This window comes from Homo sapiens, chromosome 9 (assembly GCF_000001405.40).
Source record: "Homo sapiens chromosome 9, GRCh38.p14 Primary Assembly".
NCBI lineage: Eukaryota > Metazoa > Chordata > Mammalia > Primates > Hominidae > Homo > Homo sapiens.
This window is the reverse complement of record NC_000009.12, coordinates 2,533,872-2,802,799: the sequence shown is the minus strand read 5'-3', so window position 1 is coordinate 2,802,799 and position 268,928 is coordinate 2,533,872. Positions and strand designations below refer to the sequence as shown.

The window sequence follows — 268,928 nt, the reverse complement described above, 5'->3', positions numbered from 1 at the left end:
TAGAATTGCATCATGTATGATGAAATCAGTGTTCAGGGTTTACCTTATTATACCTACATAAATGTTGTTAAATATTGATTCAAGTAGTGAGCAGCCATTACATTTCCTCTACTATTTTAATTTTTCTGGAATTAGTCATTTATTTTCATTTGCTTAGTTTCTACATCTCTGTTGATTTTTCCTAAACTTTACGTCAGAATTGCTTAAATTCTTCTCTTGAAGGCACCCTTAGCAATTACTCAACAGCCATTTTCCTCTTTTTTTTTTTTAGCCCACCAAGGCTTCTGTGTTATTCTGGTGTCTGCTCCTTTCCACGTGGCTTAAATATCCTAACTGATATAATTCAGTGTTTCTCTAGTTGGTTGTGAATGTGTTGGGATTTTGACAACCTCATTCATTACCCCACCCGGCTGTACACCTGATTCGCTTGTGTGTCCTATGCAGAAGAGCACTGGTATGACCGAGTCCGGAGGGCCCATTTCTTAAATCAGTGACGGATTTAGGAAGGAGCCTGACCAGTGAAAGTTGGAAGAGAGATGGTATTCCTGGGAGGGTTTCTTAGGTCTCTTGGGTTGTAGAGAGTCCCCTTCCTGCCCGTCAGCTTTGGTATGTGCAGGACTAGGCCCAGCCTGCAAGCTAGAAGCCTGACAGGAAATAGCAAATATGCCGAGGATGGCTGAGCAAAGGTTTGTGAAAAGAGTCTGGAACTTTGATGATGTTGAGCTGTTGAATAAGTTAACTCCTGGAGCTGCGCTAGCCGTGGACTTCTGGTTATGTGAGAGAATAAACCCCAGTTTTTCATTTTAGGTCAGTTTTGAGTTGGATCTTTTGCAACTTGCAGCCAAAAGTATGCTAACCTGGCTGTCTCTAAATACCAATTTCCACAGTATCCAACATGTCAAGTCGGCAAGCATTTCCACCTTCTCCTGGAGACACCCCTCCTGGCTTTCGGGATGTCCTGAAGAACTGCTGCTCCTTCACCATCATCATCGTCTGCCTTCCCTTAGTTTCTCTCCTATGAAAAGTCCATTTCTCAGATCCCATGCATCTCTCTTGCTTAACACCCTTTTCTCAACACGGCACATCCTCTAGTAGCTTCCCGAGAAAGAATACATTCTAAAGACCTTGCAAGTCCGAATGTCTTTATTCTACTCTCAAACCCAGATGTCTAGTTTAGCTGGACATAGAATTCTAGTTTAAAATTAATTTTGCCTCAGAATTTGAAGATGCTCGTCAATATTGTCTTTAGATTGCAAAGTTGTAGAAGTTTAATGTCCAGTGCCATCCTTATTCTCAATCTTCATATGCGGCCTTTAAGTCTCCAGCTTTCTCGTGTTTCAGGATCGTGTGCATTGGAAAGTGTTATGTATATTTTCTTTTCCTTCTTTATGCTAGGCACTTGGTGAACCATTTTAGTCGGAAGAGCCAGATCCTTTCATCCTGCGAGATGTTTTTCCATGGTTTTTTTTCTGATTTTTTTAATGTACCCCCTGCCCCGTGTTTTCTCTGTTCTTTGTCTTTGGAGCTATTACTGAGAGTTGAAATGATTTGAGCCTCTAATCTTCTTTCTTTTCCCTATTTTTAATATTTTTGTTTTTTTGCTTTGCTTTCTGAGTGAGATATTTTCTCTACCTTCTCTGCCAGCCTTTTGTGTTTTGGGTTTTTTGTTTGTTTGTTTGTTTTTTGAGACAGGATCTTGTCACCTAGGCTGGAGTGGCAGCTGTGCAACTTGAGCTCACTGCAACCTCTGCCTCCTTGGCTCAAGCGATCCTCCCACCTCAGCCTGTCAGGCGTCAGGAAATACAGGCATGTACCACCATGCCTGGCTAATTTTTGCATTTTTTGTGAGACGGGGTTTTGACATGTTGCCTAGGCTAGTCCTGAACGCCTGAGCTACCATGCCTAGCCACTCCCAGCCTTTTCATTAAAGTGTCCTTTTCTTATTGCTTGTATGCATTATCTCATGTTTCTTGGTGATATTCAATTTTATGGTTGGTTGTTTTGTTTTACTTTCTTTTCTGTCATCTGCTCTTTCTGTTTGCTTTGGGCTCTGTTTGAGACTTTCTTGGAGAGGTCTTTAGCTCTCATATATTTAAGACATTTAAAATCTTAAAACCGACGAGAAAGAGGGCATTCTTTTCTTTTCTAATGTTGACTTTACTGTACCAGTGGTTAGTTGTGGATCCTGCTGTTTCACTGGGGTCCTCCAGATGTCAGTATCTGTAGGCCTTTCCTCTGGGCCATTCAGTGCCTCCAGAGAGAAATCCACCTGCAGCCAGCATTCAGTTGCTCAATAGTCAGTGTGCAGATTTTAATTAACCTACCTGCTTTCAGCACAGTGCCTCTCCCTCATGCCCTCTCATATCTGGGGCCCCCTAGTCTTGAGAAAATGAGTCAACATAAGTTCACAAAGCACTTCCTCAGCCTGCTGCCAGGGTTGGGAGTGGTGGTCAAGCAGTTTGGGCCAATCCCCCTGTTTTCCATTCCAAGGCTTACCCCAGCATTCTCCAGTACCTGGCACCTCTAGCTGCTGGAATTTTCTGGTCTACCATGGTGAGAATTGACTCGTTCCTCTCCATGCACTAGGTATTCCGCTTTCACAGTTCTGCCGCCTTCTCTACTGCTTCCTGTTCTTCCAGATACTTGGTGCTATCTCTCACCCACTGTGGCTTCTCCTCTGTTTACTTTGTTCCTGTGAATTTATACAATTTTATTTTTCTAGTCTTATCTTACTCTTTCTGAAAGGAACAGAGATAAACTCAACAATGCACCATTTTTAAGCAGAAATCCACAAATGGCTTTAAACAAACTGAAAACAACCTACCTGGCTTCATGGTGGTCTTCTTTTCCATGGATGAATTTAGCGGATCTGAGAATGTCATTTATTTGAAAATTCAGCTTGTCGTATTTTCAGTTTGCATCAAACCCTGCTTCTCCTAGGAATCAGCTGATGTTAGAAGGAAGGAGAACTCCATTCTCCCTTTATGTCTGCTGTAATAAGCACTTGCATAACAGAATAAAGGCCTCTTAGAGGAAATGGCTTCCTACCTGACCAAACTCAAAAGATTTGCTCTTGAAAACATGAGATGGCACTTCTGTTTCTATATCAGTGAAAATTTGAAAAAGTTACGTCTTAATTTTAGCAGATTAGTCACTTTTAAGTCTGGCAAATTTATGGATATATGTATTTAGAATAATGGTTAAGAGAACACAAGATCACAAAACAGCAGCAGTTAGTAGGGAGCCCATAATCAAACTATTTCTGCCAAAATTAATGACCTAAACAAACATAAAAATTTGAGACTTGAGCTCGTCTTACCTTTTGATAGTGCTTAACGTAAGGAAACTAAGTTTATGATCATCTTCATCTTTTCTGAACCTAAAAACACCACCATCCAAGTGCCCCAGGTCCCCTAACTTCTTCCCCAGATGCATTAGTAAATTTTTTTTGGAGACAGAGTCTTGCTCTGTCGCCCAGGCTGGAGTGCAGTGGCGCCATCTTGGCTCACTGCAAGCTCCGCCTCCTGGGTTCACGCCATTCTCCTGCCTCCGCCTCCTGAGTAGCTGGGACTACAGGCGCCCACCACCACGCCTGGCTAATCTTTTTTTATTTTTGGTAGAGACGGGGTTTCACCGTGTTAGCCAGGATGGTCTCGATCTGACCTCGTGATCCCCCCGCCTCAGCCTCCCAAAGTGCTGGGATTACAGCCGTGAGCCACCGCGCCTGGCCGCATTAGTAAATTTTTTAATGAATGGCCTTAACTAGGAGATACAGTATGCCCTTTGGATTGTGTGTCTTTTATGAATAGTAACTAAATGGCTGCTCTGCCTTCCACAGTGTGCAGACAGACACTGATTGCTATGTATGTTTGTACCGATGATGATGCCCTGGATGATACCACAGATAACAGCCTATGAAAGAACAGTGTTTGGAATATTTTTCATCAGAATGTTTTATCCAGTTTTTAAACATGGGCTCATGCCCGTGGCTGAATGTAAGTGGACAGACAGAGCTGCAAAAATGTGGGAATGAGAAATTTTGGTCTGTGCTCTTTTTCTTAGGGAGTTAATTGTACCTTGGGAGGAAATGATTAGCTCTTAGTTGTGCTTGATATGTGATAACTACTTGAGGGAAAGGTGAGAGGAGTCTGGTAAGGTCATGGGAATCATCTGACTTTGAGCTCTTGATGACTATAATTAAACATAATGACTAATTCAGATATCTTAAAATGACTTCCAGATGCTTGACAACAGACTTTCCTTTTAGATGAAAATCCTCTTGCATTTAAAACTTAGGTTCTTATTGATATATCTACCAGTAAGCACATACTGACTTAATGTTATCACATTCAGCAGTAGGCAGTGATAGAGAAACTGTGAATCTTAAAGATCTGTAACAGCAGTAATATCCTTTTGAAGAAACAGACAAGACATGGGTTCATTTGTTCTTACCAGATCAACTATTTGGCCCCATTGTATAACTCGATATCTAAGTCTAGTTCTAAATATCTGTTGGAATCCGCTCTTTTGGTAATAATACCCTGCCCGGCACCTTTCTGGAGGTTCCCCTCCCCCTACATTTTAGTCGCCTTTTTGGGTGGAGTCGAATTATGATTTGCCTTGACCAGTGGCATGTGACTCTGGCCTCTGAACCACAACACTCCCTTGGCCACCGTGATTAGTTAATCAAGTATACATGTCCCGTGGTAAGTTGAAGAGAATTCTGAGTTCATATCACTTTGCTTCATCATTTTGACTTTTGCACAGTTGAAAAATCGTAAGTAGGCTGGCTCACACCTGTAATCCCAGCACTTTGGGAGGCCGAGGTGGGCGGATCACTTGAGGGCAGGAGTTCAAAACCAATCTGGCCAACACAATGAAACCTCATCTCTACCAAAAATACAAAAATTAGCTGGGAGTGGTAGCAGGCACCTGTAATCTCATCTACTTGGGAGGCTGAGGCAGGAAAATTGCTTGAATCTGGAAGGCCGAGGTTGCAGTGAGCTGAGATCGCACCCCTGCACTCCATCCTGGGTGACAGAACAAGACTCTGTCTCAGAAGAAAAAGAAATCGTAAGTTGATCTATTATAAGTCAGGGACAGTCTGTCCTTTTTTTTTTTTTTTTTTTTTTGAGACGGAGTCTTGCTGTCGCCCAGGCTGGAGTGCAGTGGCGCCATCTCGGCTCACTGCAGGCTCCGCCCCCGGGGTTCACACCATTCTCCTGCCTCAGCCTCCCGAGTAGCTGGGACTACAGGCGCCCGCCACCTCGCCTGGCTAATTTTTTGTATTTTTAGTAGAGACGGGGTTTCACTGTGTTAGCCAGGTTGGTCTTGATCTGCTGACCTCGTGATCCGCCCGCCTCAGCCTTCCAAAGTGCTGGGATTACAGGCGTGAGCCACCGTGCGCAGCCTCTGTACTCTTAATACTAAGAGTAGCACCATATCAGGAACTGGCATGAGACTGAAACCAGAGCACTTACAGTTCTCTGGCTAAAACATCTGCTGCCTACTGTTGAATGTAACAACATCAAGTCAGTTTCCGGAAGAAAAATCGTGAAAGATGCTCTCACTTCTTCTGGGATCTCAAACTTAGACCATGGCCTGGGCTGCCTGCCTGCGTGTTACTATATTTCATCAATTCTAAAAATGTACATTTTTATTTTGCATTTAACAAATCTTTCCGGGTGTCACTTATAGTCAGTGGCATATTAGCATGACCGTTGATAGGCAGCTTTTTTTCTGAGTGATAGATAAAATAATGGTACGTCTTAGAGTCAAAGTGTTAACAGTTGGTAAAATACAGTTCATCTTTTCCTCTCTCAAATGTTTCTCTGGTTTGCTTTTCTATAGTAGCTTTTCAACCCTCAAAAGTTTTCTTTATTGCTGGACCCTCCTACAGATGATCAGGGTTAGGATGAGGTGTTTTCTGCAGCATACTTGTCTATAAGTCACACCCTTTTGGAAAATGAAAATCAGGTAAAATTAAAGGGAATATAAAATAGTGGTTGGGAGCACAGGCCTGGAACTGCATTTGAAGCTTGGCTCTGTAGCTGGATGATCTTTGTAAGTTACATATCCTCTCTGCTTCATTTTCATCATTTTTAAAATGAAGATAATCATACTTCACTGTGTCTTTGTGAGCGTTAGGTTCCCCTCCTTGAGATTTTCCCATAAAACATTTCAGCAGCTTCTGCCCCTACACATAGTCACAGTTACACTTTTAAACATATATTGGCTAAGAAGTCACATAAGAACACCCATAAATTCATTACCACTTTAAAATATATTTACAATTTTAAACGTCAGCAATGTACATTTGAAAAATAGTCAAAACATGAGCCTTCATTCCCTTGGCAGCTGGTGCTTCGGCTAAGGTTGGGTTTGCAGGCTCCTTGTAGTCATTTCTGCCAACATAGATTAGGAAGCAAAAGGTGAAAGTAATTATACCAAAATGGGCTTCTTTTAAAATACAAATAACCCTGGTGGAATAGCACCGCTAGCTGTTGCCTGTCAATAACACCTTCCTGTGAAGTCTATCAGCTTGCTGAGGTAGAGGGCAGAGAGCTAGACAGGTTAACAAGGGAGTTTGTTTCTTGGGGCAGGAGAAAGGGGTGAATTGAACTCACATACCTGGCCTGATAGGTGGAGGTCCAGCAGAGAAGTGGGGGATTCAAGTTGTTTGGTGGTCTTGGTGTCCAGAGATGAAATTTGGGTCAGTGCCGAGGGACAAAGTGGATTAACTCCAGGTGATTGTTTTGTGGAGGAACTAGCCTTTGACTTGTTGGGGAACTTGGACATGATTTGGCTTCTGTCACTTGCTAGGCAGGTGATCATGGTCCTCATTTTTCCCGTCTGTAAAACAAAACCACCTGCTTCATGCGCCCTCAATTTGTCAAAGTTTTTTTTGGTTTTTTTTTTTTTTTTTGAGACGGAGTCTTGCTCTGTCACCTAGGCTGGAGTGCAGTGGCATGATCTTGGCTCATTGCATCCTCCGCCTCCCGGGTTCACACCATTCTCCTGCCTCAGCCTCCCGAGTAGCTGGGACTATAGGCGCCCCCCACCACGCTCGGCTAATTTTTTGTATTTTTAGTAGGGACGGGGTTTCACCGTGTTAGCCAGGATGGTCTTGATCTCCTGACCTTATGATCCACCTGCCTCGGCCTCCCAACGTTCTGGGATTACGGGCGTGAGCCACTGCACCCAGCCTGCCAAGGGCTTTTTAAACCATAAGCTTCTCTACGATGTGAGGGGTTGTTGAGAGCAGCACCACAGTGAAAGCCCTTGGTGTGTGTTTTCAGAAGATCTGGCTTTGTAGATTGGCCCTGGTTCTGACCAGGAATGTGGGCAAGTCACAATCTTTAGGTACCTCTCTTTTCTTATTTGTGAAAATAGGGATCATACCTGAACATCTCAGGAAGCTGGGGTCAGAATCAAATAAGACCATATGTGAAGATGCCTTGTAAAACTTTGTGTTTATGACTCCCCAGATGGTTCCAAATATTCCTTACCTCGTTTGGTTCCCAAGTCACAGAGTTGTAGTTTACAGATTATAAAGGAAAAAAAAAACAGACAAAAACAAAAAAACCTCTACTACCATTAAGTAAAATTATCCAAAGTGTAGAAATAAAGCAAAAAGGTTTGTCCCATTTAAAGACATACTAGGGCATGGTCTGCAAAACCACAAGGTTATTTGACTTTCTAGAGGGGTGTGATTTTGTTTGACATGCTATTATTCTGTTAGGGCCCAGACTCTGGGAAGGTGGATAATGCTGAGTAGAATATCAGTAAGTTGCAAATGATTTCTGCCCTATAGTAGAGACAGCTCCAAAAATTACAGTTTTATTGCCCTATTTATTACCAGGCGTTAATCTAACTGCAATCTTATTCCAGTAGACTTCCTTTTCCTGAAATGGACATACAGAAAAATGTACATATATAACTCAGTCCACTGTATCCTCCTTTGAACTAGTTTTACCTGCTTGTTTTCTCATGAATGAGTTACATAAATCTTTGACATATATTTTTGTGAGAATCGTGTTTTTAATATTCTAACATCACGAAGTAGCCTTTTGTTTCTTTATTTCACTTTAGAGGTAATTGTTATTTTGCTGCCTTTTTGTACAACTGATATGGTTTGGCTTTGTGTCCCCACCCAAATCTCAGCTTGAATTGTAACCCTCACGTGTGGAGTGGGGGACCTATAATCCCCACGTGTTGAAGGAGGGATTGGATCATGGGGGTGGTTTCCCCCATGCTGTTCTTGTGATAGTGAGTGAATTCTCATGAGATCTGATGGTTTTATAAGGGGCTCTTCCCCTTTTGCTTTCTCCTCTCTCTCCTGCCGCCGTGTAAGACATGCCTACTTCCGCTTCTGCCATGATCGTAAGTTTCCTGAGGCCTCCCCAGCCATGCAGAGCTGTGAGTCAATTAAACCTCTTTCCTTTATAATTCACCTAGTCTCAGGTAGTGTCTTTACAGCAGTGTGAAAACTGACTAATACAAAACAAAACCTAAGAGATATATTCACTCTTTTTAAAAGTTAGCCAGTTGATGCCCATTTCCCAAGTAGAAGAACAAACTGTTTCCAGTTACCATTTGCTGTCAACTGTGGTCATGATGTGACTATTCTGTGGAAAACGATTCTGCTACATTCAGATTGCATTTTAGGTTTCTTTTGTTTTAAAGAAAGCTTTAGAGATTTATAATTTTAGTTACTGAATAGCATTAAGTCTTCTTACCGGTTTGAGATTTTTAAGTGAAATTTTATAATTGAGGAAGGCATGGGACTGATGGAAGAATTTTTCCTTTCTAATTAGAAGACCTAAATGAAGTAATTTCACCAACTAACAACTTCCTTGAGAATTGTTTGAATCAAGGAAAGCTCTGAAAGAAAAAGCAGACAACCCTGTGAGAAAGTTTATTGTAAGACCTAGGTGGGCAAAAACCAGTGATACTTCCATGAAAATGAGCATCGAGTTAAAATACCTCTGGAGAAATTCCTTAAGGCAAAGTTTTGCCAGGACCAGAAGCATAGTCAGAAAAAAACATGAAATTCCAGCAAGTGAGGAAGATTAAATTTGCAGCCCATATTTAAGTCAATCAGTAATAAAAATCAAAGATGGAAAAGAAAATAGCCATGCACCGAAGTGTAATATTTCATTGCATGTCTGTTTCCTTTTTTCATACAAGAAGGTAGCTTCTCTCTATACACAGCTTATAAATTTTATGTTCCCATGACCCAAGGGATTCTTGCTTTTTCCTTCTCAGTGGTACAAATGCTACCCACTGGTTCCATTCTCTGCCTCTTGCCTTCCCTGGGGTGTGCCAGGGACTTGGCTAGTGATGCAGGGTGAGACAAGGGGAGAAAGAAGAACAGCAGTTCAGGGGAAAAACCTCTAGTGACTTAAGCTGAGAGAGTACCCACCCCTTCTGTACTAAGGCTGCAGCTGGGGAGACATTTTCTGACTTTTCCCATAGAAATGGGTAATACCTTGTGGTTTGATTCTATCATATACTACAAATGCTATATTTGGGATAGGGCAAGAGATAGCTCAATAAAAGGCTTTTGAAGGCTGGCCTAGAAATCAAAGGATTTTTAAAGTATAGTGAAAAGATCTGTGGATAGATCACAGTTGTAGTCCCCACCCTGCCAGTAACCAGGTGATGACCTAGGCTGAGTTATTTAGTCTTCCTGGGTCTTTGTTCTCTCCCCTATAAGAAGAGGGGCTTAGAATACATCAGGTGATTTTCAGATAGGTTCCTTGAGGCCCCAAGATGCCTCTGGAGCTGCAACTGAAGCCACCTTTGCAAAGATGACAGCGAGAGAAGTCTAGCATGGCTGACTCCATCTTGCTTATAGCCTCACAGGCTGGCTGTCCTCCCTGCTTCCTGAGCGTAGCCCAAGCTAACTGTATTAGGGTTCTCTAGAGGGACAGAACTAATGGTATATGTGTGTGTGTGTATATATCCACGTATATACACACACACACACATATCCATGTATGTACACACACATGTATGTGTATATGTACACACACATGTATACATATATGTGTATGTGTGTGTATATACACATATATATGTGTGTGTGTATGTATACATCCACGTATGTGGATACATATACACATGCACACATATATATGTGTATTTGTATATATACATGGATATATGTATACATACTTTGTATCCTTCAATCCAATCAAGTTGATACTCATTATTAACCTCACAGTAACCATGGGAGGAATTTATTGTGTGTATATACGTGTATATATATATAAAATGTTATGAAGGTTATATATATATACATGTGTGTATATACGTGTGTGTGTGTGTGTGTGTGTGCGTGTGTGTGTGTATAAAAGGGAGTTTATTAAGTATTAACTTACAAGATCACAAGGTCCCACAATAGGCCATCTGTAAGCTGAGGAGCAAGGAGAGCCAGTCTTGAGTCCCAAAACTGAAGAACTTGGAGTCCAATGTTCAAGGGCAGGAAGCATCCAGCACAGGAGAAAGATACAGTCTGGGAGGCTAGGCCAGGGTCTCCTTTAACATTTTTCTGCCTGCTTATATTCTAGCTGTGCTGGCAGCTGATTAGATTGTGCCCAGTCAGATTAAGGGTGGGTCTGCCTTTCTCAGCCCACTGACTCAAATGTTAATCTCCTTTGGCAGCACCCTCACAGACATACCCAGGATCAATACTTTGTATCCTTCAATCCAATCAAGTTGATACTCATTATTAACCATCACACTAACCATGGGAGGAATTTAGTTTATAGTTTAGCTTTAAAGCAAGGATGATAATAGTCCCTCCCTAAAGCTGGCCCCCTCCCCCTTATTCAGGGACTGAAGTTGTCTGTGTAAAACTAATGAAAGGACATAAGATTAGGATTATAGAAGGGGCCTGAATTCTGCTAAAATGTAGGTGTACTTTCTATAACCCCTTACTGCTCAGCAGTTACGTGGCCAGAGGTCACAAGGTTTGTGACTGCCCCGAGTGCTTCAGTAGGTAACATCACTATTGTAGAACTTAAGAGTGGTCATTTGAGATGTTTTTCAGATTTTTGCGTCCTGGCAATTAACTGACCCCACCTGGACCCATGACTCATGACTCAAACAGCAGTCCTGTGGCCTCCACCCCGAGATGGACTCAGCACACAAGGACCGTTTCCCACATGATTTCATCCCCCAACCAATCAGCAGCACCCATTCCCTAGCCCCTTGCCCATCAAATTATCTATTAAAACCCTAGCCTCCAAATTCTCAGGGAGACTGATTTGAGTAATAACTCCAGTCCTTCTTCTTGGCCAGCCTTGCATTAATTAAACTACTTCTTTACTGCAATAATGCTGTGTCAGTGAATTGGGTTTATCTGTGCAGCAGGGAAGAATAACTCATTTGGAGATTACATTATGGGCAAGAGCAGATGGGACTTTTGACCTACGACCACCTGGTCTCCAGCCAGAGCAGCCACACTTGTATCTGTTCAATGTGTTCAGATTCAGAGTGAGATTTCTTTTTGTAACAGGATTCTGCCATTAAGAACAAACAAATCAAAGTTAGAAGACCACTGATCAATGTCATCTCCATTATTTCTTCTACAGTTGGTGATTGGTTGATTGCAGTGACCTGCATTGTGTCCTCCATGCTACAGGCAAGCAGTGCTGGGAAAGGAAGCATTAGGCTGGAGGTAGATTTCCCATTAAGCCAATGAGGCTTAAGTATCACTGCCCCTCACTTGCTGGGCATTCCAAAGCCCACTACCTAATCGTGTATTCACAATTTAATGGTTTTTTTTCTTAACAGGGGATCCTAAGTTGTACAAGCCTCAGGTCCCATGAGCCCTGGATTCTCCCTAGTGTTAGCCCCAATGCTTCTTAATGTGCAGACACCACTGCAGACCTGTCCTAAGTGACCTGAAAACACAGTCTTAGAACATATCAGCCATTTGGAGTGGGGTGGGAGTTGCTTTGCAAGCTCAACCTAATCAAATGATGGCAAAACCAATATTATATTATTCCTGCGAATGAGGAACAGATATAAGGTGTCAGTTATTACTCATTTTTCATCTCCACCAAAACTTTTTATCAGAGTAGCATATCTTAGAGGCTAAGAATGCATGCTTTGCAGATAAACCACTTGGGTTGAAATTCTGCTTTATCACTTCCTGGTTAGTGACATCAAGCACATTAACCAGTCTCTAAAAACCCGTTTTTGTTTGTTTGTTTTCTGTTTGTTTTTTTAGTCTACAAGATGAGAAAAACAATTCCCCATAGAGTTATGAAGGTTATATAAGATACTATCATAAGGAATGTAACACAATACCTGGACATATTAGCACTAAGTTTTAGTTTTCTTTATTACCACTGTTGAGTAATAATTTAAGGCAGAAACAACTAGATTACTGTCTTAGCACCTCATGAATAGAACCTTAATTTTTAGGGGTGTGGTCATGTGCCCAGCTAAAAGATAACATTTTCTGGTGTTCTTCACAGAGAAGTTTTTGTGCCAATGAGATCTAAGAGGACAAGAAGTCCTTTCAGGAAGTCATGTGAAAGAAGAGTGAGTGCTCTTCTCTAGGTTTTTCTCCATCCTTCTCCTTTGAGCTTGAATGTGATGGCTGAAACTCCAGCAGCCATATCATATCATGTGGACAAGGTTTGTGCCTTAGGGGTGAAGGAATGGTGAGCAGAGAGTCCAGGTCCCAACTTCATGGAATTGCTATACTAATCTTGCACTACCTCCCTCTCAAATTCTTCTATGGCAGTGGTTCTTAAATCACCTGGAGGGCTTATTAAACAGATTTCTGTGCCACACCCCACAGTTTCTATTTTAGTAGGTCTGGTTTGGAGCCCAAGAGTTTACATTTCTAACAATTTCCCAGGTGATATGGATCATCCTGGTTCAAGGACCATATTTTGAAAGCCAGCATTTTATGTGTTAGAGAAATAAACTTCTCTTTTGTTTAAGCTACTGCTATTTTGTGCTATTCTGTTATTAAAGATGAATTTAATACATTATTTAAAATTTGTAACTCATATGTTACTCATTTTGCCACCCAAAATGAAGCAGAAAGGGTGAACTGCAAATTGAATTGTTGCCCTCTGAACCATTCATTTATCAAATGAGTACTGAGCGCCTAGGATGTGCCAGGCATTTACGAAAATAACCAAGACATGGACCATGGTTTAACAGCAGTTACTGCCTGGCTGATATCACGTGGAGTACTCAGTTGAGTCAGACTCCTAATAACCAATGTCTGCGAGGGAGTGATGAAGTAAGCCAATAATTTTTCATCTCTCAATTAGTCTGGAAATGGGCATAGTCCTTAGGGACCATCAAATGCAGTGGTAATCAACCCCACCTTCACATTGGAATCACCTGAGGAGCTTTAAAATTCTTATGCCTAGGCCCCACCTCCAGGGACTCATATTTAATTGGTTTAGGTGGGGAATCTGGATTAAAAATTCCCTCGGTGATTCTAATGTGCATCAAGATTTAAAACCACTGATCTAACGCAACCCAAAGAGGTGAGGTGACTGCCCCAAGGTAACTGGCAGAGAGGGTCACAGGCAGGTCTGCTGTGCAGTCGAGTGCTCTTTAGATGCTTGGCTGGCCCCCAAACCTGCCCGAGGCCAGGTGTACTGCCAGGTTAATTCTCTCTCAGTCTTAATTGTCAATGGCACAGGATGTATGATGTTGTAAGCACCCATCTGCTCTCAGCTCAGTACCAGAGAGCTCGCTGTAACTCATCAGTTTCCCTGACAAGATTTTCCTTGGTGACAGCGAAACAGATCATTTTAATTAGCATTAGATAATGAATTTAAACGGCATTGCAGTAATTCTAAAATCTCTCTTAACTGCGCTAAATAACGTCATGCCGCTAGGTATTCTAGTGGGATTTATTGTTGAAGAATATTTGTGGTAAGAACACAGCTGAGAAAGCTCCTAAAGTGAGAATATTTTCCCTGGTTTTTCTTTGAATCTACAGTCAGGTTAGAACTAGACTGTCAGAACTACAGGGATCTAGATATCATCTGGTGTCTTTGCTCCCTCTCTGTGTGCATCCTCATCCACTCGTCCCCAGGATATGGCTGTGGCCCTCAGGTTAGATCCTGCTGGTAACACGGTATTTGTTCTATATCTCCTGAGGATTCCTCTCCACTGGAAAGTTCTTCTTTACAGTCACCTGAGAAGGCTCCCTGTAACTTCCACCCTTGTTCCCAGTTCTGCTCTCTGGGAATTCATTCTCTGCCCTTCTGTGCCAAGGGAACAGGGCAGCGTCTCTGGGGTCATCGTAAGGGATTCGAATAGATATGTTTGGGATGAATACTGCTGCTGTTAGGCTCTGACTGAAGGGACTGGGAAAATAATGCATTGTCCTTCTGGCCCCAAAAGACCTTGCAAATAGATTTCCCCTCCCTCTACATTAATATTAGCAGCAGGTATTTTTGACTCACATTTCTCCGAAAGAGAAGAAAAGAAATATCTTGGCAACCCTTAAGCCATTAGGCTGTAGGCATGCTTATCTTGTTATTAGAATATTGGTGTCTTCCAGGCCATATTCTGATTTAGAAACAGGGGCTCTGCCTTCTCTTCCTAACTGGCCTAGCCTCACTGTGGACAAGCTGTTGTTCCATCATTAGACCTTAGCTTCTTTAAGCTGAGATTTTATGAGTTAAAAGACTCCTACATTCCATTTTTCTTGCATTTTTTTGATCTCACATCTCATAAAGCGAGATAGTGAAAGAGACAATTGCTTAATCACTTCTCTATGGGCCAGAATAAAAGTATTAATTTTGTTTGGTTCTTTGCCTTAAAAGAATCTTAGAATCACAAGGCTCTTTGGAGGTACTGTGCAGCCACCTTCTTATTTCTTTAAGACATGCTCTGACACCAACTGATGTACTGCCAAGCAATATCTATGCTAATCACCCAGAGTTGATGTCAGACTTCACAGGTTTAAGGGCATAGTCACCAACAAGACTGCTTTTATTTCAAGTGCCAGCCATACTTCAGGGGTCCCTAGCCCACCCACACTTATGACCACTAGCTACAAATTCAGAGATTCCCACAACACCCTTAAGTTTGATAATTCACTAAAACAACTTAGAAAACTCAGGAAAGCACTGTATATACAATTACAGTTTTATAAAAGATATAAATCAGGACCAGCCAAATAAAGAGATGACAGGGCAAGGTCTGGGAGGGTCCTGAATGCAAAGCTTCCATGTCCTATTCCTGTAGAACCAGCATGCACCACCCTCTGGCACATTGATGGGCTCAAAAACCAGGAAGTTTCCCCACTCAGCTCAATGTCCAGAGTTTTTGTTGGGGTCTCACTCTGTAGACATGATTGATTGAATCCTTGACCATGGATGGACTCAATCTCTAGCCCCTCTACCCTTCCTGGAGGTCAGGCTGGCTCAAAGTCCCAAAGCTCTCCTCATATAGTAGATTTTTCTGGTGACCAACCCCCATCCTGAGTCATCTCATCTCTTACCATAAACTCAGATGTGATCCAAGAGGTTCATGAATAACAAAGACACTGCTATTAATTGGGAAACTCTTAAGGATTTAGTCTCCCTCCCAGGAACCAGGGACAAAAGCTAGTCAAATTCTTTCTTATACAATAGGATGATTCAACTAAATATGCTTGTTAGTGAGAGCAAAGAGTGAGGTGTTTACAGCAATGCACCTACTATTATACCCCATCAGTGTGTGCCCCAAAGTGAATGTGAAATAGGATACTTGAATCAATGATTGCAATGGTTGCTTTATTTAGTTCCTACACATCTACAAAACCTCTCACAGGTTTTTAAGCACTGTGATGCCAGTGCTTAAAAAATTGCATTCTTTATTATATTGTGCATTATTAAATATATAATACATTTGTGCATATAAATCACATGTCCTAAAACCGTGATTCATATACCGTATTTCACAGGTAATTTTCAAGGCAATTTTGGCATATGTGATTTTTGCCTTACTGACTTTAGAGCCTAACTTTGAAGTAAAATGCTATTCCACTGTACAATATCCCCAGCAGACTTCAATAGCCTTCCAGAAGTTTGATTAGCCAAACCCTGTTTGAACATTTCTAATGACAAGGAGTCCTCCCAGACTTAAGAGTCAACCGATTATTGTTGGGCAGCGTTCATCGTTAGAGGGCAGTTTCTTATCTGCAACCTAAGTCTTCCGCCTGATCCTGTGATTGTACCCTCTAGAGCCACACAGAGGACATCCTCTGTCAGAAGTAAGGGCTTTAAATATTTGGAGACAGGGATCCTGTATCCCCTAAGTCTTCTTTTCTCCAAAACAGACATTTCCTGGTTTCTTCAACTATTTTTTGTAAATCTTTCTACATATGTTTTTAGGACAACCTCATTTGCCTTCTCTTGAGTATTTAATGTCCCCTATAAAGTAAAATGTCAAGTACTGTATACAATAACTACAAGAGTAGTTAAGCAGTTATAGCTCTACATTTCATAACTTGATATTCGATTTTCATTCATTCAGTGATCCTAAGATTACACCTTTTTGAGTTGAATTAGAATTTCTTACTCTTTTTCACGGATCAAGTGGTGTGTGTTAGTGGGCATGTGTTGTCTTTGGATGCCCACCATTGATTTCTCTTTCTCCTGGTAACTGCATCATGATTTTTCCTTGGCCAGTGCTTTTCTACCCTCAGTCTCTGTACCCGGAGATAGAAATAATAACCCAGGACTAAACAATCGTGTTCCAATCCCTGTCACCAAAGTGACCGGATCTTTTGCTTAAGCTATTGGGGTTGCAAGTGTTGATATGATAAAAGCCTTAAATTACTACTGAAGGAAGCCAACATGGAGGAAAGCGGAACTGAGCAACACGGGGAGAAAAATGAAGTCTTTGTGACATCATTTGAGTCCAGCTTCCTTGTGCCTAAACCTGGCTTTAACCTGTACTTTTCAGTTTGACAAAAATAAAACCAGATCAAGTTGGAACAATTTAGAAGTTTTTAAAATACAGGCCATGATCTGGGGAACTTCAAACTGAAAGCATTAAGAAGCTCAGCCCACAGCAGTTACAGCACAGTTTATTAAGTGAGAATGAGAAAGAACATTATTCCCTATCATGATGGGCTACTTGAAACTTATCTTTTCAAGCCGCTGTGCTCTATAAGCTTACCTATTGATAGCTAATTAGCTGGAAATTGTAAGGTCATGCTGACCTGGGAAAGCTTAAATTGTGTTTATGGTTACAGCTAGTATTACAGGGGAATCAGGACAGTTTTAATTTTCACTCGTGGCTATCGATGTCTGTTTTAAGGGGATAATCAAACTGTGGCCTCTAAAAAGTATATCTTTAACATTTTCCCCTCTTCGGTCACACACTCAGTTAACTGGGAGTGTGGCCAACTATTAAATGTTACTCTCAGTCACCACATACTGTTTTCTTCTCCCACGCTCATCTAAAGATTGCATACTGAAATTATCATAGGTTATTTTCTTATGATTTGAGTTCATATAGTTTCTGCCCTTCAATTCTCATGGAGATCATCCAATGATTTAGTGGCTGCTGACAAGCATGTAAGCCTCTTGAAAGAATATAATGTACAGGGGATATTGTCAATATGACTAATAGGAGGGTAATACCAGGAGTTTGAGAAATACCCCAAAGCCAAGGTCCCCCAGAGTCAAGTTTTAACCACTAACGGATAAACTGATTGGGCTTTCCCAATTAGGTGGAATACTTGGATTTTATCTTTTAGGTCTCCAGATTCTGGGCTTACAATTCCTTGTTTATGGACATAAAAACAGCATCTTTCTCCAGTAAGCGCACAAGCTCTTCCTTGTTGAGTAGTTAGGGTATCAAGAACTTTTCTGTTTTGAAGTACAGAAGGTCCTCAACTTATGATGGTTGGACTCATGATTTTTCCACTTAATGATGGTGCAAAAGAGATATGTTTCACTAGGCTCCTTGACTTAAGATAGGATTATGTCCCAATAAGCCCGTGGTAAATTAAAACTACAAGTCTAGAATGTGCTGTCAACTTAAGATTTTTTTTTTTACTTATGATGGCCTTATCCAGATGTAGCCGCATTATAGGTTGGGGAGCATCTGCACTACTGAGGCTAAACTGCTCATTTTAGATTTTATCAGTTGAAGAGAATTTAAGATACCATTAAATTATTTTGCAAGAGTTGCAGAAACATTGATAAGTGATTTTTGTAATTCAAACACTCCCATTTGAGGGCAGAATTCTCTAGTAAGAGAATAAGATCCAGAACTTCTTCATATAATGAGGTTTTGAGGCTAATGAGAAACTTATGGGGGCGGGAGGGTTCTGTGTACAAATGATCCTGTTAAGAATTTGACTATCATTTAGAAGTCGTATTTAGTTAATTGGGGTGAGAACCCAAATCACAGTGTCCAGATCATTCGAGTGGAAAACATTTATAGGTGTTATTACCACACAGAATAAAAAACCCAGTATTACTGAGATAAAGTATTAAGACAGATCCCACTACCCACAAATCAGGAGTGAGATGAATGTCGTGATTATTTTTTGGCATGTTGGCGTGTGCACATTGTCAGTTTGAATGATTGTGGTTTAAACCAGGATAGGAGCAAAAAACACTTCTTTGAATTGGATAAATAATCTATGCATTCAGTCATAAATTAAATATGATTAACTCCCTTTCTTGGTATGTCCTGTATATTGATCTATCCAGCATCCAAAACTGTTATCTACCTTACATAGTGGTACGTTTGAGGCATTCCATTTACCTACAGTTTCCATTGAGCCAATGTATGGGTTTCAGTAGGTTCCTTAATGATGTAACATTGTCAATTTTTAATGATGTTATGTTGTTATGTATAGAAGTCCAGTCTCCATCATCTGAATCAAACCAAAGGATTTAATTACAGAGTGAATCTGGGACCTTACCTAAGTTAGATCTAGTACCATTAAGGCTTTCTATGCATACAGATAAGTCACCAGTAATAAAACTTAGAGTAACTAGAAGCTATCCCATGGCTTCCAGTGCTTCTTCCCAATGCCAAACCAGCTGGCCATGAGTATTAGTCAGATGACTTATGTTAAACCTTTTTGTAAAGTCATTTTCCTGAATGGGTCAACAAATCATATATAGGAGCTGGTTCTAGCATTAATTGCAATTCTTCCCAAGTGTTTGTTTGTTTGTTTGTTTGTTTGTTTGTTTTAACAGAGACAGGGTCTAGCTCTGTTGCCCAAGCTGGAATGCTGTGGTGGGATCATAGCTCACTGCAACCTCCAACTTCTAGGCTCAAGTGATCCTCTTGCCTCAGCCTCGCGGACTACAGGTGCCTGCAACCATTTCTGGCTATTTAAAAAAAAAAAAAAATTGTGGAGACAGAGTCTTGCTGTATTGTCCAGGCTAGTCCTGAACTCCTGGGCTCAAATGATCCTCCTGCCTTGGCTTCCTAAAGTGTTGGGATTACAGGCATGAACCACTGCATCCAGCCTTCCCAAGCATTTAGATGGCTACAAAACCGTCAATTATTTGGGTTAGTGAGGGAGGCTATGTGTTGGAGAGTAGACCTTAGTACATGTTCAGCTTGTGTGGTGTATGTTCGTAACAGAAATAAAAGTGTGAGTTTAAACATTGTGTATTAGTTTGCAAAGTAGTAGGATCACAGTCATCTTACTATGATTATTTTGGAAGTTAACAGCAAATTCTGGAAAGATAAAGGGAATACAAGGGGGCACTGTTCCGTGTTCTTGGGCAGAAGCTGTCCACCTCTTTTTGTCATCTGTTTCTGGGGAAAACTTTTCCTTCAATATACTTAATTTTAAGTCAACTGTGGCTTGACATGTCCAGTAGTCTGAGGAAGCTCTTTTCGGTTGAGAGATATGGACCCAAGTTTTGATGCCCTCTAATTTAACTACTGTATGAGACATACAAGAATGTGATAGGATTTTTTTTTTTTTTTCAGTGAGGCTCAAGTGCAGTTTTTCATTGATGTCTTTTTCAGAACATCCAGTCATCAAGTTCCAATGTGTTGGGCATGAAGTCATCATTAGACAGTGAGTCTCTGAAGACTTATTTTATCTGTTGTAAATATACTTTGGAATATTGAATTAATGCTTTATAATATTGATTGTGTCAGAGTTTATAAGTACTGGATGAACATGGGGTTCTGTCATTAAAAGCATGGATAATCAAGTAACAATTTCATAAGGAGTCAATTTATGTTTTCTAAAAGGTGTGGATCATAAGAGCTAAAGGCAACACCTTAGGCCAGTGTAATCCTGTGGTTTCAGTTAGTGTTTTGCTGGTTCTAATTTTAGAATGCCATTGGTTCATTCAACCTTTGCTGAAGATTGGGGATACTGGGGATAATAATAATACCGTAATGTTTGAATAATCTTGTTTAGTTGTTTTACAGTTGATACAGTAAAGTGAGTCTCTCTATTACTAGAAATTTTATTTGCAATTCCCCAAAGTGGAAAAACATTTTCTTATAATTTTTTGACAATAGTAATTGCCTCAGCCTTTTAACAGGGAAAATCTTCCATACATCCAAAAACCATACAGATTGTTATACACACATATTGATAACCCATAAAAATGGGTAATTGAATGAAACATCTGCAAATGTTCAAATGGTTCTGATGGCTGGGGAGTTGTTCCTGGGGCCACTTGAATGGTCTTTCCAGGATTATGAGTTTGACAAGTCAGACATTGATTATATCCCCATCTAGCCACCTTGGAGCAATCTCTCCATCAATTTTCTTCCATAATTTGTGTCATCTTATTAATATCATTATGATTTGCTGAATGCAAGGCTTTCAGCAAAGGAAGTTTTAAAGACTCTGGAAGTACCAAGCATCCATATAGGTCCTCCATGAGTCCCTTTTTTTCCCTGTTTTTTTGTTTTTGTTTTTTTAATTGTATTTGCATCTGTTATGCCAGTCTTGTTTCATTTCAGGAGCATACCATTGTTTATTAACAAATCATCATAAATTATTTGATTTGGATCAACCTTAGGGAGCTCATTCAAGTTACAGAGCCTTAGTACGTTAGGTGTCTCTGTAGTTGCAGCTTTAGCATGAACATTGGCCACAGTATTTCCTTGATACTCAGAGTCAGATTTGTAGATATGAGATTCAGCTCTTATTATAGCAACTTGTGAAGGTAGCAGTAATGCAGAAAGATTGGCAACTCTGAGGCATTCCTGTCTAAGTATATTGCTAAATTTTCTAAGTAAAGGCAAATAATTATTGGCTCCCTTTGTCTACAGGAATGCTAAAGAAAGCAGGGCATAAATTCACTACTATGAACCATTTGGATTCAGTTGAGGCATTTCTCAATAGGGTGGTTAGGCTAGGCACTAAAGGAAATCTTGGAATAATTTTATTTATAGCTCTAAGATCTTGTATAGATCTCTATTCTTCTTCATGGGTCCTTATAGGTAGGACAGTGTTTCGCAGTGGGTAGGTTTATGCAAACTTACCCCTAAAATTCAAGGAAGGTGAGAGACCAAAGAAAGAGACTGACATATCTGGTTTTTCAGAAAGAAACATTTAATAGGGACTTACAAACAAATTAATGTCTGTGTCTCAGGTGGCAGCAAGACAAGATGGTGGATCCCCATGCCATTACCTGCTAGACTCAGGGTTTATATACTGTAGTGGAGAGGTGATTCCGAAGGAATGTTGTAAGACAATTGAAGTGCAGTAACATCAAAGTTATTTGACCTAAGGGCAGGAGTTACAGTAAGTATCCACTTTTATACAAGAAACAATAGATAAACTGGAAATCTTGGAGCCCTTCCTGGAACTGGGGTTAATGAGAAGTCAACATGGTGGATTAGCATGGAAGATGGAGTTGCTTAGTCTCCCATTCAAGATGGAGTTTCTTTAGCCTCCATTGATAGGAGTATTTAACAAAAACAAGAAATAAGTCTTTGATTCATTGAATCTTCTAAGAGTGAGCCCTTGTATGACTTCAGGTTTTAAACAGTACTGAGACAATTTAGGAGATAGTTTTGAAGCATCAATTTGAATTGTAAAAGGTTCAGGATTTTTTTTAACTTTTTTCACATCTTTTGAAGAAGAGGCCCATAGAGCGTCAAGTATTTCAGCAAGATCTGTAATATCTATATTTCTATGGAATTTAATAGTCTCCTCAGGGCAATCAGTTTGGGCTTGGAGAACATAATGCTTCAGTGTCTGATGAATCTGGAATTTCTATGGTTATTTCTTCAGAGGAAATTTTATTTGACCTTTTAGTACAGAAAGCAGGTCTCTATCTAGGAGATTCACAGGGACAGTAACAGAAAAGCAGGACTTTCAGAGGTAAGGCCAAGGGTGACAGTTATGGGTTCCAACAGAGAAACTCTTTGTATTTGATAGGAAACTCCCATTACTAAGATATTTTTATTATTCCAAGGATGTTCTTGATGTATCATAGTGGGATTAAGAATAAAGAATTACTCTAGTAACTGCCAACACAGTACACGTTTCTCTATTTATTTTAAGTTAGTTTCTCCTTGTTGATTTAAAGGAATTATTGAAAGTTGCTTACATGGAGATTCCTTGGAGCTCTATCAACATGGACAATTATCACCAGAGGTGGGAGGTTGAGGGTCTCCCTTTTGTGCTATGTCACATGGTCCATACTGCTGTTTAAATACTTTTTCCAAATTACTTTCTGTTTGTGATAACCGTAAGTGTCTTTATCAAAAGAGTTATAAAAGTCTTTTAAAGTTAGGGCAGGACTCCTGCAATTGTAATTGCAAGGTCATTAATTTGCATAACCCCGTGGTTTCTTTCCTGTTCCGATGTTCCCTGAAGATGTTCGGCTAAATGTTGTAACTCCACCAAAGGAGTAACTTCCTATTCTAGTGTATGATTCTTCAATAAATCACTTATCTCTGTATGCAATCTATTAACAAAATGGGATTACAAGACTAATTCATCATCTCAGCCATTAAAGCCAGAGTGCAGCTTAAATATTTTTTCTAAGTAGATGTGATAGTTCAAAGCAGCAGATTCACCTTTTTTCCTGTTTGCAAGACTGGATTACTGCCCAGTCTATTCTTTTGTGTTTTTTTTTGTTTTTTTTTTTTGAGACAAAGTCTCACTCTGTCGCCCAGGCTGGAGTGCCATGGCACGATCTTGGTTCACTGCAAGCTCCGCCTCCCGGGTTCACGCCATTCTCTTGCCTCAGCCTCCCGAGTAGCTGGGACTACAGGCACCCGCCACCACGCCCGGCTAATTTTTTTTTATTTTTAGTAGAGACGGGGTTTCACCGTGTTAGCCAGGATGGTCTCGATCTCCTGACCTCGTGATCTGCCCACCTTGGCCTCCCAAAGTGCTGGGATACAGGCATGAGTCACCACGCTCGGCCTGCCCAGTCTATTCTTATAGGAAAAACCTCAGATGTGGTCTCAAGAAGTATTTGTCCTATTTTACTAGCTCTCTTTATTCCATCCTTAGAGGGATGCTTGGTAGGATCTTCAGAATCTTTAGTCAGATACTTCTAATCTATTTTTGAGGCCATTTTTGAGCACATCCAGGACTATCGTATTGACAAATTGATATAAATCAATGAGTCCTGAATCATAAGCACAAAGAATAATTTTAAATTCTTCTGTAAATTTAGTTTGGACTTTTTTAGGGTCTGGAAAATCCTTGAAAATGGCTCAGAGTTTGGCTTGAGATCAAGGCTTACATTGTGCTGTGGCTGGTACCTGAGGTTTATTAGAAGATCCCCGTGTTAAAGGACATCTGTTGCTAGAGAGTTCAAGGGGAAAGAGAAAAGGCACAAAAGAGTTAGTGTATTCAGAATAATCAGGCAATGGAAAGTAGGAGGAGCCGGGGGATTAACAAGTGCTTCCCTCACATCAGTTGAATCAGTCTGAATTTTAGCCTTTAATTTCCTTTTATTTTTTGCACTTATGATTCTTTTGTTTTTAAATTAGAATTGCCTATGCTTTAGTATTTGATAGAGATTTCACAGGAATACTCCCTGCTTTTGTTTTCTCCTTCCAACTTTTATTTTAGGTTCGGGGGGTACATGTGCAGGTTTGCTACTTAAGTAAATTGTGTGTTGCAGCTGTTTGGTGTACAGATTAGTTTGGCACCCAAGTAGGTGGCATAGTTCCCAATAGGTAGTTTTTCAATCTGCACCCTCCTCCAATCCTCCACCCTCAAGTAGGCCTCAGTGTCTATTGTTCCTCTCTTGGTGTCCTTGTGTACTCAAAGTATAAGTGAGAACATGAAGAATTTGGTTTTCTGTTCCTGTGTTGACTTAGGATAATGACCTCCAGCTCCATCCATGTTGCTAAAAAGGACATAATTCCATTCTCTTTTATGGCTGCATAATATTCCATGGTGTATATGTACCACATTTTCTTTATTCAGTCCACCATTGATGGGCATCTAGGTTGATTCCATGTCTTTCCTATTGTGAGTAGTGCTGTGAGAAACGTATGCATGCATGTGTCTTTATGGCAGAATAATGTATATTGCTCCAGGTATATCCCCAGTAATGGGGTTGCTGGGTCAAATGGAAGTTCTGTTTTAACTTCTTCGAGAAATCTCCAAACTGCTTTCCACAATGGCTGAACTAATTTACATTCCCATCAGCAATGTATGAGTGTTCTCTTTTCACTACACTCTTATCAGCATCTGTTATTTTTTTGACTTTAATAATAGCCATTCTGACTGATGTGAAATGATATCTCATTGTGGTTTTGATTTGCATTTCTCTAATGATTAGTGATGTTGATCAGTTTTTCTTTCTTCTTTTTTATTTTTTTATTTTATTTTATTTTTTAGACGGAGTCTTGCACTGTCGCCTGGCCTAGAGTGCAGTCGTGCAATCTTGGCTCACCGCAACCTCCACCTCCCTGGTTCACTTGATTCTCCTGCCTCAGCCTCTCGAGTAGCTGGGATTACAGGTGCACACCACCACACTGGGCTAAATTATGTTTTGTATTTTTAGTAGAGACAGAGTTTCACTATGTTGGCCAGAATGGTCTTGAACTTCTGACTTCATGATCCGCACGCCTTGGCCTCCCAAGGTGCTGGGATTACAGGTGTGAGTCACCACGCCTGGCTGATCAGTTTTTCATATGCTTGTTGGCCTCATGTATGTTTTTTCAGAAGTGTCTGTTCATGTACTTTGCCCATTTTTGAATAGAGTTGTTTGGTTTTTGCTTGTTAATTTGTTTAAGTTCATTATGGATTTTAGATATTAGGTCTTTGTCAGATGCATAGTTTGCAAATATTTTCTCCCATTCTGTAAGTTGTCTGATTATTCTGTCAATAGTTTTTTGTTTGTTTGTTTTTGTTTTACTGGTTTGTTTTTCCTGTGGAGAAGCCCTTTAGTTTAATTAGGTCCTGCTTATCAATTTTTATTTTTGTTGCAATTGTTTTTGGAGTCTTCATAATAAAATCTTTGCCACGGCCTACATCCAGAATGGCATTTTCTACGGTTTCTTCTTGAGGTTTTATAGTTTTAGGTTTTATTTGTATTTTTTTAATCTAATTTAATTTATTTTACGTTCTGGGATACATATGCGGGACGTGCAGGTTTGTTACATATGTAAATGTTTGCCATGGTGGTTTGCTGCACCTATCAACCCATCACCTAGGTATTAAGCCTCACATGCATTACCTATTTATCCTGATGCTCTTCCTTCCCCCGCACCCTCACACCAACACACCCCAGTGTGTGGTGTTCCCCTCCCTGGTGTGAGGTGTCCCCCCTCATTGTTCAGCTCCCACTTAAAAGTGAGAACATGCAGTGTTTGGTTTTCTGTTCCTTTGTTAGTTTGCTGAGGATAATGGCTTCCAGCTCCATCCACGTCTCTGCAAAGGACATGATCTCATTCTTTTTGTGGCTGTATAGTATTCCATGGTTTATATGTACCACATTTTCTTTTTCCAGTCTATTATTGATGGCCACTTGGGTTGATTCCATGTCTTTGCTATTGTGAATAGTGCTGCAGTGAACATACATGTACATGTATCTTCATAATAGAATGACTTATATTTCTTTGGGTATATACCCAGTAATGGGATTGCTGGGTCAAATGGATTTCTGGTTCCAGGTCTTTAAGGAATCACCACACTGTCTTCCACAATGGTTGAACTAGTTTACATTCCTACCAACAGCGTAAAAGTGTTCCCGTTTCTCCTCAGCCTTGCCAGTATCTGTTATTTCTTGACTGTTTAATAATCACCATTGTGACTGGCATGAGATGATATCTCATTGTGGTTTTGATATGCATTTCTCTAATGGTCAGTGACATTGGGCTTTTTTTCTTATGTTTGTTGGCCACATAAATGTCTCCTCTTGAGAAGAGTCTGTTTATATCTTTTGCCTACTTTTTAATGGGGTTGTTTTTTTCTTGTAAATTTGTTTAAGTTCCTTGTAGATTCTTGATATTAGACCTTTATCAGATGGATAAATTGTGAAAATTTTCTCCCATTCTGTTCGTTGTCTGTTTGCTCTGATGATAATTTGTTTTGCTGTGCAAAAGCTATTTAATTAGATCCCATTTGTCAATTTTTGCTTTTGTTACAATTGCTTTTCTTTTTTTTTGTTTTGTTGTTGTTGCAATTGCTTTTGATGTTTTCATCATGAAATGTTTGCCTGTGCTTATGTCCTAAATGGTGTTGCCCCGATTTACTTCTAGAGTTTTTATGGTTTCAGATTTTACATTTAATTCTTTAGTCCATTTTGAGTTAATGTTTGTATAAGAAGTAAGGAAAGCGGCCAGGCATGGTGGCTCACGCCTGTAATCTCAGCCTTTTGGGAGGCCAAGGCAGGTGGATTACTCGAGGTCAGGAGTTAAAGACCAGCCTGGCCAACATGGTGAAACCCTGTCTCTACTAAAAATACAAAAATTAGCTGGGTGTGGTGGCACACACCTGTAGTCCCTGCTACTTGGGAGGCTGAGGCAGGAGAATCGCTGGAATCCAGGAGGCAGAGGTTGCAGTGATCCAAGATTGTACCACTGCACTCCAGCCTGAGTGACAAAGCGAGACTTCGTGTCAAAAAAAAAACAAAAAGGAAGGAGGCCCAGTTTCAATTTTTGCATATGGCTAGCCAGTTCTCTGAGTACCATTTATTAAATAGGAAATCCTTTCCCTATTGCTTGTTTTTGTCAGGTTTGTGAAACATCAGACAGTTGTAGATGTGCAGTCTTATTTCTGAAATCTCTATTTGGTTCCATTGGTCTATGTGTTTGTTTTTGTACAAGTGCCATGCTGTTTTGGTTACTGTAGCCTTGTAATATGGTTTGAAGTCAGGTAGTGTGATGCCTCTAGCTTTGTTCTTTTTGCTTAGGATTGTCTTGGCTATACACACTCTTTTTTGGTTCCATATGAATTTTAAAGTATTTTTTTTCTAATTCTGTGAAAAATGTCAATGGTAGTTTAATGGGAATAGCATTGAATCTATAAATTACTTTGGCCCATATGGCCATTTTCACGATATTGATTCTTCCTCTTCATGAGCATGAAATGTTTTTCCATGTTTATGTCCTCTCTTATTTCCTTGAGCAGTGGTTTGTCATTTTCCTTGAAGAGGTCCTTCACTTCCCTTTTTACGTATATTCCTAGGTATTTTATTCTCTTTATAGCAATTGTGAATGGGGGTTCATTCATGATTTGGCTCTCTGCTTGTCTATTTTTGGTGTATAGAAATGCTTGTGATTTTTGTCCATTGAATTTGTATCCTGAGACTTTGCTGAAGTTGCTTATAAGCTTAAGAAGCTTTCTGGCTGAGATGATGGGGTTTTCTAGATATAGGATCATGTCATCTGCAAACAGACAGTTTGACTTCCTATCTTCCTATTTGAATACGTTTTATTTCATTCTCTTGCTTGATTGCCCTGGCCAGGACTTCCAATACTATGTTCCAATACTTCCAATAGGAGTGGTGAGAGAAGGAATCATTGTGCTGGTTTTCAAGGGGAATGCTTCCAGCTTTTACCCATTCAGTATGATATTGGCTGTGGGTTTGTCATAAATGGATCTTACTGTTTTGAGGTATGTTCCGTCAATTACCTAGTTGATTGAGAGTTTTTAACATGAAGGGATGCTAAATTATATTGAAGGCCTTTTCTGCATCTATTGAGATATTCATGTAGTTTTTGTTTTATTTTATGTGATGGAATACATTTGTTGATTTGTGTATGTTGAACCAGCCTTGTATCCTGGGGATGAAGCCTACTTGATTGTGGTGGATAAGCTTTTTGATGTGCTGCTGGATTCAGTTTGTGAGTATTTTTTGAGGATTTTTGCATCAATGTCCATCGGGGATATTGGCCTGAAATTGTTGTTGTTGTTGTTATATCCCTGCCATTTTGGTATCAGGATGATGCTGGCCTCATAAAATGAGTTAGGGAGAAGTTCTTCCTTTTCAATTGTTTGGAATAGTTTCAGAAGAAATGGTACCAGCTCCTCTTTGTGCCTCTGGTAGAATTCAGCAGTAAATCCATCTTGTCCTGGGCTTTCTTTGATTGATAGGCTATTTATTACTGCCTCAATTTCAGAATTTGTTATTGGTTTATTCAGGGATTCAGCTTCTTCCTGGTTCAGTCTTGGGAGGATGTATGTGTTCAGGAATTTATCAATTTCTTCTGGATATTCTAGTCTATTTGCATAGAGGTGTTTACAGTATTCTCTGATGGTTGTTTGTATTTCTGTGGGGTCAGTGGTGATATCTCCTTTATCATTTCTTAATTGTGTCTATTTTATTATTCTCTTTTTTATTCTTTATTAGTTTAGCTAGTGGTCTATGAATTTTATTACTTTTTCCAAAAAAAAAAAAAAAAAAACAGTTCCTGGCTTCATTGATTTTTTGAAGGGTTCTTCATGTCTCTGCCTCCTTCAGTTCTGCTCTGATCCTGGTTATTTCTTGTCTTCTGCTGGCTTTGGGGTTTGTTTGCTCTTTGTTCTCTAGTTCTTTTAGTTGTGATGTTAAGATGTCAATTTGAGATCTTTCTTGTTTTTTGATATGGGCATTTTAGTGCTATAAATTTTCCTCTTAACACTGCTTTAGATGCATCCCCAAGATTCTGGTACATTGTCTCTTTGTTCTCATTGGATTCAAAGAACTTCTTGATTTCTGCCTTAATTTCATTATTTACCTAGGAGTCATACAGGAGCAAATTGTTCAATTTCCATGTAGTTGTGTGGTTTTGAGTAAGTCTCTTAAACTTGAGTTCTAATTTGATTGCACTGTTACGTGAGAGACTGTTATGATTTCAGTTTCTTTGCATTTGCTGAGGAGTGTTTTACTTCCAATTATGTGATCGATTTTAGAGCAAGCGCCATGTGACACCCAGAAGAATGTATACTCTGTTGTTTTGGGGTAAAGAGTTCTATAGATATTGTATTCGTTCATTTTCATGCTGCTGATAAAGACCTACTCAAGACTGGGCCATTTACGAAAGAAAGAGGTTTAATTAAACTTACAATTGCACGTGGCTGGGGAAGCCTCACAATCATGGTAGAAGGCTTTCACAAGCCAGCTGCAGCACACCACTGTGTCTGTATTTTTGCTCAAGTTTTTAATAAAATTTTTAATCAAGACCATGCCCAGGACCAAGGCCAATAGCACCAATTAAAGTCTCCTTTGTTGTCAAGCTGACATGGATGCATCAATCAATACTCTTTGGGCAAGTCCAAAAAGCTACAAGTTTAACTCTTTATGCTAGTATCCAGCCCATTTGGTTACTTTGTCCAATGTCGAGAAAGAATGTCAGAAATGTTGCTAATGCAAGTTATCTGCATCCTTCTGCTCTGTCAATCCTGCTACCATGTCAGGAGAAATTAGGTTACTTTGTCATGCTTGCACTTCAGACCCCATGGTGGCTTCTGACGATCACTGCTTTCCATTCTAAATGGAAAACCATCTGCTCAATACCTGATGCTGGAATTTTTATTGCATAGCAATGGTTTGTTGTTTTTGGAATCCGTCTTGCACCCCTCCCTGGAAACCTTAACATGGCTTGTGTCCAGTCTTCTCTTTCACAGATTATTTTACGTATATGCCATGGGAGAAAAAAGTAATTGAAGTTGGAATTTTGTGTTACTTTTTTTTATTTTTCATAATTTTGCCAACATCTGTTTTTCCTCCAACAGATCTGCAAGTATGGGTCTAGAAGTCTGCTTATTTAAAGAAACTTGGGTTCTTTTGTGGTCTGTTGTTCAGTCTTGAGATTTGTGCCTCTCTAAATAATGTTCGCTGTAGGATTTTTTATAAGAAGCATATCCCCACAGGTCGAATTCCTGTTTCTCTCTCTTTTTTCTTCCCCCAAATACTCTTTCTTGTGAGTCTGTTTCAGTCTATGGATTTCCAGGTAACGTCACACCCTCTTAACATTCCACATGACTCCCTTTTCCCTTCTGCTAAATATTTCTCTTGTATGATTCAACTTTTCTTTTGGTCATATTAGGTGAGATCCTCAACCCACCACATCTCCTTGATACCTATGAGACTGTAGTTCCCTACTTGGATGAAAATTTCATGTTTAGTATGTTCATTCCTACTCTTTGTGCAGAACTATATAGACTTCTGAGATCAAAAGTGCTGTAGTTGAATCCATTCTCAGTGAATTCCTAGTGGGAATTACTGTCATTTTCTCTAGTCATTCTTCTTTCTTGCTTTTATGTTTCAGTGTAAGGAACTCTTTCTCAGGTTATAAATCATGAGCAGGCAAAGGCATTCTTCTTGTCCCCTGATGTTTTATCCATATCCCTGGCCTAGGATGCCACAGCCCTGATAGTCAAAATCCTATTCTTGGGTATCATCAATGCAGCTGGCTCTTCACTTCCAAAATCTTCCTTATTTCAGCTGTCCCTGGGGGAAAACTAAGAAAATAAGATGCAACTACATCCCTGAGTTGCCAAACCATGCAGCAGGATGACATCATGGCTATCTCATTCAAAGAGGAGTCATTATTCTGACATTCTAGTGTCACCTTGGCTGCTTGCTAACTCTGTGACCTAGAACAAGCCACTTTAACCCTCTGGGCTCTGCTTTTGTCCTCTGATAAGCAGAAATAATAATGCCTTGACTGCCTGTATCTCAGAGCTATGTTCACAATGAAATTAGATGATGTACATAAAAGTGTTTGTGCACTAGTCATTACATACAGGTGAGATACTGTTAGTAACATTACCAAGGCTTCTTGTGAAATGTGGGATGTGAAATTGAGCAAGATATATAGATTCAACATCAGAATAGAAGGAGAAAAAAGGCTAATCAATTTGCTGAACTCATTAATCTTCATTTGATATTTAGCTGATGTCTGTACTCGTAAAGGTACTCAGCTAAACACAGCAAAGGAGCTTTTAGGACTAGTGAGATTTTTTTTCTTAAGCAAGCCTTAATGAAACCGCGCTGGCTGATAAGCACTGCAATTAACTGCTTTGCTATCACTTTTAAACAAACCTTTCTCTCCATTTTTGTCCCTGGGGGAGATAAGAAGGAGGAGGTGGAGAGATAAAAATATTGGCTTGTTTTCATGTTGGTAATTTACAGCTGATAAACTGAATTGCTGCTCTTATCAGTGGGTTGTCTAGAAGGTTTGTTTAGAATCCACTGGTTACTCATAAAGTCTCAAATAAGGGAGAGGTGCCAGATTTGGGCCTGGCCTATGCCATAATTTCTCCCCAGTTGGAGATACTGTCAGAAATACGGTTTTACAGGAGATTTTCAAGTTAAAACAGAGTAATTTAAAAGTCATTGATGAGGCCAGGCGTGGTGGCTCATGCCTGTAATCCCAACACTTTGAGAGGCCAAGGCAGGCAGATTACTTGAAGCCAGGAGTTTGAGTGGAGCCTGCACAACATGGTGAAACCCTGTCTTCACTAAAATACGGTAGTATTTAGTGTCTTCACTAAAAATACAAAATTTAGCCACTCAGAAGGCTGATCACGAGAATGGCTTGAACCCCAGAGGCAGAGGTTGCAGTGAGCCAAGATCATGCCACTGCACTCCAACCTGGGCAACAGAGGGAGACTCTGTCTCAAAAAATAAAAATAAAAATAAAATAAGTCACTGATTACATGTGAATATCATTATGTGAATAATAAGAAGACAAAAGATTATCCAAAATTTATGGGGGGGGGTGGGGTGTATATTTTACCCTCCCTCCACCCCCCGCAGCCAGGAGTACTTCAGTGTGTCTGAACTCATTGACCATAAATTCGTTAACAAGATCAGACCTTATTCACTACATCCTGGTTTCTCCTGTAATTTAGAAGTGAAACCACCTTTGCAAAAATTATAACAGTGAGAAAATTATAACAGTGAAAGAGATCTGACCTAACCAACTTTATCTTGCCTTAACTTCCAAACTGCCCTTAGTCATTGATGGGCATGGGCCAAGCTAACATTGGGAGAAATTTATTTCATAGTTTAAATGATAATAGCCCTTTCAAAAACTAAATGTCCTTTGTTAAATTAATGAAAAGCCACCAGATGGGGAGGATGACAGGGGCCTGAATTCTGCTAAGATGTAGGCATAGTTAAATGATTACCAGTCATTATTCTGGAGGTCCCAATATTTGCAATTTCCCCAATTACTTCTGTAAATAACATCATTATTATAGAAGCGAAGATTAACCTTTTGAGATGTCTTTTCAGGCTTTTGTATTTCTGATGATCGGATGGCTCCACCCAGACCCAAGACTCATGACTCAGAGGTCCTGTGGGCCCCACCCAGAAGTGGACTCAGCACAGGAGGACCATTTTTCACACCCCTATGATATCCCCAACCAATCAGCACCACCCCTTCCCTAGCCCACAAAACTATCTTTAAAAAACTCGAGCCTCTAGCTAGGCATGGTGGTTCACATCTGTAATCCCAGCATTTGGGGAGGCTAAGGTGGGAAGATTCCTTAAGCTCAAGAGTTCAAGACCAGCCTGGGAAACACTTGGAGACCGCATCTCTACAAAAAAAAATTAAAAATTGGCCAAGCATCCTGGCACATGCCTGTGGTCCCAGCTACTCAGGAAACTGAGGCAGGAGGATCACTTGGGCCTGGGAGGTTGAGGCTGCAGTGAACCATGATCGTGTCACTGTGCTCCAGCCTGGGTGATACACTGAGACCGTATCTCAAAAAACAAACAGAAAAATAACAAAACTCTAGCCTTCAAATTTAAGGGGAGGCTGATTCAAGTGACAGTAAATCACCAGTCTTCCATTTAGCTGACTCTATGTATATTAAACTCTTCGTCTATTGCAATTCCTCTGTCTTGATAAATCGGCCCTATCTGGGCAGCACGCAGGAAGAACCCATTGGGTGGTTATAGGTGATTTGGGAATCCACTCCCCAGAGGCTATGTATGCCACATAAAGACATACACACCCATATAATTTGACATAAAGATGTGTATAATTATATCATGTTTGCATTTTTTTAAAATATAGTCTTTCTGTTTGCTTGCTTTCCTCCTTTCCCATATTCCTCTCTTTGGTGGTTATTTATCTTTCCAAAGTAGATTTTAATATGCTTCCTTCCATTTTGCCATTTTCATTCAATAATCCCTCTCTAAAATCTTTCTTAGCCAACTGGTATAACTCAACCATTTTCTTGTTGGTGGGCATTCATTTTATTTCTCTCCTCTCTCTTTCTTCTCTGAATAACAGTTTATTTTCTAAAGCAGCCAGATTAATCCTTTAAAACATGAATCAGATCGTGTTACTCTTCTGTTCAAAACCCTGTAGTGACTCTCTGTTTTACTCCCAAATAAAAGCCAAAGTCTTTACAGTGGCTTCCCAGATCCCACATATAACATATCACCCCTGCCTACCCTCCCCGCAACCCATTTCTCTCTGACTTTATTCTGCTCTCCCTCTTGTTCAACCTGCTCCATCCACACTATGCCAGTCTCGTTCATGTTCCTTGAACATGCCAGGCAGGCTCTTGCCTTCGTGTCTTGCACTAGTTGTACCTGTGTCTGAAAGGCTCTTTACCCAGATATCCCTTGCCTTCTTCAAGCATCGGCTCAGCTCCCTCCTTAGGGAGGCCTCCTGCAATAAATTGAATGTTTGTATCCCCCCAGAATTCACGTGTTGAAACCCTAATTCCCAAAGTGATGGTATTTGGAGGTGGGATCTCTGGGAAGTAATTAGGTCACGAGAGGGAAGCCCTTATGATGGGCTTAGTACCCTTCTAAGAAGAGACGGGAGAGAGCTTGCTTCTTCTATCTACCCTGTCAATATACACTACCACACCCTTCTGCAAACCAGGAAGTGGACCTTCTTCACCAGGACCGGAATTGGCCGGCCCCTTGACCTTGGACTTCCCAGCATACAGAACTCTGAGAAATAAACATTTGTTGTCTAAGCCATCTAGTCTATGGTAATTTGTTATAGCAGCCCCAGCTGAGTAGGACACCCACCTATCTGAAATTGCAACTCACACCCCTGCCCTATCATCTCAGCTCTGCTGATTCCCCTTACTGTGCTCTTGCTTGTTTTTAAACACTTATCTGTTTCTAATATACTAGGGTGTATTTATTTACTTATTAAGATTATTCATGTCTACCTCCCCCAACAAGATTTACCCAGCAAGAATCTTTTTGTTGTTCTCTAGCTCCTGAAAGAGTGTCAGGCATAAAATAGCCGTTGAATAAAATGTGTTGAATAAATGAATGCTGCCATTAACATTTTTATGTATTCCATCACACTAGTGATTTTATTTTTATGGGATAGAATGCCAAGAGTAAAACTATTGAGTCAAAGGACATGTATATTTAAATTTTAGTGGAAGTTCCAAGATTGCTTTCCAAATATTTTTTTAGCAAGTCATGGCCGGGCTCAGTGGCTTACTCATGTGATCCCAGCACTTTGGGAGGCTGAGGCAGGTAGATCATTTAAGCCCAGAAGTTCAAGACCAGCCTGAGCAACATAGGGAGACCCCATCTCTACAAAAAATACAAAAATTAGCCGGGCATGGTGGTACATGCCTGTAGTCCTAGCTACTCAAGAAGCTGAGAGGGGAGGATTGATTGAGCCTGGTAGGTGGAGGTTGCAGAGAGCTGGGAATGTGCCACTGTACCCCAGCCTGGGTGGCAGAATGAGGCTCTGCCAAAAAAAAAGAAAAAAAACAAAGTTCCTTTTTAAAAAATCATCAGTGTAAAACAGTGTCCTTTTCCCCCCACATCGCTGCCAGCAATGAATATTATAGCTCTCTTCAATTTTTTTCAGTCTGATAGATATAAAAGGATATCTTGTCCTTGACAAGGTATTACGTGTCCTTGACTTTGAGCATTTTCTCATATGTTTTGCTGGCAATTTGGAGGTGTTTATCTGTGAACTGTTTATTTGTATCCTTTTCCTATTTTTCTCTTGAGTTGTCCTTTTCTTTAAAAAGTGTAGGTTTTTTTGTTTATTTGAGATACTTATCTTTTACCTGATGAGCATTATAAATATATTTTTCCCAATATATCATTTGTTTATGATATATTATCTTTTATCATAAAAAGCTCATCTTCCCTCTTAGAGTTTTTAGATTTAAATTTTGATTGGGAAAGCCTTCCCTATCTCTGTTATACATGTAGTCATTCTGATTTTTTGTGTGTGAGTTTTTATTTCAATTTGTCATTATTTAGTCAACAAGTATTGACATTTAGGTATTTAATCTTCTAAAATTGGATGTTAGTGTGTGTATGAAGGTATACGTTACAGAGTTTAATTTTCTTCCATATTAATAGCCAATTGTGCAGGTACTAGTTATTCAAAAATCCATGATTTCCCCCATCGAACTGAACTATTAATTTTATGATATATTCTCACATAAACTAGGATCTATTTCTAGATTATCTGTTCAGTTCCACTAGTATGTTTATTGATTATCATACAAATATTTTTAATTTGATTTCAGAGCCACACCTTTTCCCCATTATTTTATATTTCCTAGTTGTCTTCCTTGACTATACTGAAGCAATTATTTTTCCACATCAAATTTATGACCGTTTTACCTAACTCTGGGAAACTTTTTGAGGTTAAACTTCCCTAATACTAGCAGCATGTATAGAGACATAGCAGCATGTATAGAGTGTAATGCAAAGATTACAGGTTAAATTCTTTTTATTTTTTTCAGAGTAATATTTTCTCGTTACAAAATAGAGATAATAATTCTTGCCCTGCTTATCTACCTAAGAGGGTTCATACCGTGTGGAGATTCTCCAATACATAATATGATAAATAATACAAACTCCATTTGTCCAGCAGAACTGTTTTGTTGTTGTTGTTTTTGTTTTGTTTTTTGAGACAGAGTCTCACTCTGTTGCCCAGGCTAGAGTACAGTGGCATGATCTTGGCTCTCTGCAGCCTCCGTCTCTCAGGTTCAAGCAGTTCTCCTGCCTCAGCCGCCCAAGTAGCTGGGATTATGGGCATGCGCCACCACGCCTGGCTAATTTTTGTATTTTTAGTAGAGACAGGTTTTCACCATATTGGCCAGGCTGGTCTCGAACTCCTGACCTTAAGTGATACGCCTGCCTCGGTCTCCTAAAATGCTGAGATTATAGGCCCGAGCCACAGTGCCCCGCCAGGACTGTTATTTTGCGTGTGTGTGAGAAAAGTAGTTAGGGCAAGGGAATAGACCTTTTCCATTATTTTATTAGGTGAGATACTTTGTTGCAAGTAATAGGAATGTAAGCATCAAATGCAATCATGTAGGAAGACACGTGTAAATTTATAATTCCTGGTATATAGTGCCTGTATGTACTGTAGTGGTATTGTGGGGGCCATAGGCTCTTGGCCTCCTAAAGGCTCGCTGAAAATCACTGACATAAAGCGGATTGATTAATAGGAGAAAAGGTATACAAATTTATTTAACATGTTGATATAGTTTGGATGTGTGTCGTTACCCAAATCTCATTGAAATGTAATCCCCAGTGTTGGAGGTGAGGCCTGGTGGGAAGTGATTGGATCATGGGGGCAGTTTTCTCATGAGTGGTTTAGTACTATCCCTCTTGGTACTGTCCTCGCAATAGAGAGTGTGTTCTCATGAGATCTGATCGTTTAAAAGTGTGTGGCACCTCCTCACTTGCTTTCTTGCTGCTGCTCTGGCCATGTGAAGTGCCTGCTGCTCCCTTTGCCTTCCACGGTGATTCTAAGTTTCCTGAGCAGAAGTTGAGCAGATACCAACATCCTGCTTCCTGTACAGTCTGCACAACCATGAGCCAATTAAACCTCTTTTTTTTATAAATTACCATGTCTCCAGTATTTATAGCAATGCAAGAATAGAGTAAGACATGTATATACACAGGAGGCTTCAAAATGAAAAGGCCAACTTCCCAGTGAGTAACAGAAACTTATATGCCATACTGAGGCCACAGTAAAGAATGCAGACTCAGAGCATGGCCAGAAACAGGTCAGTCAGGTTTAGTGGCAAGACATGTGAAGAGAGACAGAAAGGAAGAAGCTTGGCTAGCAAAGATGGCCTTGTTACATAGATGAAACCTTCCCCAAAGAAAATAGATGGTAAATGTTTATTTTAAGACTTTAAAAGGTGTCAGACTCTCAATCTTTCCTGGAGCGGGGAAGGTATAGAAAGGGGAGGGGGCGTGGTTACAGTAATGAAGGTTCTCTATAGATGCAAATTTTCCCCACTTAAGGCAGCTTTGCAAATCCACTTCTGTCAGAAGTGATAGGCCAAGTGATAGCCCTTTTAAAATACGTCACAGAAATAGGTTTTGGGATAAAATATTTTTTTTTATTTATTTTATTTATTTATTTATTTTGAGACAGCGTCTTGCTCTGTCGCCCAGGCTGGAGTGCAGTGGCGCAGTCTCGGCTCACTGCAACCTACGCCTCCCGGGTTCAAGTGATTCTCGTGCTTCAGCCTCCCTAGTAGCTGGGATTACAGGCATGCACCGTCATGCCCAGCTAATTTTTGTATTGTTGGTAGAGATGGGGTTTTACCATATTGGCCAGGCTTGTGTTGAACCCCTGACCTCAAGTGATCTGCCCAGCTTGCCCTCCCAAAGTGCTAGGATTACAGGCATGAGCCACCACGCCTGGCCTAGGATAAAATATTTTAATTTCCTTTTATTATATACCTGTGTTGGTATATAGAGCCAAGCCTTACTGCTGTGAGCATCATATGAGGCCCTGGTCATAGCTCCTGTCTGTGGCTACTGTGGAGTTTGCCACTTCCTGTTTCCATGATCTTAGATGAACCAAACTCTACAAGGGAAAATACTTTGTAAGTTACAAAACTGCCTGACAACCACTGATCAGAATTATTCTTGCTGTTTCCTGTGCCGCATTTCTCTCAAGCAGGAGAGAAGTCTGTAGTTCTCAATGGCTGTCACCCACGGCAAGGACAGCTTCTTTCTTTGTGGAGCAGAGACGTGTGACTCTGAGTCAGTGGCAGGCAATGTTATGCTGGTAATAAGAACTCTATAATGAAGCGGTCTGAGAATATGAGTGCATTGTCCTCCTTTCTTTTGTTTCTCTTTTTTTTTTTTTTTTTTTTTTTTGAGATGGAGTCTCACTCTGTCACTCAGGCTAGAGTGCAATAGTGCCCACTGCAACCTCCACCTCCTGGGTTCAAGTGATTCACCTCCCTCAGGCTTCCAAGTAGGTGGGATAACAGGCACCTGCCACCATGCCTGGCTAATTTTTGCATTTTTATAGAGTCAGGGTTTCACCATGTTGGCGAGGCTGGCCTCAAACCCCTGACCTCAGGTGATCCACCCATCTCAGCCTCCCAAAATGCTAGAATTACAGGCATGAGTCACCACGCCCAGCCTTGCCCTCCTTTCTTGATGAAGCCCCTGCTCATATCTATCTTTAGCTATAGTGTTCACAAAAAGATTATTAGATTATCGCAATCTCAAGTGTTATTTGTGCCTTGTTTAATAGACTTGAGCAAAAGTATTTCAAGGGCCTGTGCCAGGTGTTTTCTCTCTTTTTAATCCTTTTTCAGCTGGCAAGGATCATGCACATTTATTCTGGATTTGGCTGATTTTCCCGGGAATGTATGGTGAGATGTGAGTTTGCAACACCATTATTTTTTTTAAGGAACAATAAGGGCATATACACAGAAAGCACCCATCCACATATAATTTTGAATCCCAGGGTCCTTAGAGATATGCTAGTCAGCCCAACTCCCCTCATTTGCAGATTTGGGTGCCAGAAGTGAAAACGCCTTTGCAAAATTTTGACAGTAAGAGAAATCTGACATAGTTACTCCATCTTGATTCTAACCTCCAAGTTGTCCTTGGTCATTCCTGGGCATAAGCCAAGCTAGGTTTGGCAGGAATTAGGTTTATGGTTTAACTTTAAAGCAAGGATGATAATAGCCCTTCCCCAAACTAAACCACCTCTATAAAACTAAGTTCGCAAGGTTGTGATTATGAGAGGGGCCTGAATTCTGCTGAGATGTAGGCGTAGTTAAATGATTACCAGCCCTTGTTCTGGAGGTAACAAGACTTGCAATTTCCCCAATGATTCCCCTAGATAACATCACTATTGTGAAACCTAACATTAGCTTTTTGAGATGTTTTTTAGACTTTTGCATTTCTGACTCCACACAGACCCTCAATTCATGACTCAACCAGTCCTGTGGCCCCCACAGGTGGGCTGAGAGCATGAGAACTGTTTTCCAGACCCCTGTGATTTCATCCCCAATCAATGAACATCCCCCATTCCCTAGCCCCCTGCCCACCAAACTGTCCTTGTAAAACCCTAACCTCCAAACTTATGGGGAGACTGATTTTAGTAATTACTTCATCTCCCACATGGCTAGCCTTGTGTCAGTTAAACTCTTTCCTTACTGCTGTGCTGCAGTCTCAGTGAATTGATTTTGTCTGTGCAATGGGCAGGGAGACGTTGTTGAGTGATTACACTAAAACTACCCATTTATTTTTTAAAGAGAGAGAGAGGGAAAGTATTTGTGTGCAGAGAGAAAGAGAATGCTAAAGTAAAATATAAAATGTTGACAGGTGGAGAATCTAGGTGGAGGGTATGCAGATTTCCATTTTACTAGCCTTTTTATTTTCTCTTTACTTTTCCTTATAAAAATGAGGGTAGGAGTGGTTAAAGCCAGGTCTAGAGGACTCAGAAAATATCTTGTGCCAGTGGAGAAGTACATGATTATTTAAGACTAGGTTTTTTGCCATACAGAGGATGATAATGTGGGAGACCAGCATGTGCCTCCCCAAAATAGAAAGAATTGTTGAGCTGAAGACAATTAAGAAGTAGATGCAGGGAAGTTCTCAGCCCTGCCTCTATTTGCCTAAAGCAGAACATAGATTTTGAAGGAAATAAAAATATTTCACTCCTAAATATATTTATTTGTCCTATTTTGAGATGGCTGTCAGAGGGTCAGCAAACAGAAGTGTCCCTGCAAAGCTGTCTTTAGTGAGGAAAATTTGCATCTGGAGAGACCTTCATTAATGAAGCCTTCCCTTGTCTGGATTTAGAAAGATTAACTGAGAGTTGGACACTTTTAAAAGTCCGGAAAACACACACACACACACACACGCACACACACTTCTATTCTCCCTGAAAGCTGCTGTCTGTGAGGATTCCTCTAGACAAGACCACGCCTTCTAGCCAAGTCTCTTCATTTCTCCCTTCCATAACCTGTTTTGGCACTAAAACCTGGTCTTGGCCATGCTCTGAGCCCATATTCTTTCTCTAATCTCAACGGTAAATGAGCTTCTGCACCACATAGGGAAGCTGGGTCTTCATTCTGAAGGCTCCTGTCTATAACTAACGTTAAATAAATTTGTGTGCCTTTTCTCCTATTAATCTGCCTTTTGTAAGTTGATTTTTCAGCAAATCTTCAAGAGGCCAAGGGCCTTGGCGTCTACAATTTATAATGACAAAAGTCATCCTACCTACCTCTCTACCACCTCCTTAACCTTTATTAACCATTGAAAACAGCTTTGGACCCTTATAGGCCTGGAGATAGTATCAGAGGAATTGAAATTAATAAGCTTTCCTAATGTAAAAAAAAAATCTTGGACAAGTTAAATTTAACAGAGTTTAACTGAGCAAAGAACCATTTGCGAATCAGGTAGCCTCCTGAGCCAGAGCAGGCTCAGAGAGACTCCAGTGCAGCCAGGTAGTAGATTTATGGACAGAAAAAGGAAGTGAGATGTACAGAAAATGGAAGTGAGATACAGAAACAGCTGGATTGGTTACAGCTTGGAGCTTGCCTCATTTGAACACAGTTTGAACAGTCGGCTACCTTTGGCCGAAACTCGGTGATTGGCAGAGGAGTAGGTTACAGTCTATGTCCACAGCCAGTTAGGTTTCAGTTTACTATGAACAGAGAATCCTTTAGGCAGAACTTAAAATATGCAAGGAGGAAACTTTTGGTTAAATTTAACACTAACTAGCATGTATCTGCCATTTATTTACCCTCCCAAAGTTGTCACTGATACTGATAAACTCTGTAGCCTGAAAAGCTGAGATTGTTTCCTGTTTGGTGTTGCAGAACCAATACACAAAGCCAAAAGTGAGTGTCAAGCAGAGCAAGCTTGGTTTTTGTTTGTTTTTCTGAGACACTGAAGCAGTATGGTTCATCTGGGGTAATACCCAAGGCTTTTTGCCTCACACCAAGGAAATCAAGGACATAGACACACAAGGCGTGAGTTTAAGACCAGAAGTTTAATAGGCAAAAGAAAGAGAAAAACTCTCTTCTACAGAGAGAGAGAGGGGCTCCCAAGTGGGTCTTCCAGTTCAGTGGTGAAATTCATGAGGGGGATGGGGGGTGTTTATAGATGAGCTTGAGGAGGCAGTGTCTGATTTACATAGGGCCCAGAAGATTGGTCGGACCAGGTGTTCCATTTACATAGTGCAGGAAGAAGCTGGCTGCCCCATCCTAATCTTTTATCATGCAGTTAGGTTCTCTACCTGGCTAGCGCCATGTTGTCAGTACATTTACTGTACATGTGGTTAACAAAGGAAAGATGGAGCTGCCATGTTGAACATGCCTGGCCCCCTAGCCTTTTCCTATTGGCACAGCTGCAGGCATTCACCCATGCAAGCTTCCAGCTTGCTTATCTATGTCTCCAACTCAATTTTACAGGCTGCTCTTTGTTAGAAAAGAAATTATTTTGGGGCTGCTTTTTGTTAAAAGGGAAGCCTTACTGAGGACTCTCTTACTCTCACTAATCTTCTAAATAATGTCTTTTTAGCTCCTGTATCAACAGGGTCTTGCTCTGTTGCCCAGGATGTAGTGCAGTGGCACAATTATGACTCACCTCCTGGGCTCAAGGGATCATCTCACCTCAGCCTCCTCAGTAGCTGGAACCACAGATGTGTGCCACCACACTTGACCAAGTTTTTATTTTTTTTTTTAGAGACGGGGGTCTCACTATGTTGCCCAAGCAGGTCTCGAACTCCTGGGTTCAAGCAGTCCTTCCACCTTAGCTTCCCAAAGTGCTGGGATTACAGGCATGGGCAACCACGCCCAGCTAGGGCAAGTGTTTATTTAATAGCCCAGGAATTGGAAAAGCAGAAGGATGGCTTTGAAACCAATTTATCAATTAGTGAGGGGTGATGGGGTTAAAATATAGGGTTTCTCTAATGTAAGTGTTGGACATGAAAAGGAAAGGGAGGAGTATTCATGTCTTTTCTGGAAATGGGCAGAGATTTCCTGGAATCTGGATGCTGCCCTTTTTCCTTCCTTTAATGGTAAGGTATTGCCTTTTATGGCTGCCAGTAGGTGTGCCAGTTGTATGGTAATCAGGTTATGATGAAGTTAGAGGCTCTTCAGAGGTCAGATGAGCTGCCATCTTGGATCTCCCCTGTTTCTGCTGGTCTGGTCAAGAGGGGGAACTTCTGACTACAGGTATCCTGTTTGCTGGAGATGAAGCAGGGTTAGGGTGTCACAGTGATGTAGCCCAACCTTGCAGCCTTACAAGCACTAGAGAAGGTAACATCACCAGTAAAGACTTAAAGTATTTTCCTTAGTCTTTTCATTTCTCTAAATATTTACTGATTTTGTTGAAGATGCTATAAAGGCTGGAATTCAAAGCCACCTCTTTGAGAACTACTCATGCTGTGGGTATCACCCGTGTAGATATGAAATATACATGTTAATACACTTCTGTTTATTGTTCTCTTGTTAATCTGTCTTTTTAAAGATGGCTGTGTTTTAACTAAGAACCTATGGGGGTGAGAAAAGAAAGTAACTTTTATCAGAGGAATGCAAGTCTAGAGAGACATCACAATGAGACAGCAGTCATATTCTGCTTCTCCCTTTGAGCTACGTATTCATCTCTCAAAACTGTTTGCTGTTGCCATGAGTAGCTATAAATTAACTTAATAATGCCCTGTCTCACACCATAACACCTACCTTTTAGCATAACAATGTATAGCCAATCATTAATTGATGTTATTTCTGTAAACAACTTTGTACCTTATTTGTTTTGCCCTTGTTTTGGCTTTGAAAACCTGCTTTGAAAACCTGCTTGTAACAGAGGCCAAATATGAACAGAGGAGTTCATAGCCAAGATTACTTGGATCTGAGTCTTTTGGGCAGCTGTCCTCACTTTGGCTCAAGTAAACTCTTTAAATTATATTTTGTGCTGTAGTCTTTTCCTTTTAGGTCAACAGGGTTATTATTTTTTCCTCTACAATAGAAACTCTTTATCATCTGTAATGGTACAGGATGGCTTGAGAGGTGAAGAGTGAGGGTGAGTAACTGCTGTAGGTTTTTGAGAAGGAGATCAATAGTCTTTTTATCTGACTGGGTTGAAAGGGAAACTGCCTTTGCGAGGATTATGACAGTGAGAGGAATCCAGCATGGCTGACTTCATCTTGCTTCTAGCCTCACAGGCTGGCTATCTTTGCTCATTCCTGGGCATAGGCCAAGCTAGCCATAGGAGAAATTTATAGTTTAACTTGAAAGCAAGGATAATAATAGTCCCTCCCTAAAACTAACTCCCTCCTTGTTAAGGGACAGAAAACTACTGAAAGGCCACCAGATTAGGATTAAGGAAGGGATCTGAATTTGGCTAAAATATAAGCATAGTTTCCAAAATTCCTTATGACTCAGAAGTCATGTGGCCTTAGGTCAAAAGATTTGTGACGTCCCTAATTGCTCCTATAGATAACATCACTATTGTAGAACCTAAGATTGGTCTTTTGAGACGTTTTTTGGACTTTTACATTCTGACAACTGACTGACCCCACCCAGACCCATGGTTTGATTCATCCAGTCCTGTGCCCCTGCTGCCACCCAACCCAGAGGCAGACTCAGCACAGAAGGACACCCATGATTTCATCCCCAGCTGGACAGCAGCACCCATTTCCTAGCACCCTGCCCACCAACTTATCCTTGGAAAAACTCTAACCTCTGAGCCTTTGGGGAGACTAATTTGAGTGATAATTCCATGTCCTATGTAGCCAGCTTTGCATTAACTAAGCTCTTTACTGCAATACCACTGTCTCAGTGACCTGGTTTTGTCTGTGCAGTGGGCAGGAAGAACCTGTTGGGTGATTGCAAAATGAATACAATGTCTCAGGTAACTGATGAGCTCTGAGGACAGAAACAGTTGTGTCTCTATTTCTGGTGTATATTTGAGAGAGACTGCATATGGAACCCCAGGTATGGGGGTGCTGATCAAGGCAGAATGAAGAAAGTGGTATGTTTAGGCAAAAGGGGTCTAAGTTCCCAGGTCTAGTCTCTGGAAATGCCACAAAAGCATGAGATAGTAACCAAAATGAATGTGGATTGCCCAAGAGGCTTTGTGATGAGCATGAAGAAGGCACAGAGCAGCCTATATCAACCAGAGACAGGATCTCCAAGGACAGGAGAACCTGACTAGTGAATTCCTTAGGTTATGAGTTAAGGGGCAAAGAATAGATGGGATGAGTTACTTCAGCAGAGGATGCTAGCAGAAAAACAACCATGGGCCAGATGCCCATCCTTCCCCCTACCCCACCATGTTACAGGGGAGGAAAACATAATTTTCTCTTATAAGGGGCCTCTGAAGTTCTGCTGAAAATCACTCACATGAGGCAGATTGATTAACAGGAGAAAAGGCATACAAATTGATATAATGTGTATACACGGGAGGCTTCAGAATGAAGACACAGCCCTCAAGTGAGGTACAGAAATTTATGTACCATCTTGAGGCTATGTTACAGGAAGAATGCAAGCTCAAAGCATGGCCAAAAAACAGGTTATTGTGGTGAATTAGGTTCTGGTGGTAAGACAGGTTATGAGAGGGGGAGAAGAGGGGTTTGGCTAGCAAAGATGTCTTGATAATATACATGAAACCTCACAGGTAGCAGTCCTCAGACAGAATAGATGGTAAACGTTTCTTTCAGGTCCTTTAAGGTGTCAGACTCTCAGTTAATCCCTCCTAGATCTGGATGAGGGAAGGCTGGCTGCATTAATTGAGATTCTGTAGATGCATACCTCCTCCACCAAAGACAGCTTTGCAGGACTGCTTCAGTCTGCTGTCCCTGTGGCAGCCATCTCAAAATATGTCAAATAAATATATTTCGTGGTAAAATATTTTTATTTCCTTTACCCTCTTTCCTTTTAAGTTCTCCGCTGGAGACCACCATAACAAAGATACATTAGCAAGAGAAAAACAAAAAAAAAAAGTTTGTTAACGTGTATATCTCATCATATACACATGGGAGAAATCCAGGGAGTAACCCAAAGAGGTGGCTTAGAATTCAACCTTAAATACCATCTTCAGCTAAATCAAAGGAAGAAGGATGCAGGGGAGGCAAGTTATGAGAATGTGACCAGGAACCATATGATAAATGAGAGTAAGTTCTGTTATGCAGATTTAAGTCAGTGTCTTTTCCATTAAGAAAAGGCTCTTGAGATTTAGTCATCCTTTCTTCTTGGTACAAAGAGGGAGACACTATTACACATGGATATTCCATTTATAAAGGTAAATTTCCTTACAAAAAGTTGGTTTTGCTCTTTTCAGAGCTTCTCCTTTGTCTGCTGTTTCTCAAAATAATTAGCTCCAAATAATCCTTATGCCAAGGAGGCATATTTGGGGTGACATATTCTGGTCTCCTATGATGTCATGGTATGATATAAACCTTCTTTGAGCTCAGGGGCCACTTTTAGGATGAGAAAGAGGGGAGGAATAAACTAAATTTACTGGCATTGAGAAAAGAATCTTTATTCTTTTAAATTATCAGGCCCAGAGAGACATTTAAATGGGACAGCAAACACATACTCCCCCACTTTTGAGTTATATATTTACCTCTTGAAATTGCTTGCTACTGCCACAAATAGCTATAAATTAACCTAATAATTCCTCACCTGAGACTATAAGCCATACCTTATAGCTTAACAATGTATAGCCAATCATGAATCAATGTTATTTCCATAAACCAGTGACAATTCCTGACAAACGACTTTGTATTAGTCCACTCCCTGTCCCCTCTTTTTTCCCTTTAAAAATTCACTTGTAACTGCTGCTAATTCGATTGTATATTCAGGGCAACTTGAATCTATGCTCCTGGGTTGCAGTCCTCAGGCTTGGTGCAAATAAACTCTCTACTTATATTAGTTTTAGTTTCGGCTCAGCTTCTTCCTTTTAGGTTGACAGTATATTCCAATTTACGACTCTCATACCTCAAATTAGCTAGATGATACGGTTATTGAAGGAAAGCTACATCTAGTTACATATCAGCTAATGCTGAAAAGATATGTAATTTATTATAAAACTCTGGACCAGCTGTGGATTCTCATTGGGTCCACTTTTCTGTGACTCCCTAGTCAGCAAAATTCTTTTTTTTTTTTTTTTTTTTGAGATGGAGTCTTGCTCTTGTCGCCTAGGCTGGAGTGCAGTGGCGCAATCTTGGCTCACTGCAACTTCTGCCTCCTGGGTTCAAGCGATTCTCCAGCCTCAGCCTCCCAAGTAGCTGTGATGACAGGCACATGCCACCATGTGTGGCTAATTTTTGTATTTTTAGTAGACATGGTGTTTCACTAAATTGGCCAGGCTGGTCTTGAACTCCTGACCTCATGATCTCCCTGCCTCAGCCTCCCCAAGTGCTGGGATTACAGGCATGAGCCACCATGCCTGGCCAAAATTCTTTTAAAAAAACAAAACAATTCCTAAAATTGTATGTGGTCATTGAATAAAATGTCACGCCTGTCCTTGTTGGTCTGCATAATAACTCTTACAGACTGAATGTTTGTGTTCCCCTGAAATTCGTATGTTGAAATCCCAACCCCCATTGTGGCTATATTTGGAGTATGGAAGTAATTAAAGTTAAAAGAGATTATAAGGTGGGGCCCTAATCTGATAAGATTAGTGTCCTTATAAGGAGACAGCAGGGAGCTCATTCTATCTGCACATACAAAGAGAAGGCTAGTAAGGACACAATGAGAAGGCAGCTGTCCATAAATCAGGAAGAGAGCTTCCTGATTGCTGATTTCTATAGTGGCTGAACTAATTTACATTGCTGGCAACAGAGTATCAAGTATTCCCTTTTCTCCACAGCCTTGCCAACATCTGTTGTTTCTTGACTTTTCAATAATAGCCATTCTGACTGGTATGAGATGGTATTTCATTGTAGTTTTGATTTGCATTTCTCTAATGATTAGTAATGTTGAACATTTTTTCACATGCTTATTGGCTGTGTTTATGCCTTTTGAGAAGTGTCTGTTTATGTCCTTTGCCCATTTTTGAATGGGGTTGTTTGTTTTCTGCTTGTTAATGTGCTTAAGTTCCTATAGATTGTGGATATTAGACCTTTGTCAGATGCATAGTTTGTAAATATTTTCTCCCATTCTGTAGGTTGTTCGATGACTCTGTCAATAGTTCCCTTTGCTGTATAGAAGCTCTTTAGTTTAATTAGGTTCCAATTATCAATTTTCATTCTTGTTGCAATTGCTTTTGAGGATTTAGCCACAGATTCTTTCCCAATGCCAATGTGCAGATTGCTGTATGCAAAGTTTTCTTCCAGGATTCTTAGAGTTTTGAGGTCTTAACATTTGAATCTTTAATCTACCTTGAGTTAATGTTTTACATGATGAAAAGTAGGGGTTCAGTTTCATTCTTGTTCATATGGCTAGCCAGTTATCCCAGCACCATTTATTAAATGGAGTTCTTTTCCCATTGCTTATTTTTGTCAGCTTTGTCAAAGAACAGATGACTGTGGGTGTGGGGCTTTATTTCTAGGTTCTCCATTATGTTCCATTAGTCTATGTATCTGTTTTTGTACCAGTACCATGCTGTTTTGATTATTCCAGCCTTTTAGTACAGTTTGGAGTAGGATAATGTGTTGCCTCTGGCTTTGTTCTTTTTTCTTAGGATTTCTTTGGCTATTCCGGCTCTTTCTTTATTCCATATGAATATAAAATCATTTTTTCCAATCCTGTAAAAAATGATATTGGTAGCTTGGTACGAATAGTGATGAATCTATAGATTGGTTTGGGCAGTATGGCCGTTTTAATGATAATGATATTGATTCTTTTTATCCATGAGTATGGAATGTTTTTCCATTTGTTTTTGTTACCTATGATTCCTTTTAGCAATGTTTTGTGGTTCTCCTTATAGAGATTTTTTACCTCCTTTGTTAAATGTATTCCTAGGTATTTTGTGTGTGTGGCTATTGTAAATGAAACTGTGTTCTTGATTTGGCTCTCAGCTTCAACATTATTAGTGAACAGAAATGCTACTGAATTTTTTACACTAATTTTGTATCTTGAAACTTTGTCGAAGTCATTTATTAGTTCCAGAAACCTTTTGGCAGAGTCTTTAGGGTTTTCTATGTGTACAATCATATCATCCGCAAAGACAGAGAGTTTGACATCTTCTTTTCCTGTTTGGTTGCCTTTTATTTCCTCCTCTTGCCTGATTGCCCTGGCTAGCACTTCCAGTATTACGTTGAATAGGAGAGGTGAGAGTAGGCATCTGTGTCTTGTTCCAGTTTTCAAGGAGAATTCTTCCAGGTTTTTCCCATTCAGTATAATGTTGGGTTTGTCAGAGATAGCTCTTACTATTTTGAGGTATGTTCCTTTGATGCCTGGTTTCTTGAGGGTTTTTTTTTAACATAAAGGGGTGTTGAATTTTTCAGAACCTTTTCCTGTATCTATTGAGATGATCATGTGGTTTTTGTTTTTAATTCTGCTCATGTGCTGAATCACATTTATTGATTTGTGTATGTTGAACCAACCTTGCATCTTAGGAATGAAGTCTACTTCATTATGGTGAATTAGCTTCTTCACGTGCTGTTAAATTTGTGTTGCTGGTATTTTCTGAGGATTTTTGCATCCATGTTCATCATGGATATTGGCCTACAGTTTCTTTTTGTTGTTGTTGTTGTGTCTTTGCCAGGGTTTGATATCAGGGTTATGCTATGCTAGCCTTGTAGAATGAGTTAGGGAAGAATCCTTCCTCCTCAATTTTTTGAAAGTTTTAGCAGAATTAATTTTTTGTATGTCTAGTAGAATTTGGCTGTGAATTCATCTGGTCTAGGGAATTTCATTGTTGTTGTTGTTGGTAGGTTTTTTTTAAATACTGATTTGATTTTGGATCTCAGTATTGCTCAATATTGGTCTGTTCAGTGTTTCAGTTTCTTCCTGATTCAATCTTAGGAGACTGTATGTTTCAAGGAATTTATTTCCTCTAGATTTTCTAGTTTGTGTGCATACGGGTGTTCATAATATTCTCTGAGGATCTTTTGTATTTCTGTGGGATCGGTTGTAATGTCACCTTTGTCATTTCTGATTATGCTTATTTGGATCTTGTATCTTTTTTTCTTTGTTAACCTAGCTAGTGGTTTATCATTCTTTTTTATCCTTTCAAAGAACCAACTTTTGGTTTTCTTGATTCTTTGTATAAGTTTTTGGATCTTAATTTTTTTCACTTCTGCTAAGTCATAGATTGTCTGTAGATTTTCTTGTGGTATTAGCAAAGGTAGGATAATAGAGTATAACAAAGCTTTAAAATTATCTCCTGTGATTGTTCTATATTCCCAAATTCCCACACTTCCCAGAAGGTCACCAAACCTCTTTCTTGCCCTTTCTAAACTGTACTATTTCATACATGGCTTTTGAGCACTTGAAATATGGTAAGACTGACCAAGAGGCTAATTTTTAAATTTTATTTAATTTTAATTTAAAATTTAAACCTGAAGCAGTGTTAAGTATTTTCCCATTGGACACAAATACATGGTTTTAATAGGAGTAAATTTCACTTTAATAGTTACATCATTTAATGTATTATTATTGCATTATAGTGTGTGGGCTGGGCGCTCTTGTCTTTCTGATATTATTTTTATTTTGTTTTGTTTATTTTATTTTATTAAATAGTGAAGGGGTATCACTAGTTAGTCAGGAGTTTGGTCTTGAACTCCTAGGCTCAAGTGATCCTCCCTTCTTGGCCTCCCAAAGAGCTGGGATTATAGTCATGAGCCACTGCATCCTGCCTGTTTTTCTGGTGCTATACATGGAAGCTTTGCTGATCTAGTCAGTGTCAATAGATTGCTTTAGTTCAACTGATTTTTTCTATGTACTGAATATTAGTATTGTAATGTTTTTGTCAAAATTTTGTACCAACAGCATGAGCTATAGTGATACCCATGTAGATTGTGGTTGGCAATTGTATTAGTCCGTTTTCACACTGCTATATAGAACTAACTGAGCCTGGGTAATTTATTAAAAAAAAGGTTTAATTGACCCATGGTTCTGTATGGCAGGGAACGCCTCAAGACACTTACAATCATGGTGGATGGTGAAAGGAAAGAAAGGCACATCTTACGTGGTGGCAGGAGAGAGAGAGAGAGAGAGAAAGTGCAAAGGGGGTAGTGCCACACAGTTTTCAACCATCAGATCTTGTGAGAACTCACTATCAAGAGAACAACAAGGGGGAAGTCCACCCCCATGATTCAATCACCTCCCATCAGGCCCCTCCTCTGACACGTGGGGATTACACTTCAAGATGAGATTTGGGTGGAGACACAGAGCCAGACCATGTCTGCAATTAACTTGATATGTATAGCATTTTAATTATAATTTGACTAGTTTTCTAGTTAAACAATTATATGTGGATAAATTTTTAAGTTTAAAATAAAGGTATACTATTGTTACAAAATTAAGCAGAAATACAGAAACGAGCACTACAACTGGAACAGTTTTTGTTTTAAAGAAAACTGCATTGTAATTTTACAAATAAAATAACAAAATGAAAAGATATTTGCTGTCTAAAAAGTTTCTTAAAATAATTTGAGCTGGTAATTTTGTTTGAATTCTTTTTCAAAATTTTGTTTGAAAACTCTGTTTCAAAATTTTGTTTGAATTCTTGCTTGCATACACACATGTTCATGCAAGTATTTTTGAGGAGAGATGTTAACATTTTATTAATTATGGAAACTGTGTTAGAAAATATGAGAAAACTAAAAATAATATTTTAGAAAAGGTAAAATACCTTGAATTAAGCAAACCATTGGCCAAATAATCCAAGACCTTTCTTAGAATATTAAATATCAATTAATTCAAAACTAAAAAATTACAAGTAGTTTTCTTTTGCTGTAGATAAGTCATGTAATATACCCAGTTAACACTTTGGGTACATTTTATATCAAAGGACTTCCAAATTTATGAAGAAATGTCGATTCATGCCTTAAAAATTTTAAGATCTTGGTATAGATATTTTTGAATCTTTACCATCTGTCAAAGAACTTTCCCCCTATAAGGATTCGCTTCTATCGTGATGAATAATGCTTTATTCATTCCAGATTGACTGGAATTTTAAAACAAAAGATGGATGTTCCCTTATTGCTTCATTCTGCTACATAATATTGATAGTGTTGAACTTTAAACCCTGTGTTCTTCAAAAAGCTACTTGTGAAGGACCACCCTACTAGCACATATTCTATTTGGACTCACCTCCACTCTTGCTGAATGACTCTGACTCCCTTGTTTATGCAGTTCTACATCTCTTGGCACCCTTCTCTTTCTTTGAAGGAAGATAAGTAAAAAAAATTTTCTCTTCAAAGAAAAAGAAGGTGGTCTTTTTTTTCTTCATAGGAAACATTTTGTAACAGAAATATTATAAAAATTTGCTAACAGACACAAAATCTAGTCAATATCTGTAGGGTCATACATAATCCATTGTATCTTTATCAACAAAATTTTGCATTTCTATTAACAAAAATGATTTACATCCTATTAGACTTCCAGAAGTTAACTTCTATTTCTACAGCACTGCAGAATTGTGAGGGACAATGAAATTTGCAGACCTCTTTAGAATCAAATAACTCTGCAAGTTTTGTCTAAACACTTAGCATTCTATTTGTATTAGTCCGTTTTCACGCTACTGATAAAGACATACCTGAGACTGGGCAATTTACAAGTCTTTAGTGGACTTAAAGTTCCATGTGGCTGGGAAGGCCTCACAATCATGGCAGAAGGGGAAAGGTACGTCTCACATGGCAGCAGATAGGAGAGCTTGTGCAGGGAAACTCCCATTTTTAAAACCATCAGATCTCATGAGACTCATTCACTATCAGGAGAACAGCACAGGAAAGACCCAGCCTCATAATTCAATCGCCTCTCACCGGCTTCCTCTCACAACATGTGGGAATTGTGGGAGTTACAATTCAAGATGAGATTTGGGTGGGGACACAGCCAAACCATATCACCATTGAAAAGCATTCTATTGAAAGGACACCCAGTAATCTTTTTGCCCATTACAAAGTTTTTCACATTTCTTCCCGGTACTATATATTTTAATTGTATGGATTTAAAATTTTCCAGGATAAACTCTGTACACCAAGACCTTGCCAGAGAATATAATTATCAACTGTGGACTTTCCTACTATTATCAAATGAGAGAAATTTCGTCTATCATCAACATCAAAATAAAAATGTAGAGATGAATCTCCAAATTTAACATTTTATTTGGGAAGAAAGAATTGCAATTCAGGGCATACCTACAGACGAGGTGGTCTTTGATATGCCTGAAGAACAAAAAATGTTGGAGGTTTTATAAAAAAGAGAAACATTATGTATTGCTCTTTGAGAAAGTTAATTGGCACTAGTAAAGTGGGAGCTTGGAAGTTTTTATTGGTGAGTGATGGTGGTGGTTAAAATTAATCTTAGAATTGCAGCAGGTTGTTTCAGCAGCTATTAGATAAAATGGGTTTCAGGTTACAGTGGGTAGTTTCAGCAGCTAGGCTTTCAGAGAATTAGATTTTTGGAGCAATGTTGTAAGTCCTGAGTGCTTTTTCCCGATAGCTTCTTGACTCTGTTTTAGTTGGATATGTTAAGAATGACTCAATTTGTATGATCAACTTTCACGCTAACTACCCACCTCCACCCCCAATACAATTAAACATAGACATGTATACATACATGGGAATACTTAGACAAAAAGATGCATTCCATTCGTTTCTCTTAAAGACACATAGCCTAGACTTGAGGTCTGGAGCCAGGCTGGCATAGCCCACAGACCTATGTGTCTATAACACAGTGTTTTGGACCCTGTAGAAATTTGTCTACTAACTTGTGTTAGCTCACACGTCAGTATTTTTTTAAGCTGCCACGTGATCGAACTTGCATTGAAGCCTAAACAATGTTGCATTTAGATTGCAAAGCTTTGAGAGAAACTTTTTTTAAAAACTTCTTTGCGATCCTCAAGCAGGACACACATCCGGTGATAGTTAAGAAAATATAATTTGATCATGGAAAGAGTTATAGAATATAAGAGTTTAAGAGAATTTGTAGTTTAGAAAGGAAAAGCATCACGCCGGGCGCGGTGGCTCACGCCTGTAATCCCAGCACTTTGGAAGGCTGAGGCGGGCAGATCACAAGGTCAGGAGATTGAGACCATCCTGGCTAACACGGTGAAACTCCGTCTCTACTAAATATATTAAAAAAAATAGCCAGGCGTGGTGGCAGGCACCTATAGTCCCAGCTCCTCGGGAGGCTGAGGCAGGAGAATGGTGTGAACCCGGGAAGTGGAGCTTGCAGTGAGTGGAGATCGCGCCACTGCACTCCAGCATGGGCAACAGAGCAAGATTCTGTCTCAAAAAAAAAAAAAAAGGAAAAGCATCTTGTCTACCTATCCAATTAATAGCAGAACTAGGAACCCAGCGTGTTAGGCAGAATTTTAAGATGGCCCCATGACTATCGCCCTCTGGTGCTACTTCTGAGATTGTTATGTTGCATGTGTCAAAGGTTCTCTTCTTGAACCAAGCTCTAGTCAAGTTCTTCTGAGCCCCATTAGGTCCCATCCCTGGGCATATCCTTCAAGAGCCCAATTTTAGCAAGAATCCTGCTAAGTCAGTTTAGCCAGAATCCCCCATTCTCCATATCCGATCAAATTCCTTATCCCCCACCGTCCCTTAGATGTTGTCTTATTACTCTGGTCTGCTTTCAGCAAGAATCCTGTTAGGTCAGTTCAGTCATTATCCTCCTTACCGCTGATGTTACCTCTTAGTAATTTTCCATCCATTGCTCCTCGCTATAAATTCCCACTTTTCCTTGTTTTTGTTTTTGTTTTTTGTTTGGTTTTTTTTTGAGACAGAGTCTCGCTCTGTAGCCCAGGCTGGAGTGCAGGGGCGCGATCTCGGCTCACTGCAAGCTCTGCCTCCTGGGTTCACGCCATTCTCCTGCCTCAGCCTCCCGAGTAGCTGGGACTACAGGCGCCCGCCCACTCCCGGCTAATTTTTTGTATTTTTAGTAGAGACGGGGTTTCACCGCGTTAGCCAGGATGGTCTCGATCTCCTGACCTCGTGATCCGCCCGCCTCGGCCTCCCAAAGTGCTGGGATTATAGGCGTGAGCCACCGTGCCCGGCCTCCTTGTTTTATTTAGAGTTGAGCACAATCTCTCTTCCCTACTGCAAAACCCCATTGCAGTAGTCTATATGCCAGTCTCAATAGTCATAGTCCCTTCCTGAACAAAGTCTTCCTTTCTGTGTTTAACAAGCATTATTAATAATTTTTTCTTTAGTACTTGGCATAGGGAGATTATTCAGGTAGGCTTAATCTAGTCCCATAAACCCATTAAGGGAGCAGAGAGTTTTCTCCAGCTAGTGGCAGAAGAAGTCAGAAAGACTCAAAGTGTGAGGGGGATTTGACATGACAGCAGTCCTCTGTTGCAGATATGGAGGGAGCCATGTGGAATGATATGAGAGTGGCATTGAGGAGCTGATTGACCCTTGGCCCACAGCCAGCAGTGACAGTAACCTTAGTCCTACCTCTGCAAAGAACTGAATTTGGCCAAAGAACTGAATTTGGCCAACAACTTGAAGGAACTAGGAAGCAGTTGCTCACAGAGCCACTAGGTAGAAACCCAGCCTGTGAGACTCTAAGCCGAGAACCCAGCTAAGTCCCCTTGGGCTTCTGAGCTACAGAACTGTAAGACAATAAATGGGTGGTATTTTAAGCTATTAAGTTTGTGGCAATTTGTTATGAAGCAATAGAAGTCTAATCCAAGTCTAAAGCCTTTCCTTCACAGCATTTGGTGTCCTCACAGACTGATAGGAAGTTAGTCCTTCTGTTTCTCTGTGAGGGTTGGAGTGCTTTAGAACATGGTCCCCAAACTTTTTGGCACCAGGGACCGGTTTCATGGAAGACAATTTTTCCATGAACCAGGGGGCTAGCGGGGGGTGGTTTCAGGATGATTCAAGCACATTCAATTTATTGTGCACTTTATTTCTATTATTATTACATTGTAATATATAATGAAACAATTAATACAACTCAGCATAATGTAGAATCAGTGGGAGCCCTGAGTTTGTTTTCCTGCAACCAGGTGGTCCATCTGGAGGTGATGGGAGACAGCGACAGATCATTAGGCATTAGTTAGATGCTCATAAGAAGTGCACAACCTAGATCCCTCACATGTGCAGTTCACAGTAGGGTTCATGTTCCTAGGAGAATCTAATGCCACCGCTGATCTGACAGGAGGAGAAGCTCAGGCAGTAATGTGAGTGATGGGGAGCAGCTGTAAACACAGATGAAGCTTTGCGGACCTGTTCACCTCCTGCGGGGTAGCCCAGTTCATAACAGGCCATGGACCAGTACCAGTCCGCAATCTGGGGTCTGGGGACCTCTGGTTTAGAGGGTAAAGGAATTTGAGTTCGGATGTTATCTCTGCTAATGATAACCCCACTGCCATTGTTGAGTGGGTGCTAGGAGCCAGGCATTGTAATGGGAAGCTTTGCATTTGTTACTTTGATTTTCAACAACTATCCATAAATTCTGTAGGAATTTCCCTTTTGACGGTAAAATACCCAAGGCTCGTTAAGGCAAGCTCATGACCCAAAGTCATGCTGCTAGTAAATGGCAATGCAGAGTTCTATATTGTTTCTATCTGACCTGGCAGTTTTGTGCTGACGACATCCAGTGACCTTGTATTCATTTGCTAGGACCACTGTAACAAAGTAGCACAAGCTGGATGGCTTAAACAACAGAAATTTATTTCCCAGTTCTGGAATTTGGAAGTCCAAGATCACTGTGTCAGCAGGATTGGTTCCTTCTGAAGGCGGTGAGGGAAGGATGTGTTCCAGGCCTCCCTCCTAGCTCCCGGTGGTTTGCAGGTAATCATCAAATATGCATCACCCTGACCTCTGCTGTCATATTCACATGGCATTCTTCCTGTGTGCCTGTCTGTGTGTCCGTCTGTGTGTACAAATTTCCCATTTGATATGGACACAGTCATATCCGATTAGGCGCCACTCTAATGACCTCATTGTGACTCGATCACCTGCCAAAACCCTCTTTCCAAACAAGGGCACATTTACACACCCTGGGGGTAAGAACTTCAACATTTTCGGTGATAGGGACACATTTCAATTCATTACAGACCTCAAGATCTAGTTTGTATCTTAAAGGCAAGAGAAATGCACTTGTTTGCAGGTGTGTATTGCCTTTCCCCATTAATCCCAGAGCTGGAGATTGATATCAGTACCCAAACCCTGGGCAGAGGGATAAAAGGGGCTTTTGTGTTTCTCTTCCTGCCCGTTTAGTCTTCCTATCTCTTATCACTACATCCTATGCCTTTAGGCTGTCTCAGCCTCCTCAGATCCTAGAGAGAGGAAGCTGTCAAATCCTCCTAGATCTCTTGCCCTCTACCCCCTGCTTTGTGATCCAAATCCTGCTTATACTCAGCATGGCTGCAGAGGCCTCTAATTGGGGGTGGGAGTGTGGGAGTGAGGAGTGGAGGAGGGGTGGTCTTCAGCACATTGATGAGGCTTCCTAGGAAGGAAGTGGCTTCTGGGCACAGTCCAGAAGTCAGAAAATCTCTGCGGCCATTGCTTTACTTGCTTCTCTCTCACTTTACCAGAGGTGAGTCTATCAATAGAAATACACCCTACCATCTGTTAACTTTCTACTGCCAGCCAGGCCCTGTTCTAGGAACTTTATATATAAGATCTCACTTTATTTTCATTATAATCAACATTTGTACAATGTTTTATAATTTGTGAAGCATTTTTTCATCTGACCTTTGCTATATTCTTTTGAGAGAAGAAAATCAATTTTATTTCCATTTTGTGGATGAACAACTGACTTGCTTGATGCCACACTACATATGATGTAGCTACTGCCTACTAGGTTCACAGATGCAGCCAGGTTCTCCAGGGGAGCAGCTAAAGGCCATTTTCCAGAGGAGAATTTTTTTTTTTTTTTTTTGAGACAGAGTTTCACTCTTGGTGCCCAGGCTGGAGTGAAATGGCACAATCTTGGCTCACTGCAACTTCTGCCTCCCGGATTCAAGCAATTCTCCTGCCTCAGCCTCCTGAGTAGCTGGGATTACAGTCATGCGCCACCATGCCCAGCTAATGTTTGTATTTTTAGTAGAGATGGGTTTTCTCCATTTTGGTCAGGCTGGTCTCGAACTCCCGACCTCAGGTGATCCGCCCGCCTTGGCCTCCCAAAGTGCTGGGATTACAGGCGTGAGCCAATGCACCCGGCCCAGAGGATATGTTTTGTTCCCACCTACTGTTGATAGTCTTTTAGAACCTGCCTCCTTCAAAGGCCCATGTGGAAGGCAGCCATGTCTTGGATCTCTACTCCATGCTGAAAGTAATATAAATGAGTCTCTCTCTCTCACTCATCGTGCAGGCACACACAAGCCTTGTGATCTTGCTTTTGGAAAGAAACCATGGCTTTACTTTGATAGAGTTGAGGGGTTAGTGTGTACCACCCACTGGTTCCCAAGAGACAAACCCAAGGGAAGGTGGCAAAACTTAATAGCTCATTACATTGTTCTTCCATTTATTCCTTACAAGCATCCTTTGTGCCTGGTGTAAGTCTTCCAATCTTTTTATAGAAGAAAATTAAGACTCAGAGAAGCTAGATAACTAGCCCCAGGTCACACAGTAATAGTAAGGGGCAGAGTCAGAATTTGAACTCAGACCTGTGGGTTCAAACCCCTGATGCAGTCATTATCCCTAGCCAGAGTTTTTGCTGAAGTCTTTGTTACGTATTCTTTGGGAAGCATGGCTCAGCACACAGTAGGTGCTCTATAAAGAATGATGATGTTTGTATTTGTCATTTATTGCTCCATAACAACCCCCAAACTTAGCATCTGATAACAATGCACATATATTATGTCATAGTTTCCATGGGCCAGGCATCCAGATAAGATTTAACTGAGTGGTTCTAGCTTAGGATATCTCCTATAGTTGCCGTCAAGCTGTCAGCCAGGCTTGTGGTCACCCGGGGCTGGAGGATCTGCTTCCAAGCTCACTCATGGGGTAGTTAGTAGGACTCAGCTCCTCAGAGGCTGTGGACTGCATACCTCATCACATGGGTCTCTCCATAGGCTTCCTGAATGTCCTCACAGCGTGGCAGCTGGCCTCATCTAGAGCAAGCAATTTGAGAGACAGCCCAAGATGGAAGAAGCTGCAGTCTTTTATTATCTAATCTCAGATGTGACCGACTGTCACTTCTGCCATCTTTTATTGGTCACACAGACCAGCCCTGGTACAATGTGGGAGGAGCCTACACAAGGGGGTGAATACCAAAGGGTGGAGTCCCTGGGCGCCGTCTTGCAGGCTGGCTCCTGAAGTAGACCAAAATACTTCACCCCAAAATATACTTCTTTGACGTATTTTGAGATGGCAGTTCAGAGAGCCTGCACACAGAAGTGGCCCTGCCAAGCTATCTTTTGCCGGGGAGATTGGCATCTGTAGAGAATCTGCATTGAGGCGGCCAGGCTTTCCCTGAAGCTTTCTCTTGTCCTTATCTAGAAAAGATTAACAGAGAGCCTGACACCTTAAATATCTGAAAGATACATTTACCATCTATTCTCCCTGCAGGCTGCTAAATGTGAGGTTTCATCCATGTAACAAGACCACTTTTGCTAGCCAGGTCTCCTCTTGGCTCTCTCTCCCACAACCTGTCTTGCCACCATAACCCGATTTACCACCATCATCTGTTTTTGTCTATACTCTGAGCCCCCATTCTTCTGTAATCCCAAGATGGTGTGTAAGATTCTGTACCCCACTGGGGCATGGGGGCAATCACTCTGTGGTTCTCACCCATGCATGTTAATAAATTTGTGTGCCATTTCTCCTATTAATCTGCCTTTTGTCAGTTTATTTTTCAGCGAAACTTCAGAGGGCAAAGGGAAAGTTTCCTGTTGGCCTCCACTACCATAATTTGTCTATATATTTTTACATTTTCCAGATAAATTCTCATATCTTATTTCATTTTTAAAAACTTTTTTCTGGCATGAATTTACCTTGTTTTCCCAGTATATCAAAAGCCTTTCAAGGGAAAAGAATCTCACATTTATTGATTCTTTGCTCCTACCCCACTATCTTCCCAACCCATGTCAGTAAACAAAACAAAATGAAATTAAATGAAGCTTTTATGGTTTTGGAAACCGTGTTCATTGCACTAATCATGTAGGCTGCTTTACCTTCTGGGCCTCAATTTTTTCCCTCTATAAAATGGGGTGCAGAGGAAAGAAGGTTGGACCAGATATTCTCACAGGGCCCGTCTGAGACAGGAATAATATAGTATAGTTGCAGTAGAATAGAAAATTCCAGGCAGCAGTTTCACATGACCAGCAAAAGGAAACTTGAAATAGCTACAGAAGCCAAGGACTAAGACCTTAAAAAACCAGCATGTGGACCAAGCTGGCTAAGACCAACTGGACCCAACATGGAGCTGGATTTTACCTGGGTTTCTCCTAGGAACTCATTATATGTGCATTAAAACACTAAGTCCACCAGTGCCATGAAAGTTCCGGGAAGACCCATATTTGGTATAAAAATGGGTGGCACTGCCGTTCTGAGAAATTTCCACCTTTTTCCAGGAATTTTCATGAATGTTCCACCCCTTGGTTAAAGAAACCCATAAGGGTAGCAGCCCCAAACCCCGTTGCGTGTGACTCTTGAGTAGGCCTGCACTCCCCTGAGTGTGTACGTTTTGCTTCGCAGTATATCTCCATGCTTTCACTATTTTCTGACTCATCCTTGAATTCCTTCTCACGATAGCGTCAAGAGCCTGGACACTGGCTGGGGTTGAAGTGCTCTGGAGTTTGGGGATCTCTCCCAGCCTAACAGTATCATTTCCAGCTGCAACTTTTTTTTCTAAAGTGGAAGGGACCATCTCCACTTGACATATACAGAAACAAAGGCAGAGACTTGAGGGGTTAACCAACATTACCAGGGCAGTCTGTGGCAAAGCCATGAACAGAACTATGTTTTCAGGACTGCTGGGCCAATGTGCCTTCTCCTATTTTTGCTGCCTACATTTGGGACTGGTGAAAAGCTGGGCCAGCCTCTGGTCACTGTATCTGTTGTCTTAGTATCTTAGTAGTATTATTATTACTGCTAGTACTACTAGTTCTACTATATTATTACTGCTGCCATTCATTTAGCACCTAATTGCGACACCCATTTGCAGAGTTTCTGTTGTTCATGAGTCACAAAAATCCTATGAAATAGAAATTATTTCCATTTAACAGAAGAGAAGCCCTAGGCAAATTTTTACCTAAATGATTGGCCTTAAGTCACCAAGGAGTGAGTAGAAAGAGTTTGAAATTTGGAAGCTGCATTGAGAGCAAACAGAAGCAGAAGGCACTGAATTCAGATGACTTCATCCTAGCCACCTAAAATGTCTGGCAAGGCAGCTGCACCCTAAGCAGCTGCCAGACCCCTGTACTGAAGAGTGAGGTGACCTCCAGGGACACCTGTGTGGAGGGTGACCTTGACACAATAGCTATCTGACTGCGTCTTGAGCAGGTGGCCTGCTATGCTCTGAGCCAAGAACAAGACGGGGATAAAAATTGCAACATGTTTGCTCTACATAACGCTGTGGTGCCCTTGACTTCCAGGCTGCAGAAACACCCATCAATGTGATGGGGCTGGAAGAGAAGTGAAGACTTGGAATGTACTATCCCAGTAGCAGCCCGGCACATCCCCGAGTCTGCCTTAGAATGCCAGATAGCTTTCTGCCACTTTTTGGCAGAACCAAGCCTCCTTTTTTCCCCATGTTAGGGAATTCACCTGTCTTTTCCTGGGTTTGGGCTACCCGTAGTCCCCTGTCAACTCCAAACTCTAGCCTCTGTTACCTTCCAGTTCAGCATGATCTTGCCTAACCCCTTAATGTATTGTAGGCCTTAGTAGCAGTTCTGAAACTTCTTAAAGAAGCTCCTTACTTTTCCTGGGACAAGAGAGCCCACACCACGGAGGCCTGCTGATTCACTTTAAAAATCGCTAGGGGTAGGAAGGAGAAAACTACTTTTTTATGCTTTGGAGTTTCTTCTAGCAAGGAGAAGGTGGCAAAATTTAATAGCTCATTATGTTATTCTTCCATTTATTCCTTACAAGCATCCTTTGTGCCTGGTATAAGTCTTCCAATCTTTTATACAAGAAAAGTAAGACTCAGAGAAGTTAGATAACTAGCTCCAGGTCACACAGTAATAGTAAGGGGCAGAGTCAGAATTTGAACTCAGACCTGTGTAACCTGAGCCATAGGCTGTGGGCCTGACAGTGGTGAGCACCTACCATCTGCTGGACTGTATCTTTTTATAGATGCTTTCTGGATGTTGTCCAGTTTTAAGCCTCACCACAATCCTGTGAGATAGGTCTCATTGAGTCACTTTATGGATTATAAAACTGGCTCAGTAAGGTCAAATAACTTGCCCAAGGACAAAGAGTTAGATGTGGCAGGAACTAAGTAGAGTTCAGAATACCCCTGTGAGGTCTTCCTTCCTCCAGGGCCAACAGGAAACCTAAGCTCCAGGTGCTCCCAATTAGATTGACCTAACTGATACCTGGTTCTCCCTTGAGAACCCTGTTTCCCTGCAGTTCTCTCAAGTGGTGGCTGCCTTCTATCCAATGACCCTTACCTACAGGGCCTGGTGTAAGGTAGGTGTCCTCCTAGCTCCTTATTGCTGCATTCAGACCACCTGCCTCCTTCTTCACTAACTGCTCCAAACCAAGCTTGAACTGCAAGTCACAGACCCCCTCCCCCTTCTTATCACAATCAACTACTGCTCTCCAGACCCTCCCTCTAATTCCTTGAAGAGTAGGACCTGGCTCATTGTCACCCTCTCCTGAAACCACTTTTGCAAAAATTATAACAGTGCGACAATTATGACAGTGAAATAGATCTAATCTAACCAATTCCATCTTGCCTTTAAACTCTAAGCTGTCCTTGGTCATTCCTGAGTGTGAGCCAAGCTAACTTTGGGAGAAACTTAGTTTATACTTTAAATGATAATAGCCCTTCCCAAAACTAAACTACCTTTGTAAAACTAGTGAAAGGTCATCAGGTTAGGAGGATGAGAGGGGTCTGAATTCTGCTAAAATGTAAGCATAGTTAACCAATAACTAGCCATTGTTCTGGGGGTCACGAGATTTGCCACTTCCCCAATTACTCATATAAATAACATTATTGTAGAACCTAAGGTTGACCTTTTAAGATGTCTTTTTAGGCTTTTGTGTTTCTGATGACCAGATGGCTCCACCCCACCCAGAAGCAGACTCAGCACATGAGGGCCATTTTCCACACCCCTATGATTATATCTCCGATCAGTCAGGAGCACCCATTCCCTGGACCCTTGCCTGCCAAACTATCCTTAAAAAAACCTTAGCCTCTGAATTTTTAAGGAGGCAATTTGAGTAATAATAAAACTCTGGTCTTCTGTTTAGGGGTTCTATGTGTATTAAACTTTCTCTATAGCAGTGCCCTTGATAAATCGGCTCTATCTGGGCAGTGGGCAAAATGAACCCATTGGGCGATTATACTCCAACACCATTCTCTAATTCTCAGGTACTTTAATACCTACATTAGTTAGACTTCCAATACCCTTCACCTTCTCACCATCTGTAGTTTTCTTCTATCGTACTTCAGACACTCACTGCCATTACTCTAGGTACTTTAATACCTACATCAGTGAGACTTCCAATAACCTTCACCTTCTCACCACGTGTCATTTTTTGTTCTATCCTACTTCAGGCACTTACTACCATTACTCTAAATTATGCATGGGAATGGCAATCATTCCATAAAGTCAATTTCATACATCCCACTTTTTGATATCTTTCTTTCCAGTTCACTCCCTCTAGTGTCTGAACTTCAATAACTCTACCACTGCAGCATGACCTACAATCTGTTACACCTTCCTCTTTGCTGTTCCTCATTCCTTCAGTGGCCTCCTCACATGCCAGGAGTGCTCCTACTCCAGGACATTTGCACTTGGTGTTTGCTCTTCCCCAGGATACCTGTGGGGTTCAGTCCTCACCTCCTGAAAGGCTTTGCTCCAGTGTCATCCTTCACAGTGAGGCCCACCCCAGTCATTTTATTGAACATCGTGCCTCACTCCAGTATTGTTACTCCTTATCCTCCTCCTATGATTGATTTTCCTCCATTGTACTTATCAGTAAAATATTATATATTCCTCTTTCTATTTATTCCTCTACAATGGAAGGTTTATGAAGGCAGGGAAGTTTGTTCACTGTAACTCAGTTGCCTAGAACAGTGCTTGGCACACATATGGTTATCAATAAGTATTAGTTGAATGAAAACAATGGGCTGGGCTAGGGCTGTATTTTTGAACCCAAGTTAGTTGAACTAGAAAGTTCCTCCTTCCCACTACCCCATGTCATTTCAAGAAGAACCACAGATATAAACTAGACTCGTGGGAACCATTGAGTTAGAGGCTTTTCTAGGGGTATGAGTGGGAGTTCAAGGAAGGGATTCCATAAAACACTCCAAATGTGGGTGATTGACAAAGTAGTACCAATTAAAATTAAAAAAAATCAAACGGTTGCTGATATAATGAAGACACAGAGCCAATCTCATTGCTACTCTCTTCTTTCTATTTCCTGCATACACACACACATGCACACACATACATACATACACATATACATACGTATGCACATATATACATATATATGCATGCACATACATATATATATATGTCTTTCTTTTTTTTTTTTTTTTTTTTTAGACAGGCTATCACTCTGTTACCCAGGCTGAAGTGTAGTGGCACAATCAAAGCTCAATGCAACCTCCATCTCCTGGACTCAAGCAATCCTCCCACCTCAGCCTCCTGAGTAGCTAGGACCACAGGTGCCTGCCACCACACCTGGCTAATTTTCGAAACATTTTTGTAGGGACAGGGTCTCACTATGTTGCCCAGGCTGGTCTAAAACTCCTGGTTTCAAGCAATCCTCCTGCATTGTTGACCTCCCAAAGTGCTGGGATTATAGGTGTGAGCCACTGCTATATGTCTATTATCTCTCTCTCCCTCACTCCCTTTCTGCCTCTCATTTTTTTACCTCTTACTCCTTTGACCTCTTTTCTCTTCTCCTCAGCTTTCTTGAAGAACAAAGCACATTATTTTTTGGAAATAATTTTAATTTCCAAAGTGTAGGAAAAATGAAATTGTCCCCCTCCCTGAGTTCTCTTGAGCATCCTGTGCTATAATGAAATAAATGGCCTGGAGGCAGATGTGGTGAGTGGAGATTGGTTGGTAGGTCTGTGCGTGTTTGGGTTCTCTCTCTCTGCCTCCCTGTGTGGACTCTGTAGCTCTAGGAGGATGAGCAGGGAAGGAAAAACTTGTCACTGGCCCTTTGTCTCATGCTACTTATGAAACAGAAATAAGTGACAGACAAGGCTAGAGATTTTGAGGAAAATGAAGGAAGGAGAGGGAAATCCCTTTGGTAGTGAACCTTGAAGCTGGTAGAAAAATATAAATCCTCTTTCTGAGTGCCAAGTTTTAATTTCCATGAAGGGATTAGCCTGAAGGAATCCAATTTTTCTCTCCCTCAGTGAATTAGTCTACAACAGCTCCAAGTGGTAAAACCAGGGCGACGATTCTGAGGTTGGGGCACCTGCCACACCAGTGGGAAGCAGAAATTGTCTGAGGAAAATCTATTACATGGAATTTGGCAGTCTTTAATGGGTAGTATATGGAGCATTATGGAAAAGACAAGAACTTTGGTTTCAGACATACTTGGGCCCAAACCCTTGCGGCATTATTTTCAGCTTCTGAAACCTTGAGCATATTACTTAATGACTTTGTGCCTTGGCTTCCTCTTCTGTCAAGTGGAGATAATAATAGTCCCTACCTCCCTGGGCTGTCATAAGGACTGGAGATGGCGCATAGTAATGATGACAGTGATGGTAGTGATGATTAGAATAAATTTGGACATTTACCATGTGCCAGACATGGTACTAAAATGTATACATTAGCTTGCTTGAAGTGCTCAGAAAGAATGCTTGGCACGTAGTGGGCATTGGATCCATTTTAAGCAGCATTATTATCAAGTACTATGTAGAAGAGTGAGAAAATTACTTTGGGGGGCATGAATATTCAAGACATATAAATGTTTCAGGTTACCTCTCTGTTATGATGGAAACTTGATGCAAAAAGAGGCATTTATCAAGGTGGATTAGAAACGATTGCAGAATCTCAGTGACTTTACCCAACAGAGGTGTATTTCTCACTTACATGACATGTGCAACAGGGGTCAGCCTGGGGTTCTGTTCATCAAGGTACTCTGCCTTTGGCTGATGGATGCTCCATCTTGACATGTGTTTCCACAGTTACAAAAACATAGAAAAGGAAGACTGGAGGAGAGAAGTAGCAATTAAATGCTTCTACTCAGAAGTAATATCTTTTGCTCTTATTTTTTTGGCCAAAACAAGCCATTTGTCACACATAACTTGAATGTGGTGGAGAAATGCAATTAGAATGCACATATTTCAGGAAAATTAATAAAATACTTGTGAACAGCCTAATGGCTGGGGAGCCTGATGACCACCACAGAAGAGCACACTGTGGATGGTGGACATTCTGTTGATAAAATATGAATAATAAGAGCTACCATGATCCGGGCACCCATTATGTAATAGATATTGTGCCAGGTACTTTGCCTTTATGTATCAGTTAACCCTCCCAATAAGGAAATCTTAATCTCCACGTTATAAGGTGGAAACTGAGGCTTGAAGAGGCTCACTTGGCCAGGCATGGTGGCTCATGCATGTAATCCTCTTGCTTTGGGAGGCTGAGGTGGGCGGATCACTTGAGCCCGGAAGTTGGAGACCAGCCTGAGCAACATGCAGAACCCTGTCTCAAAAAAAAAAAAAAAAAATTTAAAGTACAAAAATTAGCCAGGTGTGGTGGTGGGTACCCGTCGTCCCAGCTACTAGGGAGGCTGAGGTGGATGATCACCTGAGCCTGGGAGGTTGAGGCTGAGGTGAGCCATGATTGCGCCACTGCACTCCAGCCTGGGTGCCAGAGTGAGACCCTGTCTCAAAAAAAAAAAAAAAGAAAAAAAAAAGAAGGAGGCAGAGAGGCTTACTTAACAAAACATACTAGGTATTAAGGATAACTGAGCGTAGTCTGCACAGGTTTTCTGAATTTACAGGGAAATCCTTCAAAAAGAACAGTGCACTAGGAGACTATAGAGACTGATTTCTAGTTCTTTTTTCTGGTTTTTAACACTCAAGCACATGCTAGGATGACAAACAGGTCTTGAGTGTCAACTCTGAGAGATTTGCGTTGGTTGCTAGAGAACTGCAACAAGAAGGCCTTCCAACGGGAACGAGTAATGTGATTGATTAACAATATCTGCTGTGGACATAGGGAGTGGGTGGCAGCATGGGAAACAGATCCATCTCTGGGCATTTCTCTTAACTTCTCTCGGTCTCAGTTATACCACCTGCCAAACGAGGTAAATAAACCTTACCTGAATCAAGGTAAGAGCCTGGTTGAGATGATTTCTTGATGTCCTCAGAGGGCACCAAAACTTCTGTTTCTAGGTGCATATATTTGAACAGATTTTATGCACGCGATTCCATCATATATTCACAAAAATCCATTTGCATATTGGGATGAGGTTGTGTAAGGGAACTCAACAGATTTAGTCACAGAAAACTTCTCCTAAAGATGGTGGAGCTGGCAGCCTTTGACAGGAGAGATGAATCATTTATTGGCACTGAGGTATGCCGATTATCATTTCCTATCAATCATCTGTGAGTTGGATATGGCTTTTTTTTTTTTTTTTTTTTTTTTTTTTTTAAAGACCAAGTCTCACTCTGTCACCCAGGCTGGAGTGCAGTGGTGCGATGTCGGCTCATTGCAACCTCTGCCTCCCAGGTTCAAGAGATGCTCCTGCCTCACCCTCCTGAGTAGCTGGGATTACAGGCATGCGTCACCATGCCCGGCTAATTTTTTTGTATTTTTAATAGAGACGGGGTTTCACCATGTTGGCCAGGCTGGTCTCCAACTCCTGACCTCAAGTGATCTTCCTATATTGGTCTCTCAAAGTGCTGGGATTACAGGCATGAGCCACTGTGCCCGCAGACATACCTCTTTGTTGATAAATCTGAAGACTGTCTTTCTCAGTCTGGGGTGGTGACTGTCAGACAAACATGCCTCATCTATTTGGTGGCGAGTTGGGGAATATGCACAATATATTTTTCTTAAACAATACAAGATGTATTAAGGTTCCAGCAGGAAATAGATGGCACACTCAAGCAGTTTAATTGAAGAGATTTTAATAAAGATTCCATTTACACACACAGGTATGATCTGGATGAAGAGAACCAACAAGGCTCGGTAGGATATTCGAGAGTTGGCAACAGTGGGAGGCCATTACTACTCATAGGCCTGAGGGAACAACAGGAGGGAAAGGTGTTTCTAGGACCTGTAAATGCTGTGGTTAAACAAGGCTACTCAACTGAGCCACGGCTGTAGGAACTCAACTACTGCTTAGACTGGACAGTGGATAGAGAGAGGGTGAGGAGTACACACCCAGAACATTCTCTCCAAGACCCCTTGGTCATGCTGCAGGGCAGAAAAGGGTAAATAATGGCTGTGGGAGGACAGAGGGAGAAGGCCCAGCACACCAGAATAGACATAGAAGGTAGAATACAAAATTCACATGAGTTTTAAAAGCATCACATCAGAGGAAACCAGGGAGGGAAAGGAAAGCTGGAGTGTAGGGACCACATTCCCCTCGACTTGGGGAACCAGGACATCAGCCTGGGAGGAGGGAACTGGGAGCTCAACAAAATGCAAACTATTTTCTTGAACCTGGAATCTTTGGCAAACTATTTTCTTGAACCTGGAATCTTTGGAGGCAGGTGATAACTAATGCTTTCCCCTTAAATTTGAGAAACGTTTCTTGTGAACATGTCCACTTATTTTTTGAAGCTAAGGTGAAACAGGGGAAGTGTTTTTGGCCCAGTCTGGGTTAGAAGATTAAGAAGATAATGTGTATGGCCTTGGGTAGGCACAAGTGAGGGAGCCCCAAAGCCCCTCGGGATGAAGGTTGGGACCCATTTGAATAATGGAGATGGTCTTTTCAGAGCTCTTTTTTGTTGTTGCTTATACTTTGGAAGATTTTCTTTTCTTTTCTCTTTAACAAAGGAGGCCATCCCAGTCCACCAATCAGATCAACGCTATCTATTTACAATGCTGCACCTGTTGGCCTAGAAACCCATTCCAGCGGCTGGGCCAGAACAGGGGTACTGTCATGTTTTCTTGCTCTTTTCTTGGTTCTACTCCTTCACAAAAAGCCAAGCACTCCTCCTGAGATCCCACCATGAGGGCAGAAGAAGAGGCTACATTGCACTGTACATCTGCATTGTCTAATTTGGTAGCCTCCAGCCACACATGGACATTTGAATCTAAAATAAAATTAATTAAAATTAAGTAATAAAAAATTTAGTTCCAGACTTATGTTAGCTGCATTTCATGTGCCCCCTAGCCACACATGGCTGATGGCTACTGCATCAGACAGTGCATAATAAAATTTCCATCATTACAGAAAGTTCTATTGGACAGACTCATCTAGATCCTTGTGCATACCACTGGTTGGGCTAGGGGGCTGGCAACAGGATTCAAAAGCTGTCTTCACCCACAGAATCCTGTCTTCGATGACAGGTGACTCTGTCTGGACTTGTATAGTTTTCCTATGCAGCTAGCAAAATAGTGATGATGATGGTGATAATAGTGATCTAAATTTATTGAGCACTAAATATGTGTCAAATAGTACATTAAGAGATCTATCATATCATTTTATTACCACCACAACCCTGAGAAAGACATCGTTATCATCTCCATTTAAATGAAGCAGAAACTGAGGCTGAGGGAAATTGTGGTCACACAACTATTCAGTTATGCCATGTGAAATTACACTATTCAGACATTTTAAAATGCAAATGGAAACTTCATATGGCTTAACCTCTTAGTCAATGGCAGAGCCAGGTTTCAAACCCAGACCCAAAGACCGTGTCAAGTTAAAGGAAGCTAAGCCTTTGTAAATGACCACCTTGAAACCCATGTCATAGGAGTGTTGAAGGATTAAGTGACATAATGTTGGTTTTGTGCCTGGTACACAGTGAGGCTTACGAAACATTCTTTTTGTTTTAACTTCCTTCGATCTGTCAGTCTTACTTGCTGGGAAGGCCGTGCTGAGCAGATGTGGCCAGTGAGATTGGGAGGAGTGGGCCACTGTCGTTTCCAAGATTCCCTCCCAGGGATCTGGAAAAGTCCATCTTTTTCATCAGACCTCTCCCGACCCTTCCTCCACAGGTCCCTACTCCTTTCTCTCAGGCAGTCTCTTCTGCTGGGAAGGTCTGGACCATTCTGTCTGGGCTTCAAGCAGGGTTGGGGTGATGGACATTGGCCCTTCCTAACAGCCCCAGCAGATGCATTTCATCAGTAAATCCCTCCCCTTGGAGACTGCAGAAGGAGCAGGAAGGCTGGAGGTCGACAAGAAGAGGCGGCTGCTGCAGTGAGGGTGTTAGGTGGTTATGTAAGCTGTGCTCCAGACCTGCACGTTGTAACTTTGTTTGCATGATTGTATCTGGCAAAGAAACTAATTAGAAATTTATCTCTTTTATATTTGGCAAGAGGGGAGAGAAGTCTCCCTTGGCTGAGAGGCCTGTTGTTTGGGTGGGTTTTTTAGGACTTGGGGGTAATTTTCATCCGTAAGAGGAAACTCAAAAGCAATAGTGCAGGATTGCCAGATTTAGCAAATGAAAGTACAGGACACCTTAAATTTGAATTTTAAATAAACAGTTTTTTAGTAGAAGTATACACCATGCAATATTTGCAAAATGCTTCTACTAAAAATTATTTATCTTGAAATTTAACTGGTGCTATGGTTGGGATGCGTCTCCTCCAAAATTCAGCTGTTGCCAATGTGATAGTTTTCAGAGGTGGATCCTTTAAGAGGTGATTAAGCCATGAGAGCTCCTCCCTCCTGAAAGCACGTAAGGTCCTTATAAAAAGGGATTCATGTAGTGTTTGGTAAGCTTGCTCTTCTACCGCGTGAGGGTAGAGTAGTCCTCCCCTCAGGAGGATGCAGCAATAAGGAACCATCTTGGAAACAGAAAGCAGCTCTCATCAGACAACTGAACGTGCACATGCCTTGATTTTGGGATTCCCAGACTCCAGAACTGTGAGCAGTAAGTGTCTGTTCATTGAAAATTACCCAGCCTGTAATATTCTGTTTTAGCAGTACAGAGTAAGACACTCCAGGCATCCTGTATTTTATCTGGCAACCTTAGGACAGTAGGGCTTCTGTTCACCCTTCAGAGGCCAGGTCACTGCTGATGATAAGAACACTTGGGAGTAAGGGGGAGTGGGATCTAAATAGAGTTTTCCAGTTATAGCCTCCTTTCATAATCCTAGCTCCTTATGGGAGGGCAGAGCAAAGTGATTTAGACCCCTGGCTCTCAACATGTGTTCCCTCACACAAGCGCCATCAGCATCACCTGGAACTTGTCAGAAATGCAAATCCTTGAGCTCCTTCCCAAGCCTACTGATTGATACCCCAGGGACAGGGCCCAGCATGCTTGGCTTTAACAAGCCGTCCAGGTGATGCTGATGATACAAGTTTAGCCCTCCATCAAGAGCCCTGGGGATCAGACAGACCTGGGCTTGAACCCCAGTCCCACTGTTTACTGGCTGTGTGAACGTAGTGGAATTACTTAACTTCTCCAAGCTTCCATTTCTTCCTAAATTAAAAAGTAATCCAATACCTTATTTAGGGATGTATTAAATATTAAAGTTATATGCTACATATACAGTCCAAATTGCCTCTCATTGTAGGCAACTATTCTTATTTTTTTCTCTCTCTGTTGCTTGAATCAGCAGTTTATTCTTATGACACAAGTATAGGTCCAGCCATGCCCCGAGACAAATTTGAGGGTCTGCATTGGCAAGCTCCAGTTACAGGGCAATCTTTGTGTGCTCAGTTCAAAGGAGTCTTTAATTCTCAACACTTCCATTTCCAATAGTCCCAAGGAAGGACAAAGAAATGAAGAGGAAAAGGTTACAGGGAGAGAAAGGACCCATTTCCTGTGGGCACTGGTTCTCTAATCCACCAACAGTGAGAGTGGAGGGCCACACTGATTTAATTACTTTTGCCCACAGCAATTGTTCAGGAGGTGGGCTATTTTTTTTTCTTCCTTTTGTGGAAAAGAGAAAAAGGAGGCCTGAGTCAGTAAGGACAGTATGGGGGCTCCTTCTAATGGGGGAGGATTAGTACATTTAGGCATGTTTCACAAGTCCAATCTGGGGGCTCCCATATTAAATCTAGACAAGAGTTTCTCCAGTTTGGCACTATTGACATTTTGGGTCAGATAATTCTTTGTTATGGGGGCTGTCCTTTGCCTTGTAGGATGTTTAGCAACATCCTCGGCCCCTAGCTCCTAGATGCCAGAAGTCTCCCTTATTGCCCCTCACGGTATTGGCAATCAAAACCATCTCTAGGCATTAGCTGGCCTCTGAGGAATGAATTTGCCTTTGAGAACCACTGGTCTAGAGATTTCACTAGATAACATCCACTTAAACAATTTTAATACCTATCATTTATTGAGCGTTTACACATATCTGTTATCCCCAGACTCATTTTACAAGGCAGGTGGTTTTATTTATTTATTTATTTATTTATTTATTTGAGGCAGGGTCTTACTCTGCCATCTAGATTGGAGTGCAGTAATGTGGTTATAGCTTACTCTAACCTCAAACTCCTGGGCTCAAGTGATCTCACCTCAGTCTTCCAAGTAGCTGGGACTACAGGTGTGGGCCAGCACACCCAGATAATTCTTAATAAGTTTTTGTAGAGGCAGGGTCTCACTATATTGCTCAGCCTGGCAGGGTAAGTATTGCCTACATTTCACAGTTGAAGAAACTGAGGCTTAAAGGGTTAGAGTCGCTTGCCTAAAAGCATACAGCTGGTAGCTCTGGGATTCTGACTAAGGTTGGTCTAACTCCAAAGCTTGTATAATTTCTGCTGTAACCCTCCCTCCCTCTGGAAAGTTAAGAATTTTAGAAAAATTTAAAGTAAAAAAAATTTTCTCAAGTCAACTCAAGTCCAAAAATATTTATTGAGCTAGATGCCACGAGAAGCTACAAGAAAAATCTAAGCTGTTGCTCCCCTCAGGTTTTCAATATCAACGTCATTGAGAAGGTCAGATGTTTCACACAACACAGAGCAACTATGAGACATTCTGAGTTTGGGCCAAAATGAGTATTTCTAGAGGCAGTACTTTGTGAACGAAATGGCCTTTGTGTATGTCTGCTTCACATTTCCTTTTGCTGCCAATCATAATGATTAAAAAAAGAGCAATGAAGCCTTGAAGTTCATGGAATCTACCAGCCACATGTCCTATAAAATACTAATTCTCTTGTCTTGGGGTGAGCTGTGGGTTGCTTCCAAGCAAACACTCAGCTATCTTCTTTCTGGCTCTCTGCATGAAGTTCACCTCTCCCCTCTCCCTGCGTATGGTGGTATACTCATAAGCCTTCAGCTTGCTGTAGTAATCAGAAAACTTGTTGTAGAGGATGGAAATGGGCATCCCGTTGAGAATGATCCCAAAAGCAATGCAGAGGAAGGCAAAAAACCTGCCCAGGTGGGTCTCTGGGTACATGTCTCCGTAGCCCACGGTGGAGATGCTCACCTGTAGAGGAAGGAAAGCAGGATGGAATTGTTAGCACTAAGATCGGGGAGGAGAAGAAAGGGAGAGGAGCAAGCAGGGAAGCGTCCTCCCTGTGGGTACACATGGGAAGTGTAATGGCTTCCCACGGAGCCTGCTTTAGGAGGTACCAGGAAGACTCCCTCTAGGACCTGTGTCATGAAAAGAACAGAAGCTATGGATGGAGCTGAAAGACTTTGGCTGAAATCCTGACTACGACTCATGCATGTTTGAATGTAAGATATGGGAGGAGGAGGTAATACCTACTTGAAATGGTTGCTGTAAAGAGCATTTAAAATAGTATGTTAAGTACCTGATGTAGAACGTGCTCAGTAAATGATCTTTGCCTCCCTAACTCAGCTGGCACCAGATTCAGGAAAGCAGGTCCCTGGGTTTGCCTGTACACTGTATGTATTGGAAAAATCTTGGGCTTAGAACAGTCAGACCTGGGTTCAAGTCCTGACTCTGAACCTTTCCAGTTGAGTGACCTGGGGCAAAACCTTCAGACTCTCTCTCTCTCTTTTTCTTTTTTTCTTTTTTTTTTTTTTTATTTAAAACAGGAGAAAACCATCTAACTCTTAGGATTCTTGTGAAGGCTAAATAAGAAAATGAATATAAAGCACTGAACACAGTACCAGGCATACAAAAGGCATGAAACTCCTCCATTGTCTTCCTCTCATCTTTAAAATGAAGACAGTTATAACACTTTTCAAAGTTGTTACGTAGTTCAAATGAGAGACTTTATGTGAAGGTGCTTTAATTGCAGATGTCTGGAGAAACACTCTCATTATTTTGTAAAGGGACTTTTGTAAGACATCACTCACCAAAAATATGTTCACCCCTGCATGAAATACTTCCCATTACTCTTGTCATACTGATTTAAATCCCACTAATTGGAGACTTATTTAGGTTAACAAGCTTCTGTTTTAAAATGCAGATACCATGGGACTAGTTATCAGTTACCAGAGAAAACCCTGTGAAAATTCCTTGGGGACTGTTTTTTATGCCTCATGTACTCCCTCTGATCCCCAGAGTATTGGCTAAATTACTAGAAGCCTTTTAAGCAGAGCTGTTGGTCACAGTTGTAAACATTTTTGCGTTGCACTACTCCAGGGGGGCACTCTTTGCTTTGTGTATTTGGGTAGTTGTTGCCATAATTTTCCAGCAGACGGCAGTAAAGCATATGGTCATCTTGTTGATCCGTGCTGAGGTGGCCGTTAGCTTAGCAGTGTAAATATTTTTGTTTTGATGATGTAAGGGTTAGTTTGAACCTGGAATAGTGCAGTTGACTGATTAGAATGAAATGGAGAAGTGAGCCAGCTGCACAAAACTGAGGGCACTGATGAGAACCACAGCTCCATCCAGCCCACGAAAAAAGGAAGGGTATGCCTCCTTTTTGAGGCTGATGATGCACCTCCTGTCACTCACTGCCCTGTCTCTTGTGAGAGGTCATGCAGCCTTTTTCTGCAGAGTCAAAATACAAGCAGGCATCCAAGAGAGGTAATGTGGTGTAGATAAGCTGAAGGAAACGGACTACAGTAGACTTGTGGGTCTGAATCCACTTCCCAGCTGAATAAGTTGGGCAGATCACCTAAATTCTCTTGGCCTCAGTTTCTACTTTTGAAATGTGTGGTATCTACCTCACAGAGTTGTTATAGGAATTGAAGGAGTGCCTGGCACAGGGTGTGTAAGCAATAATATTATTATATATATATCATGTATGCAATCCCAGGGTCCCCCATGCTGAAGCTGGCCTCCACTGAGAAGAGGCAAAGACCAACATTTATTGAGTGCATTCTACACCAGCAACTCTATATACGTTATGCTTATCAGACCCTCAGGCTGTGGAAACAAGCTCCTCCCTGACTCTGCCCTCTGGCTCCAGTAGAGAATATCCTTCTCCCAACTTCTGGACCAAGGGGTGATGTGAGGCAGTGATAAAGTGAGATTGTGGGTTAATCTCAAAGTCCTCTTGGTTGCATGAGTGGGTGTGTCTTTTTTTTATTTAAGTTCTAGGGTACATGTGCACAACGTGCAGGTTAGTTACATATGTATACATGTGCCATGTTGGTGTGCTGCACCCAGTAACTTGTCATTTAACGTTAGGTATATCTCCAAATGCTACCCCTCCCCCCTCCCCCACCCCACAACAGGCCCTGGTGTGTGATGTTCCCCTTCCTGTGTCCGGGTGTGTGTTTCTTGTCATTGACCACACCAAAAGTCAAAGAACCCCAGGCTGATCTCTCTCCAGTTGTGTGAGCTGAACAATAGCTTTCATTTGTCACTAACACCATGACTCACACCTCTGGATGAAAGTTTAGTCAACCTTCCCTGGAGGAGGCCTAAAGGGAGTTTGGATTTAGGAGTGAGTGACAGGAAGGGGTAGTTTAGAACAGCGGTCCCCAACCTCTTTGGCACCAGGGACCGGTTTTGTGGACGACCATTTTTCCCATGGACGGGGTTGGGGGAGGGGATGGTTTCGGGATGAAACTGCTCCATCTCAGGTTGTCAGGTATTAGTTAGATTCTCATAAGGAGCAAGCAACCTAGATCCCTCCCATGCGCAGTTAACAATAGGGTTCCCACTCCTATGAGAATCTAACGCTGTGGTTGATCTGACAGGAGGCAGAACTTAGGCGGTAATGATTGATGGCCCTCCACTCATCTCCTGCTGTGTGGCCGGGTTCCTAACAGGCCACAGACAAGTACCACTCCACAGCCCGGGATTGGGGACCCCTGGTTTAGAACATGAGACATCCACGGAAGTCCAATGCAGAGGCCTTGGAGGAAACAAGTCACTTAAGGGTTCAGGATGGCGGGGATGGGAGAGAGTAGGAAGACACTGAGGAAGAAAATAATTAAGATAAACTGCTTATTTTCAACTTTTGATCATTCTGCACACTGGCTTTGCTTCACCCTTAAGCCAAACTTCTTTTTTTTTTGGCTGAACTTTGAGTGAAAAGTCAAAAGCAAAGAGAATTGGCTTAAAGAAGAATAAATATCTGATGTGTATAATATGATCCAAATATTTTTGTATATCTTCAATCTCTATTTTTAGAGAACAGATCTCTTCTGCTAGGAGGCTATGTGTGACTGGTCCCCAATAATTTGTTGAAAATGTACAGTTAATTTATATGTTGTCTATTTCGTGAATAATTTGACTCAACAAGTGATCTGTTTCTTGTTCCTTGGCTCCAGGAGGAACTCAGGATTCCTTGGCTTTGGGGAACTTTTTTTCCACATTCCATAGGCCAAGCCATTTCTCCCTAGATGGGAATTAAAAGCTGAAGGCCCCAGACTGACCCAAGTGACCTCACAGAATGAGTTGTCACATTAGCAGGAGTTGGGTTTGGAAATGTGACCAAAATTTCCGCAATCCATCTTAATATACTGAAGAAAACTGGCTAGCTCAGCAACTCTGCAAACTGGAAGCTTAACCATTCTGCTGTAAACGTACATACTTTCCTTAGCCTTGGGTCCCAAAGCCAGAATGTGACCTTCCCCTGGCAGTTTACTCACTAAACAACAAATCCTGGCCTGCCATATATTATGAGGATAAGCATCAAATTTTTCTCCAAAACTTGAGAATACTTGGATTTCTCATTTAACAAGACAAGTTTGTTTCCCTCATAATGAACAAGGAATGGAATCAATCTTGGCACCCAGTAGTCCATGCATTCAGGAATTTATGATCCTAGGGAATAAAACTTATTTTTCAAAATAACACTCTTTCTGTTTTCCAAAGGAATTAGAGGTGGTGAAGATGGATCTTTTTTGGATAAAATTATTATAAGCCTCAATACGTGTTGTCCTTCAAAGGATCCAGCTTCAAAGGCTGTACTTACTCATGCTATTATTGCAACAAGTATATTTGGAATTCCTCTTTTGAATTATAGTCTGCACAGTAGATTCAGTAGCAGCAAGCGGTCATATCCACCTTGATGGTTTACTCTAAGTGTCGATCTTAAACTAAAGTGTCTTAACTATTTTAAAATACTGAATGTAGCCTTAAAAAGACAAAGATTTAACAACCTAGAAACAAGTGGATGTGTCACAAACTCTGAAGGTAATTCCTCAGTGGAATTCAAAGAATGTCTTGATTAGTGGAATCACTGTTAGAATGAGGTCATGGGTGACTACCTTCAGGATAATAACAACCCTCATCTGTATATTACAGTTCTGACATGTTTGTAAGTGGTACAATAAGCGGTAGGTGTGCACAGCTAAAGCAAAGCCACAAATGTAAGTTTGAGATCTATTAATCTATCCACAGAAAGGTGCGCAATAATGATGCTGTCCACACCCTCAGCTTCCCTGCATTTCTCCGTGCCCTCAATGATGCTGTCATGTTCCACTCACATCATATTGGCTAAAATGAGGAACATACTTTAAAGACATAAAAGGAGACCACTCCAAAATTGGGAATCCATAAGATAAAAAGTAGTAACAATGCCTAAGAGCCTTTACCCCGTCTATAGCTCCTGTGCTACTTCTGAAGGAGGTAGAACTCTATTACTTTCTGTGCCAGATATTTATATGTTGTCTCTTAGTCCCAAGCCTGACACCCTTCTGTATTTTATTTTATAATTCCAGAACTGGGAGTCTGCAAACTACATTTCCCAGATTCTCTTGCCCACTGTCTTCTAGTTATGTTCTGCCTATGAGAGACTGGAAGATGGTATGAGGACATAAGGGTCTCTAATCCTGCCTCTGGTTTCTGCCTTCATTCCTCCAATTGCAGCCAATAGCTATGGTTCAGGCATTTTTTGGCATTCCTGGCATCAGCCTCATGGTGCCAATTTAGGAGTCCTTGCAACAGCTACACAGAGGCCCCTCCTGTGGACTCTTAGCTTCTGGTGGCAACACCTTTTCCCATTTATTCTCCCAATTCTAGGGCCAATAGCTACTCCCTGCAATTACCAATCTCTGGATTATCTCAGTTTTCTCTTTCTGCTTTTCCAGTCTTCTTTTTTTTCTTCTTCTAGTCTTCTAACAACTATCTATTTCCTTGTATTAAATTCCCTGTTTGAAATATTCACCTTGGTATCTATTTTCCTGACTGCAACCTAATTTATTTTTCAAATGGGTTTCCTCAAAGCAATCAATGAACAAAAATAAAATAATTTCAGTGATCTTGTAAGTGCCACCTATTGGCAAGGTAATGAAAACATACCTTAGGGAAAGAAAGATGGGAGCAAGGTCTCTGGGACAAAATGGTGCCTCAACTAGAGATAAATTTTCTTTTTGAGAAGTTAGTTTTTGAAGGAGTGAGTTCATGCCGTAGTTTCCTGTTTGGTTTCTACAGCTTTAACTTGCCCTGGAAAACTCAGAAGGAAATGGTTCATTCAAAGTCTACTTACTCTTTTCTACTTGAAAACATACCCATGCCCTCCACCCCCCAACCCCCGGCAAAAAAAAAATAAGAAAAAAAAATGTGGTCATATGTTGAGGCTAAAAAAAAAAAAAAAGTAAAAGAAAAAAACCATACCCACACAGGAGGCCAATGATTACAGCTTCATCATAGAGCCCATTGTTCTTGTTTAGCTGTGCCGTGCATTTCCTACCCCCAGGCAATCCAGAGAGCCCCAAGATGGCTGGAGCTGCTTTAGGCGTGGGCCTGTTTATCTGGACTCTCAGAAGTTCTCCCATGAGGGAACAGCTGACCTTCTCGTATGTTTTATAGGTTCTTTCTTTTCCTCAGTAGAAAAAGAATCATTTCTGTTTTATTTTCTTCCCAAATGAATGTAGAAGCAAAGGTTATTGCTTCCATGTGACAAAGACTATCAACTAGTCAGTTATGGTAGCTTCTATTTATTGCAGACTTACTATAGGCTAGCAGTTTACATATGTTTCCTATTACATTAGTGCTCACAAATAACCTCCATTTGACAGATGAAAAAGACAGGTCTATCCTACATCCTAATACATGAGCATTTGTAGACATAAGTGTCCAGGAGGGATTTGTTTTGCAGCTGCAGGAGAATTCACAGTAATGAAAACTACTGTATTTTTCTTAAATCCTTGAGTTGAATTACAGAGAAAGTTTGCAGGATCCTTGGCATAGAGAGAAGAAAGATTATTAAAAGCAAGTCAGATTTGGTGTTGTCTGAAAGTATTAAAAATACATAAAAGAATGGATAAGAGAAACTCTCTGTAATGTGGGATGCATATTTCACAAAGGATACAGCCCCAGAATGGTGAAATAAAATGCCAATTATATTTTTCTTTATCTCATCTTTAAAGTTTCAATTTGTGAGTGTATACTTTCTGATATGTGTAATATATTTGAGCAGTAATATATTACTGCAGGAGAAAGATTGCATTATTGGAACTAATTCTTTACATCTTTCTGTGTCTAAGCTGTTTGCCATATAACTTTGCAGTGCCCTCCTATGGTGGGTGGGCTAACCTGCCCTGCCCTTTGACTTGCAGCTTGGCCATGTGACTTACTCTGGCCAATGGGCTGAGCAAATGCCATGAAAAGAAACTTATGAAGTGTTTGCATGATGGGGCTTGCATTCTCTCTCTTGTTCTTTGCCACAGCCATCGACATGTGGCTGCTGGAGTCTGCCAGAGGAATGCAGACATGTGGCCTAGTCTCTCCCTTCATGCCAGTTGACCATCAGGCATGTGAATGAGTAACAAGAGCCTCATGAAAGAGAAGAACCTTCTAGCTGAAATCAGAGTATACGCTGACTTTTAAATTCATGAGCTAAATAAACGCTTGATGTTTTAAGCCATTGAATTTCAGGGTGGTTGGTGATGTATCGTTATTATGGCAATAAAGAACTTCTAATTTATTTATAAATAAATAACTTCTAATTTATTTATAAATAAATAACTTCTAATTTATAAATAAATAACTTCTAATTTATTTATAAATAACTTCTAATTTATTTATAAATAACTTTTATTTATAAATAACTTATTTATAAATAACTTCTATTTATAAATAACTTATTTATAAATAACTTCTATTTATAAATAACTTATTTATAAATAACTTCTATTTATAAATAACTTATTTATAAATAACTTCTAATTTATTTATAAATAACTTCTAATTTATTTATAAATAACTTCTAATTTATTTATAAATAACTTCTAATTTATTTATAAATAACTTCTAATTTATAAATAACTTCTAATTTGTAAATAAATAACTTCTAATTTGTAAATAAATAACTTCTAATTTATTTATAAATAAATAACTTCTAATTTATTTATAAATAAATAACTTCTATTTTATTTATAAATAACTTCTAATTTATTTATAAATAACTTCTAATTTATTTATAAATAACTTCTAATTTATTTATAAATAACTTCTAATTTATTTATAAATAACTTCTAATTTATTTATAAATAACTTCTAATTTATTTATAAATAAATAACTTCTAATTTATTTATAAATAAATACACATTTATCATGGGTATGTGCCCCAAATTTTTAAAAATAAGATGCATGATTAATAAAATGCTTAGAAACCACTAGATCAGTTACTTTTAGGAATCCTCTTCTCAGATTGTCATATCTGTTGAGTCAGGTGCATTTAGATGAGTCTCTTTTCATCTTTCAAACTTTATCTCAATGTCATCTTCTCCAAAAGGGCTTCTCTGACTATCCCACTAAAGACAGACTCTACTGCCTGAATCACTCTCAATCTTGTTATCCCACACAAGCTATGCCAATACCTGAAATTATTTATTATCTGTCTTTCTCCATTAGAATGTAAGCTCCAGAAGAGAAAAAACTTGATTGTTTTTTCTTCTCCTACCCTGTATCCCTAGTGTTAAGAATACTACTGGGCACATTGGAGGTGCTCAAAAACTTACTGTTCAATGAATGAATAAGGTGAATTTTTGTGGGTTATATGACAAATTGGTCCTAATGTTTTGTTTCTTTTCACTTTGCATCTACATACCGGAAACAAGACATTTTGTCCACATCAATTCAATGTGTTCTTTTCTCTTTGCTCTATTGAGAATATGAACCTTTAGTCTGTATTATGGAGTGTAGTTAGAAGTACAGAGAAGAACTGGATTAATAACATAGCAGTCCTGGGGAACAGAGCGGTCTTAGAATATTCAAGGGCAATTGCTCCCATTGTTTTCATAGATTAGTTTAGAAATAAATACAGATGATCAGTCTTTTATCTAATTTGTAACGAATTTTACTGGTATAAATAATTTTCAGAATAAAATGGACAAAGACCATTGATAAAGGGTAAGGTTTGTAAATGGGATGGTTGGAATGTGCAAAATTGGGCCTATGAAAATAGTGGCTGATAGAGATAATGGCTTCAAAAGGAAATTCATACAGATAAGAGCAATAATTGGTAACATTTATGATTGGCAAAAACTGGTGATTCAATTTTTGTAAAATTTATGAAAAACATTGATTTTGAGTTACATAGTGCCAGTTAACATAAAAAGAGATAATTTGAAAGGTTTAGACTTCATTGTACATTGAACAGATCAGAAATTTAAGTGAGATCAATGGGTATTCAGTTCAAAAAAATTTACTGGTAAAAATACAACCTGAGTAACATTATTCTTTATGTGTTTTATTTTAATTAAAATTTTTTCTCTAGCCATATCCGTTTGAAAGTAACATAACTTTTATCAAAGTATTTGTTAATATACAAAAGGTCGAAAAAACTTTTGTGGGTTCAAACTGTAGTATCAGAGAGTGTACTAGCTCCAGTGCCTTCATGCACTAGCCTTTAAAGATGTTTAGATGAATAGAAATTTGACTCTCAAGTGTTGTATCATATCATCAGCATGTGGATTTACTCTTCTGCTTTCCTGCTTTAGTCACCCCAAAGTAAATGTCATTTGCTGGGGACAAATCATCAACCATGAGCCTCATCTGTACACATGGTTTATCTACTATAGGGATGACCTTTCATCACTTGGAATATGATCAGAGAAGCAGAATTTGCCTAGCTCATTCAGAAGAACATCGTATCATCCTGCCACTGAAGAAAGCTCACATATCCTCTATACATATGAGCTCCCTGCTTTCAAGGGAAGGAAGACTCACTGAACTGCAGACTTTTACATGTCCAGCCTCCCCTTTTAGAGGTGAGAAAGCAGGACTGGAAGTGAGGGATTAAGGTTTCACAGTTAATTATTCAGGGTCATGGTTAATTATTGACAGGTCTGGGACTAGAATCAGGTTTTCTAAATCTTCTATTATGCTGCATTGCACTGTCAGTGGCCTTGGGTTGGTTTGTCTCAGAAGTGCACACCAGACTATGGGTTATGACATACACAATGTTGAAAATATCTACTTTCTGACATGGGAAAACTAGTTATATTTGCTTAATGTCTTTAAAGGTATTACAATCTACTTTTCAAAAGAAAACTAAGGAAACCATACATTCAATTCTTTCCTTCATATATGCCGACTTATTCATCGATCTGAGAAGACCTGATTAACATTTATTTCCAGGGATTCAGCTACCACAGCTCAAAATACAGATATTTGAGTAAACAGCACAAGTTATAAAAAGGCAAAGGCCAAAGAAAACAATGACAAAAAATAACTGTTACACTAACTGTACAAATTCAGCAATGCATGCAAAAGAACTAAAACTTGAAAGAGACTGTGCTTGGGTGTGGGAAAGGCATGGAGTTTGGAGATGGACAGGACTGAGTTTCAGTTCTGGCTTTGCCACCTCTAGCTGTGAGTCCACATTCAAACTCTCTGTACTTCAATTTCACTATCTGTAAAATGGGGCAATAATACAGGGTCCTGAAAGAACTTTAGTGAAGTCAGAGCAAGTTTCAGTTTGAGATGCTTCTTTCCACACTCAGATTTAAGTGGAACCAGAGGTGGTGGGATTTCAGTTAGAGTCAACATGGTTCAGCCAAGTCTCACCTCCTTCTCTGTATAAATCTACAGTTTCTTTCAAAAACTGAAGCCATTTCTGCTTGTCCCCTTAAAAAAAAATGGTGGTCATAACCATCTCAAAGGCTGTGATGCCACAATGAGATAAGCTTTGTCAGGACACTGGATGCTCAATAACTGGTAAATAACAGTAATGATGACGCATCTTCTTTAAAACCTGTCTTTTAAAGGTTTGAAGACGAAATCTAGATTTGGAGATTTCTACGACTAAGTCAAATTCACTTACTTACTGATCTGCTGAGTTCTCTTTCCACCACTTTTGACATCCATCGCCGTTTTGTTAGCTGTATGCGGCGATTGGGGGTGGGGGGGAAGACGAGGATCAGAAGCCAAAGCCTGGTGGCTGATAACCAGGGGAGGGAGGAGCAGCTCACTGGGCTGGGGAAGAGGATGGGAAAGCCCAGGGCAAAGGTACTCACCGCGGCCCACCACCAGGAGTGGGGGATGGTAGTGAAGTTGGTGCTGGGCACATCGTGCTCCACAGAGTAGACAGCCGCAGAGAAAGTGAAGATGCCCATGGCGATGAAGAGCAGCAGGCAGCCCACCTGCTGGTAGCACTGGCGCAGCGTGAAGCCGAAGGCACGCAGTCCGGTGGAGTGGCGCGCCAGCTTGAGGATGCGGAAGATGCGCATGAGGCGCATGACGCGCAACACCTGACCCACCTTACCCACGCTGCCCACCGTCTGGCCGCGTTGGTGGCCCTCGCCCGTGAAGCACTCGAGCAGCAGCTGAAGGTAGAGCGGCAGGATGGCCACCAGGTCCACCAGGTTGAGGGCGCTGCGCGCGAAGCGCCTCAGGTCGGGCGTGGAGGCTAGGCGCAGCAGGTACTCGAGCGTGAAGAAGCCCATGCACAGCATCTCCACGTGCTCCAGGATGGGCCGCAGGTCTGGGCCGCCCTCGCCCTGCCCCGAGTGCTGCTGCATCTCCTCCACGGTGTTGAGCGCCAGCGCCACCACGGAGACGAGCACGAAGGTGCTGGAGGCCACCCCGATGGCCTTGGCGGCCACCGAGGAGAATGGCTTCTCCATGAGGTTCCAGAGGCGGCGCCGCTGCGGGCCGTAGAAGCGCATGTCGCGGAAGAGTTCCTCCGCCTCCTCGACCTGCGCCTGCGCGCGCAGCTCGTGCTGGATCTTGAGCCGTTCGCTCAGCTCGTCGCGCCGCTCCTCGAAGCAGATGCGGCAGCAGCGTGGCGTGTACTTGAGCCGCACGCCCCAGTAGCCCAGCTCCTCCAGGAAGCGGCGCGGACACAGCCCGTCGAGCACCAGCAGCACCCCGGACAGGTAGAAATTGTAGACCAGCTGGAAGACGGCCGGGTCGCGGTCGAAGAAGTATTCGTCTGTCTGCTCCTCGTAGTCGTCGCACAGGCTTAGCTGGCGGCTGCGGCTGGTGGAGGTGGCCAGGCGACCTAGGCGCGTCTTGGGGAAGCCGGCCAGCTCGCAGTAGTCCAGCTGGTAGCTGTGGCCACCCACGTTCACATTCAGCGTGGACAGCAGGGCCGGAGGGTCGCTGGGGCCCTCGGGCTTGGCGGTGGTGACCTCCCCTGCCTGCTGGTCCTCTTCTGCCAGGTCGTCCTTCCACTGGTCCTCCTCCTCGCCGTCTTCGTCTTCCTCGATGTAGTAGTTATAGTTGCCCTCTGTCCAGCCGTGGATGCTGGCCTGGGAGCCGGAACGGGCACCCAGGGAGCAAATGCTCCTGCGGTGTTGGCTGCCCTCATTCTCCGTCGTGTTCCAGGGCCTGTAGCTCCAGGACCGTCTCCTCTCACTCTGTTTGAGCATGGCTGCGGAAAGTGGACGCCTAGCTTTTTCCTCCTGGCTGTGGTAGGGGTCCCTCACCTGCTCACTGCCTCTAGGAGGATGGATCACGTGGCCTGCACTGTCTTAGAGAGGCCAGCCCGGACCAGCACAGCTAGGGGCTCAGACATTGCCACCGGAGCTGCCCCTTCTCAGGTCCTGGGCAGGCCAGCCCAGCCTGCAGGGTCTGAACGCAGTCAGCTGTTGACTGCTCTAATCTTGCTGATTTGGAAGAAGCAAGTGTTAGGAGGGATTTAGAACCTCTTAGCCCATTTCCTCCCCCACTCCCTTGACCCTGTGAGGTAGAGGATGATTATGTGGTCTTAAATCTCTAGGTAATCAGAAGAAGGCAGAGATTATTGCTAATAAAAATGTCGGTCAACCTCGCTCTTAGGAAGCGCTCAGTGTATGTGTGCTGAGATGAAATCAACTGAATTAGCTATAGAATACGGATGCCTGTGTCTTCAGCTTCATGGTTGAGATGGTAGCCTCTGCCCTAGGTAAACTCACCATTAGCAGGGATGACACATAGCAACGGAACAAAGCTGACTTCATGACAAGTCAGTTTCCCTCTCAGCGTAACTCTTCGTTTAGAGCATATAAGATCTAAAGCCATCTCCTTCTTGTCCATTCACATGATCACATTTTTTTTTTTTTTTCAAATGGATTCTCCCTGGGGCACTGTTCAGGTCCAGTCGGATCTTTGAGTCAGCTTCAGCTTCTCTCTCTCCTTTTTATCTCCTCCCTTTCTCTTAAAGGATAGAGACATGTTTCAAGGTAGAATTCCAGGAATGGTAGGAAGACGTTTTTAGGGCCTCACAACCCTGCTCAGCAATATTAGGCCATATTTAAAGGGAGCCTGACTTCCACCCAAAAAAAAAGGGTCTTCTTCATCCTTCAAAACATCACTTTAAAAAAAAAAAAAAAACCCTTTTCATGATTAAGGCAATGTGCAAATGCTGGATATGCAAACACGATGGAGACACAGTTGTAGCAGTCAAAGAACTCTTGGTTTTGTTGGGGATATAAACATGCAAGGATAACAAAAGATGCAATAAATACTGGGGAGGAGAGAAGCAGGAGGGATTTGCTTTGAGCAGGGAATTGGTTTTTCTATTCAATTTATTTTGCATAGCTAATACACATTCATGATAAAAAATTGTAAAGGTAAAAAGACATATTACAGTAGAAAGTTTATGTCTTTCCCACCCATAATTTCAAGACATCAGGTGTACCTCAAGGAAGCAACCACTATTACTACCTTTTGGCTATCCTTCCAGAAATATTCTAAACATATACAAGCAAAAATATACCTACCTTTATCCATCATCTCAGTACCTCTTCATTATTAATAGAAATCATAGAATGCTATATACTTTGCCTTTTCCAGTTGGCCATATAAAAGATGTTTTCATATTTGAACACAAATATCTACCTTATTTTAAAAATAGCCACTGAGCACTTTCCTAATGACAGACATTCAGAATGTTTCTACCTTTGCTTTTATGGACAATTATGCAACAAATACCTTATATGTACATCACTTTACACATGTTCAAGATATATAAAGGATAAATTCTTAGAGGTGAGATTACTAGGTCAAAGATTGCACATTTGTAATTTTGATTAGTAGTGCTACATTTCTCTCCATAAAAGTTTTACCAATTTACAATTCATCAACGGTTGAAAATGTCTTATACTTTTTTAACTCTACCAATTTTGTAAGTGAAAAATGATGTGTGGGTTAATTTGTATTTCTTATAAATGTGATTGAACACTTTTTCATGTGATTAAAAGCTATTTCTTTTTCTGGGAACTGTCTGTTCATCGACTTTGCCTATATTTTCCACTGAGTTGTTTACATTTTTCTTATTGATTTGTAGGAGAGCTTAATACATTATGAAAAAAGACCCTTTACTTGTGATATGGATTGCACCTTTTTTCGGTTTTAACTTTAATATTTTTTCCATGTAAAAATCTTTATTTTATGATTTCTGGGTGTTGTGTAGTATTAGAAAAGGCTTCACCTCTCTGTAAATAAAACTTTTCTTTTTATAGTTTTAACATCAGAAATTAATTTTGATGTAAAGAGTGAAGTAGGGGCCTAACTTTATTTTCCAAGCTTTTATCCAGATGTTTCAACACATTAATTGCATAATCCATCATTTCCTCACTGATTTGTGGTACTATCTTTGTCACTTAGTTGAGTTTTAACTATGCTTCAAAGTTGTTGAGACGGGTAACGTTATGAGGTCTGCATCTGCTAGTGTGGCATTCACTGATGTTGTTTAGCTTGCAATAGGCCTCAGACCTACAAGCTTATGGTAAAGCTTCTTACCAGGCTTAGCCTTTAAGTTCCTAAATGTATTTCTAGCGTTCCCTTTTTGGTATACAATATTGATGTTGTTTTGCTAGCCACACACTTAATTGCTTTCCAAGTCTATCTTTTCTTTATATTGTGCTGAGTACTGCCATAATAGATTTTGCATGTTGCATAAATTCACCTTTTCTCTTCAGAACCAATTATACTATTATAAAAAGTAAAGACTGGGTGTGGTGGCTCACGCCTGTAATCCTAGCACTTTGGGAGGCCGAGGTAGGTGGATCACTCGAGGTAAGGAGTTTGAGACCAGCCTGGCCAACTTGGTGAAACCCCATCTCTACTAAAAATACAAAAATTAGCCGGGCTGGGCATGTTGGCGGGTGCCTGTAATCCCAGTTACTCAGGAGGCTGACACACAAGAATTGTTTGAACCCGGGAGACAGAAGTTGCAGTGAGCTGAGATCATGCTGCTATACTCCAGCCTGGGTGACAGAGTGAGACTTGGTCTCGACAAAAAAAAAAAAAGTAAAAATATCACCATTTTCATATTTTTATCTTCTTCTTTTTCAATTGAAATAATATACTACTTTTTTTTTTTTTTTTTGAGACAGAGTCTCACTGTGTTGCCCAGGCTGGAGTGCAGTGGCGTGATCTCGGCTCACTGCAATCTCCGCCTCCTGGGTTCAAGCAATTCTTCTGCTTCAGCCTCCTGACTAGCTGGGATTACAGGCGCCCGCCAGCATGCCTGGCTAATTTTTGTAATTTTAGTAGAGATGGGGTTTTGTCATGTTGGCCAGGCTGGTCCCGAACTCCTGATCTCAGGTGATCCACCCACCTTGGTCTCCCAAAATGCTGGGATTACAGGTGTAAGCCACCATGCCCAACCCATGTACTACCACTTATCCAGACTTTCAACACTTAAAAACTATGGAGTTAGTAATGTTTGTATGGCATCTAGAAGCTAAGCACAAACACCACATCCATACAGTAGATTGAGGAATATTACCTGGGTAGACCCCACTTAAGTGACTCTTACACCCCCGGTATGAGTAGTTGCTTGGATTTTGCCCTGATGTATATGCATGTAAGTGCAACATTAGATGAGTATACACATATATAGACTGTTTCTAATAAAACTGTCCAACAATGGTTGACCCATAATGTGGAAAACACCCTCTTTCTTTTTTTTAATTTAATTTTACCTTAAGTTCCAGGATACAAGTGCAGAACGTGTAGGATTGTTACATGGGTATACATGTGCCATGGTGGTTTGCTGCACCTATCAACCCGTCATCTAAGTTTTAAGCCCTGCATGCATTAGCTATTTGTCCTAATGCTCTCCCTCCCCTCACCCCTCATTCTGACTGGCCACGGTGTGTGTCGTTCCCCTCCCTGTGTCCATGTGTTCTCATTGTTCAGCTCCCAATTATGAGTGAGAACATGTGGTGTTTGGTTTTCTATTCCTGTCTTAGGTTGCTAAGGATGATGGCTTCCAGCTTCATCCATGTCCCTGCAAAGGACATAATCTTATTCCTTTTTATGGCTGCATAGTATTCCATGGGAAAGCACCCTCTTTCTGAATGCATTTAAGAATCAGTCGAGCAGGCTGCAAGGGAGACCTGCAGAGGGTGGAAAGTAGGACTGGATGACCTTCATGTCCCCTTCTTGTCTTTAAATTACTAAGATTCTAAGTCTTTGCTTGATAATCCATTTATCTTGAATTCTCTTCCAACCTTCTTCTTAAATCTTTGGCTTCCAAAAGTCACCTCAGACATTGTCTTTCTCTTTCAGTGATTCTTGTCTGACATCGCTGTGTTTCTCCAAGGTGAATCAGCTGTCCCATCTCAGTGTCCTCAATTAAGATAGTATATACTACTAGCTTACAACATGAGACACTTGTTTTAACTAAGAGTGATTAAATTTTTTTCTCTAAAAGTTACATAAGTGCATTGTAGAAAAATTTAAAAATAGAAACCAGAATACCAACAATTGATACAATATTAAATAGTAAATAGAATGTCCAGATACTGTTCTGTTAATGTTTACACCAATCCTATAGTATAGGTACTATTATTCTATTTTACAGGTGAGAAAACAGATACAAGTTGAGTGTCTGTTTTACAGTAGCTTGGTCAGAATGTCATTATTATTATTATTATTGTTCTTATTGGTTAATGGATAGGTGAAAGTTGCATTACGTTTTTGCTTTAACCAACTCTATATTAATGATTTATTTACATGTTCCTCATCTCCTCTGAAGTCTTTAAGGGAAAGGATGATCTTGTCTCTGTGGCCCCAGCACTAAGAAGGGGGTCTAGTATGATAGCAGATTTAAAAAAATTATTGAAAGGATATGCAAAATCTTACCATATGAGTTCTTACAACTGCATGTGGATCTACCATTATCTTAACATAAAAAGTTAAAGAATATTACTCTGCATTGACATAGCCCCAGTCCCCACTTTGAAGGAAAGATAATGAATAACCTTTGAGGAACAGTGGCTGGGATTTATAGAGATTTTCCTTGTTGACAGAGATTTACAGGCAGCATAGTACAGTACAAAGAACACTGGAATGCATACAAACTTGGTTTTGTATTCTAGTTACAAAGTTTGGGCAAATTACTTAGCCTCTTGTAGGTTCTGTTTTCGCATCCATAAAATGGGTTACTGGAACATCTGCTAATATAAAAAGAATACTTCTCTATTTTTCCCTGGTCTATGCCTAAACCTTGGCACATAATAAGTACGCCTCAAAAGATAGTCATCTTTCCCTCATCTAGCCACCTCCTACCCCAATTCCTGACTCTCCACCTATAACACACAAATAAGTTCATTTTTATTACCTGTAGAGTTTCTTAGCACAGAAATAATGGTTACATTCTTAGTCCACCATTAACATTAATTCCTTTATGTGAAGGCAGCACTGACTGATAACATTTTCTATGTGGATGGTAATGTTCTTATGGCTTAAAACATGGCAAGTGCCACAGAGGAATGGAAATTTTAAATTTGATTTAATTTTAATTAATATATATTTAATCAATGTGTATATTAATATAATTAATTAATATATATATATTTTTGAGACAGGATCTGGCTCTGTCACCCATGCTGGAGTGCAGGGCACGATCTTAGCTCACTGCAACCTCCACCTTCTGAACTCAAGCCATCTTCCCACCTCAGCCTCCCAAGGAGCCAGGACTATAGGTGTGGCCACCATGCCTGGCTAATTTTTTTTTTTTTTTTTTTTTGTAGAGATTAGATTTCACCATGTTGTCCAGGCTGATCTCAAACTCTTGAGCTGTAGCGATCTACCTGCTTTGGACTCCCAGAATGCTGGGACTACAGGCGTAAGCGCCCGCACCTGGCCTTAATTAATTTATATTTAAATTTGAACAGTCACATGTGGCTAGTGGCTACCATGTTGGACAGGGCAGTGTTAAGCTATCAGCTGCGTCCAGATCCGTCTCTTTTAAGTACACAAGGTTCTTAAACCTCTTAATCAAATGAGTTTGCCAGCATAAACTGGCCTGCTACTTCTGAGACTAAAAAGGAATGTGACAGGGAGAAAGGAATTTTGATAAAATGAATAGGATGATGGGACAGGATTGAGAAGCATGAGCAAGTAGAGAGCAGGCTTGGGATGGGGGCATTTCAGAATGGATTCAGGATGGCTTGGGGAGAATAATATTGAAAGAGTCGAACTAAGGCAAATCGTAGGAATAGCAAGAGTACTGAAAATAAACAACTTTACAAATTTACCCAGACCTAGTTCTGAAAGGCAGAGGGAGAGAGGGAGGCAGAAGGGAACTTTGGCATTTACTTGGGAAACTACATTTCCTTTAGGGCCTTTGAAAGTAAATGACTAAGATTGTAATTGTAAAATGGGAAGTTGAAATAAATAGCTGGATAATTTGATAGTCAAACAAAAATAAATTATTCTAAAAAACACAACAATCTCCCCACTCTCAATAAAGGAAAAAAGAGTAGGTCTTTCCCCCCCCACCCCCCCCCCCCACCAAAGCTTGTGTTAAGTCTGGTAAATTTCTTCTAGTAATTGAATTATTTGTTCACTTCCTCTTTACATTTGCCTGTCTCACCATAGGTGAGATGTGGAATGAATGGGAGCAGCAATTGATTACAAAGTGTCCTATTCGGTTGAAATTCTTGCTGACTAAATTAAAGTTGTCTGTGAGTTTAGAAAAAGGAAGAGTAAATGATGGGGAGAAGAGGAGGCTGTAACTAAGCATTCTTTTTATCAATGTCTTGTAATAAAGCTTAAATCTGGAGGGTGCATCCATTTTCCCAAAGCACATCCATCCACTTTAATTCTCTTTTCGAAAGATAAAGAACCTGAGACTTAGAGATGTGGGTTTTCAGCCTGCTGTTGGTCAACAGAGCTGGATCTGGATCTGGGACACATGTATCTGCATCTCTAGGCATCTTTCTGTTCTTGGGACTGTGGTAACTGAACATGAAGCCCCTATTGATATGCCCCTCACTTAGAAAATCTTGACTTTTATTACTGGTCTTTATTTATTGCTCCTCCTAAACATACGTGGACTATCTTTCAACATGGTTCTTTTTGTTCTTTTTGCCCCAGCTGATGCAACAGATCTTGCCATCTGTTTTGGTATCTTGGAAGTGGATGCAAGCTAATTCAACATGAAGTAGGTGTACCTGCTTGTACTGCATGCACGGCGTTGTGCTATTTTCCAGCTGGCAGTGACCCAGGGTTACCTAGTTCCACTGCTCACTTTAGAAATAAGGAAACTGAGGTGTCAGATAGGTCAGGCGACTAGCCCCAAATCTCACAGATGAGTTAGTACCACCTAACTCACTCTACTCTAGAATCCTTTCTAGCTCCAGGTTAGTGCCCTATTCTTCTAACTTGATATTGTTTCTGCTTCCTTGAATGTATTTTTCACTTTGAAGTTGTATCTATGCGGAACAAGCAAGTTATAGATTTAGGGGGAATGTTTTTGAGTAATTTAAATATCAGATCCTGGCATTTAAAAAAGAGCTGAGTTCAGTTATCCAAACTAATTGCCTTCACAGATCTAATTTTGTGGAAGATTTCTCCTCTCCATTTTCTGTTGCCTACGTAGTCACAGTTGAATGTCACATACCTTTCTTAAACAATATCTTCTCTTCTGTCCAAACCAGAACTTTGCTTATTTTCTGTTGGGGCACAGCCCCATTGACCTTCAAAAGTTTAGTCTCGTATAATTTAACACTGCTTTACAGCTAACCTCCTTTGGTGTCCTTGTGTTCTCTCTTGGTCTCTGGGTCTCGCTGTGTTTCTGCTCCCTCTGCTATGAGCAATGAGGTTCTCTCTGACCAAGCCTCCAGAAGAGCAGAAATAAGATGCCTGAGTGCTGCGTTTGATGCAGAGAGAAACCATTTGCAGATAATGCTTTCACTCAGAGGATTTTTTTTCACCTCAAAATTTGCATTCAAAAGCTCTACCAAGGAAGGCAAATGTGCCAGAGATTATGGAACATCTGCTCTGACACTGGCATTACTGCAGTGACGAGGGCTCCCTGGAGTAGGGGTGACAGGAGCCAGATGATGCTCCTGAGGAGATTTGCTGATTTCAAAAGAGGCATCTGTGAAAACCTAGTAAGAATATAAGGAATGTGCTTGAACAGATGGTATGTGTAGAACATTGGAATAGAATCATTCTCTGAATCTTTTAAGGATTAATAAATGTGATGAAGGAAAAGGATTGCAAATGATTAATGATGACTCAATTATATTACACAAATTATATTACACAAATTATATTACACAAAATGCAGTTTTACTCCAAAAGCTGGGTTTTTTTTTTTTTTTTTTGTACAGGTCAACAGTTATTGGTCATGGCAAAATGATATCGTGTAGATAAATACTTTCCACATAGCTTTCTAAAATATATCTCTGCATTACAGGGGCTACTCATAAAGTCAGAACAGAAGAGTTAGACCTTAAGTGATGAATGTGTGTGTGAGTTACACACACTGAAAAGCATAAATAATATATTTAAATAATTTGTTGTCATATTGTTTTTATGTTGATGTGGATTAAATTTTCAAGCAGTGCAGCTGATTTCAGAGAATGCCATGAGAAAAGTCAGTATTTTGGACTGAAGATCAAACTGGAAATAAATTAGCAAGTAATTGCCTGAAAGAGTTTATGGAATAAATAAAAATTATTTACCTAATTGACATAGCAACTGTTAGTATGTAACTCTGTGCTGGGTGCTGCGAAAGGGCTTGTGATTAATAAGTAGCTTTTTTTTTGAGAAAGGTAATGATTTTCCTTGTCCCCATAATTTCACTCTTGATTTCTTCTAAAATTAATTTGGCAAAAGTCGATTTTAGCTCCTGCTTATATAAGAACATCGCAAACTATGACTAGATAAAGTCAATTTAAGGACGTTTCATTGCATCCACCTTTTAGGATTATGTTAGGCTGCCTGTAACTGAAAGAATACTAAATATGGCTTCAACATGTAGGCATTATTTCTCTCCTATGACAAGATGCCCAAAGATTGGCAGTTGGGGGCTGGTGGGAGGTGCTAAGGATGTCATCAAGGATCCAGGATCCTTCCATATTTCTGCTTTGCAATCTTTAATACATAGCTTTGATCCTCATGATTGCAAGATGACTTTGGGACCTCTAGGAATTGAGTCTATATTTCAGGCTGCTAAAAAAAAAAATAAAATATAAAAGAGGGCAGACATGGTAGCCCAGGCCTATAGTCCCAGTGCTTTGGGAGGCTGAGAGGAAAGGATCACTTTTGCTCAGTAGTTTGAGGCTGCGGTGAGTTATGACTGTACCACTGCACTCTGGCCTAGGTGACACAGTGAGACCCTGTCTCTAAAACCACAAAAAACAAAACAAGAACAACAAACTAATAATTTAAAAAAAGGAATAAGAGGCCCCTTTTAAATGGATATTGTGTAAGGAAGCCCCACCCAGCAACCTTCACTTATTTCTGATTGGCCAGATCTGAGTTACAAGGGAGTTCAGGAAGGTGATTACTATAGTTCCCAGTATTTATAGTATTGTTTTATAGTATGGTTGGGGCTGTAGATGTTTGGGACTGGTTATTGATATGCCAACTAAGACTAACTGCCACCTTGTGTGTAAATATAAAGTCTGAATCTCTTGTATTATTGTGGTGCATACTTACATACAGATAAATCCCAGAATATTTGTAAATTTTAGAAAGGCGCATTTGGTCCTAAATACAAATTCTTTCCCTTATTTCTTTTCTGGATGATTAAGCTCTGCTATAATCTATCCAATCTATATCCTAATATGAACATTTGTTTTAACCCACTGGTTGGTCATGCTTCTGATACCTGGGGTTATTCAGATCAGCCTGTATTTTCATTTTTTTTGCTTTAATAAAGATACCTGATCAATATAAGAAAAAATTGATAGTAGAGAAATGTACAAAGAAAAAATAAAATCCACCTGAAATCTTAAAACTCAAAATAACTATATACTGTTTACATCATCATGAACATTCATCCAGAGATCTCTGCGTCTTGCTGTCTCTATCCATATACACATGTATGTATACACACACGCATATATATTTAATATGTCTAATTTAACACATTTTTTCTTTTTAAGTTCTGGGATACATGTGCTGAACGTGCAGGTTTGTTACATAGGTATACATGTGCCATGGTGGTTTGCTGCACCCATCAACCCGTCATCTAGGTTTTAAGCCCCACATGCACTAGGTATTTGTCCTAATGCTCTCTCTCCCCTGTCCCCCCACCCCCTGATAGGCCATGGTGTATGATGTTCCCCTCCCTGTGTCCATGTGTTCTCACTGTTCAACTCCCACTTATGAGTAAGAACATATGGTGTATGGTTTTCTGTTCCTGTGTTAGTTTGCTGAGGATGATGGTTTCCAGCTTCATCCATGTCCCTGCAAAGGACATGAACTCATTTTTCATGGCTGCATAGTATTCCCTGATTACACATATGTATTTAGACATATATAAATTTTACGTCTATGAAATACGGATAAATGTAACATTCTACAACCTTTATTCACTGAATGGTATGTAACAGTCATTTTTCCACGTGTAGATCTATGTCTAGTTTTCTATCATCTTTTTAATAGCTGTCTGGTAGTCTCTTGTTTGTACGTACCTTATTTGTTGCCTAACAAAATATTAATAGACTATGTGCACCATGACAATGCTTAGTTTTTTTCTCCAGCCTGATCCCACTGCTCGTGTGTCCTAACTGTGCGGTAAAATCTCTTTAAGTACTAGATTAGACTATGCTGAGAAGAATAGTTTAAACGCTTCATATTGTAATTGAGAGGCAGAATGATATGTTGTGGAAGTCACAAGATCTGAGTTGTAGTCCCAGCTGGGCTACTAGCTATGTGAACTTCAATAAAACACATGTACTTTCTGGGCTCAGTTTCTACATCTGTGAAATAATGACATGAGTATAGGTAACATATAAGGTCTCTTCCATCAGCCCTTATGTTTTGTGATTTTTAAACCTTATCTTCCATTATTACTCAGTTATCAGGTTTTTGGGAACACAGACCAAGTCTAGATTATTATTTATGTGTAGTCCAGAGGCTGGCACTTAGTAAGTGTTAAATATTTGTTGAATGGCTGAATGCAAATGCCAGCTCACATGCATTCTAAATTATTCTGCAAATGGAACAAGACCATTCCCCTGTTTAAAATTTTTACCTGAATATGAATGTAGAGAAACTTTCCAGAGTTGTTTGTCTTTCCATTTGGTCAGATCTTATTTTATGACTTTTGGCAAGATTCGATAGATTATTTATAAAAGTCCTAAGCCTGCCTTGTTAAATTTCTCCTGAAATATTTTACTCAGTTTGTCTTGTAAATGAAACATCTCCCATTTCCATTTCTTTTCTTTTGAGACAGGATCTCACTCTGTTGCCCACGCTGGAGTGCAGTGGCGCAATCTCAGCTCACCGCAACCTCCACCTCCCGAGTTCAAGTGATTCTCCTGCCTCAGCCTCCCAAGCAGCTAGGATTACAGGCACCTGCCACCATGCCTGGCTAGTTTTTGTATTTTTAATAGAGGTGGGGGTTTCACATTGTTGGCCAGGCTGGTCTCAAACTCCTGACCTCAAGTGATCTAACTGCCTCAGTCTCCCGCAAAGCGTTGGGATTACAGGCGTGAGCCACCGTGCCTAGCTGCCCATTTCCATTTCTTGGGCCTTACTGAAAGTATAAAGAAAAGTTATTTATCATTGTATATTTATCTTGCATTTAGCTATCTTATCAAATTTCTTATTAATTCTAGACATTTTTCTTTTTTAACTAGAGTTTTTAGGGCTTCTGGAAAGAAAATCACATCAATCTAGAGTTTTATCTCTACTTTTTAAATGTTTACATAGATTATTTCATTTTCTGGTCTTTTGAATTTTCTCATAACTTTAGGACAATACTGACCAATATGCAGTTAAATTTATCAATCATTTTTATGGCTAGCACTTTTTGTGTCTGCTTAGGAAGCCCTCCCATAAGGTCACAAAGACATATCCTTTTATTTTCTTTGGCAACTTTTATAATTTTCCATTACATTTAAGTTTAAAATTTATCTGGAATCCATTGATCTGAAAATATGGCCTGAGATATGGATACAATTTTACTTTTTACTTCCATGGATAACCACTTATCTGAGTAGTATTTATTAAATAGTATACTCATCCCCAAGTAATTTGTGATATTATTTCTAGCATATATCAAATTTCTATAGTTGGTCTGTGTCTGGTCCTCTCTTTGCCATTACTTGGTTTGTCTATTGCTGAAGCAATCCCACACTGTTTGAACAGCCATTGATACCAAGCTTTATAAGAAGTCTTGGTATCTGTGGGTCATTTTCTTCAATCTTGTACTGTTTCTCGTTCAAGAGTTTGTTTTCTGTCCTTGGACCTTTGAATTATTTCCATAAAAGCTCTAGAATCTACTATTCCTTTCTACTTTTTGAGACAGAGTCTTGCTCTGTCACAAAGGCTGGAGTGCAGTGGCATAATCCCTGCTCACTGCAACCTCTGCCTCCTGAGCTCAAGTCATCCTTCCACCTCAGCCTCCCCAGTAGCTGGGACTGCAGGTGCATACCACCACACTGGCTAGTATAGTGCCAGGCTGGTCTCAAATTCCTGGCCTCAAGTAATCCGCCCACCTCAGCCTCCCAAAGTACTGGGATTACAGGTGTGAGCTACTGCACTCAGCCCGGAATCTACTTTTCAAATTCCAAACATTTTTTAAAAATCTGTTGGGGCCTTAGATTAGAATTAAATTGAATTATTATATTAATTTGGAATAATTGCTATTAAGACTACTTATCATGTATCTCTGCATTTATTTAGGTCTTCTTTAATGTCTTTCACTAAAGTTTTAAAATTTTTCTCTCTAAGGTTTTAAACATCTTTCATTAGATTTATTTCTAAGTAACTTAAAATTTTTTCTGGTTTTGTATATGACATTCCTGATGGTTTTAAAATATGTTCACACATTGTTTGAAATTCTTCCTTTTAAAGGGTGGTGGTGCTTCCTCCTTTCAGTCCCTGGCAGGCAAAAAAAAAAAAAAGGTGGGGCTGAATTCTCCTCCTGTTAGGTGTGGGATAAACTCAGTGACTTGTTGCTGCTAAGGAATAAAATAAAGCAGAAGTAATTTTAAAATGACACCATAAAATGTGCTGTGGTTTTGGCTTTCTTCTTTCTCTTTCTCAGAGCACCCTTTGTGCAAGAAGGCAGTGCTATGTCATGAGGATAATCAAGCAGCCCTACAGAGAGGTCCACATGGAGAGAACTGAGGCTTGCTTGAACTCTGTGAGATGTTGTTTTAATTTAAACAACAAAATTTAAACTAAATTTTGGGATAATTTGTTACAGACTAGTATATAAATAATATATCTTTTTAAAAATTATGTTTTCTATTTGTTTCTGGTTTACAGAAATTAAAGTTTTTACATTATTCTCCTAGCCAGTTACTTTATTTAGCTCTCTTCTTAATTTCAGTAATAATACATTTCAATAGATTCTATTGAGTTTTATGTAGACAGTCATCTTCTATGTACTTAATGGCAGCTTTGAGTCTTTCTCTCCAATCCTTATTTATTTTTCTTCTCCATGCAGATGGCTTAGTCTTTGATATAGTATCAACTAGAAAAAATGATAGTGAGTATCCTTGTTCTGTTCTTGATTTTAAGGGGATTTTCTAATATTTTTCCATTTAAGAATACCATCTTAGAGGTTTCTGATGGATATCCTTATTAGATTAAGGGAGTTCTTTCTAACTCCTGGTTGCTTCTGTCAAGATACATACACACACACACACACACACACACACACACACACACACACACACTCATACTGCTGTAGTTTATATTTCTGTATGGAATTAACAAATCAGAAGGTGCACACACATTTATTAATAACATATTGCTGGATATTGTCAAATCACCCTCTAAAACACTGCACGGATATAAAATCCAACCAATAATATATGTGGATGCCTACTTTTCCACATTTCACCAACCCATGTTTCTTCAATGCGACTCCACATTTTCTTAATAATAAAAACCAACAGTTATACAGCAGTTACTTTTCCCCAGGCACTTTTCTACGGCTTCATTTATATTAGCTCATTTAATCCTTACAAAACCCTTTCAGGTATACTATTGTTATCCTAAATTTATAGTTGAGCAACTGTGGCACAAAAAAACTAAATAACTTGTCCAGGGTCTCCCTACTACTAAGTGACATAGTCAGGATTTGAATACAGACAATCTGGCTTCCAAGTTCACACTTATTTATTTATTTCTTTTTAGACAGGGTCTCTGTTGCCCAGGCTGGAGTGCAGTGGCATCAACATGGCTCACTGCAGCCTTGACTTTCTGGCTGAAACTATCTTCCTGTCTCAGCCTCCTGGGTAGCTGGGATTACAGATGCATGCTACCATGCTTGGCTATTTTTTTTTCTTTTCATAGAGATGGAGTCCTGCCATTGTGCCCAGGCTGGTCTTGAACTCCTGGACTTCTCCTGTCTTACCCTCCCAAAGTGTCGGGATTACAGGCATGAGCCACCGCAAGTTCATTGTGTGAGCCACCAGCCCCAAGTTTATGCTCTTAAACATTGTCCTGAACTGCCTTTTATAGCCAATAGCTATTGGGTGCTTGCTGTGTGGTGAGAGCAAGTAATTACAATCAGTACAACTGCCTTCTAAGGTACACACTATTATTATTCCAGTACTTTGGATGTTGCAGCACAGGACACACTTTTGCTGCTGAGGGAAAGCATCGGTTGGACGGTGGCTTGACAGAGTGGTTGATCTTCCTATGCCCTTTGATCTCCCAAGAAGTAGTTCCTACAGGTCATCAGGATTTGCCCCTGGGGCTGGAGCTAGGTGTGATATATTGCATGATTAGTGTGGAAGGCACGTAGTTGTAGTTTGACTTTTATTTATTTGTATTTTTATTTTAGAGTTGGGGTTTCTCTCTCTCTCTGTCACTCAGGCTGAAGTATAGTGACATCATCATAGCTCACTGCAGTCTTGAACTCCTGGGCTCAAGCAGTCCTCCCACCTCAGCCTCTCAGTAGCTGGGACTACAGGTGCACACCACCGCATGCGGCTAATGTAGTTTGAATTTAGTAAGGATCATATTCATATCCATATTGAACAAGAGACAGTCTGAAAGAGCAAGAGATCAGGGGAGAGAAACGCTTACTTTAATCTTGCCTTCATCACTTACCAGCTAGGGTTTATTTAAATCTGAGCCTTAGATTTTTTTCATCTCTAAAATGGGGATAATAATAGCTGCTTGGTGGTGGTGGTGTGAGAATTAAGTAAGATGGTGTGTATAAAGTATCTGGCCTGGTGCCCGGCATGTGGTACTTGCTCTGCAAATGTCCTTCTCTTTTCCCAAGGGCAGTTAACTGTTGAGATAATAGATCTCTGTGTGTGAAGGGTACCAAACCAGCCCCAACTAAAACCTAAAACCTAGTGAATAATCCACACATAGACAATTGAGAGTAGATTATATACGAGGAACTATTTTCATTAATGTCAAAGAAATGTATGATATCTTATTGTGTGCCAGGCACAATTCTCAATCCATTAAATGTACTTAATTTTCAAAATCCTCAACCAACTCTGTGTGTTAGAACATTTATTATTATTACTTTGATTTTGTGGACAAAGAAACTGAGTGAGAACGCAGTTAAGTAATTGCTCTGGGTTGCAAAGCTAGTAAGTAGTAGATCTGGGATTCAAACTCAGGCTATGTGGCTTCAGAGTCTTAACGTGATAAGACCAGCTAGCAAATTCACACTTTGGGTTTCTGTTTGGCAGTCCATTTCCAGTTTTTATTTAAGTTTGACACCTTCCTTGATTATATCCAACAGTGCATATTAAAGTTAAGTTAATTTGAATTTTTAGCACTGTGTCTGTTTCATAAGAGATCATCCATCTATCCATCTACCACTTCCCTTATTCATTCAGCAATATTTATTAGGTCCTTAAAAAGGCAGGACAATTGCATAAGAAGACTTGAAGTCAAAAGACCTGGCTCCAAATCATGTCTTTTTCATTTCCTTTCTGTGTGACCTTGGGTAGGTCATTTAACTTATCTGAGCCTCAGTCTCTTCAGGTTAAATGGAGGAAGTAATACCTACTTCTCTGGGTTATTCTGATGCTTAGGTGAGATAGTAATGAAAAGAAAAACAATTTGGAAAATAAAGTGCTCTGCAAATGTTATTTGATATGACTATTTCACAAAGAGGAGCCAGCCAGAAGCCTCTGCTTACTTAAGCAACAACTTAGCTTTGGGAATTAGATATGAATTAAATTGCTCTCTGTCCTTCTTTTATTGTTGAGTTTGAGCCTCAGCTGTGGCACCCGCATGTGAAGAAAAAGAGAAGAAAAAAGAAGGGAACCCTCTTCTTTGTATGCAAGTGTCTTCATGGGAAAGTGATAGGTTTGTCTGGCAGCAGGGTGTTGCCTCCTCCATGGTCCGGAATACAAATGGAAATGTTACACTACAAAATGATTAGCATTTCCTTACACAGAAAAGATGTTAAAGGTAAACAAGGGGCTTGTGGGACTTGGTGGAAGAGGTGAAGCGTACTAAGGAGCTCCTGCTGCCGTGCTGCGGAAGACCAGCCTTCTGACCGCCCAGAAGCATTTCAGGCCGCAAGGAACTCCGATTTAAATTGCAGAGGACTTTTTTTTTTTCCTTCTCATAAATTGCCTTGTGTGTCGTTGTCCTTTGAGAGAGTTGGTTCCTGGAGTGACTGGCAGCATTGGAATAAACTAATTATAAGTGAAAGTTAAATACCAATTCCTGGGCCCACTCCTCAAGGAGACTTATTCTTTGGATCTGATCATCTGCATTTTTAAAAGCTCCTGGGAGGATGCTAATTCACCACGAAATATGGGACTCATGGCTTGAAGATGGGGATGAACTGAAGCATATGGTAATCAGACTAATGAGTTTTGGGGACTAACCAGGTTTTTGGAATGCTTCTGTCCCAGGTCCTGTTCACCTCCATTTTCCATTACCTTCTCTCTATTTTCATGAAAACCAGTTTTCAGAATAGTTTATAGGACAATCGCAGCATGCCAGTTTTAAATCACTTTAATCAATGCCATTCTTTATCAACCATTTCATGAGAGCGGAGGTGAACGATTTTAGGAGGTTTTTTGCCTTATCCTTTCAAATTCACGCCCCCAAGGTACAGCTCTGTGATTGATATTTGAGAACACTGTTTCCGTGATAAAATCTCAGTGCTCAGTTCTCTGTTCATTTGCTTTTTTTGTGCTATGGGTGGCAAGTACTGCTGGGTTAGGCTGTGCCTGAACAATGCCAAGAAAGAAAGAGAATAACCTTTGCCGTGTTTTATCTTCAAGATCTTTGGAGGTCATGAAATGTAAGGCAAGTTGTTAGTGAAGGCTTTGGAATACACTGTTTCCTAAGAGCTGATGAAAGATGGGGAACATAGCCACACTTGTGACTTAGGAATGCAAGTAAGTGTGTTGACTGTGATGTTGTGATTAAACATAAGTTAAAAGATGTGTTCATATACCTGTTTTGGCAGCTTATTTTTTTTTTAGACAGAGTCTTCTCTGTCATTCAGATTGGAGTGCAGTGGCACGATCATGGCTCACCCCAGCCTCGACCTCCCAGGCTCAAGTGATGCTCTCTCCTCAGCGTCCTGAGTAGCTGGGACCACAGGTGCATACCCTACACCTGGCTAATTTTTTCCATTTTTTTGTAAAGATGGAGGTCTCGCTTTGTTGCTATTTTGACAGATTACTTCTTAACCAACAAAACCTGTGCATTTGGATTCTGGTTTCTGACATTAACTGTGTGACCAAGTACAAGTGGCGTAACCTCTCTGCTTGCAGTTTCCTCATCTGATGAAAGGATTTAACAATGCGCAATTTGCTTGGCTGTTTTGAAGTTAGGATAAGACAAGGATGTGTCTTGTACATAATAAAAGATAGTTTCCATCCGATCTGGAGCCAGCTTCCACCTTCTCAGTTTGTCCTGGAGTGTAAAGTGGCAGCTACTGCGAGACTAATCAGTCTTGATAGGAGAATCTATTTAGTTGAGCTGATGCGCCTCAATGTTGCTTTGTAAAAAAGATGCTGGGATACATATTGGTGCATATAACTTCATAAAGTACTACGTGACAATGCATAATGTAGTGGCTTGGGAGCTCTAGAAGACAACAAAGGAGATTGTTGAAATGTGCTTTGCAAAATGGCTATGAATCCAGGAGGGTGTATTAGTGGTATCCCTACTGGTCCACCCCAGTATTTATTTAATATCAATGGGCCAGCTGTAGGAAGGTCTCATTATATAGTTGGTAACATGATGTCATCATGGTTGGATTCCACTTGCCATATAAGATTCCGGAAGGCAGGGATGTTTAGTTAGTAAATTTTGAGCTAAGTAGTAACAGATCAGTTTTTCCTATTTTATGTTGGGGGATGAAGATACAACAAATGACTATTGCTACATGGAAGAAAGCAATCTGAACAGGAGCTGAGAATTTCTGGGTTCCAAATTCAACATCATTTTCTTGGGTGACGGTCATCAAGATAAGAATAGGCGCTCAACCAAGAAAGAGCACCCAGATAGCAAGTTTTGTGCTGAACACTGAGATCCAGGCTTAGCCCTCTTTGATAAGAACAGAAGCTTAGCAAAGAGGGCTGAAGTCTCATAGTTGCCAAAAGCACTTTTCAAAGCTATTTTCTCATTTAAGCCTTACAACAGCCCTGTGATGTCAGTGTTTGAAATCCTCATTTGGCTTGGGAGGAAGGAAGACACAGGGCCATAAAGTGGCAGGGTTGGGAATGGATTCTTGGGCCCAGGATTTTCCCTGTATGAAATGGCCTCTGTCAAAAATAAGGTGAGGTTTTGATGGTAGTATGATAGTATAAAGCCCAGGGGGCCTAGAAATACTGAAATCTTACCTCCCCAATGAGGTGGATACATTTACCTGGTGACACAGGACAACAAGAATAAAAATAATTAAAATTAAAAATTTTAAAAAAGCAAAAGATTTTTTTTTCTCTTTCTTTCATTCCTTTTTTTTTTTTTTTTTTTTAATTTAGAAATGGAGTCTCACAGTATCAACCAGGCTGGAGTCCAGTGTGTAATCATAGCTCATGGCAACCTTGAATTCCTGGGCTCAAGCAATCCTCCTGTCTCAGCCTCCCAAGTTGCTAGGACTACAGGCATGTGCCACTATATCTGGCTAATTTTTTTTTTTAATTTTTGTAAAGTTGGGATCTTGCTATGTTGCCCATCTGGCCTTGAACTCCTGGACTCAAACATTCTTCCCTCCTTGGCCTCCCAAAGTGCTGGGATTACAGCCGTGAGCCACCATACCTAGCCTCAAATCTGAAATTCTGAGTTAGCAGTCCAGGATGGGGCTAGAGAATTTGCATCCTCATGGACCACAATAGCAAGCAGCACTGACCTACAGGATATAGCCTAGGCTTTTTAACCTCATCGAATGGACTTCCATACCTAATTTTTTACTGTCTCTTTAGCATCATTACATGCCATCAGGTCACTTTTCACTTCATGTAGCACGTGTAGCATGGTGTTTGGGGAGTACTACAAAAATTTTGTTTCAAGGCTCTATCTGCTGTTTTTCTTAAACCTCTTCCTAATTTCTCCCAAAGGAGAGAAAGTTGCTGTGAGTTGAACTGACTCTGGAATAGTTTTTGGGCTATATTTGCCATATATGTGGAAAGATTAATGATTGAAAGTGTCATCTCTCTCTTGTTTATTCTGCACTGATGGGCTAGGACCCACTTCACTGCTCAAGGACCTCTGGCCTGCTTGTTCTGTCTCATTCTCACCTCTCTTCCACCCAAGTGTCAGAAGTGGTAGCATAACCATTGGGAAGAGTAGGCCTGACTCCTTCATTATCGGTCTCTCAGTGGCTCTCCATGTTTCTGTGTGTCTCTGTCTTTCTTGTTCACTTCTGAGGCAGGAGGATCACTTGAGCCAAGCAGGTCAAGGCTGCAGTGAGCTGTGATTGCACCACTGCACCCCAGCCTGTCTCAAAAACAAAAACAAAAAACGAACCTGGGGCCTGGGAAATTGTGTGTTAATTCCCTTGAGGTGACTTTTGCATTGGCTACAGTATGAGAACCACTGGACTGGTTCACCAGAAGGGACTGAAAGGTTTCAGGGAAGGATGGGGCATATTTGGTATTTTCAGGGTGGTTATACAGCCTATCACCCCTTCACCTGATGGCTTCCATCTCCTCAACCCACCAGCCAGGGTTGGGCTTTCAGCCGCTGTTTTAATTTGCCTAATATGGCCTGTACGACTGTAGCTGATTGGGCCATGTGAAGACACCTAACCCAAGCTAGGCCAATCAGATGATCACTCCCACATTCCCTGGTTTGCAGGAAGTCCAATTTGTTTCATTCACTTACCTCAGAACCAGTTGGGTTGTCCTTCTATGCCTACTATGTCTACTATGTCTACTTCTTTATTTTTCTATTTATGTCTTCCTTACGTGGGTTTCTTCTTTTCCTTGGACCTCTATCTGACCTACCCTTGCCTGGTTTTTCTCTTGTCTCTCTCTCTTGCCTTATTATTCCCTTTTCTGCTTTCACTCAACCCTGTCTTCTTCATTTAGCCTATGAAAATATAAAATGAAATTATTGTATACCTCTAGAAGTTGTATATTTATGGAATAAAGTTTTATGTTCCTTGCTCTGAATTTAAAAGCAGTGTAACTTAAATTACATAATTGTAATGATCATTCCTATAATAGAATCTATGCAACCTTAAAAATAAAAGGTGAGCCCAATCAATGCCTATTTCCATTTTTCAGATTTTAATTAACATCACCTAAACTGGGGATTAAGTAACTTGTGGCCTTTGAATCTGCTTTTTATACCTATTACTGCAGTTTTCTTCATTACAGATGATCCCCCAAACACCAATTTCCCATTGGCTCCAGTTGTTCAAGGTAGTAAAACTGCACATAAAAGAGCTTTTAAAAAATAGCCTAAATCTGGAATGTAATCAAGTGTACCACAAACATAGTTGCCTCATCAACAACAAATACTGTTTATATCCCCTATGGATTGAGAGTCCCTGATACGTGCATCAGGAACCGTCTCTGAGTAGTACATCCTCATTCTTCTCTGGTTCCCTGGTGGTCTATCATCTATTCAATCCAATTTAGTTGAACAAACATTCATTATGCACCTATTAAGTGTTAGGGATTTTCAGATAGTGTGCTACCACTTTTAAATAACAGAGAAGCTTCCCATTAGCGCACACATTGCCCAACTCCGCTAGCTGAGCCTGGTGAGTATAAATAAATGGAGATACAGGTTGAGTATCCCTTATCTGAAATGCTTAGAAGCAGAAGTATTTTGAGTTTTGAATTTTTTTCAGATTTTGGAATATTTACATTATACTTACAGGTTGAGCATCCCAAATCTGCAAATCCCAAATGTGAAATGAGTATTTCCTTGGAGCATCATGTCAGTGCTCAAACAGTTTCAGATTTTGGAACATTTTGGAGTTTTGATTTTTGAATTTGGGGTACTCAAGTTGTATTAGCATTGGGCAAAGGAAAGTTAATGAACGTAGGCTGAGCACCACAGTGGGCTCTGTGCCAAACAGTACAGTCATACAGGCCATATTAGGCAAATTAAAACACAGCTGCTGAAAGCCCACCCCTGGCCGGTGGGTTGAGCCGATGGAAGCCATCAGATGAAGGGGTGATAGGCTGTATAACCACCCCCAAAATACCAAGCTAGGTGCTTTTGGTGTATTAGAGTTTAATTATCACAACAATTTTTGAGCTTAGGTGTTATTGTCACCCTTTTTACTGATGGAGAAACGGAGGCTTTAATAAGTTAAATGAATTGCAAAACAAGTCGTAATTACTGTTTATTTTTTGGTGTATTTTTTTATTGTGGTAAAATACGTATAATGTAAGCATAATATATAACCTAACATAACATTTGGCCACGTGCGGTGGCTCATGCCTGTAATCCCAGCACTTTGGGAGGTCGAGGCAGGTGGACCCCTTGAGGTTAGGAGTCAGAGACCAGCCTGGCCAACACGGTGAAACTCCGTCTCTACTAAAAATACAAAAATTAGGCGGCGTGATGGTACGTGCTTGTAATCCCAGCTAGTCAGGAGACTGAGGCAGGAGAATTGCTTGAACCTTTTGAACAACAACAACAAATGTAACATTTAACCATTTTTAACTGTACAATGCAGTGACATGAAATATATCCATGATGTAGTATAATCATTACTACTATTTCCAAAATTTTAAATTATCCTACACAGAAACTCTATACCCATTAAACAATAATTTCCCACTACTCCCACCTCACCCACCTTGGTAGCCTCTATTCTACTTTCTGGTCACTATTGTTTCTAATGATACTTAGCTGGCATTACTGGGAAGCAGCAGAATGTGGTGATGTGAATGACGGCTCTAACACCAGAAGCCAAAGTTCAAAACTTGACTTCTTTAGGCCTAAAATTTATTTTTGTAAATCTAGCACACTAATTGCAATTTCTTTTTCCATTTCAAGCAGAAGAGGCAAGGTCTCAGCTGTATTTTGGTCAGAAAAGCTAGATAACTTCATACATAGGAAATGACTAGTTGGCTTCAGAATATAGAACTCAGGAAGACATTTCTGATGGAAATTACAAGGATATATTAATAGTGGTGCAGTCCGGGCGCGGTGGCTCACGCCTGTAATCCCAGCACTTTGGGAGGCCGAGGCGGGCGGATCACGAGGTCAGGAGATCGAGACCATCCTGGCTAACACGGTGAAACCCCGTCTCTACTAAAAATACAAAAAGTTAGCCGGGCGTGGTGGCGGGCGCCTGTAGTCCCAGCTACTCGGGAGGCTGAGGCAGGAGAATGGCGTGAACCCGGGAGGCAGAGCTTGCAGTGAGCCAAGATCATGCCACTGCCCTCCAGCCTGGGCGACAGAGCCAGACTCCGTCTCAAAAAAAAAAAAAAAAAAAATAGTGGTGCAAAGAAGTTATGAGGGGCCAGGGAACCTTCTGATTTGTGGAAGGATCCCAAAGTGTAGGTTATAAGTCTGGTGCTGAAAAAGAAAAATCTTCTTTTTTTTTTTTTTAGATGGGGTTTCACTCTGTCGCCCAGGCTGGAGTGTCTCGGCTCACTGCAACCTCTGCCTCCCAGGCTCAAGTGATCCTTCCACCTCACCTCAGCCTCCCAAGTAGCTCGGACCACAGGCATACACCACCATGCCCAGATAATTTTTGTGTTTTTGGTACAGATGGGGTTTCACCATGTTGCCCAGGCTGGTCTCAAACTCCTGAGCCCAAGTGATCCGCCCGCCTCGGCCTCCCAAAGTGTTAGAATTACAGGCATAAGCCACAGCGCCCAGCCTTCAAAAAGAAAAATCTTAACTAGCAACAGAGACACACACACACACACACACACACACACACACGCACGCACAATTGATCCTTTTTATCTGGACAAGCCTGACTAATTATCTATGTACCTATCTATCTATGGACCAATGTGTAGCTTAAAATATTGGTACCCATTCTGCCTTGATCCGAGGGTAAAGAGCTCTCAGAGTTCTCAACAAAACAACTTGAAAGTAGCATTTCACTTGTCAGAGAGCGAGGATAACTGTACCTGAGGTAAACACACATCCAGTTCCCTTTGAGGTGCAGCTGAATAAGTGTAGCAACCAAACTATCTCCAAAGTAACAACTTTACACGACCCAGCAAGTTCACAGCAAAGTCATACAAGTCTAGGGAAATCACAGTGTTCCTTGAGAAGTGTCCCAGCCTGGGTCTTTGAAAGATGGACACACTTGTCATCTGCTAGAAGAAACCTTGGAGAAAAACAGGTCTAGGGGTGACAGCTGAGGCCAGCCCATATGAGCCAATTAATTTTGGTCTAATAGCTGTACCTGTCTGAACCAGGTTAATAGTATCTATTGCATAAAGCAGATCTGGGCATTAAATGAGGAAATTTATGTCAACAGTGCTCGGCCATTGCCTGGCACAAAGAAAACGGTCAAGAAATACGATTTCTCTTAATGGCAGTAGAAGCTGCTGTTTCTAAAGCATTTCCTATGTTGTCAAAATTATATATTTTTCTTCTTTACGTCTTGCAAAGGAAGCATTATCATCTTGGCTTTTTGTTTTGTGTGTGTGTGTGTGTGTGTGTGTGTGTGTGTGTGTACAGATGAGGAAACTCAATCTCAGAGAAGTTAAATAATGGCCCGAGGCGCAGCTGGAAAGTGGTGGGACTAGAATTTAAGGCAGGCCGTGTGGGCTTCCTCAGTCGGCCTGCTCACCAGCCTGCTTTCATCTTTCAACACTCACTGCCCAATCTGACCTTACATAGTGGGCTCTAAAAAATAAAGTCAACCCAGAAGCCAGATATTTATTTGTTAGTAAGGGATGAGGGGAGAATATCGGGGGAAAATACTTGAGGATGTGTCCTGGCTTTACCTATTCTCCTCTGGATGGGCAAAGTTATGGACTTATTTCTTCAGACTTTTGGCAGTTGTTTGTTCCCACCAAGGAGGGCAGTGTCACTACATCAGTGCCACCAACTCAGTGGAGGGAGACAGGTGGTGATGCTGAACAGTTTCAGTGACAACATAAATCACAGCTGTTCACCCCATCAGTATCAAAATGGGGATAGGCTAGAGAGCTAATCGGGTTACAGGGTTGTTCAAAGAAAGATATTTGGAGGCAAATAGTTTCTGTGGAGACTATCTTATCCTCCATGACCTTGCTGGTGTATTCCGGTGTCCCTCCTAGCAGAGGGGTGTGGAGTTTGGGACCATAGATTTTGTAACATTTAATTCAACTCTGAAGCATGAATTCGCATTTAAAATAAAAGCAGTTTGGGGCTAGGTGTGGTGGCTCATGCCTGTAATCCCAGCACTTTAGGAGGCTGAGGAGGGCAAATCACTTGAGGTCAGGAGTTTGAGGCCAGCCTGGCCAACATGGTGAAACCCCATGTCTACTAAAAATACAAAAATTAGCTGGGAGTGATGAGTCACACTTGTAATCCCAGCTACTTGGGAGGCTGAGGCAGGAGAATCGCTTGTACCTGGGAGGCAGAGGTTGCAGTGAGCTGAGATTGCACCACTGCACTGCAGCCTGAGTGATAGAGTGAGACTCCATCTCAAAAATAAATAAACGAAATTAAATCACATTAAAGCAGTTTGGACTATAAGGTCTTAAAAGTTTTGTGCCTCAAAACTTTGGTGATGCCGTCTTTCCCAGTGGCGCTTGTCTTGTCCTTTTGGCTGACCTATTTTCTTTTCTCCTTTTACTGTGGCCACTCTCTAAGATTCCTTGTTTCTAGGGTCCTTCATTTCTCATAGCTTTGGGGAATTCAAGCCCTTGAAGTGTCACCTCAGGATTGGGTTGCCCTGAATGCCTCCCAACCCATCCTCCTCTCCTCAGTCCTTTCCTAAACTCATCTGCCTTGAATGCAACAACCAGAATTTTCTTACTTTCAACCTTTTACTCAATAGTTTCCAATTATTTTCTCCTTCTCAAGCTTAAGCCTTCTCAAATTGGATCTGACATCCACTTTTATTCAAATAATGTTTTTATCTTATGAAAAAAAGAGATCCATTTAGAATAATAATTGGGGCAACCTCAGTCAACTGAACTTGGAATGAGTATAACCTTCAGGGATAGCAGCCAATCATGAAACATTGCATGGATGGGGTAGCACAGAAAAGCAAAAGTCAACTTGAAAGGATTGCAGTAAAGGCAAGAGGGGAATTTACTTGATAATATAGCAAACTCAATGTTGAAGTGACTATAACATCAGGAGTTATTATTGGAAAGAAGATAATAGGTAGCACTGAAAATGTCATGGGCCCTATGTTTCTTCCTAACCAATGATTCGTTTTTCACTGGACTTACAACAGGAAGTAATTCATCCTGTTATAAAGAATGTAACATTTCCTTCCATTCACATAGCAGGCTGGAGTTTGGTGATTTTACTGGAAATGATGTTTTTTTTCCTTGGAGAGAATTCTGTTTCTATGAAGCACATACAGCTGCTGAAACCAATCTGAAACAGGTTAGAGAGGAAGAGAGGCTCAGCGGCATACAGGATAGCATGAGTTTAACTGGGAACATGTCAGAAGCAGCCAGCAACTTTTTTTTTTAAACAGGGAATATTGAGAGTAAGCAAAGCCTGCTTTTACAGAATTCAACTGATGCATTCCCAGTTAAAGATATTGAGATGGTATGTTAGCAAAGTCTATGAACTTCTTCTGTTAAGTAACTAGAACAGAGAGGAGAGATTTGGACATGTCAGCCAGAAAATGTGGCTCCTATGGAAGAGAGTGAAGGTAAGGTCAGAAGACTATTCCCAGTCCCACTGTGTGTGTTCTTACCTCTGCCTTAGTGATGATGGAATTACATAGCTATTGTGAGTCACTGTGTGCCTGTCCTTTATCACTCATTGTACTGAGGATAAAATCATAAATTGTTCACAGTTTTCATCATAGTCATTGTCAGTAAAATTCTTTTGTCATCTTCATTATGCCCAAAGTTCACCCTTCTCCCTTGCTGCCGTTGATTAGAGGTATTTGGAAAAGATGAGCCCTAGTTGATTTTCAGGTGCCAAGGTAAGTGGAAAGTGCGTCTTCAAAATGCTCATTTTTCCCAACTTCCTTCCATCAGGAGGTGCTGCATCTCACAGAAACAAATTGCATTTTCCATGTGGACTCTCGTTGGATATTAGCTGCCATCTGCTTTGTGCCCTCTCCAGAAACTACTACAGGTCCCTGTCATGGGATGAACTGTGTACCTTCAAAATTCATGTGCTGAAGTCGTAATCCCTAATCCCTCAGAATGTGGCTATATTTGGAGAGATAGTCTTTAAAGAAGTCATTAAGGTAAATGAGGTCATTTGGGTGAACCCAAATCCAATCTATGACTGGTATCCTTATAAGAAGAGATTAGGATACAGACACACAGAGAAGGAAGAACATATGAAAACATAGGGAGAAGGTGGCAATCTACAAACAAAGGAGAGAGACCTGAAAAGAAATAAACTCTGCTGATACCTTGATTCTGGATTTCTAGCCTGCAGAACTGTGAAGAAATACATTTCTGCTGTGTAAGCCACTCAGTCTGTGGTACTTGGTTATAACAGCCCCGTATTATACTAATACGGTATCCTTTCTGCCGCCTGCATTGCTGACTCCTGAATGTGGGGACATAGGCAATTGTGTTTGTTAGACACACAGAAAGGACAGATGTGATCTACATCAAGCCTAGACTCCTGCTCCTTGTTTTCTAGGTTCTCTCCAATCTTCCTCTCCTCTTCTGCATTCCAAGGCTTATCTCTCTGGCATGAACTTTACAGGACCATCAGACAAGGTTCCTTCCTGTCTTGCTCACTGCACCTCCCGTATACATTGCTAAGTTCCACTCCTCCAGTGTCCTGATGTGGTCCCTTCTCCACCCAGCCCCCAAAGCCCAGATTTCAATTGCTCCTCCACTGTTCTCACCTTCTGCTAGACAGGTACCCTGCTTTGTAATTGGTATGACACCATTTCAGGCTTGAATTGTCTTTCTTCACAGCCTTTCCAATTTTTTTTAAAAGGTATATTTAGGCTTACACAGGTACATAAAATGAAGCAAGATAACATACATTTGGCAATGGTGAAAAAGGAAAACAAGGTCAGAGATAAATTAAAGGGAGCCAGGAATGAAGCAAACATCGGAGAGCACGCTCATCTTGCTACAGATTTGGCTCACTTTTCAAGAAACCAACTTAAAAATGGAAACTTTACAGTTACACAATTCACACTGTATATAAAATGGAAACAAACTGATTGCTCAGAAGTAAAACTGTTCCTGATATTATCGAAAGAAGTATATTTCTCCTGAGAGTTCTAAAACTGCTTTATGTAAGAATGGCATTTTCAGCATCTTCACAGTGGCCAAGTGATGAGGTTTTTTGAATGCTGTCACAGCATTATACCAAAGTTTAATTCAGTTAGGCTACAGTAAGTCCTCAGTTAATCCAAGGCCTTAGATTTTCAAGGTCTTAGAGGAAGAAAGGGATTACGTATGCTGCAGGCAGTTCATCATATTGCTTCTTTTAAATGAGCATCGATCAGTACTGGATAACAATGAGCAATGAATTTAGCAATGGCAAAAGCCTACAAATAGAATTCTGGCTTGCCAAGTAAGTTTTGATTGCTTGTGTTAAAGGCGACAAAAGCCAGGAATAGGCCAGCCATGGTGGCTCATGCATGTAATCCCAGCACTTTGGGAGGCCGAGGCGGGTGGATCCCCTGAGGTCAGGAGTTCAAGACCAGCCTGACCAACATGGCAAAACCCTGTCTCTACTAATAATACAAAAATTAGCTAGGCATGGTGGTTCATGCCTGTAATCCCAGCTACTTGGGAGGCTGAAGCAGGAGAACCACTTGAACCTGGGGGGTGGAGGTTGTGGTGAGCTGAGATCATACCATTGCACTCCAGCCTGGGCGAAAGAGTGAAACTCTGTCTCAAAAGAAAAAAAAAAAAAAGAACCAGGAATAAAGATACGATTCCATTTGACAGTGCTCTAAAGCCAAAGACCACCAGGGATGCACCTGAAGTCAAACTGAGTTGGGTTTTTCTTGGCCTGTTGCACTGAGGGAGGCTGCATGTCAAGGGGACACATAGGTGGAAGGCACAGAGAGAAGGTGTGAGAGGTTTACATGATGGGATCTGAGGTGGTGGTAGATGATTTTGGAGAGAGTTCAAGGAAACATGAGTTTGCTCTGGATACGGTGCTGTCAGGAATTGGGCCAATTCTGACTGGGTATCTGAATTTTTATCAAGAAGGCAGGAAGAATAAAGTGTGATTAAAGCTGTGATTATTAAGAAGCTATAGTCTCTCTCATAAGCTGAGAGAAATATTTTGGTAGTTTTCACAGTGGCCTTATTTTTGTCTGTGCTCAGACATGACTATGGGGTGAATGTATTTCTGTCTCACTTTATCTCAGTGATAGAACGGCCTTGTCTAGCATTGTTTTCCATAGTAGCAATACCAAGACCTAACTGCTAGTGCCAGCCAGCTCCCAACTATCAGGGGCTGTGTTTCTTTCTCCCACTCTATAGACTGAGGAGCCTAATGAGTAAGTATGGATGAAACGAAGGAAATGCCTTCAGAGAGACAAGATTTTACCCTAAAACTTTGGTTTGAATCGGTGTAAACATACAGGCAAATAAGGAAATTGAGACCTCTCTTATTTCTTCTAATAAATAATTTAATCATCTAAGTCTTAGGGCAAACCCCTCCCCCAAGCAATATCAAGCTTAAACTTTGATTTTGCTCTTGGCATATAGATCCTGGAGCCTTGGATCATCTGGCTTAGCTGCAGGGCATGTGCTATGTATGAACTTCCCTTTAGCGTTTACAGATTATAGCTGTGACTTCTTCGTGTTACTTATTAAAAATGTAACTCCTTTTTTGTTTACAAAAGCCGAACTTTATATAAACTATTAACTCAAAAAATTATTACTAAAATATTACATTATAGAAAGTATGAAACAGGGAATAAAACCTGTAATTCCATTAGCAACACTAACCCAACTATAGTTATCTTGCTTATTCCTCTAACGACTCTAACCCAACTACTGTAATCTTTGTTTATTCTATCTTTTTCATGAACATTTAAAAATAGTTTTAATTATACTGCATAACATTCTATAATTTGCTATTTTACTTTATAATGTGTTGTTTTTCCTTACATCTGTGCTTTTCCATGTAACTATGGAATCATTTTAATGACTGTTTATATTGGCTGCATAAAATTTCACATAAATTTACCATTTTCTTACTTATATTTCTGATAGAAATATGTAATTATTTTCTTTTATTTCTGTTTTACTAGCATTAGAATGAAGATTTTCCAAGTTTATAGAATTATCTTTTTCTTTAAAAAAGATAATTTCTGGGTCTTTTCAACCCAGAACTTTTCAAGGTTTTCTCTTCATGCTTGAAGTTTGGGAGTTTTGCCAAAATATGGATAAATGTCTCCCTTCTTTCTATAATAGTGCCTGAAGTTTATTAGGCATTTTCAATTTAAAAACTCAGTTTTTTTTTTTAAGGGAAGGTTTTTTTTAACTTCTGCTTCTTCTCCATCTCTTCACTTTTTTCTTTTCTTTTTCTTCTCGTGCTGGTTTCCTGGGTCTGCTTATGTTTTTCCTCAAGATTACTAGACCTTTGTATTTTTTTCCTTGAGGATATACTTATTTTATCCTTTTGATCTTCCAGGCCATTGAATTTGAATATCATCAGTGATCATCGTTTCCTTAAATTCATCTAGTGACTTAAAAAAAAATGAATGCATGTTTTCTAAGAAGTCTTTTGTTATGTGCTGAATTTGAATCCCTTTAAATACTCTTTTTATCATTTACTTTTTCATTTTTTTTTTTTTTTTTTTAGTACATTGCCCTCTGCCTGTTCCAGTCAGTTTTATTTCATGAGGGACCAGCTAATCCTTGTTTATTTTTCCTGTCTCTGATTGTTGAGCCCCCTTAGCATCTGGTTATTTTTCTTTGCTGATCATTGGAGTTCAGTGGCTAGGATACCTTAACTGGGATTGAGGGTGGGGTGAGATTGTCTGAGAAACAGAAGGTGTGGTGATCTGACCCTGAGAACTGGCTGGGCTGCAGTGAGAAGTCATCAACTCCCTATCATGGCATGAGGAAGGGTGGAGGAGGAGGGAGGTTCTCCGTGGCTTTCCCAGCCTCAGGGGGAGCTCTCCGTCCACCCTCACAGCTCCTCATGAGCTTCTCTGGGCCTGGCGAGACTGGCCAATGTCAACTTTGTCAACTTTCCCTACAGAGGTTCAGCGATCTCAGGAGATCAAGCTATTCCCAGGAGCTGGCTGCTTCAGATCCTTGCTTTGGAACTACCTTCTGCTGCCTCTGCCTCCCAGGCTCCCACTTGGCCCAGAGGGTGGACACACCACACTGGTGTGCAATGTGTGTAACGTGTGTGTGCAGTTTTGCCAATTCACTGCCTGAGTGGATGCTAGGCTGAGGGGAGTGAGAGAAAGCTGAGGAGGAGCTGTGTGTCTAGGAAAGGCAGGAGACACCAATGCACTATCTTTCTAGATTCTCCTGCTGCCATGCTTTCTAGAATTATTTTAAATATTTCAGCTCAGTTATTCTTTCCTATAACTTTAGAAGAAATCATTCTGTGAATTTTTCTTGGGGTGGGGGAAGGAGGTAAATTAGCATCTTTCAAATATTTACTCATGGAAGATATGGCTCTATATTAATTCAAGCCTTCTTTATTATAAGTTTCATTATTTTTTATGTATAAAGTCACACACTTTTCTCATTAAGGTTTTTTCAGATACTTGGTATGAATCGTATTTCTTTTATTTTTCTCATTATATTTTCTTTTTAAGTATGTTCATATTAATTTCAAGATGCAGGCCGGGTGTGGTGGCTCACACCTGTAATCCTAGCACTTTGGGAGGCCGAGGTGGGCAGATCACTTGGGGTCAGCAGTTAGAGACCAGCGTGAACAACATGGTGAAAACCCATCTCCACTAAAATTACAAAAATTAGCCATGCCTGGCAGTGTGCACCTGTAATCCCAGCTACTTGGAAGGCTGAAGGGAGAATCGCTTGAACCCAGGAAGCAGAGGTTGCAGTGAGCCAAGATCGCGCCACTGCACTCCTGGGAGACAAAGGGAGACTCTGTCTCAAAAAAAAAAAAAAAAAAAAAATATATATATATATGTATATGTGTGTATATATATGTGCGTATATATGTATATATACGCACATATATGTATACACGCACACACACACACACACACACACACACAAAAGGGTAGAAAGTAAAACCTAAGTCTTCTTCCTGCTCTTGTTTTTAAATGCCAGTGCCCTTCCCCAGAGGAAACTATAGCTGTTAGTTGCTATAAATTCCTTTCGACCGGGGGTGGACAAACTTTTTCTGTAAAGCCCCAGGTAATAAATGTTTTACCCTTAGTGGGTCATGAAGTTTTCATCACAACTATTCAATTCTACCATTATTTTGTGGATAGTATGAAGAGTGTGTCGGCCGGACATGGTGGCTGGCGCCTGTACCAACATGGTGAAACCCTGTCTCTACTAAGAATATAAAAATTAGCAGGGCAGAGTGGCACTTGCCACTAAAAAAAAAAAAAAAAGAGTGTGTCTGTGTTCCAGGAAAGTTTCATGGACATTGACATTTGAATTTCATATATTTCATGCCATTATATTCATCTTTTGAATTTATTCTTCTATTTATTTTTTTCAACCATTAAAAATATTTTAAAAATAAAAAAACAGGTAGTGGGCTGGTGTTGGCCTTTGGGCCAGTTTGCTGACTGCTGTTCTACAGGCATTCCCTGCATATTCAAGCACATGTAGATATACTATATTTTTCTTCTGTTTCTTTGTTAATTTGTCTGCAAACAGGCTCCATGTCATATGTATTGTCCTGCACTGAGCTTTTTCTATTAAGGTTTCTTGGTGATCATTCCACGTGGGTTCATAGAATTACTTCTTTTGTTTTATTGGTCATGTGATGTTCAGGCATGTGTCATGATACATTGAGGAGAATTAAGGCTGTTTCTTTTTTGTTGTTGTTTTCTCTTTTTTAAAAAAATCTCTTTCTTTTTTGAGACAGAGTTTTCCACTGTTGCCCAGGTTGGAGTGCAGTTGTGCAGTCTCAGTTCACTGCAGCCTCCACATCCAGGGCTCAAGCGATCCTTACACCTTAGCCTCTCAAGTAGCTGGAACCACAGGTGCATGCCACCACACCCAGCTAATTTTTTTTTTTTTGTTTTAGACCGAGCCTTGCTCTGTCACCAAGCTGGAGTGCAGTGGCGCGATCTCAGCTCACTGCAACCTCTGGCTCCCGGGTTCAAGTGATTCCCCTGCCTCGGCCTCCCTAGTAGCTGGGACTACAGGCACATGCCACCACACCTGGGTAATTTTTTCATATTTTAGTAGAGAAAAGGTTTTGCCATGTTGGCCAGGCTGGTCTCCATCTCCTGGCCTCAAGTGATCTGCCTGCATCAGCCTCCCAAAGTGCTGGGATTACAGGTGTGAGCCACCATGCGGCTGGCCTAAGATTGTTTCTGATGTCTACCTTCTGTAAGTAATGCTGCAACATATATCCTTGTACATTTGCATTTGTGCACCTCTGTGATTCTGTTTGTAGAATAAATTCAAAAAAGTGTAATCAGAACTAACAATTCAGCACAAATATAAGTAAAGTTTCTAACCAGAGACTTGGCTACTTCTGTTACAGTTTTAATGTCCAGATCACAGCAGAACTCTGGGTGATTTTGAATCTTTTAAGCAATCACCTATTAATAGGGATCCTAGAGGATGTGGACAAAATTTGTAGGTACAGGCATGTCTTTACTACCAGTGTGCAGAATGGAGAGGAAAAGAGTAGACAATGGACCCATCCCTTGTAGGACTCTGAAGGCTCCAAATGACCCATCAGGGGTACAGAGTTTCTCTTACTACCCACAGGGGTTGATTGCACTGCACAGATCTGGAGAGGACAGAGTGATGGGGTTTGAGGTAGGATACAAGTATACAGTTTGAATTTTTGTGATTCACCAAGATTACGTCCAAAAAGATGATGAACTATTTTTATAAATGAAAATGTATTTTAATGGCATAGAGGTACTGTCTAAATGAATCTTATGAATCATTTCATAGAGCAAATAGTTCTCTTGAAGCATTAAATGTTTTACAATAAGTCATATTTTGAGTTGGCATGTGACAATTTCTGTTTGCATGTATAAAAAGCTTTTGTACCCAGGATAACAGGTGCCCCAAAAAGCACAAACTGAAGATAATCCAAAATCAGGTGTATCCAGGTCCAGCAAATGACTTAGTCACTCCAGGCTTGTTTCTTTACCTCAAAAATGAGAGGGTTAGGATATTTGCTCTCTAAGCCCCCTTGCAGCTTTGGGACTATGCACAATGTGGACAGTCAAGAAATGCTCAGTAGACTGAAGTCCATGACAGCAGAGGCAGTATCTACTTTTTCTTGTTATGGTGTCACCTGCTACTTAGAATAGAGTATGGCAGGTTGGGCATGGTAGCTCATGCCTATAATCCCAGCACTATGGGAGGTTGAGATGGGAGGATCACATTAGCCTAGGAGCTCAAGACCAGCCTGGGCAATATAGTGAGACTCCCATCTCTAAAAAAACGTTTTTTAAAAAAAGCCAGGCATTATGGCATGCACCTATAGTCCCAGCTACCCAGGAGGCTGAGTTGGCTGGATAGCTTGAGCCCAGGAGTTTGGGGCTGCAGTGAGCCATGATCTCACCACTGCACTCCAGCCTGAGCAACAGCGTGAGACCCCATCTCAAAAACAAATAGTGTATGGCACATAGAAAGCACAGGAAACATTGGTTAAATAGATGAAAAAATGACCAGATTGCAGAAACTTTCCTTTTTGCATTTGCTGTAGACTCTTGTCTGATTCAAAAGTCATTCCTCTTTCCTCCTTTGTATCAGAACTCTGTTACTGTCTAAATTATGTCTACCCTCCTCCACCTTGCCATAAGTTTCAGAGGACATGGTCTTCAGACCTAGTGCTAAAAGGTGGCACTAACCAATTACAGTGGCTTGATTTCTCTTGCTTATGATTGTTGTGAGCATGGTCACATGATTTAATTCTGGCCAATGAGGAACTCTGGCCAATTAGGGAAAAAGTGCTACTGGGGCTCTAGAAAAGTTTCCTCACTGATAAGATAGGACCCCTTGAAGAAAGCAGCCTTCCCATTGCTTGAAAGAAAGCACGTCTACTTCACTCCTGAAGCTATTCAGCCATCTTGCAATCATTAGAGAGTCAGTTTGAGGAAAGCTAAGACCAGAGTGATGGGCCAGAAATATGGAAAGGATCTGAGTCCATGGTGACATGGTGACATGTAGAAGTTCTGAGATAACAAAACCGAAGCAGCTTGTCTTCTAAAATTTTTTGTTAAGTGAAATGGTAAATTCTTTATGGTTTAGATAAGTTTATTGTTTTGTTACTTGTAGCCAAAATAATCCTAATAATATATTACCTTTATAGGATTTATGCAGATGGCTGTTGAAAATTAAAGAGCCCTCATTGGCTGTAACATGGAGCTTCATGGGTAGAAAATAAGGAGGCATTTTTCTTGTCCTTTCTCCTGCTATGGAAAATTTTAAGAAGCAAAAACTTTACTAAAATGGGGAAGAGTCTAGTATTTTTTTTTTAAGAAAAGGCATTCCCATTGCAAATTTTATAAACCGTGAAGAAATATTACAGATCCAGGCTGTTTTAAAAATGATTTATGAGGATAGTTGTAGTAGAATATTTCCACTTTGAAACAAAGTAACACTGTATTTGGTTAAGAAGTTTCTTTACTTTTATTTTTCTTATGGTTGCAGACAAAAGGAATCTATTCCAATTTTTTTTTTGTGAAATCCACGGCAAGAACAAGATATTGACATCAATAACCAAATCAATAAAATACAGGCAAAGCACTCACATCTGTGTCAGTATCTTCAAAATAGAGAAATGTCAATTCAGTATTTACTCAGTGTCCCACCCACAGCAGGAAGCTGGGTGCTGAGGCAAGCTTGCTAGAAGTTCAGGCCTGTACATGATTAGCCTATAGTATTATGGGAGCAAATTATAGGATTAGCCAAGGATAAACTATTATTAGACTTGTCAATATTTGTTAATTGCTGGATAATACTGTGGTGAGACAGAGATGAGATGTATGAAACAGTATCTCTCTCTATTTCAATCCCAAACACACATAAACACACACACATTTTGGACTTTGGCAGTGGATCATGGTAAGCACTCATCTAAAAGACACTGCAAACTTAATTCTTAGTTACATGGAATTTTCCCAAGATTCTGGTGACAGGTGTCCAAAACTCTGCTCAGATGCTTTTATTTTAAAGCAATCTTTGCTTATGGAAGGCACCATAGAACTCTAAGAATAGACGTCCAAAGCCACACAAAGGAAGGTGTTATAGAAAAACAGAGGCTGGGCACAGTGGCTCAAGCCTCTAATCCCAGCACTTTGGGAGGCCGAGGTGGGTGGATCACGAGGTCAGGAGATCGAGACCATCCTGGCTAACACGGTGAAACCCCGTTTCTACTAAAAATACAAAAAATTAGCCAGGCGCAGTGGTGGGCACCTGTAGTCCCAGCTACTGGGGAGGCTGAGGCAGGAGAATGGCGTGAACCTGGGAGGCGGAGCTTGCAGTGAGCCGAGATGGAGCCACCGCACTCTAGCCTGGGCGACAGAGAGAAACTCTGTCTCAACAAAAAAAGAAAAGAAAAACAGAGCAACTGGGTGATTGTATTGAAAGGAAGGGTCTTTGGAACCTTGATTGACAAGTTCTACCAGTTGCAGCGAAGGAGGCTTTCCATTGAGTTATGTGCTCATGACATTCTTAGTCATGGACTGACTTAACTTTCTTGATCTTAAATAAGTAAATCCTTTCTTTCTTTTCTCCCTGTTGTGTTTTCTTCCCCACTCATTTGCCCTTCCTCTCTCTTTCTTATAGGTTTGATGGGATGGAAATTTTATATTACCAGAGTACAAAAGTGGGCTTATATCTTTTCACAAATAGAAGGCCTATCTCAATGGTAAAGCTACTGGTTGGAGGTAGTGATACATGGCGTACTCTATTCTGTTAAGGTCTAGAAGTCTTCATAGGAAGGATAAGTCCACATGAGGTTAATCGCATACTTCAGATTCAATATTGAGCTTGGTTCCATGCAGTAGAAGAAGGCTGATGTAGTGAAAAGAGAACAGGGTTTAGGGTCAAGCCAGCCTGAGTTCACAAATCATCTCTGTCATTCTTTAATTGTGTGACTGAAATCACATAATTAGCCAGTACAAGATAAGCCTTAGTTTCTTCATTTGCCAACTGAGATACTAATACAGACCTTGTGAGGATTAAGAGCAGGCATGGGATGCAGGTGAGCACTTACTCATTCTACAGACATTTATTGAGTACTGCTCTGTTCCAGGCATATTTCAGGACAGGACGTTAAAATCAAATATGGGCTGGACACAGTGGCTCAAGCCTGTAATCCCAGCACTTTGGGAGGCTGAGGCAGGAGGATCACTTGAGGCCAGGAATTTGAGACCAGCATGGGCAGCATGGTAAAACCTCGTCTCTATTAAAAAATACAAAAATTAGCCATGTGTTTTGGCTCATGCTTGTAATCCCATCTACTCAGGAGGCTGAGATATGAGAACTGCTTGAACCCAGGAGGTGGAGTTTGCAGTGAGCTGAGATTGCTCCACTGTACTCCAGCCTGGGTGACAGAATGGGACTCTGTCTAAAAAAAAGAAAAAAAAAAATACAGCACAGTGCCTGACTCTGAAGAGTTTACAGTCCATTGGGGAAAGCAGATGTGTACATCAATGATTCCAGAAAAGAAACCCAGAGGAGGAGGCGAGAGATAGTGATGATGATGATGGCATAGTGATGGAGAAGGTTTTCTACTGATGGCATCTGAGATGTGTTTCAAAGGACGAGTAGGACAAGGAGAAGTGAGGGGAAGTGCAGTTAAGGCTGAAGAAAAAACATCCACAAAAGCTACTAGGGTTTACCAGAGCATGAGCAATTATCACTGGGGCTGTGTGGCTGAATTGAATGAAGTGATGGAGGCAGTGATAGGTGGTGGTGAAATAAAAAAAATTGTCAGGGCTGGGCACGGTGGCTTATGCCTGTAATGCCAGCATTTTGGGAGGCTGAGGTGGGTGGATCATGAGGTCAAAAGATTGAGACCATCCTGGCCAACATGGTGAAACCCCGTCTCTACTAAAAATACAAAAATTAGCTGGGTGTGGTGGCGTGCGCCTGTAGTCCCAGCTACTTGGGAGGCTGAGGCAGGAGAATCACTTGAAACCGGGAGGTGGAGGTTGCAGTGAGCCAAGATTGCACCACTGCACTCCAGCCTGGCAACAGAGCGAGACTCAGTTTAAAAAAAAAGAAAAAAAAAAAAAAGTCAGGAATGCCACAGTAAAGGACCTTGTGTGCTAAGAAGTGAAGTTTGAATTTACCAAGTAATATGGTCACATAGCCTGTAAAAGATAGGTAGCTAAGGGTGGAACTCAAGTTATCTAAATCCAAGGTCAGAATGTATTCTCCCATGTAGCTCTCTACTTCCTTTAATGTGGTACGTTAGCACAGTGATCCTAATGTCAGTGCCTGTGGAGGTCACCTATAATAGTATAATCTGGAGTGAAGAACGTTGGATGTGTAGCCTAAGTTTCCCCATGGAGCTGAGAGGCACCCACCTATAAGTCAGTGGCTTGCCTGGGAAAAATAGGCTATAGGTTCTAAAGCAGGGAGAGTCTGAGCTTAGGTACCAAAAGGACCAATAGAAGGAGTAAAGCTCCTCCAAAAGTGAGTGAGGGTGGAATAGAGGATGATACCCATGGGTCAGGCAGCAAGTAAACACAAGAACAGAGGAGGAAGTTAGGAATAAGGATTGCAAGGAGGGAAAGAGGGTTCAGGATCCTCTACATAACCAGGGCTCAGAGGCTGGGAGCCTCTTGTTATTTATTAGGTGCTGGTTGCAGAGGGTGTGCGTGGGTTAGTCACCCTAGGTTGGCCCAAAGAGCAAGTCATACTTGGCTCCTCCAGTGTAACTGAGATCACCTTGCAGTATACCATGTTTGTACCTCATTGAGGAAGCTTTCTACTTCCTTCCTTCATATCTTAGCTTGTGTTTTTCCTTCTTATGTCCTAAGGCCCTCCAAAGGGAAGGTGTCCGTTGAACATTTTCATTATAAAATTTTCTTGGGGATAACCCAGGCTTTAAAATTAATTTCAATTATCATTTATTGAAACTTCCTTGCCTGAGGACATTATGCTAACTTGGAAACCTAAAGAACACCACTGTCCCAGAAATATCAGGTTAGATAGAATTTACATTTAGAGATGTTAGATGGCAGAAGAAAAAAAAAAGGGACCCAAGGAAACCCTGTTCCAGCTGCTTCCTGGGCTCAAGAGCAAATCTAATACATGTATTCAGGTAGTGTCATGTTGGTAAACCTGTTTCCGTTTGTTTTGCTGGGGGTTGATTTCCAGTCAAGTTGTTTGGGTATTAGAACATAATGTGCTGACTCTGGCAGCCCTGGTTTGCTTTGGTAGAGGGATTAATGTTGGTATGTGTCACTGAATGTAACCAGTTCTTTGTATTCTGACTCTTCCTGTCCAGACTAAGGAAGCACACTTCTTCAAGATCACTTTTCAGTGTCAGTTTGTAATCTTGATTTTGACCTGGAAAAAATGAAAGTATACTGGTTTGGTTCTCGCCAAATTCTAACTGGTGCCCTAAATATGTCAAGCAACCCCTGCACTGTGTTACCAGCAGGCCAGCTGGGTCTGTAGTCATCCAAGATTCGCTTTTGAGTTGATGTCAGTTACTGGCCCCAAATCGATGCCTTTTGGGGAAAATCTAATGCTCCAGTTTGCAATGGCATTGATGCTTTTTAAGTGGCTTCAGAGCCAAGAAAGACATGGCTCTTTATAAAATCGTTTGCAGATTCAGCAGTGTATCTGCTGTGGCAGGACTTCTTTTTTTTTTTTTAATCTTAAAAAAATGTAGGAGGCTGTGCCTTTATATGGAGCAAAGTTGCAAAAGTCTTTTCCAACTTGTTAGAGACTCAAAACTTCCTTTAGAATCCTCAGTGGACTTTGAGTTCAGCAAAAATGTAGTGCCTGCATTCTACTAAGTCATCCAGTGAAACCACTGGGAAATCTCAACTTTCAAACATCATGATGAAAGGATACAGGCACCTTATATCTTGCTCCTGGAAATGGGACTTATCAAAGCAAGTTATGCTAATGCTGGAACCAAGACTCTTGCTTCATCTTCTTGCTTCTTTCTCCTCCTGTTGCTTTCCTGCTTTCATCTCTTCTCTAGGACAGGGAAGTAAGGGTCAATCACTCACATCCTTCTGAAGGAATCCAAATCTTTTCAGAAGGTTCATGTTTTCTCTTCCATCAGTGCACTCAAACTTGAAACTTGTATTCTTGAATGACTAAGACTCCTTTTCTTCTGTCCTGTGAAAACATCCCTGTGATTTGAAAATGTTCTGATAAACTTGAGTCAGAAAAATCAACAGGTAGAATGTAAACTTAACGATCTTCATTTGTAAACTTAATGATCTTTGCAGAAATCTTTGTTTTGTTAATTGAAGTATCCATGCTCTAGGAACAGTGTCAGGCATAACAGCAGTGCTCAAAATATTTGTCAGATGAATAAATAAAGGAGTAAGTGTGTTGATCATTAATTAAGTAGGTCCAGAGAGTACAAGGAGCTACTGGAAAAGTAGACTTTTCCACTGTTTTTTCCTCATGGGCTGAAGATGTTTGAAGCATGGAGTGGGGGTAGAAGAATGGGTTTGGGAAAAAGTTTGAGAAAAAGTGTAACTTTTAGAGAATAATGTCAAAGGAGAACAAGAGGCTTAAAAATAAATACTATAGAATTGAAAGCAAGTATTTGAATGGTTATTTGTACACCAATGTTCATAGCAGCATTATTCACGATAGCCAAAAAATAAAAATAACCCAAATGTCCATCAACAGATGCATGGATAAAAAAACTGTATTACATACATACAATGGAATATTATTTAGCCTTTGAAAGGAATGACATTCTGATGCATGTTACAAGGATGAATCTTGAAAACATTATACTTAACAAGCCACATGCAAATTAAGCCAAACACAAAAGCAGGGCACAAAAGGATAAATATTATACAATTCCACTTATATTAGGTAAGTAGACTAGACAAATTCAATGAGTCAGAAAGTAAAATAGAATTTAGCAGAAGCTGGGGAAGTGGGGAATAGGGAGTTGTTATTGTTTAATGTACAGAGTTTCTGTTTGGGATGATAAATAAGTTCTGGAAATAGTAATGACAATTGCAAATATTGTGAATGTACTTAGTGCTGCTGAATTGTATACACTGAAATGGTTAAAATGGTCAATTTTATGTTAAGCATATTTTCCTACAATTTTAAAAAGCAAACACACAACAAACCTGACATTTTAATATGCCCAGGAAGCACGGGAAACTTGTTTGTTTGGGTTTCTTTTTCTCTGTCATGGCACAGGAGACTTTGGCATCTGTCAGACTTGGCTCAAATCCAAGCCCCACCGTTTGTTAATGGTGTGGCTTTGGTCAGGCAAGTTCACTCCTCAGAATTCCAGCTTTCTTGTTGGTAAAATGGAGATAATAGAAATGCCTAATTATTGTGATGTGAGAATATACGTTATCGTGGAGGTAGTATGCTTAAGTACAGTGACCTGAAACATGGCAGGCAAGCAATAAATGATCAATTCATGATCTCTCCCACTCTTTTCCCTATGCCTATGTCTTCCCTGCATCCTCTTCCATCTCTTCAATTATTTTTTCTTCCATTTTGCAAAATTTGGTTCTCTGATCCAGGTTGTATTAGTCTGTTCTCATGGTACTAATAAAGACATACTGGAGCCTGAGTAATTTATAAAGAAAAGAGGTTTAATGGACTCACAATTCCACATGGCTGGGAAGGCCTCAGAATCATGGTGGAAGATGAATGAGGAGTAAAGTTACATCTCACATGCTGGCAGGCAAAGAGAGAGTGTGCAGGGGAACTCCCCTTTATAAAACCATCAGATGTCGTGAGATTTATTCACTATCAGAAGAACAACACAGGAAAGACCTGCCCCTATGATTCAATTACCTCCCACCAGGTCCCTCCCACAACATGTGGGAATTATGGGAGCTACAATTCAAGATGAGTCTTGGGTGGGGACACAGCAAAGCCATACCACAGGCCTAGATATCTGACAGATGGTATTCCCTGGCTGGACTCAGGCAAGAGTTCTGGCAGAGAAAGCAGTTTCTGATCCAGGTGAATGTTTTAAAAACTTTCTGTGTAGTTATTTAAACTAGAGTGCATATTCCTTTCTATGTGCCTCTGGCATTGCTGGCACAGCCTACACGTTCCTCAATGCATCGTGGAATTCAGAGGTCACCCTGTTTCTTGGAATATCATTTTATCTTCCTTACACCAAAGCATAAAGGAACTTCCTCAACCCTATGTGTTCATGCCATCAAAGCCCTTGCTTCATGCTCTTTTTGAAGTTATTTAAGAAACAAAATGTAGGCACTGTTTTAAAAATTAAAAAGTTCTACAATGATTATAATGAAAACCTGTGGTCCCTTCTCTCACCTCTTTCCCACCCTTGATCCCAGCTACCCAGAGACAAGTACTGTTAACTTTTACTACCCTTAATGCTAGTATTTCACTTCATTTTCTAAATGATAAAATTTTACTACTAAATCTTATTTTTTATTGAGTTAGAGATTATCAATTGACTTGTTACTATCAAACGTGAGAATTTTACTCACTTAAAACTCCTCACAGCTCTGCCTCCATGTTCTTCTTCTCTATCCTTCTATTACACAATGTTTGATTATAGTAATCGAGTTGTAGATTACTATTATTAATAGTTGTATTTATATTTTTATAACAATGTAAATCTTATTCTTGTTTTTCATAACAATGTAAATACGAATCGTGTGTATTTTAATTTTTCTTGTACAATTACTTTTTATTTTCTTGAAAATAATCACCTAACTTGGTTTGGTAAATCTTTCTGAGAGGATGCATGGCTGAAAATGTGTTTATTTCACCCCTCTCTCATTTGATTAATAGTTTGATTGGATATAGAATTCTAGGTTAAACTAATCTTTCTTCAGCATATTAAAGCCATTCCATTTTCTTCTGGTGTCTGGTGTTGTTGAGAAGTCTAGTGACATATGGTTGTCTGATCTATTTGTGGCCTGTTTTTTATTTCTGGAAATATTTATGATCTCCACTTTGTTCTCAGTTGTCTGAAATGTTGTGGTGATGTATCTTGGGGTATATGTGTTTTATTGTGCTGGACAGTCAGGTGGCGGGAGAGGTCCTTTCAGTCTGAAAACTCATTTTTTTTCTCTTCCAGTAAATTCTCATGTTATTACTTCAATGATATTCTTTATCTCATTTTCTCCAAACTCTTCCTGGAACTTTGTCTTCGAGTATTGGGCCTCCTAGACTGATCCTCTAGTTATCACGTATTTTGTCTCTTATTTTCTCTTTCTTTGACTTCTGTTCTACTTTTTGGAATTTTTTTTATCCATTTTATTTTAGAATTATTTTGCTGACTGGTTTATTTTTGGTTATACTATTTTTAACTTTCAAAAATTTTCCTTATTTTTGGAATATTACTTTTTTATAAAATCCGATTCTTATATACGCAGTATTTTATGTTTCAAAGCTATGAATTATAGAGATTTTTTTAAACATTTTCTTCTGTTTTCTTCATTGACATGAATTCTTCTGAAGCTATTTTTTCTTGTTCAATTTAGTCTGTCTTGCATGTTGGAAGGCTTTTTAAAAATTTGGGTGATCTTTTGGCTGTTTGTACTTAAGAGTGAGGAACTAAAATGTTGATTAAAACCATGTGCACGAGTAGGGCTTGCTGACTGGTGATTTTCTCTATACATGGTTTTGTTCAGTACCTTGCCATTTTTAGAGGGAATTCTGACCGTCGGCACCTACAGATCCTTTTCCTTGGTCATATCAAAACCCTTAGTTCCCTGTCGTGTGTGTGCATAGAAGCACGTATAAATCTGGCTGAAATATTCTGGGAGTTAAGAAGACTGGGGCTCTGAAAATAGACAATGTTTACTCCCAGCGTGCTCCACCCTGTTTTCATCCAAAGTTCTGGTTTATTTCTTGCAGAGTGTAAACTTGGTTATTAAGATAAGAGAGAGAGTAATCTGGGTTATGAGGAAAATCTAATGAGTTTTCTATTTGCTGTGTGGGTGGAGGAGGTGGGAATATGCTTTAAAAACCCAACTTTAGAAAAATCTGAGGCAAAATCAAATGCTTATAAATAGGGACAAGGTTAAGTAGATGGTGGGAGGGCTATATCATGACATATTATGTAACCTATACAATAATAATTTAGCCAAACATACATTATGTAGAAAAATGGTCACAATGTATGGCTAAGTGAAAAAATGCAGGCTATAAAATATGCATAATATAATAGTATTTTATTAAAACAAAAAATATTCTCACTGTATAATTCCTATTGCTATAGATATTTCAGTTGTACGACAAAGGATGTGTTAATAAGACAGGCCAGGAAATAGAACTCTGAAAATAAGACCAAACAGTTATAAGAAAAGTTTGTCCCATTTGATGCAGCTATAAGGAAATTATTTTCCCAATAATTTTGACTTTTTATTTTCTACATCATTTAATCTATGTGGCTCACAGAAGCTTTTGCCATAATTATTTGGCCAAATTAGATGTGAAGTATAAGCCCTATGACCCTGAGGTATAAACCCTATGACACCAAGCCCTATTGAGTAACCTGCAACAACTGCCTCTGGCATGAACTGAGGAAATTCAAGAGCCCTGGGGCCAGTGGGGACATGTAACATGAAGAATGGAAGCGAGCAAGTTGCAAATATCTTTGGGAAAAAAACCATTTTTTTTTTTCTTTTTGAGACAGAGTCTTGCTCTGTTACCCAGGCTGGAGTGCAGTGGTGTGATCTCAGCTCACTGCAACCTCTGCCTCCCGGGTTCAAGCGATTCTCCTGCCTCAGCCTCCCAAGTAGCTGGGACTACAGGTGCCCACCACCACACCCAGCTAATTTTTTGTATTTTTAGTAGAGACGGGATTTCACTGGTTTGCCAGGATGGTCTCGATCTCCCGACCTTGTGATCTACTGGCCTCAGCCTCCCAAAGTGCTGGGATTACAGACATGAGCCACCATGCCCAGCCAAACCCAGCGTTTTTGTTTTATTGAGGCTCTCAGAAGAAATGCTTCTGGTGTATTTTATCATTAAGTATGAAAGTGGCTATTGATTTAAAAGTGCTGTATATTTTTATCATTTTAAAGAAGTGTCTTTGTAATCCTGGTTTTCAGAGAGCTTTTATTTAAAATTGCTTATTCCATTTTACAGAATGCCTTTTGGACGTTTTATATTATAAGGTTTGTCTTATTTGATCCATTGATGTGCCATATTAGATTTCTTAATATTAAATTTTTCTAGCATAGCACAATAATTATGACTTGGTTATGGTGGATTATGCCCTTTATGGTATCTTTGAATTTAATTTGCTAGCATTTTATTTGGAATATTTTCATTTGCATTTATAAGTGACAACGATTGATAGGTGCCCTCACATGCGTGTGTGTGAGTGTGCGCATGCGCTTTCACACAAGCTATTATTGTCAGGCACGGACCAGGATTTTTCTTTTTTTTTTTTCTTTCCAACTTTTATTTTACGTTCAAGGGGTACCTGTGCAGGTTTGTTACACGGGGAAATTGTGTGTTGCAGGGATTTGGTATACAGATAATTTTGACACTCAGGTAAGCAGAATAATATCCGATAGGTTGTTTTTCAGTCCTCACCCTTCTCCCATCCTTCACCCTCAGTTAGGCCCCGACGTCTATTGTTCCCTTCTTTGTGTTCATGTGTACTCAATGTTTAACTCCCACATATAAGTGAGAATATGCGGCATTTGGTTTTCTGTTCCTGCGTTAATTTGCTTAGGATTGTGGCCTCCGGCTCCATCCACGTTGCTGCAAAGACTATGATCTCAATTTTTTTTATAGTTGCGTAGTATTCTTTAGTGTATACATACTGCATTTTCTTTATCCAGTCCACTTTTGGTGGCCACCTGGGTTGATTCCACGTCTTTGCTATTGTGAATAGTGCTGCAGTGAACATAGGTGTGCATGTGTCTTCAGGGTAGAACGACTTATATTTCTGTGGGTAAATGGAATTGCTGGGTCAAACGGTAATTCTATTTTAAATTCTTTGAGAAGTCTCCAAACAGAACAGGACTTTTCTGAGTAGAGTGTTAAATATGTGGACAAAAACTGATGGAACTGCAAGAATCAATAGACAATGCATATTTATAGTTAGAGATTTCAATACCTTTCTCAATAACTGAAAAAACAGAAAATCTGTGAGAATATATACAATTTGAACAGCACTATCAACTAATTTGACCTAATTGACATTTGCAGAACACTCCACCCAACAACAGCAGAGTTCATATTCTCTTACAATTCATATGTAGCATTTATCAAAATAGGCTACATTCTTAAGTTCAGGTCTTCAGGTCTTTTGTCAGCTTTATACCTAAAGTTTTTATATTTTTGATGATGTCAAATGTATTGTTAAGTTTCATGTTCTGATTGTTGTTAGTTTATAGAAAGACAATTGATATTTGTGCACTGCATTTATATCCTGCAACTGCTAAACACATATTAAGTTTAGGACCTTTTTTTATAGATTTTGTAACATTATCGGGACAGTTGATAATGTCATTTGTGAATAAAGAAAGTTTACTTCTTCCTTTCAATCTGGATGCATTTTATTTCTTTTTTCTTGTATTATTGAATTGACTAGAATCCCTAATACAATAGTGAATTGAAGTGGTGAAAGAAAAGACCTTTGCCTTATTCCTGATCTTAGGGTGAGAGCAGTCAGTCAGTCTTCTGCTATTAAGTGTGATGTTAGCTATAAACATTTTGTAAACGCTTTTTGTGAGGTTGAGGAGGTACCCTTCGATTTCTAGTTTGCTGAGATTTTTTTATTAGGAATAGATGCTGTATTTTGTCAAATGCTATTTCTGTACCTACTGAGATGATCACTTGGTTTCTTTTGTAATCTATTAATATCACAAATTACATTAATTGGGTTTCAGTTGTTACACTAGCCCTGCATCCTTAAGATAAACCCCATATGGTCATGTTGTATTATCCATTTTCTGTGTTGCTGGATTTCATTTGCTAATATAATATTTTGTTAAGAATTTTTTCGTCTGTGCTCATGAGGAATATTGATCTATTTTCTTGTAATGTCTTCATCTGGTTTTGGTATCAGCATAACGTTGATCTCTTAAAATGAGTTGGGAAAGATTCTATTCTCTTCAATTTTCTGGAGAGATTAGGTCATAGTGGTATTATTTCTTTCTTAAATATTTGGTCGAATTTACCAGCAAAGCCATTTGGAAGGCCTTGAATGCCAGGCTCAAGAGCTTCGACTTTGCTCAGAAACCTGAGATAGTTTCTATGGTAAAAAGATGATGTTTGCAAAGTGGGTTTTGGAGAGATGAACCTGGCAGCCATGGGCAGGAAATATGTTGGCAGCGAGGGCAATATAAACACCCAGGAAAACATTATATTCTAATTTCCAAAGTTCCTGCAGAAAAAGCTTTTGTTTAATCTTTCACAGGCTGGAAGGAATTTCCTACATAGAAGGGAAAGTGACCCCATTTGATGAAAACTGTGAATAGTCTGAAAGATTTTTCTATATGGGGAGGCAATGAGTGGGCTGCAACCATTGTCACTGAAAAATTAATTCTGCTCCCTCAGGTTTCTAATTCAGCTAAATAAATCCAACCTGGCTTGACACTTACTTTATGAAGTGCCAAGACCAGAGTTAGACTGCAGCATTTTTAAGTGACTAGAATTTTTTAAAGACGATTTTAGATTTTCTTTTCTTTCTAGGTTTAAAGAGTCATGAAAGAAAACTGGGGCCAGGCGTGGTGGCTCACGACTGTAATCCCAGCACTTTGGGAGGCTGAGGCAGGTGGATCACTAGGCCAGGAGTTCAAGACCAGCCTGACCAGTATGGTGAAACCCCATCTCTAATAAAAATACAAAAAAATTAGCCAGATGTGGTGGCATGCACCTGTAGTCCCAGCTACTCAGGAGGCTGAGGCAGGAGAATTGCTTGAACCCAGGAGACGGAGGTTGCAGTGAGCTGAGATCGTGCCACTGACTCCAGCCTGGGCGACAGAGCAAGACTCCATCTCAAAAAAAAACCAAAACAAATCTGAAGGACCTATTCATAATACAACTCTGTAATATTGCCACCTTCCTTCGATACCAGAGATTTGTCCTTTTGAATAAACATGGTCTCCTGTTCTGGGCATGATATCCAACATATTTCATTCCACACTGTTTATTATTTTTATTAAACAATATTGAAATTCGATTTATCAGATTGCAATGGCCAATCTCAATGAGTTTCACTTTATTGCATTGGCTCTCAGGGTAGGATAGGCCAGGCCAGTGCCAACTTAAAAGTTTAGTAAGTTAAACTAAAAATAATAATATGAAACCATCATATTTTATAAGCCCTTTTCAGCTTATGAAAATATTTCCCCAAATATAAGTTTTATGAAAGCATCTTTCAGCATTTCCTTCTGAACTGCAACCCAAACAATGCCTAAGCACATTTCTAATATAATAAAGTGTTGTTGGGAAAAAACACTGTTAGGGAATGGCTTTCACTTGGCATTAGTTTGAATGACTTGGCATTGTCACCAGGGGTGGTGGTATTTTAAACACAGAACATTCTGCACAGTGATTTTCATTGTAAAGTCTGTGATGTCAAACCTCAATAAAATTTCTTTCTGGAAATTGAACCTGCAAAATGCACCCATGGCAAATGTCTTTTATTCAAGTGCCTTAAAAACAAAACAAAACAAAAAAGCTCACATTTGGATCGTATACATCTGTCATCCCGTCTGGTCCCCATAACAACTGTGTGAAGCAACTAAGTCAAATTTTATCATTCACTCATTGTACGGATGCAGAAATGGAGGCATGGAGATGGAAGATAATTGACCACGACTATAATAAGTAAGTGGCAAAACTAAGATCAGAACTCAAATCTCTTAACTCTGGCTTTCATGCTTCTACATATGGCATACTGCCTCTCCAGAGGGACAATACGGAGATGGTGATGAAGTGATTCCTAGTTTGCAAGATTCAAAATATACACACTTGGTATATTCATAGCGTAAGCCAATATTACACTCCTGGAGTTGAATATTTTGTCGATAAGTTTCCAAATGTTACAATTCCATAAAGAAATGTCTATGTTTTACTTTTAAATAAGATATTTTTTCCACCCATTAATACTCTGTTTTGATGGTATCTCAGAGAACTTACGTGTGGGATTTTAGAAAAAAAAAGAGAACAGGCATAGATAATGTGAATTTATTTAAATGTATATAAAACAGAGGTTTCTAACTTCTGATATAGACCTTTTTAGAATCCCCATATACATAGACACCAGGAGATACAGGAATTCCTGAAATTAAATGTAAAATTTTATGAGTTTAAATGTTTTCTGGGAGGATCTTTTGGTTTCATTGGGCTTTTAAAGTGGGGTTTGTTTCTTGAAAAACAATTACTCTGATAGACACAAAAAATAATTCCTCCTGTCCTCCACCAAAGCAGCCCACAAAGATATCTCTATCTCCTGAGCTTTCAGAGAGTGTGCTATCTGTCTGGCATGTTTATTTGGGACCCACTGAGCTTTGCTTTGCCATTAAACTGTTATACATAAGAGGGACTTCATCTCAATAATCTGTTTCAGAGTACACAGAACCCTTTTGTGCCTGTAGTAGATGCTTAATAAATCATAGGCTTAAATGTTGACTTTAAACTCTCTGATAACTAGGGTAAGAACCCATGAGGACTGTGGGATCAAGCAATGCTTAATTAAGGTACTTAGTTGGCACATCAATTCTAAACACACAAAAACTAAGTAACAGGTGTGATTATCAAGCTATAGGATAACTTTAAAAATAACCCCACCAGTGTATAGTAACCTAGATGACTGTTACCATTTCAATGTAATTCCTTTCCCTGGTTATGTGTTTTTTCGAAGATGTTGCTTGTATTAGTCCATTTTCACACTGCTGATGAAGGCATACCCGAGACTGGGAAGAAAAGGAGGTTTAATGGACTTACAGTTCCACGTGGCTGGGGAGGCCTCACAATCATATCAGAAGGTAAGGAGAAGCAAGTCTTGTCTTACATGGATGGCAGTAGGCAAAAAGAGAGCATGTGCTCCCATTTTTGAAACCATCAGATCTTGTGAGACTTATTCACTATCATGAGAACAGCATGAGAAAGACCTATCCCCATGATTAAATTATCTCCCACCAGGTCCCTTCCACAACATGTGGGAATTATGGGAGCTACAAGATGAGATTTGGGTGGTGACACAGAGCCAAACCATATCATTCCACCCCTGGCCCCTCCCAAATTTCATGTCTTCACATTTCAAAACCAATCATGCCTTCCCAAAAGTCCCCCAAAGTCTTAAGTCATTTCATCATTAACTCAAAAGTCCATAGTCCAAAGTCTCATCTGAGACAAAGCAAGTCCCTTCTGCCTATGACTCTGTAAAATAAAAGCAAGTTAGTTACTTCCTACATACAATGGGGGTACAGGCATTAGGTAAATACAGCCATCCCAAATGGGAGAAATTGACCAAAACAAAGGGGCTACAGGCTCCATGCAAATCCAAAATCCAGTGGGCAGTCAAATCTTAAAGCTCCAAAATGATCTCCTTTAACTCGGTGTTTCACATCTAGGTCACGCTGATGCAAGAGGCAGGCTCCCACAGCCTTGAGCAGCTCTGCCCCTGTGGCTTTGCAGGGTATAGCTCCATTCCTGACTGCTTTCGTGGGCTGGTGTTGCATGTCTGTGGCTTTTCCAGGCACACAGTGCAAGTTGTTGGAAGATCTACCATTCTAGCGTCTGGAGGATGGTGGCCCTCTTCTCACAGCTCCAGTAGGTGATGCCCCAGTAGGGACTCTGTGTGGGGGCTCTGACCCTACATTTCCCTTCCGCACTTCCCTAGCAGAGGTTCTCCATGAGCTCCCCACCCTTGCAGCAAACTTCTGCCTGGACATCCAGGCATTTGCATACATGCTCAAAATTTAGGCAGAGGTTTCCAAACCCCAGTTATTGACTTCTATGCATGTGCAGGCTCAACACCATGTAGAAGCTGCCAAGGCTTGGGGCTTCCATCCTCTGAAGCAAAAGCCCAAGGTGTACCTTGACTCCTTTTAGTCATAGTTGGAGCAGCTGGGTTGCAGGGGACCAAGTTCCTAGACTGCATACAGCAGAGGGACCCTGGGCCTGGGCCACAAAATCATTTTCTCCCTCTAAGCCTCTGGGCCTGTGATGGCAGCGGCCGGGGGCGGGGTGGGGGCGGCTGCTGCAAAGGTCTCTGACATGCCCTGGAAACATTTACCCCATTGGATTGATGACTAACATTTGGCTCCTTGTTACTTAGGCAGATTTCTGCAGGCAGCTTGAATTTCTCCTCAGAAAATGGAATTTTCCTTTCTGTTGCATTGTCAGGCAGCAAATTTTTGGAACTTTTATGCTTTGTTTCCCCTTTAAATCTGAATGCCTTTAACAGCACCCAAGTCACCTCTTTGAACGCTTTGCTGCTTAGAAATTTTTTCTACCAGATACTCTAAATCATCTCTCTTGCCAGACAGCACACTCTCTGAAAGCTCAGGAGATGGAGATATCTTTGTGGGCTGCTTTGGTGGGGGATAGGAGGAATTGTTTTTGTGTCTATCAGAGTAATGATTCCTCAAGAAACAAGTTCAAAGTTCCACAAATCTCTTGGGCAGGGCAAAATGCCACCAGTGTATTTGCTGAAATATGGCAAGAGTCACCTTTACTCTAGTTCCCAAGAAGTTCCTCATCTCTGTCTGAGACCACCTCAACCTGGATTTCACTGTCCGTATCACTATCAACATTTTGGTCAAAGCCATTCAACAAGTCTCTAGGAAGTTCCAAACTCTCCCACATTTTCCTATCTTCTTCTGAGCCCTCCAAATGGTTCCAAACTCTGCCTGCTACCCAGCTCCAAATTCACTTCCACATTTTCTGGTATTTTTTCAGCAGCACCTCACTCTACTGGTACCAATTTGCTCTATTAGTCTGTTTTCATGCTGCTGATAAATACATACTCAAGACTGGGAAGAAAAAGAGGTTTAATTGACTTACAGCTCCACATGGCTGGGGAGGCCTCACAATTATGCCGGGAGGCAAGAAGGAGCAAGTCACATCTTACACAGATGGTGGCAAGCAAAAAGAGATTGTGCATGGAAACTCCTGTTTTTAAAACTATCAGATCTCGTGAGACTTATTCACAATCGGGAGAACAGCATGGGAAAGACCCACCCTCGTGATTCAATTATCTTCCACCTGGTCCCTCCCACAACACATGGGAATTATGGGAGCTACAAGATGAGATTTGGGTAGAGAAACAGCCAAACCATATCAATGTTATTAGCTCTACATACGATCTGTAGGACTTCCTCATTAGGACAGCTATGGAGGGTCTCAAAAGGGCATTAACCAGCATGACAATTACTATGTTCCCTGATGGAAAGTGCAACGATTTTGCTGTTTCAAAATCTTAAGTCTACCTTCAAAGATGTAAGGGTTTTTTTTTTTTATAACAATATGTATGCAAAAATCAGCTTTGTGCTCCCTGAATATAAATCCACAATAGGACCTGTAACTTGTGTGCTGAGTAGGAAATCACCGGGATAGGCAAACAACCTCTTACGAAAACTTCTTTCAAGAGACAGTGGTTACTTGGAGGCCTAAATACTGGGATGCTTATTTACAAAATAATCTATGGTTTGCAATCATGGGATCAATTTAGTTTTACAATCCAGTATTTGAGCACTTAAAAAGCATTCAACTTTGTGCTACGTACTCAAGGCACAAAGATTGCAAAGACTAAATTCTTATATAAAAGAAGCTTGTGTTTCATTCAGTCAAGAAGTTATATACATATACATAATCTCAACCTGATGTTATACATGTTATTGTAGAATTATATGCTGGATATACAAGAGACTCATGACCCAAACTGGGACAACAGGAATGGCTTCCTGGAAGAAGAGACATCTGAGCCCAGACCTGGAAGAATAAGAGCCGGGTAAGTAAAGGCCAGAAGGGCACTTCAGGCAGAGGGAAGAGGAGGAGCAAAGGCACAGCCTTGTACAGGAAACAGCAGTAAAGGAGAAGGGGAGAGGGGAGTGGTTGCAAAGAGTTGGGCATTACTGAGTTGGGCTGGGGAACTGCAGGGCATAGCGGGGCTGAGCAGCAGGCTCCAGGGTCAGGCCATGGTGATCTTGAGCCTGAATCTAGGGACCTTGGCCTTCATTCTGTAGGCATCAAGAAGTCATCTTAGATAGGGAGTGACATGGTCATATTCACACTTTGGAAAGATGATTCCATAGTTCAAGATATTCCAAGATCCTACAAGCCATTGCTATACTTAGTTCTGTATCCTGACTAGCAAAATGCTGGGTGTATAGTATTTAAAAGCCACCTGATCCCATCTAACACATTTAATAGCTTGTGACATCATCTGGAGTCATTCTGCCCTTGAATATCCAGATAATACAGGGTTGAACTTCCATTCCACATCCTGCAGAAAGTCCAGTGTCCCAGCCAGAGTTCTAAGAGTCCCTGGGTTGCTTATGTTTTCTGACTCTAAGCTCTTCAGTGACTTAATTCGTTCAGTTAACAAATTGTTCTGAAAGTTCCTTCTCTGTTCTGTTGCCATATCAACCCAGGTCTAGGACTGGGCTCCTATCTATGATTTTCATCAAAAGCCACTCCCACAACGTGTTAGTGTGTGCCACAGACATTACTGAAGGATCAGGGAGGTGATAGGGCTTACAGTGCCAAAAATGTAAGCCATCCAAAATTGCATATTGGATATTCTTGTTTGTCACCTTGAGCTCCAAATTTCCACGGCACACCGTGTGCCTCTGCCCTCTTTTCCACCCTGCTGCTTCACAGCTACTTCCTCATCCCTGACTTGACTTTTCTCTCTGCAGAATACAGAGCAATGCAGCCATCTGTAGCCTACTTTCCAAACTTGGCTCAGGACCTCCTTTGGCAGATCCAGATTTTCCTTCCCTTGTAGCTATAGAGAAATTTCCCTTCCCAGGGGCATCCCTAGCCCTCCTACCAAGGCAAAAGAAGCTACAGTTGGTTTTGGTTTTAGATAATCTTTTTCCACCCCCATTTCGCTGGATTTCTGAGAGACTGGAAGTTGCATACAGACCGGCGTGCCACTTTTGGTGAACTAAAAATATTAAGTAGGCCCACTGAAATATTATCTGTCTCATAATAGAGACAGTTCACAGAGTACTGGGAACACATTGCCTGCTGCAGGGGAGGGAGAAGAGAGGGAGAATGGCACGTAGTCTCTGTTCTCAGCATAGTCCTCCCCGGAGGTTAGTGGATCCTGACATATGGGAGGTTGGCCTTGTTTTCTGAATGGAAATAGGCACTGGGGCTAATGTCTGGGAAGAGGCTGCTTTCTGTTTCATAAGCTGTTTGTTACTATTTGGCTTCTGTGACATGCATGGATGCATTTCAGAGACTCACCTTACTTCCTAACATACAAAGAATCCTTTCCTGAAAGTTTTGGCTTTAGGAGGCTTTGTTTTCCCAAACAGCATCCATTCCTGTTTTTTTTTGTTTTGTTTTTGTTTGTTTGTTTTTTTTATCTTAAAGAGTCACAAGTTATTGTTGAATTTACAGGCTTACTATGAGAGCAATTCTTACTCTGTGGGTGACTTAAGACATTGCTGAATGAGGTCTCCTTCCTGGTAATGTTAGGTGGCCACTTTCTGCTTCCTCAATGGGGCCTGTTGCCTCCTGTATCAGACAACTATCAGAGACTCAATGACCTTTGGGTTCCTTTTAACTCAGAAATACCAGGATTCTAAAATGTCTTAGGGAAAGTAGTTTTGATAGTTCTCCAATATTTTTAGAGACCAGACAGGTAACAGGGAAAATATAAAGCAGTTGGATAGATAGGATATGCTGGACCCTGCCTAAAGCCATCATATTTTTTAAAAATGATGCCATTCATACAAACATTCCTCCAGAGACCATTACTCAAGAGCTAGTATGGAACTCCATATTAAAATGATGCTGCCAAAATATGTCCCTTGGAAGGCCTTTACACTGAAGGTAGAAAAGAACTTCCTTTGAATGGTTGAAGCCTTTGAACTTTTCGGGGGCTGGAATTCGTGCTCTGGGCTCTTCTTTTCTTCTGAATCCTGAATTCTTTTGGTTAGAGAGGAGAGGCATGGCTTTTCTCCTGCGTTCCACGCAGCCTTGTTTTCTTCCAGCCTTCCTGGTGTTGAGCCTATCATCCCTGCCCAATCAGGGAGGCAGCCAAACAGATATCCCACAGGCAGAGGGCACAGCTGAGCTAGGAACTGGTGAGATTCTCCTGGATTAAGGGACCATCTACAGGCTGAATTCCCCGTACTCTGGGGAGATAGCCTGTGCACACACCCCCTGTGATGGACCGAATCTGGAGTAGAGCTTTCTTTCATCCCCACTGGCTTAGCTCACATCGTGTCCATCTACCAGGACCACTACCAGAGTCTTCTAATATATCTCCGTTTTCACCCTTGCCTCCCAGCCGCCCATTCCAGACAAAGCAGCCAGTGTGAGCCTTTTAAAACTGGATGTCATTCTATCGCCCCAAGCCCACTAAAAAAGTTCTGTCACTTAAAAAAAAACTGAGTCCCAACCACAGCTCTTGAAATTGACATCACTTGGTCCTCTTCCTTTCTCTCCTCCCACTCTGCCTCTGCCACCTCCTGCTACCAAGGCCACCTTGCTTCTTCTTAGAGGAATCAGGCATGCTCATGCCTCAGGATTCATTATTCATTATTCATGGCTTCAGTCTTTACTATGCCTCAGTGGGCTCATAACACATTTCCACCAGGTTGTCTGCTAAATCCTCTCTTTGGAGAGCTTCCCTGACCACTTTATCTAAAATAGCACATTCTGCTATTCTCTAGTCCCTTACTCTGTTTTGTTTATCTTTATAGATTTTATCACTGCCTAACATATAAATGTCTGTTCAGTGCCTAACTCCCAGCTAGAATGAGCACCATGAAGGATGGGGCTCTGGCCTCTCATGTTCTCTCTGGTTCCCCAGAATCCAGAACAATACCTGGTACATAGCAGGCACTAAACAAATGAATGAAGTAAAGACAGCACATATAGGGGATGTCTATGTGCGGCTATAAGGAGGGATACCTTCTGATGTGGCTGATCCATATATCCTTCCTCAATTTTGTTAAAAGTTTAAGAAATGTGTGTGCTTCCCCGTAACTGATGTTTCTTCTAGGATGTGCCAATTATAAAACTGTTCTGGAACCTTTTAGAAACTGTTACTTTAAGTCCCTTGAGGTCTGAGGAGGAATGCCAGTTGCTATCTAGTTATTTAAAATTATCTTCCAGCATTTAGAAGTCCTGCTTAGCAAACCACAGGGCTACTTGTTTGGGGTCAGGTCAAAAGGCAAATTTCCCTGAAACTTTAAAGGACAAATCTTTAAAGAACAAATCAGCAAATCTCACATGTAAGTGAGTAAATTTAAGACAACATAAACAATGACTAAGGGTATAAAATATACTCTCTGCCCTCAAAACCAGTAGGCAAGAAATGCCTCTGAATTGAACACTATAACATTAAATGTTCATGCCTAAAATCTAGCATTTCACATTTCCTAGATTGCGGGCCAATCATATTTGCTGAGTTTGATAAATCCAAAGAGTGTGCTATATCTTCTGGAGTGGTATGAGGTATAGTCTGTCTTCTTACCCCCACTAATTAAAAATACATTTCTGAATAATTGGTGAACTTAAACCAATCATCCGTGTTCTTTAATCAGCAGAGGGTCACACACGAGGCTTTCTGCAAACCTAATAGGTGCAGCATGATTAATCATTTTAATTTTTTTGAGTAAAAAAAGATCACCAAATGCTAGCATTTCAAGGGGAGATTTAACAAGGAATACTTGCAAATGGAATTTTAATACAAGAGTACAGATCAAAATCAGATCTCCGAATAGACATAAGGATTTTTACTTTAAAAAAGATGAATCATGATTTATTTATTTATTTATTTTTTGGTGCTAGAGAGGGAAAGAGCTGTTGTTTGAATGAAGCACTTTACACGTGTTGCCTCTCTCTTTTATGAGAACTATGAAAGTAGGTGTTGTGATTTTCAGAAGAGGACATAAGCTTGGATGGTAAGCAACTTACTTGTGGCCACAGCTGATTAAGTAGTGGAAAAACATCCAAACTTGTATCCACCTCACTGCAAAGCTGGTGAGATCAACATCTCAAACAAAATGCAATATCTCACTTATTACAGACTCACTGTTGAGCTTTAAAATATTTTTTTGACTGTTTCTCTTTCCTTCGATTTACTTATTTTTCTCCTACTCTTTTGGATCCTCTGAGTCAATTTCAAGGTTTAGTGCCCAACTAATTCGAACAACTGGGGCCATTGCTTAGAAAAGTTTTAGGTGGAATATATCTACGACTCACAAAAGTTTTAGCCTTATAAACGAATTTCAACACAGACCATCTAAGAACTAACGAGGAGACAGCATCAAAATGATTTTACTTGTAATGTCCTTTCCTGTCCTGCCGCCCTGGGATATGCCCCCCTTTAGCCAGGTGTGGCCTGTTCTCAGTCACCTACAAGAAGGAAGTGCTAGGCTAACATTCCTAACTAAGTAACAGTAGCTTTGACTTCTGTCTTTTTCATGGGAAGGGTAGAGAGGGGAAATTTGAGAGGATAATATACTGGCTGTCCATGGTGAGGCACTAACTGTACTAAATATGGCAAGAAAGGGACCATCTCTCAGTTTTTCAGCCTGAAGTGTCCAGACCTGGGTGGCCCTACTTGTTCCTAGAAAGGGGTGACTGAGTCATCTTCAGTGATTCAGTTGAGAAAAGGAAAAAGATTTGAGTAAAAGCTTTTATAAAAGGTCTCTAGAGAAAGGAAAGGCTCACAATTATCCCAAAAATAAACTTTTATTTAAATGTACAGTTCATTAGTAAAAAAAAGTTTATTGACAGGTCATCAGGACTCTGCATTCTAACATGTGCCTTTAGAATTCTGAAGATCCTGAGCATGATAATTTGGTTGTATATGCCGGACTCCTGAGGCATTACATGCTTTTAAATCGCATTCTAGTATCAAGTGACATTTAAAAAGAGCAAGATAGTTTTGTCAAAGCCAGTCATTTTGTTCAAAAAAACTCTCTTCCTCCTTGCATGTGTGTTAACTGAGAAATACCCAAGTCTGGTAGTTCTACCAATCTGGTATATTCCAGAATACTTAAGATCCAGTGCTGGAGTTATAGCATCATTGAGTTACAAGCCACAGTTCTTCCTGTCTTTTTGGCCATGTTTCTCCCTATAGGAGAGCCTTGAAACTTAAGATTTGTTGTGGTACAGTTTGTTTTCTCCCAATATCTTATACATAGGAATGAAGTTGCCTGCTTATAAATTCCTTTAGGGAATCTTTATCATTTTCTTTGCAATCCAACAATCTACTTCTACTTCACTTGGATGGCCAAGGAAAATAATTCTGGAATGTCTAGCGTCTTGAAGGTATAACACGTAACTGAGTTAATCTGTGCTGACCTGATGTAGTAGTGCTAGTAGTACACTTCCATTACACCACCATACTGGATGCCAGCCATAGCTGGCATCTGAGAAACTGTTGAAGGATCCTAACATCAGCAATGAGGAGGACTCAGCAAACATGCAATGCGACATCCAGCTCAATCTTTGTACAGTACTGCATCCCCTTCTAAGAGAAGACGGCAGTAAGCACATAGGATTTGGAACCATAGATTGTTTGTAGCCTCAGTTTTTACCTATGTAAAATGGAGATACCTATTAGGGTTGCTGTGAAGAGCAAGTAAAAGACTTGGGAGCACTTACTTAGTACAAAAGTAAGCATATGGTAAGAATTTAAAGGAGATTTTAAGTGCTTTGGCAGCCATCTAAAGACTATGCAGGCTCCCAAATATTTGTTTCCATGTCCTAGGAGGTAGTCAAAAGAACTGAGGCAGAAACATTCCATTTATGTTTCTAGGGTTTAAACCATGCAGTCTTTTAAGCCTTCTTAAGTATGCAAGATGCTATCACTCCTTAAATATCAGACTTAGATCTCTTCAGACAGGTGTAGTGGAGAACACTTCGGTCACCATCTAACACATTACATTCATCATAGATAAAGGTACCTGTGACTTTCACCGGTAAAGTCACTTACCGGTGCCTGTGTGTGACAGTAAATACAGCCCTAGCATTGATGTGATATTCAGTAGTGACATCTGCCCTGCACATATTAGATGCCAGACACTGTGCTGAGCTTTTTGTGTGCATCTCACTTAAATCTTACCTTGTCACAGTGAGACAGTCCCCATCGTCTCTACTTTACAGAGGGAGTTAGTAACTTGCCCAAGGTACCACACACAAGACACGGAAGTCTATGCTGTTAACTACATTGCCTGCTGCTTCTAAACAGAACCACCTTGTCACCCATCTGACTTTTTCCTTGAGCGCAGTGAAGAAAAAAGCCATTTTTGATATGCCATGAGGTAACCTGCGGAGCACAAACTCCCCACCCGCAGCTGGTCTCACTCCTGTCTCAGTGTTTTTGCATTGAGATTTTTACAGTGAGATTTACAGGAGAACACTGGGTCATGGTCCTACTTTGTTCTTTTTCTCATTAGCCAGGCTCAAAAACGTGAAACGGACTCAGGAGACATGATAGAGAGATGGAACACCACTGTTATCAGTTTGTTAGTAGCTTATTTATCTATGGATCCCTAAGTTTCATATCTAGAGCCTCACTGGTAAAATGCATTCAGCTTTCCTGTGTGAAGGTAGATGTGAAAGGGATATGCAAAGATGGCTGATAATCCTTCACATGCAACTGTTTCGGCTAAAAATCCTCCAGGCTGGATTAGAGAGAAATAAGTTCGAAAAACGCCATTGTTCCCTCTTCAGATTCATTCCCTCCATATTTGGAAATAAGTACCTTTGAAGATTTTTGTACTTTTATATATTTCTGAACTCTCATAGTTTAGGCCCATGATATGGCTGAAGCATGGATGTACAATTTTTAGTTTTCCCAAGAAAAATCATACTTGTTAGGATATTTACTCGAGTAGTTTTTTAGTATTACAATTCTAGAAGAGAAGTCATTATAAGCCCCTTCTGGCCTTAGAGACTATATAATACCAAAAATACCTAAAAACCTTTTCTTTAAGAGAGTGAAATCGCTTGATGTGCCCTCCCACTCCGGTTAGATGCTTAACAGACGACAGCAGACAATGCACCTCAACCAGGGCTAAGTGTGCACACTTGGCCAGCAGCCGCCAACAGAACGGGCAGCAGCAGCAGTTAGCACTGACGCAACTATCGCTGCTATTGCCACTACCATCTCCCCACTAACAGGGCTTGCAGAATATGTAATACCCAGGGGATTATATATATGTGGTTTTTAGGCACCGCCTCATCACCCACAATAAGGGAAGCTTCTTTCTACTCTTTAGCTAGTTGCTGCTCCTACTTGTTAGGAGTTTGATGTATCAGACCCTTTTGAGAAATGTCTATGTCACAACTACGTTCAGGATAAAACAATTATGAAACTGAAGGGCTCAGATTTGGGGATCAAGATTAGCAGGTTGTATTCATAGTACTTCAACTTAAATTAGCAAAAGTATATCTGCTTTTTGCAAGTTTTTGCCACCATTGAAAGCAAACAGTATAGCTTTCATTTGGATTCAAAATAATAAATTGTTTTACTTGGGTAAGATTTCACTAGTAAGAATTCTAGGAAATTATTCCAGTTAGATTACGTAATAGAGATAAGTGACCCCTAGAATCTTTAGGTTTGGGGTAAAGATTGTTAAAAGGTAGACTTTAAGTTGGTCTACCATTTCTACAGTGTTCTTAACTGAAGAGTTAGTCTTTTAATACCCTGTAGTTTGCTATTTAAAGCTTGGCTTCTCATTTTTGAGAAGGGCTACTTGACTTCCACAGATACAAGGAACAGAAGCAAATGCCAAAGTGAAAGCCTCAATTTTTTTTTTTTTTTTTTTTTTTTTTTTGCCTTGTATTCATCAAGAACTAAAGAGGCAGCGATACCTAGGCTTTAAAACACCTACTAGAATGTTTTAAGGGAGCTAGTTGAACAACTGGGACTATTTTTTTGCCAAATAGATTAGCTTGCAAAGGGCACTTAAAAATTTGGACAGAGGAACTTGGCTGGATTTCTTTACCAGAGGCCACAAATCTGTTTATTCATCTATCATCAATCTTTGTGGCAATTCCTAAAATTTCTGGAGGGTCCACTTTCACTTTGTGTGACAGGCTCATCTAACTCCAAATATTCTCCTTTAGTGTATGATAAGCTTCATATTTTACCTCTTAATTATCTTCTACATTGAACTCTAGAGACAGAGCAAACTTATCCTAACACATTTCACATAGAATTCAAGTTATTTTTTGGGTGATAAAGCCGAGGCCTGTTATCATTCATGCACTATTATTGCAAGCTGTATTGACTAGTAGTTTAGTCATATAACTATTTTTTTCTTTTATTTTTATAAATTTTTTTTTTGTAGAGACAGGGTCTCACCATGTTGCTCAGGCTGGTCTCGAACTCCTGGCCTCAAGTGATCCTCCTGCCTTGGCCTTCCAAAGTGCTGGGATTATAGGCGTGAGCCACCATGCCTGGCCCACCAATATATCTATTCTTATTTCAATAGGAATATCTAGTTACTTTGTTTCTACAAATGAGTTTGTACCTCGTAGGTACAATGAGTTGTACCTTGGCTTCTTACTGGGGAGGACGTGGTAAAAAAAAATGAGACGTTTTAGACTCTTTGAGGGTTGGAAATTTTACCCAGAACATGAAAGAACATACTAGGGACAGGAATTCAAAAGATGATGATAGAGAATAATACTTTATTTGCCAAAACAAACTTTGGGCCTTATAATTAATTAATACTGTATAATCCTTATAATGGGGAAAGCAATAGTATCAAACTTCAAGCTTCTAAAGGGAATTTGGTATTACTCCAGTTAAAAAAAAAAAAATCCATGTTTTTTGTACCACAGCAGGGTCAGAGCAGCAGCCAAACTCTGAAATGGCTTTCAGAGTTCATGATGAATGCTAACCTACTTACCAAACAGGCACTTCAGCTACTCACTGTCAGCAGGCCACATCCTGTTCAGTGTGATGACTAAATGTAGAGTGAGGAAAAGGTGGAGAGCAGACAGTTCTATATTCATGACTACAGCCTTTTCCTTCTACATGCTTGACCTCCAAACCTCCCATGAAAAAAAAGTCCAAGGCTATCTTTTCTTTTTCATTCAGTTGACCAAAATCACAAGGGGGCATCCCTTAAGACAACAGAACCAACTTCCCCTTCATCTAGTAGGATTAATGTCCTTGCTTAAGCCACAAACAAGATGTTAACTGCCTTATATTTCATATGCAAGTGAAATATGAGTCATCCACTGATTCACGTAGCAACGCAAAACATCTTCTCTTCATCCTCTTGGTACTGTGTTGGTCGGTCATTTAATTCCAGAGGAATTGCTGTACCTTCCACAGCCAACTCTCCACCTCACTTGTGACACACAGCATGCACCCGGTGCTTCAAGTCTTTTGTCTTTCCTTGCTTCCAGACATCCTGAGACTTTAGAGAAAGAAAGTAATGGCCAACCTGATGGAAAATTCACTAAACTCCCTGTACAATTTTTTCTTTGTCTCAAACTCCTCATCTGCTCTTCATACTGTAAGTTCCAGAAATTGTCCATAGTAAGAATCTGCCCCATCCCAGCCAGGATAAAAATTTAGGTGATATTGCAATTATATTCTTCATGAAGTCACAGTAAAACGGTGGTTTTTAAGCTTTAGTTTACATCAGTATCGCCTGAAGGGCTTATGAAAGCAGGTTTCAGCCCTCGCCCCCAGAGTTTCTGATTCAGTAGGTCTGGGATGGGGCTGGGAACTTGCATTTCTAATACATTCCCAGGTGATGCAGATGCTTCTGTTCTCAGGACCACACTGAGAAACCTGCCTTAGACTGTTCAAGAATGCCATTGCTTGCTATCCTCCCTGGCCATCTTCACAGTAAGACAGTCTAGACTTTCATAAGAAGAAAGCCCTTATCCATGCCTTAGAAGGCACTTGTCCTTGACCTATATAAATGACAGAACATGGAAAACAGAGACTTAACTATAAAGAAGCAGAATTCATAGAAATCTTAGCACGTGTTTCTCGATCAGGAAACAAGTTAATGGAAAAAAAAGAAACTCACTCCTCTAACCAAGAGGAATTCTAGGTACAGACTAAGCTAGCTTCTTTTACACAGTAAGAAATATTTCGGGAGCAAATGTTAAACAGTACTTCATTTTTTAACTGTGCTAGGGTGTAAGAGAAACCAGCCCAATTACAGGCTTAGTTATACAACATCAAGAACTACAGCTCACACATTTAGTTAGAACACTTGGTACTACTCAGGATAGGAGTTCATCCTAGAGGAACAGGCACAAACCATGGTTAAGCTGCTTGGTTTAATTTTTTAGCACTTGAAAAAAAATGTACAGTAGTTTGAACACTCAGTCTTTGCAAACCTCCATTGAGGTCAAAGATATCATTCATACGTACAAAATTAGTTTATAAATTTTTTTGGCAATTTCATCTTAGTAACCCGTTTTGTCCTATTGCCATTGTCCCAACCATTGAAAAAGTTTACAATAATTTACATAGAAATATTTTCAAAGTGCTTAAGAATAGTGATTGTTCTCTGGGATATTTACAGATGGCCTATACAATGTATGTACAGGTGGTATACACTATAGCACAAGTTTCACTGCTGGAATATGGCTTTCTAGGGAAAGTGCATATTTGGCCAGAGGTGGCAATACTGTCTAGAAATTCAAGGGTTACAGATACTCGGTAACCACATCCAAAGCTGAAGTAGAATGTGGACAAGAATATTTACAAAAGTAATATAAAAACGGTCAAGTACACAAGCTTGATCCACGCAAAGGTATCTTGATGTTCTTCCAGCCGAGAGGAAGAAAAAGAGACTTCAGCTGCTGGCTCGGTTACCATTCCGACGGGGGTATTATTTGTTTAGACCTCAAAGGTCAACATTTGTCACAGAAGTCAAGCTAGATCATCATCTGTGCTTACAACTGATATCTGTGGAAAAGAAGAAGTATAGAATGAGCTTGGTGATCACTCACTGATGGCAACTCTAGTCTTTAAAATGGACCTTGCTTTTGAGTTGGTCATTCAAACACTCAGAGTGCTTAGAAGAAAAGTCAGTCAGATACAAAAGAATACTGAGTTGTATCATTCATGCATTTAACTTGAATTCAACTATACCTGCTTGGTAGTGAGATAAGATAGTGTGACTAATTCTGTCTTTTCTACTTAATGATCATAAGTCTTGGGGAAAAATGTGAAAAGCCATGTGTGTGTCAAGAATTGACCACTGTTCCATGTTTCACCGGAGTTTGAGAGGGGAGTGATCAATACTTGTTTTGTTCAGCCTGTTTCCTACGTGAAGGCCAAATACTCCACTTGGGTTTCATCTGAAGAACAAGTGAGTGACTATTGCTGGAAGAAAAGCTAGCTATACTAAGGGCGGTGGGATACCTTTTTAAAGCAAAGCATATAATAATTTTGGCTAAGTGAATCTTACTCAATACACTGACTTTAAGCCAACTCCCCTATATATGATATGCTAATTTACTTTCAAATATCCAGTAGGCAATGGATTTAATAGTTCAGTAATGAGCTACTTGGTTCATGCTAGTATTTACATGTCATTTCTATAACCAAAAATATCTTAATATAGTGGTGACTTTAAGTTGACCCACTTGTCAGTTGGTGAGGGTTAGATGCTGATCAACTGAGTGACTTATGTTCTAACAGGCTATACTGTCTGTCTAATAGCCAGGTAGCAGATGAAGTGTTTGGTAACTCCATCATCCTAATGGCTCTCTCTCTCTCACCCAGGTCTCCTTTCTGAAAAGTCTCACTTCAAGCCATGGTGTATAAAGACACAAAGCTGACTTACTGCTGGGTACGTGTGTCCAACAGAAGCACTGTGTCTACCAATGTCTATGGAGAGGTCCTCTTCAGTGGTTTTCAAGTACACAGGATTGTCAAAGTTCATGCTTTTCATGTTCTTGTGTTGCCAATTCCGCCACATCAAGTAGCCACCTACTGCTGCCATCACTAAGAGCACTGAAAAAAATCAGAGGGTAGCTAAGTGAGCTAAGTCTAGTATTGGAACATACAAGAAAGGTAATAACGTTCAGGAATCCATAATAATTGACATTAGTAAAAATGCCATGTTTTATGGAGCTAGGATAACTAGAAGTTGGAATACACATGGGCCAGGAGCTTGAAACAAGTTCAGCCCAGAGGTAGCTCTGTGCACTGGAGCTGGACTAGCCACATCCATCCAGGCAAGGGCAGGGTCCTCGGTCCCACCTTAGGCTCACCAAATTAAAATTGCAGAAGGTTCTGGAGAGCTATTCAGGTGGTCCTGGCGTGTTAGCTAAGCTTGGGTCTCTTCATTTAGGACAAAGGTTTTTATAGCAAAGTCCTTAGAATTTGCGTGTCTCGTTTAGAGGTCCTTTTCCATAGGTTTGAAAATTCTTAACTGCTTTTAATTTATCCTCAACAAGTCCTGTAACTCTTAGCATTTAAGCATTTGTGCATCTCCTCTGTATGAAGCATTACACACATTTCAAAGGGGGAACAGAACAGTACACTAGTTAAAGAGACTTATTATAAAAGGGGATAAGCCAGGTTAACAGTGCGGAAGTAGAAAGCATTAACCGTTGAACACTTATCATTGCCAGTTACTGTGCCAAAGGTACAACTGAAGAGAAAGATATGGGCCTTAATTTAGTGTATTATGTGGGGGAGAAAGCGAACGTAATTCAGTGTCATAAATGCTAGACAGCATAAAGGCCCATGAAAGGGGTAGCTCCAGATGAACAAAAAATCTTCATCTGGTATCTAAGAAGTTCTTGAACCCAGACTTGTAGGAAATCTACTTACAGAGAGGAAGAATGGCCCATGCGGCAGAAGTCCCTTTTGGGGGAACACTGACCTCTGATACTGCTGTGGTCACATTGATCCCTACAGAGGAATAAAAGGAATCAGTTTAGAAGGATCTGTATTCAGACTTAGAAATTTACCCATCAGGTAAGGAGCCAAAACCTTTGCATCCAATATTGATGTTCAGTATCTACAACAATTGAACACCAGGAACAACTCTGGCTTAGAAGTATTTGAGTCACATGCTGTAGTAGCCATTTCACTGACAGTTCTCTACTAGAAACCTTTAAGATCAGTCAGGAAAAGATATGCAAGTTTTAAGTCTTTGGTGTTTAAATATAGGTTACCAATTGGGGCAGAAATAGTAGTTAAAGGCTGCATTAATTATTTAAGCTGTAGATACAAAGAGTGTGGCTGTTAGTTGAGATTAACAGTTTGCAGTACTGAACTCAATACCTCCAGGAACTAGTCCACTAGTTGCTGAAATTTCTGTTGTGTTCGTATCTTTTGTCTCACTGTAAGTCACAGTAGTTGCAGTACCTGAATTATAAAAACCAAGAACCTGGTTAATGCCAGGGTTCCAGCATGGCTAGCTGTTTTGTCCAGACAAGCCATGTAAAAGGTTATTTTAAAACCAGGTAAAATAGACAAACCACTGCTGAACTAAGTTGTACAGCTGATGTGTCAACATTGAAATAGCAATCTTCATGCAAAAAAGAGATACATGAAACTTTGGGAAGGACAGTCGGTGTTTGGAATTTGACAATTCAAAATGATGGACAACCACATTTTATCCCTCTAAACAACATCCCATGTTCCTGGAAACTACGAGAAATGTTCTCAAGATGCTCTGGTATACCAGGCATACCAGACTGTCTTGCAACTAATTTCTTGGTAAACTGAGCTAATCCCTGCCTGACCATGAATTACGCTAATAAAAACCTCATCAGCCTCACCATACAAGCTCCTTGATCACACAAATGACTTTAATTTGCCACTTAATCAAAAGTTAAGAACAGAAGACTAAATGCAAATTCAGCCTAAGTGTTATTTTAGGGTAGCGTCACCCACTGAGGCAATGAGGTTTCTGTAACCATGGCCTTCCTTAAGCATAATTTCTGTCCTCCTCCTTTTGAGGAAAAATGTTAAGGCCTCATTTAATTACCTGCAAGTTGGCTAGCTCAGTGCTGTTAAGGGACTAGGTACAAATTAGTGTAAGGTATGTTGACACTTTAGTCTCCTATAAACTCATTTAATGTTGAAATGGGTTAAAGTCAGTTCTAAAGAAATGACATGATAACCCGGCATACAATAGCAGATATCTTCTCAAATCTATTCAAAGAATTAGCTAAGACAGAATTCTTAAAAATCCAAGCTTGTGTCTTATTATATTGCTTGTTGTAGGTTCTACTTGTGGTTGAAACACAAAATGCCTTACTTTGACAGTCTCGGCCATTTTCCTCTACATTGTACCCACTGGGACAGGAACAGGTATATTTTGGAGAGTGATCATTAATCTGTGGTGCTGGCAGGCATAGGTATTCACATCCTCCATTCTCCATGTCTTCTTCACACCAATTTTTACCTAGTCAGGAAAAAAAATACCATTAAAATGGGTATTCCGGTGCCTAGTATATATAAAGCCTTGTTCTACATGTTGAAGACCTGAGTCCTTGCCCCCAAGAGCTTAAACTTGTCTACTCTGCTAATCCTTCAAGTGAGAACAGTATCAAGGAAGAATAAGTATACAGGTACAGGCAGCATGCTCTAAGGACACCAGATAAGGGACCTCTTCGAGATAGACTGTAAAAGTTATGCCTTTAAGAGACAGATGCCAAAAGAGGAGGTGGGGAAGGGAGGTGAGGGACCAGGACTGGCTCTCACTATTTGCCCGAGGTTTAGCGTGAAGGCTCAGAGAAAGGAGACTAGGCATGTTCTCCTGGTTTTCTCTTGACTTGCTCCAACAAAGTGGAAGGAAACTCAGCCTTAGGAAGGTTTGAAGGCTTTATTTAGATAGAACCAGCCAAGTGTTTTCAGCAGGAGATAATATAACCCGATGTGTTTGAGAATCTACACAATCCTATATCAGGTGTGTCACAGGGGGAAAGTAGGTGTTATGAGTTGAATGGTGTTCCTCCCTAAAATTCATATAATGAAGTCCTAGTACCTCAGAATGTGATCTTATTTGGAGATATTGAGGATAGGATATTTACAGAGGTAATCAAGTTAAAATGAGGTCATTAAGGTGGGCTCTAATCCAATATGACTGTTATTACAGCTCACGCCTGTAATTCCGGCACTTTAGGAGGCCGAGGCAGGCAGATTACTTTGGGTCAGGAGTTCGAGACCAGTCTGGCCAACATGGTGAAACCCCATCTCTACTAAAGATACAAAGTTTAGCTGGACGTGGTGGCTCACTCCTGTAGTCCCAGCTACTCGGGAGGCTGAGGCAGGAGAATTGCTTGAACACAGGAGGCGGAGGTTGCAGTGAGCCGAGATTGTGCCACTGCACTCCAGCCTGGGTGACAGAGCAAGAGTCAGTCTCCAAAAAACAGAAAAAGAAAGAAAGCAAGAAAGCTGGACACGAGCATATACAGAGGGACGATGATGTGAAGAGACAAAGGGGGAAGAGCACCATCAACAGACCAAGAAGAGGCCTGGAACAGACCCTTCCCTCACAGCCCTCAAGAGGCACCAACCCTCCTGGCACCTTGATTTCAAACTTCTGGCCTCCAGAGTTTTGAGACAATAAATTTCTGTTGTTTAAGATAGTCTGTGGTACTTCATTGCAAAAATCCTAGCAAACTAACAGTAGAGAAAGCTTGTAGCACAAAAGCTACTTTGGAGGCTACTGCAATAGTCTTGGCAAGAGGGGCTGAAGGCCAAGGGGACATGAATGAAACAGAAATAAAAGCTCTGACACTGAGGCTTGGGAGGAAAGCCAGGAGCTGAAGTTGAGAAGCCATTTCTCTGAGGCAGCAGAAATAAAAAAATAACATGTGAAATGTTTAAGGTAGGGTACAGGAGGGCAAAAGTTCCCTTTTAAAGAAAACTGAGTTGCCAAGAGCTACTGACATCCAGCAGGTTCTGTGTCATGCTGCTTCCCTTAAAGTAGTTATTAAGGACTGTGCTTCTCCACGGTACCTGATGGCTGTACAAGTTCATGATAGACAATGATGTCTTGGGCATCATTCAGGTTGTTGACTAGAGTGGCTAGCTCTGATCCAGTGAATTTATTGGCACCATAGACTGCTTCATTTTCCCCATCTATCCAGTAGACACGATCCTAAAACAGAAGCCCACAATTAGCATGTACATCCAGGATTAACACAAGTCCATTTCTAAGGTCATCATCATTTACTTCTCATTTAATGGACTAAGTTTACTGAATGCTGAACTGGGACACTGGATATAAAACTGTAAAAGAATCAAGTTTAGGTGTGGAGTGCTTCTGGGACTTAGTGTCTGATTTGTACCAGGTTTTAAGTGAAAGCAGTTTCTCAAGCCATGTTCAGCTGCTCTTCCCTCCTCCCGCTATGTCTGTTATTTCTTCTCAAAGTGATATAGTAGCTCAAAGGTACACACTTTGATGTGAGACACATCTTACCTCAAATATTGTTAGTGCAAGAGGATGAGCTAGGAACTCCAGAGACTTTAGTACTATCCTACGATCTTGGCCATTCAAGTCCACGCTGGATAACATGTGCAACTTAGAATCAAGCCAATAGAGGCGACTTTTTATAAGGTCTAGGTAGGAAAAGAATTGTCATTACATGACAAGCCACTACTACTCTGGCTTCCATTAAAAATATCTAATGAATTAATAATCTACTTTCACGGTTCTTTCCCCAGCAGGGTTTCTTAACGGGGTCACCATAAACCTTGCGAAGCAGCATGCAGAGCCTGTATCCACGTTCATTTTTGGGGACTAACAGGGTACCTGAGATTCTCAAAGCAAATGACTTAAGAAATATTACTCACATTACAGAAAATATTAAAAGAGGCTACCATTTTGTTGTTCTCCTCCAAAAAGCCAGAAGAAAACTGTTAAAAGCCTGCAATTCAGGAAATGCTAAGGCACTCATGCCCAGAATATTTAGTATGAGTGCACCCAAGACCCAACGTTCACTGAATTTGTGTCACATATTAGGCCCAGCTGGACAACAGGCCAGTAATTATGGAATGTGTAATTTGTTAATCCACCATTTTACTTGTGTTGTTCAGTTACTCCCATTGAAAATTCCTGCTAGAATTTAGGCGGAAGCAGTAGAGTCATCTGCTAGTCCAGAATTCACCATGGAGATAAATGGAAACACTATGAAGATAGTTGAGTGGGTGGTCGAGAAGGAAGAACATACATACCAAGTGTAATTCCGTTAGGCCACTGGATATCCGCTGTCACCAGTGGACGTCTATCGAATCCATTCATTCCTGCTTTTTCTATTTTAGCTGGTTCACCCCAGTCTGACCAGTAAACAAAGCTGTGAAAAATTAAATGAGAAATAAGCCTCAGTGGTTTAGAAGGAATAAAGTTGTAGTAGCTGGAAACAAAAATTTAAAATTTGAGCAGAAAACTCAAGGCATTCTCTAGTGACAAATAGTAACACTTAAGGGTCTAAATTATGTTCTAGGTAAATAAAATTGAATATTAAGAATCTACAAGCTCATTATTAACTATAATAATCTATGTTTGTCTGACATTTAAATTTCGGCCCAAAGTCACAAGGTTATGTTTCCTTTTTAAAAGGTCAGTTCTTACAGAGGAGTGCAAGACGAACATCCTTCAAATTTCATAGCAGGGGTTGGCTGGCTGACTGAGTTCTAATGAGGCTGCACGGGGGCCAGTTGTGATGACAACTACAGCCTTAGTCAACTTCCTGAGCTGCTCTTCTATGTTACTTAGTGGCAATTTACAGAACCCCCTTAGTGAAATGTTTCTAGAAAGGTCTGTTTATTTCTGCTGGACTTTCAGACAACTTGCACACTTAGATGCAATGTGGTTACCCAAATCCTCACAATTCAGGCTGTCGTTTAGGTTTGATCATCCAGAGCTAGCCCAGCAAAGCTTTCAGTCAAAAATTAAAAAATCACTTGCGTAGAAACTGGGTGGACAAAAGGGTTCAGATACAGCTTTTGGTACACACATCAAATCAGGAATGTTAATTCATTAATGTCAGCCAGCAATCAGTCATACGAGAGTCAGACAGGAGGACCTGTCATATAGATAAGGACATCCCAGGGTCACTCACCTGGGGCAAAACTGATATCTTAAATTAGAATTCTAATTCTTTGTTGCAGAAGGCTCATAAACCTTGAGATTTGAGTACTAATTCAGGTATGAGAAAGCTCCTGACCTACACAGATACCATTCCAAAGTCTGTGATGGAAAACAGACTACAAACCCAGACAGTGGGTCCACAGCTATGGAGGCAGGCTCTCGCAAGTCAGAGTTAAACAGGAACTTCCTCTTGGTTCCATCTAGGGTAGCTACTGAAATAGTCTTAGAAGCCGCATCAGTCCAGTAGATGGTCTTGTACACCCAATCAACAGCAATGGCTGCAGGATTATAGACATTGTCGATCATTTTAACATGTCTACCAACCTTGTCATCAATTGAGGCACTGAAACAGAATAGGTCACAAGAAATTTAAGAGTTTGACACAATTAGAGCTTGGAGAATGGACTTTTTGCTTACAAAATGGTCAATGACTTTGTTCAGAAAGAAATCCAGTTAACACCACAGCTCACCACTCAAATTATTTAACCATGCTGCTTACTGATCCTAAATTAATAATGCTGTAGATTATCTAGTTGCTGGTATGTATTCTATATACAAGAACAACAAATTTCTAAGTGAAGCTATTTGTTTCAGTATCCATCATCTGAGTTTCTATAGTTCCCATTAAGAAAAGGCTGTACTACCATTTCTATTTGTAGCAACAATGAACAGTTCTCAATTAACTGTAGAGAAAAGGGAGAAAATATAAAAAATATGAAAGATGTCATCTTTTACTTCATAGACAATTGTTAGTTTCTAATTAGGAAGTGATAACAGTTTAATAAAGAATTAGCATTAGATTTAATGTCCCCAGGTAATTCGATGCTAGATGGGGCTAGACACAAAAGAAACTCCTCCAAACTATCCCACAGATCACTTCCCAAGTGACAATGACTTATGTCAAGACACCACAAAAGGAACTGAAAGTTACCTGAAGATAGCCTTTTGGCTTAGATCGGCCCAGAATAGTTTCTGGGCAGCAATGTCAGCATCGAGAGCCACAGTGTTTCTTAGCTGTTCAACTAGTTGGATATATTCTTTCCTCTCTAAGCCAATCTTCCTGATGTCTCTTCGATTAGTGAAGATCAGACTTGGCTCTTTGCCTGCAAGATGGAAGTCTGGGTTACTTAGTTTTGCTTTAAGAAGGCAAGGTCTTTCTAAACCACCTCCTCCCAGCAGAGGAGCACTTAGAAAATAAAGGTATTGTGGAATACCTCAGTAGTATCTGTTCTGGAGTTCCTGCCCCTGGGACCTGCAAGTGCTTCCTACAGTTTAGGAAGGCAGTCGTGGGGTTACAGCCTTCAAGAACAGGGTGAGTGATGAATAAGTCACTTGTTTGAGTTGGACTCAAGTTTTGGAAACAGAGCATGCAAACCTGGTAGGTATTCATGGTATCATATGCAAAAGGAATGATCAAGGTACATATCTAGGGGAGAGATCTGCTATTTGACCTATACTGCTGTATTATGAGGTTAGCAGCATTGTTCTCAAGTACAATTTCATGTTTAGTTTGACTATTGTAGTCACTGGCTGTACCTTTTAGAGGCACTTACTCATAAAGGTACAACAGCCATACCAGTCCAAGTTCATTTACCTACTGCCTTGCACACGCCAGTAGCAAGATCCATTTGATAGCCACGACTACATTCACACTTGTAACCGCCTTTTAAGTTGATACAAATTTGACTGCAGATTCCTGGATTTTGGCATTCATCAATATCTGGGAGGGAAATCAGAATTAGTCTTGCTGCTCCTATACCTTACTAGGTACATACTATCCTTTCCCATCACCTGCAGGGTCCAGGTTTTCTTCTTAGACTCACCTCCACAGGTTTTCCTATCTATCAGTTCAAACCCAGCTGCACAGTCACACTCGTAGCCTATAACTAGGTCTTTGCAGATATGAGAACATCCACCATTATTTACCAAGCATTCGTTTATATCTGGAATAAAAATGTAGTAGTCACTTGACAACTTATTTTCAATTAATATCTTTCACATTTAAAACCCAGGCTATTTGTGATAACTTATCTAGTTGGCCTGGTCAAACCCACGATTTGTCTAAGACCTAATCATTTATTTTATAGGTATATATTTCAGGGTGGATTATCTAACTCCTCGGCAAGTTACCAGCTGGTCAAGCATTTAGTCAAGTTTCTCTATTGATGATCAGTTATCTTTAAGGAGGTTAAACTATAAACTAGTTTGGGCCGGGCGCGGTGGCTCATGCCTGTAATCCCAGCACTTTGGAAGGCCGAGGCGGGTGGATCACGAGGTCAGGAGTTCGAGACCAGCCTGGCCAACATGGTGAAACCCTGTCTCTACTAAAAATACAAAAAAAAAAAAAAAAATTAGCCGGGCGTGGTGGTGGGCGCCTATAGTCCCAGCTACTCAGGAGGCTGAGGCAGAAGAACTGCTTGAACCCGGGAGGCAGAGGTTGCAGTGAGCCGAGATTGCATCATTGCACTCCAGCCTGGGCAACAAGAGTGGAACTCCATCTCAAAAAAAAAAAAAAAAAAAAAACAACAAAAACAAAAACTATAAACTAGTTTGTCCTACCTGGGCTTTTAAGTCATAAAGTTTCACTCTGAAGTCTACAATTGAACTTCAGTACATTCAAAAGTTTAACTAGCCATCACGGGGGGTCCACACAGTGTTAGCTATACTGGATTGTGTCAAACTTCCAGGATCTGTACTTGAACAACAAGTACACTTACGACACTCTTTCAGGGGCTCATCACTCCAGTCCCTGCAGTCCTGCTCCTGGTTACATACTTTGCTGATATCTATGCATTCTCCACTTCTGCACTTGAATTTTCCAGGGCCCAAGCACTGATTGACTACAAAGAGAAACAAAGAAGAGAGATTCCATGAGTGGGTCTGGTCAGAGCAATCCATTGCTTAACCAACAAGAAGAAACCCTTACCATTTTTGCAGTTGACTTCATCGGAACCATCGACACAGTCTCGGATACCATTACACTGCCTGCTGCCATGGATGCAGCTGCCATCCTCACATTCAAATTGGTCAGGTCGGCAAGTTCGAGAGGCTACAAAGGGAGGAAACACCATGGAATGAAGCCAGCAAATTGTCCCAGTTGATACAGGGAAGAGAACTGAACATGCCATGCTAGAAAGCTACTTACGACAGTTGACCTCATCACTGCCATCCTTGCAGTCAGGGTCCCCATCACATCGCCACTTCTTATGGATGCACTCGCCAGAGCCGCACTGGATTTCGCTGGCTGGACACTTGGTGTGTATGACTGGCTGACGGCCACACTGCTCCAGGGACTCATCAGATTGGTCGGAGCAGTCTGCATCATCGTCGCATACCCAGCTGATGGGGATGCAGGAGGAGGTGCTGCACTGGAACTCATGGGCGCCACAGGTTGGCGGGGCACAGTCCAGCTCATCACTGCCATCGCTGCAGTCATCCTGGCCATTGCATACAAAGTTCCTGGAGATGCAGCGGCCACTGGAGCAGGTGAACTCGTCGGGACTACATGTTATATTGCCTATTAAGAGAGAGGATGCCCCACTGAAAATGCATCAAGATTGGTCCGTTCAAGATTCTTGTCCCAAAATCTAATACATTGATCTTTATTCATTAATCCTAACTTACTAGCCCAACTTAAAGGCTACAATGGAGTTAAATCAAGAACTTTTGTACAGTCTCATTGTACAAAAAATGAAGGCACACAATAAATAAGAAGAACAGAAATAAAGAACCAAGAAAATAGTTGAAGACTGGAAATTAATTTGAGATGAGAACCACAATTGATTCTAAAAGTGGCCATCATAAATAACAAACTGTAACAAGGGATTTCAATTTGGAAGGCAGAGATTGAGTTGTCCTTGAATCAACATACTGCTTGTCAGATCTTATCACTAGTTGAGAATATCATGCAACGTAATACTCACAACAAGCATTAAGACTTTGTCACCAAAAGAGGTGAACCACATACCACCATATATGGTTCCTCTTTTTGGTCCTTTAAATAAGGATCAGGAATAACAAGTCTTAAACACTTTCCATTTTGAAAAAGTCACTGCCAGGGCTATAATCACCATTTAACAATCAGGTATGCTGACAATGATAAGCTAGTCCTACTAGCCAATTGGTACTTTGACTTAAATTCCTGCCAAATGTTTCAAGGTCACAATTTGGTGGCAATTAGAATAGAGACCACGACTCTCTTGGGAAGCAAAGTCTAGATTTATAAGGGAAACACTTGGCAGCACCAGGGCTTACCAATACAGAAAACCCAATTCTAGGATTGAACACTAAAACTCATTGGACTAGGTGCAGTGGTATTGACCTCAGGAGGCGACTTCTACACACAAGACTGGTGTTTCAACTGTAAGTGCCCTGAGCTCCCTTGACTACTACCATATCAGGAGGCCCATGCTTGTCAGACTTGGGAGCTGTAGGTTTTAGAGGCCCTATAAAAAGGGCAGTAGCTTGAAAGAACATTCAAAGCACTGTTTGTTCAACCTAGTGATTTTCCCAGGCCCTCACCTTCAACATGCAGCATTTTATTAAAGATTTTCCAAGACCAGAAACATGAAAGAATAGGAAGCAGAGTTAGCTTTCAGAGACAGGAACTGCAACAGGAGACAAAGGTATCACCAGTTGGGTAGACTTTTCTTTGGGTATCTGAGGCAAGATGTTAATTCATGCTTCTGTGTCTTTTTTTTTTTTTTTTCTGGGAAAGTTATGCCAGAATCTAGTTCATGGGCAAAGAAATGCTTGTATAATACTCAAATAATTTATTCCAATAACCCAATCAAATTTAGACCTATGAATGTGTTTGCCAACCCTACTCACCTTCTAATTTTATTGTGCCAAAGTGCAAAAGACACATGAATTACTGTCAAAACAAAAGCCCACACAATTGCTGCTTCCCTGAGCTACTTCTATATATAAGTGCCTTGAATGACTTACCTTCTTATTTCTATTTGCCTAAAAGAAACACCAAGCGATGGTCAATTGCCACATGAATGTCTTTTAGGGTTTTAGGGCAGTTATGAAGGACAAGTAATTGAGCAGATAGTGAAGTCACTGAAAAGTGAGTCAATGTCAGTGCGTCTTCAGGCTTAGATTAGTTTCCCCTGCCCACCCTTCCTTTAGGAAAAGGGTCTTTGGGTTACGTCACTCAACACTGATCTTCTTACCACAGTTTTCTTCATCTTCTCCACTGTCACAATCATTTTCACCATCACATCTCCAGGACACTGGGATACACTGAGTAGAATGGGCGCCACAGCTGATTTCATGTATGCGGCATGTTCTCATATCTGTTGATGATATACAGTCTCAAAAGAGCCTCAGAACTGATCAATGCAAAGCTGCTGCTCCTGTGCTGCCTGGAAGCGCTAATACCTGTGACTCAGTAGCCTGGCACACTGGTGAAATTCTACTAACTGGCTGAAGCCCGGGGAGCTCTTTCATCAGCTCCACTCCTTAGAAGCTGTGCCAACCTATGCTACCTGGCAGTGTACGTGACAGCTTTGACCACGTCACTCCTTCAAGGTCCCATGGCGTGCTCAGTTCTGGCTTTTGTTTTACTTGGCGTGGTGAAGTTTATTGGCTGGCCTGCTCCTAGACCACTATTTATCTGTTGGATGTCAAGTGGGCACACCTAGATATTGTCATCTAATCTCAAATACATGAAAAGTCAGATGGTCAAACACCTACAAAATCTTCTATTGCCTAGATTCCTTTATGGGCCTCCTTCACAATGTCCTTTAGATTGACATCTTGCAAAGTAGAAGCATGCCCTAATGCTTGACTTGACCAGGTCATTCTCCACTAAAAGTTGAGGCTGAATCTTTACACAACCTGTCTTTAGCTCACAGGCCTTGAACTCACTTGCCTTGACCAATATTACTCCCCTCACTTCTTATCTAGAAAATTGAAAGTAACAGCCTTATCTTCCTTTCTATTTGATTTTCTTTCATAATCACACTTTAGACCTAAACTGTGTTCATGTTAGTCCTTTTTTAGTGTTTCTACCAGTGCAGGCCTCTACTGACTCAAACTCTAAGACTTTCTTTGCCTTGACATTCGTGTGATCTCAATTTATATGATCCCAAACCATCATTCTTTATGGTCTCATAGACTTTTTCCTAAGGACACAGGTATATACTTGCATACCTATGAAGTTTCTCTTATTTAAGAATATGCTGTAAGATCTCCATTTTAGTAACTTGAGGTTACATGTGTGTCAGGAGTCACTATATCACCCAATTACTAGCTACCTTACCTCTTCAGTAATAGCTTTTTAATAGTATGATAAGCTGTGCTTCTAAAAGCTTTTGCTTGGCCCATAGGGAACCCTCACTTCTTGACTTAGCTTCCAGGACCAGAGTACCATCTGCTCAGTTATTATAAACAGACATTTGAAATCTATGCACCTAGTCAAGGAGTTCTTGATTGAATCTGCTGACTTCAGTTTTAAGTATTCAATAGTGAAGCTACCCAAGAGAATGTCAGTCTTGTTGGACCAGGGAGAACATTCTTTAAAGGAGGCTGATAAACTGGTAATGATTTGACTGCCCTTGGAGTCAATTGACCTAAACTTTAAGGCAGGCAAAGAAAAATGAATACCAAGTAGGAGATTAAGCAATACTTAGAAATGTTAGACACCGAACAACTTGGCAAAGTTCAAGGCCAAAGCAAGTTACACTCACGGCACTGTTCTGGGCTTTCATCTGAACCATCTTCGCAGTCAGGATCTCCATCACACTTCCATCGGCTGGGAACACACTGGCCATTGTTGCACACGAAGTCAGATTCAGCACACGTCTTCTTTACTACAAACGTTTATTTGAAGGGTTAAAGTTGAAGTCATTTACCCACAGCCCTAGCTTCACATGAGGGCTCATACTGCATTTTGGCATGTTTTGCTCTAAAAAAAAGCTGAGTCAATGGGCACTCAACTGCCAATATCCAGGGGAAACTTCAGAAAAATTATTATTTTTTTTCAGAGGAGGAAGATGCTCATTTGAGAGACTTGGAGGAAACTGAAGTCAAGGTCAGACAGAGGTTGCCCATTATCTTACAACTCGGAGATACCTTACATTTAACTTCCTGCCTGTTTTATAATGTTGAGATTAAGTAACACTTTCATTTTCTACATGCATTTCTTCCAAGTCATTCAAGTACTTCATTTAACAGCTAAACATTCCATCTTCTGACTGGATCATAGTAGAACTGCTTGCTGGGGACTGAATGTTTGTCTCCACCCAGAATTCACGTGTGGAAATCCTAACCCCTAACATGATGTTATTAGGAGGTAGGGCCTCTGGGAGGTAATTAAGTCATGAGGGTGGAGCCCCCATGAATGGGATTAGCACCCTCATAAAAAGAAACCAGAGCGCTTACTCTCTCTCTCTTTGTTATCTACTATGTAAGGACACAGTGAGAAGATGGTCATCTGCAAACCAGAAAGACAGCCCTCACCTGATATCAGATCTACTGGCAGGTCTCTTCTCAGCCTCCACAACTATGAGAAATAAATTTCTGTTGTTTCAGCCACCCACTTATGGTATTTTTGTGACAGCAGTCTGAGCTGACTAATATACTGTTCAAGGGGCATCCCCTAACAACACATGTGTTTAGTGTGGAGAATGAAGGCCAAACCCCAGTACTGAATATTGTCACCCATACTGGTCTACAGGGGCAAAGAAACTCATCAGGTAGAAAGGGGAGAAAACTCAATCAGTGTAACAAGAGATGTTGTACTTAGAATTCAAGGGAGAGAAGATTTTAGCCTTTCTAGCCAAGGGGTAGGCTAACATCAACCAGCTAAAAGTCATTGAAGCTGTCAGTGCTAATATCCATAACTGCCTGCTAATGTTAAAATAGCCTAAGGAGAGGAATTGATTCTGTTGCTAATTCTTCCTGGGGCAGGTCTTTCCCCTATACTTAGGGTTACCATGCAATTTTTTGTCCAAACTGGGACAGTCTCAGCAGAAAGGGGACACTTTTAATTATATCTGGAAGATAAGCATAAACCAGGACTGTCCTAAGCAAATCGGGCAGCTTGATTATCCTACCCATGAAGGAATCACGGAGCAGGATGAATCTTGATATAAAGTAGCCACACAGGATACCCTAAGCTTATCTTTCTTAGATTATATTCTTTCTTGCCTATATGCTTATACCTTCTACCCAATTTCTATTTTAAAACATTCCTCTATAACATATATTCTGTGAAGGTAAATAAGTGAAAAATTCACAATTTGATGAACATTTGAAAGGGACTGTTTCTCAAATCACTGGTTTAAAGCAGGTAGAACTCTCAGAGCTTAGAGTGTGCCCTTGGACCACTCTGGTTGAGAGTAAGATATTGTAAAGGAGAGAGACAGTGATTACAGTTAATTTCTAGAACTCAAGATGGGTTGACAAATTATGATGATCTATAAAGGATTATCTCCTTGAATTACACAGCCAAGGAAACAAGACTGGCCATGCTAGCTTTAGATTCATGCCTGTTTCTAAAATCACTGAAAAACTCAAACACTAATGTTAATGAATTAAGTGCTATTCAAGGTCTGTGTTCTCCTGAGCATGGAGGAAGAAGTCAGAGGGTCTGCAGGGTTAGTTGCTATAATTCAACCTGTGATATTCTTTGGAAGCTACAAAAGAGGGAGTAGCGGAATGGCTGTAAAGAGACCCCATGATTGATTGATTGATTGATTTTTTATTTATTTTTATTTATTTTTTTGAGATGGAGTCTCGCTCTGTCACCCAGGCTGGAGTGCAGTGGCGTGGTCTTGGCTCACTGCAAGCTCCGCCTCCCGGGTTCACGCCATTCTCCTGCCTCAGCCTCCCGAGTAGCTGGGACTACAGGCACCTGCCACCATGTCCGGCTAAATTTTTTTGTATTTTTAGTGGAGACGGGGTTTCACTGTGTTAGCCAGGGTGGTCTCGATCTCCTGACCTCGTGATTCGCCTGCCTAGGCCGCCCAAAGTGCTGGGATTATAGGCGTGAGCCACCGCACCCGGCCCTCCATGATTTTAAGTCTTAGAAAACGTAAGGAGGATGTGAAAGATTGGCTGTATACCACAGTGTTTGAGCAAAAGATAAACAGAGACAGACAAATTGCCGTATGGTTCTCTCTCTTCATTTGGAGCATAGACTGGGAGGGTAAAGAAAGGATATGTGAACTGGGCCTTGAGAGACAAATAGGAATTTAGATGTGCTACAGAGGAAGAGAATTAGCAGTTACATATTTAGAGTACTTAGGTTGCTGATTAATTAGCTCAGCCTAACATTATAAAAGAATGAGTTAATGGGACCAACAGAAGCACATGGCTAATAGAATCTAAGGTTAAGTTGACTATGCCCATTGACATACTGGAAATAAAGAACTAAGCTAAATATTGTAACCAAGTTCCATATTAAGAGGTTAGACTAAAAATAGGAGGCAGCTTTGGAAGTTTTAAGTAATTCTATAGCTTTCCTCTTCCATAGAGAAACAAAGTAAGCACTCAGACCTTCCCTGATTGTAATATTTCTACTTTCTTTCTCTACTGTCACACACAGGAAGTAGAGACAAATTTTGGCTAAGGATATAATTTTTCCTGCCTCAAATGATCTTGATTAGATATACATCTACCTCTTTTTCTTTGCCAAACTCTCCTACCATGTGGCTAGTAGAGAGTACTTATACAAGACTATTTTAGAAAAATCCCAAGTTGACCCAGGTTAGTTCCTACTGAGTCACATGGTAAAAAAAGACTTGTGCAACACAAAGAGAATAATTACTTTTTAAGAACAAGCAATGGGTTTTGCCAAATATATCGTTTAGAAGAGAGGAAAAAAAATTGCAACTTACAACAGGAAAATAGTTGACAAGAGTGAGGACTCTCTAAGGAGATATTTAGTAAGAGAACTAAATTACCTAGGTAACCCAGAAATAGCATGAGACTCAGTGTCTTGTGGAATAGATTAAAATCTTAGTGTTAAAATGCAAATGATGATAAAGTGTTGCACAGGAGAACTATTCTTGGTCCTGAGACTGGATGTAAGTTTCTTCCCTGAGATGGTAGAATGGACTTTCTTATGCTTCTAAAGGAGCTACTGATCTGCTTTACACATTGGCATGAAAACACCTGTGATACTGCTCTGAGAGATCAGGTGTAGCACAAGGTCTGCCATGATGCATACTTTATAGCATTTTAATAATGATGCATGAAGAAGTAGGTAAAGGCATAACAAGATGGCAGTTGATGAAACCTACATTTAGACTCTACTTTTCTTCTGTATTTCTACCTTGTATAGTGAACATCTTTATATAACATCTTTTAAAAGATAAATGACAATGTTAGCACCAATATTCACATAGAATATTGTTTCAGAATGTTTACAACCCTGAACAAAGGGATCGTAGAGCAAATTTCAGCATGTATTCATGGTATGTAAATGTAATCTTGCCATGCAGTTCTCAGCTATTTTGGCTTGACATGAGGTTGTATAGATTGCATACATAGGCATTTCTCACAGTGATCTTTTAATAGATGCTGATTGATGGCTGTGACACTGTATCCCCATTCTCTTGGGGAGAGAATGTCTTCCGCCCTGCTAATGCTTTAGAATTAGCAACTATTGTAGGCAGAGAATTAAAAAAGAATCCTTATCTGATCTTTGATCTGTGCTGGCTTGTAGTTTCTATGTCAAGGGTTAATTAACCCCCTGAAACTTTATGGGATTTTCTCATGTCCATGGCTTGCCTTCTTTTCTAGGATCAGAGCCATTTGAAAATTAAAAGGGGAAAAAAGCCCCTTCTAAGCAATCTTCTGTTTGTCTCTATTTCTGGTCCTCTTCTCCCTTCTCCCAGATTCCTATTCCACGTTTGTCTGATCTAAGATAAACTAGGTCCTGTCATTTAAATGGAACATCACCTTATCATTCCATTCTCAAGTTGATAACCCCACGTCAAACATTCAATTTTATTCCTTTACACAGAGAAGTATAGATTCTTTCAAAGCAATTGTTAGAAGTGGATTTTATTTTCAGAATCTCAATACATTTGCAGACTAAGATAACATCATATTTTAACAAAATGCATAAGTCATCAAACTCTTTACTTACCACAGTTCTTTTCATCACTGCCGTCAACACAGTCTTCATCCCCATCACATTTCCACAACAGCGTAATACAGCGACCATTTGTGCACTGGAATTGGGAGGGTTCACATTTGGCTTTTCTCCCTAGAATAAGAAGGGAACATTCGGTAAAGCAAGGATTGGTTATAGATTCAAGATACCTAATACCCATGGATGGGGACCTTCTCAGAAGGATACTGCAGACTCGGCAGGCTATGACATCCTAAGGGCCAGAGTAGGATGGCTCTTCAGCCAGTGACTGACAGTAATTGCGTTCTTAGCTGGGTGCATGCTAAGACTAAATACTAGATTTTCAAGCCTCTTTCTCAGTGAGGTGCAGCCAAGGGGCTACATTCTGACTAATGGAATGTAAACTAAAATGGTATATACAACTTTGGGAAATGTCCTTAAGAGGATAGAGGATCCATTTTCTTTCCATCTCTTCATTCCTGGTACCTGAAAATTGGGCATGGTGGCTGGAATAGTGATCTCGGGCAAATGGAGCCAGACGAAAATAGAAGGAATCCAGATTGCCCAGAGACCACAAGGGGCATCATCTCTGCCTGTGGACTCATTTCTCTCATTTGTTGAAACTACGTGTGTGGCTATAATCAGCCAAGTCCTAATCCTTTAATGGCATTTCTTGTCCACATCCATACTATTATCCATTAATGATGTTTCTATTACAAGCACAGTGAAGAAGATTTAGAAGGAGCAGCAAGAATAGGGTAGAAATAGAGATTTAATACATGATTCCTCCTCTTAGAAACTGAGGTCTAATTGGAAAAACACAGCTTTAAAAAACAGCTCCAAGATAAAAGCAACAAGAAAGTATAGTTAAGAGGGAAAGGAAGATCATTTGTCATTTAAAGAGGAGAGGAAAGGAAAGTGAGGTGGAGCTGAAGATGTAGTTTCGATTTCTCTGAATCTGGTTTTCTATGCTTAATGTATGGATATTTAATTCACACAATGGTGTGAACTAAGACTTCTAAGTGGGACAGTTGGTGTTTTGCCCGGCACAGGCCAGCTAATGTTCAGGTGCTTCCTATCATTAGCAGTTCCGTCCTTCTGGCGGATGTGATTGCTTCACGATAAAAGGCACAGATGTGGCCCTTAAAGCAAATATACTGCAAATATTTGAGAAAAACAGTGGAATCATATAGTTCACGCAGATTACTTAGGGAGGGTGTCCCAGCAGAAGGCCTTCCGATTTCCTGCCACCTTTCAGCATTTGCAGCTGTGGCATGCTGGCATAAGAACTGATATTACAGAGACAAGCACAGACTGGAACTCTTGTGTTACGTGCACAATACCCTAGTTGGTCTCCCTAGTGTCAGCTACTCCCTGCTGTCTGGGAGCATTTCGTGCTTTGTGGCTCTTCCCAGGGAGATTAAAATTTGGCCCAAATCAAGATGACCATATGGGTGTGGTTACTTCCTTGGATATTAAATATGTTGCTTTTAAAACTGCATCTATCACTCTGCTCCCATGAGTCTAATTAAGCTAGGACCCAGCTACAAAGCAGAATGGTTTCCTACCTTCATTTCATAATACTTTTTCATTCTTCACGTTTTATTGGTTGTAATATACTAGGGATTTAGAAGGGGAACTAGAGGAGGGTAGAGATTGTTGTCAGGAAGCATCACCTGTGTTGTTTTATACTGCTAAACCAAATCTGAGGTACCTGGTGCCTCTCCCCTCTCCCCTCATTGCCACTGGATTCTTAATATGTTTGCAATATTCTCAATGCTGAGGGTACGTGTCTTGCAGTTCTATATGACCTTACTACCTTTGGGGACTGTGAAAGTGGTAAGACTCTACCTTGAGTAATCAGGAAAAGAATGATTTGTAGTCTGAGAACATAGGTATAAATATACTTGGAAAGAATAGTCAGGTTGGAGTTAAGATACAGTAAAGACTGAAAGCCTCTGATTTTTTTTTTAAGGTTTTAGTTACCAAAGGTTATTAAGTCAAAATGAGACAACAACATTGACATTGATATCTACATAATCAAAATGGAAACCTTGTAATCAGATTTGAATAGCAACTTAAAGGTCAATGTCAATTGATAGTTTCCCACCTCAGGGTTAAGGTACCTGGAAGACAACCTCCTTAAGAATGAGTTTGAAGCTACAGATTTCCTAGGCACTCAGAGTGGCCTGGGATTAAGTATGGGCATACAGTATCCCAAGGCTGATATTTACTCTACTATTGCCTTAAAGAGGGTCTCTGAATTTAGTTGTAATATACAAGCTATCAACAGTAATAAATTCTATTAAAATCCTAGCAGCTCTGCTCTAAGAGTCTATATTGAGGAGACTCAGGACAGGCATCAGCATTTTCTACTAAGAAAATATCCGAAGCCAAAAAGGAGTTTAATTTCTAGCTTTTCTTATCCGAGATATTTCCACTTTACTCAAGCTTCTGCCTGATCATCATAAAGCTGTGTTTTACTCCCTCTCTCTCAACCACACACACACACACACACACACACACACACACACACTCTCTCTCTCTCTCTCTCTCCAATAAGGAGTAGCAACAGGCATTAGGAGTACAGTGTGCTACTAAAATGTCCCTGCCTGTTTAAAAGAATGACATTGGGGTGGGGGTGGGAAGACAAGCTGGCTTTATAAAGGACTCTTTAAAGACAGGCAAATAAAGACCTTAAGCTTTATGGCTATGCCTCTTCGTTTCCTAGTTTCCTAAGCACTTTGTTTTGAGGGACTGCTACTGGGCAGAAAGTGCTCCCTAGTTCTGTTTAATTCTCTGCTTCCCACAGAGAGGGAGAGCTCAGACACTAAATCGAATGCCCAGCCCTTAGCCACCTGACTGGAACACTGTTAAGTTTTCTGTTCAAGTTTTTAAAAGGTTCTACCTATCCACCTCTGGTGCTCAGCTGGGACTGCTGCTGTGCAGAGCTCTAGGAGAACTGAAAGCACCAAATGAGTTAAGAGGCTTTTGGTTTCCAAAGCTTTGGGATTATAGGATTGTGGACCTGCAGTCTATTTCCATCCATGAAAGTTACGTCTCAAATTCAGTATTATACTTTCATAAAGGGAACAAGTTGAGCTTGAAATCATCTACACTCGAGATTCTTTTAATTCTTCAGGCTAAACTAAAGCCAATGACACCTCAAAAAATACCTTGGAAGTAGAAGTGCTAGGCATTTCTGCTCAGACAGGTGAGAAGATGGGGCAAAATGCAATTGTTAGTGGGTTCCTTAAAGCCATGAGGTTTCACAAGAATGCCTCAGGCTAGAGGGGTGGTTGAAGTGGAGGGAAAGGCCACAGTAGCAGAGGCCCTGGGTGTTCCACCTCTGCCTCTACCAAGACTTTCTTTTGAATATTGGATTTTGGTGTAAGAATTTGAAAAGGGTTCTATTAAGAAATTGTCTAGGTTTTCTTCCAGCTCTAATCCTTAGAATATCTCTGCTCCTTTGGGTGAGGGGGTTGGAAGTCGCTTGTACCTACTCACTTATGTGCCTATTTAAATTTGTAATGAATGAATTCCTGGAGCGTCAAAAAATTCTCACTTTTACTGTCACTTATATAGATGGAATCAGACTATAGAATATGCACACTAACTTCAAGGACCTATTTTCCTGGGAGCCTTGCTTCTCTAAGTAGTTAACTTTGCTACACAGACACATTGGCAGTTCACTGGCTCCAAGAAAAACAGGGTTCTTCTTGGTGGTGTTTGTATAAATTTATGAGGTACATGTAAAATTTTGTTACATGTATGTAATGAATCTATACTGATGAAATCCGAGGATTTAGGGTGTCCATCACGCGAGCACGTTTTTGTTAACTACAGTCATTGACGTTATTTCTTCTACCTTACTGTAGGTTTGTATTCTTTAACCCACTTCCTTTCATCTGCTCTCCCTTTCCCCCTACTTCTGAGTCTCTGTCATCTTTCTACCATCTACCTCCATGGAATGAAATATTTAAGCTTCCACATACGATTGAGAACATAAGATATTTGTCCTGCTGTGCCTGGCTTATTTCCCTTAGCATAATGACCTCCAATTCCATCCCCATGCTGCTGCAAATGGCATGATTTCATTCATTTTCATGGCTGAATAGTATTCCATTGTGTATATGTACCATATTTTCTTTACCCTTTCATTATTGATGGGCATTTAGGTTGATTCTGTATCTTTGTTACTGTGAATAGTGCTGCAATAAACATGCCAGTGCAGGTATCCCTTGGATATACTGATTTTTCCTTTGGGTAGATACCCAGTAGAGGGATTGCTGGATCAAATGTTAATTCCAGTTTTAGTTTTTTGGGAAATCTGCATATTGTTTTCCTTGGTGGCTGTATTAGTTTACATTCTCACCAGCAGTGTATAAGACTTCCCTTTTCTCCATATCCTCAGCAACATCTGTTGTATTTTGTCTTTTTATTAATAGCCATTCTGACTGGTATAAGATTATATGTCATTTTGGTTTTGGTTTGCATTTCTCTAATGATTAGTAATGGTAACGATTTTTTCATGTATCTGTTGGTTATTTTTATGTCCTCTTTTGAGAAATGTCTATTCATGTCCTTTCTCCACTTTTTAATGGGATTATTTTTTCCCCATTGTTTGAGTTTGTATATTCTGGATATTAGTCTCCTGTCAGATAATAGTTTGCAAATATTTTCTCCCATTCGGCAGGTTGTTCTTCACTTTGTTGATTATTTCTTTTGCTGTGCAGAAGCTTTTTAGTTTAATTAAGTCCCATTTGTCTATTTTGTTTTTGTGGCCTAAGCTTTTGAGGTCTCTTTCATAAATTCCTTGTCTAGACCAATGTCCTAGAGGGAAACTCAGGGTTTTTAATGCATATAGAAGTCAGCCGCCATTGTCTAATTTTCCCTGTAGCGGTTGACATGGAGGACTAATACATAAGCTTCAGTAAAAAACTGCATAGGCCTTCGAGTAAATACCAAGCCTTCCAAACGGACTACAAATCTCCCTATGGGGCTCCGAGCAGCACCCTGGCAGGAGCACTCCAAGATGCATGCCCAGAATATAGAGAAAGTGTCTCTGGGTACCAGGCTCAGAGCGTACTTCAGCCTGCACAGAGGCTCATGCTGCCACACTGCTGGGGCCACCAGGGCCAAGCATTTACATCTCTCATGCCCTTACTCATTGCTTGAGCATATGGGTGTTACTTGCTGGAATTCCTTCCGTCCATTTGTTTTGGCACTTCTGGGGCCACCAAGGGCATTTATTTTTAGTCTAGTTCACTTCTACTGCTTGCCACTTTAATGACAGTGTTTCTATTTGTAAGCTAAAACTCCTTTCAGGACAAGCAAATTTCTGAGTCAGCAAAAAAGTTTTCCTAAGGGGAGAAGGGTTTGTAAGAGGCAAAGTACCACAACAGGTGTTAAGGGAAATGTTCTGAGCTGTCAAGCACAAAGATTGTGCTCTGGCCTTAAAGTCAGCCTCTGAAACATTGTAAGAACCAGTTTGGGCCAGGCACGGTGGCTCATGCCTGTAATCCCAGCACTTTGGGAGGCTGAGGCGGGCAGATCACCTGAGGTCAGGGGTTCAAGACCAGCCTGGTCAACATGGTGAAACCCAGTGTCTGCTAAAAATACAAAAATTAGCCAGGCATTACACACACCTGTAATCCCAGCTCCTTGGGAGGCTGATGCAGGAGAATTGTTTGAACCTGGGAGGTAGAAGTTGCAGTGAGCCGAGATAGTGCCATTGCACTCCAGCCTGGGCAACAAGAGTGAAACTCCATCTCGAAAACAAACAAACAAACAGCAACAAAAACACTAGTTCGGGGGCCACTAAAAAGTGGTGAATATGTAGGCTAATTCTTCTGAGTCATGGAAATAAGTGAATTTTACAGTTCAATTGTCAGTTACATTCAATTTCCATTTACATCAAATTGATCTTAAGAATCATGGACATAATCAAATCGTTTTTGTTGTTGGTCAAACACTGCTCTAAGACTTCACATCTCTTAGCTTTTAAAATTCTTAATCCTGCACAGTTGGCCCTATTATTCCTCTTTTACAGATCAGGAAACCTGGTAGAGAAGGAAAGTACAGTCACTTGTCCCAGATTGCCCTGGGCAGAGCTAGGAGTTGAACCCAGGCACTGGCTCTAGATACTGTGTTACTAAGCATCAACTTAGATTTAGCCTTGTTGTTGAGATGGAGGCCTGCTTTCCTTCCTCATTCTAAGTTTTTAAAAATGTTTCTAGAATTCCTCAGCAAGTCTTCTAAAAGGATTATAGCTCTTGGTTTTCTTGTCTAGGGTTCAAGTCAGAGGAAAGGCCCTCCATCGGATATACCTTGAAAATCGTTAGCTTCTGTGAGTGGTAAACTAAGTCAGTCGTTCTCAAGCTCCCGTGTGCATCAGAATCCCCAGGAAGGCTTGTTAAAACACAGAATGCTGGGCCCCAGCCTGGATTCTGATTCAGCAGGTCTAGAACAGGGCCTAAGTTTGCATTTCTAATGAGTCAATGTTGACACATGAACTCAATTAACATTGAATTAATGTTGCCAATTTCGGTCCACACTTTGAGAACCACTGCACTAAGGTTAAGAAGCTACAGCTTCTACCCATAATGTAAGTGGCTCTTTCATTTTCAGGGTTGTAGCATATACCAATAACACCCTCATAAGGCCTAATGTTCATCACAGGAGGGACACAGGAGATAAATGCCTCTTTTACAATACACATGATAGTAACATGTGAGTAAAGCCCTCAAAACTATTTTGCAGAAAAAATTTATTTGGGTGTCTTACTAGGCAGAGGTTCTTCTAAAATCCATCCTTCCCTCCCTGTGTAGTCTATCTTTGATTGGCCCCATTACTTACTCTAAATCAGTACTCCAGAAATGAGCCCAAATTCTTCCCTGACATTTGGCCATCAATCCCTGGCTATGCCCAAGCCCTCCTCTCACCTGATGTCAATTTAAATGTCTTGTTCCTTTGCCTCCAGGCTGCCACATTCTCTACCCATATCAAGCAACCTAGTGATTCAAGCAACCTAGAATAGCCAAGAATGGGGTCATTTCTTGGCTTACCACTATCTCTAGGATTAAGTTCCCTACTAATTTCCTCAGACTTTTCCCTATTGGTCACTACCCACCATCTGCTATACGGGCTGAGCTAACAGCTCAAAGGGGACCCACTCACTTCCCCATGGCTTTGCCCTTCCTCATGGCTGCTTTGTCTCAGTTTGTTCATGTTGCCCTTGTCCACCCATTCACCAGGAGTGGGCTCAGATTGTATTCTTGAATGAGGCCTCAATGCCTTTTTTGGAAAAACTAGGTATGGTCTGGCTGCTTTCTCATAATAGTCCCTGTCACAGAGCCATCACCCAAGGAGATGAGTTCAGCTACCATTTTTCACCTTTAGACACAGAGATCCCCTAAGGCATGGGCTGCAGTTCACATTTGTAACTCAGGACCTGGTGCCTGACATCCTATATTCTCTAGGCACTAGTTGGTAGTCTTGGGTGCATGAGTTGATTTATTAGTTTACTAATAAAGCTGGTCTGAACTAAAAACTTTTGTCAAAAACATTTCCCCCAGCTTTTTCAGAACTTGAAACCAAGTGTGACTGGTTGTTTTACTAGCTAGAATACTTTGAAAGACTCTAGGTTATAAAGGTCCCTGTTCCCTAGGCCTATGAGGGTACCTTCACCTCATCTTTGTAGCAATTTTTTTTTTTTTTTTTTGAGATGGATTCTCGCACTGTAGCCCAGGCTGGAGTGCAGTGGCGTTATCTCGGCTCACTGAAATCTCTGCCACCCGGGTTCAAGCGATTCTCCTGCCTCAGCCTCCTGAGTAGCTGGGATTACAGGCTCGCACCACCACACCCAGCTAATTTTTTTGTATTTTTAGTAGAGATGGGCTTTCACTATGTTGGCCAGGCTGGTCTCGAACTCCTGACCTCGTGATCTGCCTGCCTCGGCCTCCAAAAGCACTGGGATTATAGGTTTGAGCCACCGCGCCCGGCCTCTTTGTTGCAATTTATCATTTAAAAACAGTGCATTTTCACACACTTGTCTGTCAGAATGAGTGTGTCCCTTTGGGTGTGTTGGCTTCATTTCCATGTGAAAAGAGAGGTTCCAACACCTGAGAAGGTTAGCAGCGGCTAACTGGTAAAGTTGAGTGTGATATATCAGACGCAGATTTTACTTCTGACATGTTTTAATGCTCTTTGGTAATACTGGCAGTAATCCATTGTTGCTTTAGTCATATCACTTTTGTAGGATTATCTGCAGACATAGAATTATTTCTGGCTTTTTGAAATTAAAGTCTAAGTTCTTGGTAATTTTAGGGAAACTTCATAAGCTAGAACCCAGATAGCATATGGAAATTCCAGAAATCTCCAGCTGCTATCTGCCTCTTTTATGATTAAGTCTTAAACACTGGATCTGCTCACTCCTCTTCAGAGCTTCTATTCCAAGCGGTCTTTGGCTGTTTCCTGCTTTGATTCCCCTACTAGACTAAGTGCCACAAAGGAAGGAACCAGTGCTATGGTCACTCTGTCCCCATGCCTGGTGCCATATGGTAGGTACTCAGTAGATGTACATTAAGTGGTTTCCAGAAGATGCACAAAGATGACCAACATCAATCTGCAACCTACTTAGTGAACATACAGATCAGTTAATACCTCAGATGTGGGGAAGTCTTTCTTAAGAAAATGAAAGATTAGAGGCAGTCTATAAAATAGAAACCCTGTTTACTCACAGCATGTGGGAGAACTATTAAGTTCTAACAAACTTGTGATGTAACTCACAAATGCTGTCTATCGCCGAGGCTTTGTTATGTCCCTTGGTTGGCAAATTGCAAGTCCCCCCATCCCCACCACCTCGTCTACATACATAAAGGCTCCCCAGATGGCCCCCAAGTTGGCAAAATCAGCTGCTCTAGCCAGAGGCTTCATCTTATAGTTTCCAGCATCTCTAAACTACAAAGTAGGCAAAGGATCTCTAAGCAAGCATTGAAACATTTCTAACAGAATCTCCACACTTACTCTCACAGGACCTAACAGGCATTCTCTTGCTTAGAGACTCAAAATAACTGTTGGGCCCAAGCTTTCCTAGGAGACTTCACTCAAGGGGAAAAGTATGCTAAATTTATGGTCCAGGTTGAGCATCCCTAATCCGCAATCTGAGATGCTCCAAAATCCAAAACTTTGAGTGCTGACATGATGCCGTAAGTGTGGAAATTCCACACCTGACATCACGTGACAAGTTGCAGTCAAAACTTTGTTTCTTGTATAAAATCATTAAAAATAGTCTATAAAATTACCTTCAGGCTATGTGTATAAGGTGTATGTGAAATATAAACGAATTTCATGTTTAGACTTGGGTCCCATCCCCAAGATACCTTATTATGTATGTGTGAATGTCCCAAAATCTGAAAAAATCTAAACTCTGTGGAACCCTTCTGGTTTCAAGTATTTCAGATAAAGGACACTTAACCTGTGTTATCACCTGCCATCTCATTTGGTTCCTGCAGTGCAGTTAGTGTACTTAACTAAGTGGTATTAACAGTGTTTAGAGTTTTTGTTGCAAGCCAATAGACGAACTTAGCAAAGAGACACTGATTTAGTTTGAAAAATGCAGACAGTAAAATTGAGATGATTTTTACTTAAAAGCCAGATTCGCCTATAGCTAGGTTAGACTCTGCCCCAACTCTTCAGAAAAACTATCAGTCCTCAGATTTTCTAGCCCAAAACTCTTTAGGTGGCAGAAAAAATTGTCCCTGGACTACTTACTTCCGCTTAACAAGTATATCTCGCCCATAACCTCAGCAGACAGTATTTTTGGACTGTTTGCCTTGAAAGTAGTCTATCACTCTGTTGTCCAAGTATTCTTTTGAGATTAAATTAGTAGGGACCAAACTAAGCAATTTTGAATTTATCAACTAACCATGTAGAGGGCAGTTGTATTAGCCACCACAAGGAGCTCCCTAAGGCAGGTACATTTACAACGAACATCATTATAGACCTCATCAAGCCCTTTAATACATTTAATTTCTTATAGGCTAGTATGTGAAGGTGGTTTTCCAAATGAAAGTCAGTATCCAAAGTGAATGCAATCATTACTTTAAGTCACGTAGGCAACTGCCTTGTCTTAAACACTTTTCCCTGCACTGAAAAGAACAAATTTACATTCTGTGAGAAACAGAAAATGGGCTAGATATTTAAAATGAATTAGCTGTATTTCTATGCTGTGTGCCAAGTCTTCAAGGTTTGGGATCAAAACCCGAAGCCACACGGCTGGGTACTATGTGTTCCCTTGATCTTATGGTCATGTTCTACTCTAGGAGTTCTTGTTAAGTCTTATCAATTTGATACCTCTCCTGGAGCAGAAGGGGCTTGTAACAACTTTTTTCCTCTTCCAAAACTGTAATGAAACTACTCAAGTCAAGTTTACGGTTATTCAATTTTATGACAGGTAGAGACACTTGGATCAGGTCTTCACTTCTTTTGAGCATGGAGACTGTCACCTTTGCTAGCAATGTTTAGTGTTAAATAGCAGTCTATTGTACTAAAGTCTTAATATTTGGCAGCTCTACTTGACCTTTATACATGCTTTAAGTATCTGGGGACTCAGGCCATAAAAGCAAACAATCAAAATGACACAGGACAGGCACTATAGGTAAATGCCACATAAAGTGGGCAAGAGGGTGATCCAGGGAACAAAGCTACACTGGATTTCATGAAGCTGTTACTGCCAAGGAGGGCTTGGCTGGTGACCTTCCTTTACGCAGTCCCTGCTCACATGAGTGATCAGTCTTTGATAAGGGGTACTATCATCGTCATACCTTCATTGGTGCTATCTGGATGAGCCAAGTTTACTTTCCATGCCAACCAGTTTCCTACCTCCAGGTCTATTACTACCACCAGTACCACCAACCCACTTCTCACAATGAGGGAATTTTCTTTCTATTCTTAGGCTAGTTGCTAGCCATATATGAATAGCTCTCAAAAAACCTTGGTTCTTTTAGACTCTGGCCTTAAAGAATATATCATACCACAGATCTTAATCTTGACTACTTAGGCTGAAGGAAAATGTCCCAGAACCCCCAGGAATTGTGCAATCAGGTATACCAACTTCTTGTTAGCCTTAAGTTCCTTGCCAGAGTCTCAGTGTTCACCTGTCTTGTCCAGGAGTATTGTGGAACAGCACCATGTGCCAGTGGACAGAAGGGGTATGTGTAGAAGCTCCAGGGTAGAAAGTCAGCCCACATGCCCTGAGACTTTGAACTTAAGACAGATGCCGGTTGGGATTGGTTTAGGGTCAATAACTGCCTCAGCCCAAATTTCCTCCAGTTCTGGAAGAATCTGCTTCCTCTCCTTTGAAGAATTTGTTTTTCCATTGTTCATGGCATGTCAAATATTTCACATGTGACAAAGTGAAAAGGATCCTCACCTGCCCAATACAAGGTGAACATCTGGCTTTGACTAACTCATGTCAGTAGTTTAGGTGCATTCCTAGCATTCTATAAGGTAAAGTTAACCTCTAGTGGAAGGGACATGCAGCAAAAACGAAACTTTTCTCTCACCTTCCTGGATAATTGTCCCTCCTTCTGGTATACCTTAGCGTTTTGAAATGTTACAAAAGGCATAATGCAAGTCATGGCACTATACTGAGAAATCGTTTAATAAGTTAGTATTACTCATCTATTAATGATTAATGCTAGCGTTTGGAAACTCTTGTAAGCAGAGCTTTTCTAGGCTCTCAGGCTTGTTACACATCAGATTCCATGTTCACTACACATTCGTCCTCTTCAAAGAGTCCAGGCAGGGGAAGGCATTTGAGAGAACAGCCCGTAAGAGCCTGTGGAGTCTCCTACTTTCCATTGAAAATAACACTGCCCATGCTGCCCACTTAAGAGTCCGCGGAACCATGTGACCAACCTAAACGTGATCGCACCGCTAACCAATCGCAGAGGGCGGAAAGGCCAGTCCCAGTTCACACGCTCCGGACAGTGGCAACCAAAGGGCAGGGGCATTCGGAGACGTAAAAACCCCAGGCGCTGCCCGACAGGCTCCTTGACCACATGCTTTAAAGTTCGCTCTCACTTCAGGAGCACGTGACTGCAGGCCGGCAGGGCCCCTGAAGCCACCCGGCGACGGGAGCCAGGGACTCTGGAACGGGTGTTAAGGGCCTGGGCGGCTTTCAGTCCCAATTCCCTGCAGCTGGCAAGCAAGCCCCTCGGCGTCACATCTGAAGATCACTTCGGGGACGCGCTAGGATTCCGACTGAGTCCTCTCAGAAAGGCTTCCTGTCGCCTGTCCAGGAAAGTTACGAGGCCCCAAGTGGGAACGTGGCTGACGACCAGGCGGGGCCCCCAGGCCCCCGCGGCAGAGTCTGGGGACCCGACAGTAGTCACCGCCGCCCTTCCCAACAAGACAGGGCCACACGCTCGCTCTCGCGCTGCTCCTTTGAGCTATTGTGTAGAATGAAGGCTAATTACAGTCACTAGCCTAGGACTCAATTCCTCTCGAGGAAACGTCACCGGGAAGGAGGGTCAGCAAACTAACCTGATTAAGTCTCCCCTCCACTCCCCCTCCGCGTTCAGCTACACGGGAGACCCGAGCGGTTTCCAAACGCCGCCCGAGGCGGGGAAAAGGGAGAGGAGAAGCGCCCAGAGCAGAGTCCTGCGTAAAGCCCCGCCGCTCCCCTACCCCGCACGCCGGAGAGGCGGCCCCGCGCCGGGGGAGTCGCAGTCCGGGTGCCCTCGGCTCCGCGGAGCCTCCCGGCCGCCGCCCACCGAACGTGCGCCAGCTCGCGGCCGCCGGAAGACTCTGAAGCCCGGCCGGCCCCTGGCGCTCCGCGTCCCCGGAGGCGCTCACCTTCTCCCCCCGTCCGCTCCCGCACTCCCCGGGGTTCGAGGGTGCGCCCGAGGCTGCCGCACACGTCTTGGCCCTCTGCCTCCTTCCCAACACTGCGCCTGGCAGAGGAGGCAGAACCATTGTTCAATGCTCAGAAGCCCACGCACCTCGGCGCCCGTCAAGAGGGCGAGAAACGAGGCGAAGCAGCGGCTCTGGGGGAGGCGGAGTGAGGGGCAGAAGACTAGTTCAGGCGAGGCGTCGGGGCACCCCGAACCCCGCTGTTCCCCAAGCCCGGCTCCCTTTAGCCTCGGCGCTGACAGCTCAGAGGCGCCACCACGGAGGGGAGGGAGGGAAGGCGAGGAGAACCGAGAGGCGCCTCCTAGGAGGCGGGTGGGCAAACGGAGACCTACGCCTCGGGGTCTCCCGGTGCCCCGGCTGGGTCCCGCCCGCCGGCGGAGGGGCGCGTCCTCACTCACCGGTTCCGGTGGCGCCGCTCTCCCGGGGCGCCCAGCACAGCGCGAGCAGCAGCCAGAGCGCCCAGAGCGCGGACGTGCCCATGGTGCCCGCCTGGATGGTGCCGCCGCCGCCGCCGCCGCCGCCGTTCGCTCCGCACGACAAGTTACCAGTCCTTCCGAAAGGAGGAAGAAGGTGGGGGCGGGGAGGGGAAAGGGGGAGAAGGAGGGGAAGGAGTTGGCGGGGGAAGGGAGCGGGGAAGAAGAGGGCACCCCCTCCCCTACAACTTGCACAGTCTCCTCCCCACCCACCCAGCCACCTCCCCGGGCTGCAGCAGCAGTGCAAGCCGAGCCTGCGGGCAGAAAATAATGCAGGCGCTGCAGAGGAGGGGAGGCAAGGGGAGAGGAGGGAAGGGAGAGGGGGTGGGGAGCCGAGAGCAGAAGAGAGCACAGAACGGAGAGGAGCCGGTAGCGGAGCACCCGCACCGGCGGCGGCCGGAGAGCGGGGTGAGCAGCGGGGAGGGGGCCGGAGGGGGCGTGGTCAACGGGAGGCGCGGCGGGCGGGCGGGAGCGCGGCGGCTTCGGCCCTCCTTTCCCTCGACGCGCTCCTCTTGCACGCGCCGGGCAGCCGGGTGCCCGCGCGGGGAGCGTGCGAGTGTGAGCGTGCGTGAGTGACCGCGGTCGTGGTCGTGGCTGCCGCCGCCGCCACCCGGACCGCTCTAGGGGCCCGGCTGCTCCGCGCGTTCGCCTGGGGCTCACGGGGGCCCGGGGCGACCGCTGGTTGGCTCGCGCGCCGCCCTCGCCTCCAATCCCGGGTGCCTGTCCTAATTTCCTGATCCAGGGAACCTGCCGCCGCAGCGGCTGTGCGCTCCCTACAGTCATTACTGTACCCTCCCGGCAGCCTCCGGCAGAACACGCAGCAGCAGCAGCAGTTAGCGCTGATGCAACTATCGTTGCTGTTGCCACCGCCTCCCCACTGACGGGGCGTGCACCTGGGGGGTACTTGCAGTTTCCAGGGGCAACAAGCATCTCTCTACCACCCTCTCCTGCGCCCCTGAGAGAGGCTGGTAGGTAGCATCTTCTTCGGGCCTCCTCTATCCACTCAGAAAGTGATGAAGCGGAGGGGCTCCAAACGTTTGGGCTGCTCAAAAGTGGGGTTTGGGATGCCGGTCTCAATCGCACGCTGAGATGCCGTTTTGCCGAAAACTAAATGTGTCTTTAAGTGAGAGAGTGTGTATGTTTGAAAGAGAGTGCGCGCGGTTGTGGCTGGTCCTCTGTAATAGAACAAGACTGAAATAACCCAGCCTGGGATGAGGAGAAGGGAAATTGCTAGCGCAGCTTTGCATTTGCTCATCAACGATTATAGTTAATTGCTAATTGCACAAAATGATAGTTTGAGGGCCTGTAATTAAAAGCTTAACCTTTTCTTGTTTGGAAGAGAGGGGCCCCATACGTTTATTCCTCTTGATATACTTTGTAACATTCAATTACAAGAATCGAGGAAAGAATAAAGGAAGCAAAGACAAGACTCCTAGAAAGGGTTGGTTCTTCTTTTGTGCCTGACAGTACCTGAGTCTATAATTTGCTTTTTGTGTACTTCAGTTTTCTTGCACACTTAGCCCTGGTTGAGGTGCATTGTCTGCTGTGGTCTGTTGAGCATCTAACCAGAGTGGGAGGGCACATCGAGCGATTTCACTTTCTTAAATAAAAGGTTTTTGGTATTTTGAAAAAGTTGTTTTTATCTTAATTCAAACTTGGAAGGTTTCAATAATATCATATTCTGACTCTATTCTGTTGGTGATCTGAAGAGCAGCGGGCACTGCCTCACTGTCTTCTCCTTGCCCTGGTTCTCCTGGAAATTTGTCAAGGCTAGCAATCAGAGGAGATGTTTATTAGGAACTTACTATATCCAGGAGACACACAGGAGAGGAAAATTCCAGTCAGGATAGGTTTCTGTGGGCCAAAGATATCCTGATTGTGACTGCTAAGCATGAAAGGGCTTAACTCTACGTATGGATGGTATCTTGCACTATAGCTCATTTTGAATGCTATTTTGCCCACCCTGTGGTTACATAGTTGATACAAACTGCAGCAGCCACACAGGTTGCATGTGAAACAACTGAAATTTGTTTGTATGACATTTAGTAGTGAAGATGCATGCCGGTGTTATTCACCTAATGGCATTGAGATGTGATAGGAAAACCTTAGTGCATGATGTCTTTCATATTCTCAGGGTTCTGAAATGCCATCTGATGAGCTACTGCTTTACAGAAGAGGAAAGGAGTAGAAGGGATGGGTGGAATCAATACAAAAAGAGGCAGCATTAATAAACAGTCATATGACTTGTTTTTAATACTTTACTCAGAGATACAGGTATACTACAAGCTATACATTGATATGGTATAATAAGACTTAACTTTGAAAAACGTGTGTGAGTACTTTCTAATTCTCCAAGGGATATAAATAAACTTTCAGTGAACTTAGCTGCAGCTCTGTATTCAATCCTGTAGCTTTTTTGTTGACTCAAAAGAAAGCATAACTTTTGGCTCCATCTCTGATTGACTGTGTAACTTGGGAAAAATCACTGTGCCTCTCTGTGTCTGCCTTTTGGCCTGTAAACTGAAAAGAAAGCCAAGCCACATTATATCAAAGTGCTCCGTGGCCTCAAGGACCAGCTCTCTGCAAGGTGTTGTTTATTAGAAGAAAAAGGTTGTATGGAGAAATTCATTGGATTATGATAGAAAGTAGCTAATAACTAAAAAGATAAATTGATGATAAGTGGATATTGAAGTGGTTGAACTAACAGAGCTAATTGATCATAAGTGGAGACTGAAATGGTTGAACTAACTGGGTTCAGAGAAGTTGACACTGCTGGATTCCCGACGCCGTCAGGTAAATGCAGAGGCAATCCCATTCACTCCTACAATCCACCACATTCATTTATTTGTTGAAGCAACACATAGTGAGCATCCCTGGCTAACGGGCACTGTGCAAAGTAGTGGGCATACAGAAGTGCTTATCTAGGAAGCTCAGCATCTGGTAGGGGAGGCAGGCAAGTGGGCAACTGTAGTACCCTATGTATAGCACTCTGATTAAGAGATGCTTAAAGTGCTAGAAGATTGCAAGGAAGAAGCAGCTATTCTGGCTGCAGGATGAAGGTATCAGAAAAGGCTTCACAGAGCGTTTGTCTCTGAGCTTTTTTCATAATTTTTACCCGGTGATCTGAATTCTCCCTACTTCTGGACACATGGTAGGATTGGACGTCCTGGCCCCCTTATGGTTGGATGGGGTCGAAAGACTAACTTTGGCTAATTATTTGTGAGCCTAAGTTACAGGGTGCCACTTTCAGACCGGAGCACTTAATTGCTTATGTGAAACCCTCTCTTTGTGTCTGCGTGGTGACAAGAAATGTTTAAGAGGTGGCTGCTGCATTAGCCCAGGTCTCCGAGTGATTCGATTCATTTAGAACTACCCATGTGAGTAGTTCCCTGCTGTCTATGTGTCTTTAGCACTGGTCACATAGAGTAGAGGTTAGCAAACTAGGGCTCATGGGCCAAGTCTAGCCAGTCACCTGCTTTTGTATGGCCTACAAATAAGAGTGATCTTTACATTTAAAAAGAGTTTTACAAAGAAGAGGAATAGTGTGCAACAGAGACTGTATGTTGCTCCCAAAGCCTAAAATATTTACCATCTAGTCCTTTAGAAAAAAAAAAAAATCAAACAAACTTGCCAACCCCTAACATAGAACGGGTGAGAGAGTAGTAAATCTTTGTCATCTTCATCTACTGAGATTTTGTTACCTCAGCATAACCTAGTGTTAACCTGACTGATACACCAGGGGAAGAGGGAAGGAAAACCATGGTGAGCAGAGGGCACAAAGGCAAAACAGCAGTATCTATTCAAGGCAATGGAAGGGATTCAGGGTGATTCAAGGGTGGGGTTCAAATGGACTAACAATGTGAAGTAAGGCTGAAGAAGAAAGGCAAGGACTGGATTAGCTGGAGTCTAGGATGTCATGCTAAGGCTTTGGATTTTATCCTGTGAACCATAGTAAGGACTTGTGATAGATTTTGATCAGAGGCCTGACATCCAGTTTCTTTTACTGTGACAATGGTATGGAAAGCAACTTGTTTAGGGTGTGGGATAGGGTCAGACTAGAGGAAGAAACATTAGTTAGAGGCCCCAGTAGTGAGGGAGTGCATTGAAGAAAGTAGAGGAGGCTGGGTGTGGTAGCTCACACCTGTAATACCAACACTTTGAGAGGCCGAGGCAGGCAGATCACCTGAGCTCAGGAGTTCAAGACCAGCCTGGGCATCATGGCAAAACCCCACAAAAAATACAAAAAACTAGCTGGACGTGGTGGTGCGCACCTATAGACTCAGCTACTGGGGGTGGAGGGGGGCCTGAGGCAAGAGAATTGCTTGAGGCCTGGAGGGTGAGGCTGCAGTGAGCTGTGATCATGCCATTGTACTGCTGCCTGGGTGATTCAGGGAGCCGTGTCTCAAAAAAAATAATAATAAAAATAAGGGGAAGAAACTACCGTTTGATTAGTCAGAAGCATTCAAATAATTCCTCCATGAGATTTTTCTCCTTGATTTTTTTGGCTTTATCTCCTTGAAGCATTTTCCAAACATATATAATCCCTGTGTATCACTGGCTATGTCTGCTAAAAGTACAGATTCTCAGGCCCCTCCGTTGATGATCCTGATTCAATTGGTCTAGGGTAGAACCCAGGAATCTGTATATGTAACCCTATTCTAGTTGATTCTTAGGATTAGTCATGATTAAGAAACTGTTTTAGAGAATGACTTCTTCAGTGCCGTTTAATTGCTAAGTAGGTTTACTTCTGTCATATTTGTGTAAATTAATTTGTCAAATTTCTCCTAAGGGAGTAGGTTAGGACCCATAGAAAATGCTAAGGTTGATGCTTATCATTATTTTTCTTCAAGATCCTTAGACTGATAATATTGGCATCTGAAATAATCTTCAAACCAATTTGCTAATTTGTAGTACTCATCACTGTGATTTCTACCCCACAGCCTCAGCATAGAAAGTAAGATGTGAAATGAGCTGTCCTCTTCTGGGGCCATCCCCTTCTGAAGTGTTTCGATGGTAACTTCACAGGCCTCCATTCCATTATTTTCTAATTGTGTGACAGCCCAGGGAAATGAGTGGGATTCCCCCCTTCTAGGCTCCATGAGTAGGACCTGATGGTCAAAATCAGTGGGTCATGCATTTTAGCTTCCATCAGAATCACTTGGAAGGCTTGTTAAAACATAGATTGCTGGGCCCCACCTCCAGAGTTTCTGGATCAGTAGGCCCAAGAATTTGCATTTTTAGTAAGTTCCCAGATGATGTTAATGCCACTGGTCAGGGAGCATACTTTGAGAACCACTGTTCTGAACCCATTGACATCACTTCCCCCCTTAGCTACTGTAATTGGTTTAAGGGCCTCAGCCAGTCAACCTATGACCTTCCTCTGTTGGCATTGATTGGATGCTTCAGCCTTAGGCACATTACAAAAGCTAGCTCAGTTACGACGAAGCTCAGGGCTTTTGCTTGGCTAGAAAGGCATTATCTTCTAAGTAATGAGATGTGTGGACGTAAGGCCAGAACTGCTTCTGCCATTTTGCCACCCTGAAGGAAGCCAGTTGGAAGACGAAACTGACTTATGGAGAAGAGGAAACTGAAATAAATGGCACTCATATTTGTAAGCCCAAGCCCAGATCAGCTTGTTTCAAAAGCTGCCATTCCATCGGACTTCTTGTTTACCTGCACCAAAAAATTCCCTTTGTTGCTGAAGTCGGTTTAGATTGCGTTTTCTCTTACTTGCTACCTAAATGACAGAGGTGCCCTCTTGAGGGATGGAATGTGCTTACCTGAAAGCAATAGGCAAAACTCTGCACATGGCTAACCCCTCCTGGAGGGCATTCAGAAGAGGAATACAGGTATTAGTAAGGACAGTTTTGAACAACTGTATTCTTGTGTAACCTGGCCAGATGAATTCCCCACTCTAAATCAGGGGTTAATGTGGACGTATTATAAGTGAATGCCGATTGAGGGTTACAATCTGGTAACGACAAGGTTTTTGAAATTCCAAGGCCAAAGACAATTTTACACACTGCTTTTGAACAATTTCAGAAAGTAAAAAATGTGGCCAAATGTAAAAACAGTGGAAATTCCAAAATGGGTTGAATATGAGGCTAGACAAATGATTATTAACTGGAAGCAATTGTAGACCCAATCAATGTTCGTCAATGTCTTGAGACATTTTTCACTGTCATGCCTGGGGAGAGGTACTCCTGGGAGATGTACCCTCTACTGGGTAGAGGCCAGGGATGCTGCTGAACATCCTACAGTGCACAGGACTGGGCCCCACAATGAGTTATTCAGTCTAAAATGTCAATGGTGCCACAGTTGAGACATTCTGAGCTAGACTTAGGAGAAGTCAGATGGCTCTGTATGCGCGAGATTTTTATCTGGGTTGGGTGGAAGGAGATTACTTAGGACTTGGGCGGCCTAGTAGAAAGATGTTCTATCTCACGACAGAGCAAGGACAAGCTGGGTTTTGTCCGGTCAATGACAGATGTGAATGCAGTGTCAGAGGAGGTTGTGGGTGGATTTACAGAACGGGGAGATGTAAAGCAAAACACATGTAGTTTACATTTTAAGTTGAAATAGGTCAGTGTAGGGCACATTCTAGGCTGCATTGTGAACTCACCAGGGTTCTTTGTTTTGTAGCGTTGAGTTTTGTTTCCTTTGGTTTACAATGCAGGAATGAAATACTGTACCACTTATTTTTGGAAGCCCTGATAATTAATTCCTACGACTCTGGCCCCAAATTTGATTGTTCTCACTTGTCATAAATGTAATTTATAGGAGGTTTTGGAATATAGGGCTATAGCATTTAAAACACTCTTACAATGGGAGTTTCTATGGAAATAGAGGCATTGTGGCCTCTACCGAGTTAGTTAAGCATAGATTGCTTATTAGAACATAAGAATTTTAATCTGCAAGTTAGAGTAATGAAGCAAGTTCTTTAAGTATTACCATTTCACCATGATATTTCGTTTTTGAACTTTTAAGAGTTTTGTGGAAGTAGATAGTTGATTTATTTAATGTTTTCTTACTTAGTTATGTAAGGAGGTTTAAATTCATATTATACTGCTGCTCACATTCCTTGAAGGGCTGAGTTTCTGAATGAATATGCTTCCTTCCAGCCTGGCTATTTGGGAGGGTTATGTCCTAGCATCTCTATATTGTTTTGGAAACACATTTATGAGGAGTTCTAATGCTGATAATGACCATGTCTGCAGAGTGGAGGGGAGGCCCAGTTTTTGAGCCTGGCTTTAGGGTTATACGGTACATGTAAAAACTGCAAGTAACTCAGAATTTTTGGAGGACAGATTCCAGAGGAGATACTGGAGAGGAAGGCAAGTACAATTAAGGAAGGCATTTGTATATTGTTTGTTTGTTTATCCGCAAAGCATTTAGTAAGCCATTGAAGGTTTTTGATCAAGAGATGATTTGTTTGGATATGAGTATTTATGAATATGACTATCTGAAAAGGTGATTATGGCTGTATGGGATCCAGAGGGCATTCTTGTGGTACCTGAAAGCCTTTGTGTGTTGAATGAATGCAGAGAGGCAGTATTGGTTAATGGTTAAGAGAGTGGGTGCTGGAGTGAGTCTTCCTCAGTTCAAAGCCTGGCTCTGACCCTGTGAAATCTTAGGCAAATTATTTAGCCTCTCTTTATGCCTTAGTTTTTTCATCTGAAAAATGGGGGTGGGAAGAACACCCACTTCTTATGAGGGTTGGATACATTTATAATAAAGCATTTAGAACAGTGCCTGGCATATAATAAATCAGCAGCTTCAATGTATAAGAGAGGCAATTACAGGTATGGGCCTAGGATTTGAACAACGTAAGACTGTGGTCCTCAACCCTGATGGTACATTAAAGTCTCCTGGAGAGCTTTTAAGAATATCAACACAGGAACAACTCTATCTAGGCCAACTGAATAACATGTCTGGAGTGGGGCCTGGGCACGAGCAGTTTTTAGCTTTCCAGGTGAGTCTAATGTGCATTCTAACTGTGACTCACTCGGTGTCAAGCCTGAAGCTGTGGCCACTGGGGTATAGAAGGGGAGCTGTGTGGTAGGTTTTGAATGAGAATGCACTCTTAGGCAGACAGGGATGTTGTGGTGACTGTGGCAGGAGAAACAAATGCAAATTCCTCCTAGTGTTCCACAACAGCCTCCCAGTCGTCACTTTATGCATCCTGCTCCTGGCCAAGCATCTCACATCCAGCTAGATTTGTCAGCTGTAAGGGAGCCAAGAACCATGGGAGGTCAGAAGCTGGGCACAGCTAGACTGTTTGGAACCCAGCTGGTGTCTACCTATCAGGTGATGGATTACATATCACTGGTCTCATGCCTTCACAAATAAATCTACCAACAAGGACTTGTTGAGCACCTTCTTTTGGGACCTACAGTGTGCCAGGTGACTGGAGGGCAGCAACCAGATAGCAATGTGGCTGCTCTCAGGGGTGAGTTGTTATTGTTTTGTTTGCTTTTTCTGCAGGAGCCAAAACTCAGGCTTGTTAAGTGGTAATTGACAGTCCTTCTAAGGAAGTTTCTCTTGGATTTGCTGCCAATAGGAAGAGAATTATTTCTCAGAGCACTATAGCATTCATTTATCGAGTGCTCACTCAATTATGAGGCATGACAGAGTTTGCCACCTAAAAGAGGAAAGACCACTTAATGATTCCTAGAGTCAAAAGTCAGGAATAAATGGATAGACAGATCAAAGAGTTAAGGGGATTCTATTGTAATTGGAGAAGCACTTTTAGCAGGAGCCAGGTCTTCCACTGAGATCTTAAAGGAGCTCTTGAATGAGTTGTGTGTGAGGGAAAGTATGCTTTTGAACATAAAGAAATAGTGATTTGGCCAGGTGCGGTGGCTCACGCCTGTAATCCCAGCACTTTGGGAGGCTGAGGCGGGCAGATCACCTGAGGTCGGAGTTTGAGACCAGCCTGACCAGCGTGGCAAAACCCCCTCTCTACTAAAAATACTAAAATTAGCCAGGCGTGGTGGTGGGCACCTGTAATACCAACTACTCAGGAAGCTGAGGCAGGAGAATCGCTTGAAACTGGGAGGTGGAGGTTGCAGTGAGCTGAGATCGCACCATTGCACTCCAGCCTGGGTAATAGAGCAAGACTCCGTCTCAAAAAAAAAAAAAAAAAAAAAAAAAAAAAGTGATTTTCAGCTGTTCCTGTGATAGGATAACAAGGTGTAGGCTGTGGTTTTATTGCTAAACCACGGTGGGAGCAGATTTAAGATCTGGTAGAAAGTGGAATTCTATTTTGGAATTCCGTTTCCCCGACCTCAGGAGACATTTGAACTCTCTCAGAAGGCGTGTTTATCACAGCAATTTTCAGAGTCTCATTGTTTTTCTGAATGGACGAGGCTTGCATGTGAGAGAAATAAGAAGTTTCACCCTTTGGGAGAAGTTTCCTTGTATAATTGAAGAACTGGTCATGGTTACTGACCCAAATTAAAAGATAATTGACTGTTAATGACCCAAATCAGACCTCGTTCCTAAATTGACTTGGATTTGATTTGGGAAGAAGAAAATGAAAGGTCATTCGGAAGCACCAGAGAGGTCTCTTTGTGGATAGAGATGGAGAGGGGAAATGTTGGGATTGGGAGAGGAAACTTGGGGAATGAGACATACCTGAGACTGCTATTGACTCTAATATTTGCTTTTTGCATTCTTAGCCATAATACCACAATTGATATTGATAACACCACAATATCAACAGTGTCCTTCTTTGCAATCAAAGCTTTCTATTTTCCTGCTATGAGAAGTAAATACTGTGAAGGCAAAAATTATGATTTAAATACTTGAAGGGCTTACAATGTTTGTGGAATTGAATTGGAATATGGGAAGAGATCTTTTAATCAGGTTTTCTTGGTGAACTCTAGGCACGTTTCAGGGCATCTACAAGGAGGATGGATCATTGTTTAGTTTTCTCTCTTTATATTTCTTCTTCCCTCCCTTCCTCCCATTTGCCAGGGACTGCAAGAAAAGACAAAGAAGAGATGGAGAGAGAGTTGGCTGGCATAAAGACTGCTCAAAACAAAATGACAGATGCTGGCAAGGATACGGAGAAAAGGAAACCCTTATATGGTGTTGGTGGGAATGTAAATTAGTACAGCCACTATGGAAAATAGTATGGAGTTTCTCAATAAACTGAAAACAGAACTACCATACTATCCAGCAATTTCATTACTGGGTATTTATCCAAGAGAAAAGAAGTCAGTATATCAAAGGGATACCTGCACTTGCATGTTTCTTGCAGCACTATTCACATTAGCAAAGACATGGAATCAACCTAAGTGCCCATCAATGGGTGAATGGACAAAGAAAATGTGGTATAGCTACACAACGGAATCCTATTCAGTTATAAAAAAAGAATAAGTTTATGTCATTTGCAGTAACATAGATGGAACTGGAGGTCATTATGCTGAGTGAAATAAGCCAGGAACAGAAAGACAAATACCTCATGTTCTCACACTCATGAGGGAGCTAAAAAAGTTGATCTCATGGAGATAGAGAGTAGAATGACAGATAGCAGAGGCTAGGAAGAGAATGGAGAGACAGTAAAGAGAGGCTGGTTAATGGATACAGATATGCAGTTAGACACAAGCAATAAGCTCTAATGTTTGATAGTAAAGTGACCATAGTTAAGAAGAACGTATTATATATTTCAAAATAGCTAGAACGGAGAACTTGAAATGTTTCTGACACATAGTAATGATAAATACTTGAGGTGATGAGTACCCCAAATACCCTGATTGAACCATTACACCATCTATGCACATAACAAAATATCACACGCACTCTATAAATATGTCAAGTATTCATATCCGTAAAAACAGTTTTTAAAAAGACTCCTCAAAACAAGCAACAAAAGATACATGAAGGTCTTGGGAGATCTCGTCTTTCCTTTGCAGTGATTTCATCATAGACCTTGCCTGGCTAGAGGGGCAGTTTTCTAAATGTGAAACAAAAAAATGATCACTATGTCTTACATAGTATGGGAAGAATGTCTTGAGTTTGTGTGTTGCCTTTCTTCTGAGTAGGTTCAAAGTACTTTGCAAACATGACATCAGTACTCCCTGGGAGGAGGCTGCAGGTGAATTCTGAGGAGAATAATCCCTTTTCAGCAGTTAGGAGGAGCTAAGGCACAGATCAACTTCCTCAGTGAATTTGTGCAAAGTGTCCCCTAACTGTTCTAAGTCTCATACACAGAAGGATGGCATTAATACTTAATGTGGCTAGATGAAGTCTAAGTGAGATCCTTGATGAACTCCATGTCTTATACTTTAAAAAGGCACACTGTAAACTTTTATAGTTTATTTTTTTCTTGCCAGTGGCCATTCTTAGAACTGGCCTTCCTCTAACATCCGTTTGTGGAGCAAGGCAAAAATAAAATGACAACAAAACAAGAGATACCAAGTAGTGTTTATGTTAGCATGACTTGCTACCAAATTGGATCACCTCGGGTAAAACTTGGAGTCTTAGAGGATCCCCTGGAGAGGGAAATGAAGCATCCTTTTTCCCTCTGTTGTTTTGATTAGGATCTTGTAGCAAAGTATGGCAGTTAAAAATTCTGTTAGTAACTTGAAGGAAAAATAAATCAATAGTTATAATTTGCAGTAGTTACAACTTCTTTTTCTGTTTTTACTAAGAAATTTAAGTCTCATCCACTAAAGCTGCTTGTATTTTCCTTTTTTGATTCTAGCTCCCCTCCCTTAATCTCTGTCCTGTCTTCTGTTTGGCTCTCTTAAGAAATCTCAGGAGGCCCTACCCATGGAAGAAAGTTTATAGAATATGAAGAGAAATGGAGCTGTGCCTTGTAGATCTAATATTGTTTCCTCTAATCAAGTTCACTTCAGGAGACAATTCATTGGAGAAATTACCTGAAATATTGCAGCAAGGATTATTTGGAAATTGAAGGTGAAAAGAGGAACTATTCATCAGGTCAAATTCTTTTCCCATTTCCTTTGTCTCTGATATGAACTGGCTTCAGTTGGTTTGTACTAACAGGTCTAATATACTGTCAGATAGAATAGCTCTTCTATTAGAATCTTTTTTTTTCCTTTTTTCTGTATTTTCAAATTTATTAATATTATTTTTAATTGACAAATCATAATTGTATACATTTATGGAGTATGATGTGATGTTTTGATATATGTATACAATGTGACATGGTTAAATTAACCTAATTAACATATCTATTATTACCTCACTCACCTATCATGTTTTATGGTGAGACATTTGAAATTATGGTGAGACATATGGTTAAAGTTATTTTGAAATGTACAGTGCACGATTATTGACTGTAGTCACCCTGTTGTGCAATAGATCTCAAACTCTATTCCTTCTGTTTGATATGTTCTTCAATTTGATCAACAACTTTCCATTCCCTCCCTCCCCACCTCCCCCAGCCTCTGGTCATCATCAGAATCTTTCTTTTCTTTTTTTTGAGATGGAGTCTCACTCTGTCACCCAGGCTGGAGTGCAGTGGCGCGATCTTGGCTCACTGCTACCTCTGCCTCCTGGGTTTAAGCAATTCTCCTGCCTCAGCACCCCCTAGTAGCTGGGATTACAGGCGCGTGCCACCATGCCCAGCTATTTTTTTTTTTTTTTTTTGTATTTTTAGTAGAGACAGTGTTTCACCATGTTGGTCAGGCTGGTCTCGAACTCCTGACCTTAGATAATCCGCCCGCCTCGGCCTCCCAAAGTGCTAGGATTACAGGTGTGGGCCACTGTGCCTGGCCAGAATCTTTTCCTTAATCACCAAAGTATTTCTGGTAGGAAAAGTTACTGGCCATTTAAATTTTGCTCAGCTGTAAATACTTGTCCCGTATCTAGACTTGGCAGTGTACATATTTGGATTTACAAGCAAAGTAGCAAGTTGACTGTGCCTTTCATGTGGTTATCTGGATTTGGGGGGTGGGGGGTGCAGGGGTGGGGTGGGTCTTTGTATTTTTCTCCCCAAAGACTCCCTGGTTAATTTTTAAAAATCTTCTTGGGGGTTTGGTGGGAGTTATTGCTTTATATGGAATAAATAAGAGACTGTGATGTTTTGTGGCATCTATTTAAAATTTCACTGCCAAATTCATCTTCTCAACTTTTTTTGTCATACACATTATCCTTGCTGATAAATTTTCCGTGTCTTCCCTTCCCAAGCCTAAATCAACCCCTTGATGTGGGCACTTGGAAACTCCTACCCCGACAAAAACTCCCTTTTCCCCCCAAAAATGATGTTCCCTTTTCTCACCCAGAAATACCTGCTACAGTCCTGTGTTTCCTTTGGTCTTGATCTCTAGTATCATGTGGGAGTGGATCTGTGGAATTTTTGTCATTATATATATGTTGTCATGTTTAATAAGGTTGGAGATCCCAGGAGCATTTCTCTTTTTGCCATGTAACTTTGTCTTCCTTTTGTTGTCTTTAACCTTTTCTTCAAGCGCATTGACATTTGTGATGTTTGGGACCGTAACCACAGAGCCCACAGTAGGAGGCCCCAGCATGCACACACTTAAAGCACCCTTTAAGTGACTAACGAGGGTAATCTGTATCCAGACTATACTTATCGTGTCTTCCATAACCACTGAAATTCTACTGCAATCAGAACTTGGACTGAAAATGTTTAAAGCCTTGATAAAGTTGTGTCCTTTGGAGGACATAGCATGAACCTCTCATAGACATGACACTTTGTACTGTAATCCTTGTGTAACATGGCAGCACAGAGTCTTGGACCAGATACAAGAGACACTTATGTTGTACTAAAGTTGTTTCATGAAAAGAAGTTAACACTAAGGATCCACTGTGTGTAATTTTAACCACTGAATGTGAATCTATGGTACTTGTTCATTGACATAGAAAATGTGGATCAAGTACCAGTCTTAACATATAAACTCTGACAAGTGGGCACTGGGGAGATGGGGGTACCCATGTCTGTCCTATGTTCAGCCTGAAGATGCTCCCATTGGTAGTAGCAAGCACCAGTTTTCCAGGTCCCAGAAGCCTGTAGCCACTCTCCCTTGCAGAGCTGCGTGTGGTTCTTGGATCTGGGTGAGCTCTCAGAGGTGCTCAGGAGAGCATTGCTTTGCTCTCCAGAGTTCAGAGGTGCCCTGAGAGGAGACTGGTGGGTTCCCAGTGTTTGTTAAGGGAAAGAAAGAGTGGCCCTTGTCAAAACAACATGGGATTTCAGAGCATAAAGAGACCTTAAGCTCCCTCATTAAGAGCAGGAAAACATACTAAAAAATGCGCTCTTTAAACTTCTGGCTCTTCCTCAGGCTCTGTAGGACCTTTGAGTTCAGGAATGCAGGGGCTAATAAGCTGGAAATGTTTGATAATTCCAATATGAAGTCTGCAGCCCCCAGATAAGATTTTAGGTTGTGCAGGTAAATGTCCCATTCCATTAATAAGCAGCCGAGCATGTAACAGGTGGGAGTTTGGGTATGAGTGTGCATGAGTTGTGTGTGTTAGAAGGATTTCTGGCCCACATTCAATATAAAGTGCCATCTAAATTGTAAGTAATATTTTCTCTGCTTATCTAGAGGATGACTCTAGTTACCTTGCTTAAGAAAGAAGGAAAAAACTTTCAAAGACGTGTTGTAGAAGGAACTTGTCTGACTCTGAGATGGCTTTGCAAAATTTTCCATCACCTTACTATGGTGTGATCCATGCTGGCATTTGGATTCAAAAGCCAGGGTTTTTGTCCAGGCTCTGCCATTCATGAGCTCTGTGTCCTTGACAAAGTCCCGTAACTCCTTCTGAGCCTCACTTTCTTCAGTTGGGGAAAGGAAATAATTCTTGCTCAACCTCTGGCCTTTTATAGCATTTCATCTGGATCCAAAGGGAGGATGAGTATATAAAGTGACTGTCAGTAGTTTTGGTGGAGTGTCCAGTGAGGTTTTCACTGGGACAGTGTACAGATATTAAGAATTTAAAATTGTAAGGAAGAAAGCAGGATAGAGGTAAGTAAACTTCCATAAGGATTTTAATGGCCCTCCTGGGAGAGAAGGGACCAAAATCTCTCAAACTCCTCTTCTTGTAATTTCAGATTACAGAAACCTTTGAGCGGGCTGGGTGATCCAATGCCATAGGAATATAAAAAAGGTCCCTGTGTTAAAGTGCCTATGGGGACAGACAGAGTTGTGCTGGATGTTAGCAATGGCATTGGATCCTGCCTTGTTCCAAAAAGTGAAGGATTCTGCTTTGAGCAAATGGCTCGGGCATTTGAATCTAAAAAGATGGCAGCTGGTAGCGCAAATCACTTTTGGCATAGAGCATCCTCAGCTGAGATAACAATGAGTAAAGAAGCCTCCTTTTTTTAACCTGAAGATCCACATTACTCATATTACTCACTTGCACTCTGTTAGGTAGGAGAGTAGAGTGATTCCCAATGCTATCAGTTGCCCCTTCAGGTAAGAAATATCTTGAAATGCCCTTTCCCTGTCCTGAAATGAAAATCATAGATAAGATATATGTACATATATAATCTATAAAAAATAATCAAAATAATGTCCTGAGTATAATATAAAGGAAACGTGAAGGGAAAATAATTTATAAAAAAGCAATATGGCCAAACCACATCAGAAGACAACATGCAGTGGTCAGATATTGCACATGTAGGATCTTCATGAATGTGGCAGCCCATAGGCCATCGTATCCATCTGATACTGGTATAGTAGAATAGAATGGACACTGTCATATCACAAGTAGCGTCACTGTTAGTGACATGATTTTCTGAAATGGTGAGCCACAATTGGTGATGCTCCAAGTTAAATACATAGCAATCTTCCCTTTTCTAGACAGAGTAGCTGTAATCCTGAAAAATTCAGTTATCATAAAATTGTAAAAAAGTAATTTTTGCTTGTATATAAGACAAAATCAAAACCTTTGCTCAGATAATTATAAATAAGTGGGAAACCCTTGATGCCTATTGGAACATCTTTGGATATATGAGGCATGTAGACCTTTTTTTTTTTTTTTTTTTTTTTCAGGTTCTCACTATTTTGCTCAGGCTGGAGTGCAGTGGCATGACCATAACTTACTACAGCCTTAACTTCTGAGCTCCCAGCCATCCTCCTTCCTCAGCCTCCCAAGTAGCTGGGACTCCAGGCATGTGTCACTGTGCCTGGCTAAGGTTTTATTTATTTGTTTATTTTTTGAGACAAGGTCTTGCTATGTTGCCTAGTTTGGTCTTGAACTCCTGGCCTTAAGTGACCCTCCTGCCTTAGTCTCCTGTAGACCATTTTTCTTGATATGTAGGATGTGTCACCTGCTTTGCAGGATGTCTGGAATCCTGGCCCACTAAAAGCCAGCAACACAAAACCTTCAGTCATTATGACAACTAAAATGTGTCCTCATATTTCCAAGACACCCTCTGGGAATGCTAACATTGTCATAAGAAACTCGAGGGTAGAGGCCTAGCCTCACTTCAACTGTTTTGGACATAGCTGGAGGTGACCATGCCTTCTAGTGAAGTCAGGGTTAGTCAATGGAAGACCTTTCTAAACTTCATGGGACACCAGGTTTCTGGACTAATTTTGTTTTCTAAAGCAACTGTCTTCTGTTGCAAGCTATTATGGTACTCTGGAGATCAAAGAAGCATGACTGAGTTCTGGCTCTGGCGGCTAACTGGGAGAAAGCAGGACTGGCAGACCCTCTGCCCATGAGCAAGTACCTGGAACTTCTTAGCTCTATTGGGGTGAACAAGCCATGGAAAGAGGATTTAGACTTTCTGCTCTTCTGGACAAATGGAGTCCCAATGACGTCACGTTTAAGAGTATTTATTTGGGAGTTGGACAAATCTGGGTTTGAATCCTGTTTCTGTTCATATGATAGCTGTTTGACTTTGGACAAGTTACTCAGTGGTCTGAGCCTGAACACTAAAATGGAGATAGACCTACTGTCTTAGTCCATTCCTGCTGCTCTAACAAAATACCTTAAATGGAATCTATAAACAACAGAATTTATTGCTGATAATTCTAGAGGCTAGGAAGTCCAAGATCAAGGTACCAGCAGATTTGGTGTCTGGTGTGGGCCTGTTCCTTGTAGATGGCAACTTCTAGGCATCCTCATATAGTAGAAGGAGCAAATCAGCATCCTCACACCTCTTATAAGGGCACTAATCCCTCATGACCTCATCATCTCCCAGACGCCCCATATTCTAATACTATCATGTTGGCAATTAGGACTCAGCTTAGGAATTTGTAAGGGACACAAATATTCAGACCACAGCACCTACCTAGAAGGCTGGTGGTGAAGGACAATGAGATCTTCATAAAGAGCTTTGCATTGTTCCAGGCACATAGTAAGAACTTAGTTAACTCCAGTGAACTCCAACAACTTAACTGTTGTTGCTTACAGTCATACAGTCATCTTTTGGGGGCTTTTAAAAACTTTTAAATTCAGGGATACATGTACAGGTTTGTTACATATGTAAACTTGTGTCATGGGGGTTTGTTGTACAGGTTATTCATCACCCAAATATTAATCCTAGTATCTATTAATTATTTTTCCTGATCCTCTTCCTCTTCCCACCTTTTACCATCTGATCAGCCCCATTGTGTGTTGTTTCCCTCTATGTATCCATGTGTTCTTATCATTTAGCTCCCACTTATACCTGACATCATGTGGTATTTGGCTTCCTGTTCCTGCCTTAGTTTGCTGAGAATGATGGCCTCCAGCTCCATCCATGTCCCTGCAAAGGACATGACCTCATTGTTTTTTATGGCTACATAGTATTCCATGGTGTATATGTACCACATTTTCTTTATCCAGCCTATCATTGTTGGGCATTTAGGTTGATTCCATATCTTTGCCATTGTGAATAGTGTTGCAGTGAACATACATGTGCATGTGTCTTTATAATATAATTATTTATATGCCTTTAGGTATATACCCAGTAATGAGATTGCTGGGTTGAATGGTATTTCTGTCTTTAGGTCTTTGAAGAATCACCACACTGTCTTCCACAATGGTTGAGCTAATTTTTGCTCCCACCAGCAGTATATAAGAGTTCCTTTTGCTTGACAATCTTGCCACCATCTGTTACTTTTTGATTTTTTAATAATAGGGGGCTTATGTTTGTGGGGAAGGGCATTAGGGACAACTAAGGCTCTATAGAACAATCCTGCGACAAGGTACAGCTCCATCTCAGCAAAAAAGAGTGAGAGTTTTTCTAGAAAGTCATTGAGGGGGAAAAACAAGCCAGCTCTGGATTATATTGAAGGGAATGTCTTAAACATGATAGCACATCTTCTCTATAACCCTTAATACTTAAGATTATGTACTTTTAATACTTCCTACTGAGTTCCAAAGAGCCTGAGTAACAAGGCAGTATGATGATCACACAATAACCTTTATACAACAGGAGGTAAACACAAGCTCTGCCATGAAATTCCAGGTTTGCTGTCTCATGTGACTTCTCCCCAGCTAAGCAGAGCTAGAACCTATCACTGCTCTGCAAGGGCCCTGGAACAGAAACTCATGTGATTGTTTCTTATATATGTGCTTTTCCTAAAAAGTGAATATTAAGGTGTCCTTTTGTTGATGCAAAACAAGCAACCAGGTACGCTCATGCACACGCATTTTCCTAGGACAAACCACAAAGAAAAACTGTTTGAATATGTTTAATGAAAACATTTCCCAGCTCAAAACTTCTTAAAGAGATCCAGCTTTCCTATGGAAAACAGCCCAGGATTCATAGAGAAAATATTGAAGTATTCTTCTTTTCCTTGATCAGTGTTGTTTTGCCAAAGAAGATGCTGTCTGTCTTTTTCACTGAAGAGTGAAAGAAGTTCTGACCATATGTCTCCATCACTCCATGGGCAATTGTTCAAATTTGTTTTCCCTTATAACAGTGGGGCAAGTGCTTTTCTTATAACTGTCTTGGTTCATAAAAACTTTAAGACAATACAAAATAAGAATATAAAATAAATGAGGACTAAGGGGAAGGATAAATATGGCAAAGGTAAGTATGGAAAATGTATACCTGTGGAATAAAAATTTGACTGTAGGCTTCCTAGTGACTAGAGCAAAGAGGAAAATCCCATTTGGTTATGTGATTTAAAAAAATGAAGTTTTTTAGGAGGAGCTCAGTTGTCCCTGGTGTTAAGAACAGAAGTGAGTTTTCTCACAGTTACTCATAAAAAGTATTTTGAGCTCTGATGATCAGGTTCCTAAAATGCCCTGCAGTGACTGCGACTGAATTGTGTCAGACCTCTTTGTATAACGTCCCTCATTCTTGGCATTTTGCCAAAGTATAATTCTATAAAGGGAAAGAAAGAACCTCCAGGCAATCTTCCATTTATACTATTTATTTTCAACTGAAGTTTTGCGAAATATTGAGCAGCACAGAGTTAGAGGTCATCTCTGGTAAGTACCTGGAATGCAACTCTTCTCAGCAGATGGGAAAGTGCAAAGCCACAGGCTTGCAACAGTTCACTAAGCTGGGCAGAAATGACATTGCATTATAAATATGAAAAGGACGCCCAAAGATATGGGGGCTGGAAGAGAAGGTCACCCACCTTGCCATGTAGAGAGGAAAGTGCATCAAAGAAGATGTAGAAAGTTTGAGAGGAAGGGGAAGAAAAAAAATGAACAATAATTTTATTAACTTAAGATAACCACTATTCACACTTTTGTATATTTCCTTCTTTTTTTTTTTGTCCTCCTAGTGGGTAATGTTAACAATCAGAATACGCACACAGGCTGGGTGCAGTGGCTCACACCTGTAATCTCAGCACTTTGGGAGGCTGAGGTGGGAGGCTGTGGTGAGCCCAGGAGTTCAAGGCTGTGGTGAGTTGTGATAGCACCACTGCACTCCAGCCTGGGTGACAGAGCAAGACCCTTCCCCCTGACCCCCCCCAAAAGACTAGGCATACAATTTTATAAATCATTTTTCACTCAATTAAGCACCATAAAATTAGTTATTATAGTTTGTTTTATCGGGATTTTTGGGCTGCTGTAATATAATCCCCATCATGGCTTCTGACCTTCTATAAAATGTATCATATACCCCCTGCCATGAGTAAGTGATGCTTTAGGAAAATTAGGAAAAGAGGCTGTTTAAATAGACTGGGAATCAATAAAGAGGCCAGAGGGGATGTAGGAGGTGAGAGCTGAGTGTGGGGAGTTATTCAGCAGAAACAGAGAATCAGAAGGGGAAATGACTGGGAGAACATAAACCCCAAGAGAATTTACTAACCACGTGGGGCTCCCCATGAATGTGGCATTAGTGATTCAATTTTATCTCAAGACGGAACAAGTGCACCTTTTGTAATGTTTTTTAAAATATAAACATGCCTAAGTTCTGCCCTTTCATAAAAAGAGGTAGAAATAGAACAGTGATGGGTCATGATAATATGGTAGTACAATTTGGCAAGATTTTTCTCTTTTAAAAGCAGCTTTCCAGAAATCACATTTTACCATAGTCAAGAATTTCTCTTTTTTGGGGGGGTGTGGCGGGTAGCAAAAGTATTACTTTTTTTTTGAGATGGAGTTTCGTTCTATCACCCAGGCTGGAGTGCAGTGGTGTGATCCCAGCTCACTGCAACTTCTGCCTCCTCGGTTCAAGCGATTCTCCTGCCTCAGGCTCCTGAGTAGCTGGGATTACAGGCACTCGCCACCAGGCCCAGCTAATTTTTTGTACTTTTAGTGGAGACGGGGTTTTACCATGTTGGCCAGGCTGGTCTCGAACTCCTGACCTCAGGAGATCTACCTGCCTCGGCCTCCCAAAGTGTTGGGATTACAGGCGGGAGCCACCAAGTCCGGCCAGTAATCTGTTACTTACAGAGGAAGACTGGTGTTTACACTCAAATCAGCCCCATATACAGACACTTCTTAATTATCTACCGCTTACTTTGTTAAATTTTGTATCTCGCCTTCCCGAAATAGAAATGTTGCTGATGCTTAAATACAACCACAAAGTCATTGAAGACATATCTTGAATGACCATTAGGCTCTGATATTCCTTCTTTGACCTTGTACAGACTTTTTTCTCCTCTTATTGTTTTGAAATGTGTCACTTTTTTCTTTGCTACTTTGAATTACCTTCTGTTCCAGGAAGGGACGGGTAAATACATTTTCTTCAATCCTGGTAGTTTTCTGCTGGCCAGATGTTGTGGTAAAATTCTACCTTCTCCAGGGACTAAAGTGTGACTATTGAATGAGGAGGCTAATCTTTTTTTCTTTTTATCATATGTGGCGTATAGGAATCAGCCCCACTGTGTATGATGATTACTTTGTCCTCTGACAGTCTTCAAAAGTACTGGGAGGGAATCTGTCAGTTGATTGTCTCAGACAATCCCTTTCTGCACTAAGAGATTATGTCTTCTAAAGAAATTCAACCAAATGTGACTTTAGCCATCTCAAATCTTCTCCCAATAAATGGGTTTAAGTATCTGAAAAGACACAATGAAATTAGCAACTTCCAATTGATTTAATTAAGCAGCTGGGATTAATGAGAGGATGTATTCTTCCTGCAGTTATAAAGTCTCTTTCATTCTCTAGTATTCAGTTAATGAAAGGAAATAATATATATTTGGAATTTTTTCTTCTCTCCAATACTGCAAATTTTGTAAGCTGCTAGTTTCACTACTGGATATTAAAGTCTTATAAGGAAAAAAAACCCTTTTTTATATCAAAAGGGAATGGATTTTGTGTTTCTAGCACAACAGGTAGTCTGCCACTAGGTGGTATGTTTCCTTATTGCCCATACTTAGGTTTCGGAGATGTAAATGCAGTATAGGTACCCCATCATACAAAAGTTCGATTTCCTGAAAAATTCATAATTTAACTGTAAAGAGAATTATCTTTCTTTATTGGCTCCTATTTTAAAGCCAGAATAACATTTCCTTACTGAACTATATAAATGCATTGAAAATGTCTGATGGGAGGTTCTGGTGTTGACCAGGTCCCTGGAATTCTGGGAACATGGGTGGAATTTACCCATTGACTATACTTCTCTTCTCTCCTTTGGAGCCTCTGGTAGTACTTCCTAGAAGGACTTCCCTGGGTCCTTCCCTGTATCCGAAGAATTTCTGTCTCATATTTGTGGCTTCTAGAACTTTATCTTTGTTTATTCCTTACTTTGAGTACTTACAACCTCTGACAGAGCTGGATTCCATATCATTTCACCATGGGGCTTACTAAGCGCCTCATAGAGCCTTTCAAATGGAAGTTTCCTCCCCTTCTTTATCAGTCTCACTCCCTCTCTCTCTCATTTTCCCCCTCTAGTCCTACCCCTCTCTCTCTCCCACTCCTTTGCCCTCCCTCAGTCTCATCATCCTTTTGGTTTCTTCTTTTTCATTTTGACATATTTTTTAAAAATAGCAATGTCATGTAAAATTTAATTAACAGTTTATACCCACAATTTTTTTTTAATACAAGAAAACATAACAAATACAATTAAAGTCCTTTTTGATGCTCAGGCTCCATTCTCTTCCTCTTGCTCTATTAAATATCTCACAAAGCCAAAAGATCCATCTGATGACCCTTTGCACAGCTGTGTTACCAGAAGCCTCATGGGAGGGTGTTCTCTTGCTTTAGGACATTTATTTATTAGATGTTGATGGGGGTGCTTTGCTAAATGGGGGCAGTGAGTAGTCCAGAAGCAAATTGTATGGGAAAATAAGTAGATTTGATGTGCCATGGGGTAAACTTGTGAGGAAGAATCAAGTGCAGGAGACTTTAGCAGAATTAGTGACTGCTCCTAATTCCCATTTCCTTTCCAGGAAACCTGACTTGGGTCTTCAGCATTCCTGATCTCATTCTTCATAGTTCTTTTTTTTTTTTTTTAAATGGTTTTAATGTTTGTATATCTAACCCTGGCCTCATGGCTGTTTTTTTGATTTTATGGCTATGTGATGGTTTGAATTTGATGTTCTTAAATCTACACCATCCCCAAGCTCTGCTTAATTTAGTTGAAGGCACAATCAATGGGCTCAGATACAGTCTCCTCATCCTAACCCATCAGGGCAAGCTTGAAGGTAGACAGAGGTTGGCTATATAACTGACTTAAACGTTGACTGTGCCCCTAGATCTGCACAGCTTTGTCCCATTATTGCCAATTTTCCTGTCCCTAAGGGTAAGAAGAAAGGCACCAAAACTTAGCAGTGCCAGGGAACCTAGAGCCTGAGGTGTCAACATCAACTTGTTGCCTACCAAGACAGATCTTAGTGGGAGGCATGTTGAAATTGGCCACAGTTCCAAGGTTCTCTTCTAGGTCCTCTCTTGGTATTGACTCTAGGACCTGAAGCCACTGTCATCATTGACAGTGACACAGATAATGAGACTGATGATGCTGGGCTAGTGCTGGGTGTATGTGGGGACACTCTAGTCCTGGCTAGACTGGGTCCACCACCTTCATTGTATGTGCAGTGGTGAATTTGTAAGCTTTTTATGAGCTTCTTGTCCTTCTTCTCCTTCTCCTCCTCCTTTTCCTCTTCCTCCTCCTCCTCCTTCTTCTTCCTTTTTTTTTTTTCTTGAGACAAGGTCTTACTATGTCACCCAGGCTGGAGTGCAGTGGCACTAACATGACTCACTGCAGCCTTGACCTCCTGGGCTCAGGCAATCTTCTTGCTTCAGCCCCCCAAGTAGCTGGGACTACAGGCGTGCACTATCATTCCTGCTTATTTTTGTACTTTTTGTAGAGACAGGGTTTTGCCACATTGCTTAGGCTGGTCTTGAACTCCTGGGCTTAAGCGATCCTCCCTCTTGGGCCTCCCAAAGTGCTGGAATTACAGGTGTGAGCCGTCATGCCTGGCCTGTTTTGCTTCTTTTAACCATTCTTGCTTCAGCTTCTTTCCATTACTTTTTTCCTTCTCTCTTTGCCTTGACTTGAGTATCTGCTTGGCTTTCTGTCCTATGCTGTATCCGGTTAACTTGTCCTCTCAGCTGTGAATTGTAGTGACACATAAATGGGGAAATGAAAAATATTGATCAGCCTTGTATAAAGCCTGCCAAAATTTTCATCATCCCTTCTCACTTTGACTGAATACCAGGGAAATTATGTGATGGGTAATAGACTCCCACAAGCATCTGAGATTCGAGGCTCCTGCTGTAGATGGTACTTGCTGTGGGGGAAAAGACTTGATGTAGTCCATGAAAAATAATAAAACTAAAGAACAATCATTTCTTTGTTTTTACATGTTCCATTTTTAGCTTTCTTTGGTCTTATTACTTCCTAGTGATTGGACTTGTGTTCCTGAGGAAGAGTAATTGATCCACTTTCTCTCCGTGCTGTTAAGCCATCTTTATTCAGGATTAAGTTATAGTGTTTGAGGGCGTTTAACCCCAATTTCATGCTTTTTAAGGAAAACAAACATAAAACATCAAACAAAGTGAGACTGAAGTGAAAACTTTCCTCATCCTACTAGAAGTTAGAAGATCCTCAAAGTTCAAATTTCCAGCCAGACTGCTCAGTAAGTGCCTCTTCCGGGCAGCAGCAAGAATATGAGTCAAATGTCACTAGAGCATCTGCCTGGATTCTAATGCTAGTTCCAGCATTTACCAGCTGGGGGTCATATAATCCCTTAAAACCTCCTTTTCCTCATGTGTAAAATGGAGGGTTGATGAAACATGAAACTATCTTAAGTTGTTATGCTGTGTGATGACAGCAAAGAGGTTGGCATAGAATTAGCACTCAGGTGTGGCTGCCTCACAGTTACTGTTCTGCTGCCCCTCTCTTTCTCCCACTCCTCTCCTTCCTCCTACAGTGGTTCACAACACAGCCCTGTCATGGGGCTGCCTGCATTTGATCTTGGTCCCACCCATTCCTCCTATTTGGTTCAGAACAGAACCATCCACCTTTCTGAGGTCATTTTTGCATCTCAGAATTGATGATGATGCTGATAATATACCTACCCAAGTTCATTTAAAGTTGTAACATAGTGCTTGAAGCATAGTAAATGTTCAATAGTTATTTATTATAGCACGATTATTAATATTTTCTCCCCGAGCAAAGTCTTAAATCCCTGCTGAATTTCTGGGGTCTGGCAGAGTTGAGATGGGGGTAGGTTAAACTATAAAGTTTAGATGAACAGTCAGCAGCTTTTCTGAAATGACAGTATTGTCTTGATTTGTTCATTTAAATTTAAGTGAGGTCTCAAGTCATCTCTAGGTTTCTTTCATTGTTGCATAGTCCCCATCTCCCCCTAATGTCCTGGGATGATGACAGTGAGATGGAGCTGCTTTAGGCCCCTTCACAGAAGCCGCTGATCCTGCAAGGCCGCAGACAGGTTCTTTTTTCTGGACTTCTCCACCTTCCCCTCTCCTCTTGCTCCACAATGTGAATAGACCCGAGGGGCATCACCACTTGGGGTGTTGCCAGCCAGCCCCTTTGCTGTTTTAGAGTTAGTGGGAATTAGGCAGACGATTGTTTGAAAGCAAAAACAAGATCTCAGGATTGGTGCTGGAGAAAAGACAGCTTGTAGAGCAGGTGAGAAGTGCCCAGAGACAAACCGCCTGTTGTGTAGGTTATGGTGAGCTCATTTACATGTCGCTCCTTTGCTAGGCCTCCCTAAAATACAATCTATAGCCCATTATCTTTGCCCTTAACACACGTAGACTCTCTAATCACACAGCTTTGAGTTTGGCTGTTTCCATGCACTAATTAGGCTGACCTTAATCCATATAAGCTGTAATATTCCTCTGTGTGTCTCATGGTAACTACCCACCCCTTCCCTTTAGTGTATTCAAGCCTCATGACTTGAATAGTAGAAGCTCAAGTCTAGCTCCCCCAAATCATTGAGCAAGAGCCCCTTTTCTTACTCATGGCTGACAAGTTAATAGCAAGAGGCTCTTACACTACAGAGGTAGTAGCGTGGTCAGGTTCTCCTCCTAAATTCTCAGCCTGGCATGGAAGTGGAGGCTTTTCTCTTCCATCTTTTGTGTAGCATGGAGACTCAGACTGGACCCTTGTCCATACCCAACAGCGTCTGTGTATGTTTTCTGAAATGCTTTAAATTAAAGGGTTATACAAGTCATTACGCCAAGTCATCAAAACAGCAATTAACTCAATAACCATGACATGAAGCCAGCTGTCTCCTTTGGGACTGTAAAATTGAAAACCAATGCTACAGTGTGCTTGGCTCAGCCATGAACTCCCATGAAGCAAAACTAAATATTGCAAATGTAAATGTTGTAAATATTTACATTCAGAGAGGCAATGTACTTGATTTCTTTTTGGGAGGAAGATGATTGGAACAAAGGGAAACAAATAGGAGAGTAAGAAGTAAAAGTATCTATGTCTAGGGGAATATCTTTACAAATGAATATCTACAACTTTGTTGTTTATTATATCACAGATTATTTAGTATATTTAACAAATTGAGAAACAGTGCTGGTTAAATTTCCCCTAGGATGTTAACATCCTTGACAATAATAGTATAGAAAATTGGTCTAATCTTGTTATACGTTCTGACTACATACAGTTATACTCATTTTAGAATTACATTTTGAGATTAAATTATATTTTATATAAAATAAAAGAGCTCATTTCATAAAGAAGCTATGGAAGCTTAAAAAGTATTTTGAGAACTACCTCCCCAACTTATTGACCTCATCATTTAATGATGAAAAACTACATTTTTCTTCAAACTAGAAGTCCCTATACTCAGTTCATATGGCAGCAATCAGATTAGGGTTTTCTAAACAAATGAAGGATCTGCAAATGCTACAACCAAAGACTTTGGAAAGAAATGTTTGCTTTTCTGATTATAAAATTAACATGTATATAGATTATTCAAAAAATACATAAAGTATACAAATAAACATTACCAATGTAATCACACCATAAGACTACTGTTAATACTTTGCTACTACTACCTTAATGTTCTTACTTTGCTTTTTTGTATGCATTTTTCATATAATTTTATTTATACCATAATATATACACTTGTATTCTACTTTTATATAAACTTCATTAGTAGTTTCTCATTTTTGAAATTTTTATTTGAAAATATTTAATGCAAATGTGTCAGGCTATTTAATTATATGGTTATTGGATGTTTTTACTACTGATGTTGCAGTGAATATTTCAGTATATTAATCTCTGATTCTTTGCCTGTTTCTTTAGAGTATATTCTTAGAAAGAGAGTCAATTGTTTGGGCATATAAGATATTGCCAAATTACATTTTAGACAGATGATACTAATTTTTACTCAGTGTTTCTGTGTGCTCCAACTTGACTGCATCTTCAACGCTGTTGAGTATTATTTTCTTCATCCAATGGTTCTCAACTCTGGCTTCACTTTGGAATCAACACAGGGGCAACAAACAAACAAATAGACATGTCTATGCCTGGGCTCTACCCCAAACCAATTACATTAGAATTTTTAAGCAGTGAGATTGCCAATGCATCTGTAATTTTAAAAGCTCCCAATGACTCTAGTTGATAGAAAGGGTTCAGAACCATTTTGCTAACTGTGTAAATGAAAAATATTCTTCTTCAACACCCTTTTGGTATCAGGGTACTTAGAATTTAAGTAGTATATGCTTTGTCTCATTAGCTTGAAAAATATACTGTGAAATTATGCTCATGGCCAAAATATTTTGCCTCAATTGGATTTTCATATACATGGAAAAAGTAAGGACAAATAGCATGCCCTACCCCCCATAGCCTTACCATGTTGTCAATTAGTTCTTAGAAAAGCTTTGTAGAGCCCTTTCCACTTTTTTATATTTCGTCTTTAAGTTTTATATTTGAAATTCTTTAAGAAGTAGCAAATGCCACTTGTCTTGTCTTTCTCATCACTCTTCAATTGATTATGAAATATGTAATTTATTTAGGCATTTTCAATACCAGGACATGCATTGTCAAATGCGAGGGTTTCTTCAGTGTCTTAGTGTGGCATTATTTACCCATATCTTATTGTTTGGTAGATTAAAATACTAAAGAAGACTGTAATTGCCTGTGACTTTGGCCTGCCTGTTTTGAGGAAGGTTCAGTGAAGCTCCAGATATGATCTGAGTCCTGCTTTTGATTGAGTTAGTCTAGGGAAGCCCTTTTCACTCATCCTGCTAATGTATGCTGATGTGTATTGTTCCATTCTTTCTTGAAATTATTTTCCTATGTGTATGAAATAAGGGAAGAGAATGTTTCCTTCTCTCTTCTATTGATCTTACTTCAAAATCTGATGCCAGATATTTACTATGTGATCTTCCTAAAGGCTCTCATTTCCTCATTTCTATCATGCCTCTAGCCCTACTTCTTGTTCTTCCCCAAGAAGGAGACCTCCCTTGTGTTCCTGTCCAAATATTCACTTCTCCATACTCTCTTGCAGCTGACAGTGGTGATATGACAAAATTCTGTCCAATTGTATGTAAACTGAATTCTACTGAGAGCTTTGGGGAAGAGGCTCATTTTCTCAATAAAGGCATACTGATACTGGAACCCTCTTCTCTAACTTCTAGGCTTGAATTCACATGTGATGCCTGGACTTTGGTGGCCACTTTGTAACCATAAGGTAATGGAACTGGCAGATCAAGAGAATGCTGGAGATTCCATCTCTGCCATCTTTAACCTCCTGAACCAACACTAACCATTGCCCACCTGCAGCCTTCTTGCATGAGGAAAATACACCGTTGGTTAAGTCAGTGTTAGATGGCTTTTTTGTTACTTTCAGCAGAAAGCATTTCTGGTTCACCCAAATACTAGTCAATATCACATTTAGCTATCGATTATAGCTTGCCATTTTATAAATATTCCATGTAAGAATGGAATTAAAAGGCCAAGGCTGTTCCTAAATGGGATGAGGCCCACCTACTTTATCTTCCTTTTATTTTCTTCACCCTAGTGGCAATGCTCGGTCTTGGGCAAAGAACTAGGGAAAATCATTGCTTCTTAGTGTTGTCTGTTCCTGATTGTTTCTGCCTGATATATTTGGGATGTGCACCCTCTTCAAATCTCATGTTGAAATGTGACCTCCAGTTTTGGAGGTGGGTCTGGGAGGTGTTTGTTCTGAGTCCTGCTTTTGATTGAAGCAGGGAGAAGTGGGAGGTATTTGGGTCATGGGGGTGGATCCCTCATGAATGGCTTGATGGCCTCCCAATGGTAGTGAGTGAGTTCTTGCTCTGGTAGTTCATGCAAAAGCTGGTGGTTTAAAGTAGTCTGGCAACCACCTCCCCAATCTCTCTTGCTTCCTCTCTTGCCACGTGATAGATCAACTTCCCCATCACCTTCCACCATGATTGCAAGCTCCCTGAGGTCCTCACTAGAAGCAGATGCCAGCACCACACTTCCTATACAGCCCACAGAACTGTGAGCTAAAATAAACCTCTTTTCTTTGCAAATTATCCAGACTCAGATGTTCCTTTACAGCAATGAAAATGGACTAATGGAGAAAATTGTTACCAATGAGTGGGGTGTTGCTATAAAGATACCTGAAAATGTGGAAGCAGTTTTGGAACTGGGTAATGGGCAGAGGTTGGAAGAGTTTGGAGGGCTCAAAAGAAGACAGGAAAATGAGGGAAAATTTGAAACTTCTTAGAGACTGGTTAAATAGTTGTGACAAAAATTCTGATATAAATATGGACAGTGAAGGCTGGGCTAATGAGGCCTCAAATGGAAATGAGGAACTGAAGCATAGATCACCTATGTTATGCCCTAGCAAAGAACATGGTTGCATTGTATCCATGACCTAGAGCTTTGTGGAAACTTGAGCTTAAGAGTGATGTCCCACAGTATCTAGTGAAATAAATTTCTAAGCAGCAAAGCATTCAAGAAGTGGCGTGGCTGTTTCTAACAGCCTATGATAAGACATGGGAGTAAAGGAATAACTTAAAGTTAGAACTTATATTTAAAAGGGCAGCAGAGCATAGAAGTTTGGAAAATTTGCAGCCTAGTCATGTGATAGAGAAGGAAAGAGCATTTTCAGGCAAGGAACACAAGCAGGCTATGCAGCAACCACTTGCTAGAGACACTAGCATGACTGAATGGGAGCCAAGTGCTAATATTTATGACAATGGGAAAAAGACCTTGAAGGCATTTCAGAGATCTGAATGGCCCCATCGCAGGCCCAGGGGCCTAGGAGGAAAGAATGGTTTCAGGGACCAGGTTCTGGGTCCTGCTGCCCTAGTCATCCTTGGCATACTGCCTCCTGCATCCTGACTGGTCCTGTTTCAGCCATGGCTCAAAGTGCTCCAGCTACAGCTGGGGCTACCACTCCTGAGAGCACAAGCTGTAAGTCTTGGCAGCTTCCACATGATGTTAAGTCTGTAGGCACACAAAATGCAAACATGAAAGGAGTTTGGCAGATTTTCCCTAGATTTCAGATGTATCAAAGTCTGGGTGCCTAGGCAGAAGCCTGCTACAGTGGTGGAACCCTGCAAAGAGCCTCTACTGGGGCAGTGCCAAGGGGAAAGGTGGGGTTGGAGCCCTCACACAGAGTCCCCACCAGGGTATTGCCTAGTGGAGCTGTGGAAACAAGTCTCTCACTCTCCAGACACCAGGATGGTAGAGCCACTGGCAGCTTGCACCCTCAGCATGGAAAGGCTTCAGGTACCAGATTCCAAACTGTGAGAGCAGCCACAGAGGCAGAGCTGCCCAAGACCTTGGGAGCCCACCTGTGGCACTAGTGTGTCCTGTATGCAGAACATTGAGTCAAAGGAGATTATGTTGGAGCTGTAAGATTTAATGAATACCTTGCTGGGCTTCAGACCTGCATGGGGTTTTTTGTCCCTTTTTTTTGGCTGATTTTTTCCTTTTGGAATGGGAATGTCTACCCAATGTCTGTACCACCATTGTATCTTGGGAGTAAATAACTCCCAAGAGTTATTTTATAGGCTCATAGGTGGAAGGAACTTGGTCTTAAGTCTCAGTTGAGACTTTGGACTTTGAGGTAATGATGGAATGAATTAAGACTTTGGAGGACTATTGGGAAGGATGATTGTATTTTGCAATGTGAGAAGAACATGAGATTTGGGGGGCCAGGGGCAGAATGACATAGTTTGAATGTGTGTCCCCTCTACATCTCATGTTGAAATGTGACCTCCAATGTTGGAGGTGGGCCTGATGGGAGGTGTTTGGGTCATGGGGGCAGGTTCCTTATGAATGGCTTGGTGTCATCCCCGCAGCAATGAGTGAGTTCTTGCTCTAGTGGTTCAAGCAAATCTGGTTGTTTAAAAGAGCCTGGCACCTGCCCCTGCCTTATTCCCTCTCAAGGTATGATACACTGGCTCCCCCTTTGTCTTCCACCATGATTGTAATTAGCTCCCTGAGGCCCACACCCAAAGCAGATGCCAGCACCACACTTCCTGTACATCCCACATAACTGTTAGCCAAAATAAGCCTCTTTTCTTTATAAATTACCCATTCTCTGGTATTCCTTTATATTAATAAAAACTAACTAACATATTGCCTTATTCCAGTAAGTCACCTTGATTCAGCCTAAAGCTATGTAGGCCTGATTCAAATAGAAACAAATGGTGGAGAGTGATTGTCTATAACAACTTCTTCAAACTTTCAGCTTTGAATTGTGGCCCACAAACATAGAGAATGATAGGTATTTGTTTCCTAATTACCATTGTTTCTGTAGATATCTCTCCTCTAAGTCCTGGTAAGGTGAGGAGGCTGATCTTGGTACCTTTTGCCACCTAACTACCAGTATACTACTCTGATTTTGACACAATGATTGCAACAGTTTGGGTAATGAATGTAATTTGAGGTTACATAGATTTATTCTGTGCTGGAAACTCTTATGCCAGTGCCTTAATTGATTTTGTTGGAGTGAGGTCAAAGCCTTGGGTATATAAAGCAATTAATACCTTTAGGCATTTTGCATCAATCACTGGAGCATCATCAATTTTTGATCAACTATGTGATGTACATATTTACTGAACACAAGTAGTTTTGATTTGTGTGCATTCAACTGAGGGATGGCCAAGAAAATGCAAATTGTTTGAAGTTAAAGAGAAATCTATCAAATGTTCAGTCATTGCTATGACAGCTAGGTGTTGAACCACGTTGGAAAATAAAGGCGAACTTAACCTCTTACCTCTGTATAATACTCACAAGCTTTACCTAGTCCAGATTTTTAGGTGAGAGATTTTCAGGCAGGTTTTGCCTTGTTTTCTGGCTGTGCACTATTGTTTCTCTTAAGATAAGTAGGGATGCATAGAACTGGTCGGCATTTTGCCACTACATAATGCTTTATTCATCTTAAATATGTGAAAGTAAAAGGCAAAAATATGTAATTACAATTCTGGGCTTGAACTAAAATACTGAAAGAAAGACTTGGTTTACTTGTGACCAAAAATCACTATGTTCATCTTCTTTTTCAGATGTAACATGTACTAGATCATGAAAGCAGTTATGAAAAAGAGCTTTCTTTGAAGCCTAACTCATATTGCTTGCTTACTGGTGCACACTCTTTACATAACCTTGTCATCATGATTCTAGCTCCACCTGATGGGAACAGAAACTGATGATGGCTAGAAGGGAGCCTTGTAGTATGTTATTTCCTACCAAAGTATCTAGGAAAAGGTTGCAAAGGAAAACCCGAGTACATCCTTTGCAGACTGGCACTTTGTTTTTTAATTTTAATTTTTATTTTTCTGTAAGTTATTGGGGTACAGGTGGTGTTTGGTTACATGAGTACGTTCTTTAGTGGTGATTTGTGAGGTTTTGGTGTACCTATCACCCGAGCAGTATACACTGCACCATATTTGTTGTCTTTTATTCCTTGCCCCCTTCCCACTCTCCACCCCCAAGTTCCCAAAGTCCATTGTATCATTCCTATGCCTTCACCTCCTCATAGTTTAGCCTCCACATATCAGCAAGAACATATGGTGTTTGGTTTTTCATTTCTGAGTTACTTCACTTAGAATAAGTCTCCAATCTCATCCAGGTCACTGTAAATGCTTTTAATTCATTCCTTTTTATGGCTGTGTACTATATATCCATATCACATATATATGTGATATATATATCCATATATACTACACAGCCATGAAAAGGAATGAATTAAAAGCATTTACAGTGACCTGGATGAGATTGGAGACATATATATATATATGGTTTACATACCCACCAGCAGTCCAGAAGTGTTCCCTGATCACTTCATCCACATATATATATGGATATATATATCCATATATATATCCATAGACATATATATATGAATATATATATCACATATATATGTGATATATATACACACACATATATATATGTATATATATATATATATATATATATCTCAACGTTTCTTTGTCCATTTGTTGATTGATGGGTGTTTGGGCTGATTCCACGATTTTGCAATTGTGAATTGTGCTGCTATAAACATGAGCGTGCAAGTATCTTTTTTGAACAATGACTTATTTTCCTCTGGGTAGATACCCAGTAGTGTGATTACTGGATCAAATGGTAGTTCTACTTTTAGTTCTTTAAGGAATCTTCACACTGTTTTCCACAATGGCTGTACTAGTTTAGATTCCCACCAGCAGTGCAGAAGTGTTCCCTGACCACTTCATCCACACCAACCTCTACTGTTTTTTGATGTTTTGATTACAGCCATTCTTGCAGTAGTAAGGTAGTATCGCATTGTGGTTTTGATTTGCATTTCCCTGATCATTAGTGATGTTGAGCATTTTTTCATATGTTTGTTGTCCATTTGTATATCTTCTTTTGAGAATTGTCTATTCTTGTCCTCAGGCCATTTTTTGATGGGATTGCTTGTTTTTTTTCTTTCTGATTTGTTTGAGTTCATTGCAGATTCTGGATATTAATCTTTTGTTAGATGTGTAGATTGTGAAGATTTTCTCCCACTCTGTGGGTTGTCTCTTTACTCTGCTGACTGTTCCTTTTGCCATGCAAAAGCTGTTTAGTTTAATTGGGTCCCAGCTATTGATCTTTGTTTTTATTATATTTGCTTTTGGGTTCTTGGTCATGAAATCCTTGCCTAAGCCAATGTCTAGAAGGGTTTTTCCAATGTTATCTTCTAGAATTTTTATAGTTTCAGGTCTTAGGTTTAAGTCCTTAATCTGTCTTGAGTTGATTTTTGTATAAGGTGAGAGATGAGGATCCAGTTTCATTTACATGTGGCTAGCCAATTATCCCAGCACCATTTGTTGCAAAGGCTGTCTTTTCCCAACTTTATGTTTTTGTTTGCTTTGTTGAAGATCAGTTGGCTGTAAGTATTTGGGTTTATTTCTGGGTTCTCTATTCTGTCCCGTTGGTCTATGTGCCTATTTTTATACCGGTACCACACTATTTTGGTGACTATAGCCTTATAGTATAGTTTGAAATCAGGTAGCTTGATGCCTCCAGATTTGTTCTTTTTGCTTAGTCTTGCTTTGGCTATGTGGGCTCTTTTTTGGTTCCATATGAACTTTAGAATTGTGTTTTCTAACTCTGTGAAGAATGATGGCAGTATTTTGATGGGGATTGTGTTGAATTCGTAGATTGCTTTTGACAGTATGGTCATTTTCACAATATTGATTCTACTCATCCATGAGCATGGGATATGTTTCCATTTGTTTGTGTAATCTGTGATTTCTTTCAGCAGTGTTTTGTAGTTTTCCTTATAGAGGTCTTTTGACTCCTTTGTTAGATATATTCCTAAGTGTTTTATTTACTTATTTATTTTTGCAGCTATTGTGAAAGGGGTTGAGTTCTTGATTTGATTCTCTGCTTGGTCACTGTTGGTGTATAGAAGAGCTACTGATTTGTCTCCATTAATCTTGTGTCTGGAAACTTTGCTGAATTCTTTTATCAGTTCTAGGAGCTTTCTGGAGGAGCCTTAAGGGTTTTCAAGGAAAATGATCATATTGTCAACAAACAGTGACAGTTTGACTTCCTCTTTACTGATTTGGATGCCATTTATTTCTTTCTCTTGTCTGATTGCTCTGGCTAGGACTTCCAGTACTATGTTGAAGAGGAGTGGTGAGAGTGGGCATCCTTGTCTTGTTCCCTTTCTCAGAGGGAATGCTTTCAATTTTTCCCTATTCAGTATTATGTTGGCTGTGGGTTTGTCATAGATGGCTTTTATTAAATTAAGATATGTCCCTTGAATGCTGGTTTTGCTGAGGCTTTTAATCATAAAAGGATGTTGGATTTTGTCAAATGTTTTTCCTGCATCTATTGAGATGATCATGTGATTTTTGTTTTTAATTCTGTTTATGTCATGTATCACATTTATTGACTTGTGTATGTTAAACCATCCCTGCATCCCTGGCATGAAACCTACTTTATCATGGTGGATTATCTTTTTGATATGTTGCTGGATTTGGTTAGGTAGTCTTTTGTTAAGGATTTTAGTATCTATGTTCATCGAGGATATTGGTATGTAGTTTTCTTTTTTGCTTGTATCCTTTCCTGGTTTTGGTATTAGGGTGATGCTGATTTCATAGAATGAATTAGTGAGGGTTCCTTCTTTCTCTATCTTGTGGAACAGTGTCAAAAGAATACCAATTCTTCTTTGAATGTCTGTTAGAATTCTGCTGTTAATCTGTCTAGTCTTGGACTTTTTTTTTTTGTTGGTAATTTTTAAATTACCATTTCAGTCTCACTGCTTGTTATTGGTCTGTTCAGGGTGTCTAATTCTTCCTGATTTAAGCTAGGAGGGTTGTATTTTTCCAGGAATTTATCCATCTCTTCTAGGTTTTCTAGTTATGTGCGTAAAGGTGTTCATAGTAGCTTTGAATGATCTTTTATATTTCAGTGGTGTCAGTTGTAACATCTCCTGTTTCATTTCTTAGTGAGGTCATTTGGATTTTCTCTCTTCTTTTCTTAGTTAATCTTGGTAATGGTATATCAATTACATTTATGTTTTCAAAGAACCAGCTTTTTGTTTCATTTATCTTTTGTATTTTTTGTTTGTTTGTTTGTTTGTTTCAATTTCATTTAGTTCTTCTCTGATCCTGGTGATTTCCTTTCTTCTGCTAGGTTTGGGTTTGGTTTATTCTTGTTTCTCTAGTTTATTGAGATGTGACCTTAGATTGTCTCTTTGTGCTCTTTCAGACTTTTTGATGTAGGCATTTAGGGCTAGGAACTTTCCTCTTAGCACTGCATTAGCTGTATTTCAGAGGTTTTGATAGGTTGTGTCATTATTGTCATTCATTTTAAATAATTTTTAAAATTTCCATCTTGATTTCATTTTTGACCCAATGCTCATCCAGGAGCAGTTATTTAATTTCCATGTATTTACATGGTTTTGACGGTTCCTTTTGAGTTGATTTCCAGTTTTATTCCACTGTGGTCTGAGAGAGTGTTGGTATAATTTCAATTTTTTTAAATTGATTGAGGCTCATTTTATGGCCTATCATATGGTCTATCTTGGAGAAAGTTCCATGAGCTGTTGAATAGATGAGTGTTCTGTGGTTGTTGGATGAAATGTTCTCTATATATCTGTTGAGTCTATTTGTTCCAGGGTATTGTTTAAGTCCATTGTTTCTTTGTTGACTTTCTGTCTTGATGGCCTGTCTAGTGCTGTCAGTGGAGTATTGAAGTCCCCCACTGTGATGGTGTTGCTATCTATCTCATTTCTTAGGTCGATAGTAATTGTTTTATAAATTTGGGAGTTCCAGTGTTAGGTGCATATATGTTTAGGACTGTGATATTTTCCTGTTGGACAAGGCCTTTTACCACTATATAATGTCCCTCTTTGTCCATTTTAACTGCTGTTGCTTTGAAGTTTGTTTTGTCTGGACTAAGAACAGCTACTCCTGCTTGCTTTTGGTGTCTGTTTGAATGAAATGCCTTTTTCTACCCCTTTACTTTAAGTTTATGTGAGTCCTTATGTGTTAGGTGAGGTTCCTAAAGGCAGAAGATAGTTGGTTTGTGAGTTCTTATCCATTCTGCTGTTCTGTATCTTTTAAGTGAAGCATTTAGGCCACTTACATTCAATATTAGTATTGAAATGTGAGGTACTTTTGCATTAATCATGCTCTTTGTTGGCTGTCTACTTTGATTTTTTCGTTTTTTTGTTTTTGCTTTTTAACTTGTATTTTTGTTTTATAGGTCCTGTGTGATTTATGCTTTAAAGAGGTTCTGTTCTGATGTGTTTCCAGGATTTGTTTCAAGATTTAGAGCTCCTTTTAGCAGTTCTTGTAGTCGTGGCTTGGTAATGCTGAATTCTCTCAGCATTTGTTTGTTTGAAAGTGACTGCATCTTTCCTTCACATATGATGCTTAGTTTCACTGGATACAAAATTCTCGGCTGATAATTGTTTTGTTTGAGGAGGCTGAAGATAGGGCCCCAATCCCTTCTACCTTGTAGGGTCTTTGCTGAGAAATCTGCTGTTAATCTGATAGGTTTTTCTTTATAGGTCACCTGGTGCTTCTATCTCACAGCTCTTAAGATTCTTTCCTTTGTCTTAACTTTGAATAACCTGATGACAGTGTGCCTAGATGAAGATATTTTTGTGATGAATTTCCCAGGTATTCTTTGTGCTTCTTGTATTTGCATGCCTAGGTCGCTATCAAGACCAAGGAAGTCTTCTTTGATTATTCCCCCAAATATGTTTTCCAAGCTTTTAGAATTGTCTTCTTCCTCAGGAACACCGATCCTTCTCAGGTTTGGTAGTTTAACATAATCCCAAACTTCTTGGAGGCTTTGTTCATATTTTCTTATTTTTTTCCTTTGTCTTTGTTGGATTGGGTTAATTCAAACACCTTGTCTTTGGGCTCTGAATTTCTTTCCCCTACTTGTTCAATTCTACTGCGAGACTTTCCAGAGCATTTCACATTTCTAAAAGTATGTCCAAAGTTTCCTGAATTTTTGTTTGTTTTTTCTTTAAGCTATCTATTTTATTGAATATTTCTCCCTTCACTTCTTGTATCATTTTTTGGATTTCCTTGCATTGGGCTTCACCTTTCTCTGGTCCCTTCCTGATTAGCTTAATAACTAACCTCCTGAATTATTTTTCAAGTAAATCAGGGATTTCTTCTTGGCTTGGATCCATTGCTGGTGAACTAGTGTGAATTTTGGGGGGTGTTGACGAGCCTTGTTTTATCATATTAGCAGAGTTAGTTTTCTGGTTCCTTCTCATTTGGGTAGGCTCTGTCAGAAGGAAAGTCTAGGGCTGAAGGCTGTTGTTCAGATTTTTTTTTGTCCCACAGTGTTTTCCCTTGATGTAGTACTCTCCCTCTTTTCCTGTGGATGTGACTTCTTGTGAGCCGAACTGCAGTGATTGTTGTCTTTCTTCTGGGTCCAGCCACCCAGTGAGTCTACCTGGCTCGGGGCTGGTACTGGGGGTTGTCTGCACAGAGTCCTGTGATGTGAACTGTCTACGGGTCTCTCAGCCATGGATATCAGTGCCTGTTCCAGTGGAGGTGGTGGTTGATGCGATGAACTCCATTGAGTGTCCTTAGCTTTGGTGGTTTAATGCTCTATTTTTGTGCTGGTTGGCCTCCTGCCAGGAGGTGGCAGTTTCCTGAAAGCATCAGATGTAGTAATATGGAGAGGGACTGGCGGTATGTGGGGCCCTAGAACTCCCAAGATTATATGCCCTTTGTCGTCCACTACCAGGGTGGGTAGGTAAGGACCATCAGGTCGGGGCGGGGCTAGGCATGAGTGAGCTCAGTCTCTCCTTGGGCAGGTCTTGTTGTAGCTGCTGTGGGGGATGGGGGTGAGATTCCCAGGTCACTGGAGTTGTGTACCTAGGAGGATTATGGCTGCCTCTGCTGAGTCACGCAGTTTGTCAGGGAAGTGGTATCACAGCTGGCAACCACAGGCCTCGCCCAGCTCCCACGCAAACCAACGGGCCAGTGTCACTCCCACCATGCCCTCCATAGCAGCCCCAAGTCTGTTTCCAAGTGCAGGGAAGATGGGCTTGAAAACTTGCCCGAGGCTTTCTGCCTCCAAGGAGTATTTGGGGTATCTCCCGGGTCCTGCAGGAGCAGCCCGCTTCCTTCAGAGGTGGATCCTCTCAGGATTGCTGGTTTGTTCTTACAGTCAATCTAGAGCTTTATCTGTACAATTTATTCATTAAACATATGAGTATTGTTATGGACTGAATATTTATTTTCCCCAAATATGTTGACTGCTAGGCCCAGTGTGATGGTGTTTTGGTGCGAAACTTTGGAAGGTGTTACAGATTGACACGTGAAATCAAGTAGTGACCTTTTCCAGAGAAGGGTTTTACTAATAAGGATTTTTACTTTCAATTCACTCATTCACTTTCAGCTTCCTTTGTGGCCAGGTAACTGGGTGCAAGCTTCAGCCTGACACCTTGACTTTAAATATATTAGAGATTTTTGTGATTTATCCTGTACTCCAGGCTTATTGGCATGTTCTAGGCATGTTTTCAGGTAAGAACTGGGTCAGGTCTCTGTGAGACTGGGTTGTGAATGAAGGAGAATATGTCCCTTTCTTGACTCTTCATGTCTTTTTAGAGGTGTTTTGATTCCTTCATAACACTCAGAGGTGCAGCCAAATAAATAAATAAATAAATAAATAAATAAATAAATAAATAAATGAAAGAAAAAAAAAGGAAAATCAAACTTGATTCTAGAAGCCAGCTGCCAAATCTTGAAATAGCCCAACTTAGGCTGGCCAGCAGCAATGGTCAGCTGCAAAGGGACAGTATTCTTTTCTGCCAACACCATAATCATTGAAGAGTCTTCTCCATGTTCTTGGGAAATAAACAAGTAATCCTTCTCGTACTTTTTTACAGATCGAGGATCTGGCAAGAGCTATCAAAATACTCAGTTTCAGCAGCTCTTATTTAGACCCCATCCTGTATTCCTAATTAGGCTTCAGATCTTTGCTCTGTTTTTGGCTTGCCAGAGAGAAAAGTGGCCAAGCCTTCTCACCTGGTTCGGCTGCAGGCTGAATCCCTCTTTTTCCAGTCTTTCCTTGTTAATTATCAGCACAGACAACCCCCAATGTGGTAAAACTCAATAAAACCCTCACAGGCCTCAAGCAATGAGGAAAAGAAGTTAAAAAAAAAAAAAAGTCTGCCATGGAAACTAATTGTGTGTTTTTAATTAATTGCTCCAATTAGTCTTACTTTTTTCAGTTCCACTACTCTATAACAATGTCAGCTGGGATACTTCTGGAAGTAGAAATTGCTGTAATGGTCAGGTACTTGTCAATTAAAACTCTTACTATGTGCAATTAGCTTCTCTTCATGTTTTCATGGCAACCCTGGAGAGTGTAACAGGCAGCATGGATATGGCCTTACCACCACTGCAATGAATAGTGTCAATCCATTTCTATTCCTGTAATTTTGAGAGCATGCAAATTTATTATAGAGAAAAGCAAAGTAAGACAGTACAACCAATGATGCTTTACTCTACATTTGTGATAATGTTAAAAGACCTAGTCTTTCCCCTTTGTTTATTACATTTTGACAAACAATACAAAGAGCATAGATGGTGGATAGTTAAGGGTTTAGAGACAAATGTCTTTCAAACATCTAAACTACCCACTTTAGAAGCATCTTTAACATATTGTTGATGTGAATATTTGTGATTGGCAGACTTATTCAGTCATTACAATCAGGCTTTTTTTTTAAATCACAAATAAGAAAGATGAGGTTAGTCTAGCTTTAATTATAAATCTGGAACCCATAAAACTTTTTTTCCCAAATATTCAGCCTTTTCCTTCTGTAGTCTAAAATTTTAGAATGTAATATAGTGTGCTTTCAAATAGAGCCAGAGCAGTATGATAGTTATTGTATGATTACTGAATAATTAGAATTCTTTCTACCACAATCTATTTTTTAAAGTTATTGTGAATTATTAAAAACATACATAAAAGTGCACAAAACATATAAATATCTAGCTCAATGAGTTATCACAGTCAACCTCAGATCAAGAAGTAAAGCACTGACAGAGGCCCAGAAGTCCTCCTCTTAGGTTCTCCCAGTCACTCCTTCCTGCCTCAAAAACGCTACTGCTTTGAAGAAATTGTTCCAGTGACATTCAACTTTGATTTTTATGGTTTGAGAAGATGGCTATTGTTCTCATTGCTTCTTTGAAAGTATATTAGTCAGGGTTCTCTTAGAGGGACAGAACTAATAGGAGATAGACAGATAGACAGGTAGGTAGGTAGGTAGACAGATAGGGGAGTTTATTAAGTATTAACTTACACTATCACAAGGTCCCACAATAGGCGGTCTGCAAGCTGAGGAGCAAGGAGAGCCAGTCCAAGACCCAAAACTGAAGAACTTGGAGTCTGATGTTCGAGGACAGGAAGCATTCAGCACAGGAGAAAGATGCAGGCTGGGAGGCTAGGCTTGTCTCATCGTTTCACGTGTTTCTGACTGCTTTATATTCTCTGGTGGCTGATTAGATGGGGCCCATCCCATTAAGGGTGGGTCCGCCTTCCCCAGCCCACTGACTCAAATGTTAGTCTCTGTTGGGAGCACCCTCACAGACACACCCAGGATCAATATTGCATCCTTCAATCCAATCAAGTTGACACTCAGTATTAACCATCACAGAAAGCAATTTTATTTTTACTCTGGCTGTATTTAAATGTTCTGTCTTTATATCTGAGGTTTAATAGTTTTACCATGACGTGCCTAAAACTTATCTTCAAAGTTTTTCCTTTAAACTGATTCTTTAACCTGCTTGGAGTTCATAAAACTTCTTGAACCCACAATTTGTTGTTTTTCATCATTTTGGAAAATTCTCAGCTAATGTTTCTTCAACTGCTGTTTTGGTGTCATTCTTTCTCTCCTTTCTCTTCAGTATTTCAGATGTGTCTTAGAGATTTTCACTATTTTCACTACCCACTTACTTTCTTTTAAAAATATTTGCCAACTTTTTGTTTCTTTATGCTTAAATCTGAGGATTTTTTTTTCTGATCCTGTGCACTAGTTATCTATCATTAAATCTTTCTTGAGCTGTGGTATAAACTGCTCTAAACTGATCCACTGACATTTTAATTTTGTTTATTGTATTTTTCTTTTTTGTTTTTTTTTTGTTTTGTCTTGTTTTGTTGTGTTTTGTTTTGTTTTTGAGACGGAGTCTCGCTCTGTCGCCCAGGCTGGAGTGCAATGGCGCGATCTCGGCTCACTGCAAGCTCCGCCTCCTGGGTTTACGCCATTCTCCGGCCTCAGCCTCTGGAGTAGCTGGGACTACAGGCGGCCACCGCCACGCCGGGCTAATTTTTTGTATTTTCAGTAGAGACGGGGTTTCACTGTGTTAGCCAGGATGGCCTCGATCTCCTGACCTCGTGATCCGCCCGCCTAGGCCTCCCAAAGTGCTGGGATTACAGGCGTGAGCCACTGCGCCCAGCCTATTGTATTTTTCAATTACGGAATTTTTACTTGGTTATTTTCCAATCTCTTAAGTCCTTTAAGAAATAATTTATAATCTGAGCTGAATTCTTTTTATTTCCTTGAAAGAGTACACATAGTTATGTTCTTAAGTAGTCTATGTTCATTGCTATTTATGCCATACCAATGAATGTCAGAGAGATGATATGGTGTTTCCTCAGGCAGTGGTATTCAGTGTGTTCTTGATGAGGTAGCAGCAAAGGCGGCAACTAAAATTCTCTTTGGATTGGCTCATAGACTTTTTTTCATTTTCCATATAAAAATTATGATATATATTGAAGTAGAGAGAAAAGTATATGAACCTGAAAGACCTCATCACCCAGTTCCAGCAATTATCAATATTTAGTGACTGTAGTTATTTTAAAATTCATGCCTGAAAGTCTAATATCTGGATCCACAGTGGGTCTATTTCCACTATCTGTTGGTTCTACTGTCTCTCGTTCTTGGCTTCTTGCTTTTATTTTGTTTCAGAAATTGTATTGAAAAATTATTTGCTTAAATAATTTGATGCCTATAATAATTTCTTTCTGCAGGGAAGGTTTATGTTTTCTTCTAAGTGCCTGGTGGTTCTTGTATCTAGAATCACTGTAATCTAATTTCAGGGATAAAGATGATTTAAAGCTGAACTAAAGTTCCTAGAAGAGCTGGTCTACATCTGGATCAACACTGTTAGGGTGACCCAGGCTTTGTTACCAAGCCCAATAATCCAACATTTGTGACTTTATCCCCATGAGACTGCCAAAAGTGCTACCTATGCATTTGGCTACCACTTCCTGAATTGGAAAATGCCCCAGAGGAAAACCTCAAACATTGGATCTTTACTATTATGTTAGCTCTCTAATGCTGTGAAGTAGAATATGTATATGTGTATGAGTGTGTATATCTTAGTTATCCTCAGCAGGATAATTAGTCCATATCTCCTGGTCTACCATTACCAGAAGCAAAATCCTGTTCTATACATTCCTTAAACAGTCTATCATCCTGCAGTTTTTCATACTAATCATTTTTAAAGGGAAAAATTGAATTGTAATATACAATGATTGCATCTGAATTCATTTATGTCTGTATCTACCTGTGAGAATTTGTTGATAACCATTCTGTAAATTGCTCGTTTATACTCAGATCTAGTCCTTTTCTTCTCAGATATACTTCTGAGAGATACTCAGATATATTTCTCAGTATATTTCTTCTCAGATATACTCCTTTTCTTCTCTGATGTGTATCATAGATAGAAGCTCCCTCACTCTTTGGTTTCCAAGGATATGTGACCAAAAGGAGGCACTGGTAGAAAGTTGGAGAGTGAGAGCAGGGAAGAGAAGTCAAGGTATTCTCACTTCTGTTTTTGTTTTCTATGGTTTCTCTGACAGTAGCTCTGTCTCCTTCAAGGTTCCAGCTCTTACTGGAAGGCCCTGCCACCTGAGTTATGCTGATCCCATTCTTTCCGTTACTTCCCCCACCTCTAAGGATGGTAGAGGCTTCCTACTGTTGCTATCTTGTGGGTTGCCATACTCCGTTTGGCTTCTCAACTCTTCTATCTCTGTGTAATCAGTTCCCTTTATGTTCCCACTATTGTAAAGAATTAATGTAGTTACTTTATCCATCTGTGGGGTTTTGCTATAGTATGAAGTCTAGAATACATAGTCCTTATCCTTAGAGAAGGTATTACCTTGACAAGAAATAAAACACTATATGCGTGAAGAAATTACAGATGATCACACGTTAAGTGTCAAACTTAATGATTTAAATGAGGAGGTTAATGCAACTCAAGAAAGGAAGAAACCCCTGAAATTCTCATGACCTTTTGGTGGAGGTGAGATAAATTCGCTGTAAAGGATGTGTGGTAGAATAGAATACAAAATACTCCAGGTAGAAGATAGGATCAAAGAGTTGAAATAAGACATTTCTGGAAAACAAAATCTTGGGTCAGAATCACCATGTAAAAGTAGCCTTTGAAATTATTTTCAATGCAAACTACTGGCATAGATGAGTAACTTGGTGATTCTTGTGCATGCTTTGGAAAGTCTTAAAACTTTGAAAAACTTTCAAAACCATTTGATTTGGTGGCATTTTCAATCTCACTTAAGACATTTGGTCTTGCTGGTCCATAAGCTTGAGCATCACTAGAAATTACTCTGTCATTCATTGCAAATAAGCTCTGTCTTTCAGGTGCTGCCCACAGACAATCGATTGAGAGTTGTGCAATGAATTACAGTCAGAAAGCTTGTAAACAAATACATATTTTCCTAGTGAAAAAGGTGCATGATGGGGTATATAATGAAATGCTCTTTCTAAGCCAGGATGTCATGGTACTTTTGGGTAGACTTAGGTATCTGAAATAAGTTAGGAGTGGAAGGTAGAATATGAAACCAATTATTTGGATGTGGATTGTTACTCTGAAGCTAATATTTATTGTGCTGCCAGGCTGTGCTCAAGCCCAGGGCTGTAGGATCAATATGCCTCTTTATTTGGTGTGTATTGTTTTCTTTTTTTTTTGGATTTGGACTTGATTTATTTTCTCTACACCATCTTCAGCATGAAAGTGATTTGTTTGACAATTAACTCACATTATAAAAGCCAACATTATACACAGACATAGCAGTTACAAAACATAGTGTGTATACTAATGTAACAGAATTACAACTAGTATATTGTTTTCAAACAGTGATTGAAAAGAGCACTGAATTTAGAGGTAGGTATGAGTTAGAAACCTCTCTTTGATCCCTTTTTAAGCTGTTTGATCTTGGGCAAAGAACTCAACTTCTTGAGTTTTGCCTTCATCATCTGTGAATTGGGAAGAATAACACATTCTCTCTTATAGGAGGCTATAGTAATAATTTAGGTGAGAGTGTTTAGTAAACTGTCTCACAAATGTAGCTATTTCTTACACAAACATTTGTTAGCTGCCCTACTGTCTCTAAGCTATTATGCTTGGCCAGATGCTAAAGTTTGCTGGGGAGACAGATAGTAGACACCTAACTGCACTACTAGGAACCTGTGCTTATGAGATAGACAAGGGAGAGTCAAATCATTTTCTTCTTGGATTTTTAAATTTTTCAATTGCCACTCCTAAAGTTCTGGCACCTGGCCCATAGAGTATTTGTATCCATTTTATATATTACCCACATGACACACTTGGCTGTGCTCCAGAGGTGGAAGTTGAAATCAGTAAATGTTCTCCTTATTTGCTTTATAACTAAGCTCCATTTCCTTTCCTCTCTTATATCCTGGAACCCTCAATAATATATACGTGGCGTAAAATGTACATGAAATAACAAGTCACTACTCAAAAAGTACATTTTTTTTCTCCTCAGAGCCTTATTAGCAATTGGCAATCTTAAAATTTCATCTCCTAAGCAGGGTCCTTATCAGATATTCCTTGACCCCCCTATGTTAAGTGTCTTAGCCACTCATTGTTAAGCCAACTGCTAAAATCTTAGAAAAATATTTCAGCCTTCTCCTACCCCATCCCCCACCCCCACAAGCTTCTAGCTTCTTCTACCTACAGCAAATGTTAAAACTGGTCAGAAGTTATATTATTTACTCTGAGAATAATAGTCTTTTGCAGTTGATGCATATCTTGTCACCCAACCACAGTAATTATAGGTTTGATGTGAACTGCACACTAATTATTTTTATTATTCCAGAGGTTTCATAAGCAACAATCCTCCCTTGCTCCCAAATACTCTCACACTCTGAGGAAGGGCTAACATCTAAAAATATCATCTTAAGTATATCCCTGAAGATAAAATAAATGCTAGCATATGCATTTAATGTTTGCTCCTCCTGCCCCCATCTTTCAACCATTCGCACCAAAAATGTTAACAGTCAGAATATAATTATGATTTCTCAAAGGGAACTCTTTTCTGTCTGAATTTGAGAGGGCTTCAAGATTCTTCTCCTAACTCAGATGTGAGGAACAATTGAAGGCTTTTCCCTTTTTCCTTAAGTTAAAAACAAAAAACAGAAATCATGGTCTGCATTGTTCACTTTCCCAAACAGCTTTTAGTTATTAGCAGCCTAGAAAACAAATGTAAATACTGAACTTCCAAATGCCAGAATTTAACTTGGAGTTTGAAAGTAGACAATGAAGACACCTAAACAGTCAAAGTAAACGAAACAGCACCCATGGAGCATATCCAAATGTTTATTTTAAGCAAAATTTAATCAAGCAGTTCACAGGAGATTAGAAGCAGTGAATCAGAAATGGAAATGCAGTCACCCTATGTCTAGTCAGGTCAGGCTGCCATAACAAAATACTGTCAACCGGGTAACTTAAACAATAGAATTTTTTTTCTTATAGCTCTAGAGGTTAGGAGTCCAAGATCAAGGTGCTGGTCAATTTAGGTTTATGGTGAGGGCTCTCTTCTTGTCTTGCAGATGACCCCCTTCTTGCATGGCCTTTGCTAGGTATGTGCACATGGAGAGAGAATAAGAGTGAGCTCTTGCATGTCTCTTCTTATAAGGGCACTATGCCAGCATATAGGCCCCACTCTCATGACCTCATTGGTCCCTAATTACCTCCCCAAAGCCTCACCTTCAAACACATCACATTGGGTTAGGGATTCGACATATGAATTTGGGGGAGATACAATTCAGCCCATAGCACCCTGCAAAGTCAGACATAACAATAGCAATCAAAAGAAAGTTGTTGTTTGCTAGGGAAGGACCAAAGAAAAATTGTTATCTATTTTTTTTAAGTTTTGTGTTTTGTTTTTTAAAGACAGGATCTTCCTCTGTCACCTAAACTGGAGTGCAGAGGTGCGATCATAGCTCACCATAGCCTTGAACTCCTGGACTTAAGCAATCGCCACCCTCCCTTCCCTCAACCCCTTGCCTTGGCTTCCTAAAGTATTGGGATTACATGCATGAGCCACTGCACCCAGCTAATATTTTATTTTTAAGAGTGGCCGTTTAGTGCAGGGACATATCCCTCTATGGAGGTCAGTGGTTCCTGTGAGCATCATAATGACTAATGTTCACAGTAATGATTCTGAGTCTCTAGGAACTATATTCAGTGTCCTTTGTTTAAGAGGGCAAGGAAGAGTGTAATCTATTTTAGGATTATTTTTGTCAATGTACCTAAAGTATTGGTGTGTCTGTGGGTTGTAATCAATCATTTGAAATATCCATTTATGTGGAATGGTTTTCTAAAGCCTGATAAATCTTATGCATTAACAAACACTTAATAAGTATTTTCTAGGGTCAGTCAGTAGGAACAATTGTTTTCTTCTGAATTATGCAAGAGATAACAAAATTTAATGTTGGTATTTCAGTCCTTGAAAATAATCCACTAGGTTCTTCACTGCCTAGCACCAAGGTTGAAAATAGTGATTACAGTGCTTTCTTATGCAAAGGAACAATGCCTTGGGTCATCTGTGCCTGCTCTTCTCTCTAGGGCATAGGGAAGTTCTTTCCCTCTCATAAGTGCACGCTTCATTCCTGCACCTCATTCTAAGCTCTGTGCATGTTCTCTCATTGGAGAAGCCTTCCCTGGTCACCCTATTAATAAAATAACAGACTTCTATCCCCAGGCTGTATTACTCATCGTCTCTCTTTGCCCTGCTCATTTATTGTCTATTCCATCACTTCCTCTACCCCTACCAACATAAGAGTCCCACCAGGGATGTTCACAGTGATGTTCTCCCTAGGTCCCAGAACAGTGCCTGGCACTTAGTATGCACTCGGTAAATATATGTTGACTAATTGATGGCATAATTCCTTATCTTATTTAATCCTTGTGGCACTTCTTTTATGGGTTGGATGCTGGTATTTTGATTTGATGAACTGAGAAAGCAGGCTCAGTAACTTGCTGAGAGAATACAGCTACTATGGAGCTGAGTTTTGAACTTTTGTCCTTATGACTCTGAGTTCAGCATTCATCATATCACACTTTTAACCCCACCTAGTGATGTGGAACTATATGGCAATGCTAGTGAGTGCTGGCAAGTGGCATTCCAGGATTTGGTCATTGATGTTTAATGGGAGGACAGAATCATTAGGTTACAGCAGATTTACAGCTGATAATGAATTTTTTCAAGAAATTAAGTTGTGACCCATCTATGTATCTATTAATCAAGATTCCTCAGTCTCAACAGGGAGGATAATAAATTTAGTTTTTGTTTGTTTTTGAGACAGAGTCTTACTCTATCACCCAGGCTGGAGTGCAGTGGCTCAATCCCAGCTTGCTGCAATCTCCACCTCCTAGGTTCAAGCAATTCTCTTGCCTCAGCCTCCTGAGTAGCTGGGATTACAGGCATGCACCACCACACCCAACTAATTTTTGTATTTTTTTAGTAGAGATGGGGTTTCACCATGTTGGCCAGGCTGGTCTCGAACTCCTGACCTCAAGTGATCCAACTGCCTCAGCCTCCCAAAGTGCTGGGATTACAGGCATGAGCCACCATGCCCAGCCAGTTTACGTTTTCTTTGTTTTAATTTTGTTCTGAATGAACAAATAGAAAACAACTTGCTGATTAGTCACTGTGTTGTAGTAATTATCATTTATTTCCACATCCCCCTTCTAGATAGACAACCATGTCATAACAGGATCTAGAGTATACGTAGTCTGGTCCAGAGACAGAAGATAGGAGGTTAACCAGATCAGAATCATTCATTCAAGGATCAGAGTTATATAACCAGCCACAGGTCAGATATAGAATGTTAGACATTCAATTTTTAAGATTTTCAGCAACAAAGTCTCCTTATCAGTGGCCCATTAAAGGAATACCTTGATAGTATTAAACAAGAAAGGTGCTGAAGATTAACCAAGTTCCCACACTTGCCTCTTACTGCTGCCTCTTTGGCCAGGGCAAAGCCAAGGTCAGATGCAAGGCTGACCCTGACAGGTATGTGACTCTTGAATACACTCTCTTAGCAATGGGGAGTCAAGGGAGCCCCATGAGTGACAGTTAGTGTATGTTTTGGTGAAGTTCATCTCTGAATGGACAATGTTGTCTCACAGATTGATGCTATTAGGGTTTTGTTTATGTGTAGATAATACTCTGCAGACATTTATCTTTTGTTTTAACTTAAATGGCTGCAAACAAGTCTGTTGAAACACCAGGAAATAGGTAATTATATATAAATGTGTTTTAAAAAGTTAAGCATGCAATGGGCCAACGTAAGTCAGCATATATTAACATTGCTTAGGGGGCAAATGTGTTTCTGGAACATAAAACTAGGAACCTAGCATGAGGTTTGTTTTCCTGCACACATCGTTTACCTATATATTTTTAGAACAACCATTCCATGCCAGGTAATGTAGTATATGCTCACAGTATACAGACATAAGACCCAGCCTGTTCTCAAGGAGCTCAGGACATAACAACTTCTCCGTGGGCCACTTCTAGACTCCTGTGTTTCTGTTTCTTTCAGCTTACAAGAATTCTAAAAGAGTGATATGGTTTGGATATTTATTGCTGCCCAAATCTCATGTTGAATTGTAATCCCCAGTGCTGGAGGTGGGGCCTGGTGGGAGGTGTTTGGTCATGGGGTGAATCCCTCATGGCCTGGTGCCATCTTCATGACAGTGAATTCTGGCAAGATCTGATCCTTTAAAAGAGTGTGGCACCTACCACCTCCACTCTCTCTTGCTCCCGCCTGTGATGTGCCTGTACCCCCTTTGCCTTCTGCCATGATTGGAAGCTTCCTGAGGTCTCTCCAGAAGCACATGCTGCTGTACTTCCTGTACGCCTACAGAACTGTGAGCCAATTAAACCCCTTTTTAAATAAATTATCCAGTCTCAGGTATTTCTTTGTAGCAAGGCAAGAACAGCTTAATACAAAGAGGAAATAAAAATTTGAGATACATGAAAAAGAAATCAATTAATTAGTTTAAAGTTAGTTTAATTGTTAATTAGAGGAAAGATACAGAGATTGTATCCTATAGTTTTTCTTCCTTCACACTTAATGGAGGGTTCTAAGTATGCAATCAGAGAAAGATATTAAGATAGAACAGATGTAAAGACTTTCCCTTTCTGACCTTAAAGCTGTGAAAAGATTTATTTACCTATTACATGTATCTTATATGTGTGTGTATATGTGTTTGTGACCCTCCGAAGTGTGTATGTCAAATTCCTAAGCCCTAGTATTTCAGAATGTGACTAAATTTGGAGACAGATCTTTAAAGAGATAATGAAATAAAATGAGATAATTAGAGTGGGCCCTAATCCAATGTGGTTGGTGTCCTTTGAAGAAGATGAGACTAGGATGCAGACAGTTACAGAGGGAAAATCATGTGAGGATAAAAACAGAAGATGGCTATCCGCAAGTCAAAGACAGCAGCCTCAGATGAAACCGACCCTGTCAACATCTTAATCTCAGACTTCTAGCCGTGGCTCTGAGAAAATAAATTTCTGTTGTTTAAGCCACTCAGTGTATGCTACTTTGTTTTGGCAGCCCTAGAAAATGAATACAAACACAGTATCCAAATATAAGGACCTTAGTTCTAAAGATTTTAAGAACCCAGAAACTGCACACATGTATCAGGGCTAGTTTAGAAAGAAATATTCTCAGGTGCTGGATCATACTGGGCTTGTGAAGCTCAATGACAGGATGAAAAACAATCCTGGCTGAATAGCTACGTGGATGTGAAGGGCTCTATGTCCTTAGTAGCTCATTGACTCAGTGAATAGTTTTTAAGCTCCTGCTATGTGCTAGGTATTGAACTAGGCAAGGAAAAACAAGAATTTGTCCTCGAGGCACTAGTTACTGTTGGCGGCAGCTGCAGTGTGAGGTCTTCTGAGTAATGTGAACAGGGCACATAACTGAGCAAGGGGGTTGTTCCAGGTCTGTATTCCCACTATCACTGGGCTACACTTGGTATTTTTTGTTTATTTCTCTTAAAGCCTTCTTTTTTATTATTGACCTTCTCTTTTTTATTTTATTTTTTATCTTTTTCTAAGTGGCTACATACTGGATATCAACACTGGATTTGTAGTAGTTCAGTTAGGCTCCTAGGAAGTCATTCAGAGAACGTGTTGCAGTGAATCAGACTGTGTTAACTCTGACCTAGAGTGTTATCGTCTGTCTGGCTCAATTCCAGAAGAGAGAACCTCCTCCTGTGACCTCTTCCCCTGTATCTCAGGCCATAAATAGGTGCTGGGGCCCTGCCAAGTTGGGTCACTGTGGTTCATGAGGGACTGTCAGTTTCTTACAAACATTACGCAGCTGCAAAATTGCTATGCCACCCAAGGTGACTCATAAAATCTGTCCCTCTTAAAAAGGGAATATGAGAAATGTCACCTCCTGGCTACCACAATAATGCAACTAGGAGTTCTGGTTCTCCGCTGACTACCCACAGGAGTCCTTAGAGGAACCACACAGGAAACCTGGGAAACCTAACACTCTGATTCCAAGGCAAGTATTAGGAAGCAGGGTAGAACTTCTGGGTATTTTAGTCCAGGATTGTGATAAAATATAAACGATGTTTGATATTTACTTGTATTAGTCAGGGTTTTCCAGAGAAACAGAACCAATAGGATATATGTATATATATGTATATATGTATATATGTATATATATATGTATATATGTATATATGTATATATATGTATATATATATGTATATATGTATATATGTATATATATGTATATATGTATATATGTATGTATATATGTATATATGTATATATGTATATATGTATATACATATATACACACATATATACATGCACATCTATACATATGTGTATGCACACATATATACATACACATCTGTACACATGTGTGTGCACACATATATACATACACATCTATACACATGTGTGTGCACACATATATACATACACATCTATACACATGTGTGTGCACACATATATACATACACATCTATACATATGTGTGTGCACACATATGTACATATACGTGTGTGTGTGTGTGTGTGTGTGTGTGTGTGTGTGTGTGTGTGTGGTGGGGCAGAGAGAGGGAAAAAGGGAGAATTATTCTAGTTATTTTAAGGAATTTGCTCACATAATTATGGGGTCTGGTATGTCCAAAATCCGCAGGGCAGGGCGGTAGGAGAGAAACTCAAACAGGATTTCTATGTTGCAGTCTTGAAGCAGAATTCTTTTTTCTGTGGGAAGCCTCAGTTGTTAAAAGGCCCTCAACTGATTAGATAAGACCTACCCACATTATGGGGCGTAATCTGCTTTACCTAAAAAATCTACAGATTACAAATATTAATTACATCTACAAAATACCTTCACATCCCATCTAGACTAGTGTTTAACCAAACAAGAGGGCACCATAGCCTAGCCGAGATGACACATAAAATGAACTGTCACACCACTTAGAACTGAAAGAAGTAATCGGAAGCCTTTGTCATGTTATTGGGGAATAAAGATTTCAAGGAAGTTAACTTGTCACTTCAGATTTCTCTCTCTTTGAATACCTTTAGTCTTGGGGTTTGCAGTCACTGTTTCACAAGGCCAGCAAGTTCATCTTTGGATAACTCTCATAGTTGACAAATCCTTGCTTGAATATGTTTAATCCCAATTCTTCTCCCTGTAACTATAATGCCTTAAATGCAGCTCTACCCCTTGGAACAACATGGAAGCAGGATGAAGACCAATTGATCTTAAATAATGTCCCAACGTATGCTGTATGGAATATTCATTTTGTCTGATTCTTAGTTTAGGAGTGAGGGATAAAGAAGGCTCTGTGGTCAAATAAATTTGGGAAACATTGCTTACATGCTGTTGCTTTGGAAGACACAAACCAACTAAACTAAACTGTAGCCTGGCACTTCTCATATACGTGACCTTGGAAAATTGTCTTTCTTCATCCTGTGCAATAGACATTGAAAATTTCTACAAGTCTCTCTGACACCAGCCTTTAGTTTAGACGTTCCATCCCTCCAGTTGGTCTGCATCATGGTTGTTGTATCAGTAAGCTGTGTTTTGGAACAAACCACCCCAATCTTTAGTAGCTTAAAATAATAGCCATTTATTATTTCTCCCAAGTCTACAGTTCACTGGGTGATACTGCTGTCTGAAATGGGTCTTGACTGATCTCAACTGGGTTTACTTATGCATCTTCAGCCAGCTGGTAAGTAGGCTAGGGGATGGCTGGTCTAGTGTGGCCTTGGCTGGGATGACTCAGCCCTATTTTATGTGTCTCTCATACCCTTTCACCTGGCTAGCCTTGGATAGTCTCATTGCAGTGACAGGGGTTGAAGAGAGAAAATGGAGACATGCAGGCAAGCACTTTTCCAAGTCTCTCCTTGCATCAAGTTTGCTGAAATTCTGTTGGCCAAAACAAGTCACTTGGGGCAAGCTCAGAGTCACAGTGGCATGGCACTACAGTTATAGGGCAAAGGGGGAGGATATGGGGTGACCATTAATTGAGGCCATTGGCTATATTCATCTAATGCAGTTATCAAATGCAAATCTGAGAAATGGTGCTGAAATGGCTACATCAGAATTAACAGAGGAAGCATAGTAAAAATGCAGGTCCTCTGATCTCTACCCTTCAGACATGCACAGGGTAGGATTGGTCACCCACAGTTTTAAAAACTCCTTAGGTAACACTGATGATGAGCCAGGTTTGGAAACACCTGGTTTGGACTCCTCTTTTATTAAACAATGTTAACTAAGCTCATGCAGTTATAAATTCCATAAGGGATATAGAAAGAGGTTTAAGATGAAGATGTTGGTGCTTCTTCCTAATGAGCTTCTAGTCTCAGGCAAATAAGATGGTAAGATAGATAGCAACAGGTCAGCTTTTAATCTCATTGCTGCCATGCCTCTTTCCTGGCTTAAAATCTGTCCTGGCTCATGGGATCCCTGCAATTAGATCATTTACTCAAACTGTGACTAACACATTTTATTCTGGGTGTGTGTGTGCCATGCCCTCTATCAAGAGAAGCAGCTGCAGAAGAGGGACTGAGCCCAAGTTAATCCTAATATAGCCAGACTTAAAAGGGGTGGGGAATAGATGATTACTACCCCAGAGACTGAGGATCCCAAGAAGTCAATGGAGTAACTGTTGTAAGGGTGTTGACTGTGAAAACACATTAATATCAAGCATTATCTGAACCTGAATAAAATCAAATCTCCCAAATATGTATACAACTTTTTCCCACAAATCTATTTATATGTTGTTATGATTAGTAACATATAGGTATTGCTGAATTCATTATATCTAGTTATTTGTATGTGTATATATGTATTTATATATCATTTCAGTCAACAGTTAATGAAGATAGAATAACTAATAGCTTGTGGAAGTTCATATAATTTTTTACATTCACAAGTTGGACACTTACTGGGCTGCTCTGGCTGCCATAACAAAATAACATAGACTGAATGGCTTAAATAACAATTTATTTTCTCACAATCCTGAAGGCTGGAAGTCCAATATGAAAGTTCCAAGAGGGTTGATTTCTGGTCAGGCCCCTCTCCCTGTCTTGTAGATGGCTGCTTTCTTTCTGTGTCTTCACATGACTTTTTCTCTGTGTATTCATGGGCAAAGTGTTAGCTCTGGTGTCCTTTCTTCTTCTTAGAAGGACATCAGTCTTCTTGGATTTGGGACCCAACCCAGTGATCTCATTTAAACTTAATTATCTCAGTAAAGGCCCTGTCTCCACATATAGTCACATGGGAATTAGGTCTTCAAACATGAATTTTGGGGGAACACAATTTAGCCCTTAACAGGAACCATTGTGTTAAACTATTGCTGAGTATAAAATGCCCTCACTCCTTGCTGTTGCCATTTGGGATCTCCTCCAAGATATGATTTGGCCCCAGAACCTTTCCTACTCATTTCTTCAGAGTGATGGCTCTCAAATATTTTTGGACTATAGCCATCCCAGTGGTTCAAACGACCTCTTGACTCTCTACCTTATATGTTCAAACTAGATTATATAAAGCATTGAGGCCCAAAATATGTGGATTTTATGCCTACTTTAAAATAGTAAGCTTATGTATCGATTTTGCATTCTAGAATGCTGCAGTATAAGTTTAATCAAATAATTTGCAGCTAAAAAAAGGCAAGCAAAATTTCTTCACATCAGCAATGAACGTACTGCTATACAGGCATACATTTCATATCTTCTTGATCGATAAAGGCACAGTTGATTAATATTTGAATTGCAATGCCTTTCTGTCTCAGTATATAGCTCTTGGAGCATTTTAGTTTCCTAGTCTGTATATGTGTTTCACTGAAACCTAAGAGAACAAATATTATTGGCATAGTGGTTAAGAGCAAGGGATCTAGAGCAAGAGTCAGCAAACTGTGGCCCAGAGACCAAATCCTGCCTACTGTCTGTTTTTGTAAATAAAGTTTTATTGGAACACAGCCATACCAATTTGTTTATGTAATGTTTAAGGCTGCTTTGGGGCTACAACGACGTAGTTCAGTAGGGACCCTACAGTCTACAGAGCCCCAAATACTTAGTATCTGGCCCTTTACAGAAAGTTTGCTGACCTCCGACCTACCGTGAAGATCCCTGAGTTTGGGTCCTGCTTCTGCAGTGTCTATCTGTATGATCATAGGCAAGTTGTCTAGTTTCTCTGTGCCTTAGTTTCCTCATCTGTAAAATGAGGATGATACTATTATCTGTCTTGAAAGGGTGTTAAGAGCAGCAAATGAACATGTAAAGATCTCAGCCTAGGGCCTGGACTAAACACTCAAATAGTAGTTGCTATTACTACTGAACAACCCTGCACAAACTAAATCCATAATGAAGATGCTAAACTGAGAGGAATTTATAATTAAAAAGGAAAATTAACAGTGATTAAAAACCTGACCAACTCAAATCAACAGCGGTGAGGCTCCTCCCTATGTACCGTTTCTAAAAATTTGCAGGAATTCTATTTATATGTGGGGCATGCCCAGTGGGAGCTTTCAAACATTGGCAAGTATTGCTTGGTACTAAGCCATTTTAGGAAAATATAGACTAAATCCTTGGTAAATTCAGGCAATATACTAAGTTTAATTTATTTAGTAACCCTTAGTAATTCACCAAGGATGTACCAGTAAATAGCCCCTAGCTATTCCCAAAAATAGAACTCAGTGGAATTAAATTATATTTTTAGTTCTGTTCATAGCCTACCAGTTTATATTTTGAAACTGTCTAAGCCTAACTCTTTTCTGACTGGATGATGAGCAGCCATCTGGTACATGGATTCAATGAAACCATTCATGGATTCAATCCCTATGTTATCTGCTTGATTCTCTCTTACAGTCACTGGCTGTACCTTTCGCCATACGTGGCTGTGGCAAATTTGCCCCCGAAGAAGATTAAATAGTATTACTAGTAGTTAGGTAAGCGTCAATATTTTAGCCCCACTGGAAAATATCTTTCAGTGATGAATGGTTCATCAGTAGCATCATGGTTTGTTAAGGGAAGTTCATAATCCAAGGGAGAAGGCCTGCAGAGATTACTCCCCAGTCTACCAATGGGTTATGTAAGGTCATTGGCAGTTCTTTACATAAGGGGTTAGTTTTGCAATTGTATATGTAACACTGGAAATAGCAGTCTTAAAAAAAATAGATGCTTAATTAGGAGTAGGAAGTGTGAATAGAAAGTTTCTTGTCTAAGGCCAGGTGTGGAGGCTCACGCCTGTAATCCCAGCACTTTGGGAGGCCAAAGTGGGAGGACTGCTTGAGGCCAGGAGTTTGAGACCAGCCTGAGCAACATAGCAAGACCTCATCTTTACAAAAAACTAAAAAGTAAATGGATGTGGTGGCATGAGCCTGTAGTCCTAGCTACTTCAGAAACTGAAGTAGAGGATCGCTTGAGCCCAGGAGTGCAAGGTTGCAGTGAGCTATGGTAGCCACTGTGCTCCAGCCTGGGTGAGTGTGAGACCCTGTCTCTAAACAATAAGAAAAAATAATGTGTCTTGTCTAATCTGCTGGTTGTTTGGATCCTTATCACTGTCTGAAGTCTCTTTATGAAGTTTCAAAATGAAACACAAACAGTCATTAACTTGTGAGCATGACTACAAAAGACTCCTCAAGAATGGTTACTCAGAGGCACGGCACACTGTTAATTGGTTAATTAATTGGTTAATCCAACTTGATTGGATTGAAGGATGCAAAGTATTGATCCTAGGTGTGTCTGTTGAGGGTGTTGCCAAAGGAGATTAACATTTGAGTCAGTGGGCTGGGAAAGGCAGACCCACCCTTAATCTTGGTGGGCACAATGTAATCAGCTCCCAGCACAGCCAGAGTAAAAAGCAGGCAGAAGAACATGAAAAGACTATACTGGCTTAGCCTTCCAGCCTACATCTTTCTCCTGTGCTGAATGCCTCCTGATCTTGAACATCAGATTTCAAGTTCTTCAGCTTTGGGACTCGGACTGGCTTCCTTGCTCCTCAGCTTACAGATGGCATATTATGGGACCTTGTGATCATGTGAGTTAATGCTCCTTAATAAACTCCCATATATATATATCCTATTAGTTCTGTGCAACTGGAGAACCCTGACTAATACAACAGTTAATGCTAATTGTATTTTCTTTTTCAGACATTCAATAGATTTTTAACAGACTTCTTTTGAGAAGTTTTATGTTCACAGCAAAATTGATTAGATGGTACAGAGATTTCTGATATGCCCCTATTCCCACACATGAATAGCCTCACCCATTATCAACATCCCTCATCAGAGTAGCACATTTGTTACAGTGGATGAACCTACATCATTATCACCCAGAGTCCATAGTTTACCTTTGGGTTGACTCTTGGTGTTGTACATTCTATGGTTTTGGACAAATGTATAACATGTATTCATCATCAGAATATCATATAGGGCAGTTTCCCTGCCCTAAAAATCTTCTGTGCTCGACCTATTTATCTCCCCTAGCTTTTTGAAACAACTGATCTTTTTACTGTCTATAGTTTCACTTTTTCCAGAATATAATATAGTTGAAATCATACAGTATATAGTCTGTTCAGATTGGCTTCTTTCACTTATTAATATTCATTTAAGTTTCTTTCATGTCATTTCATAGTTTGATAACTCATTTATTTTTAGTGCTGAATAATATTCCATTGTCTGATTTAGGACAGTTTATCCATTCACCCACTGAAGGATATCTTGGTAGCTTCCAAGTTTTGCAAATTGTGCATTAAGCTGCTATCAATATCCATGTGCGTGTTTTATGTTGACATAAGTGTTCACTTCCTTTGGGTAAATATCATGGACATGATTGCTGGATCTTATGGTCATATGATTAGTTTTTTAAGAAACTTCCAAATTGTCTTTCAAAGTGGATGTATTTTGAATTCCCACCAGCAATAAATGAGAGCTCTTGTTGCTCTACATCTTTGCCAGCATTTGGTGGTGTCAGTGTTCTTGATTTTGGCCATTCTAATAGGTGTGGAGAGGTATCTCATTTTCCTTTTCATTTTATTGATGGCACAGGATGTAGAGCATCTTTTCCTATGCTTATTTTGCCATCTGTATATCTTCTTTGATAAGGCATTTTTTAAAGTATTTAAACCTTTTTCTTTGTTTTTTGAGACAGTTTCGTTCTTGTTGCCCAGGCTGGAGTGCAATGGTGTGATCTCGGCTCACCTCAACCTCCACCTCCTGGATTCAAGTGATTCTTCAGCCTCAGCCTCCTGAGTAGTGGGGATTACAGGCAGGCACCACCACGCCTGGCTAATTTTGTACTTTTAGTAGAGATGGGGTTTCTCCATGTTGATCAGGCTGGTCTTGAACTCCTGACCTCAGATGATCCACCCACCTTGGCCTCCCAAAGTGCTGGGATTACAGGCATGAGCCACCACACCCGGCCATATTTAGTCCTTTTAAATTTTTAATTTTTGTGGGCATATAGTAGGTATATATAATTATAGGCAGTACATGAGATGTTTTGGTATAGATATGCAGTGCATAATCACATCATGGTAAACAAGATATCCATTACCACAAGCATTTACCCTTTGAGTTACAAACAATCCAATTATATTCTTTCAGTTATTTTAAAATGTAGTCAAATTATTATTGACTAGTCCCCCTATTGTACTATCAAATATTGGATATTATTCATTCTAACTATTTTTTTGTACCCGTTAACCAACCCCAGTACCCCCCGTCACTACCCTTCACAGCCTCTGGTAACCATCATTCTATTCTCTATCTCCATGAGTTCAATTGTTTTAATTTTAAGCTCCCACAAATAAGTGGGGACATGCAAAGTTTGTCTTTCTGTGCCTGGCTTTTTTCACTTTACATAATGACCTCAAGTTCCATCTATGTTGTTGCAAATGATAGGATCTCATGATTTTTTTATGGCTGAATAGCACTCCATTGTGTATATGTGCCACATTTTTTAAATCCATTCATCTGTTGATGGACACTGAGCTCGCTTCCAAGTCTTGGCTATTGTGAGTAGTGCTGCAATAAACATAGGACTGCAAATAGCTCTTTAATATATTGATTTCCTTTCTTTTGGATATATACATAGCAGTGGGATTGTTGGATCATATGCTATCTCTATTTTAGTTTAATTTAATTTAATTTAGTTTTAGGGGTACATGTGCAAGTTGGTTCTATGGATAAATTGCATGTCATGGGGGTTTGGTGTACATGGTATGTTGTCACCAAGATAATAAGCATAGTACCTGATAGGCAGTTTTTCTGTCCTCAGCTACCTCCCACCCTCCACCCTCAAGTAGGCCCCAATGACTGCATAAACAAACTAACAAACAAGCAAAGAGAAAATTAATTTTAAAAAACCTATGCTTTAACTTCGTCCTTCTGCTTTTTAACTTTTTGTTGTTTCAATTTATGTTTTATTGTATTGCCTATGTCTTGAAAAGTTGTTGTAATTCTATTTTATCATTTCATCTTTTAGTCTTTTTACTTAAGACATGAGTAGTTCGCACACCACAATTACAGTGCTAGAATATTCTGTGTTTTATTCTGCACTTACTAATACCAGTGATTCTGTATCTTCAGGTGATTTCCTATTGCTTGTTAACATCCTTTGCTTTCTGACGGAAGAACTCCCCTTAGCATTTCTTGTGGGACAGGTCTGGTGTTGATGGAATCCCTGAGGTTTTTTTTTTGTCTGGGAAAGTCTTTATTTCTCCTTCATGATGGAAAGGTATTTTTGCTGGATAAACTATTCTAGGGTAACATAGAACTTTTTTTTCCTTCAGCACTTAAAATATGTCATGCTACTCTCTCCTGGCCTGTAAGGTTTCCACTGAAAAGTCTGCTGCCAGCCATATTGGAGGTCCATTGTATGTTATTTGTTTCTCTTCTCTTGCTGCTTTTAGGATCCTTTCTTTGTCCTTGACCTTTGGAAGTTTGATTATTAAATGACTTAAGGTAATCTTTTTTGGGTTAAATCTGCTTAGTGTTCTATAACCTTCCTGTACTTGAATATTGATATCTTTCTCTAGTTTTGGGAAGTTTTTTGTTATTATCTCTGAATGAACTTTTTACCCATATCTCACTCTCTACCTCCCTTTTAAGGCCAGTAACTCTTAGATTTGCCCTTTTGATGCTACTTTCTAGATTTTGTAGGCCTGCTTCATTGTTTTTTTATTCTTTTTTCTTTTGTCTCCTCTGTATTTTCAAATAGTCTGTCTTCAAGCTCACTAATTCTTTCTTCTGCTTGGTAATTTCTGCTACCAAGAGACTCTCATGCATTCTTCAGTATATCAATTGCATTTTTCAGCTTCAGAATGTCTGATTCTTTTTAATTATTTCAGTCTCTGTTAAATTTATCCGATAGCATACTGAAATCCTTGTCTGTGATCCTCAACACAGCTATTTTGAATTATCTGTCTGAAAGGTCACATATTTGGCTCTCCAGGATTGGTCCCTGGTGTCTTATTTAGTTCATTTGGTGAGATCATGTTTTCCTGGATGGTCTTGATGTTTATAGATGTTTGCTGGTGTCTGGGCATTGGAGAGTTAGGTATTTATTGTAGTCTTTGCAGTCTTGGCTTTTTTTATACCCATCCTTCTGGAGAAGGCTTTTCAGATATTCAAAGGGACTTGGGTATTGTTATCTATGTTTTTGGCCACCGCAGCCATGTCTGCATTGGGGGTGCACCACGCGTCCAGTAACGCTGTGGCTCTTGCAGCCTTGTAGAGGTACTGCCGTGGTGGTCTTCGATAGGATCCAGAAGAATTCTCTGGATTACCAGGCAGAGACTCTTACTCTCTTCTCTTACTTTCTCCCAAACAGAGTCTTTCTCTCTTTCTGTGCAGAGCTGCCTGGAGCTGGGGGAGGGGTGACACAATCATCCTTATGACGACCACTAGGACTGTACTGAGGCAGACCTGAAGCCAGCACAGCACTAGTCTCACCCAAGGCTCACTATAACCACTACATGGCTACTGCCTATGTTCACTCAAGACCTTAGGGCTCTACGATCAGCAGGTGGCAAAGCCAGCCAGGCTTTTGTTCTTCCCTTCAGGGTGATGAGTTCCCCTTGGTCCTAGGTAGGTCCAGAGGTGCCATTTGGGAGCAGGGCCTGGAATCAGAAACCTTAGGAATCTAGCTGGTGCTCTGTTCTACTGCAGCTAAGCTGTCACCCAAGCAACAAGAAAAAGTCCTTCCCACTTTTATCTACCCTTTCCACAAACAGAGGAGTCTGTCCCCATGGCCACCACTGCTCCAGACACATGGGAAGCACTGCCTGGCTACTGTCAATGTTTACTCAAGGCTCAGGAGCCCTTCAGTTGGCTTGTGGTGAATGCTGCCACTCCTGGGACTCTTCCTTCAGGGAAGGGGGCTTCCCTTTGGCCCAGAGCAGGTCAGAAATTCTGTCTAAGAGCCAAGGCCAAGGATGTCCCTTAGCCTCAGGGACCCTAAGATCCTGCTTGGTACCTTCTGTGGCCAAGCTGGTACCTAGGCTGCAAGACAAAGTCCCCTTTACTCTTTCTTCTGCTTTTCTCTATCAGAAGGAGGCTCTCCTTGTAGCCACCACAACTGGTCCATCTTAGAGTTAAACACTAGACCCATGGCAGGTACTGCCTGGCTACTGCTGCTGATTATTCAGGGCCCATGGGCTCTGTAGTCAGCAGGTGATGAATCCAATCAGGATTGTGTCCCTCCCCTCAACGCAACAGATTCCCTTCTGGCCCAGGATATGTCTAGAAATGTCATCTTAGAGCTAGGGCCTGGAATGGGTGCCTCAGGACTCTGGGCAGTGCCCTATTCTATTGTGGCTGAGCTGGTATCCAAGCTGTAAGACAAAGTCTTCTTTATTCTTCCCTCTCCTCCCCACAAACAGAAGGAAAGAGTCTCTTTCAGAGGCTGCAAGCTGCACTGTGCAGGGTTGAGGGAGAGATAGCACAGACACTTTCTTGGCTGCCCCAGATGGTATTGCACTTAGTCACATGCTTCCCAAGTCCACTGGCTCTGAGCCCAGCACAGCATTAGGATTTGCCTAGGAGTTGCTGTTCTTGTGGCCTAGACTGCATTTCACTGTTATTTAGGACCCCAGAACACTTTAGCCTGCGATGGTGAGGCTTGCTGGAACTTGAGTTTTGACCATTGAGATGGACAATTTTTTTCTAGCTAGGGGTGGTCTAAACGTTCCCTCTGTGGACGTCAGCTGAGTTCTTCCCAGTGTTGCTTCCCACTGTAACAGGGCAGCACTGAATTCCAATGTAAATTCCCTAAATTACTGTGCTCTCCCTCCTCCAACACACATATTCTCTTTTTGTGCTACACGGCTGCTGCCAGGGGGTGTGGGAGGGGTGGCATTGGCAGTTCAAGACTGTCTTTCCTATCCTCTTCAGTGCCTCTTTCAATGATATGAAGTTCAAGCCAGGTACTGTGATTGCTCACCTGATTTTGTTCTTATGAAGGTGCTTTTTTTGTGGAGATTGTTGTTAAATTTTGTGTTCCTTTAGAGGTCAATTGGTGGAGCCTTCTATTTGTAGATCTTGCTCTACCTCTCTAGACAATTTTTTAGTTAGGTTGTTTATTTTCTTATGGTTGAGTTTTAAGAGTTTTTTGTATATTTCAGATAATAGTTCTTTATCACATTTGTCTTTTCAAATATTTTCTCCCAGTCTGTGTCTTGCCATTTCATTTTCTTGACAATGTCCTTCATAGAGCAGCAAGTTATAGTTTTAATGAAGTCTAGCTTATTAATTATTTCCTTCACAGTTCACGCCTTTGGTGTTGTATCTAAAAACTCATCTAAAAAACCAATGTTGTCTAGATTTTCTCCTATGTTATCTTCTAAAGATTTTATAGTTTTACATTTAAGTTTATAACCTATTCACGTTAATTTTTCTGATGGGAGTAAGGTCTGTTTCTAGTTTTGTTTTGTATTGTTTTGTTTTGCATGTGGATGTCCAGTTGTTATAGCACAACTTATTGAAAGACTATCTTTTCTTCCTTGTAATAGCCTTTCTTCCTTTGTGGTCTATCTTCGTGAATTTTCCATGTGAGATTGGCGGGAGTGTACATTCTGCTGTACTGGATAAAGTATTCCATAGATGCCCATTATTTCCATTTAATTGATGGTATCGTTGAGTTCAGCTATACCCTTACTGATTTTCTGCCTGCTAGATCTGTTCATTCCTGATACAAGAGTGTTGAAGTCTTTAACTACAATAGTGGATGAATCTATTTCTCCTTACAGCTCTATCAGTTTTTGCCGCACATATTTTGACACTCTGTTGTTAGGTACATACATATAAGGATTATTATGTTTTTTTGGTGAATTTACTCCTTTATCATTATGTAATACATTTTTTATCCCTAATAATTTTCTTTGCTCTAAAGTCTGCTCTGTCTGAAATTGATATAGTGAATCTCACTTTCTTTTGATTAGTGTAAGCATGTTATATCTTTCTTCATCCATTTACTTTTAATTTACATGCATCTTTATATTTAAAGTGAGTTTTTTCCAAGATGAAATATTTGAAATACCAGATAAAGAAATCAAAAGGTTGATTGTTAAGTTACTCAAGAAAATGCAAGAGAAAGGTAAAAACCAACATAAAGAAATTTAAAAAACAATTCAGGATGTGAATGAAAAAATTTTCTAAAGAGATAGATATTTTAAAGAAATACCAATCAAAATTTCTGGAAATGAAAGACACCTTTAAAGAATTACAAAATGCAGTGGAAAGTGTTAACAGCAGACTAGACCAAGTAGAAGAGAGAATTTCAGAGCTTGAAGACAAGGCTTTTGAATTAAACCAATCAGACAAAAATAAACAAAAAAAAGAAATGAACAAAGTTTCCAAAAAATATGGAATTATGTAAAATGGCCAAACCTAAGAATAATTAGCGTTCATGAAGGGAAAGAAAAAGCAAAAATTTGGAAAACCTATCTGAGGGAACAATTGAAGAAAACTTTCCTTGTTTTGCTAGAGATTTATACATCCAAATACAAGAAGCTCAAAGAACTTCTGAGAGATTCATTGCAAAAAGATAACACCAAGGTGTATAGTCATCAGGCGATCTAAAGTCAACACAAAGGAAATAATTTTATTTTTAAACTTTTAAGTTCTGGATACATGTGCAGGATGTACAGGTCTATTACATAGGTAACCATGTGTCATGGTTGGTTGTTGAACAGATTATTTCATCACCAGGTATTGAACCTAGTATCCATTAGTTATTTTTCCTGATCCCCTCTTTCCTCCATTCCCACGTCTGATAGGCCCCAGTGTATGTTGTTTCCCTCTATGTGTCCCTGTGTTCTCATTGCGCAGCTCCCACTTATAAGTGACAACATGCGATATTTGGTTTTCTGTTCCTCTGTTAGTTTGCTAAGGAATAATGCCTCCAGCTCCATCCATGTCCCCTGCAAAGGACATGATCTCATTCTTTTTTATGGCTGCATAGTATTCCATGAGGTATATGTACCACATTTTCTTTATCCAGTCTATCATTAATGGGCATTTGGGTTGATTCTATTTCTTTGTTATTGTGAATAGTAATGCAATGAACATACATATGCATATGTCTTTATAATAGAATGATTTATATTCCTTTGGGTATATACCCAGTGATGGGATTGCTGGGTCAGATGATATTTCTGTCTTTAGGTCTTTGAGGAATCGCTACTCTTTCACAATGGTTGAACTAATTTACATTACCACCAAGAGTGGAAAAGCATTCCTATTTCTCTACAACCTCACCAGCATCTATTATTTTTGGACTTTTTAATAATAGCCATTCTGATTTGTGTGTGATAGTATCTCATTGTGGTTTCAATTTGCATTTCTCTAATGATCAGTGATGCTGAGCTTCTTTTCATATGCTTGCTGCTGTATGCATGTCTTCTTTTTGAAAAGTGTCTATGTTCTTTGCCTACTTTTTAATGGGGTTGTTTTTTCTTATAAATTTGTTTAAGTTCCTTATAGATGCAGGATATTAGACCTTTGTCAGATGCATAGTTGTTGGGAAAAGCTGAGTGTTGGGAGAAGCTGAGGCAGGGCTTGCATGTCTGACATAATGTAAAAGAGTCTTGGAACATGTCCGGGGTCCAGGGTCTAAAACACCTTGTGGCCTTTGGAACACCAAGCTCTGTGCTAAAGGGTGGAAGGCTACCCTGACTCACCATAATCTAAGCCCAGGGCATAAAATCCCTTGTGGCTTGGATAGAATCCAGGGCTTGTGGCTCTGGAATGTGTCTAGACTTGCTGGCTCCTTGCCCCTTGCTCTCCTGGGATCAATTGTATCTTTAGTTAAAAGAACCTCCTCTCCATTATCTCAAGTAGCAGAGCAAATGCTAAACCGTCACATGCTAAATCATGTGCTTAATGCAACACGCCCTTTTGACCCCCACATTCTCACCACCTGTTTCTTTGTTGGATTACCAATAAATAGGGTGGGCTCCCAGAGCTCAGGGCCTTCACAGCCTCCACAATCACGATGGCCCTTTGGTCCCACTTTACTTCTCAAACTGTCTTTTTCTCAATCCTTTGACTCCACCAGACTTCGCCGCCCCCACGACCTGGTGTTGGGTCTGATCACCCCAACACATAGTTTGCAAAAATTTTTTCCCATTCTGTAGGTTATCTGTTTCCTCTATTGATAGTTTCATTTGCTGTGCAGAAGCTCTTTAGTTTAATTAGATTCCATTTGTCAATTTTTGCTTTTGTTGCAATTGCTGTTGGTGTTATCATGAAATATTTGCTCATGCCCATGTCCTGGATGGTATTGCCTAGGTTGTCTTCCAGGGTTTTTATAGTTTTAGGTTTTATATTTAAGTCTTTAATCCATCTTGGGTTAATTTTTTTATGTGGTGTAAGGAAAGGGTCCAGTTTCAATTTTCTGCTAATGGCTAAGCCAGTTCTTCCAGCACCATTTATTGAATAGGAAATTCTTTCCCCATTGCTTGTTTTTGACAGGTTTATCAAAGATCAGATAGTTGTGGGTGTGCAGTCTTATTTCTGGGTTCTCTATTCTGTTCCAGTGGTCTATGTGTCTATTCTTGTACCAGTACTATGCTGTTTTGATTACTGTAACCCTGTAGTATAGTTTGACGTTGAGTAGTGTGATGCCTCCAGCTTTTTTTTTTTTTTTCCTTAGGATTACCTTGACTATTTGGGCTCTTCTTTTGTTCCATATGAATTTTAAAACAGTTTTGGGCCAGGTGCGGTGGCTCACACCTGTAATTCCAGCACTTTGGGAGGCCAAGGCGGGCAGATCACTTAAGGCCAGGAGTTTGAGACCAGCTTGGCCAACACAGTGACACCCCATCTCTACTAAAAATACAAAAGTTAGCTGGGCATGGTGGTGCACACCTGTAATCCCAGCTGCTTGGAAGGCTGAGGCACAAGAATCACTTGAACCCAGAAGGTGGAGGTTGCAGTGAGCCGAGATTGTTCTACTGCACTCCAGCCTGGGTGGCAGAGTGAGACTCTGTCTCAAAAACAAAAAAAAGGTTTTTCTAGTTCTCTGAAGAATGTCAATGGTAGTTTAATGGGAATAGAATTGAATCTATAAATTGCTTTGGGCAGTACGGCCATTTTAACAATATTGACTCTTCCTATCCGTGAGCACGAGAAATTTTTTCATTTGTTTGTGTCATCTCTGATTTCTTTGAGCCATGGTTTGTAGTTTTCCTTGTAGAGATCGTTCACTTCCCTTGTTAGCTGTATTACCAGGTATTTGATTTATTTGTGGCAATTGTGATCTCACTTCTTTTTCAAACTTAAGAAGAGTTTTTGATGTTTTAGTTTGTTCAGCTTAATGTTTGTTAAGGTGGAATAGCAACTTCCAAGCTCCATACATGTAGGCCTGGAGTCCAAAAGTCTCCAATAGAGTTTTAAAAATTCCTATGGATGGTTCTTGCACAAAATACTCCACAGTAAACTCTGGTCTTTTCTTTCTTCTGATGCTCTGTTGGCAACCTCTCTTTGGTCTGTGAGAATTTTGGCAATGCCCTCTTTCTTAGTTCTTTTCCTGTCTCTTCATTTTTTTCTAGTTCGGCCTCTTCCTGGAGATCTTCTTCCTTTGCTCTTCATCTTTCCCCAATTAATTTTTTATTATCCTGCATTTCTGTCTATGCAGATGCCTGGTAAACCCATCCCAACTTCTATTAAGATAAAGTGAAAATGCGCTGTCAATATCTATCTTTTTCTCTGGGTCAGAAATGATTAGATAATGGATCATTGAGAATTTTAAAAAGATATAAATAAATGTATTTGTGGGTTTACAGTTCTTGTTTACTTAGCTTAGTTTGTAAAACAATATATTTTTTCATTATACAGGAAACATCTGTCTGTTGTAGGAAGTTTGGCAAAATAAAGAAATCTAATAAATAAAAACATAAGTACCATAACCCTACTGCCCATACATAACCACTGTTAATATTTTGCTATATTTCTTTCCCATCTTCTTCACACATTTATTAAGCATACATATACATACATAATTTATCTGTTTAAAAGTTACTTTATGCTAATAGTTTATACATATAGAGCATTTATTAGATACTGTGCTAAGCATTTTATGTACATTATTTAATTTAATCTTCACTATAATCGAATGTGATATAACCTACATTATTTCCATGCTAGAGATGCTGAAATAGAGCCCAGAGAATGAAATTATTTGACCAAGTTAATTAAGGACGACAAGAGTCCATGATATTTATCCTATGCTAATTTGGTCACCATATTTGTTTTATTAATAATAGATCTTAATATTTAAATTGAATTTATTAGTGATTAGAGGATTATTTTAAACCTAATGAGTTATTAGCTTTTAAATAAATAAGTTAATGTGTATTAATTATAGCTCAAAATATTTAAATTTATAATTCTTAACAGAGTACCTTTCTTGCCTCTACTAAATGAGGCAGAGAATTACTACCCATGCGAAAGGCCACAAACTGAACTCCATCCTTGTCTTTAACCTTGTTTCTCCTTCCTTCTTTACTATTCAACTAAACTGATGGATTTGTCACATGAAAAAAGGAGGAAGAGAAATTGTCTCATGAACCCACAAATGATTCACATTCAATCTCCCCATCTCCTGCCTCCCTCTGAAACCCTGGTAAAGTGATCACACACTGAGCACTATTAAATCCATTGCTTTATTTCTCATCCTACCCTCCTAGTATTTTCCCAATGGAATCACTCATGAAATAGGCAGAAGTTAAAGTTCTCAGCTGATTTAACAATGTCCAACAAAATTATGATTTCCATTATGATATGATGACGATTAATGTATATAGATATTTTATTGTTTATTCTGAGTGCTACATTTTATCAGTATATAGCATATGTTTTTCTTATATCAATGACTTATGTCTCATAAAATAACAGTCAACAAGACTATTAGAAGTTCTACCACACCCCCATCTAAAAATATTTGGGTGAGAAAATGTTTATCTGGGATCGTTATATATGTGCATATGTGCATTTTTATAACCTGCTTTCCCATGTAATGTTTTAGCAACTTATACTTTTTTTTTTCTTTTTTTTGAGACGGAGTCTCGCTCAATTGCCCAGGCTGGAGTGCAGTGGCACAGTCTTGGCTCACTGCAAGCTCCCCCTCCAGGGTTCACGCCATTCTCCTGCCTCAGCCTCCCGAGTAGCTGGGACTACAGGTGCCCGCCACGACGCCTGGATAATTTTTTTGTATTTTCAGTAGAGACAGGGTTTCACCGTGTTAGCCAGGATGGTCTCGATCTCCTGACCTCGTGATCTGCCTGCCTCGGTCTCCCAAAGTGCTGGGATTACAGGCGTGAGCCACCGCGCCCGGCCTAGTAACTTATACTTTTTAAAGAGCTGCATAATTCTTGATCTCTTAGGTATGTTTATATTGTTTATGAGTATGTAATTTGTATCTATCTTGTAGATGAGCTTCAGGGAGCACTGCCACAGAATTTCCTCAAACGATGATGATTTGTTTACTAGATTTTCTGTAATATGTCAATACTGCTGCTTTTTACTAAGAAAGCAGAAAAAATAACCATCCAAAAGAGTATTCTTGCAGAACCTGATTTCAAATGCTGAATAACAAGTTTAATTTAGAATCATAAGAATTTATGTTCTAAGGAATATGAGATATAAGATTATTTCTTTCAGTCCCTTCATTTTATGGATGAGGAAACTGAAATGATGGCTTGCCTAAGGTCACCGGCTAGAAGTGAAGTATCCTGCCTAGAAACAACTAAGCCTTCTGTAATATCTTAAAATAGAGGGCATTTATTTACTGTACTATTCCTCACATTTTTTTTGGATTTAGAGAAACTATCTGGAAGATGGAACACTTCACTAAATTAATGGTCTCCGAAACTGAATTTCTCACCCACCTCCTCCCTGCTGCCTTCCACAAATTCTGCAACCAGGAGTGTGCAAGGTGACCCAATGGTTAAAATTCTGAACTACTTTTAGACTTTCAAAAAAAATTGCAGAAACAGTACAGAGAGTTTCTATATGTCCTTGTGCCACTCCATTGTTAACATCTTACATACCATAGTATAATTATCACAACAAGGAAATTAATATTTGTACAGTACCATAAACTAAAGATTTCAGTTGAACTTCACTTTGAAGGTTCCCATTCATGTCTCTTTGTTGTTGTTGTTTCCAATATGCCACTCAGGATTCCATGTGGCATTTAGTTGTTATTTCTCTCTGGTCTCCTGTCGTGTGCAACAGCTTCTCCATCTTTCCTTGTCTTTCATGATTCTGACAACTGGAACGGTACTGATCTGTTATTTTGCTGCACATCAGTTCATCAGTTTGGGCCATTTGGAATCTTCTCATGATTGAAGTGAGATTATGCATCCCTGTCAAGACTACCATAGAAATGGTGCCTCATCCTTCTAGGTGCATCAAATCATGGCCTTCATGATGTCAGCATGTATTGTTATTGGTGATACTGGTATTGATCACCTGGTGGAAATGGTCACCACTAGACTTTTCCACTATAAAGTTGCTATTCAAATGGCCAAAGATGGAAAAAATTAAGCCACAAAATACATAATGATAGTACTGGATTGTAGTCTATAAAATAATATAAATATGAACCATGAGTTCATAGGGACACAAATAAATAATTGGTTGAATAGATATAGTCACTTCTCATTATTCATGGTAATTGTGTTTTATAAAGTCACTATGAACACTGAATTAGCGAACACTGACCCATTGCTCTTAAGGGAAACATAGGTTTAGATTTCTGTGAGCTATTGTCAACTAATCAATAGATAATCTTGCTTCATGTGTGTTTCTGTTTAAAAACACCTTATTTAATATTTTTTGTTGATTCGTTAACATTGAACTCACCACCAACAGCGCCATAACCCATGCCTGAATGAAGCTTCTCTAATGGATGTTATTTTCCTTGGCAGGCCTGTCATAGCCTTCTTGCACTTAGGAATACGAGTCAGCACATCAGCATTATGCTTGAGGGCATTTTAAACAGCAAAATGACCAACAAAACGCACAAAAATATGAAAAATATGGCACTCGATAGACTGCAAAAAGGGCACTTGTTTACAGGATGAGAGCTGAAACAAAGGCAGAGTATCACCTTGTTTGATTTCAGCTGGGAACATGCACATTGAGTTCTCAAATTTTTGCTGTTCTGCACACATCTGTGAATGACCGAGAAAATGACATGAGTATTGATTTTCGAGTTACAAATAAATTTTAGCAAGCAGGTGAATTCTCAAATATGTAATCCATGAGAATAAAGATTGATTGCATATGGAGAAGTGGCAGCTCTCTTTTTTTTGCATAGAATTTCAATTAATAAATGTGGAACGAATGAGAGAAAACTACCCCAGGCCACCTCCACAGTGGTGATTGTTGTAGATGGATCCACCAATGTATGCCAGATGCAGTGGGCAAAGGTTTGAGGAACAAAGAAATTTGCATAGTCTCAAAGTGTCTCCCTCAAGATATTTGTTGACTACAGGGAGAAATACAGTAAATTTATGTTTATTGTAAATTTAATAAGGTGTAAGTTCTTTATTTTTTCTAGCATTTATATAGCATTAGCAGATGTTGACTAGCAAATACAGATAAATAGGTGGCATGTGCTCAAATTCTTGATAATAAGGGAGCCTCCATTTTTTTTATTTTTTTTTATTATCTTCTCTGGATAATCAGCTAGTGTTCAGCCAAAGCTGTTAATTTATGTATAATAGGAGAAAAGGCAAAGAAGTTGCTATTTTATCAAGGGTAGACTTGGGACTCTTAAGAACCACTTGCTTCTGTGAAATCATCCCAGGTAGAGCACTTGGTCTTCAGTGTCCCACTATGCCTATTTGAATAGCCTGGAAATATTTTCACACTATAGAGTTGGTTGTGCACATGCTTTCTCCTGCACGTGGTGCTTCCTGAGTGCAGGGGCTGCCTCTTTCATCTTTATATCTCCAGTAACAAGTACATTGACTCACATGGGTGTACTCAGTAAATGTTCATTGGGAATGGGATGGCATAGATGGGATGGGATGATACCCTGGGTCTGTTGGGCAACCCCCTCTCCATATTTTTTCCAGATGCATTTTTGTTCTTGCTGTATTTCTGGCAATGTTTCTTGCTAATGCTTATCTTCTGCCAATGATGAAAACAAGCAAACCCTCTGTAGTATTTAAAGGTACATGAAAATGAAGACAGGCCTCTTTAAGTACATTTGGTTCAAGGGAATTTTCTTATTCCATAAGTCTAAGTTCAGCTGTGACCTTAAGTGCTTTATTCACACACTTGCCTTTATCCCAATAACAGTGGTACTGCTGTCTCCGGAGGCAAAACAGATTGATGGCAGCATTAGTTAGAGATTTTATAAATCCGCTGAATGGAAAAAGCTTCCAGTTCCAGGGTTGTTTCTGAGCATTTGTGGTTTCAGGTTGAAACAAATGTATTAGTCAGGGTAGACAACTGATGTAACAAACAGTTCCAAAATTCCAGAGGCATAACATACCTATTTTCTTGTGTCTGAACGGTCCAGTGTAGGTGTTCCCAGTCGGGCAGTTTCTATCTTGGCAGAGTTTCACGGACTCGGGCTTCTTCCATTCCATGGCTCTACCTTCCACCAGGTGCCCATGGTCTTCTTTCTTCAGCTGGTAGGTTTTATGGGCCAGGTCGAGAAGTAGTTTCTTGCCTTCTGCCCACATTCCTATGGATGTAAACGGATCACATTTCCACACCTAAATGCAGGGCATGCCGGGAATATTGTCTAACTGCATTTCCAGGTGAGAAAGGAGATATTGTTTGGTGAACAACTAGCCAGTCTCTGTCCACACAACTCAGTCTGGCATCTGTCCTCTCAGTTCTCATGTCAGTTGTTTTACTTATTCTTCTTAAGACATTAACACTTTCTTCATTGTATTCATTCATTAAAATTCATTAACATCATGATGGGCTTCCACAGCATGCCAATTGATGGGAGTTATAAAGAAAAATCAGGTGCAGGGCCTGCCCTTGAACTCAATCTAGTTCAACCTTGTTTAGCTGTCACTGTATTTGGAAGTCCTGAAGTACTTGTTTTTAATTCAATCATCCAAAAAGAAAATAATATTATTGTATGACTACCAATCCTACAAATTAAGTAATCTACTTAGATGTCCAAGTTTTTCCCAAATACTTATTTGCTTCTAGTTCAGTTATTTATTTTGCCTTTTTGTAGTCTTTCTGGAAACAAGTAGAGGCAAATATCTAAGATTTAAAGAAAATATACAGGGACAAAACTTTAAATGTTGTCCCTAAATTTAATTCTTCTTGAAAATTTGGAAAAGGGTATTATTTAGTCTCAGTAGAAAATTAGAGAACAAAGAACCACTGGTCTAGTTTCTAGTCATCTGTGGACATGGTACTCCTGTTAGTGTGTAAGCAATGCAAATTTAGGGAACTTATCTAACAAAATATTTTTTTTCTCTACCCCCCGAAACTCTATCCTTATTCACCTAACTCATCAAATCTTTTTAAAAATTATTGCTTTTATAATTTTGAAAGTTTATTCATTGTAGCAAAGGTTGAAAATATGGGTAAGCAAAAAGATAAAAATTAGAAATGTTCGTTATCCTACTTCCCATAGATAAATCCTGTTAAATCGATATGTGCATTTGCAGCCTTTTTCTGCATATATTTGTGGATGTGTGACAGTATATGTAATCTCTACAACAATGAAATTATACTAAGCATATAGTTTATACTAAGCATATAGAATTGAGGAGAATAGCTGAGGACATTTTAGTTCTGAAAGCAATAGTGTAGCATGATGGTTCATTTCTCAGACCTGGGTTTAAATTAAAGTCAACATCATAATCATAATCATGATGCAGATAATTTTGTATAAATGAAAATAGTTATATTTGAGTCAACAGTTCAAGCACTTCTTTGTGATATAAATGCAACACAAGTACCCATATATCCCAGCTTTGCCACTTACAAACTGCAATGCTTATGGCCTAGGTTTTCTTATTCATAAATAGGCATGATACTAGTATCTGCCCCACAGGGTTGTTGGGAGGATTATTGAGCCAATTCATATAAAGTGCCTGGTATATAGTAAATGCTCAGTAACTTTGGGCTATTATGAAACTGCGTGTGAATTTAAAAACAGTAATCTTTCTTTTAAGTAGGCTGTAAATCAGTGGTTCTAAATCAGGAGTGTTTTCTTCCACCCCACTACCTGGGGGACATTTGGCAATGTCTGGAGACATTTTTGGTTGTCCCATCAGTTGGTGATAGGAAGTTCCTACTGGCATGTACTGTGTAGAGGCTAGGGATGTGCTGAACATCCTACGGTGCAAGGGATGCACCCTCCCAACAGAGAATTATCTTGCCCGAGATATCAGTAGTTCTGAAGCTGAGAATCCCTGCTTTAAAGAAATGTGTATTTTATGTTATCATAGATGGAGGGGAATTTGCCATCAAAGTCACACAACTAGGAAGTTACCTTCCTGGTAATCAATCTACATGTTGAGAAAGATGTTAATAAATAGCCAATTCACCTCGATTTTTGTAGAAATCAAATGAAAGATTGCATTTAACTTTTGTATATTTATACATTATGTAAGTATAAGTTAGAGCTAAACCTGTTTTCTTCTGTGTTTTCTATTTCTTTTTATTATTGCCCCGTTAAGGAGACTTTTAAGACTTAAAAAAATTGCCTCCTCTTCCCATGAAATTTTATACAACAGATATAGTATATATCTGTTTATGCAGTTGGATAGGGTTAAGGATTGGAGGATTACAACCCACTGTGATAGCTAAGATATTTTTGCCCCCTAAGAACCAATTTTCATCCCTATGGGGAAATATTCTAAGTAAAAGAGGAGTGAATTCTAAAAGTGTTTTTGTTTTTTTAAGAATGATGCTTAAATTACTTATTCAATTAAAATTGGCTTAATATCTCCTGTTCTGCACTTTGAGATCATATTGAGAGAGCAATGGAAAAGTGAAAAATAATACTATTGATTTAAAACGCTATAGGCATTTAAAATGGACAGCAAAGCTCAGAGAAATGAATAGAAATTTAGTGAGTGCTGAAAATGCAAAAATAAAAACTGGTAAGGCCAGAAATAAAAGAAGTTGAAAAGGAGACAAAAGCTTTCTAGAGAGGTAGCTAATCTGAATGTAAACTTATCATAAAAGGGAACAAGGAGCTTGAGAGGATAAAGGATGGAAGGGAAATTGTACCGGATAAGGAAGCTGAAGGAAATAATATGAGCTTTTCTTTTTTGTAGGTCATAGTCACTACATTAACTATGTAGCTTGTTTCTGCATTGTTTGAAAAGGAAAGATTAAACACAACTAAATCTGCAAAGTGACAGGCATGTCACACATTGGGGAAGATTGGAAATGTATAGCCTGCAGGTTAACTACCTGGTAATCAAGCCACAAGTCTGGAAGGGATCTTTCTATTGCCTGGCCTGTGTGTATCTATTCCCTTTGTTCTTCACTCATCCCTCCCCCTTACTTATAAATCCTCAGTAAAGGCTCCTGTATAAATTTTCAGCCTCATTTCTTACCACATCAACTACACAGACACCGTACTCTTGTCAGCTCAGCCACCCAAACTTCCAGCAGTTCTTACGGGTCCCAATTCTTTACTTTTGCTTATTATCGGTACTTGATTTGGACTGCTTTCTCGGGACTTCGTTGCCTACCCTTATGCTCTGTATTCCTTTTAATTGCCTCTTCCCCACACTGACAATGAGGGGATAAGAATAAGCCTTGCTTTACAGGTGTGTTCACGGTCAGTGCTGCATGTTACGTTCCTTGAAAGTAGAAGTTTTTGTACTTGTTTTTATATCCACAAGCCTAGCCTGGCCCTGGAGCACGGTTGGTGCTTAACACATGTTCACTGAAGCAAAGGAGCTATTGTTTCCCTCCTTCTCCATGTGGCCTGTCAAGTTTATAACAATTCTCCCTTCTCTCAAAACTCAGAATTGGTGTTGGCTAGTTCTTCCTTGAACTCTTGTATCCACTCATCCCCCAGCCAGAGTTAAGTGATGGTGAACACCTGACCCATAGCTAGGCTACATTTCCATCCTTGAGACACTGAGGACAAACAAACCACAAGGTCAGTCCTTGTGGTTAAAACCAGAGCATATAAACACAGGAGCTATTATGGGGCAATCTTGTGGATTTAAGTGCGGAGAAAACCAGCCTTCCAAGATGAGACTGAAGCCACCATACAGAGAAGAACAGATAATATGGAGAGAGAATCTGAGGGATTCCCTCCTACTCCTATGTTTTGCTTGCATTTCTGCATTTGATTGCATGAGACACTCTCATATTCTTGTAATAAATTCTCTTTAGTGTCAAAGTTAGTTCAAGTTGATTTCAATGACTTGTAGCAAAAAATCTTTCACCACTATATCACACTTTCTGATTTCCCATTTCAATGAAGGATATTATACTAGACAGAAATAATATATACGGGGGAGAGATCAAACTTACTTAAAATATTAGAAACAAATTGTTTGGGAATCTTATTTGGGGAATTTGGTGGAATAATGCTGAGGGACTCTCTGCATTGTTAGGTTTGAAGCAATAGAGAATTTTCCCTTCAAGATGGAGTAGGAGCATGAAGAAAAAAATATTTCATGCTTAAAAACCATAGGCAACAGCCAACGACGGAGCAAAGCACCAAATAGTTAAACTAGGATCCATCAGAAACCTAAGCATCATTTGACCATGCTTCTTGAGCTTCAGCCCTCTTATCCAACCCACCACCAGATCCTGTGAGTTTCCCCATCTACCATTATCTTGAGTCTGTTTCCATCCACTCTAGTCTAAGTGACCTTTATTTCTCATGAGAACTCCAGCAATGGCCTTCAAGACGTAGATGGTGGACAGCTGCTCTTGCCACCAATGGTTCTCTATGCTGTGACTATAGAGCTGATCTAAAGTTCCTAACTGATCCTGTCAAAAGTTTTTCAGGTAATTTTAGTGGCTTCCTTCACTCTTCCTCATAAAGCCCCATAAAGTTCAGCCTGTGCAACCTCATCATGCACCCCACTCCACTGCTTATATATGTTCCTGATTATCAGCTTCTTTTTTTCTTGTTAGACAGGGTCTCTCTGTTGCTCAGGCTGGAGTGCAGTGGTGTGATCATGGCTCACTGCAGCCTCGACTCCCCAGAATCAAGCAATTTTCCCTCCTCAGCTTCCTCAGTAGCTGGCATGTGCCACAGGCATGTGCCACCATGCTTGGGTAATTTTTTTTTTCTTTTTTGGTAAAGATGGAGTCTCACTGTGTTGCCCAGGCTAGCCTTGAACTCTTGGGCTAAAGCAATCCGCTCACCTCAGCCTCCCGAAATGCTGAGATGATGTGTGTGAGCCACCGCACCCAGCCAACATCAACTTCTCCTCAGGCCCTTGCCTTGCCAAGCTGCCTTTGCTATGGGGCTTTTGCGCATGTTATTCCTCCTGGAACATTCTTTTCTGCCACCTTTACTCAGCTTTCCTTGGCCTCTCTGACTAGACTGATTATTCTTAGTATAGCACTGTGTACCCATCCTTTTAATCATTTGTTTTTGTAGCAGCTTTTCTCCCCACTCCCGCAGTATTTGGTTGTCTGTCTATTCTACTAGACTGTAAGCTCCACAAGGGCAGGAGCTCTCTGCTTTAGCCTATTGTTTTAGTCATAGCACCTAATAGAATGTGTAGCAGGGGATTATCAAATATTTGTTGAATAAATAAATATGCAGAAAGGTAAAAAATGTGAAAAGCAAGCAAACACACAAGGAGGAGCCTTCAACTTATATACTCTTTATCAGAGATTAGGTGTATAATTCAGTTGGTTCTAACTCATAGTTTTTCTTAGGTGCTAGGCTTGTCATCAACAGTCCTATTAATAATGCTAAAATTCCTTTAACAAATAAGGGTTTAAGGTTATCAGTAAATAAAATATAATTAGTGTTAGTAGTACTTCTAGGTCAGTCCATAAAGGCCTGTTGAATGGATGAGGTGTCCCTAAAATAGTAGTTTTAAACCCTAACATTTACTAAGTCCCTATGACCTTTGAGAAGGACTTGGAGGCTATGAAGGGAAAGAGAATTCCAATTACTAGCAATTTCCAGAGCTTCAGAGATGAAAGATGTCATCAAGACATGTTCTGAGGTCTGCAATTCTAGTAGTGAGTGTGGGATGGGCCAGAGTGATGGGAATGGAGGAGAGCCCAGGGACCATTCAAAGGAAGAAGCTGCTCATGAGCCCTGTGATATGCTGGCTAGGATAGGTCCCTTTTCCTTTTCTTCTATATATGTCCCTTTGAAGGTATGTGCACTTAAGTAGAAAATACTGTCCAAAGTAATTTACAGAATCAATGCTATTCCCATTAAACCATCATTGACATTCTTCACAGAATTAGAAAAAAACTATTTTAAAATTTATACAGAACCAAAAAAGAGCCTGTATAGCCAAGACAATCTTAAGCAAACAGAACAAAGCTGGCATTACGCTACCCAACTCCAAACTATGCTACAGGTTACAGCAACCAAAACAGCATGGTACTGGTACAAAAACAGACACATACACCAATGGAACAAGATAGAGATCTCAGAAGTAAGACTGCACATCTACGAGTATCTGATTTTTGACAAACCTGACAAAAACAAGCAATGGAGAAACGATTCCCTATTTAACAAATGGTGCTGGGAGAACTGGCTAGCCATCTGCAGAAAATTGAAACTGGACCCCTTCCTTACACCTTATACAAAAATTAATTCAAGATGGATTAAAGACTTAAATGTAGAACTCAAAACTACAAAAATCCTAGAAGAAAACCAAGGCAATACCACTCAGGACATAGGCACTGGCAAAGATTTTATGACAAAAACGCCAAAAGCAATTGCACCAAAAGCAAGTATTTGACAAATGGGATCTAATTAAACTAAACAGCTTCTGCACAGCAAAAGAAACGAGCATCAGAGTGAACAGACATCCTACAGAATGGGAGAAAATTTTTGCAGTCTATCCATCTGACAAAGAGCTAATATCCAGGGTCTACAAGAAACTTAAACAAATTTACCAGAAAAAAAACAACCCCACTAAAAAGTGGGCAAAGAGCATGAACAGACACTTCTCAAAAGAAGACATTTCTGCCACCAACAAACATATGAAAAAAGCTCAACAACACTGATCATTAGAGAAATGCAAATCAAAACCACAATGGGATGCCATCTCATGCCAGTCAGAATGACGATTATTAAGTCAAGAAACAACAGATGCTGGCGAGGTTGCAGGGAAATAGGATTGCTTTTACACTATTGATGGGAATGTAAATTTAGAAGACAGTGTGGCAATTCCTCAAAGATCTAGAACCAGAAATATCATTGACCCAGCAATCCCATTACTGGGTATATGCGCAAAGGAACATAAATCATTCTGTTATGAAGATACATGCACACTATGTTCACTGCAGCACTATTCACAGTAGCAAAGACATGGAATCAACCCAATTGCCCATCAATGATCCCATTTAATTAGATCCCATTAACCAACCCAAATGCCCATCAATGATAGACTGGATAAAGAAAACATGGTACATATGCACCATGGAATACTATGCAGCCATAAAAAGGAATGAGATCATGTCCTTTGCAGGGACATGGATGGAACTGGGAACCATCATCCTCAGCAAACTAACTCAGGAACAGAAAACCAAATACCACATTTTCTTACTTATAAGTGAGAGCTGAATGATGAGAACACATGGAGACAGGGAGGGGAACAACACACACCAGGGCCTATTGTGTATGGCAGCAGGAGGGAGAACATCAGGAAAAATAGCTACTGCATGCTGGGTTTAATGCCTAGGTGATAGGTTGATGGATGCAGCAAACCACATGGCACATGTTTACCTATGTAACAAACCTGCACACCCTGCACATGTATCCTGGAACTTAAAAAAACAACCCCCCAGAAAAATTTTAAAAAAAGAAAACACAAGTTACCCTGCTGGAGGAAGATTTTTCTTTTATCTAGACTATAAAGGTAGCCATATTTTTGCAAGAATTTCTGTATTAACATTCCATGTCAAGAGGAAGAAAAGAAAAGGAGATTCCAAGGGTAGAAGGATTAGTGCAGAAGCCCTCTGAGAGCATGGGAGGAAAGGCAGTTTGAGGAGGTGATGACACATGGATTGCTGGAGAGAAGGGTGGATGCCCTCAGGGAATGAGAAGGAAGGAAGGAGGAAGAGAGAAAACACAGGTTATTTGCCTGGGAATGAAGGACACAGACAATTCTGCTTTCAATGACCAGATTTTCTGACAAATATTCCCAGAACATAGCTCAGTAGAAATGCCAATTGCGTCAGGCAAACCTTTCTAGAGAATATCAGTTTTATTTTAGAAAGAATAGCCTGGCTGCAAAGAGAAATCTAAGATCGAGAAAACATCAAATTATGCCATGAGTTATTTTCATGAAATGAGATACTGCACAGCACTCTGAAAAAAACTTTATTGTTAAAATTCCGAGAAAGAGGAGCACTTGACATAAAAAGCACAGATCCTAAAGTCATGCTCATGACTTTAAATTTGTGTAAGCAACTTAATAACACTTGAAAATCTAACCTGTGGCAAGGCAAGGTGGCTCATGCCTGTAATCCCAGCACTTTGGGAAGCCGAGGCGGGCGGGTCACCTGAGGTCAGGAGTTCCACACCAGCCTGGCCAATGTGGGGAAACCCTGCCTCTACTAAAAAAAAATACAAAAATCAGCCAGGCCTGGTGGCAGGTGCCTGTAGTCCCAGCTACTCAGGAGGCTGAGGCAGGAGAATTGCTTGAACCCGGGAGGCAGAGGTTGCAGTGAGCTGAGATCGCATCATTGCACTCCAGCCTGGGTGACAAGAGCAAAATTCTATCTCATAAAAAGAAAAAAAAAAAGAAAGAAAAAAAGAAAATGTAACCTATTTATTTTATTTTAAAGTGAAACTGAGGATGAGGTAATTTGTGTTCCCATAACTGGATTCTTTCAGAGCATGCAGCATTCAGGGCTAAGGCGAGAAAAATCTCAAAAAGCAACTTTTATCTCTGTTTCATGGTTCCTGCCCCTGACGCCCCTGGAGTACATATTCTGGTCTTTGGAGCACTAGATTAATATTTCTTCATGTGAATATTCTTATATTTTTCTTTTGGGCATACTCTATAAACTTAATTGAACAATGTTATTTCTATAGAAGTTTTTGTAAAATTACTTTTGCCATTCTTAATTTTACTCCGAAAGTGATTGCCTTTGTATATCACAGTTCACATAAGAAAATTAAAGTTAGTGAAAAAAAATCAACAAAAAAGATTGCCTGAAATTAAACTCAGTGTTCTTTCTGAAGAGTTTTACAAATACCCTCCATGCAGTAAGAAGCACAGGAATTCTGATGAGAACGCATTTTTCAAGAATTCATCTTCACCTTCCCTTTCACTCGGAAGGTGGCCTCTTATTGTGGCTGTTGGATGTAACCAGTGAACCGAATACTTGAAACCAATTTGCTGGTTTGAGAAGAGGTTATTGATTCTCACAGCATGTATATACTTGGAAAATTTCATTGTTTAACTCTACATGTGGATGATTCTTGCCTCACACTACTTTAAGTCAGGCAGACTGGGTGAGGCATATGAGCTCCCTTTGCTTTATTGAAGTCTTCAGAGAAGACTGCAAACTTAAAAAAATTAAAAAAAAAATGTTTAACAGGTCTGCATGTTGCCTTGAATAAAAAGTACTATATGTGCTTCTTGGAAAAAGTCTGCTTAGGTGATTTTTTTTTTTAAGCATGTGCTTTATTTTGAGGGAGGATGTTAGGAGCGAAATGTCTGTGTATTTTGTACAGAATTCAGAAGACAAAGGCTGTAATTGATAAAACACCAAATCTTGGGCGTTTATATTCTTGTTTACTAAATAATACAAGTTCAACTGAATAATTAAGGTGTAACTCTTTGGATGGGTGAAGATGAACAAAATCTCAGCTCATCTGAGGTCAACATTTCTTCTAGGGACTGTTGAAGAATATAGGTCAGGTGATGAAGCCATGTGTTGCTGTTTCCCTTCAGATGCTGGAAATATGGGCCCCACCCCACTTCAACCCCTTACTTCCCCAGTTTTTCTCTAGGAATATTATTATTGGCCCAGGGGAGGGTCATTTCAGCAGAAAGTCTGCCATTTTGAAGCAATTGGAGCAATTTATTAGCAAGAGGAAGTGATTTATTTTTCTTAATCACCATTCATAAGATGATCATTACGAACAAGGTTGCTGATAAATCCTTGGCCACTGGAGAGGACTTTAATTTGTGACAAGGAAAGTTTCTTAGTACTTAATGGAGAGAGAGTTTTCTGCCCTTGCCTGTGCAGGTTCATGGTGAGAGATAGGCCCTATGGGTATTTATCAACCTGAACTGGGGGTCTTCTTAATATAGAGAGTTATGTTTTAGAAATGAAACTCCTTGGGGTCTTGTTTGGGGGGAGTAATTAGGGAAGAAAAGAACCAAGTTAATATTTTTTTTTTCTCAAACATCCTGATCTTTGGCATTTATCTTTTTTTTTTTTTTTTTTTTTAACTGACAAGTTACTTCTCTTTCAGGCTCCAAGCTTGATATAGAAGACTATCATATGAACCAGAAAGGGTAACTGAAACCAAAGAAATGACTCCAGTATCAAGCTAAAGACATGCCTTAAAGGATGAGGAGGAGCAGAAATCTTACCAGCAAGGCAAGAAAGAAGCCGTACGTGAACAGGTGGTAGTATGAGCAATACTTAATTCCCTGTTGTGATTATTAGCAAGTGAAGCTTGTGAAGTGCATAGCCCCGACTAAAGAATCTTCTGTTATAATTTTTCAAAGACTGTACAGTAGGTACACCAGCCATACAAATACTAGAAATCAAGTGTTATTTCTAAAGTATCATGCACTTTGGTGATTAGCAGCTTGGGGAGCCATCAGCTGAATTTCTTGAAGAAACTTGCAGGGAGTCGGCCATAACTCTAAGGGTGAGGCAGCTTTCAAGAAGTGTGATTCATCTTCTTTAAGTATTAGGGTCACCTAGTGCCACTGCAGCCCAGCCTACAGCAGGTCACCTGGAACTGAAATTCTGAGACGTAAGAACTAGGAGGAAAAATGTCCTCCCTTGTTCAAGGGATGAAGTCAATTTAAAGGGATGAGGAGAATACTGGCAGAATATTTTAAATATATTAAAATATATTAACTGATTTTCCTCTTCTGGCAGCTCCTGTTGCCTCTGCATCCTCCCCCAAACCCATTTAGGTATCATTTGTTCTATCAGGAAAAAAAGAAGTTTCACCAGAGAGCAGGAAAAAAAGGCTTTTGATTTTCCAAAGTCAAGACCCTGAGGGAACTTGTCATAGAGACACTAAGCTGAATTGATGCAAGGCTTCCCACCCCTTGTAGGACCTGAAGTTTTCCAGGCATGCTGTGAGGACAGTGCTAGAGCTAGGGGAGGAAAGGGAACTGTTAGATGCTGTGGGGAGGTGGGGAGGAGGGAAGGGAAGGTGGAGGCGGAAGGGGAAGCAGAGACAGCTCTTAGATGCTGGTGGCTCCCCTCTCCTCTGAGAAAAAGACTTTCTACCCTGCTCCTTAGAGGAAAAGGTTGTGGATGACAGAACTGAAGATGGATTGGGGTTGTCATCACCTCCAAGTAGCGCTCAAGAAGACTGCAAAACCCCAGAACAGAAATGGCTGAGTGGTATCCAGGGGACAGATGCTCTGAGCCAGCCTCAAAGAACTGAGTGTACCCCAGCACAGCCCACAAGTGTTAGAATGAGTCTTCTGTGCTCAAAAGTCCCACCAGAATAGTAATGAAGGACCCACAGAGCTTCCTGGTGCCCCTGTGGCCTGAGCAGTGCAATAAAGTTTCCTGTGCCAACAAGGGGCTTGGCAACAGTTGAGAGAAAATGTGCCATGTCTGAAGGAGTCTCATGCTGGGGAACAGCTCAGTGGTGAAGACCCACCAGGAATAAGGTCATATCAGCCAAGGCTGGTGCTGAGATAGCATCACACGGGGAAAGAGATAATTCCCTCCACCCATTGCTCTGGTACAATGTAAGACCCCTGGAACTCAGTGAAAGGGGTGGAGGTGCAGAACTGAGGGAAATTAGGTTCTAACACTGAAGATAGGCTCAAAATAGTTAAGTGGTTACAGAAAAATAAAGTTTCACTTCTTGTACAATTGAATTTGTTGATTGAGTCCTGAACCCAAAGTAAAACCAGTCATTCAATCAATAAGTTAATTAAAAGATCAGTCATACCTGACAAAACTATTTAGCTCCTCCTTTCTGGAATTTAGCAGGATTGTAACACAATTCGCAATCAAGATTTGTCTTACAGCCTAACACAAATCTTGACTATTGCTATGTAGTTAGTCTATGTGCAGCCTCAGGTTCGTGGGTGTAGCTCAGTCTGCATTGCTTAGTTAAGTGCTGACCACGTGGCTGGCACTCTCCTAGGAACTTTCACCATTTTCCCTCATTTAATCCTTTAAACAGTGTCTGTGAGACCAGATATTATTCCCATTTTACTGAAAAGTAAACAAAGGCTCCACAAAGTGAAATCTGAGAGAATTCTAATAATTATCAAACATTTCCTTTGTGAAAGTTGGTTCCACATTGTGGTGGGTAATGCCCAGTGCTTCCTTCCTTCTTTTCCAACAGTCTCTTCTTTTCCTGTGCATTCTTTGCAGGTCCTGTCCCACCTCTGTGCCTTTGCTCCAAAGCCCCTACTTCAGATACTGCTCCTCTTCCTGTCCTTTTGACATCTTCCCCAGTTTCTAAGGCGCAATTTCAATTTTGTCTGTTCCCTGACACTTTTCCAAACCTCTCAGCTATTATTATCTTATCCATCCTCATGCTCCTTTAGCACCTCACAAGTCCATGATAGGCCTTTATCAAGTCAGCTTTGTATTGCAGGTTTTTGGTCATGGTATTGTCAGCTGCTAATTTGTAAACCCCAGAAGAGCTCCATCTTGTGCAGCCCCAGCACCTACAATGAATTTAGCATCCTAGGCTGGCAGGTATCTTGGCACCTGTTACGTAATAAAGCCTTAACACATGTTTGTCAAACTAAATTAACTTAAAATTCTAAAACACATAGTTAGTGAAACATGAGACAGATGCTTGCAAGAATGTTTAATTGGCAATGTCTTTGAATTCCTCACAATTTTCTTCTTTATCCCTAACTTATTTCAATGTTTTTCAAACATACAAAACAGTTTAAAAAATCATTCATTGAACACCCATGTAATGACCACCTAGCTTCTATAATATGCCCTTTATTATATTTATGTTATCATATCTGTCCATCTACTCATCCTGCTATCCATCCATCAATACATATTATTTTTTCCCCACTGCCTTTCAAATACATCCAACGCTTGAGAGACCTTTGACTTTGGAATCAGATCTGAGATTAATTCCTGGATTCAGCACTTACTTGTTCTGTGACCTTGGGGGTGTTGCCTAACTTGAGTCTGTTTTTTCTTTGTAAAATGGGGGTGAACAATGATGTCTACATCGGTTGTGGTGAGGAATAAATGAGACTGTATATAAAGGGCCTGACACATAGTGTTTGTTCAATACATGGTAGCAAAAGTAAAAGAACAGCATAAGTATTTATTTCAGCCATCAGCACTGATTTGCAATGATTTGTGCTTTTGGTATTCTTGCTTCCAGCCTCTGCTTTAGGCCCAGAAGGAAAAGAAGCTTACAGGAGACAATCAGTCTTACACTCTTCCATGGTCACAAACAAGAGGTCCCTGGATCTACAGGTGAGCAAGAGGTGATCTGGGCTTTGGAGTAGGTACTGCATTCTGAATTCCCTGGCACAATTAAAAGGCAATAGAGCTAACAGTAGAATCACCAATTATCTACTTTACCCGGGCAACGTGGGGGATCTTAATGTCTATCTAAAATTCAGAAGAACTTTTGCTAAAAATGGAGATGATTAGGAGAGGATATCAGAGCTCTGCCATAGCCATAAACTTGCCTTCTGAGCCCTTTGGTGCAGGGATTTGAATTTTTTCCAAGTAGAAGCCCTCATTAGTAGCACCCTCCACTCTAAAGCTGTAGGATATCCCCAATTCATGAAACTATTTCTTAATTATGCTGTAGGTCATCTTGCCCCTGAAATGGCCCTGGAAAGCTATGGCTGAAGAATGGAGGAAAAGATGACTTTCTCTGTTTCTTCAGACCAGGCATCAACTGGGATGTTGGGATGTTGATAAAAGGACATCTCATCCTTTGTTTTCTGCCTATGCTTTCACCATACCCATTCCCATGTCTGGTCATCACAGCATCCTTCACAGCCCTTAGCTGAATCATGTTGAGTACAGGATGGTGTGAATATCATGGTTTGAATGCAACCATGGTCTGTCAGTGTGGCTTGTTTTTTGCAGCCCACTTAGACTTAAGCCCTCTTAATTTCAAAATTACGTTCATATGTGCCAATAAAGTTGTCCCTACATGAACTGAAAAATGCCTGATTTCCTTATCTTCCTGAGGGTTTGCAACTTAGATGACATGTCACATTAATCTGTGGAACTTTTTGAAAGGCATAAATGTCTGCTTCTTTGAAAGCCTCACCCTTCATTCCAAGAGTCAGAGTGAGTGGGTCTTATGTAATCCCGCTGCAGTCTACATTTTAAGTATCTCTACAAATTATTTTTTCTCACAGCCATGGCTAAGAACTGTCTCTTTACCATAAAGCTGTATAGCTCTTCTTTAAAACAGTGAGAGATGAAGTGTGTCTTCTTTTGAGATGCAAAATCTTGGTTGACCTTTTCATTTTTGTTTTGTTTTCTATTAGTTGATGACCATAAAATGGAAAATTAGTTGAAATGAAAGGATTAGGAATATTATCAAAGTAGAGTAGGTTGTACATAAGATAGAAATAAGGACAACCCAGTAGAGCATTTGAGAAGATGCTCAGCTAAAGTAAAAAGGAGCTAATAAAGGTTATCCCAGTCAGCTAGGAAAGCAGTGCTCAGATTATCAGGTAAGGGTATCACCTAAGACAAGAAGGCAGATATGCAAAAGGAGTTATTATATTATGTCAAATCTAATACAATCATACTTTACATTTTAACATCCCGGACATCTGTTGGCCTGGTGGCACTGGAATGTTGTGTCATTGCCCATGCAGTATAAATTTTGTTGTTAGTCACAATGGCATAACTGGTCAACTTCAACCCCTCAAAGTTTCAGTCAACAAACTAAGAAAAGGTAAATCCTGGTTTACTGGAAAAAAAAGTAAATCTACTGTTGTCATCTGCTGGTTAGATTTTTTAAAAAGTAACAACATCAAAGCTTCTAGATCAAGTGTTAGTTGCTTGGAAGAAGATTCAAAGATAATATTAGAATGTTTTGTAAATAAATGCTGGATTCTCAATGTTCTTGATGACATGGATACCAATATCGTATGAAAAATGGGAACAAATATTTCAATTCTGAGTTGAAAGTGACTCAGAGGAGTTGGATACTCTACTTGTGAAGAAATTTGGAATAGAGTTTAATTGGCAGCATTTTATTCTCTCTTACTGGTACATAATAGTGGTGCATCTTACAACCACTGGTGTCTTAGGTTCAGTATAACATGATATTTGCATTGGTCTTTACAGAGAAGAATATTGAAGAAGATTCTCAAGTCCAAATAGTTCCCTGAAAAAGGCATATGTGAAACTATAGAGGGGGCCCAGTGAATCACAAACCTGTGGGTGTCTAACTTCTATAAAGTCCAGCTATCAAGATCTTAAAAAGAGAGAGGAACCACCATATATTTAGACAATGAAATAACATTTTTAAAAGAAAAATGGCTGGGTTTCATTAAGAAAGAATTATTTTATTAGATTTTTTTTGAAGAAGTAAGTAGGCATGTGAACAGGAACTGATGGTGGTAATTACGCTGATGTTCAAAAAGTCTTTCACACGGTCCATCCTGGGGACAGTTACAACAACAACAGAAAATAGTCATCATTGAATTGGAATTGCGGTGGGGGTGCAGTTTGGAGATTTGGTGTCTTTTAAGCACTCCAAATTTGTTTTATAAAATTGTAACATCTAGGGTTGGAGACTGGCTTTTCATTCCCTTCCTCTTGGGCTGGCCTGAGAAGCTGTAATTTTCTCTACACTTCAAGACCCATAATTTACAAGCCCTATCCCTCTTCCACCTGTTGCCTTTAAATATCTCAAAAAAAAAAATACTTTCTTATAAACCTCAGGCCACTCTTCTCCAGGCTGAACACCCCTTTAATTTTATC

General features: G+C 40.5%; 2 protein-coding genes and 2 long non-coding RNA genes across 9 annotated transcripts, besides 11 other annotated features; 2 read left to right on the top strand and 2 right to left on the bottom strand.

The window, feature by feature from the left end:
• KCNV2 (potassium voltage-gated channel modifier subfamily V member 2) lies at window positions 72,763-85,290 on the bottom strand. Its single transcript, NM_133497.4, has 2 exons — window positions 83,705-85,290; window positions 72,763-73,354 (listed from the first exon to the last, which is right to left on the bottom strand). Exons 1-2 carry the CDS (start codon window positions 85,058-85,060, stop codon window positions 73,073-73,075), a joined length of 1,638 nt encoding a protein of 545 aa, NP_598004.1. The 5' UTR covers window positions 85,061-85,290; the 3' UTR covers window positions 72,763-73,072.
• Window positions 75,137-75,431: a silencer, noted in NCBI's record as "tiled region #5035; HepG2 Repressive non-DNase unmatched - State 23:Low, and K562 Repressive DNase matched - State 8:EnhW". NCBI's record gives its function as "represses a minimal TATA promoter and a strong SV40 promoter by Sharpr-MPRA in HepG2 and K562 cells {active_cell/tissue: HepG2 | K562}" and the evidence as "EXISTENCE:reporter gene assay evidence [ECO:0000049][PMID:27701403]".
• LOC105375957 (uncharacterized) lies at window positions 108,339-153,616 on the top strand. 2 transcript variants are annotated; one of them, XR_929436.3, is made up of 3 exons: window positions 108,339-134,862; window positions 137,725-137,831; window positions 149,790-153,616. It is a non-coding gene; the product is annotated as an uncharacterized LOC105375957 (long non-coding RNA). The 2 variants fall into 2 exon arrangements; XR_929435.3 differs by lacking the exon at window positions 108,339-134,862 and adding an exon at window positions 135,455-135,649.
• Window positions 124,894-125,402: an enhancer, noted in NCBI's record as "NANOG hESC enhancer chr9:2677398-2677906 (GRCh37/hg19 assembly coordinates)". NCBI's record gives its function as "activates a minimal SCP1, AML or CMV promoter by ChIP-STARR-seq in naive H9 embryonic stem cells {active_cell/tissue: H9 hESC(naive)}" and the evidence as "EXISTENCE:reporter gene assay evidence [ECO:0000049][PMID:30033119]".
• VLDLR (very low density lipoprotein receptor) lies at window positions 142,744-181,013 on the bottom strand. 5 transcript variants are annotated; one of them, NM_003383.5, is made up of 19 exons: window positions 180,529-181,013; window positions 167,228-167,347; window positions 162,819-162,941; window positions 161,301-161,423; window positions 159,269-159,640; window positions 159,050-159,172; window positions 158,841-158,963; window positions 157,947-158,066; window positions 157,718-157,843; window positions 157,055-157,226; window positions 156,248-156,466; window positions 155,208-155,326; window positions 154,453-154,592; window positions 153,990-154,131; window positions 152,284-152,430; window positions 151,302-151,385; window positions 150,846-150,926; window positions 149,851-150,020; window positions 142,744-148,967 (listed from the first exon to the last, which is right to left on the bottom strand). In NM_003383.5, the coding sequence occupies exons 1-19, from the start codon at window positions 180,608-180,610 to the stop codon at window positions 148,932-148,934; spliced, it is 2,622 nt and encodes an 873-aa protein (NP_003374.3). In that variant the 5' UTR covers window positions 180,611-181,013; the 3' UTR covers window positions 142,744-148,931. The 5 variants fall into 5 exon arrangements, with proteins under 5 accessions (NP_003374.3, NP_001018066.1, NP_001309154.1 ...); NM_001018056.3 differs by lacking the exon at window positions 151,302-151,385; NM_001322225.2 differs by lacking the exon at window positions 161,301-161,423.
• Window positions 156,967-157,026: a silencer, noted in NCBI's record as "silent region_19737". NCBI's record gives its function as "represses an Ori minimal core promoter by ATAC-STARR-seq in GM12878 lymphoblastoid cells {active_cell/tissue: GM12878}" and the evidence as "EXISTENCE:reporter gene assay evidence [ECO:0000049][PMID:35858748]".
• Window positions 157,037-157,086: a silencer, noted in NCBI's record as "silent region_19736". NCBI's record gives its function as "represses an Ori minimal core promoter by ATAC-STARR-seq in GM12878 lymphoblastoid cells {active_cell/tissue: GM12878}" and the evidence as "EXISTENCE:reporter gene assay evidence [ECO:0000049][PMID:35858748]".
• Window positions 179,879-179,968: a silencer, noted in NCBI's record as "silent region_19735". NCBI's record gives its function as "represses an Ori minimal core promoter by ATAC-STARR-seq in GM12878 lymphoblastoid cells {active_cell/tissue: GM12878}" and the evidence as "EXISTENCE:reporter gene assay evidence [ECO:0000049][PMID:35858748]".
• Window positions 179,979-180,068: a silencer, noted in NCBI's record as "silent region_19734". NCBI's record gives its function as "represses an Ori minimal core promoter by ATAC-STARR-seq in GM12878 lymphoblastoid cells {active_cell/tissue: GM12878}" and the evidence as "EXISTENCE:reporter gene assay evidence [ECO:0000049][PMID:35858748]".
• Window positions 180,339-180,608: a silencer, noted in NCBI's record as "silent region_19733". NCBI's record gives its function as "represses an Ori minimal core promoter by ATAC-STARR-seq in GM12878 lymphoblastoid cells {active_cell/tissue: GM12878}" and the evidence as "EXISTENCE:reporter gene assay evidence [ECO:0000049][PMID:35858748]".
• VLDLR-AS1 (VLDLR antisense RNA 1) lies at window positions 180,427-267,148 on the top strand. Its single transcript, NR_015375.2, has 4 exons — window positions 180,427-180,700; window positions 263,248-263,401; window positions 266,347-266,441; window positions 266,785-267,148. It is a non-coding gene; the product is annotated as a VLDLR antisense RNA 1 (long non-coding RNA).
• Window positions 181,177-181,471: an enhancer, noted in NCBI's record as "tiled region #6053; K562 Activating non-DNase unmatched - State 3:PromF". NCBI's record gives its function as "activates a minimal TATA promoter and a strong SV40 promoter by Sharpr-MPRA in K562 cells {active_cell/tissue: K562}" and the evidence as "EXISTENCE:reporter gene assay evidence [ECO:0000049][PMID:27701403]".
• Window positions 181,219-181,298: a silencer, noted in NCBI's record as "silent region_19732". NCBI's record gives its function as "represses an Ori minimal core promoter by ATAC-STARR-seq in GM12878 lymphoblastoid cells {active_cell/tissue: GM12878}" and the evidence as "EXISTENCE:reporter gene assay evidence [ECO:0000049][PMID:35858748]".
• Window positions 200,047-200,136: an enhancer, noted in NCBI's record as "active region_28137". NCBI's record gives its function as "activates an Ori minimal core promoter by ATAC-STARR-seq in GM12878 lymphoblastoid cells {active_cell/tissue: GM12878}" and the evidence as "EXISTENCE:reporter gene assay evidence [ECO:0000049][PMID:35858748]".
• Window positions 253,306-253,807: an enhancer, noted in NCBI's record as "NANOG hESC enhancer chr9:2548993-2549494 (GRCh37/hg19 assembly coordinates)". NCBI's record gives its function as "activates a minimal SCP1, AML or CMV promoter by ChIP-STARR-seq in primed H9 embryonic stem cells {active_cell/tissue: H9 hESC(primed)}" and the evidence as "EXISTENCE:reporter gene assay evidence [ECO:0000049][PMID:30033119]".
• Window positions 267,149-268,928: the final 1,780 nt, after the last annotated feature.

Excerpts from the sequence above, each read along its gene's own strand:
- VLDLR (NM_003383.5), bottom strand. The coding sequence starts at position 180,610 with ATGGGCACGTCCGCGCTCTGGGCGCTCTGGCTGCTGCTCGCGCTGTGC. Across the intron at positions 158,964-159,049 it reads TGAAGTCAACTGCAAAAATG|TCAATCAGTGCTTGGGCCCT; the intron begins GTAAGGGTTTCT and ends TTCTCTTTGTAG. Across the intron at positions 154,132-154,452 it reads TTGCACTAACAATATTTGAG|GATCGTGTCTACTGGATAGA; the intron begins GTAAGATGTGTC and ends CTTCTGTTTTAG.
- KCNV2 (NM_133497.4), bottom strand. The coding sequence starts at position 85,060 with ATGCTCAAACAGAGTGAGAGGAGACGGTCCTGGAGCTACAGGCCCTGG. Across the intron at positions 73,355-83,704 it reads ACTCCTGGTGGTGGGCCGCG|GTGAGCATCTCCACCGTGGG; the intron begins GTGAGTACCTTT and ends CTTCCTCTACAG.